The sequence below is a fragment of the Tamandua tetradactyla genome, chromosome 21, assembly GCF_023851605.1.
Source record: "Tamandua tetradactyla isolate mTamTet1 chromosome 21, mTamTet1.pri, whole genome shotgun sequence".
Taxonomy (NCBI): Eukaryota; Metazoa; Chordata; class Mammalia; order Pilosa; family Myrmecophagidae; genus Tamandua; species Tamandua tetradactyla.
The window spans coordinates 12,923,463-13,211,618 of NC_135347.1; the positions used below are offsets into that span (position 1 = coordinate 12,923,463).

General features: G+C 38.6%; 2 protein-coding genes, 1 long non-coding RNA gene and 4 pseudogenes across 5 annotated transcripts; 3 read left to right on the top strand and 4 right to left on the bottom strand.

The window, feature by feature from the left end:
- Window positions 1-3,067: 3,067 nt before the first annotated feature.
- On the bottom strand, window positions 3,068-13,832 carry ARL14EPL (ARF like GTPase 14 effector protein like). The gene is made up of 4 exons (XM_077138695.1): window positions 13,737-13,832; window positions 11,962-12,101; window positions 4,677-4,948; window positions 3,068-3,321 (listed from the first exon to the last, which is right to left on the bottom strand). Exons 1-3 carry the CDS (start codon window positions 13,830-13,832, stop codon window positions 4,726-4,728), a joined length of 459 nt encoding a protein of 152 aa, XP_076994810.1. The 3' UTR covers window positions 3,068-3,321; window positions 4,677-4,725.
- An 11,222-nt stretch (window positions 13,833-25,054) lies between these two features.
- LOC143665150 (mitochondrial import inner membrane translocase subunit Tim17-A pseudogene) lies at window positions 25,055-25,551 on the top strand (annotated as a pseudogene).
- A 15,945-nt stretch (window positions 25,552-41,496) lies between these two features.
- On the bottom strand, window positions 41,497-125,606 carry LVRN (laeverin). Its single transcript, XM_077138901.1, has 20 exons — window positions 124,918-125,606; window positions 100,804-100,946; window positions 96,289-96,428; window positions 92,608-92,734; window positions 79,243-79,397; window positions 77,035-77,148; window positions 69,916-70,059; window positions 69,347-69,412; window positions 69,201-69,266; window positions 68,517-68,689; window positions 67,019-67,095; window positions 66,416-66,555; window positions 64,808-64,863; window positions 62,791-62,944; window positions 59,493-59,587; window positions 57,487-57,594; window positions 56,600-56,767; window positions 56,251-56,388; window positions 47,621-47,696; window positions 41,497-44,000 (listed from the first exon to the last, which is right to left on the bottom strand). The coding sequence occupies exons 1-20, from the start codon at window positions 125,604-125,606 to the stop codon at window positions 43,860-43,862; spliced, it is 2,970 nt and encodes a 989-aa protein (XP_076995016.1). The 3' UTR covers window positions 41,497-43,859.
- On the top strand, window positions 96,144-122,419 carry LOC143665468 (uncharacterized). 3 transcript variants are annotated; one of them, XR_013166985.1, is made up of 5 exons: window positions 96,169-96,249; window positions 99,722-100,685; window positions 102,512-102,684; window positions 104,023-104,149; window positions 122,321-122,419. It is a non-coding gene; the product is annotated as an uncharacterized LOC143665468 (long non-coding RNA). The 3 variants fall into 3 exon arrangements; XR_013166983.1 differs by lacking the exon at window positions 122,321-122,419 and having other exon boundaries at window positions 104,023-105,315; XR_013166984.1 differs by lacking the exons at window positions 99,722-100,685; window positions 122,321-122,419 and having other exon boundaries at window positions 96,144-96,249; window positions 104,023-105,315.
- Window positions 125,607-167,971: 42,365 nt separating the features above from the next.
- On the bottom strand, window positions 167,972-217,520 carry LOC143665151 (serine-rich coiled-coil domain-containing protein 2 pseudogene; annotated as a pseudogene).
- A 10,840-nt stretch (window positions 217,521-228,360) lies between these two features.
- LOC143665152 (peptidyl-prolyl cis-trans isomerase FKBP1A-like) lies at window positions 228,361-228,596 on the bottom strand (annotated as a pseudogene).
- Window positions 228,597-229,686: 1,090 nt separating this feature from the next.
- Window positions 229,687-240,385, top strand: LOC143665153 (protein DBF4 homolog A-like; annotated as a pseudogene).
- Window positions 240,386-288,156: the final 47,771 nt, after the last annotated feature.

Genomic DNA, 288,156 nt, shown 5'->3' on the forward strand with positions numbered 1-288,156 from the left:
AATACGCAAGTGTGGTTGCGTCAGCCTCCCTGGCTTAAAGCAGTTCAGTGGTTTCCCATTGTCTTTTGGACCTGGAACACATTTTTTAAGGTGATTAAAAGGTCTGACATGGTATGGCCACCCGTGCTCTCCAGTCACTCCTCAGACCCTCCTGTCTACCTGCTCTGGCTCTTTTCATTCTCTAGAACATACTCTACCCTTTCCTAAGACAGATCGAACATGTTCTTTACTCTGCCGGAAACATGCCTGCCCCTCCACCGCCATCTTCCTATCTGTAACCTCTTCTCATCTGTCAAACCCCAGGTCTGTGATCACATGCTCAGGAAAGACTTTGGTGGCCACCTGGTGATGTAGATTCCCCTGTGGTCCATAAATGCTATCAGCCACTATTCTGTTTGTGTTCATTTGTGTGAGCACTTGATTAGTTCTGTTTTTGCCTCTCTCTCTCACCCACACTACACTATAAGGTCCACGAGGCCAAAAAACATGTTTGAGGTTTTTTGTTTTCCTTATCCTTTATGTCCTTGGCACCCAGTAAAACATCTGGCACACAAGAGGGGCTTGGAAAATGAATGAATGAGTGAATGAGTGATTAGTAAGTAGTGGCTCTGTTGAATGCACTATTGAAGAAAAAATAATTAAACTCAATCTCTGATCTCTCTGAATTTATGTCTGACCATTAAAAAATTTATGCAGCAACTATGCCATGGTAAGAAAAAGTATTCTGTGAAAACTATTAGCTATAAACAGAAAATGAACATTTTGCAAATGAAGTGAGACTCAACCAGTAAAAAATATGTGGCTCATCAGATATGGATAGTGATGACAAGTACGTCATTTCCACAGAGTGAAGAAAATTACTGTGGAGGAAGCAGAATTTTAAGGAATCTGTGAATATGAAAAGAGAAGATTCTAAAAATAGAATTAAAATGTAGATTTGGAGAAAGAAACCATATGAAAACTGGTTAGGCTAGATCATATACATGGATCATTGTCCTAAATAACTTTAATATGATCTTCTGCTTTTAATAGAAACCCTGGAGAATGAAGCAAAATGAAAGAAGTAAAAGGGAAAGAAAGAAGACTTGAGGATTTTCTTCTAATAATTTTATACAAGAATATGAACTAATCTAAAACACACAGTACCTAGAACACAGTAAGTGTCAATAAATGCTAATCAAGGAATTCACACATCAAATGGCTCCTGTTTGCAGGGCCATTTTGTTGCACACCTCTAGGGGGCAGCATTGGCACTATCATCTATGTGAAAGACACCTGGAGCTGTGCAGTGAACAGCCTCAATGACCCTGCTCATAGAAGCAATGAAAACTTGCCAAGGCATTATATGACCTGTAATAACCCCAAAATATTCAAGTCAGCATTGTTCAGCTTTCCAGGAAAGCAAATAAATATCTAAAAGAAGAGATTCAATGGTCTTTCTAAGTTAACATCTCAAGTTCTAGAACTGTAATAGATGTAGCATATTGTATTTGGGGGCAGGGAACAATACAGAAAGATTGCTGAGATACTGAATAGATATTCTTTAACTCTTGCAAATAAAACTCAAAATTACGATGCAAATTGATGTGATATGGTCTTCCAGTTGGAAATCCTTGCATAAATGGGCATAGGCTGACTTGTCTTAATGCATGTACCCATTTATATTTAAATGACCTGTGAAATAGCCTTCCTTACAAATTTCTATACATATTCATCAAGAGACAATGTCAGCATTGAAAGGTAGTCAAGCAGAAAGAAAAAAATCCTATTACACTGACAAGACCATTTCCTTGGTTAATGTAATCAGATAGCACAGCTGCATTCCTTGTTAATTTGAATTTAGTTGAAATTAAACTCACATTGTGACAAAAATTAGACACTTACAAAATAGTTTCTGAAAATTCACACACATTTATTTTTGAGGTAATCATTTAGGGCAGGAGGCTTTTTAAAATTTATCAAATGGGCATTAGAGCAAGATGAAATACTCTGATTTCTAAAAAGTACTTCATTAAATATTTTATTAGGCTTCTGCGAAAGTAGTATGAGAGGACTGCTTAGTAATTTTATTCTATTTTTTGCTTTACTTGGAGAACTTACCAATATAATTTGCCAATGTACTTTTTAAACCAGATTATTTTAATTAATGTTTTAAGACTAAATGACAAGAGGAACCAGAAGCATGTTCTTTTAATTCATTCCTGTAGGTGCAGATCTATTATAGGAGGAACCTTAAGATTAGGTTATTTCAATTGAGATGTGACCCACATTTAAGACCTCAAGAGGTCTTAAATCCTCTTACTGGAGTCCTTTATGAGACGATTAAACACATATAGAAGCAAAGAGGGGAAATTAAGCTCACAGAGAAACGCCTAGAGAAGCCACAGACGGAGAAGCCAGAAGCTGGAGGCAAGAAAGCCAGGAGAGAAGGACCAGCAGATGGCGCCATGCGCGTGGCTATCTGACCAGGAACCCAAGCTCGCCAGTAAGTGGTCTTCAGAGAAGGTAGTATCCTGCTGATGCCTGAATGGGGACATTTTAATGGCCTTAGAGGTATAAATTTACCAGCTAATAACTCCCCAGTGTTAAAAGCCAGTCCATTTCTGGTATACTGCATCCCAGTAGTTTTACCAAACCGAAACACTTGGTATCACAGGGAAAGAATCCTGACCTAGGCTTAGGGTTCAAAGCACCTACGTCCTCCACTCTTCTCTGTGTCCTTAACTGAGCCATTTTATCTCACTGTTTCCTCACTTGTTAAACAAAGAGAAGGAAAAGAGAACAGAAAAGGAAAGGAAAGAAGAAAATAAAAGAAAAGAGAAAAGCTTTGGTTTTGACCCATAAACCCCATGAAGACAAGAGCCGGGTGGATTTTGCTTAGTGCTCTGTCCACCCCAGCTAGCCCGGTGCCTGGCACAGGGCAGCTTCTCAGTTAATATTTGTTGACTAACTCACTATTTATACAAGCTATAAGGTTCCTTCCAGCTCTGATGCTATAAAAATATATACAGCTACATAATACAAAAATATATAAAATAGACAAACAACAAAACTTCATTTAGTCAATCATTTACAGAATAATATTTATTCTAAAGGTAAACAAAACAGAAACAAACAAAAAGACCCCTTTCCATTTGTTTCGGGGCTGTACATTCCTGATGAACACTTCTAAGGGTCTGATGTGGGTGATTTGACTTCACAGCTTCTTCACAGAGCTTGATGACCAAAGGTAATGAATTGGAAGCACTTTGCACAATGTTTGGCTTGGCTCCCAATCAATGGTCAATGAAAGTGAATTGGATCTGGAAAACTCTGTAAATTCTGTGGAAAACGACACAGCAGAAAATAAGTTCTCCCGCTACATGTACAGGAGTGCTGAAATCTCAGAGCTAGTCTCAGGACATTTTTTTACTTCAGTCCTAAAAACATACTGTTCCAGGTCCAGAATTATCAGAAATCTTGCCCAGAATGGGTAGGCTGTGAAGAAATAGGTGCTTTCGAATCTGACTGTGGAGGGAAAGTAAACACTGAAAACTCCATTTATAACATTTCCAGTTTACATTAGAATCCAGGTGATCTCATTACTTTATTTTTTTTTTTTTTTACAATTTATCAAATCATCTGTTCAAATACTTCCTAATCTAATACAGCCTAGGAAATGGTTCTTGAAGTGTACCCTGCCCCTATTCCAGCAGGATCAGCATGACCTGGGAACTGGTTACAGATGCAGATTCTTAAACTCCACATGAATCAGTAACTCTGGGGACAAAGACCTCCCAAAATCCGTTTTTACAAGTCCTCTAGGTGATTCTGATGCACACCAAAGCATGAGAAGGGCTGACTGAGACTACACAACACCTAAGATACAAATTTTCAAAGAAGGCCAAGTTCAACATTCTACAAAATATTCTACAATGTATCCCAATTGAAAAAGCTCACATCATGTCATAGGCAAGCTGCTTATCAACTATAACACTCAATTAACAAATATACAACAAACACATTTTATTTAAAAAATACTGAAATACTGACCCTGAAAATGAACAAGTGAGGACATTCAAGTCATTCCCCATTTGCATAAGTAAAATACAAATTTTAAATAATAAAAATATTACCAAATTTAATTTCAATGTGAATAAAACGCTAACTATAAAAATGAGACAATGGCTCTATAATACAAAAAGTTATCTTTTTTTTTTTGTTTTTTCTTTTGTGTAGTCCAAAAGGTGATTCTGATATAGAACTAGTGGTGTGTAAGATTCTTCAGGTAAGATGTTGAGTCTTTGTTCTCTTTAAGAAAAGCTTTCAGTTACAGAATTTTGAAAAAAAAATTTTAAATCACATTTTCTCAGATACCAGTAAAGAGGGAAAATATTTTTAATTTGGGGGTAGGGTAGGACCGGGGAGCTGATGAGAGACCCTAGATCTTTCTGCTGTCACCCTCTTCCATGGCAAATTAAGGAATTTGAGAAGATACAGAAGAAGATAAGTGGATTATTGACCATTGCATATGAGAGAGAATGTCTCAAATGCCTTTCCCAGCATTTTCTCCAAGAGCTAAAATTCACCTAAGAGAAAGAAGTCGACTTAAACATATTAAAAGAAGTGGGGGAGAAATCCGTCCATTCCTAATTCGGTGCCTAATTAGGAACCTCAAATGGCAGCGTGCTGATTACCTCTCCGGATTCCGTGACAATGGCGTCATAAACCCACCTAATTCGGTGCCTAATTAGGAACCTCAAATGGCAGCGTGCTGATTACCTCTCCGGATTCCGTGACAATGGCGTCATAAACCCACCGTCGGTTGCAGCGGCACTCGGGCCCGCACTTGTTGGAATTACACTTGGGGCAGGGGTAGAAGCAGCCGAGGCAATTCTTCTCTAGGCAATCGCACAGATCGACGTCGTTACAAATTAGCCTGCCGCTTTTGTCGTACTTCTTCATGACTCTGCAAAGAAAAATAATGACATTAACATGACAGAGCAATTTTCCTTGACATTGAGAATAAATTATTCCGCAGCAAACTTCATAAATAGGATCCTTTTACTCTGAGAGAATAGCACCCTAGCGATTCCCCCACAACACTTCAGGATATTATGTGGCAGGGACGTTATGCAAAAGTCGGTCAATACCATCAAACTATTTCCAACACAGCCAGCCTTGTCATGGACAGCAATGCGTCATTTCTCCAGCATTGCTAGGGAATTGAATATTTCACAGAAGTAAATGATGAAGAACAACTGATTAAAGCTTCCTCCTACAAATGCCCCCAATTTTTCCTTAGAATATAACCAATCTTGATGGAATTGTGCCCTAAACAATTGCACTCCTTTTTTCTTTCTTAAAAGCACCATACTGAATACAACTTCCTTTTTTTAATGGCTCAAGGTAAGCATTAGAACCATCAGCTACCACATCATAATTACCATTTAAAAAAACTCCTTTGCTGCCTTCCTTTCTCTTCTGTTTTTAACCTGGTGTAGAGTGAAATATCAGATGGCCAAGATGACAGAGCCAGGCACTATAAGCCCAAGACCAGATATTCTGTGCCAGAGGAGGGCACAAGAACATAGAGCCTTGCTTTGGGTCCCTACAGATTCTGTATCAACCTCCTACAGCATGTATAGGGGCAAAAGGCTTTCCAAAGAATTCTGCCACCTTTTGAAAACCAAACCATTTTGAAATAAATCCTTCAAGACCAAGCTGCTTGAAAGGCTTAGAATGGCAAAAAAATACCTCTCTGTACAGCTTTTGTCCATTACTACCAGTTGAAATAAAGGATGGCCCTAAGCAAGTGTGGTGAATTATGAACTTCTGCACCCTTTGTCCCCAAACAGGTTTCAGTTATGTAAAGCTGTTCTATGTGCTTTCCTTTCCTAAAAAGAAAAAAGGAAAACCAGATGGAAAGATCAAGGATCATTAGGTATACTTGCCTTCTGTTTATCGCACTTTAGCAGAAATACCTTCTCGTGTTTTAATTGTGTTTTGAAGCATGAGTATCTATGCTTGAAGTGCTTCATCTGCAGAACGAGAACCTGCTCCTCCATTCTGTTTACGCTCACCACTAATTCCACCAGGAAATCAAGCGTCAGCAGACAAGGAGATTTAATATCTACTATGGGAAAGATACAAGCCCCCCCAAATCCACTGAACTATTACAAAATAGTCTTTTCAATAAATGGGCATGGAAGAACTGGATATCAATACCCAAAAGAATGAACGAGGACCCTTACCTTACAGCCTATACAAAAATGAACTCACAGTGGATCAAACACCTTAATATTAGAATCAGTGCCATAAAGCTCCCAGAAGAAAATGTAGAGAAACATCTTCAAGATCTAGTAATAGGAGGTAGCTTCCTAAACTTTATACCCAAAGCACATTCAACAAAAGAAAAAAATAGATAAACAGAAACTTCTCAAAATCAAATGCTTTTGTGCCTCAAAAAAACTGCCAAAAAGGTGAAGAGACAGACAACTCAATGGGTGAAAATATTTGGAAATCACACATCAGATAAAGGTTGGCTATCCTGTATGTATAAAGAAATCATACAACTCAACAACCAAAGAACAAACAACCCAATTACAAAATGGGCTAAAGATATGAATAGGCATTTTTCTGAAGAGCAAATGCAGATGGCTAAAAAGCACACGAAGAGATGCTCATTCTCATTAGCTGTATTAGGGAAATACCAGTGAAGACTACAATAAGATATCACCTCACATCCATAAGAATGGATGCTATTAAACAAACAGGAAACTACAAATGTTGGAGAGGATGTGAAGAAATTGGGACACTTACGCACTGCTGGTGGGAATGTATAATGGTGCAGCCACTATGGAAGACAGTCTGGTGGTTCCTCAGAAAACTAAATATCAAGTTGCCCTATGACCCAGCAATACCACTACTCTGTATATATTTAGAAGAGCTGAAAGCAGCGACACAAACAGACATTTGCACAGTGATATTCATAGCAGCATTATTCACAATTGCCAAAAGATGGAAACAATCTAAGTACCCATCAACAGATGAGTGGAACAACAAGATGTGGTAAATATATATACAAAGGAATCTTATGCAACAGTAAGAGAAAAGGACGTCCTACAAAAGGATAGATACTGTGTGATTCCAGTTTTATGACCATGGTAAAGGTAAAAACAGAGGCTATAATACAGCATATAGGGGCCTAGAGATACATGGAAGCTAGAGATGGGTGAACTGTTAGCTAATGAGGTTGAATTTAATTGTAAGGGAATGGGTAGAAGTGAAGGCATTCACTAATGGGTCTGTAAGAATATTACCATATTGAAGGTGAACATGATTGAAAGGGGTTGTATAGGCCCATGTGTCCCACTGATTCAACTGCAAATATAAATAAGTTCTAGCATGAACTATTGCAAAGATATGAATCTTGTACAAAGAGTGTATAAATTTGGGGTAACAGGGGAAAACTGCCATTGCATGTTATAAGCTATGTTTAACAGGAAAACATCAACAGTACCACAGCAATACCAGGGGTATATAATGGGGGAGGGACAAGAGTTAGGGGGAGGGTTGGATTTTCTGTTTACCTTTCTCTTGGAAACAATGAAATTATCTAAAATCGAGAGTGTTGATGGACTGTTGACTTTGGATATTATACATAAAGCCCAGCAGATGGAGGAGTCTGAAAGATGCATTGAGAAGTAGATTGGTGAATGATGGAATATACATAAAATTGAATATTGCACTCCTACAAAAAGAATTGAAGTTGTGAGGCATGCGACAGTGTGAATGAACCTGTAAGACATTTGGTGAGGCAAAATAAGCCAGAAATCAAAGAACAAATGTTGTGTGATCTCATTTAGAAAATATTTATAAGAAAACTGGGGCCTAGATTGTAAGCTCTTATAGCAGTTACATTTAGTCTGGAGAAGTAATTGTTATTTCTGGATTTTGAGAGGCTGCTTTATATCTGTATAACCTGGTATTTAGAGATAAGAATGAAGCCGATCAGATTGGGATTAAAGTAATTCAGAAAACAGGGGTAAGGAAGGCATTGCCTATATTTTAGAACCTCACCTACTCTTTGAGACCAAAGGAAGAAAGGTTTGTTTTGTCCAGAACATAGGTTTTTTGTGGCACATGATCTAACTCAACCTGTCTGGATAGATCATTTGAACAATGCAAGCACAGGGAGCCCAGAATAAGAATGAAGGCCTTTAATCCTGTAGAGCTTAATATAATGCCTGGATACATCCCAGAGTATATTAAGCATATAATCAAAAAGTATTGGCAAAGTCTCTTGAGGGATAGGAGAAAAAATATGGAACTATTAAACTGTACCACTGAGGAAATCCCGGCTATTGTGTCAAACATTAGGGACACCCAAATCAATAGGCCAAGCCCTTAATTTTGAGGTTTGCTCTTGTGAAGCTTATGTGTGTAGCAGAGAAGCTTAGCCTACCTATATCCATGCCTAAGAGTTACTTCTTGAGAACCTCTTTAGTTGCTCAGATGTGGCCTCTCTCTCTCTCTCTCTAAGCCCAGCACTGCAAGTGAAATCATTGCCCTCCCCCCTTCATAGGGCATAACACCTAGGGTAAAAGTCTCCTTGGCAGTGTGGGAGATGACTCCTAGGGATGAGTCTGACCCTGGCACCACAGGATCAACAATGCCATCCTGAAAATAAGGCGGAAAAAGAAGCATAACAAATAAGGTATCAGTGACTGAGAGAGTTTCACCTAGAGTCAAGAGGCTACTCTGGGGCTCACTCTTATGCAAGCTTCAGTTAGACATTGCTACCTATCATAACTTACCAAAACCCAAACAAAACCTTTCCTGACAATTCCAAAGAATTCCTTATGCCATATTATATAAGATTCTACAAAGGTTCCATGCACTAGGATAACTTTCCAGAAACCTACAACCTCCAGATGGGTCCCTGGACCAATAAGTTCTGAAATGCAGAGGGCCCAGCCTCTCCAAAACGTCAAGTAGTTCCATCCCCCTATCCCATATTATTGACAGCCCCTTCCAACATGTAAAAAATAGAATAAGCATGGCCCAAATACCCTTAAAGAGTGGGAGAAAGATCAAAGTATATACAGACAGGGTCGGGTTTGATAAATGAGTATGATTGGTGAATGATTAAATTGATGTTTCTTTTAGTCTCCGGTATCTTAGAGCAGCTAGAAGTGAAAACCTAAAATTGTGGAATTGTAGCCCATACCAATTTATTGCTTTTTCGTATATATGTTGTTTTTCACACAAAAAAAGGAAAAAAAGGTTGTGATTGTAAGAGAAAAATTAAAAAAAAAAAAAAAAAAGGTGGCATGGCCTAAGTCTCACATTCAAGAAAAGCCACAAATTAAAAGTTTGGCCCTAGCTCCAAATGAGGTTTTACACACAATCACAGAGACAGTGAGGCAGGGTCAGAAGACATTCATCTAACTTTAAATGGGTGTCCCGTTATCAGTCCATACCACCTGTACTGTACTTTAAATTCATTCAAATTTGTAAATTCTGTAATTATGCTGTAAACAGCATATACTGAATTGCATTTTTATATATTGAGTGTTATAATTATAGCCCTAAGTATTAACCATTAAGAAAAAGAAAGTGACCCCTTCCCCCAATTTGTGTTTCTTTAGATTCTAAATTAAAGCATGGTGATGTACTTAGATGAGGAATGATATTAATTCTTCAGAAAAAGAGAGTTTTGCAATGTATTATGACTACTTTTGGGTCTTGGTTGTGCTGAACTTATAATTTCTCCACTATTTTATAGCATTTCCCAGCTCTGGCAATCAGAATTTGCCTCTTACCTCTCCTGAAGGTGTTAGTTTAAAAAGCTTATAGAAAAACAAGTAGTTAAAAAATCATAACAGTGGCAAGGGTCTAGTATCTTTAAATAATATTTCCTTCTTCATACATGACATTCCTGTGTAAACCCTAACTGGAATCTTGTTTTGAGTTTCTACTGGAAGCAGATAACATATTGCCCCAGCCTATCTGATACCAAGAGAAAGGAGTTCAGCCCTGATGGATGATTTCTTAAGATCATGAAATTCTGCATGTAAGAAGTAACCCTGAGAAAAGCAAGATGTGACCAAAGAATCAAGAAAATAAGAATATTTTTGTGACTATGTCTTATTTTAATTTTAACCACAGACTTGTTCCTTTATCTATTAAAACCCTAATTCACATCCTCTCTTTGAACTGGTTTTGGAAGGAAATATTATTTAAAGATCCTAGACCCTTGCCACTGTTATGATTTTTAGCTACTTGTGTTTCTATAAGCTTTTAAACTAACATCTTCAGGAGAGGTAAGAGGCAAATTCTGATTGCCAGAGCTCGGAATCAGCTATTATATATGGGAAAAATGGGAGTGGGTGGTCCTGAACCAACCCAAGAGCACAAGACAAATCCTGTTCCTTTCCCTTTGTCTTAACCCAAATACTCCTCTGCTTTGACACAGAGTTTATGGTTCTCTACTCGTGTGATACAATCTCTTATAAAATTATTAAATTCAATTATGTACACAAATGTGCACCAAATATACATGCCCAGTTAAGAATAATAAAACAAACTTCTATGTGCCCACTGTCTAGCTTAATAACAGAATTATACCTTTGAAGTTGTCTTCATGTCCCATCCCATCACACCTCATTGCCCTCCAATCTGAGAGGAACCACACCTTAGTTTTGTAAAAATCATTTCCTTTTTTTACCTGTAGTTGTGCCGCATATGTAACCTATGTATATGCCTAAGCATATTGCATTTTTCTTTTGTAATTTGCTTTTACTTTTAACATGTACTTTGAGATTTGAAGGTATGGATAGTTACATTCAAATACTATCATTTCTGTACATATTCCACTGTATCTACATACTACAAGGTAGTTCTCTATTCCCTCATTGATGAATTTGGGGTTATTGCCACATTTGTGTGTGTTATTATTTTATTTTATTTTTTGCAATTACAACCAGTGATACTATAAACCTTCTTGAACACCTGTTTCACAAGTGTAAGAGTTTTTCCAGGGCATCTACATACTCAGGAATGATGTTTTTATATTGATGATATGTACATATGGTATATAGGTAATGTCGATTTTTTTTTTTGGCATGGGCAGGCTCCGGGAATCAAACCTGGGTCTCTGGCATGGCACGCGAGAGTTCTGCCACTGAGCCACCATGGCACTGCCCTTGAATTGTTTTTAATAGTGGGTGTCATTTTAAACTCAATTTATGGCCTGTAGCCTCATCAACATGGACATCATCAGGCTAAATTCTTTGATTATCTGGCAAGTCTGGCATATTCCCCTACTATACTGACAAGGTTTGGTACCCTGAATGCTGTTAGCCTTTTCTTCTATAAAATGCCTGTTCATTGTTCTATTCATTTTTCTATTAAGATATTTATCTTTTTCTTCTTGACTTGCAGGATTTTTTTTTGTATGTTTTGGATATTAGTCTTTTATATCTTCTCCTACTTTGTTATTTGTTCTTAGGGTATCTTTTAATATGCATACATTTTCAATTCATAATTATTATTTCAATATCATCAAATTTATCAGCATTTTCCTTTTTGATTTGTGTAGTTTGTATCTCTGATTTGCTAGTAATGATTGCATTTAATTATAGTTCTATGCCCATTTGATATCCTGAATCCATTCCCATGCTTATATCTTCTTCTAATAATACATCTTTGCTACTCTTAATCGTCTTTCCAACTAATGCTTTTACCCTAGTTGAAGGGTCTCGGAAGACTTTTTTGAAAAAAACTAATTCTTAGTTTAGGATTATGGACTACCTCTTGAAATTTTCTAACTTCCAGACACATGGGATGCTATTGTAATTTATAACGGATTTTCTAAAAATAAAGAAAAGAAGGTAACCTATAATCACTTAGCTTTGCCAAGGAGATCTCATGCATTTTATAATACTACAGATGATGCATAATAAATTATAATCTTACTTGTACTTTACAGAAAAATATTCATTCATCTTTGACATTCGTGCTTTCTTTTTCTGCTGCCTTGTTTCAGGATTGAAGTCTGCGACCTGTGGCCCCGGGTTTTGAAATGCCAGGCATTTTAACTGCCGCTCTATTTGTTGCTGTAAAGCAAATAAAACACATTAGTAGTAAGAACTGGATACTTTTATCTGCCTTACATTGACTCAATGAACTTTCAGTCAGCTTTACCATAATGGCATGAAAGCATAGATGCTTTACGTCAAGAATTTAATGTTTAAGCTGATCAAGCTACAAAAGATGCAAGTTTTCTCAAGTTAGATTATTCTTTCAGAATAAAGAAATACATAGCAGAAAATGCATATGATATAAATATTTTAAAAAATCAAGGGGGGAATAAAAGAATTCCTTTTATACCTGCAAAACATTAGTCAGCTTCTTAAACCCGAGGACAGGGGTGGATGTCAGAATTAGCATTTCATGGTGGATAAGTACAAGGGAACCCAGGCTCTTCCTCAGCTGTTAGCTGAAGAAGCCCAGGTAAGGAGACCCCAAGACGCCCGTGTCCTACACACCCTTTATTGCCTTGGATGGGTTCCCAAAGTGCTCCCCACTCTGGGAGTGAGGACTCGATCAGAGCTCCGATTCAGAGCACAGCCAGTGGAAGGATTCACTCAGTCAAAACCAGAGTTGGAGAAGAAAATTGTGCTAGAATGACTTCCAGGATGCTAGGGGGGAGTTTTGAAAGTCTCCATTTGGGGAATTTTGTAATTCCAAATCAAATGAAGCATGATCAGGAGAGAAGCAACAAAGATGCTTCGATTAAATACTGTTAAGTTATTTTGAAGGTGTGGTGCATAGATCGCGGGGCCAGGGAATGCTCTTTTGATAGAGTTTAGAAGACAATAATCTGAGTAGCCCAATAAAATGTAGGTTGACATATATGTAAAGTTCTACATCTTGAACAAGGGAAACTTCCAGTGTACGAATTTCAATTCAATATTATAAATTCGCAAAAGAATCTCATAGGCTTTTCTGCAGTTTATTTAGTTCGGTAATAGTCTAGTTAGTACAAAGTTTTGGTTTTTTAAAACTTCATTTTAGCATGTGTATATATACTTGTTTCATAAACCTAACTCATAATAGGTAAAACAGCTCTACATTTGTGTTCAGCACACCTATGAAATAAGCATTACTTTGTAACATCTATTAATGTGTTCAGTAGCATAGCAAATAGTTAAGAAGTGCCAGCCTAGTTGAATTCAAGCCTTGCCCCTTCCACCTGTTGTTGATGTGCCTTGAACAATTTCTACTTCTCAAAGCCTCGGTTTCTTATTTTAGAAAATAGAGTTAACAAGAGTATCTACTTCACAGGGTTTTGATAAGATTAAATGAGTTAATATATACAGAGTTTTAGAACCATGATGAATACATAATAAGGATGACATAGGATTTGTTAAATAAAAACATGTGGAAAACAAACAAACAACAACAACGAAAACATTTGACTATATTCTCCACAAATATTCTATCTGAGGGCAGGATTTTATCAACCAGAATACTGGGCCAAAATTCAGGGAGTGTAACAGGAAGCGAGGAGAAATGTGACGTGAGACCAGCTTAGTGTGGCAGAGTAAAAAGGAAGCACGGGAGGGGACAGCCCCCTCCTGCGAGTCCTGGCTGACCCCACCTTCTCACCCACATTCAAGGGCAGTTCTGAGGTACCCGAATTGGGAACTCCCCAAATAACATGGAATCATATAATCCGTGTGTCATACCAGCTGCTTCTGTCCAATTTGACAGCTTTTCTCAGGAGAATTTCGATCCATGTGTCCCTCTGGAGTGGAATTGTTTTTTTCTGATTGTTCATTCATTTCTGATCAGTAGAAAGGTAATTGGAAAAAAAAAGTAAAATGCATTAATAGAGCGGGTCACAGTGGCTCAGCAGATAGAGTTCTCACCTGCCATGCTTGAGACCAGGGTTCGATTCCCGGTGCCTGCCCATACAAAAAACAAAAAACAAAAAACAAACAAGCAAAAAAAAAAAAAAACACATTAATATACATCCCCCCATCCAGGGATGTAATCCTGTGAGAAACTGAATATACAAACAGATAATGGCTGGACCAGATGTGAAAATAGAACTCTGATCCACAATCTTTGCAGCAACTAGTTGGATAAGCCAAATCACAGTCTTTGCAGCAAATCTGCCACAAACAACCAGGACTTGGTCAAAGACTTCCACCTTCTCTAATTTTTGTCCCTGCTTTCAATTTAGGACCAACAGGAGAAAGTGAAAAATGTTCCTCTAGGCGATCACATAAGATGCTCTGCTTTTCCAGCTTGCCCCTGCCTACAGCCTCCAGTCAGGGCACACCTGATGCCTTCTCCTTTTCCACTATGCCCTCCAACTCGCCTGCCTGCCCGTGTTTCTCTGCCAGACTCAAGTGACAGTGGCTGACACCCTTGCTATAGTACACTCCAAATAAATAGCCTTTGCTTGTTCTTATTTGAGTGGTCTTTATTTATTTGGACACTTCTTCCCTGCTCTTTCTCACATCTCACTTTCTTTCAAAGCCAGACTTCTTGAAAACTCCATTAGCATTCCCAGCATCTGTTCCTTAGCACTTACTCTTAAATCTTGCCACTGACTCCCCCAGACCACTCTGACACTTTTCTCAGCTGCAAATGAATTTATTCTTTACACAGTTCATGGCTTCATGAGTGGAGCAGGCAAAACTGGAGGTCCTCTGCTCTGGCTGAAGAGGACCATGAATTCTCAGTCCCCTGGTCTTCCCCATTTACACTTATCTCCTTGAAAAAAAAAAATAAGACACCTTAATGTCATACAGCTCCAGTAACTTTCTGAAACTATCACTCATTCCCATGGTTTCAGCAATCGCTTGTTCAACGACCCAAGTCTCCCTTTCAAACCCCTGACTTCCTCATTCAAGTGTTTTGACAAAGTTTTAATGCAACTTGTGTTAAATGGAACTCTTGCTAATGATTGCCAAGATGCATGTAATTTACTTCAAGTACTTGAGTGTAACAGGCTGCTGTTGTGTGTGTGTGTGTGTGTGCATGTTACTTAGAGAAGCCAGTACAAGTGTTCGTTGCTAATTGCAAATGAACAATCCAGAGCTGATCTGTGTTCTATCAGAAGGGACCACGCTCCAGAGGAGGTGTCCACAGTCCTCCACTTTCCCCATCTCTGATCAACCACCAATGCTGACTCCAGGGCACCGTTTCTACCAAAGGAAACTTAGAGTTACACTTTACCAAATTGGCGTGTGTTATTTGGCACTACCAGCCCTCCCTATCAACTGGAAAGTCTACTTCTATCAATGCATCTTCATTCTGCCCACATTTAGATGCAACACCTTGGAATGCTCATTCTTTTGGATCTCCCTTTCCAATTCCCAACATTAGGTGAGTAGGTCATATTGATTTTCTTTCCTAATATTCCTGCCATAGATTTGTCCTTTCCTTTCTCTACCTGATAAGAGTTTATCCTATTTAGAATGGTAGTTAGTAGTAGTAGTGATAGTAATTCTAGTGTTCGTTTAATATCTTACACCTTACACATAATTTCACACCGATCAGCCAAACTAACTATCCTGTGGAGTATTTTCCAATGTTCCTGAAGATAAAATCACCTGGAGCTGACTGCTTTAAAAATCACAAACTCCCTACTGAATCCCAGACCTACTGAGGGCATAATTTGTGGGGGAGAATCCTAATATTCTGTAGAATTCATAAGCTCTCCCGGTGAATCCTGTCTTCAGGCAATTCTGGGAAACCTTAAGGGTAGAGAAAGAATGATGGTAAATTTTCTCCATCCGGTTTTGTTGTCTTATCCTAAGAATATTCCTCATAATTTTCCACCCACACCCAATTCACCCAGTACACAGCCATCAGACTAGGATGCCTAAATCAGAAATTCATCTCTTTCTTATTGAAAGACTTCAATGACTCTGCTCTGCCAATAATATCCGAATCCCCTGTCATCTTGGGGAAGGTCCTTCAAAGCCCGTCTCCAACCTAAAGGTCCAGGTTCCTCTCCAGCTGACCTTCGCTTGGGCCAAAGTGACCTGAATTCACCACTTGCCCTTTATCCACCTCCCACCTCATACCTAACCCCCTTCCTTCACCTCTCTCTCTGCTTCTTCAAGAAGCCTTCTCTGATCACTGTAGCCCACAATGATCCTCTTTTCTCTGGGGCACTTGTTTGGAGCTTTCTCAAGAATATCTCTCCATAGAGTCCCAAACCCTCTAGCTTCTTCATGTGATAAATTTTCCTTCTCATGGGAATAGGTGTGACCAACAGATGATGATCATCTTTGCAGGCAAGAACTACACTGGGGAAAATGAGTATCTTATGCAAAGCTTTTGCATGAAATAAGTTCTTTGTGAAATGTAGGTTTCTACAAATAGATTGGGGGTAAACATGCTCCTTTGTATTCCAAATAATGCAAAAGGGAATTATAATAGAATTTCCCCAAGTACAGAAATTGTAATTGGATTTTATTAAGGTCTTAAGATATCTATCCTAGAAAAGGAATAAAAAGATTCCGAATGCCCCATTTCCCCCCCGCTTGGTTTTTACAAGGCAGGAATACTTAATTGGAGAATGCAGGGGGTCTTTGAATACAGATAGGTAAAGAATACATATTAGTTTTCACTAAACTCTGAAATTCTAGCACTTCTTTGTATTATAACGTGAGCAACAAACTACAACAGTGTTAGCAGTACCTGTGCCTCTTACCAGTTAAAAAACACAGATTTTTCATAATCCTTTAGAGTAGTAGATATATCATTCTGTCATTTATGCTCATCGCTACTTCGTAACGACGCTGTCCTTAGACCTGCTGCTAGGTTTATGATTTAATGCGTTGATAATGAAGCATACGTGTTACTATCACAAATTGTTTTAAAATTTTTTCTAGCATTGGAATAGATTACCAATTTTTTAGGTTGAGCATCAAATGGTTTCCTTTGTAACCTTAAAGGGCTTTATTTTACACATTTGGAAACAACATTCTGAGAAAGGGTCCGCTGAACGGGTCCATAGCATGCGCGCGCGCGCGGACACACACACACACACACACACACGCGCACACAAAGGCTAAGAAACCCTACAAAAAAGCAGGGACAACCAGCTGCCACCACCTTCACTTATGTGTATGGTGAGAAGCAACAGTTCCCAGCAAAGGTTCAGATAGAGAAGAGTCTCCTTTCCGAGCGTAGGGAGGGAAGCAATGTGGAATATTCTTCGTTATTGCATTTGATAGAAATGCAACGTGTTTGAAATCAGTTTAACTAACTCTCAATTTTGACCGAACTTTATGTCAGCTTGCCATGAAAGCACCAAGAGAAGTGGTTCCCCCAAGTGGCAGGAGAAATGAAGTCATATAAATGTAGTTGTTGTAAAAACCAAAAGCAGATAGAAATTGAAAGTAAATTTAGCACTGGAATGCAGATCCCAAGCAACTTGAGTTTCAATGCTCAATACTACTTATTTGCTTGCTTAATCATAAGGTGACAATATGGCCAACACACAAGGGCCAGGTCAGGGGCACACCACGCATTTAAAGGTGCAGGGTACAGAGCTGCTGAGCACAGGCTTTCACCTTTAACAAGCGGGATGGGGAGGCAGGTCCAATATGGTGTTCAGTGGAGGATCCCAAACTCAAGTTGGGAGATCTGATCCCAACTCCGCAGCAAGAGTGAACCCACAGACATTGAAGCCAGGAGTTGGAGCGAGTGCCTCACTCACCAAAGTGGTTTTAGCACTGGGTTTTTATGAGATGTGCCCATTCGGCTGTCATCACACAAATGTCAGGTTATCACTTATTACAAAACATGAATTTCTCAATTTTTTTACATCCTATTTGTGGTCGATATATGTACAATATTTGGGGTGTTTTGTTTTTGTTTTTTGCATGGACAGGCACCAGGAATCGAACTTGGGTCTCCAGCATGGCTGGCTGCCACTGCGCCACCGTTGCCCACCCAATATTTGGGTTTTTAAGAAAACTGGTTTCAATTCTAATTAGGGTCAACTTGTTTACAATGTTTTTGGGGATTCAAGATCAATAGTATAATTTCAATACAGAACAGATTCCTAGAGCAGGGCTAGTCCAACTGTGGCCCCAGGATGGAGGACTGACTGTGTGCCACAAGTGTGAGGAAAGATAACAGGCTTGGGCCAGAATGTAAATCAAAAGCTTCACTAAGAACATTCGGGAGTTCAGCTGGCATAGTTCTTTATAATAAGATTTCTTCCTGAAGGAAGCTGTTCATTGATTTACATTCTGGCACAAGCTCCTTAGTTCACCATGTGCAGGAATCTTGAGCAGCAGTGGAATATGTGTTGATTGCAGCAATCATCTTCCTTCTAGTGTGAGTTCAATTTTTGCATGTGAACTCCTATTTCTACTAGATCTTGAGCTCTGTGAGAGCAGTCTTGCACCTTTCCTTACCACCAGCAAGCCTAGAACCAGTACATAGTCAGTACTCAATAAATATCTTGTCACCATTGTGCTAATGGCTGCCAATCATTAAGCACCTACTATGTGCCAAGCACTTTGCTAAGCATTTTACATGTATTACTTCATTTAATTCTTAGAATGACACTGTGGCTAGATATTATCTCTATTTCTCAGATGAGGAGACAGAGGCCCAGAAAGATCATTTAGATCACAGAGTTACTTACAGCCTGCATGGGGTTGGAAACCAGGTTTGTCTAACCTCAGGCAGCAGTTAATTTCGTGTGGCAAATTGGCTAGGTTATGGTGTCTAGTCGTTTGGTCAAGTAAGCACTGGAAAGATTGTTACTGCGAGGTTATTTCATAGATGGATCGGCATCTATAACCAGTTGATTACATTTGGGGCTATTTGCAACTACAATCAACAGAGGAGATTGCTCTCAGCAATAGGGAAAGTCTCCTCATCTAATCAGTTGGAGGGCCTAAAACCAGAACCGAGGATTTCCGGAGTGAGAAAGATAGATTTCAGTCTCCATGTCAGTCAGCCAACCTCCCCTGGGGAATTGATTCAACTTCAGCATCCTTTATCCAAGATTCCAGCTTGCAGCCTGCCTTATGGAGTTTGGACTTGCTGGCTGCCATGATTGCATGAAAGTCAATTCCTTAAAATAAATCTCTTGGGATTATAAATATATATATATATATATATTAGAAGCGAGGTCACCTAAGGAAACGTTACTTGGTCCTAATCCTGATCTCTCTCTTCATGCTCATTCTAAGGGAAAAATCATCAAGGGGAACTGCAGGCCAAATTACTCATACTTTAATCATTTACACTTATCTTTAGTTTGCTCCTAGCGCAAGCTGTTGAATTTATGTAAGCCGATTGATAGTGTCTTACATAAGAGAGAACAAGTATTTTTTTTTCTGCCTTTGCCCCCAAGGACACTAGCAAATTCTCAAAGCAAGAGAATTCAGTTTAAACTCTAGCCCCAAAATTGCTCTCTATTTTTACTTAATGTCACATAAAGCCATTGACTCAGAGACACCATCTATAAAACATCCCTTGAAAAATATTTGGAAGTGAAACATGCATGCATATCTGCACAGAGAATATTCAAATGTATCCAGTAAAAGTGACTCAATCAAAAGGTTTTCATTAGAAACAGCCCCAGGATGGAAGTCAAGCTGTTATGATTTCATTCTGCCTCTAGCCTAGTTCCTACACTTGCTGAAAATGGCAAGTCTCTGAGATAATTGAGAGGTGAATCAAAGCCCACCAGGGACATAGTTGGTAAGAGAACTGATTACTGTGCAGGTGATCAAACAAATCATTCCCTTGCTGCTCCCTCCCAGCTGATTCAACTGTTTTCAAAGCCACAAAACTGCTCAAAAACCTCTTTTAAAAAAATCTCCATTGCCATTTATGCATACGAATTAAAAGCACTTTTTGATTTAAGCCTTTGGGAGTGCCGCAGATAAACAATGTGAATGCTTGATTTTATTCACAATAGACTCCTAGGGATAGTCTTATGCCATTTTTTTCTTACAATGCGCACACACAAACACACACGTCTGTTGCTCGATATAAAATATTGTAAAAACAAATATCATATATTTAAAATAATGTGAAGTTGTACTCAGCAGAGAATTTGCTGACCTGCAGAATAAAATGCAAGCCCATAGCTGTCACTGCATGAACCTGGAAATGCTGCAACGAGGCATCGCCCTAAACCCAGACACCTGGGTCTGTTACAGGTGGCACCCACGAGAGCCTCTCTACCTGCTCCTTTTTTATAATGTGTATTTCTTCAGTTATATATACACATTATGCTATGCAATCATAAGAACTATTAAAAAGAAAGAAAAAAATAAAGAAGCCTGTCTGTTTATTCTGCCTCATCAATGGAGAGCAGAGAAGGAAAAACCTCTTTATGAGCCCAGAAAACTGGGCCATTTTCAATGTGATCCAGATAAATATACTTTAAAAGGATTCACATCAAAATACATGAACTATGCTTCAAAAGGACTCATATTACATATTCAAATGTGGAGGCTTTTGCTCCCAGATCTCTACAACCCTTTCAAGCTCATTCTTAGCTTTCATTTTTATTTCACCACCAGAAAGGACCCCCAATTTTCTTCTACTCTTCACTACAGCACATTAATATCAATACATATTCAGAGACAACAGTCTCGGGCTAATTCTTTACCTCTTCTCTCTCTATCAGCTTCAGAGGGAATCAAGTTTAAAATGCCATCATTTGAAAAGGAGCACCTTCCAAACAATGAACTCCCACAGTTCTATACCATCTACTTCTTAGTGAGAGTTGCTTTGTCAAGGTAAGTAGTAAGGGGGTAAAGAGAAAACACATACCTTTAAACTGAATGGAAAAGAAGGAAAGAATACTGGAAAGAAAGAGAAACTGTACTGCCTTGTTTCCTTTGTTTCACGGAGAAACCGTGAACCCCCTAGGGAAAAAAATCACAAGGTCTCTAAGGTGCTCCTACAATTTAATGTTTTTATAACAGTGGCTGGGAGGAGGCAAGGTGGAAAAAGGAGCAGGGAGGGCGTGGATGTGAGTGTGAACTCTTTTCCATAGCAAGTCTCTTCTAAAATCACATGAAACTGGACAATGAGAGTTCATCTTTTCATCCAACTTCCATTCTCACTAAACTATGAATCTAGAATTTGGACTCTACTGCTGAGTCTCATACTGTGACTTCAAGATTTCAACTAATATTAACGTCAAATCGTCCCTGGCTATTTTTATGTTAAGTGTATATATTTTATATTAAGTGTATATATTCAAATGTGGAGGTTTTAGCATATATATATTCTATGAATTATCCCCAAAGAAAACTAAACCATGTTTATAAACTGTGCATAAGAAATACACTAATCTCTAAATTATACCCTCTAAATATTGTCCTCTGGCAAAAGGATTCAGATATTGTGTTGTGAGTCATTAAAACCACTTCACTAGCACTGAACCCACACTGTTCATTTGTGAATTATAGAGTAAAAGCTGCCATTCCATTCCTAATTGCTTTTGAGTCAAAGAACAAGGAAGAAATAAGATCTTCAGTTATAAGAGCTTACAACCCATCTGGCACTGACCCAAAGCCTTCAGGTGCTACTAGAATGAAATACATTTGACCTGGACTCCGTACTCATGAGGCAATTGCTGTATGTTTGGGATTACACAGTGAGTTTTGCAAAGTCAAAATTGTGTTTCATCTTGTCAACTAAGTACCCATAAATGAAGGTAAAAATCTCACCAGCCTTTCCCACAGTAAATCACATCCTACGAATACATATTATTTGGTCAACATTTGGCTTTGTTCTTATACAACCAACAGGAGAAGCTGCTTTTCACTGTTCTTACCACATAAGGTACCGTGGTAAACACTGAGAAAAGCAGGCAGATCAAGGGCCAAGTGTGGGGATAATATCCCTTGTAAAACTAGAGGGAGGAAAATCCTCCAAATGATGTGAACTGTAACCAACCAGAAAAGGTCTCAGCTGAAAAGAAAAGTAGCATGCATCACAAGATTCAAAATGTTGCTTCCTCATATTTGTTTAATTTAAAGAGTAAAGCAATCATACACCACAATTATCCTGTGTCATTTCCAAGTTTCTAATGCAAAATCCAATGCAGTTTTAAGTAATGGAGTCTTCAGAAGAACTTAATATAATTTCTTTAAAAGATAGCAATTTAATTTTAAAAGATGGAAGAGCATTTTTCAGTTAAAATAATACCTCACTAAATTTACTAGTACAGAATCTACGGCACTTTGATGTGATTTTATTAGGAAAATATTTTCTTTCTCTTCAAATGTCTTCAGATTTTCTAGACAATAAGTTGAATCTAATGTAAAATTCTTGGTTTTTCAAAGGAAAACTTCATACGTAAAACACTTCTTAGTTTACCTATTAATTGCTGGAGAGTAGAGATCTTTATGCTTGTGAATGGTATTAACTTATTTTAATTTTGTAGCCATGTATATTAATCTATAGTATAGGTAGTACTTAGAAACACAACTCACAAGTTTATTCATTGTAAAATTATTCATAATCTTAAAATATGGGAAAAGACCTAAATGACCAAACAAAGGAAAGTGGTTGAATAAACTATGGTACATCCACGTGGACCATAAATGTGGAGTACTATGCAGTTGTGAAAAAGGAATAAGGAGTCTCTCTGTGAAGTGATATAGAGATATTTCTGGAATATATTGTTAATTGAAAGAAATAAAATGCAAAAGAGTTTAGAGTATACGACCTTCAGTAAGAAAGATGGGCATTTAAGAAAATATACATGTATCAACTCATTTGTGCAAAATAAAAAAAAAAAAGATAAAGCAGAAACTAAAGAGAAAGGTTCTATGGGGGGGCAGGTGAAATGGGGTAGAAAAAGGTGAGCAATGGCAACAGGGAAGTAGTATCAGTAGCCTTTCTGATACACCTTTTTATCTAATTTTGGCTCTTAAAACATGGTAAGATTTCACATACCCAAATCACAAATAATTACCTAAAATCAATCAAGATGTGGAGAGAGAGAGATCCCAAAGTGGGATGCAAAAATGATAAATTAACCTAACTGTATTACAGATGAAGTACATAATTGCTTTGAAGGAGGTGGGCAAGGAAAGAACTAATCTTCGTAACTTTGACAAACAAAACTTTGACTATATACTGTCAGGCTAAAGACAAAAGGAACCATTCGCAAACATCGTGTGTTAGTTAGTAGTTTTGCTTCTAACAGGGGGTGTGGGTTAGCAATTTTAAAACTACTTTATAGGTATACCAGGGTCAAACAAATAAGTAAATGTATCTTGAATAACAAGAGCGAAGTTTCTAATAAAGAAAGAAATTACAAAGAAGGAAAGGCAGCAGGCTTCAATAAACCTAGAGGTATTGGATTGGAACCGGAGGTGCAGATATGAACTCATGGCATATATGTACATGGACAGATGGATAGATGCTGAAATTATTATAGATGTGTGTGTATGTGTGTGTTAGTATACATATGTATATTTTCTAATTTACCTGCTGACAGGGTCTAAATACCACTCGCCCACAAAAGGAACCAGGGCTCCTTGAGGAAATAGTTAATTCCATAGCTAAGGCCGGAAAAATACAAAATAAACTTAGAATGTCTTGTAGTGCCAGCATATAGGAGCTAAATTTAAAGATGCTCCCAATGGCCAAAGTTAGAACAATTTGAACAAAAAGTAAATAATGATAATATTGGAGCATAATCTACAGAATAAAATTAGCTGTGAGTCCAGATTGGTATAAATAAATAATTTAATAAATAAATAAATGGGGGGAGGGAGCGCTTCCTTATGGTAGAATTCCAATTAATAAATGTAGAAGAAGCGATGAAAACAGAAAATCCTCATTAGGCAAACAGTATGGTAATAATCATTGCAGGCAAGTACAATCAATCATGGCTAAAATTAATAAGTGAAGGAAAGATGAGAAACAAGATATTGGCATAGTCTCAAAGCATCACCCCACAAATATTTACTAGCACTAAGGGACAGATAGTAACTATTCTACACTTTACTGCTACCATATACACAGGAACACTACTGGTACACAGCACCTTTTCCAAATGTCCAAAGTTTGTGCTTCCATTAGAAGATATAGCAACGTCTGTAAAATGTACTGAGAGCCACAACATCATTTCTCAGATATTCTTACCAAAAATGCAAAATCTCAATCGAATCATAGGAAAACCCAAACAAACCCCAATTGACTGATATTATACAGAATAACCACGGCTGAGTCTCTAGGGTGTCCCTTCTGATCACCACTTGCTGGAGTTCACATCTTTGGTAGTCCCCTCCTCTTGAGTATGGACATGATCTGTGATATGCTTCTAACCAACAGCGTTACACGATTATGTTACAAAAGACTGAAATGCCCATATTGCTAGCCTTGAAAAAACAAGCTCCATCTTTGTAGGCAACCCATGGAGACAGTGGTCTCTGACCAATAACCAACAAGAAACTGAGGATCTCAATTAGACCTGGGAAGTAGACCCTTCCCCAGTTAACTCTCAAAGGAGACTGTCGTTCCGGCCAACAGCACCCTAATTGCAAACTTGTGAGAGCCTGAAGTGGAAGTCTCAGCTAAGCCATGCCCAGACTCCGCAACAAAACTGAGATAATAAGTGTGTATTGTTTTAAGGGACTACATTTGTGGTAATGTTACAATGCAGCAATAGAACAGTAATACAACAGCAGACAAATACTCTTCAAAGGTGTCAAGGTCAAAAGAGGAAAGGAAAGACTGAGGAACTGTCACGGATTGGAGGAAGCTAAGGAAACATGACAACTAAATTCAATGTGGGATCCTGGATTGGCTCCTCAACCAGAAAAAGGACATTAATGGGAAAACTGGTTGAATTTTAACAAGGTCTGTGGATTAGACTGTTAGCCATATTGCACAAATATTAACTTCCTGATTTCATATTGTGATTATCTAAGTTTAAGGGAAGCTGGGAGAATTATCTGTGTTATTTTTGCAGCTTGTCTTTAAATCTAAAATTATTTCAAAATAAAAAAAAAAAGTTTTAGGCACCAGTACAGTCAAGATGAAGTATGCATGGGAATCTTGCCCCTGGAGAATTGTGGATGACTGTGGTAGGACCTTTACAATGGGTTCCATAAGCAGTGGTATCTTTCAAGCTCTCAAAGTTTTTGGAATTCCAGTGGAAGTAAACCACAGACTTCGAGGGAGTTTGACAGCTATTAAAACCAGGACTCCACAGTCGGGAGGTAGATTTGCAGTTTGGAGAGGGGAACCATGACTGTGGTTCAAGTCAGAGGGGAAGAAGATGCCTGGAACTCCATCACAAGTGGTACCTTAACAGCAGCCATGCTGGCAGCAAGAAATGGACCAGAGGCCATGGTTGGATCAGCTGTGATGGGTGGCATTCTCCTAGCTTTAATTGAAGGAATTGGTATCTTGTTGACAATATTTGCCTCTATGCAGTTCTGCAATGGTCCTCAGTTTGCTGAGGACCCCTCCTAGTTGCCTTCAACTCAGTTACCATCCTCACCTTTTGGAGACTATGGACAATATCGATAGGACTGGTGCTCCAGAATTTCTTTAACAGAATGAGCTGTATTTCAAGAAGGATTTCTGAAGACCAAGCTAGAGTCACAGTTTTTAAAACCATAGGTGAGACAACCATGGCCTTGGGGATTCTCTGCCTGGTTTTATGTGTTCTGCCATTCAAACAATAACAACTTCTGGAACTTGCTCTTTCTTTGAAGAAAAAAAAATGTTTAGAAAAGCAAAACTGAATTCCTTTGGGTCTATACTTTAATTCTTGTATCTTAATACCCAGGAGTCGTTTTCCCCATCGCCCTCTAGCCCATTAACCCTGCTCCATCCTCTCAAAGGCTATAATTCCCTAAATGTGTGATTCCCTTTACATTCTATTTGTACTTTGTCATAATATTCTTTCTGTAATAAACCCACTTTCCCAACCAGAGATTCTGGTCCTAAGGAAAAGAGCTGAAGGTGAGAAAAAGAAGGGGAATTTGGGTCCCAGAAAAATTCCTGCACCCAAAAAGTATTGAACTGCTCAGGTCCAGACAAGCAGGGGTTCCAGGAGAAGCCTTAAGGATAGAGTCATAAGGAGGTTGGGGGCGGGAGCAGGGCCATCCATGCTTGACTATACTCCATGTAGGAGAGGGAGAAGTTTTCCTGGGGCAGTAAACCCTTCTTGTTGAAAGACCAAGAGGATTCGAGTATTTCTCAAATTCAAAAATATCACAGCCATTTATTTGTATGATCAAAGGCCAAAGTAACTTTTACAGATCCAGCCCTACCCCTTACGACAATAATCACTACAGATTATAAACATGGGGGAAATCAGCATAAAGAATGCTCTGTGTAACTAAGTATATATATTTTTTAGTGTTTGACTTAGCTTACTATTCATGGCAGACAGTCTCTCTTAGGGATTATGCTTCATTTCAATGAACTTGAGGAAACTGTCCATGTCTTCTTATTGGCATGGGGTTTTACTGCATCCATTACTTTTCTGGCTTTGTGGGTCATTGGTAAGGACCTGTAATCATTTTGCAATACACATTTCATTTACTACCTTGATTGCCCTAGGTGCTACATGGTGGGAAACCAAAAATGAGCCAGGCATGGATCCCGTATGTAGCATCTCATATGGGGATATACAGTCATTTACAAGGTTTTGCAAACTGCCATGGGAACCAGAAGAAAAGAGGGCATTCTCTGCTTTGGGCAATTTAAGAAAGATTTCCCAAGGAAAGGGATGTCTGAGTTGAGTTATAAAGGTTGACAATGTTCATGAAGAACATTTAAAACTGAGGACTTACAGCACATACAAAGGCACAGAATGGAAAGGACATCATTTATTTAGCGAGCAGCAAGCAATTTAATGGAGCTGGAACTCAGCATGCACGGAAGTGTGGCAGGAGAGGAGGCTGCCTAAGGGTCTGGAAGTGGAAGGCATGGCATGCTGATATCTTGGGCTCTATGCTTATTAAGAACAATTATTAGCTTAAAGCATGGGGCTAACAGGTGCATTAAAGGAGGGAGAAGGTGGAGGCAGGGATACCACAAAGGAATGTCCAGATAAGAGGGGTTAAGTGTTTGATGTTTTGGCAATTGAGAAGAAGAAGCAGGGATGGATTCTAGAAACAACTGTGAGATTAAGTCAATGGGCCTTAGTGACTGTGCTGGTTTGAAAGGATGTATGTCCCCTAGAAAAACCATGTTTTAATCTAAATCCCATTTTGTAAAGGCAGAATAATCCCTATTCAATACTGTATGTTTGAATCTGTAATTAGATCATCTCCCTGGAGATGTAACCCATTCAAGAGTGGTTGTTAAGCTGGATTAGGTGACGACATGTCTCTACCCATTTGGGTGGGTCTTGTGAAGTTTCTGGAGTCCTATAAAAGAGGAAACATTTTGGAGAATGAAGGAGACTTCCAGAGAGAGCAGAGCAGAATGACATAGCCATGAGAAGCAGAGTCCACCAGCCAGAGACCTTTGGAGATGAAGAAGGAAATTGTCTCCCGGGGAGCTCCATGAAACAGGAAGTCAGGAGAGGAAGCTAGCAGATGATGCCATGTTATCATGTTCCCTTCCAGATGAGAGAGAAACCCTGACTGTGCTCACCATGTACCTTTCCAGATGAGAGAGAAACTCTGACTGTGTTCGCCATGTGCCTTCTCACTTGAGAGAGAAACCCTGAACTTCATCGGCCTTGTTGAACCAAGGTATCTTTCCCTGGATGCCTTTGATTGGACATTTCTATAGACTTGTTTAATTGGGACATTTTCTCAGCCTTAGAACTGTAAACTAGCAACTTATTAAATTCCCCTTTTTAAAAATCCATTTTGTTTCTAGTATATTGCATTCTGGGAGTTAGCAAACTAGAACAGTGACCAATTGAGGAAGAATGGCAAGGAAGGAGAGGAGTGACTAATATTTTTGAAAAGGCACACTACCTAATGAGAATCACCACGGAGGTCCAAAAGTGGGAATTGTTAACCTGAGCCAGGATCAAGGTGCTCCATCACTGGAGGCACTCAAGGTTATCTACCACCATTACAATTTGGATTACTCAATGAGCAAGCATTTAGTAAGTACCACTTACTGGCTAGGCATGTGCTAAAAATAAAAAGTCAAATAAGACATACTTCCTCTCTTCAAAGGCTCAAAGATCCAGTAAAAGCAGATGGTAATCAAATAATTACAGGAGCAGAAGAGGGAGTGGAGTGCTTTCCCTGGGAAGGGAAATGTCAAGAAAGGCTTCTAGAAGAGGTACCAATTCAGTGAACCCTGAAAAACAAACAGTGGAAACCCACATTTGGTGTTGAAGAAGTACAGAATGTGCAACAGGACTGATTGTAAAGATCCAGAAATGGATAGCACAATCCTTAATTATTTGAAACCTGAGAAACATCTGAGAAGGAAAAAACAGTGTTATGAATAAAAAGGGAGACATAACTACAGAGGCTGTATGCACAGTAGATGACACGATGACATAACGAACAAATTTATGTCAATAACTTACAACCCCAGAATGGCTGTGACTCCTGCTAGAGCTTACACTCTAAGACCCTTTACAATAAGCCCCAATCTGATAACCCATGATCTCGACTTGTACATTATAGTTAGTCCAGAAAAGTGAGTCATGATTATATTTGTTTTTTTCATTTCTGACATTTCATTCAACATGCAGTCTTCACGGATCATTGGATCAATCTAGTTGCAAGCCTCACAACCTCATTCCTTCTTGCAGCTGTTCAGTAGTCCATGGTATGTATACACCCCAGTTCCATTCTTCGATTGAGGTACCCTTAGTCCACCCCTATCCATTATAAATCGCAAGCACTGAAGCCATAAATATGAGCATGCAAATGTCCATTCATGTCCTCCTTCTCATTTCCTCCAAGGATATACCTAGCAACGGGGTTGTAGGATCATTTGGCAACCCCACACCCAACCTCCCGTGGAAATACCACACTGCCCTCCGCAGGGGCTGCACCTCTCAGCTTCCCTACCATCAGTGAATAAGTATATCTCTTTCTCCATTTTCTCCAGCACTTAGTATATCTCTGCTCATTTTTAAACAGTTTTATTCATATATCATACAATCCAACAGAAGTAAAAAAAAAAATCAATGGTTCCTGGTATAATCACATAGTCATGACTTTGCCACCATAATCTATATGAAGATATTTCCTTTTTGTTTACAAAGAATTGCATACCCCTCCCCCATATCTCCCACTTATTGACATTTAGTCAAAAAACAATTAGTCTCTGAAATCATAAGTTAATAAATTCCCATTGTTAAGCCGACTCATTGTGTGGTATTTATTTTACAGCCAGGACACTAAAACACCTATCCTGTCTACTCTGCAGTTATTCAGAGGCTCCCAGCTAAGAATAACCAGGAAAGTAGTTTGAAATTGTTAGAAATTACAGAAATATTATTATTATTGGCATATTGCTTTTGTTACATTCATGGAAACATATTACAATGTTACTGTTAACTGTAGACCCTAGCTTGCCTTGATTATACTTTTTCCTATATAGCATCCCACTTTCAATCCCTTGCACTGCTGACATTCATTTGTTCTCCCTCATGCAAAAACGTTTTTACATTTATACATTTATTCACCATCATTGTCCACTCTAGGCATTCCTAGCTTATACTATCTCAGACTTTATCCTCTATCTTTCCTTCTGGTGTCATACATGCCCCCATTCCTTCTCCCTCAACCATATCACATTCAGCTTCCTTCATTCAGTTTACTTATATTATTGTGCAACTATCAGATAGTATTGTGCTATCCATTTCTGGATCTTTGCAATCAGTTCTTTTGCACATTCTGTACTCCTTCAACACCAAATGTCCAATCTCTACCCTCTTTCTATCTCCTGATAAACTGTCTTCTTCACTTTAACTCTCTGTGTTCACTCATTAATATTAGTTCCTATTAGTAAGACCATACAGTATTTGTCCTTTTGTTTCTAATTTTGCTCAGCAAAATGTTCTCAAGGTTCATCCATGTTGTCATGACTTTATTCTGTCTTACAGCTGCATAATATTTCATTGCATGTATATACCGCAGCTTGTTTAGCCACCTGTCCGTTAATAGATATTCGGGCTGTTTCCATCTCGACAATCATAAATAATGCTGCTGTAAACATTGGTGTGCAAATGTCTTTTTTGTTCTTGGCTTCAGGTCCTCCAAATATATACCTAGTAATGGGATTGCTGAATCATATGGCAATTCTATACTTAGCTTCCTGAGGAACTGCCAAACTGAGAAGTTGCGCCACTCTAAATCCCACAAACAGTGATAAATGTACTTTTTTTCTCTACATCCTGTCCAGAACTTCTCATTTTCTGTTTTTTGATAATGGCTATTCTAGTGGGTGTGAGATGGGGATGGAATTCCCTGAAGGAGGGCAGCCACTTGAGCTGGGTTCTTGTCTCCCTTTTCTTGGGAAAAATGCACCCTTTAGGGAATTATCCCCATTCACCTACTTACTTTATCTCTCAGACATCCCTTAATTCTGCCCTTGCCTGGGGCTGTACTGAAGCCTGAGAGTGCTTACAGTTCTATCTAATGAGCTGTTAAGAAGTAATAAGAAGTAATAAGTAATAGAACCTATGTTTGCTATCAGATTTCTTTCATAATTGGGTCAAAATTTTACTTTTTACCAGAGGAATCAGTTGTAGATTACAGTTTTCAGATTTTGCACTGTTTGCTAGATGGATTGAACTTTCATCTCCTTTTCACACATTCTCCATGTAGGCGCCAGCTTCTGACCTTAATCTGCTGTATCTACCTTGAGTCCCTCACATCTTTGATTCTGAACAAAAGCAGTGGGTTCTCTGTCCGATCTGCTTAAATGACCAATTCCTGAGACACCAGGGTATCAAAGAGAAAGTTCATTGATAAGCACAAAGCAGGAGATCAAACAGCCTATTGGCCTAAAAGTCTGTCTCCCCAACTGCGGTAACACTGATAGTTTTATAATATCAGAAGATGTGCACGTTTTCAGGTAATGAGCACAATGTTTCAAGTTGATGAGGTTAGAGATGATCTAATTATTAACTAGGCACAGATTGATTATATCCTTAGTCACAGAATGTAAATAAGGAAGTGGTGAATGATGGGCATGGTCTTTAGTGTTATAATGAGGTATAGGTCACTTATAGGTTAAAGTTGAAGCTCCTGCACATGTCAGGCAGTTGAATTTTAGCTGGTAGTTCAAAAGTCAGCCCAATCTAGTTCAATAGTTTTGGAATTGGGGTGGGTTACTTCTGGGATGACTCAAGGCCCTTTATTAATAAGCATTAGGGGCTGTCTTTAGTGATCACAAGCCATTAAAGTTGAAAAACAGGGTTAAGAGGGTACAAGTGAGGGTCGGTAACAAGGTTTTTACAGTCAAAGATAAAGGTTATATGGTTATACAATCATTATCAGAGATCAAGACAGCTGGATTACAGTTCAGCAATTTCAGGTATTTCCCTCTGGCTACTCCAATACACCAGAAAGTGAAAGGACTATCTATAAAAGGATTCTCAGTAATCATAATCATTTGTTAAATCCTAACTATTCAGTTACAACTCCTCCCTCTCCTTTGATCATTCTCTCCATCTTCAGGGACATCTGGGCTACAAGCATTCTAACACTTCATGCTGAAAAGGGGTGTCAACATCTTGGGGTAGAGGAAGGAAACTGGTTGTTATTCTCAGAGAGACCAGGGCATATCTGGGTTTCAGGGTATATGTGGTATATGAGGCTTTACATCTGAAAAATAAATTTAATAAGTAAAACTTTTATAGAGTCTTAGATAGACCCTGGGGAATTCTTTACGGGTTTCCCAACAGTGTTGGTTGGTATTGGCATACTGTGGCAGTTTGCAATACCTGGCTGATACTTGCATAAGAATAACCTCCAGAATGCCCTCCTGACTCTACTAGGAATCTCTTAGCCACTCACACTTTGTTTCTTTTCCCCCTTTTGATCAAGAAAGCATTGCCAAGGCTCATAGCTTGGCATCATGTCCTACATTGTCAGGGAGGCTTACACACCTGGAAGTCACATCCCATGTAGGGGGGAAGGTAGGGAATTTATTTGCAGCATTTGGCTTAGAGAGAGAGAGAGACCATATCTGAGCAAGAAAAGAGGTTCTCTGGGGATGACTCAAGCATTAATTATAAGTAGAATAGCCTTGCCATTAGAGAAACAAATTTCATAAAGGCAAGCCTCAAGATTGAGGGCTTGTTAGGCCTATGAGTCACCCCCAGAGAACCTCTTTTGTTGCTTAGATGTGGCCTCTCTCTCTCAGCCAACATGACAAGCAAACTCACTGCCCTCCCCCTCTACATGGGACACGACTCCCAGGGGTGTAAACCTCCGTGGCAACATGGGACAGAAATCCTGGGATGAGGTGGGACTTGGCATCAACGGAATGAGAAAACCTTCCTGACAAAAGGGGGAAGAGAGAAATGAAACAAGTTTAAGTTTCAGTGGCTGAGAGATTTCAGAGTCGAGGGGTTATCCTGGATGCTATTCTTGTGCATTAAATAGATATCCCCTTTTTAGTTTATGGTGTATTGGAGTAGCTATAGGGAAGTACCTGGATCTGTGTAGCTGTGTTCTAGTAGTTATGTTTCTTGAAGATGATAGCTTTTACAATGTGACTGTGTGATTGTGAAAACCTGTGTCTGATGCTCCTTTTATCTAGGGTATGGACAGATGAGTAAAAAATTTGAGTAAAAAAATAAATAATAGGGGGAACAAAGGTGAAAATAAATTGAGTAGATTGAAATACTAGTGGTCAATGAGAGGGAGGGGAAGAGCTATGGCATGTATGAATTTTTTCTCTTATTTCTTTTTTATTTCTTTTGTGGGAGAGATGCAAATGTTCAAAAAAATGATCATAGTGATAAATGCATAACCATGTGATGATATTGTGAGCCATTGATTGTACACCATATATAGAATGTTTGTACACCATATATAGAATCTAAAATAGATAGAGCAGTATAGAAAACATAAATTTTATACCAAATAAGCATCTCTTCCTTTGGTCTCAACCAGAAGTTGAAGTTTTAAAATGCAGTCAGTATCATTCTTTAACTTGTATTCTGACTTACCTTAGTCCTAACTAGATCAGTTTCATTCATATCTCTAACTGAAGTCTGTTCTCTTTTTCAGCTTCTTTAATAGTCACAGAAGGAAGTAATGTTGACTTTCAGAGTTTTGGAGAATTCTAACTCTGAGTCTCAGGTGTCACACAGATACCTAAAGTTCCAGGAAATTACCAGGTTATATACAAAGAGCAAAGCATCTTAGAATTTAGAAATAACAGTTAAAGCTTAGGAATAAATGTGATTGTTTTAAAGCTTACAATCCAGGCCCTAATTTTCTTCTAAGCATTGGCTTAATTTTCAGAAATTAAAACATTTGACAGTCGAATTATATTGGGGCCATCAACCACAAACCATAGCAGAACTTTTATCCTGTGTCACCTTCACACATTCACCAGGGTTATATTAACTAACAGACAGAATACAATTTATATACTTACCTTGCCTCTCTTTTAAAGCCTCTTTTTATTCACCACATGCACTTTTAGAGAAGTATTAGAGCAAAATAAGTAAATTTTTACTTTGACAAGTAAATTTGCTTGTTTCTGACCTGTAACCTTCTTTTCACAATAACTAAAACCATGACTAACAACATTGTACAGTTGTCTAATGCCATGTAGCTCAGTATCAGGATATACCATGGACACTGAGAACATTCTCAAGTCCTTAGGGATTTTATGCAATCTCTAAGTATATGAATAACACTTCACCCATACAAATCTACCTAAAAGAAAGATAGAAAATCCCTTTTAATTATTCTCATACTTCCCAAACACTTCCTATATAATATGTTAAACTATTGTAGTGCTTAACTTATACAACATGAAAGGACCAATCATTTCCAAAATTTTTCCTTTAAAAGTGAGGAAACTTGTCTTCTGAAATAAAGGATAATAAAGTCAATGTTAACATCAACAAGGATATTATTCTGATGTAGTATATATTCAGAGTATTCAGACAACTATGAAAAACCTTTTGTAACTTTTCATTAAGAGCAGACCAACAATCCACATTATTCTAACAAAGAGAAAAACTAACCCTAGTTTTGTATGAATACACAGTTTGACAAAAAAGCTCTTAAAAATATTATAAACAGGACTACCAAATTTTTGGTCAGCAATGACTACTGCAGTCAGAATTAACTTTCGCAACCCTTCTACAACTTTCCATATTCATTCAGGTCTTGTCTTACATATTAAAACCAGCCATTTTACTTTAGGACAAGCCATACTCTCTTAGGTAAGCTTATTAAATTTTAATCATCATTGACTACAATAAACAAAATCCACTTTCACAAAGCTGCAGCTTTCCACATCCATTCAGATCAAAATTCACTTCCATTAACCTTCTCAAGTCTTCCATACTTATTCAGGTCTTGCAGTCAGCAATGAATACAACAAACAAAATTCATTTTCACAAACCTACAACTTTCCATATTAGCTCAGGTTTTATCCTCCACATTCTTCAGGATAAAACTACACATTTTCTAAACAAAGCACATCTTTTATATTTTATATAACTGCATACTTATAAGTTAGCAAAAAGATCTTTGATTCTGTCTTTAAATATCTTACAAAACATTATCATTTTTAAAATGAAGTTTGCTAGAATAATAACTTAATTTCATTAAACACACACTTATATTTTTACCATAATAAAGATCTAATAAATATAATGCCAGCTTATTTTATTAGTAATATTGGATAAATTTAGGGGAGAATATGCCTAAGTAGAATAAAATTGTATTTGTTTGACAAACAGTCATCAAAAAACAAGAAATGGACTAGGCTTTTGTCACTGCATCTTTTGTGTGTGGATGTATTTGCTTCTTTATTCTTTCTATTGAGGGTTAAAAAAATCTTTTTGTTTTCATACTGTCCCCAAATTATGAGCAACCTCAAAAGCATATTGAATATCAGGCTCTGGAAAATATAATTGTCTAATGGTTCATATAGAACCATTTTCAGACCAGTTCTTTCCTAATTCTAAATCACACTGAGGCCAGACTATGTTACAGAAAAACACATTTTTGTTGTTGTTTCCATAGGCTCATAACTAAAATTCTTCCAATTTTTCAAAATATAGTACAAAGAGTTATGTTCAAGAATGCTGTTAGAATTAGAATTTCCCACATACATCTCTTTAATTCCATGAAATACCAATTAATTGTTGGATTACTTATTTTCCAAGAGTATACTCCACAGACAAACTCAGATCAAGGCTTTGAACCCCTTACCAGAAGATATCCCCAAACCAGGAAGGTGTGGAGGTCAGAGCAAAGGGGATGGTTCTGGAGGCAGGACCTGGTCTTCACGGGTCCCGGGGACTCAAACCTCCATATTGATTTCTGGATCCACTTTTACCTTGATAACCCATCTCCCAGTCTGATGTCTGGAGTTGGAACTGAAACTGCTTCTCTATCTGAAGTTTTTTAAGGTACCGAGGGTCTGGAGTACCAGAAGAGCAGAGAAAGACCTGGGCTAAAACATTTAGACTAGAACCTGTAGACTAAAAGAGGTCGTGGCCACAAAAGACTCAATTACCATGTTTACCTTTCCTGCAAGGGCTCTAGAACTTTCAGGCAGTCCGACTCGTTGCTTCTTAGGAACGTTTTTCTCTTCTGGGGTTGCCAGATTACTACCCATCAAATGCAGTGGGTTCTCCGCCCAATGCGTTCGAATGAACAATTCTCGAGGCACCAGGGTTTCAAAAAGAGAAATAATTTATATTGCTAAATGCTAACCAGGAGATCAGATGGCCTAATTGACCTAGAAGTCTGTCTCCCCAACAGCAGTAACTCCGATATTGAATGATGGGCAGGGTTTAGGATAATCAGTACAACGGATTGAGATGATGAAGTTATAGATGATCTAATAATTGAATATGCAAAGATCGAGTACATGCTTAGTCACAGACTGTAGACAATGACAGCCTTAATATGATGATGGGCATGATTTTTAGTATTAATAAGATATAGGGCACTTATAGGTTAATGTTAAGCTACTGTGCATTTCAAGTGGGCCAATTTTGGTTAGATCCAGCCAATCTAGTTCAATGGTTTTAAATTGGGGTGGGCTACTTCTGGGCTGACTCGATGCCCTCTGTTAATAAACATTAGGGACTGATCATAAGACTCTAAAGTTGAAAAACATGCTAAGGGGGTACAAGTGGGAGTCGGTCACGAGGTCTTTACATTCACAAGATAAAGGCTATATAGTTATACAATCATTATCAGAGATCAAGGCAGGTGGGTTACACACAGTTCGGCAATTTCAGATATTTCCCTCTGCTATTCTAATACACTGGAAAGTAAAAGAAGTATCTATTTAATGATCCAGTAATCATAATCATTTGTTAAAGCCTAATTTCTTGGTTACAGCTTCACATATTACTGCCTGTTATCCTTCTAAAATTCTGTTACATTGTGTCACTTTCCATCCATAAAAACTTTTGGTGCTTTGTGGACTTCCGCATGATGTCCCAGGTCTTTTACGACAAGATGGAGTCCTAATATGTCAGCCCCGTTTTCACTGCATCCTTCCATTAACCTGACACTAATGCCAGGAATACCTCCAATCCCAGGACCCCACTCATGCTTTTCCCATAATGTACCTCTAAAGTCACCGCAGTAAAACCTTCCTTGGTGCCCAGTTAGGATAAGCAGCTCTGCTTCTATGTTTCCAAGCTGATATTGCAGTTATTTATTTATATACTTGTCTCCCCTTCCAAACTCCCCTCACTTCAAGGCATGATTTGTATGACTTCTCCAATTCTACAGTATGTGCCACAGCAGCTCAAACATTGGTGCCTAACACGTGTCTACTAATGGAAAGCATCAATGACACATTTATGATTGGGAATGGTAATGAGGTGATCAGTTTTCTGGGAATATATGGCACTTTTTCTAAGGTATAATCCACTACCCCACCCCTATTAACACAGGTGCTGCTAAATTGGAGCAAAAGACCTATGCCTTCATAAGAGGCAAAGCAAGTCTCAAGGCTCACAAACACAAGCGTAACTGAGAACAGGTCTCTTGGTGAATGTCATATTTGCAACGTGCTCCTTTCTCTACTACAACCACAACCTAAGTCAACACAGTGTCCATCTCAAGTTTGTGTTTTCAAAAAAATCAAAACCATGTGAAACATACTCGTGTGTTAGAGATTCATAGAAATTATCTATGGATTCTTTTTTATTCTTTATCATTTCCTATATTTACCCATTTCCTGTAATTAGCATATATTTTACAACTTTTAAAATTATTAATAAATACTTTTAAAGATATTTCTGAAAATAAATTGTCTTCAAGAGTGCTATTTTGCAGTACATGCAAAATAAATACTTCCAGGAGATGGCGCAAAAACCCTAATCCAGAATAAAACAAAACAAAACAATTTACCAACTCAGGAATAATTATGTGAAGGGCATATTTCTTAGTGTCCAGGAATTGGCCAAAATAGGTAATGGTTCTAGAATGTCCACTTCCATTAACTATAATTCCTTTGGCCTCTTCTACAGTCGAAGGTGAGCCATTTCAGAGGTAAGGGGCCTTTGGGACAAGAGGGAGTGTGGGGACTTCCAGAGGCTGCACACCAGGATAAACTCTACAGAAGATTTGCAAAGAGTAGACAGGCTAGGTGTGAGCACGATGCAACGTCTGGAAATGCTTTGGGGATGATATGGCCCTTCCATTTTCAAACATTGTTTTTGAGACTTTTCTTTAAGTAAAATCTAATATATGACACCCACAAGATTGGACTTATACTAACTGAAGTAGGTGGATGGTGGGTGGCAAGAACTATGCTCGGCCTTCTCTTAGCCCAGCTCACTCCCATTCCTACAATTTCGGTGACCCAAAATAAAAAAAAAAAAAAAAAAAATTACTATTCTTAATCTATGTTTACAGAATCAATAAAATACCTCCAAGAAGCCCTAGGGAAAATCAATAATGCTGCGTAGTTCTTTGATTTTGCAACTGAGGAAAGCGAATGTTCTGAGATGGGATTTGTGAATTAAAAATTGAAAACTCCATAAAAAGCAAGCAAAACAAAATTGAAACTTGATCAGGTTATCTCCACAGAGATGTGACTCACCCAATTGTGGATATTAACCTTTCATTAGAGGGAGATGTGACTCCACCCATCCAGGTGGGTCTTGACTAGTTTACTAGAATCCTTTAAAAGAGGAAGCATTTTGGAGAGAGTACCTTTAGAATGATGAGAGCCACGAGAAGAGCCCACACACCTGGAGACCTTTGGAGATGGCCCTGGGGGAGCTTCATGAAGCAAGAGGCCTGGAGAGGGAGCTGGTTGACAGTGCCATGTTCACCGTGTGCCTTTCCAGTTGAGAGAGAAACCCTGAACTTCACCGGCCTTTCTTGAGTGAAGGTAATTTCTGTTGGTGCCTTAACTTGGAATTTTTATAGACTCACTTTAACTGGGACATTTTTTTGGCCTAACAACTTATTAAATTCCCCTTTTTAAAAGCCATTCCATTTCTGGTACTCCAGGCATTCCGGCAATAGCAAACTTGAACACTAACATTTCCCATAAACTTGATAAGTGTAATTAGAATTTATAATTCTTAAATTTCTGGCATTTGAAACTTTGGATTCACTTAAATCATTATCATGACTGTATGTAATTATGAAGTCATCATTTCAGCTAAAACTGGCTTTCATGAGTCATATAAATACATTCTTGGGGTTATATTTATATCAAAAAGTTGCAAATATCTTTAAGTTGTTCTTCCTTTGTGGGCTACACATTATTTTTTGCTTTCTTTATTAATAATTTTTTGTTAGAGAAGTTGTAGGTTTACAGAAATATCATACATAAAATATATAAAATACAGAGTTCCCATATACCACCCTATTATTAACACCTTGCATTAGTGTGGTACATTTTTTATAATTCATGGAAAAACATTTTTATAATTGTACTGTTAATTTTACTCATTTATAAGTAGGTTATTGTGTTGTACAGCACTATGTTTTTTCTTTTAATTTTTATTCTGGTACCATATATACAACCTAAAATTTCCCCTTTTAACCATAGTAACATACATAATGCAGTGCTATTAATTACATTTACAATGACGTGCTGCCACCAACACCATCCATTACCAAAAGTTTACAATCAACCCAAACAGAAATTCTGTACCATTTAAGCATTAACTCCCCATTGTTTTCACCGAATCCAGCTTCCATTAACTTATATTCTAGATTCTGACTCTTATGAGTCTGCTTATTCAAATTAGTTCATATCAGTAAGATCATACAATATTTGTTCTTTTGTATCTGGCTTATTTCACTCAACATGATATCTTCAAGGTTCATCCTTGTTATCACATGTTTCAGAACTTCATTCCTTCTTACTGCTAAATAATATTCTATTGCATGCTTATCTGAATTTTGTTTGTCCATTTATCAGTTGATGGACACTTGAGTTACTTCCATCTTTTGGCAACTGAATGATGCCACTATGAACAGCAGAGTGCAAACAGCTGCTTGAATTCTTGCTTTCAATTAGTTGGGGTCTGTACCTAGGAGTGGGATTGTCACATCATATGGTAGTTCTATAGTTAACATTCTGAGGAACCACCAAACTGTCTTCCACAGCAGCTGTGCTATTCCCACCAGTAATGAATGAGTGTTCCTATTTCTCCACATCCTCTCCTTTTAATTTTCTGTTTTTCAATAAATATTTTGATGCAATTATAAACCATAAAATAATGATGTGATAGCATGAAGCTAATCCTTTAAGATTTCTGCAATCCCAAAAAAATCTGTACAGATAATGCCTACAAAAAAATATGCAACAGCGGGGCAAGATGGCAGCATAGTGAGGTGTGGAATTTAGTCTGTCCTTCAGAGCAGCTAATAATTATCCATGAACAGTACAGAACAATTGCTGGGGTAACATCAGTGACTGGATACAGAGTTTACGCCACTCTGGAATGGGTGGAATGGCCAAGATCCCACACAGAACTGTAAGTCTCACAAGCTGTGGAGGCTAGCACTCCCCACCATGGGCATGGCAGACTGGTTCCCCGAGTGAAAAGGAATCAGACTTTAACTTGTAGCAAGGGCATAGCTCAAACAAGCTCTAATTGTGGAATTAACAAATTCTGACTACTGAAAACAGGTCCTGAACGCAGATAAATCCGGACTAAGCACTAAAGGAAAAAGGAGTTTTTGCCCCCACAGAGAGGGGACAGGGCTGATGGAAACAAACAAACAAACAAACAAAACCCCCAAAACAAAGGGCTTTAGAGTTGGACAGCACAAAATACTGGAAAAGGGCTAGACCCCAAGAAAAAGGAGCACACAAAGCCTATGGATATATAGGTCCATGTACCAACTCAAGCTCTTGATTGGCAAACCTGGGGAACAGGCATCTGGTTCTGAAAAGGCTTTTAGCTTTTTTTATTTTTTCAACCTCGTAACAGCTCATTAGACAGAACTAGAAGCACTCTAAGGCTCCAGGACTGCCCCAGGCAAAGCAGAACTAAGGCATGCTATAAGCCTTTCCTGAGTGTAGGTATTGTCTTATTGATGCCTTAATTTAGACATTTTCACCACTTCAGAATTGTAACTTATAACTTAATGGATCCCCTGGTAAAAGCCAATCCATTTCTGGTATATCACATTCTCGCAGTTTTAGCAAACTGAAACAGCAACTAAATCATATGATTTGTATTCCTCTAGCTAGATTTTCTCCAATGAAGAAGGTAGTGCAAGTACTATGTACTCAGTAGGTTGTTTTTATGTTTATTCCCATTAAATCAAGATATTAAAATTTTAAAATGCATAGTTATATATCATGTATTATATGTGATACGATTTCTAGACTTAAATACCATTTATCACTACTTATACAAAATGGCAATATATTATTTAGGCATTATTACAGCATGGAATAAGTCAATTTGTTGCCATTGTGACTTGAGGTTATATACATCCATGCAAATATAGAGTTTTCCCCAAAGATTACAGCAATTTTAAGTTTTAATAACGTCAGAAGTATAAATGCTACACTTACAAATCACTTGCAGTTTTAATGATTTACATTTCTTTTACATTTATATAGTTTATTCATTTTAAATAATATAGTTCTAATTTTTAGTCCCTCCGATTGAACATGGAAATGTTAACTGAAACAAAAATTAAGCCTTTTGGAATAACCTACATTTTCATTTTGTGTTTATTCAAGTTTTATAATAGATGACTTAAGAATCATGACACTGGCCATCACCAAGTTTGAAGGAAAAAATGCACTGCAGATATAATAGCAAATAACTTTTATTTATTTATAAATTCAACTTATTTAATCACAATCTTATAGAAAAGTTGGAGGTATAGTAAAAAGATTTTTCCCCTGAATCATTGACAGTATATTGTCCACCTGATGCAACATTCACCCTTGGATACATGTGTATATCCTACAACCAAGGATATTTCTTATATAAGTACAAGACAGCCATCAAAATGAGGAAATTAGAATAGATACATTTTTGGTATCGAATCCTCAGACTCCATTAAGCTTTTCCAATTGTCCTGATAATGTCCTTTATAGCAAAAGGATCCAGACGAAAATCACATTAAAATTTGATGTTATGTATCTTTAATCTCCTTTAGTCTTTCCTTGACTTTCATGACCTTAACACTTTTGAAGATAATTTTCTGGTATGACTCTCAGTTTGGGTTTCTCAGGTTATGCAGCTTGGTCAGGAATATAACACAAATGAAACAGTATTTGTGTCATTTCATTTTATTAAACATAACAAACATAATTTTTATTTATCATACCACTTGATATTCACTTTGATTACTCAATAAGGGGATATCTGTTGGCTCTTCCACTGTAAGCTACTCACCTTCCATTTGTAGTTAAATTTTGTGGGAAATATCTTACACAGAGCAACAATTTGAAGACATGGAGATGTTTGATTGCTTAAAATGTAAATTTAAGTAATTTAAATTTAAAGAAAAAAATCTCTGACCTATGATCTGTGGCTAAGTCTGTGTTTGGTTTGTCCATCTGGCCAAGTCCCAGAGTCTCCCACTCACTCAGGGAACATGTTCTCTAGTAAACTGAATTTTTCCTCAGTGTGTATTGTATTTAATTGCGGCTGTATTAACATATGCAAGAAACAGAGGAAAATCCTTAGATAACATTGCCTTGAGTTTATGTAACATCTGTGAAGGCTTTCAATTGAAATCATTTTCTTTGATCATTACAATATCATTCTGAGGTAGGTAGGAGACCCTATAGTTTTATTCCTATTTTACAAAACAAAAACAATGAAAAAATAAGGAGTAACTAATACCTACACAAAATCTAGACTAGGAATGATTTCTTTAGCTAGCCTGCTTTAAACAGGTGGTAACAAAACTAAACTAATCCCATAAAATTATAATTTGGTTCAACAAATTATAATTAGGTTCACTTTGGCCAAGTTAAATCACATTTCAATCTTAATCCCCTGAGTGCAAAAGATTTAAGAATTATGGTTGGGTCTGTTTTTTAGAACCCTTCTACCCCTCATTTGGGAGTGAATATTAGGCCATGATTGCTACTGTCTTCTGGTACTGTTATTTTTGCTCATAAATTTTGGCTTAAATAGGGTCCATTCCCCAAATGAGCACATAGCGAAGAGCTTTAGGGCAGAGCCTTTATCTCCATTTTGGCCTCTCCAACAGTGATTCTAAGGGCACTTCATTGGATCCTACAATCATTTGTCTTTTTGCGACACCATGAAGTTCAGTAGACGGTTGAGTGTGACACACTGCAGTAGGTACTGTGGAGAGAGAGAAGTAGGGAGGAAAAATCACAGCTCTTTCTTTAAGGCACTTAACCCGGCTCATAAAATTCTCTGTTCTTTCTTTTTAAAACTCACTTCTAGTGAATTCTAATTTTCTGGTTTCTGTCTCTTTACACTGTCATGTTATTTTCTCATTTCTCATTTCTTTTTTTTTTGTTGTTGTATGCTGTATGGCAGAGGTCACATTTCACTCTTTTTCCGTGCAAATATTCCATATTGCAGCACCATTTGTTGAGTGTCTTTTGTTTTTTCTCTTTGCTTAATTTTGTTTGTTTTTGGGAAGTGCATGGGCGGGGAATTGAACTTGGGTCTCCAGCATGGCAGGGGAGAATTCTACCACTGAACTACCTTTAAACCCTCTTTCTCATTGTTTTTTTATACACTGAACCAAATAAACCATAGGATACTGCAAATTCATATTTTCCTCAAAAAAGAATATGCTCTTCATTAATGACAATGATTTACTATTCCACTGGTCATCGCAATGGATTAAGACTTTCTTAGGTGAATTTGGTTTTTTTTGTTTGTTTGTTTTTTGGCATGGGCAGGCACTGGGAATCGAACCCAGGTCTCTGGCATGGCAGGCAGGAACTCTGCCTGCTGAGCCACTGTGGCCCACCCGTGAATTAATTTTTAACAGGCATTTTAAGGAAATTCTGCAGGTTTCTAGCCCAAGATCAAGTGAAACCCTCCCTAGAAATACAATGGTGTTGATAAAATCCTCGGCAACCGCCAGCTTCAGAGCTAAAAGTGACAAGAAGGGGGTCAAAATGACCATGAGGAGTAAATGAGACTGAAATACAAATCAGAAACGTGTGTCCTCCGGAGTCACAAAGTACCGGACATCCAAACGACATCACAATATGCAAGAGTTGTGCTGAAAGTGGCCATTACGCTATGTGTTTTTCCGCAGCCACTCAGCTATCTGGGCACTCCGTTTTTTCTTTTTCAGATTCTGAATCTTTATTGCCTGCAATTTGGCATGAGCTCTGATCACGTGGCGCTTCTCCAACATGCTACTGAAAAACTGCTGGAGCTGAAAGGACAAAGAGATGGTTAATAAATGTAATCAAACTTCTCACTTACACAAAATAAAGACAAAATTCGCGCCAAGTAGTAACAAGATTTTGCAAAAGGGTGATGATGGTCGGGATGAGTGGAAATGTGTACCCCTAGATTGTGTGTCTTTGGGGAGACTGAGGGATGCCTCAGAGTGATGCAGACCACACCTACCCTTGAAGAATGAGAAGTGGGCTGGAAGCCCCATAAAGCAGTGCCTTACATATCATTCTGCTCCCAAAGCACACAGTAGGTACTCATTAAATATTTACTGAATGCATATTGGATATCATAGAAGATTTATGGACAGAGATACTGGGAGTCCTTTTCTCATCGCAAAAGCAGCTTTGCTGCTTCCAGAACTCAAAACTGGAGCATAACACTTGTGTCTTGATAAATGTTATCCTCTATTTAAGGATACTTTGTAGATTTGTCTATAGGTTAAATTCTTTCACTGGCTCAGGTCAAACATTGGGATATGGGAGTATATGCCTCAATATTACACAGAAGCCAGACCCCAAATTGTAATAAATTCCAAAAGACAATTTCTGTGTCTGTGGATTAGAGCTCTGAGCGCATATTGTCATAAGATAATGAATTCATGCCAGGTCTCAAAAACTTGAGCACTAATGCACTTGAAATTGAGTAGTAATAGTACTCTCAAGGCTTAATTACAATGTAAAAGAAAAGTAAGGCTCTAGGGAAAGGTAGGATAAGAAGCCAGGAACAAAACTCCAACTTTCTCCTTCCCTGCCAGGCCGTGGGGACCACCTGCCTTGCAGTGGATGCAAGGGGGTGCAGGTTTGTGGGAATGGATGTAGGGCTTCCTGCATGTTTCAGGACATGCATGAGGCCAGGCTTCCAGCAGAGTGGGGCATAAAGGCCAGAATCAGAGAATATGAGAGAGTATGGAAACTGGGCAGGTGGGGAAAGAGAAAGAGGCATATGCCTTCTTTTTCACTTTCATTTTTACTAGTTATTTTAGATACTAGCATAAGTACTGATATGTCATGATAGGACTGCTGGGCGTTTGCATTTTTTGACAAGTATATTTAGCATAGCTAATTTATCTGTTTTCAAAGTTGCAATGATTTAACCACTGCTGAATCCATTTTTGCATTGTACTGTCAGTGACTAGAGATTTTTGGAACTTTGAAGAGAACTAAATTTATACAAACTTTATTCATTCATCGACAACAACAACAACCAAACTTTACTGAGTTGTACAGAAGCAACAAGGAATTGATGCACTTAGAAGATACCAACACAAACTCAGCCTCGATTTTAGCAGCTTTAGTTCTGGCATGTTCTGGGTGTGCCATTCTCTCTCTTGTCCAGGGAATCTCTGATAAATCAGGTCCCGAGAGTTCAGCCATAGGCAGGCCAAAACCCAAAACAAAGATAATTCCCTCAGGAATTAGCAGTTCTTCCTCTATATTAACAACGATGCCATAACTGATGGTTTCTTCCCTTTCTGCTTATGTTCAAGTATCAGGTCTTTGAGAACTACACATTTACTTGTTTATTTGCCATTGGCAATGGGGATGGGGGGCCTGATTTTCCTTTCTTATTTACACAAGCTCTTTCTATTCTTATTAACATAGTTCTGAGCCTTGGTGTTTAATCTGTACTTGTGTATTTCTCATTTTTTATTATTTTATTGAGACATAATTGATGAACAATAAACTATTTCCACTTCAAGTGTCCAAATCAATGAGTTCTGACCAACGTATCATTGGTGAAACCACAGCCACAATGAAGACAGAGAATATTTCCATTACCCACAAAAGTTTCCTCAACCCCTTTGCAGTCCCTCCCTCCCTCTGTCCCAGGCAACCAGGGATTTGCCTTTTGTCACTATGGATTAATTTGCATTTCCAAGAATTTTGTATAATCGTACAATCGTACAATAAGTTCTCTGTGATGTCTGGCTTCTTTTACTCAGCATAATCATCTTGAGATTCATCCACATTGCTGTATGCATTCATCTCATTTGACTGGCTGGGTGGTATTTTGTTGTCTGGATATATTACATCTTCCTTATCCATTTATCTATTGATGGCCATCTGGATGGTTTCCAGCTTTGTGTTATTATATATAAAGTTATTATGAACATTCACATACAAGTTTTTGTTTTATTTCTCTTGGGTAAAAACCTAATAGTGGAATTGTTAGGTCATATGTGTCAGATTAACATTTTAAAAAACTTCCAGTTTTCCAAAGTGATTGTACCAAGTTACATTCCCCGCCCACAGGGTGAGGGAGTTCCAGTTCTCCACATTTTTGCCAACATTTAGAATTGTAAATCTCTAATTTTTGTTATGCTACTGGGTATGTAGAGGGCATGTTGAAAAATTTTTTCTTGTTTTACTTCATATGTATATGGCTTTTTATAAGCATTTGCTTTTGCCCCCTAAGTTTACTTTCTTCTTATAGGATCTCTTTTTTACCCTTCCCCATTTCCAGGGCCTGTGGCTTGGGTGGGGCTGTATCGAGGTATTGGTACATGACCCAGGTAAGGCAGGCCAGAGTATTTCATCCTCCCCGGATGCAGTGATTGGTGCTTGTGACCCAAGTAGGACCAACCTGAGACCCTTTCTCAGGGATGGAGCATGTTGCTGGCTGAGAAGTCAGGATCCCTCTTCTTCTGAGAGTGCTAAGGATCATGTAAACCTGGAGCTATGCATGCCACCATGTGGAGAAAGCCCACCTGAGAAATTCAGGTCAGAGGAAAGCAGAGCCAAGAAATGGCAAGCCCATGGTAGGTTCTAGAACACAAATATGACTAATTTTTGTCATCGAGGAGCGTGTTATAACTTCATGGGGCAGACAGATTTACACAACCAGTGTCTGTATAATGTGGTGAGTGCTGTGATACAACGCCACAGGATGATCTGGGAGCACGGAGAAGGGAAGAGTAAATGAGTTCATGAAATTGTTCCCTGAATAAATGGATGGAGCAGAGTATTAAAGGTTGATTAGGAATTATCCAGCCAAGGTCAGCAATGGAGAGGGTACTCCAGTGAAAAAGGGAAGAGGATTTCTGACATTTAAAAAGATGTGAAACCACATGATAATTTAAGAAAATTTGTAAATGTTTTAGTACAGTTAAGGGAAGTTGTTTGGGGATGTCTGTCTAGCACTCTTGCGCTCTGACACTCAGTATGGGGGTCAGAAAATATGAAGCTAGAGAATAAGGCATGGGGCCAGGATATGAAGGGCCTCACGTACTAATGAAAAGATTTCATAATTTCTTCTGAAAACTATGATGAGCAACTAAAGCGTTCAGAGCAGGGCAATGACTGGCAGCAAATGTGAACTATAGGATGGAGGTAAACCAGCCTGGGCCAGAGTCTCCTGCAGTAATTCAGGTAAGAATGGATGAAGTCCAATCCTCCAAAAATTAGAACAATCTCTATTTCAGGGACAGGATGTAATTTTTAAACACAACAATAAAGTACTTTTTTCACAGTGATAATAGTGCCACTGGGAGCACAGATAATAACAATTCAGATAAGGATATTATTAGCAACACCAAATCTTATAAAAAGTGGTTTCTAAATCATCATTGTATTTCATAATATTTAAAGTACTTACCTCCCTGATCTGTAAATCTGTACTTACAGTTCTTCCTATTTGGTACATTAGAATAAGCAATGATTTTGTTCCATACCTACAAAGCAACAAGATGCTAATCAGGAATAGAAAATGGTTTTCAAGAGAAAGCTGTATTTTATACTGTTAGATTAATGCTAAGTATACAGCCCCTACTAATTCTTATCTCCCAAATCTAAGCATGTGTAAACTAGTTTAACTTCAACTTTTAATAGAAAATCTATTATGTAGAAAGTCTTATTAACACACTAAAAATTGTATAGTTAAATAATTTGTGTAATGTGTAGTTTTAAAAGTTTTACTTAAATATAAAGAGGTTTCCTTAAAAAATAGTTCTTATGCCTTGAATCAAGAAAATTTATAAAGGAATATATAAACATATAAAACTTAGCAGTAGGTAAGTGTATTCAAAGGACCTTATCTTGAAGGTAAAATAGAAACCCAAACAATGGAAGAAAATATTTGGAAACCACATATCCAAAAAGGGTTTCATATGCAGAATTGGTAAAGAAATCCTTTTAAAATGGGTAAAAGATGTGAATAGACATTTCTCCACAGAAGATACACAAATGGTCAAAAAGCACACGAAAAGCTACTCAACATCATTAGCCAGCAGAGAAATATAAACCAAAACTACAACAAGATAAAATTTCACACCCACTAGAATGGCTAATATTTTAAAAAGTAGAAAATTACAAATGTTGGAGAAGGGGAGAAACAGAATCACTCGTTCATAGCTGGTGGCAATTGAAAATGGTACAGCCACTGTGGGAGACAGTTTGAGAGGTATCCAGAAAGTTAAGGATAGAACTACCCTATGACCCAGCAATATCATATCTGGTTATAAACCCAAAAGAACTGAAAGCAGGGACTCAAATGGAATTCGCATACCAATGTTCACAGCAGCATTTCTCAAAATTGCCAAAAGATGGAAGCAACCCAAATTGGGGACTGGATAAACAAAATGTGGAACATATACACAATGGAATATTGTTCACCTGTAAAAAGGAATGAAGTCCTGACACATGCCACAACATGCTAAATTTTGAGGACATTATGTTGAGTGAAATAAGCCAGATCCAAAAGGACAGAGACCCGATGTCACTTAATTAAGCTAAATCTTTCCCATCATAATCTCTATGTCATAGAGTCACAGGTGTGGTGCATATTCTAACTTTTTAAAGTAACTTTAAAAAAAATTTTTATTGCATAGTATAACATATACACAAAGCAAAGAAATAAAAGAGCAATAGTCTTCAAAGCACTCTTCAACAAGTAGTTATAGGACAGATTCCAGAGTCTGTCATGGGCTATCATGCTATTCTCTTAGATTTTTTTCCTTCTGGCTTTACAGGAGGCTAGAAAGCTTAAATAATTTTTTACCACCACAATCAACTTTTCTTTTTTGTGAAAAATAACATATTTACAAAAACTCAGTAATTTTAAAACACAGCACCACAATTAGTTGTAGAACATATTTCAGAGTTTGGCATGGGTTACAATTACACAATTTTACATTTTTACTTCTAGCTGCTCTAAGATACTGGAGACTAAAACAGATAATTTAATGATTCAGCAATCATATTCATTTGCTAAATCCTGTCTTCTGTGTATAACCCCACCATTACCCTTGATCTTTCTATCTGTCTCTCTAGGGGTGTTTGGGCTATGGCCATTCTAACTTTTTCCATGTTGGAAGGGTCCGTCACTAATATGGGGTAGGGATATGGAACTATCTGATGCTCTGGAGAGGATGGGCCCTCTAGGTTTCAAGACTTATCGGGTCCAGGGACCCATCTGGAGGTTGCTGGTTTCTGGAAAGTCATACTAGAGCATGGAACCTTTGTGAAATCTTATATATTACCCTAGGTGTTCTTTAGAATTGGCTGGAATGGTCCTGGTTGGGGTTTGGCAGGTTATGATAGGTAGCAAGGTCTAACTGAAGCTTGCATAAGAGCAACCTCCAGAGTAGCCTCTCGACTCTATTTGAATTCTCTCTGCCACTGATACTTTATTAGTACACTTCTTTTCCCTCTTTTGGTCAGGATGGAATTGCTGATCCCATGGTGCCAGGGCTGGATTCATTCCTGGGAGTCATCTCCCACACTGCCAGGGAGACTTTCACCCCTGAATGTCATGTCCCACACAGTTGGGAGGGCAATGATTTCACTCGCAGAGCTGGGTTTAGAGAGAGTGAGGCCACATCTGAGCCACAAAAGAGGTTCTCCGGAAGTAACTCTTAGGTATACCTATAGGTAGGCTAAGCTTCTCTGCTACCTACATAAGCTTCACAAGAGTAAGCCTCCTGATCGAGGACATGGCCTATTGATTTGGACGTGCCTAAAGTTTGACACAGTATCGGGATTTCCTGATGGTAAGGTTTAATACTTCTATATATTTTCTCCCATCCCTCAGGGGATTTTGCCAACACTTTTTGATTATCCTCTTAATGTACTGTAGGATGTATCCAGACATTACAATAACCAATACAGGATTAAAGGACCTCTTTCTTATTCTGTGCTCCCTGTGTTTCAATTGTTCGAATGAGCTATACAGATAGGTTGAATTAGATTATGCACTATAGAAAATTTCAGTTCCAGATCAAATAAACCTTTCTTCCATTGGTCTCAAAGAGTATGTGTGGTTCTAAAATATAGACACTGTCTTCCTTACCCTTATGTTCTGAACTATTTTAACCTCAACCTGTTCGGCTTTGTTCGTATCTCTAAATATCAGGCTATATATATAAAACAACCTCTCAGAATCCAGAAATAACAATCACCACTCTGGACTTAATGTGTCTGTTCTAAAAGCTTACAATCTAGGCCTCTGTTTTCTTATATGCATTTTCTAAATGTGACCATACTATTCTTGTTCTTTTGTTTCTGGCTTATTTTGTTCCACCAAATGTCCCATATATTCATTTACATTGTTGAATGCCTTACGACTTTGTTCCTATTTGTAGCAGCACAACCTTCGTTCATAAGTATACACCATTGTTCGCCAATCTACTTTTCAGTCAGTGCATCCTTCAGCCACCTGCATTCGTTGGGCATCATGTAGAGGCCCAAAGTCCACAGTCCATCAACATTCTCAATTTTAGATAATTTCATTGTTCCCAAGAGAAAGACAACTAATAAACACACCCTCGCCAAATAGAAAATCTAAACCACCTCTTAACTCTTGCCCCTTCCCGCATTATTTATCTTCGCTGTTGCTGTGGTAATGCTGATGGTTTCCTTTTGAACATAGCTCATAGCATGCAATAGCAGTTTTCCCCTGTACCCTGGACTTAAACACTCTTTATACAGGAATCATATCTTTGAAGTAATTCTTGCGAGAACGAATTCATATTCTAGTGTGAATCAGTGGAACACGTAGGTCTATACAACCCCTTTCAATCTTGTTCATCTTCAATATGGTAATAGTACTTCTAGACCCACTAGTGAACCACCTTCACTCCTATCTATTCCCTTACATTGGAGTTCAACCTCATTAGCTAACGGTTCACCCATCTCTAGTTTCTATGTAATCTAAGTCCCCTATATTCTGTATTATAAGTCTCTGAATATAGCTTTATACTAGCCATAAAAGTGGAACCTTACAGTATCTATCCTTTTGTCTCTGGCTAATTTCACTCAGCATTACGTCCTCAAGGCTCACCCATCTTGTCAGGTGCTTCAGGACGTCATTTGATCTTGCTGTTGTATAATATTCCATCATATGTATACACCATATTTTGTTGACCCATTCGTCTGTTGATGGGCATTTGGTTTGTTTCCATCTTTTGGTGATTGTGAATAATGCTGCTATGAACATCGGTGTGCAAATGTCAGTGTGTGTCATTGCTTTCAGCGCTTCTAGGTATATACCAAGTAGTGTTATTGCTAGGTCATAGGGCACCTCGATATTTAGTTTCCTGAGGAAACGCCAAACATTCCCACCAGCAGTGCATAAGTGTCCCAGTTTCTCCACATCCTCTCCAACACTTATAGTTTCCTGTTTGTTTAATAGCAGCCACTCCTGTAGGTGAGGTGGTATCTCATTGTAGTCTTTATCTGCATTTCCCTTATAGCCAATGAACATGAGCATCTCTTCGTGTGCTTTTTTTTTTTTTTTTTTCTTTTCACTTGGGCAGGCACCAGGAATTGAAACCAGGTCTCCAGCATGGCAGGGGAGAATTCTGCCTGCTCATTCACTGCGGCCTGCCCCTCTTCACTTGCTTTTGAGTCATCTGTATTTGCTCTCTAGAAGAATGTCTATTCATATCTTTTTTTTTTTGTTTTTATTTTATGGGCAGGCACCGGAAAACAAACCTGGGTCTCTGGCACAGCAGGCGACAACTCTGCCACTGAGTTACCATTGCCCGCCCTGTCTATTCATATTTTTAACCCATTTTATAATTGGGTTGTTTGTTCTTTTTTTGTTGATTATATGATTTCTTTGTATATACAGGAAATCAAACCTTTGTTGGATATGTGATTTCCAAATATTTTCTCCCATTGAGCTGGCTGCCTCTTTCACCTTTTCAACAAAGTCTTTTGAGGTACAGAAGCATTTGATTTTGAGGAGTTCCCACTTATCTATTTTTTCTTCTGTTGCTTGTGTGCTTTGTGTGTAAAGTTTAGGAAGCTACCTCCTATTACTAGGTCTTGAAGATGTTTCCCTACATTTTCTTCTAGAAGCTTTATGGTGCTAGTCCTTATATACAGGTGTTTGAGCCACTGTAATTTTTGTGTAGGGTGTACGATAGGGGTTCTCTTTCATTCTTTTGGCTGTTGATATCCAGTTCTTCCATGCCCAATTATTGAAAAGACTATTTTGTCCCAGTTCAGAGGATTTGGGGGCCTTGTCAAAAATTAGTTGACCATAGATATGCTGGTCTATTTCTGCACTCTCGATTCAATCCATTGCTTCTATCTTTGTGCCAGAACCATGCTGCTTTGACCCCTGTGGCTTTATAATAGGTTTCAAGTTCAGGGAGTGTAAATCCTTCCACTTCGTTCTTTTTTAGGATGCTTTTAGCTATTTGGGGTCTCCTTCCCTTCCAGATGAATTTGGTAGTTAGCTTTTCCAAATCTTCAAAGTAGGTTGTTATAATTTTGATTGGTACTGTGTTGAATCTGTAGATCAGTTTGGGGAGAATTGACATCTTATCTATATTTAGCCTTCCTATCCATGAGCAGGGAATGTCTTTCCACATATTTAGATCTCCTTTGATTTCTTTTAGCAATGTTATGTAATTTTCTGTGTACAAGTCCTTTACGTCCCTAGTTAAAGTTCATTCCTAAGTACTTGATTCTTTTAGTTGCTATTTTGAATGGAATTTTTTCCTTAACTGACTTCTCAGCTAGGTTATTGCTTGTATATAAAATGTTACTGATTTTTGCACATTAATTTAATATCCCGCCACCTTGCTGAGTTTGTTTATTAGCTCAAATAACTTTGCTGTAGATTTCTCAGGATCTTCCAAGTACAGTATCATATCATCTGAAAATAATGAGGGTTTTACTTCTTCCTTTCCAATTTGGATGCCTTTTATTTCTTTGTCCTGCCATTTTGAATTACTTTTTTTTTTTTTTTTTTTTTTTTTTAAAGGAAAGACAGAGAGAAGGAAGGAAGGATAGAAGGAAGGAAGGAAGGAAGAAAGGGAAACATTTTTAAACATTTTCTTGTTTTATTGTATTCTGTTTCTCCGTTTTTGTTACATGGGCTGGGGCCGGGAATCGAACCGAGGTCCTCCGGCATAGCAGGCAAGCACTTTGCCCGCTGAGCCACCGCGGCCCGCCCAACCATTTTGAATTACTTTAACCCTAACATGATGGGCTTCGTTATCTCTAAATATCAGGTTATATATGTATATATATACATATATAACAGCATCTCGAAATCCAGAGATAATAATTACCATTCCCGACTAAATTTGCCTGCTATAATGGCTTACAATCTAGGCCCCTGTTTTCTTCCACTTAACTTCTAATTTTAAAATATTTTGAAGTTTATGGAAAAGTTGCATGAATATTATGGAAAGAGTTCCTGTTTATTAGTCACCTGGCCTCTCCCATTATTAACATTACCTTGGTATATTTGCCACAACTAATGTACCAAATATCCTCTAATTTTTTAATTGAGAAACCTGGCGGAATAGAAACATGACTTAATTAATTTTTTTAGTCACTGACTTTTAGAGGCCAAAAGGTGTCAATACAAGGAATGCAGCATGGAAAGGTTAGCGAGCTGTCCAGCAGTGAGGCCAGATATGTGTCTTAGGTGCTACCGTGTATTTACTTGGGGGTCCCATGGGTTGCTTGAAGCCATTTCTGTGTGCAGTTTACTGTATATAGTTCGAGAGAAGAGGAAGAAAATGAATTGAGAGGTGGTCTGACCCCTGAGATCAGTGCTGTCCCATGGAACTGTCTGCAGTAATGGGAATGATCTACATCTGTGCTGTCCATTGCAGCAGCCATTAGCCACATGTGCCCATGAAGTACCTGGAACGTGACTACGAAATTTTTAAATTTCATTTTAGTTAATTAAAATTGAAGCCTAGATAGCCAAATATAGCTAATGGCTATCCTATTGGACAGTGCAGCCAGAGGTAATTTTTAACGTGCAGTGTTAGCTGTAAGTTAAACTATACCAGTGCTACCTGGGTGAGCTTGTGAAAAGTATCGATTTCCTATCCTACTCAGGAAGATTTGGATTTTGAAGGGGTACTTGAGCCTGGGAATCTCTGTGTTCATTAACCATCCCCCTACCCCCCACCCAGGTCATCGTAATGCTCTGCTCCATCTGAAAGCTTCTGGTTTGTGCTTAGGCTCTCCTGGGTTTCCAGGCTGCCTGAGGCTGACAACACCCCGCACAATCCCTAACACTCCTAAGCGGAGACCAAGTGCCAGGCACCACCAATATTACACCCAGGAAGTAACTGTGGACCTATGTCCTGCGCCTCAGAGCACAGCAGAATGTCTCAGAAGGAATGGAGAGTGTGACAGCCTGTGCTGATTACAAGTTGAATCTCATGCAAATCACGATGCATTGCTTAAAAGAGCCTTTCTCTGAGCATTTTTAATGCCATAATTGCTACTAGAACGCTCTGCAGGAGGCTCTGAAAGAGAACAGCCAAGGACTATCACTGAGGTGAATGACCTTAGGCGAACTGACCAAGACTGCAAAAGGACAGAGGGCTTCACGGAACAGGCAAAGACAGGATGTCAGACCTGGGGTAGGCATGCGCGAGAGAATTTGTTACAAGATTCAGGATGAGAGAAGTAAAACCACAGATGATCCCATGAAGTTTAAAGGGACTTGTATGAGAAATTCTGATATAAATTTCAACTCCCAAATTTCCACTGGGAGGTAGGGCGTTGGAAGGAGGGGAATTAATTTAATGACTTAAGCAAAAACAAAAGATACAACGTGCCCCATGGTCTTAGGGATCCCAGAGAATGAAAGGAATTTATAGGGCCCCTTGAAGCAATGAACCAAGAATGATGGATAATTTAAAACAGGAGACAGGAAGATTTTCTCAAATATGTGGGCCAGAAGAAAATGGTATTGTAAAAATTAGCTTTTTTTCTACAATTTTTTTTACTTCTGATTTGAAAACACTTTTTTTGTGTGTTTTATAAAGATGTTTAATTAGTATTTGCAAAAGAAAAACGCTCCTTTATTTTGCTCTGTGAAAATCATATCCACATTCTTAAAAAGATATATTCTAAAAATACTTTCTGCTCTGAAGGGATGAACTTATTTACAAAGAGAATCTTCCAACTTTACAGGTTTTTGACCCTGAACCATTAGCTACTTTGTAGCCACTAAATCTGCAGTTTGTGGGTATTTCTGGAACATATTAAGTCTAGGATTTTAAGAACATGTGATTGAGTAATTTTCTAAAAAAAAACAGCCATCAATGGCCTAGTTTATTTTTGCATGCTAATGCATATGTTACTTAACAAAGGAGCATCTATGAAGCAAGCAGATTTATTCTTAAAAGGTAAGAAACAGTCTGCCATGTGAGAGACCCAGGTTCGATTCCTGTCGATGTACTTCCCAAAAACAAACAAGCAAAACAAACAAACAAAAAATTCAACAAATGGTGCTGCTATAATGGGATACTCACAAGGAAAAATAACGAAATATGACCCCACCATACAGCATAAAAAAAAAAAAGAAGAAGAAACAGAAAAATATTCAAGTATATAGAGCCCACATATATTAAGGGAACCTGACAAAAGTAGTTAGCAACATCCAGCCAACATAGTAATGGGTATTATTTTCTTAAAGTCAGGGTGATGTACTTCACAAAATGAATGAGTGTTTGGTGTGCACTCATGCCCCCCAAAAAGTGACTTGTTCTAATCTGGGTCTCTTAAGGAAAACCTCTTAGGGGCACAGTGGGAGGCAAAGAAGTATCTCATGCAAACCTGCTTTCATAGAAGAAGCCAAAACTGAGAGTAAGTGACCTTCTCTTCCATACCACAGTCAGTTTGTGGCGAGACTAAATACAGGAAATCACTGCTTTCTAGTCAATGCAGAGGTCTTTTGTGACTTATCCAGTCTAAACACGAACTTTTAGCCTAAATGAAATAGAGGCTTAGTTTCTTTCTTACCTTTCACGCACAGCTTTCCAATTGTTGACTAAAAAGTCCTTTGCAACGTAACGGCCAACTTCAGATGATGCCACAATTTCAAATACATTTGTTTCATTAATATCGAATAGAGATGTAGTGATGGCATATTCCATATATCTGCCAAAGTACAATTGAAAAAAACATCCAATATAAAGGATTAATATAAATAGAATTAAAATCCAAAATGGCTCTAAGTTAGTCATGCACAGACACATTGTTTTAATTCTTCTATTAGTATTTTTATTTATTATGTTACTATTTTTCTCCCTTTGGTTTACTGACTGCATCCTTTTCCCAGGGACTTTTAAGGTAAGTTGACCATAATCACCTGTTGAGTATCCATGGCTCTTTACTGCAGCTCAAAGCATATGCAATTTCAATCCTTTCTTCTTTATTTTTGGTATTAGTGTAGATATTTAACAAAAAGTCCCATTCTTTATCACTTCCCAAGGCAATGCCATAACATAAAATCACATGTTTAACCGGATATGGTATTCTGTAAGGTATGACATGCAATGATATTTCTCATAGTAAAGTTATACATTTATCCATGTTGACATATATTTAGTAGTATAAATCTAGAGAAAAGCATTTGAGATCTCAAATATAAAGATCAAAAGTAGGGATCTAGAAAGGCAATTGTGGAAACTGTCATTAGCATTAACATCATGAGAAGACATCACCCATCAAAGAGTTGAGAGACCAAGGAGTTCTAAGGGAGAAGAAAATTCGAATTTTATAGAGTTTATGCTGATCATTCAATTTGGTCTAGTATCTCATGATTTGCATTTCTTAAGAGCCTGTCTGAGATGGTACATTAGAGATAATAAATGAAAATTGCATTGTCTTAATCTCAATTCTGAGAGGAACTGCAAACTCAAGAGAAAGAGAGAAGCTCTGATACTCTTAGATATATAACAATAATAAATAATAATAAAGAACATCTACATAAGACTCAAAACAAGAGTGAAAGTTGAGTGCCTACGGGGAGAATGCACTGGCAATGAAAGGTCTTGTGGTAACGATTCATTATATATTCTAATTTTCTAAGTTATGTGCAGAACAACATTAGATAATTGTTTAAAAGGTGTTTGAAAACAATAGTTGGAGAGATCAACCAGCAATAAAATGATCACACTTGGAGTGAAAGCGTCAGAAAGAGAAATTGTTAGTGCTGAAACTGGATAAAAACAAGGGAATTACAATTACTCTTACTCATTTTTGGGATGGTTCACCCATTTTCTGAACAGTTCTCTTGACAGCTGTAGACAGTCTTCTAGCCCAAACCAACAGGCAGTTCCAAAAAGTCTTCCCAGTGACATTCTTGAAAGGTCAAAGAAATAGTTTACTTTGCATTACTGTATTTATTTTCTCTGCCTCTAAGAATGTGTTTAATAAAAGGGTGAGTGTTTTAGAGCATCCTTCAAGTAACATCATTTTTTTAAAAATGACTTTTGTGGATGACAAACATATTTAATGAAGATTCAGGGAAATATTTGCCAAGAGGCTCTGGGGCACGCGCGCGCACATACACACACACCCACACACACACACACACACACAAAACCATTAAGACTGGTATTTTTTGGAAGTTAGAAATAAGTTTCTACCCTCCTTCATCTCTCTCAAACAGACATGGCCATATGTACACTCCCTATCTATTGCCAATGTATTTTTCCTTCCTCTTACAATAATTGCCTTATGGATAAGGAAAAAAAATGACTTTAGAGTATCTGATTTAGTACACCAAAAATAAATTCTTTTTACAAGAAAAGGAGAAGAAAGGGCTTATCTCTCCCTTCAACAGAATCCCTTCCCCTCTGTGAAACTTCTGCTTCTTCCTCTACTACCCTGGCTATTAGGTTTACATCCACAAAAATATATAGGGACTTTTCATCTTGTTGTATAGCTAAGCAGAGGTATACATTACGGCTCAAAACACAATCAGTTAAAAGAAAATACAATGACGAGCAATAAGAAATCCAGTAAGCAGTGCCTGTGTTTCTCCCTAACCCTTGCCAAGTTGGGAGTTGGGGTAATGGAAATCTAATTCAGGACCAAAATCTTCATTACTACACCTTCCAGTTTCACCCCAGCCTGGCCTGATTTTCTGATAAGCAGAAGTGGAAGGTCCTCTGAGAGATGGTTTTGGCCAATCATTTACACTCCCACTCTCTCCCCATCTGTCCCAACTCTAAGCTGGCTGCAGCAAGATGGAGTTCTATGGAAGTGCAATCTAAGTCCTAGCTTTGAGCCAAACAGAACTAGCCCCAGAGAAGTGACTAATATAAAGTAGGTCACCTCACTTCCATCAATGTGAATGAAAGCTATAGCTGGTGAAAACACGTACTGCCTGGCTGAGCAAAATCTGCCTTCCTATTCATTCCTGCAAGTTGCCTACCCACTCCCTATTTCATCCAGTTCTTACTGCCTTCCACCTTTCTATATCCATGGAAACCTGTGTCCTTCCAATCACTAAAACTCCTATGCACTCACTAGTATTAACATTTCTACCCGCTTAGAAGTGTCTTTTTGTATTTGTGTTTCTTGCTTGGTTTAATTGATTTATGTTTAAGGTTGGCTAGAAAGAATATGCAGATATTATCCCATACTGTTTTTGGCTACAAACTCTGTCCCTTATATCTAGAAGCCCAGCGTACAAATACAGACCTCGGGTCGCAGAGAGACAAGCAGTATTATCAGCCCCACTTTGACTTTCTGCTTCTACCCAGACCATCAAGGCAACATGCTTATGTCCCTCACCAAACTGACTCTATGAAAACCATCTGCAAAGCTCACTTGTGCTCACCCATAAATGACTGGCATATTTCACTGTCAATCTCTCTCATCATATTTGCATAATGGTAGACTTTCTGCTACCAATAATATGCAGAGAGGACATTTTCCCTTCAGTTCACTGATAGAGATTAGCTTTGCTTAGCATAATCCTTCACCAATAGTAGGTTGAACTTAGAGTTTCAACCAGTAGCATAAGATGTAAATTGTAAACTCCTGTGTGTACAAGAATGTGTCTTGCATGTAATTTAAGATCCCAAACTATTATGATAGTGTAGCCCACCAAACCCAGGGCCATTGTTCTCCAATAATATACAGAATCTATCAATAGATCATAGGTATTAAGATTTTATGTTATGAATCCGGAAGCTGTCTATTAATATGAATCATTGTTATTCAATAATCACTGAGTAGAAAATACTTACAGAGCTGAATAGTCATCTTGCAATGCTGCTGCATCTTCACGAATTATAGTTGAATAAATATTCCATACTGAATTAAGTCTCTTTAATAGATATTTCTAGAAACAACAAACAAAATATACTGTTACTGCAAGCTCACAACATTGAATTTGAATTTGCACTGTATTTTTCTGTATCTGAAATGACATTAATAGAGAAGTGAGTACTATTTCTTCAGAAGTGATCTTTTCTACTAAATGCATAACAGGCTTATTGTTTAACCTAACTTCAGTTTTCTTATAAGTAAACAGGGTATCAATATTATAGTGCTATTGTGAGGATTAAACATGATAATGCATATAACTTGCTTGGCGCAGTGACTGACACATAATAAAAACTCAGTAAGGACTAGCTTTATTATCATTTAATATCATCCCAAACATTTTAGCTAGTCTTCAAAAGAGAGAAAAACTAAAAATATTAATTTCCTACCTCAGAACGTCCATGGTGAGTATACATACATTCAAGAAAAGGAGAATTGATTGATGCTTGGACAAATTCAAGCAGTCACTGAAGCCTATTAGGTGAACTTCTGAATCTAAAATTAAGTTTCTTCAATTGAGCTATCAGTTGGGGTACCAGTTTGAGATTTTTCTATAACCCAGAGAAAAGCCATGCTCTTTTTTTTTTTTTTTTTTTTTTAACATGGGCAGGCACCAGGAATTGAACCTGGGTCTCCAGTGTGGCAGGTGAGAACTCTGCCTGCTGAGCACCATAGTCCACCCCTGATTTAATTTTGTGGCATGGGATCTTTTTGTTTGTATTACGTCCGTGGAGATGTGACACACCGATAGTGGGTGTAACCTTTTGATTAGATGGAAACGTGACTCTGCCCTTTGAAGGCGTGCCTTGATTAGTTTACTGGAGTCCTTTAAAAGGGTAAACATTTTGGAGAGCGCTCAGAGCCAACAGGGACACAGACATTTGGAGATGCTTGGAATGCTGACAGAGAGAGAGCAGATACTTAGACACAGAAGCAGAGCCCAGGAGACATCATCATATGCCTTCCCATGAAATGCTAAGCAAGCCAGAGCCCAGAGCTACATCCCAGAGAAGCTAAGTGAAGGCCCCCAGACACTTAGAGAGGAAACCACTGGCATTAGAAACTGAAAGTAACAGAGCTGGGAATAGGACCAGCAGATGCCAGCCACAAGCCTTCCCATGTGACAGACATCGGCCTTTCTTGAATCAAGATACCTTTTTCTGGATGCCTTAGTTTGGACATTTTTATGGCCTTAGAACTGTAAACTTGTAAATGAATGAAGTTCCTTTCTAAAAGCCATTCCATTTCTGATATATTGCATTCCAATAGCATTTAGAAAGCTAAAACAATTGGTAAATAAGATTATAAAAGTTATGCCTTTACCAATAAATCCCTAAGAACAAACTAAATGTTATTCATTGAAAGTCTTTAAAAACAAGTACTAATTTGTACTTCTTTATCCAGAACCAGTTATGAGATCTTCTCAGTGAGCCAATCCAAATCCCGTGAATATGTATCTGCCACCTTCTACTCATGTCCAGCCCTACACTCATCTAAGTTCCAGCAGCACTTTGGACACAAGAAAAGAGAGTATGGAACTTTAAGGCATTTGTCATTTCACCTCAGGCTGACCCAGAAACTCATCACTTAACATTCACATTTGTTCTTGTCCCCTCAGAACAAGGCACTGCTCCCTGAATTCTTAAATAATTTTTCAATTCTTTTTTTTTGGATTGATTTTTAAAATTGATATATATTTTGTGTTCATATACCATGTATTCATCCAAAGTTACAATCAGTGGTTCACAATATCATCATATGGCTGTGCATTTACCATTGCAAACAACTTTTTTTGTGAAAAAATAACATTTATACAAAAAAGCAATAAATTTCAAAGCACATTGCAACAAATTAGTTATAGAACAAATTTCAGAGTTTGATATGGGTTACAATTCCACAATTTTAGGATTTTACTTCTAGCTGCTCTAAGATACTGGAGTCTAAAAGACATATCAATTTAATGGTGCAGCAGTCATACTTATTTGTTAAACCCTACCTTCTCTATATAACTCCACCATCACTTTGATTTTTCTCCCACTCTTTAGGGGTATTTAGGCTGTGCCTTTTTTAATGCTTTCATGTTGGAAGGGGCTGCCAATAATATGTGATAGGGGGATGGAACTAGTTGATGTTCTGGAGAGGCTGGGCCCTCTGCATTTCAGGACTTATCTGGACCAGGGACCCATGAGGAGCTTGTAGGTTTCTGGAAGGTTACCCTAGTGCATAAAACCTTTGTAGAACCTTATATAACACCCTAGATGTTCTTCAGGATTGGCAGGAATGGTTTTAGTTGGGATTTGGCAAGTTATGATAGGTAGCAATGTCTAACTGAAGCTTGCATAAGAGATACCTCCAGAGTAGCCTCTCGACTCTATCTGAACTCTCTCAGCCACTGATACCTTATTTGTTACACTTCTTTCTCCCCATTTGGTCAGGATGGCATTGTTGATCCCGTGGTACTAGGGCCAGGCTCATCCCTGGGAGTCATCTCCCATGCCAGCACGAAGACTTTCACCCCTGGATGTCATGTCCCACGTAGGGAGGAGGGAAAGGTTTCACTTGCAAAGTTGGGCTTAGAGCGAGAGAGAGAGAGTGGCCACATTGCTCCCTGAATTTTGCTTTGATTTTATGTGGGCCATCTTTTAAATCATCGTGCTTTAAGAGCTGATGGAACTTATTCCCCTTTTATGTTTTTTCAGTTACGACAGTAAGCCATTTCTTCATTAATTCTGATTTCCCTTTCTCTCTTCCCAATGTCAAAAGCAGCTTTAAAACCTTTACTTTATCAGAAATATATCTCCTGGTGCCAGCCCTATAGACTAGCTTTCTACACAAATTCACAAGTATTTCACTTATAAATATATTGTTACAAAAACTAATTCTGTTTGCCTAACAATCTCTTAGGGAAATAGCTGCTAATAGACACTATACTTTCCTACAAGAAAAAAAAGGCATACTATTTTCATCTGATTTTTTAGGACTCACTTTATCTACAAAGAAGAACCCCCCCAAACTTCTCTCCTACTCATTTCCTAGACCAGGTCTATGACTAAGGTAATTTTTCCAAGAATAATCATCTATTGCTTAGAAAAAATATATATATATGTATGAAACTAATAGACTATTACTTTGAGAAAGAACTGTTTCATAGATGTTGGCTAGAATATGGACAGAGGAAGAGAAGATTTTTTAAAAGCACATAACAGAGAATGAAATTACCTTTAGTAATGGGTATAAAACATGGTAGTTTATATCAGGAAAAAAATCATCATGTAGCAGATTTACCAAGACTGTATTCCACACAATGATTTCATTCTCCTTAGCAAGATACTTGGTCAAATCAAGGGCTGTTTCAATCTCCGTATAATTGCTTCTGTTGATTTAAAAAACACTCGCTCAGAAAAAATTCACTTGCTAAATGAGTTAGACACTTTCCATATTTGTTTTATGCTTCAGTGGCTGACTTTAATCAAGATATATGAATAAATCAGGAGGATAAAAGGTTAAAGTACTATCTTATTCAAAAGATGGAACCCAAGTCCTGTTGGCAGGCATTCTATTTCAATTTGGTGCATTAGAAAACCCAAATTCTTGAAGGCTACTGAAAATCCAGGCCAAATGTTGGGCTGATTATGGGCAAAAGAATAATTGTGCATTTATTATGCATACTTATGAGATCATAATTTTCATTGAACAAGCATTAATTAGGAGTAATTCTCTATCTAATGCCCTTTTAGCCATCGGTGGGAATACAGATTAGTTTATGACACTAATCTTGCCTACCATTGAGGAGCTTATTCCTTCAGGGAGGAGTTGCAATTATGCATAAGAATTGTTAGCGAAAGATCCCCAAAATGGCAACGAATATTACGAAATAGCAAAAACAGGAAAATACACCCAAGTGATGGAGAAATCAGGAAATGTCTCATGGGCAAGGAACTGAAAAGGGCAATGGAAGATGGGTGGGAATGAAACAGGCAGAGAAAGAGAGGGGAAGACAGCCAGTGCAAAGAAGATAAAGTTGGATGAGTGTGATGGGCAGAGCAAGCCACTAGATGCAGCAGTTTATTTGTGCACAGTGAGGAATGGGTGCTAATAGGTAAGGTGGGTCAAACCTCTGGAGAGCCTTAAAAGTTAGGATGAGGAGCTTAGATTTGTAGGAAGGTACTCTAAGTTATTTAAACAATTCGGGTAACATCATGAAATTCTTCCTAAAATTTTATTGCAAAAGTTCTGAAGAAGAGAGGATGGAATGCAAAGGGGCAGAAGGCCAGAGACTAATGCCATAGGCCAGGCAAAAGATGATGAAAACTTGGTTTAGTCTGGGAGCAGTAAGATGGGAATCCAAGAGACATTGCCAAGAATGAATAGGTAAGACATAGTGATTGTCTGGACATGGGCCATTATGAAGCAAGGGAGAGGAGTCAAGGAAACCACTGATGTTTCAAGTTTGGATGATGGGGAATAATGATGACTTTGAGAGAGAGAGAGAGAGAAATTGATATCAGGAGCTATTTAGAGACAGAAATAAAATAAAGTTCAGTGTTAAAGAAGTACATTTAAAACAACCACAGGATAAACAGAAGACAGGTAGAAATGCAGATTTAGAAGTCATCAACATGTTTTCCACAAATATTTACTGAGTACCTTATATTTGCTGGACTCTGTACACGTATATAATAAAATGATCACTGAAGCCATAAGAATGAATGTATAATGAGAGAAGAAATTAACTGATTGATCTTGATTTTCACAGCAGCAGGAAGAGGAGAAGTCAAAAACAGGAGGAGAACCAGTTTGGTGTATCAGTATCTCAGGAATCTAAAAAGGAAGTTGCCATGAGGATATCAACAGTAATCTTAGAGTCAAGTTTCGGCAAAGTTGTGGGCACAGAAATGAGTAGCAGGTCGCAGAGGAAAAAACTAGTCAAGAAATAAGGGCTCAAAAATTATGGCAAGGCCAAAGAAAGAGAGAACAAAACTGATAATTTATTATACTCCTTAACTTTTATTGCATGAAATGTAAAGTTCTGGACATACATTAATTTACCTGGTTAAATACTTAGCAGCATACCTCATATTGAGTAAATAAAAATAAAATCAGTAATTCTGCAGTGTATTGAAATACAGTCAGAGCTTATTAAAATTTCACCTAAAGCCATGACCCTGGGATATAAAAATCTTAATAAAGTTCTTAAAGTATGCTCAAAAAGCATCAGAGAATAAAATATACTCACTTAGACAAGGAAAAGGCATCATCAATCAACTGCAGTCTTTGAATTACAGGAATAGCCTGCAGAATTCCAAATATGTTCAGGAAAAAAGAACATTTTTTAGTAAAAACAGAATTTTCAAAATAATAACATTTAAAGATCTCTGCTGCTTACAAAGCATTTTCATGTAAATTGTCTCATCTGCAGAGAAATGATAATTACCAAGCGGAATCTCTATCATTTATTTATTATATAGAGCTTGCTGTTTTTTTAGTATATATTAGTTTTTGACAAGTGATCCTTCTGGAATCAATTCATGAGGCTTAACTATGGCAGAGAGTTTTGCCAAAGTACTCCCTGAAACACACATATTAAAAAATAAAATAGAAAACTAAGTTTCAAAGGCCTCTCCAAATCAGAAAGTATACATTAAATTGTATTCAATGTCCAAGTTATTTTGGGGTAAACTTTTGGTATTTTAAATAAATGTCATTTAGCACCATTTTGGTAATATCAAGGTCGTCTTAAATGATATCTTTCTTCACAAGATTTTACCACTGTGACACAATATCTTCAGCAGAGACTTTTATATTAATGGAAAAGTAGGAGTCAACTGCCAACCCAATACTCTAGACCTCTTCTAGAGCTCTCTGGCAAGCCATAAGACTCAATCTCAGCTTCAGTACCCCAAAGGCACCCAAAACTGCCTATAACAGTCCCTCAATACTTCCAGCATTTTGACATCCTCCTAGAATAGTTTATCTTCACAATATTCCTTTGAGCCACCAAGCAAGCCAAGCTTAGTTCTTCCCTTGGTAGCAAGTCTTACTTCTTTTCTGACAGAAATAACACTTACATTTCCTAGAATAAGTTTAATAGTCAAAATCCTGCTTTATTTGTTGATCAATTATGTTGTAGAAATAATTTACTTTAGTTTTTCAATAAGTAAATCTATAATAGTTTTCAGCAATCATTAATATAATGGCATGATCTAGTGTTTCCATGGCTTAGAAGGATTAGAGGTAGCCAAAGTTTTAATGTTCGTACACGGTATTATGATTTATAGTCACTTTATAATTTAAAGTGATATTGGACTATTATGCTATTGATATTCCATGAATTCAGTTCTTTCCTCTGAGGAATATGCTTTCATGAGTACTATTAAAATTTTCTAGCATATACTGGGTACCTATAATGGATTTAGAAATTTTAAGGATATATTTACCTAATCATCTTTAATCCTCATGACAAATAAGGTGTGATATTAATTTCATTTTAAAAAGAAGAAATGGAACCAGAGCATCTAAGTAACCTGACTAAGATAAAAAACCAATGATTAATAGGAAAATGTATTCTGATTCCTACCTGGAAAGGTGAAATTGTTATGAAAAAGCAAGGTAATGTTAAAAAATGCAACACATTCAATCAAACTCTCCTCTAAGGATAATTTTTTTAAATGTCTCTCTCCAGTATGCCTGGGGGAAACATGGGGGAGGAATCATCTCCTCTCATACAGGTTATGAGTATGCAACCTCTAAAAGGTAGATAGTACTTCATTAATTATATTTAATAAAAGTATCTTTTTTATTAAATATCCTTACCTTAAGATCTTATTTTATTAAATATCCTTACCTTGGGAGCTTTCTCAAGCTGTTGATTTAATTTCTTCCATCCTAATTTATCATAATTAACTCTATAATATCCAGTCATATTCAAATTTAAAATCACCCAGTCATGATCCGAATCTGAAACTTGCATTTCAGGGAATACTTCTGCAAAGGAATATGTAAATAATTTGAAGTTGCACTTTTTGAAAGACTTTCAAATATGTCTATACTACACACTAAACAATAAAATCACCAAAACAAAGAAAGAAAACAAGCAAAATTTTATGTAAAATTTTTCTTTAAAGCTGCATGTTCAACAAGAATGATACAATATTTTAGTTTTAAAGGAGATAACTCTTCAAAGCTAGACATTTCAGCATTTGATTCTCTGCTTTTATAAATACATGTTTCTTTTGGGGGGGTGGGGGTGAGTACATGGTCTCGGTATTGAAACTGCGTCTCCTGCATGGAAGGCAAGCATTATACACTGAACTACTGTGTATTCTTGTTGTTTTATTTATTTTTTTTGCATGGGAAGGCACCAAGAATCAAACCAGGGTCTCTGGCACTGCCTGCACACTTGCTTTTTTATATATATTTGAAGATGATTTTAAAATTTGCTACTTACTGCTGCTTTCATCTAGCCAGACTAATGATTTTGCAGTTCCATTTTTTATCCAAAGAATGGGAACAATCCATTTGCTACTTAAATAGAAAAAAAGAACATACAGTTAATTTCCATACATAAGAATATACACTGAACCAATATTAAATGAAATGAGAAAATAGCAAGCAGAACTTGAGTTCTTTTGTCCTTCCCTACAGGCTATTTCCTTTGGCTATTTCTATACTTCTCTTTCTTGTGTCTTATAGATTTACTTCTTATACCTTAGATAGCTGATAAGTCTCTGTTGTATCTGAAACCACCAAGGCCTGCTTATATGAAATTACAGGCATCTGGCTTAATCCAGGGGTTGTTCAAATGCTGCAGATCCAAATTCACCCAGGCCAAGAGAGGTAAAGAGTAACTGAAGAAGAAAAAGCTTGACAGACATTTCAAAAATATTTTTAAGCCTCAAACTTTTTCCTAATCTGAAAAGTGTTCAATAGGAATCAGCCAGGATAGTCATATTTATTGGATGTCGAGAATGATTACATTTTTCCACATTAGTGATGTGCTCTGGATGAAACAACTGCCTTCAGGGACTATAGCAGTTGTCTGAAGAGACACACTTAGAATTTGGATAACATTTCCAACCTTACTTAAATGTGCACAAGCCTGGCTTCTCGAAGATTTTGAACTGTGGTCTTGCGTTTACCTGCATAACTAAGATGCACAGCACTTCTCAAAAGTCACAGACCATCACAATAAGAAGGAATAATTAGGGCTCTGTGTCTCTGCCATGAGCCTTTAAAGAAAGAGTAGGGCTACCTTAAACTTTTGGTGGTGGTATTTTAAATTTAGTTACTTATTTGTGCTGTTACTACAAGAGGTGAAGATCAAAACGAGTAGAATAGATGAAATTATCTGACAAGTCAAGAAATGGAAGGTAGCGTGATTAATGCCATGCTACTTTGCACTCACTGTTTCTCTTCAGCTTTAGAACGATCCCCTGTGATGTGTGTTGTGACATTCATTTTAAAGATAAGGCAACTGAAGCTCCGGAGAGCTTAAATAAAACTTATCTAAGGTTTGAATTTTGATGAGATCAAAATCCGAACCCAGGTCTAACTAAATCTAAGGCCACAATTCTAGTATTGTAGAAATGACTGCAAATACACTCACATGCACATTACCATTTGAAAACACCTACATAAATCATCACACACACACAGACATGCACATACCTTTTTTCACACTCAGTTCCATTTCCAGGGAAGATAAGACTACCTTGCCACAGGACCCCTTTTTCACTTAACTAACATGTGAGCATCTTATTGCCCCTCCTAAGTAATTCTTTACCTGCCTGAAGGACAAAAGAGAACATACAAACACCCCAGGGATAGTCTGCAGAAGGGTGTATACCCAACATAGGTTTTGCTTCCTCACCCTCAGGCTGAGTTTCCACTGATCAGGATGGAAAACCCCAAGAAAGGTGATGACAAAGAGCAGTAACTCTACCTACTTGTGGGTTAGGGGAGTCTGATTTTTAACCTTTTCAAGGTAAAATGGCTCCTGCTTCATGACGCCTGTGGATACATTTAAGGTGATAACTGGGAAACCACTTTGATGTGTCCAACCATCCATTATGCTTTTTACTGATGTTGGCAAAATAATTTTACTCTGGTCATCTATGGCCTGTATTAAAAAAATCATCATAAGAACAGATAAAGTTATCATCAAAATCCTTTTTTTTTTGTTTTAAGGTGCATGGTCCAGGAATCAAACCTGGGTCTCCCACATGGAAGGTGAGCATTCTACCACTGAACCACCCGTGCATCCTTATCAAAACCTTTTTTTTGAGGAAGCAATCTTCTAAAAGAAACTAGGCAGCTAGTCTATTCCTCGTTTAAGTAATCTCCAGTGGATGATATTCGGAGCCAAATTTAGGACTTTGCTTATCTATACATATGAAGGACTCCCTAGTTCATTTATTTGTTCCTCAGTACATATTAATGGGACCATGTCCCAGGCTGTGTCCTAGGCACTGGGAAGACAGTGATGAAGACAAAAAACACAATCTCTGACCTAAGGACACTTCATAAGCAAGGCAAAATGGCTGTACATGAAAATGGTCTCCATATCCTGCTATTATTCTGAATCATAAAAAAATAAATCAAGAAATATTTATTAGAAAGTAGACAATTACCATTTGAAAATGCCTCCATAAATCATCTTGCTCAGCATTTGAGTAAGAAAATGTCTCCAAATATGACTGTAAAAAAAGAAAAGAATAACATGCTAAAGAAATTTATGTTTACTGACATCCATATATCAGAAATTTTGGAAACTCACCTTGAGTGCTCTGATAAATAAACTCTTGGTCAGGAAACTAGAAAGCATTGAGGCCATACATGCTCCCTAGGACACAAAAAGCTTTCCATTAATTGAACAAAATTCTAAATACTAACATTCTATTTTTGTAAACAATATTCTGAGCTGTGCTCCTGATTGCATTTTCCACTTTAGTTGACTATTACCCCAAATTATGCTAAGAAAATAATAAACTTCCAGTGATTACTGGTAAAAGGTGAGCAAATGTTCTACGTATAAAGAGTCCAGGATGCACAAATTTTTGTTAAAACTGAAATATTTGGCAAAAATAAGTTTCAACCAAACAGAAGGGCTTGCCTTTAAAAGGCAAGTTCTTTAAGTCTATTTGCAATGGTTAAATGGTACCAGGCACCTACTATGGGATTGGTAAATAGCTACTAGATGATTCAACCACATTTTCTGAAGCTCATCTAGTGAAAAAAAATTAAGCTTATTTATACCAAAACTTTCATAGCATATTATATAATCCTTAGACTATCTTATACAGCCTTCTGGAAGATTGCAAAACAAAAACATACAACTGCTTTTACCTTACTGTAAGTAAATATATCAAAGAGTTCATTTATTTTAGTTGTTTCTTTGAGATTTTCCTTCTTCATGGACACAGCTCTAGATACCAGGGCATGATCTTCTCCGAGAATGCCTTGATAAACTTTAGAAAAAATGACCTCGTCCTATAAAGGAAAAGATTCAACCACATCAACTTCTAGAGGATCCTCAAAATACAAATTTCAATATCCCTAAATTACTTTTAAAAATTGAGACTGGGGGGACTTCTGGGGAAAATGGCAGAGTAGAGAGCTTCAGGACTCAGTCCTTCCTCCAAAATAGCTGTTAAACTGGCAGGTACTGTCTGAGACAACTGTTTTGGGGTCCCAGAGGCCAGAAGAACACTATTTGGCATCCAGGGAAGGGTGGGAGAAGAGGCTGACGAACTAAAGTGAAGAACAGTGAGTGGCTCTCTCCGTGTGGCAGCTGCCAGCATTTATCTCACACTCTCACAGCAGGCCACCTTGGGATTCAGTCCCTGGCTAGCTTGTTGGGGATAGAAAGGAACATAAAAATCCTCTTCCCCAAGAACAGGGGTAGAGATAGCTGATCACTGATCATGGCTTTGGCTTAGCAAGGTCGGATTGCTGGGTCCTGGCTCTAGGCTACCGTTTCAACCTGCCCTGGACAAAGGCTGTGGCAGCCATTGTTTCAACCCCAAACAGAGGCAGAGGGAGTGGAGATTTAAAAACACAGTGACCCCAAACAGAGGCAGAGGGAGTGGAGATTTAAAAACACAGTGTTTCCCTCAGAACTGTGGGGAAGTTAATTGAAGGACTGCATTTGCTTGGCAGGCCAGGAAAGCACAGCTTTGGGAAGCCATCAAAAAGGCTTTGAGCATCCTTCCTGATCCCCCCCCCCCCCAGCACTTTGGAGCTCTCTGTCCCCTGTTCATGGGTCCCTGGTCCTGCTTTGACTGGGGAACACTGACTTGGGAAAATCTTCTGCAGGGTGACCCTACTCCCAGAAGTTACCTGCTAAGCAAAAGCAGTTATAGATAATGAAAGGAAAATTTTAAAACTATAAAGGCAAAACAAATAGAACAGATCAAGTTCTCAGAGAAGAAATGGAGGAAAGGAAGGTTTCTCATGGAGGTGAAACAATTGCACAGAAACTGCAATCTTGAAAATTGTACCACATATCCAGGGCAAGAAGCAGAAGAAGAAGAGCTAAAAAATCTTGAACATGGGCTATTCTAAAAGTCTAGAATAAGTTGAGCCAAGTGTCAAAGAATAGCGTTAATCCAAAGCCAATTAACAATAAAACCCTAGGTAAGAGAAACTGACCTTTAGAGTAAACTGATCAATGTAATCAGATGCCCAGACATCAGCAAAAAATTATAAGTGAAACAAAGAAACAGGAAGATATGGTCCAAAGGAACAAATTAAAACTTCAGAGGAGACACAAAATTTGGGACAATGAATTAGAGATTTTTAAACAAATCTCCAAAATCAATTCAAAGAGCTAATAAGATAAAGAGATAAAGGATATGAAGAAAGTCTATGTGCAGAAAGAAGAATCTGAATGTATAAAAAATAATAGAAAACATGGAAATAAAGGGCACAGTAGAAGAGATGTAAAATATACTAGAGGCGTGTAACAGCAGATTTGAACAGGAACAAGGAAAAATCAGCAAATTAGAAGACAGGACAATCAAAATCCTATAGACAGAATAAGAGACTGAGAAAAGGATGGAAAAAATTGAGCAAAGTCTCAAGGATTTGAATGACTGCCCAAAGCACACAAACATATATATCATGGGTGTCCCAGAAAGAAAAGAGAAGGGAAAAAGTTAGAACTGGTGTTTGAGTAAATAATGGCCAAAAATTCCCAACTCTTATGAAAGATATAAAATATATATGTCCAAGAAGCGTGACATGCCTCAGACAGAATAAATCCTAAGAGACCTATGCTGAGACACATACTAACCAGGATTTCTAATGCCAGGGATAAAGAGGAAAAAGCAAGAGAAAAGCAATTTGTCACAAGCAAGGGCTCCATAAGAAGACTAACCAAAAATTTTTTATCAGAAACCATGGAAGTGAAAAGACAGTGGTATGATATAGTTAAGATACTGAAAGGGGTGCAAGGGTAGTTCAGTGGTAGAATTCTCACCTGCAATGCGGGAAACCCGAGTTTGTTTTCTGGTCCTTGTACTTCCCAGAAAACAAACAAACAAGCAAAACAAATAAACAAACAAAAATTCAACAAACGGTGCTGCAAAAATGGGATACTCACATGGAAAAATGATGAAATGTCCCCACCATACAGCATACAAAAAAAAGATACTGAAAGAGAAAAACTGCTAGCCCCAAATTCTTTATCTAGCAGAATTGTCCATCAAAAATGAGGGAGCATTTAATATATTCATAGATAAATAGAAACTGAGAGAATTCATTAACAAGAGACCTGTCCTACAAAAATTACTAAGGGAGTGCTACAGGCTGAAAGGATAAGACATGAGAGAGTGGCTTAAAGTAATATGAAGAAATGAAGATTATAAGTAAGGGTAATTGGAATGGTAAAAACATGACATATAAAAACCAAAGGATAAATGACTGAAGTAAATACTGCCTTGACAGTAATAACATTGAATGTTAATGGGTTAAAATCCCCAATCAAAAGACAAAGATTGGTGAAATGGATAAGAAAGTACGATACAACTATATGCTGTTTACAAGAGACTCATCTTAGAGCTAAAGACACAAATAGGTTTAAAGTGAAATTTTGGAGAAGATATTCCATGCAACTAGTAACCAAAACAGAGCTGGGTACTAATATCAGACAAAATCAACTTTAAATGCAAAATGGTTATAAGAAACAAAGGACGACTCTATATATTAATTAAAAGGGCAATCTACCAAGAAGAAATAAGAATCACAAATATTTATGCACCTAACCATGGTGCCCCAAAATACACAAGGCAAACACTGGCAAAACTGAAGAGAGAAGCAGACATCTTTATAGTAATAGTTGGAGACTTCAAAACTGCTCTCATCAATAGATCCTCAAGACAGAGGATCAATAAGAAAACAGAGAACTTAAATAATATGACACATGAACTAGACCTAATAGATATGCAGAACATTGCACCCCAAAACAGCAAGGTATATATTCTTCTCAAGTGCACATGGATCATTCTCGAGGATAAATCACATGTTGGGTCACAAAACAAGTTTCAATAAATTTAAAAAGACTGAAATTATACAAACCACTTTCTCTAACCATAATGGAACGAAGCTGGGACTCAACAATAGGCAGAGAACTAGAAAATGCACAACTATATGGAAGTTAAACAGTATATTCATAAACAATCAGTGGGTCAAAGAAAAAGCTGCAAGGGAAATCAGTAAATACTTGAGGTGAATGAAAATGAGAAACATACCAAAACCTAAGGGATGCAGTGAAGGCAGTGGTGAGAGGGATATTCTTAGCCCTAAATGCTAACATTATAAAAGAAGAAAAGAGTCAAAATCAAAGACCAAACTTCACACCTGGAGGAACTAGAAAAATAACAGCAAACTAACCCCAAATAAAGCAGAAGGAAAGAAACAACAAAGATCACAGCAGAAAGAAATGAAATTGAGAATAAAAAATTGAGAAGAGTAACAAAAATCAAAAGTTGGTTCCTTGAAAAGATCAATAAAGGTGACAAACCCTCAGCTAGACTGACAAAGAGAAAAGAGAGAGGAGTCAAGCAAAGAAAATCAGAAATGAGAGGGGAGATATCACTACTGACCCTACAGAAATAAAAAGGCTCATAAAGAGGATACTGTGAACAATTGTAGGTCAACAAACTAGACAATTTAGGTGAAGTGGACAAATTCCTAGAAAGACATGAATAACCTGTACTGACTCTAGAAGAAATAGAAGTCCACCACAGACCAATTACAAGTAAAGAGATTGAATCAATCTTCAACCCCCCCCCCCCCCCCCGCTAACAAAGCAAAGCTCAGAACCAGATGGATTCATAGTTGAACTTTCCAACCATTCCAAAAAAGATTAATACCAATTCTGCTCAAACTCTTCAAAAAATTAAAGGGGAGAAAACACTACCTAACTTATTCTATGAGGCCACCATCATCCTAATACCAAAGCCAGATTAAGACACTACAAGAAAAGAAAATTACAGACCAACTTCTCTTAAAAATATAGATGCAAAAATGCTTAACAAAATACTTGTAAGTCGACTCCAACAGCACATTCAAAAAATTATACTCCGTGCCTGCCCATGTAAAACAAACATATAAATAAAAAAAAAACTATACTCCATGATCAAGTGGGTTTTATTTCAGCTATGCAAGGATGGTTCAGCATAAGATTTCAATTAATGTAATATACTACATTAACAAAACAAAGCAGAAAAATCATATGATCATCCAAATTGATGTAGATGAGGAATTTGACAAAGTGTAAAAATACTTCAAAAGCAGTAATAGAATGCGGGAGACCCGGGTTCGATTCCTTGTCCATGCATATTCCAAAAAACAAACAAACAAGCAAAACAAACACACAAAAATCAAACTAACAAAAATTCAACAAACGGTGCTGTAATAATAGGATACTCACATGGAAAAAAAAAATGAGATGTGACCCTGCCACACAGCATACAAAAAAAAAATAGTAATAGAAGAAAACTTCCTCAACATGATAAAGGGTATATATGGAAAACCCACAGCAAACATCATACTCAGTGGTGAAAGATGAAAGCTTTCCCTCTACAATAATGAACAAAATAAGGTTGTCCCCCATCACCACTGTTATTCAACATTGTGCTAGAAATTCTAGTCAGAGCAGTTTGGCAAGAAAAAGAAATAAAAGGAATCCAAATTGGAAAGGAAGAAGTAAGCCTTTCACTATTTACAGATGACATGATCTTAGATATAAAAAGTCCCCAAAATGTACAACAAACCTATTAGAGGTAATAAGTGAGTTCAGTAAAGTGGCAGGATACAAGATCAACATGCAAAAAAAGAAATCAAGATAAAAATTCCATTTACAATATCAGCTAAAAGAGTGAAATATCTAGGAATAAATTTAACCAAGGATATAAAGGACTTGCACATAGAAAACTACAAAATATTACTAAAAGAAATCAAAGACTCAAATAAATAGTAGGACATTTTATAGTCATAGGTCAGAACAGAACATTGTTAAGATGTCAATACTACCCAAAGCAATTTACAGATCCAAAGAAATTCCAATCAGAATTCCAAGAACCTTCTTTGCAGAAATGGAAAAGCCAATCATCAGATTCATGTGGAAGAATAAGGGACCATGAATAAGGAAAGTCATCTTGAAAAACAAGAATGAAGTTGGAGGACTCACTCACAGTTTCAAAACTTAATACAGGGCTACAGTAACCAAACAATACTTTCACAAGGACAGGCATACAGACCAATGGAACTGAATTTGGAGTTCAGAAATAAACTCATACAGATATGGCCAATTGATTTTTGACAAGGGTACTAGGTCTATTCAGTGGAGAAAGAATAGTCTCCTCAACAAATGGTGCTGGGGAAACCGGATATCCATATGCAAAAGAGTGAAAGTTGATCACTACCTCATGCTATACACATGCTATATACAAAATGGATCAACAAACTAACTATAAGAGCTAAAACTACTAGAAGAAAACACAGGGAAGCATCTTCAGGACTTTGTATTAGGTGATACATTCTTCGACTTGATACCAAAAGTTTGCACAGCAAAAGAAAAAATAAATAAATTGTACTTCATAAAAGTTTAAAACTTTTGTGCCTCAAAGGACATTATCAAGAAAGTAAAAATTTAACCTACAGAATGGGAGAAATTATTTGGAAACCATATATCTGATAAGGGTTTAATATCAAGAATATAAAATCTCCTACACCTCGACAACAAAAAGACAAATAACCCAATTTAAAAATGGGTAAAGCACTTAATAGACATTTCTCCAAAGAAGATACACAAATGGCCAAAAAAGCACATGAAAGATATAAACCACACTAAGACAGCCTTAACAATTATTATGATGGTTATTATTATAAAAATGGAAAACAAGTATTAGTAAGAATGTGGAGAAATAGGAATCTTTGCACATTGTTTTTGGTGGGGATGTAAAATGGTGTGGCCACTATGGAAAACAGTTCGACAGTTCCCCAAAAAGTTAAACATAGAATTACCATATAACCTGGCAATTCCATTTCTAGATATATGCCCCAAAAGAAATGAAAGCGGGGACTCGAACAGACACTGGCACACCAATGTTCATAATGGCATTATCCTTAATAGCCAAAAGGTAGAAGCAACTCAAGTGTCCAGCAAAGACAGGTAATGAAATGTGGTATGCACATACAGTCAAATATTACTCAGCCATAAAAGGGAATGGGGTTCTGATACATACTACAATAGGTAGGAACCCTGAAGACATTTATGTTGAATGAAATAAACCAGACACAAAAGGACAGTAATATTTCATTTATATGAATAACTAGAATATGCAATTCATAGAAACAGAAAGTAGATTACAGTTCAGTAGGGTTAGGGTAGGATGAAGAGTTAATGTTTGATGGGTGTAAGCGTCTATATTTCTGATACTATCAATTGAAACAGATTTGCCTATCCATGAATTTATTTTTTCAATATTACTATTTACTCAAAGCAACAAAACAGTATCAGTGATGATATTTAATATGATTACAGCAGCTGCTTTACAATTTAGTCTAGGCAAGAATAAGTGAAGCTCATCTAAAATCTAACTATTGGGAAAGATTAAATGCATAAAAGGTTATATAAGGTGATATAATAAAATATTAGGTAACCAGTAAAATTTCTGATTTCAAAACAATTTAATGATTTGTGCAAATGCTCATGATATAGTAAGATGTAGAAAAAGCATTACAAATTCCATGTAGTCCCTTCTCTTATAAACATTTATAATAGCTAAAAGCCTAGAAGGAAAAACACACCCAAAAGATAACACTGAGCATCTCTGGTTATTATAGATATTTTAATATTCCTGTTTTTTCTGTATTTTACACATTTACAAAAATGAGTGTATATTACTTTCATAATTAGTTACAAGAAAACTATCAATTAAATTTAATGAAAATACTTACTCTTAGGAGTTTAGGATTCAAGTATTTAATTACTTCAAACTCAAGATAAGACGCAAAACCCTCGTTGAGCCAGATATCGTTCCACCAACTCATGGTCACCAAGTTTCCAAACCACTTTTGGAGATGGGAGAAAAAAGAGCTCTCTTAAATTTAATTTTGTGATATTTTAGTTTCATTTTAGATAAATAAAAGGTCAAAGAACAAAATTAAACTACTTGCCATCAGTAAGAAAAAAACAGGGCTCCAAAAAATCACACTGCTTTAACATGAAGAGATATCAGCCATGTATTGCTTTGAGATATTTCAAATGCAATGACTGAAAGCAATTTTTGTTTTAAAGCTGCAATGCTCAAAAATTAGGTAAGGAAGAGTAACATTTCTTAAACTGTCTACTTTGTCCAAAAGTTGTGTTGAGCTAAATAAAGAAGTCCTGGGTGCTGACTTAATAAATTACTAACTACAGCAACTCATACTCTAAATAGGCTACATCAGGATTTTGCTGTAAGCTGTTGTATGTTTTAAGAACATGATTTGATCTGTGCCATGTACAAATCACTGAAGTAATCATATATTCTGCTACATGGTTCAGTTATAAGTATTTTCTATTTCAGCTTAACAAAAAAAGTGTCAAATGGATGATGAACAAAATCAAAAAAGAAAGACACAATAATTTCCAAAACCAACAAATCTATGTCCTGGAACATGCTGGTTTGAAAACATTATGTACTCCACTAAAGCCATGTTTTAATCCTGTTTCAATCTTGTTGGGGCAGCTGTTTCTATTAATCTTGATTCAATACTGTGGGCAGAAACTTTTGATTAGATTATCTCCATGTAGATGTGGCACGCCCAATTGTGGATGTGACCTTTCGATTACTTGGAGATGTGACTTCACCCATTCCATGTGGGTCTTGATTAGTTTACTGGAGTCCTTTAAAAGAGGAAACATTCTGGAGAGAGCGTCAAGCTGACAGAGAGAGATCCAGACACTTGGAGTTGCTTCAGAGAACAGAGACATGGAAGTTTGGAGATGCTTGGAGCTCAGCAGACATTGCTGTGTGTCTTTCCATAAGATATGAAGCAAGCCAGAACCTGGAGAGAGCCAAAAGAATCCAAGAGATGAAAGCCAGCCCCAGAGAAGCAAAGTGAGGAACCCCCACCAGAATAGAGGCTGAAAGCAATGGAGCCCAGGAGCAAGGGACCAGCAGATGCCAGCCATGTGACTCCCCAGCTGACAGAAGTGTTCCTGAACCACTGGTCTTTCCTGAGTGAAGGTATTCTCTTATCGGTGCCTTAATTTGGACACTTTCACTTCCTTAGAACTGTAAACTTGTAACTTATTAAATTCCCCCTTTTAAAAAGCCATTCCAGTTCTGGTATATCAATTCTGACAGCTTGCAAACTAACACATTGTATTGAACCAAATTCTTAATAATATCTGTGATGTAAGCAGCCTGTTCTCCAAACCAACATTTTATTAGACTATAATTTTAAAAATTAGATACTAATTTTTCGCAGAGACTGATGAAGACTGATGAGAGTAGAGTTGAGGGTGGAACAGGGTATTACTCAGTCCTAATAAATCACTCTTTTCCAAAACTTCTTATGGAGCTATATAACTTACAGGTTCACTTGTATTAGTGTAGTCATGGCCAAATGTAAGTGTGAGAATCGCCCTCAAGTCAAATCATTAAACTCCTCAAATCACCAACAGGAAAGCATATAGGTCTAATGAAACGAACCCTTGTTTGTCCTGCCTTGGAGGATGCCACTTGAGGTTTATTGCTCACTGCACTGGCACTTACTAACACAGCCCTTTACAACAACCCACTGATAAAATGTGGCTCTCCTCCAGTGACCTTTTTGAATATCCCTTATTTTAAGATGAGATGAATAACAAATAATCATAGCTCTGCTGGACTTATTTTCCCCGAAGCAGCTTCTATGAGGCAATGTTAGCCTTCGGGTGTAAAAACCCAGTTCTCAACTGGACCTCCAGGTTTCAGTATTCTGATCCAACACCAGCTAGCTGTTCAATTCCACCCAGAATCTGATCCCACATCTCTGCTCCCTGCTCTAATCACTGTCACACCTTTCAAATAATTTTTTTTTAAGTTGGTATATGGCAGAATTTTGTTTTGTTCAGTTTCGTTAGAGCCGCTGCAGAATATCTTCCTGTGAAATAAGAAAGAACATTTCACCGCATGCCTGGTGTCCAATCTCATGGGAGACGGTGTAGGAGATCCTCATCTTTTTCTCTGTCAGGTGCTCGTCTGTTTGCAGCAACAATAACAACTCGTCGAACATCAAGAGTCCCCAATTTTCCATCGCACGGTTGTCAAAACTAGGCAAGGCAACTACATCTGAGTGGATTTAAATGGAGGGGGAAAAAATGAAAAATCTTCTCTTCTGAAAAAGTTGGTATTTCCAGATATACATATCACGAAATAAAATGATAAAACTGCTGAAAGAAAATACAGGTAAATGTGCCAGTTAGAATCTATCATGTACCCCAAGAAAAGCCATATTTTAATCCTGAACCCATCTTGCGGAGGCAGCCTTTTCTTTTCATCCTGATCCAATACTGCAGGGTGGAAATTTTGAATAGATTATCTCCATGGCACGCCCAGCTGTGGGTGTGACCTTTTGATTAGATGAAGGGATGATTCCGCCCATTCAAGGTGGGTCATGATTAGTTTACTGGAGTCCTTTAAAGGGGACAACATTTTGGAGAAACCTCAGAGTGCAGCCAACGAGAGAGCATATATAGATGCTTGGAGAACAGTTGTTTCACAGAACAGAGACACGGAAGTTTGGAGATGCTTGGAGCCTAGCAGATGTTGCCAGGTAACTTCCCATGAGATGTTAAGCAAGCCAGAACCTGGAGAGAGCCAACGGGGGCCAAAAGATGAAAACCAGTTCCAGAGAAACAAAGTGAGGAAGCTCCACAGGGACAGAGGCTGAAAGCAATGGAGCGCAGGAGCAAGGGACCAGCAGATGCCAGCCACATGACTACCCAGCTGACAGAGGTGTTCCTGACCCATCAGTCTTTCTTGAATTAAGGTATATTTCCCTAGATGTCTTAGTTTGGACATTTTCATAGGATTAGAACTGCAAACTTGTAACTTATTAAATTCCCCTTTTTTAAAAGCCATTCCATTTCTGGTATATTGCCTTTGCACAGATTAACAAACAAATATAGTTTGTTTGAATGAAATCTGAATGAAAAGGATGCATTTTAAAGACTAACACCAAAGACAAAAAAACATAAAATAAAATGTTTTGAATGTATTGCTGGTTTGAAATGATGTATGTACCCTAGAAAAGCCATGTTTTAATCAAAATCCCATTTCATAAAGGCAGAATAGTCCCTAATCAATACTGTATGTAATTAGATCATCTCCCTGGAGATGTAACCAAATCAAGAGTGGTTGTTAAGCTAGATTAGGTGACGACATGTCTCCACCCATTTGGGTGGGTCTTGATTAGTTTTTGAAGTCCTATAAAAAAGGAAACATTTTGGAGAATGAGAGATTCAGAGAGAGCAGAGCAGAATGGCACAGCCACGAGAAGCAGAGTCCACCAGCCAGTGACCTTTGGAGATGAAGAAGGAAAATGCCTCCCAGGGAGCTTCATGAGACAGAAAGCCAGGAGAAGAAGCTAGCAGATGACACCGCGTTCGCCATGTGCCCTTCCAGATGAGAGAAGAACTCTGACCATGTTCACCATGTGTCTTTCCAGATGAGAGAGAAACTCTGTGTTTGCCATGTGCCGTTTCACTTGAGAGAGAAACCGTGAAATTCATCAGCCTTCTTGAACCAAGGTATCTTTCCCTGGATGTCTTAGATTGGACATTTCTATAGACTTGTTTTAATTGGGACATTTTTAACGTTTTAAATTGGGACATTTTAATTGGCCTTAGAACTGTAAATTAGCAACTTATTAAATTCCCCTTTTTAAAGTCATTCCATTTCTGGTATATTGTGTTCCAGCAGCTAGCAAACTAGAACACCTGTATACAAAGTAAATACTTCTAACCAAAAAGACATTATAAACAAATTTGAATGGCAAAGCACATACTGCAAACATTAAAACAATGATAACTTAATCCTTCAAATTTATAAGAAGATTAATTAGTGGTACAGGTGCATGAAAATTGGCACATAGCATGTTGATGAAGGTATAAGTTGGCACAAGCTTCTGAAGCAATCTGGCAAAATGGTTCATAATCTTTAAATGTTCATACCCTTTAAACCACTCTACTTTTGGAATTTATACTAAGGCAAAGAGCACAGATATTTGCAAACATTTCTTCACAAAAATTTTCTGTAGTGGTTTAAAAATAGCTTTTAAAAGGTGGCATCAGTTCAAGTGTTCAACCACAGGTGAATAAGTAAATTATCTTGGTAAATTGACATGTAGACATTCTCTGTCTTAAAAATGACAACACAAAAGAATATTTAGTTATCTGGTTCATGTTGCCATATACTGTTAAATTTTAAAAAGTCATTCAAAGAACAGCGTCAACTCTATGATGCCATTTTTGGTAAAAGCAAAGAAACAAATACAGAGAAAGAAATTGAGACTATGACAGACACTGGGAAAAATACATACCAAATGTTAGCAGAGGTTGTCAACACATGGTAGCATTATCAGAGATCTTTTTTCTTTTTTTGTGCTTTTCTCTATGTTTCCAAATTTTCTACAGTGTGATCATGTATTATTTCTATAGCTCGAACAACATATTCTTTGTTGTTATCTATTTTCTTTTTCTAAATGAAAGAAATATCATTCCTATACATCCATGCTACACTTGCCTAGGGAATTTCTATGCTGTGCTAGGTTAAGAAATTAAACATTAGGCACAACTGAAAATCCACAATGTGTAGTCATTGTACATACCTCGTTACGTAGCCACCTCTGGCTGGTGCTCCAAAATCGGTGCATGTACACAGGTGGGCGCCTCACCTGAGCTGCCCATTCTTCTAACCTTCCTTTTCACCCTGGCCCCTCCCACTGACCCACTCCATCCCTGACACAAGGCAGCTCTGCTCCATTCAAACCAATATCTCATGTTCTCTGTAACCACTAAGCCTACCTCTGCTCACACCCTTCAATAATCCCAGGAAGTCCTCTTCCAAATCCACTAATACCGAGAAAGCTGTTGGTCAAAGCTCACTACCTTTAAGAAGCCATTTCTTATTAACCCTCATGACTATCTAAAAGTTGTATTTTTTTTTAAAGTTGTATTTTTTACTAGAATTGGATTAAACAAAATTCTTGTTTCTTGATAAACCATCTTCCTCGGTCAACACATAACCCTGTTTTATTTTATTTTAATAAAACACTTTTATCTTAATGATGAATTATTTTCAAATAATAATATGACCACCCATAAACCCATGGCCTCAGGCCTTGTGGGCCATGTGCTCTCTTCACAACTACTCAAATATGCCACTGTAGTGCAAAAGTAGCCATAGACACTCTGTAAATGAATGAGCATGACTACATTCCAATAAACTTCATTTATGGACACTGAAATTTAAATTTTGTATAACTCCCACAAGTCATGAAATATTATACTACTCCCGATTTTTTACCATTTAAATATAAAAACCATTCTTAACATGGGTCATACAATGACAGATGATGGGCTGCATTTTGCCCACAGGCTACAGTTTGCCACTCTGTAATTTAGAATTTTACCAGTAACACTCATTGTTGTTCTCAGACCAGCTACATCAGCATTATCTGAGAACTTACTAGAAAGCAAATTCTAGGCACCCACTCCAGACTTACTGAAGCAGAAACTCTGGGTTGGGGCCTAGCAATCTGTGTCTTAACAAGTCCTCCAGGTGATTCCTATGCATGCTAAAGTTTGAGAACTGCTAACATATGTGTGTCCCTTCCCAATTCATCCTTTAGCCTCTTCTTCCAGACCACTATCCTGCATTTTGGGTTTATTATCCTTTGCTTTAAAAAAATGCATGTGTGTGTGTGTGTATTTTGCCTATGTGCATGTCTAAATAATGTATTGTTTAGTTTAGCTTGCTTTCAAACTTTAGAGAAACTGTTTAATTTTCATCACTATATAGTATGCCACCGTGTGAACAAACCACAATTTATTTATCCATTCTTCTGTCAATTAGCATTTGGGTTGTTTTTAATTTGGAGCAATTACAAAACATGTAGCTATGAACATTTTGTACGTGTCTGGTCAAACTCCTCTTGGGGACATACCTAGGAATGGATATACCAGTTTGAAGTTATTATTTACCCCAGAAAAGCCACATCCTTTAATCCTCTATTCAGTATGGCTGGGTGGGATCTTTTTGATTGTTTCCATGGAGATGTGACCTAGCCAATTGTGGGTGGTAACTTTTGATTAGATGGTTTCCATGGAGATGTATCTCTGCCCATTCAAGGTGGGGTTGTTTATTGGAGACCTTTTAAGAGGGAGCCATTTTGAGAAAAAGCCTAAGAGCCCCCAGTGCCAACTGAGCCCACACAGCCAGAACTCTTTGGAGATGCAGAAGTATCCCCCCAGGGGAACCTCATGAAATGAAGAGAGAAATCTGGCAGACATTGCCATGTGCCTTTCCAGCTGAAAAAGCTGTTCTGGACCCATCAGTCTTTCTTGAATCAAGGTATCTTTCCCTGGAAAAGTTTGGACATTTTCACGGCCTTAGAACTGTAAACTTGCAACTTAATAAATTCTCCTTTTAAAAGCCACTCCAATTTGGGTATCTTGTGTTCCAGCAGCTTTTACAAGCTAATTCAATAGAATTACTGGGCTTTATGGTATTCTAATGGTCAATATTATAAGACTAAATATTTTTCAAAGTGATTATAACAATTGACACTCCCATCAACAATCTCACATTTTCACCAACACTTGGCATTTGCAGAATTCTTACTTTTAGAATTAAATGCATATAAAATGGTGTGCTACAGGGACCTGGATATTTATTTTTCAGATTTCTAATGAGGTTAAGTATCTCTTCAGGACTTCATTCACCACCTGTATGCCCTTTTCTGTAAAACATCTATTCATTCCTTTTACTCATTTTTCTGTTGGGTTGTATTTTTCTTATTTATTTGTAGATGTTCTTTATACATTTTAGATATTCCAGTGGCTAATTCTTCACCCTCTTTCTTTTCAGACTTCTAATTAGCTAGCACTTTATCTCTTGCTTATGCAACTTGTTACTTTTGTTTTAGAAGTTCTCTCTCCAACTTGGCTACTTGAACAACCCCCCTATTTCTTCTGCATTCATATGGCACCTAGAAAAGTAACATGTACCCAGATATGCCCAGTAAGTTCTCATTGATTATAGTCACTATATCACTGTTTTATGACTGATCTCATACACTATTACCTGAGTTTTAATGCTACCAAAATACAATACACTACTTACAAGCAAAGCGCATGATCAAAACTTAAAACAGAGAGAGACTTCCATGGAAGAGGCAGAGTAGGGAGCTCCAGGACTCAGTCCTTCCATCAAAATAACTATATAATAAGCAGGAAGAGTCTGAAACAACTATTTGAAACTCCAGTGTACAAGAAACACTGTACAGCATCCAAGTAAGCACTGGAGGAAGAGGCTGACAAATTACAGTAAAGCACTGTAAACTGCTCTCTCTGTGCTGTCCATTCCCCACACTCGTGTCAGGCCGCTGCATGGCCCAGTCCCTGGCTAGCTGCTGGTGACAGAAGGGGGCATAAAAATCCTCTTCCCCAAGAACACGGGTGGACGCAACCAATCACTGATCACAGCTTTTGACTAGTAAAGTCAGTTGACTGGGTCCTGGTTCTGAGAGCAGCTACTGCTGCAGAGAAAGGGGGTGACAGCAATTGTTTCATCCCTCCAAAACAGGAGGTAGTGGAGATTTAAAGCTGGAACACTTCCACAGGGCAGTGGGGACAGTTAGCTGAAGGGGAAGGGCAAGCTGGGCAAGCCAGGAAGGTTCAGGTTTGGAGCCATCGGAGGAGGTTTGGAGCCATCAGAGGAGCTTTTGGCCTTCCTGACCCTGTCCCCAGGGCACTTAGGGACAGGTCGGCGCCCTCCTCCTGGGTCCTAGGCCCTGCAAAGGCTGGGAAAGACTGACTTGGAGAGCGCTCGCTGGGGTGACCCTCCTCCCAGAATTTGCCCTACAGGCAAAGGAATACAAAAGACTATAGAGGGTGGTGTGATGGTGGCTCAGTGGCAGAGTTCTTGCCCGCCATGCTGGAGACCTGGGTCCGATTGCCAGTGCCTGCCCATGCAAACAAAACACAACAAAACAAAAATGATAAAGGCTGACAGTTTGGGACAAAGGTCTTCTGGCTTCAAACTCTGGGAGAGGGAGTTCTGCCTCCAGGGAGACAGAGGGAACAACTAAACTGTAAACAGGGAACAACAAAACCGTGGGAAAGCATAAGCCCAGGATAAGACCCAGGCCAGAAAAGTCAGGGAATCCCATGCACACAGCTTTCACCCTGGTTACCTTCCTGATAGGAGGGCTGAAGCTCAAGAAAATCTCTGTCTCATTACTAGCTGGTTACAAAACCAAGAAACACACATCCTAGGACATAATTTCCAGAGTTAATTTCCAGAGTTAACATTTTAAAAATATTTAAATGTATGATGTGCAAAAAAAAGAGTAAAGGCAAAGAAACAGGAAATAATGGCCCAACCAAAAGAAGAGAATAAAGATACAGAAACACCAGCAAAGAGACATACCAAATAAAGCCTTTAAAATAATGATTTTAAAAATGCTCAAGGAGATGAAGGAAAGTACAGAGAAAGAACTATTGGATATCAGGAAAACAATGAATGAGTAATATGAAAAGAACTAGTAGAGATGAAGACAAAATCATTGAAATGAAAAATACCCAGGAGGGTTTTCAAGAGTACATTGGAGATGACAAAAGAAAGAATCAGTGAATTAAAAAATAAGACACTTGAAATGAGTCAGGCTGAGGAGCAGAAAAGCAAAAAGATATATTAAAAGTGAAAATAGCCTAAGCCATACCCAAATTTATGGGATGCAATGAAGGCAGTGTTGAGAAGGAAATTTATAGCTCCAAAAGCTTATATTACAAAAGAAGAAAGACATGAAATCAGAGAACTAACCTCAAACTGGATGAACTAGAAAAAAGAAGAGAAAACTAAACCCAAAATGAGCAGACAAAAGGAAATAAAGATCAGAGCAGAGAAAAATGAAATAGAAAACAAACAAAAAACAATAGAGAGAATTAACAAAACCAACATTTTTTTCTTTGAAAAGATCAATAAAACTGACAAAGTTTGGTTTGAATGACAGAAAATAGAGAGGATACAAATAACAAAATAAATGAAAAGAGAGACATAACTACAATTCCACTGAAATAAAAAGGACTATAAGAGGATACTATGAATAACTGTGTGCCAGTTTGAAAGTATTATGTAACCCTAAAAAGCCATGTTTTAATCATCAATCAATCTTGTGGAGGTAGCCATTTCTTTTAATTAATACTGATTCAATACCATAGGCTGGAAATTTTAGATTAGATTATTCCCATGGAGATGTGACACACCGAATTGTGGTTGTGACCTTTGATTAGATGGAGACATAACTCCATCTATTAAAGGTGGGTCTTGATTAGTTTACTGGAATCCTTTAAACGAGGAAACATTTTAGACAGAGCTTAGAAATGACAGAAGTGACAGAAACTATAAAGCAGAGCTGACACAGATGCCAACACATAGACAACAGAGAAACAGATGTTTGGAGATGCTTGGAGCCCAGAGGACATTGCCATGAGATGTTAAGCAAGCCAGAACATGGAGAGAGCCAAGGGAAGCTAAGACATGAAAGCCAGTCCCAGAGAAGCAAAGTGAGGAACCCCTACAGGAACAGAGGCTGAAAGCAATGGAGCCCAGGAGCTAGGGACCAGCAGATGCCAGCCACGTGACTACCGAGCTGACAGAGGTGTTCCTGACTAATTGGCCTTTCTTGACTGAAGGTAACCTCTTGTTAGTGCCTTAATTAAGACATTCTCACTTCCTTAGAATTGTAAAGTTGCAACTTAATGAATTCCCCCATTTAAAAGCTGTTCCATTTCTGGTATATCGCATTCTGGTGGCTTACAAACTGTAAACCAATAAATTAGGTAATCTAGATAAAATGGACAAATTCTTACAAAAACTACCTACATTGACGCAAGGAGAAACAGGAGATCTCGACAAAATAATTACTAATAAAGAAATAAATCAGTAATCATAAACCTCCCAAGAAAGAAAAGCTCAGAACCAAGGGTTTCACAGGGCAATTCTACTAAACATTCCGAGAAAGATTTAACTCCAATTACGCTCAAACTCTTCCAAAAAATTGAACAGTACCTAACTCATTCTATGAGGCCAACATCACCCTAATACCAAAGCCAGACAAAAATACCACAAGAAAAGAAAATTACAGACCAAATCTTGTATGAATATAGATGCAAAAATCCTCAACAATGTACTAGCAAACAGAATCAACAACATGTTAAATGAATTATGTACCATAATCAAGTGGAATTTATCCCTGGTATACATGTTGGTTCAACATATGAAAAAATCAATTAATGTAATACACCATATTAAAAGAATGAAGAAAAATACCACAAGATCATTTCAATTGATGCAGAAATGACATTTGGCAAAATACAGTGTCAAAAACTTCTTGATAAAAATACTCAGAACACTAGGAATAGTAGGAAACGTCCTCAACATGATAAAGAACACACATTAAAAGCCCACAGCTAATATCCTACTTAAAGGTGAAAGACTGAAAGCTTTTCCTCTGAGATCAGAGGAAAAACAACGATGCCCACTCATACCACAATTACTTATCATTGTACTGGAGGTTCTAGCCAGAGCAATTAGGCAAGAAAAGTTTCCAAATCGGAAAGGAAAGGTTTCCAAATTGGAAAGGAAGAAGTATAACTCCCCTATTTACACATGATAAGATCCTATATACAGAAAATCCTGAAAATTTTACAACAAAGCTCCTAATGCTAATAAATCAATTCAGTAAAGTGGCAGGATACAGATCAATACCCAAATCCAGCACTGTTTCTATACAAAAGCAATGAATAATCAGAAGATGAGATCAATTCTCAATAGCAGCTAAAGAATTAACTATTTAGGAATAAATCCAACCAAGAATGTAAAGGACTTGTACACAGAGAACAATAAAACATTGCAAAAAGAAATTAATGAAGACCTAAATAAATGGAAGGATATTCTGTGTTCATGGACTGGAAGATTAAACATCATTAAGATGTCCATACTACCCAAAGCAACATATAAATTCAATACAATCCAAATCGAAATTCAAATTTGCAGAAATGAAAAAAACAGTCATCAAATTTATATGGAAGGGTAAGCAGAGCCAAATAGCTAAAGCCGTCTTGAAAAACAAAAATGAGGTTGGAGGACTCAAATTTTCCAATCTTTAAACTTCTTACAAAGCCACAGTAATCCAAATAGCATGGGACTGGCACAGGAATAGATGTATAGCCAATGGAATAGAACTGACAGTTCTGAAGTCAACCCTCACATTAATGGCCAACTGATTCTTGACAAGGGGACAAAGACCATTCAATTGGGAAAGAATAATCTCTTCAACAAATGGTACGGGTAAAACTGGATCTCCATTTGCCAAAAAAAGGAAGGTGTACCCCTTACTCACACCACATACAAAAATCAACTCAAAATGGATCAAAAGCCTTAATATAAGAGCTAGAACAATAATACTCCTAGAAGAAAATGTAGGGAGGCATGTTACTTAGACTTTACACCCAAAGCATAAACAATGAAGGAAAAATAGATAAACAGGATCTCATCAAAATTAAGAAACTTTTGCTCTTCAAAGGACTTTATCATGAATCTAAAACAACAACCTACACAACGGGAGAAAATATGTGAGAACCACATATCTGATAAGGATTAATATACAGAATAAATAAATACAATTTAACAACAAGAAGATAACCCAATTTAAAAATGGGCAAAAGACTCAGACAGACATCTTTCCAAAGAAGATATACAAATGGCCAAGAAGTACATAAAAAGATGCTCAACATCATTAGCCATCAGGAGAATACAAATCAAAGTGACGAGATACCATTTCATACCCACTAGAATGGTTGCTGGTAAAAAGATGAAAATAACATGTGTTGGAGAGGATGTTAAGAAGCAGGAACACTCATTTATTGCTGTTGATAATGTAAAATGGTACAGTCACTGCAGAAGATAATTCGGCAGTTCCTTAGAAAGTTAAGTATAGAACTACCATATGACCTGGCTGTCCCACTACTAGGCAATACCCCAAATATTCGAAAGCAGAGATTCAAACAGATATTCCACACCAATGTTCATAGTGGCATTATTCATAATTACCAAAAGATGGAAGCAACCCAAGTGTCCATCAACCAAAGGATGGATAAACAAAATGCGGTATATTCATACAATAGAATATCATTCATCTGTAAAAAGGAATGAAGTTCTGGTACATGTGACAACATGGATGAACCTTGAGGATATCATGTTGGGTGAAATGAGCTAGATACAAAAGGAAAACCATTGTATGATCTCAGTGATGTTAAATAATTAGAATAAGTAAACTCAGAGTTGGAATTTAGAATTTAGGTTACTATAGGGAATGGGAAGTTTAGGCTTAAAGTATACAGGGTCCGAGATGGAATGATAGAAATGTTTTGGTAATGGATGGTGGTGATGGTAGCACAGCACCATGAACACAATTCAGCACTGAAATACATATCTGAATGTGCTTTAAAGGGGTAATGTTAGATTGCATATATGTTAACAGAATAAATATTTCTTTAAAAAATCCAGGGAACTACACTATTAGAAACAGTGACTCCCAAGTGAAACATGGACTCTAATTAATAGCACAATTATAAAAATGCGCTATCACCTACAACTATTGTAACAAGTGTTCTGCACCAATGTAAGGTGTTGGTGGTGGGTTGGCATATGGGAATCCTGTATTTTATGCATGATTGGTTCTGTAAACCCACAATTTCTGTAATAAAGAAAAAAACTCAAAAAGAAAAAATAACTTTAAAGTGGAGGTTACCATTTTATATGTTTGCAAATCTGAAAGGCCCATGTTTATTCCTAAAAGCTCTGTACCATTTTGTCTTTCAAGGTTTATAAAAATAACTCAAACACGTATCTCTACCAGTCTCTAATATTTTAACATTTTGACCTACTTTTGAGTTTAAACAGAGTAAATTAAATTTAGCATAGCAGAAAAAATGCTGTTCTATAAAATAGACATATAAACACAGTTTATACTTACCTAGATTCTAAGGCTTAGAATTCATTGAACAAGCTACAAGAAGATAAGCTAAAAGAACAATATGGGAGAAATAAACTGTACGGCTTTTCTCCCGACTCACTGAGAAAAGTGCGGCATGTGTGAGAAATGTTGGTAGAGGTTTTGTTTTGTTGTTTTCTAATGACTCAGCAAGAAGTTAAAATAATTAGGTAGGGTGGGCCACGGTGGCTCAGCAGGCAGAGTTCTCACCTGCCATGCTAGAGGCCCGGGTTCGATTCCCCGTGCCTGCCCATGCAAAAAAATAATAATAATAATTAGATAACTTCCATTTATCTTTCTCCTAAAAATCAGGGAGTAACAAAGCTGCTTATTTTGATTGATCACAGATCAATCAAAACATTTTTTACTGAGCACCTCCTTTGTGTAACATTGGGCAACATATCGTCAAAGATACAAAAAAGCATCCAAAAAAAAAAAAAAATCCTAAACTCCAGGAGTAGATAATCCAGTCAGAATTTAAGTGGAATTGCTGAAGTAATTCATGTATTTATTCCTCCCACCAAAAAAGTTTATTTCCCACTCTGAGACAAGTACCATCACAGGCCCTGAGGTACAAAGCAAAAGAAAATCCAGATTCTGATCCCAAATTGCTCTCAGTCTAATGGGAAAGACAATTAGAGTACAGCAGAGCAACGGCTCTGATGGAGGGGTACACAGGATGCTTTGGAAGCATGATAAAAGTAGTCAGGGAAAGCTTTCTGGAGGAGGGGACACTGCATTGAGAAATACAGGAATGAATAAGTTGAGTAGAATGCATTCAAGGATACACAAATTGCACCTGCAAGAGTCTGGAGGAGAGGGGAGAAGACAAGATGTATGAAGGGACAGAGACAGTGCTAGAGCACCTTCCACACTGCAAGGAACTAAGAGGTTGGAAAGGGATGCACTGTTATAAAGATGCAGTACTCGGTTTGGGCTTTATCCTCTAGACATTGGGAAGCCATGAAAAAGTTTTAAAGAAGAAGGTAACACAATCAGATTTTGCCCTGAAAAGATCCCTCTGGCTTCAGTGTGGAGGGAGTACAGTGGGTAAAGTAAGAAGGGCAGGGGTGAGACCAGCTGAAGGCTATTGTGGCATGGACATTAGATAATTAGATTGGATTAGAGATGCTGGTGATATACACTAAGGTGAAAGAGATGGATGGTCATAAGGGCAGGGATGTAGCAGATAATAAGATGGCTAATTGGATAGAATGGGCGCTTTGAGTGAAGGGGTTATCAAGGATAACAGAATTTCTCTTTATCTGAATAGATGCAAAAGAAACTTTTCTTGGAGCAAGATTTATCTTGAGATCTTCTAGTCACGGAAGTGCAAAAAGTTTGGTCTCTAAACCTGGGTTCATGCTGGCCTCTGATCCCCTAAGTGATAGGTGTCACCTCCAGGATCTCTTAGTGGGTAGAAGTGGTCCCCATGCCTTCATTCCCCATTCCTACTTAGCCAGAATGCCAGAGTGTGGAGCTCTTGGCTTCCTGGTGCTCAGGAGGCTCAAGCTCCCCAATATTTAGTTTCCACCTTCTTCCATCATCTTCAGGTAAAAGCAGAGCATGTGTTTTCCAAAGATTTCAACTATCATGTCAGAGGAACAAAAAACATTTACATAATACTCTCAATTTAGAGACAGAAACACTAAACAATTTTGAGTTGAGCGGTTCGTATAATTAGAACATACTGTGTAGATCTATGAGAGGAAACATTTCTGTATTTCCTTAAAGATCGAATTATATCCAAACATGATTCAAATTTTATACCATAAAAATTTACAGATGGGACCAACAAGTCCGAAGCCAATGACTCACAGCTAAAGAAAATTTAAAACAAACAAACAAACAAAAAAAACTTGAAAGAGAACTGGAGTAACTCACGCAAGTCCGCTAAGAGGATCCAGAACACTGCGCTGTACACATGCATGGACAGAACACAGGAGAGAAGGCAGAGGCTGGAGGACGATAGGCTGTGAGAACCCAGGAGGGAGCTAAAGCCTGAGAGTCTCCTGAACAACCTCTGCACACAAGACACCATGCAGAGAGAGTGCAGACAAGCCTGTTCAGGGATGTGTAAAGGAAGACTTGCAGGACTAGCTCCAAAATAGCAGCTACATGATGACAATGGTGCTTGGAGACTCTTCTGGGTACTCCTTGATCTCAGCCAATGGTCCCCATAACAGGAAACCAAATGCACGGGCATTTAAGACATCTCACCTGTTTTTGGAAGAGGGTAGCTAATATTAAATAAATCTTCCAGAAAAGAGAAGACGGGACCTGTGAGGTTCAAAGCAAAATCTGCATCCCCATTGGCGATGACATCTTTCCGGGCCCAGATGCGAATCTAAATCAAAACAATTAAGCAATGATTAGGAAACGAAGTAGAGATTTTACAAAATGACAGCCCGCTTGCTCCAATTCCCTGCTGCTCTAGAGCCCAAGTCTTAACTTTTTCAGAAGCAGCCACATAATAAATTGTTGAGATGTGTACACGTGCTGAGGAAATCCCAGAAGTCTGCTCACTTAAATTGTAAACAGTGGTTCCTTTGGAGAGTGTGATACTTCAATCTTTTATATAATAACATGTATAATGTTTATATTTGAAAAACAATCTCTGTTCAGCTTGAGGATCTAGACATTCTAGGAATACGCTGGATGACTGGGAGATATCAATATTTTTCAATTACTATGCTCAGGAAGAACTTTAACTCCCAATTTCCAATTCTAACTTTATAACTACTGCATAAACTATGCATTTTTAATATGAAAATAAATATATCACAAAAACAAAGGAATTTTTGTGCTGTAAGTACCTGTGCTATTATGCATATTTAAAATATTCCAAAAATGCTTTTATTTTGCTGACCTTTCCTCAAAAAATAAAAATAAAAGATTGTTTATTCTGGAGAATAACAAACACAAACAAAAAAAAAAACGATCTTTGAAACGGTCCACACCAACATTGACTCCCACAGGAAATCTGGATTCTATGTAAGGATGAAAAAGCACATTGGATGCTTGTTTTCCTCTTTAGGATATATTTCTAATGATCCAAAACAGAACTGTGTAGTTAGTGGGTATGGTACAATATGGCCCATTTAAAAGCAAGTTTGAATCGTGCACATTCAAAATGGTAGGATAATTAAAACATTAATGATCCCACTTTATTTTCAAATTTTGAAATAAGGTAAATTTCCCTAATTAAAAAAACTAATAATCATTCAAATGTCTTGGATTTTAAACCTGGGAAAGCAAGTGAGCTACAAATTCTATATATGCTATTGTTACATGGTACCTCGGCTTTAGTAGATAAACAGAAATTCTTGCTATGTTCTGTCAGTTTTATGTAACCATGCTATATTTTGGGCACCTGGAAACTTCCCTGAGTGGTTTTGGTGACTAACCTGCTTTTGTGTGAACATACATTATCACTATAATATAAAAAAAATTTACATCTTACAACAATAGCATCTCAGCTCTTTTAAATTAAGGAGTTGCTTGTGTTAATGCTAAAGTACATGACTGAAACTCAATAACCTGGGGAAAAAAGTTAGAGATGAGGAAATTAAAACAATTGCCCTGATGCTAATGCCGTTAATTTAAGAAAAGCCCTCTGCAAAACATTGGAGAGAATGCTAAGAAAATAAAAAGCAGCCCTACCATATTTGCAGATGTTTGCACTCCAAGCACATACCCAACTTTCTTTAATTTCTACTGGTTTTTGAATAATGCAACCAGTGAATTACGTGAGGTCATCAGGAATGCTCTCCTTTTACAAAATGCAACCACCTGTTTGCAAAGGCTCCTATCTGGACCCTGCAATCCTTTAGGCTTCCCCTGTGCAGGACAGGACTCGTTTTCCTGGGGAAAATGGTTCAGGACTTGGCCCTTCTGCTACACTGAACTTCACCTCCCATCACTCTTATCTTGCAAGGTAACTTGGAAGCCTGCCCCTAAGTGAAAACAAGTCCTCTCTCCCCATGTTCAAGATAATGTGCATGTTTTAACTGCAGCCTGTTGGAAAATAACAGCAATAACCATTCTTTGTATATTCATTTTCAGTTTACCAAGCTCCTCCCCCAAAATTACGTCTCTATAAACCCAAAGAGAAGCAAATGACGGGAATTCATACTGAGCAGAAGGAGAGGGTAATCAACAGAAGGCCAGCTTGGAACACATTGTGGAACTGCAGCTATGAAGTTCCTTCAAAATCATACCTGCTCCACCAGTGTGTTCTCCTGGCCCTTCCTCGACACAGCACACCTCAATGGCCAAGAGAGCAATTGCTTTACAAATATTTGTGTGAACTAAATTCTACTCTAAGTATGTAATTTCTGTCCCTTGTCACGTTTCCTTATCCTTGTGCCCATTTGCCACATTTTCAACTTCTTTAAAGGTTTATCTCTTATTTGATGAGCAATATTTGAATAGGCTAGATGTTCTGAGAGCATATTTTGGTTCCTTTGTAGGGTATATAGTGGAGTCATTCACATCATGGAGCTAAGTCGTAGTCAAATGTAATATTCCACTGATAAATTCACCCCAAACTTCTGTTTCCAGCTAAGAACATGCTTTCTTAGTTATGCTCCAATACTTCTTCCTTCTGTGTCAGCTGGCATTCTTCCCAGGCTGATCTTTCACAAAGAAGCAGATTTCATCCCTTTCTAAGAATTAGTAACCTGCAGCAGCTCCGAAAGCAATGTGGAATTTGAGAAGTGGAGGCTGAGGGGCTACCATGGAACCTTCTTTAGCTATGGGGCCTGCTCCTTCATGCCAGGCTCTAAGCCTGTGCTTCCAAATCATGCCTGAGCAGAATGATCAATATATAGTGTGAATATTTGACCTAGCCAATGTGCCATCTGTGAATGTCAAGGATCTATTAATGATTACTCAATAAAAAACCCATTTTGGCATGAACAGCTGAGGAAGATAAACTGTTGTTTGCATCCTCCAGCACTGCATTAATAATTCATTGTTAGGGTATGAGAAGAGCAAGAAGAGTAGCTTTGAGTGATTCCAGCCCTTGTGGTAGACTTGGCTTTCAGAGCTCCCTTGTCTCCAAGAGTCAATGGGAAGAGCCTCAAAGATCTTGGGTCCCAGGAAAGGGCCTTGGCCTGCTGTAGGGAGAAATTTTCCTTAGACCTGTAGAGTCCATCTGACTAGAAAGACCTAAGTCTAAGGTACTGACCTCACGTACCTCCCTACTCTATTGTAGGGAGTGAACCAGTCCTATAAATGATCATACAGCTCTGCCATAACCTCTATATTCTTCTCAAATGTTATTATATAATGACAGTATAATGGGGCTAAAAAGAGTTAACAGGCAAAGGTCCCACATTACACAAGTCTGGGGTGTCATTACCCCAGGGTTAAGGAGCATGGCAGCCCTGCTTCTGGACAGGAATGACATTTCGCCTGCATGCTCCTTTTCAGCCATAGCAGTTGTTTCTGGCTTTCTGGATCAGTTCGGTGCCAATGCCATATACTGTATGGGTTGCTAAACATTCTGAGTATCACCTGAGCTTCAAGAGTGACAATAGCATCATGGGCTAAATAAACAACATGTACTAAACCATAGGTCCATGGTCCCAGGTTGGCAGCCCTTCCTGCTCTCTCCTGTCCTCTTTGAGAGCCTCAGCAGGCTGGGAAGAAGGGGCAAAGAACCACCTTGTAACAGGTGAGCTTAAGGGGAAGCTATTCCTTGGAAACCCCTTCCCAGCTGCAGTGGGAATTGGTATATCCCACTGCGACATCACACATAAGCCTGCGAAAAAGCTGGAGAGAGAACAAGGAAGTGACAATGGGACATATAAGCCCAACCCCAGGATGAAGGAAGAGTAGCAGAACAGTCTGCAGTTGGTAGATTTTCTCTTACCTAGATCATCTTTTTTTACTCACCTCCTTGCCCCTTTCAGTTCTGGTGATGTGGTCATAGTTACATACAGCAAATGCTACTATGTACGTTGACATTTGGGGTGTGGTGTAAAAGGAAGTAGCTGTCCATTTGGTTCCATTCACGTCTTCTTTTACAGATTGACCTAGAGAAAATCATTTTAGTCCAAATCACTGTGAATCTGCCTTTGAAATTATTCATGTCACTTGTCAATCAGCTACTCCTTCCCAACCACTCCCCACAGTCTAGTGGTTTGGATTTCTCTACCTCTAAGCTATCAACAGCCAAACTAGGAAGATCAAAGTATAGCATCTCAGGTGCCAAATTAGAGTCTTGAGTAATATGGGCTTTATGAGGGCTACATCCTTGAGCTCTGTAAGTTTGCAATCCAGTCTGCCTCCTCTCTCTTCCACCCTCTTCTTTTTTTTTTAACTAGAGAAGTTGTGGGTTTACAGAAAAATCATGCTTAAGTACAGGGTTCCCCTATATCACCCTATTATTAGCACTCTGTATTAATGTGGTTCATTTGTTACAACTGATGAAAGCACATATTTATGATTGTACTATGAACTATATAGTCCATGGTTTACCTTAGGGTTCACTACTTGTGTAGTGGATGCTCAGAACTTTTCCTCCATCCCAAACAGAAACTCTGCACAATTTAAGCATTAGCTCCCTATTCCTTTACCCCCACTCTGTTCCTAGGTAACCTATATTCTCGATTCTGACTCTATGAACTTGCTTATTCTAATTATTTCATATCAGTGAGTTCGTCCAATATTTGTCATTTTGTCTGATAAGTTTCATCCATGTGTATCCATATTATCAACTCTATCAGAGCATCATTTCTTTTTATGGCTGAATAATATTCCACTGCGAGTATTTACCACATTTTGTTTATCCATTCATTGGTTAATGGATACTTGGGTAGCTTCCATCTTTTGGCAACTGTGAATAATGCCACAGTGAACATTGGTATGCAAATATCTCCTCCTCCTTCTTTGTCTTAGGTGGGTTAGAATAATTGCTGTTTGAGTCCCTGCTCTCAATTCTCATGAATATATATCTAGAAGTGGGATGGCCAGGTCATATGGTAATTCTATACTTAACTTTCTGAGGAACTGCCAAACTGTCTTCCACAGTGGCTGTCCTACTTTACACTCTCACCAACAATGAATTAGTGTTCATATCTCTCTGTATCCTCTCCAACATTTAAAAGTTTACATTTCTTGAATAGTAGTCATTCTAGTGGGCATGACATGGTATCACATAGTGGTTTTGATTTGCATTTCCCTAATGGCTAATGATATAGTCTATCTTATCATGGGCTTTCTGGCCATTTGTATATCTTATTTTGAAAAATATCTTTTCAAGTATTTTGCCTATTTTTTAATTGGGTTGTTCATCTTTCTGTCATTGAGTTAAAAGATTTCTTTATAAATCCTGGATATTAAACCCTTACCAGATATGTGGTTTCCAAATAATTTCTTTCATTTGTGTAGGCTGTCATTCTACTTTAATATAAAGTCCTTTGAGTTACAAAAGTTTTTATATTTGATGAGGTTTCATATATCTATTTTTTTCTTTTATTGTTTTTGCTTTGGTTATAAAGTCTAAGAAACCACTGCCTAACACAAGATCCTGAAGGTGTTTCCCTATGGTTTCTTCTAGGAATTTGATATCTAACTCTCATATTTAGGTCTTTGACCCATTTTGAGATGATTTTTGTATATGGTGAGGTAGGGTTCCACCTTCATTCTTTTGCATATAGATCTAGTTTCCCAGCACCATATGTTGAAGAGACTATTCTTTCCCAAATGAGTGATCTTTGCCACACTGTCAAAAATCACTTGACCATACAAGTGAGGGTTAATCTCTGAACTGTCGATTCAATTGCATTGGTCAATATGTCTGTCCTTGTGCCAATACCATGCTGTTTTGATTACCATTCCATATAAAGTTTGTTTGTTTGTTTTACATGGGCAGGCACCGGGAATCGAACCCGGGTCCTCTGGCATAGCAGGCAAGCATTCTTGCCTGCTGAGCTACCGTGGTCCGCCCCATTCCATATAAATTTGATGATTGGCTTTTTCATTTTTGCAAAGAAGACTGAAGTTTTACTGGGATTGTGTTGAATCTGTAAGCTGCTTTGATTAGAACTCATATTTTAACAATATTTAGTCTTCCAATCCATGAACATGGAAAACCTTTCCATTTATTTAGGTCTTCTTTGATTTCTTTTAGCAATGCTTGCCATTTTCTGTTTAAAAGTCTTTTATATCCTTGGTTAGATTTATTCTTAGATATTTGATTCTTTAAATTGCTATTGAAAAATGGGAGTTTTTCTTGATTTCTTCTTCTGATTGCTCATTATTAGTGTATAGAGGCACTACCAATTTGGGGGTATTGATGTTTTACCCTGACAATTTGCTAAATTCTAGTTTCTGTAGCTTGAAGATTTTCCAAGATTTTCTTTATACAGGATCATGTCAACCGCAACAGAGAAACTCCACTTCTTCCTAGCCAATTTGGATGCCTATTCTTTCTTTTTCTTGCCTATTTTCTCCAGCTAGAGCTTCCAGTATCGTGTTGAATAACAGTGGTGACAGTGGACATCCTTGTCCTGCTCCAGATTCTAAAGGGAAAGCTTTCAGTCCTTCTGTGTGCTGTGGGTTTCCATTCATGCCCTCATAATGCTGAGAACATTTAATCTACTCCTATTTTCTAAGTGTTTTTATCAAGAAGCAAATACTGGATTTTGTCAAATGCTTCTGCATCAGTCAAGATGATCACTATTTTCCCCCTTTTTTCATTAATGTGGTGTATTACGTCAACTGATTTTCTCTACGTTGAATCACCCTTGCATACCTGGTGTAAATCCCACTTGAGCATGGTGTATAATTCTTTTAATATGCTGTTCAACTCAGTTTGCTAGTATCTGTTGAGGATTTTTACCCCTGTATTCATAGAAGATACCAGTTTGTAATTTTCTTTTCTTGTGGTATCATTATCTGGCTTTGGTATGAGGGTGATGTCAGCCTCATAGAATGGATTAGGGTTCCTTCCTTTTCTTCAGTTTTTTGGAAGAGTTTGAGCAGAAGTCTGCACCTGACTACCAACTGCAGCTCTTCACTGCCCTTCGCAGGTTTGAGGAAGGATGCTGTCTTTAAGTCCCCTCGGCCGTCTTTGTCTCAGGCAGGTTAGAATAATGGCCACCCTCAGACATGGGGTCCCAATGATCTGAAGTAGCTAATTAAAAGCACTTATCAGTGCACAGACCAAATACCCCTGGATTTGGGGGACCAGGGTTTTTATGTGCCACTCTGGCAACTTACTGCTGCCTGCCATTAGGCTGGGGAATGTACTATGGTTGCTGTTGACAAAGAACATAATTTGGTTGTGTTTAACACAATTTACCATTTTCTTTCTCTTCTCCAGATGCTATACAGTGTTCTACTGGACTCCAGAGTTTTGAAATAGTTTGTTCAACAGTTCTTGCTAGTTTAATAGTTGTTCTGGTGGAGGGACTGAATCCTAGAGCTCTGTACTCTACCATCTCCCACAACACTGACTTCCACCTATTTCTACTGCTTCCTAGTCCAGCCTATTTCTCACAACACTTAGCCTAGAGCTCACCCAGGCTCAGGGTAGGTCAATGAGGTAATTCTGTCACACTGGGTCTCAGCTAGGTTTGCAGTTATAGCAGTCTGGGGCCTTTAAGGCAAAAATCACAAACTCAATTGCCTATGAGGGCCAAGTATTCAACATGAAGTAGGCTGATGCTGGGAGAGCAATCTTGTCTGCCAGCAGGCAGCCACTTCTCAGCCATCGCTGCCCGATGTCATATAGGAGTTTCAGGCCCAGTGTTCTTAGATCTTCTGACATTTTGAAGAATTTTTTAAATCTCAATTTAATGTGAAATCTTCAGATTGTTAAAAATAAGAAACTCATTCAATCAGAAGACAAAAGTCATGTGAGCCAAATAAAACTCATCTGTGCACTGGGTTCAGATCAAGTCCATCAGTTTATTATTGATAATGATCAATAGTTGAAGGCCAAACTTCTTCAAGCTCCCCAATGCTCTTAAACATTGGCAGGTTTCCGGTGCATAAGAGAAATATAATGTCCACAGTTTCTAATACAAAAATAATTAGGATTTACCATCTTCTAGATGTGGGTGCTGACACACACCCCAAGTGACTGCTCTCCGTAAACTCTTCTGTCTACATGGTTACCACCTCTCCCTAGGACCTTCCTGGAGGTTGAATGCAGTGACCTAAATTGACATCAGAATTGTCTGAAGACAATACCCCAATACAATGTTTGAAAATCACTGTCTTTGTTCGGAGTTTTCTAGAAAATTCCTATATTTTAGGTGAACTGTCATCACTGATAACAATAGGTAATTATTATGCAACCATTATAATACATTACTAACATGGCCAAGAAAAGCTATTGAAATAAAATTCACGTATAAATATAATATACATATATATGTAATAATAGGATGCATTGCTTACCTAGAATTGGCATGTTAGAAAGGGCCACATAACTTGGGTGATGAATAATTGTAATATTAAAGGTTGCCTTCAGAGCAGGCTCATCAAAACAAGGAAAAACTTTCCTGGCGTATATCGGTTCCATCTGAGTTGCCAGCAGCGTCCTGAAATACAGTGGGAAAATCCATTTAATTTTATCTCAATAAACCAGTAATATATATATTGAGGGGCTGTGGCCTATAATCAAACCTTGGGTGGGTGATGGTTTTCCCTCATCTTCCTCACGCCCCTCCCCGCCCCCCACAAACCCCAATTCTCTCTGCACTAAGAATTCTTCTAAGACCCAAAATACAAATATATATATATATATATGCAAATTAATATTTGCTTCTTTGTATCATTAGCCTATGAAACTTTTTCCAAATAAATTAAGAATAAATATAGCAAATATGCAATGCCAGTCCTTTGAAAACCAGATATTTTTTTCCCAACCAGGATTACTTCCTTAGGAACAGTTCATTACTTTCATCTTCTACCAAATTAAAACTCAGTTGAAGAATGTCTACATTTGCTCTTTTTCTCACATATCTCTTTCTTTCTAGAAAAAACTTATAAAATGTTTAATTTTGGATAACCCTAAGGTAAATGATACAACTTTCATTTAGATATGGGTAGATTTTTCAAATCCCTGCTGCTCTTCCTTTTTCTCCATGGAAAAATGCAAAAAGTGCTGCCGTCCACAGTGACGGATGATTTACAGGAAAAATTAAGGACAAGAGGACTCTAAGCAAACAACAAACTGTCAGACTCACCCCCTGCAAACACTAGTTGAGTCTGACAACAGCATAGATCCTAGTAAACCACTTTCTCTTCAAAATAAACCTGCAGTCTCATTAACCCATTTTCTAAAACTCAGAGACCAGGGCATCTGCTTTAGATGACAACTGTGGACTTTAATTCCTCTTTCTCCTAAGGACCTAAGACTTAGCATCTCTGATACTTTTACCCTTGATTCAGGCCCAGTTCTTAGGTAAATAAAAGGTGAACTCACTAACAATATCATCTCTAGAGTGCCTGTCCTATCCATTACCCACTTCCGTGAATCTGTCCTCTGCCACAGTTTGGTCCCTGCTCAGGTAAAATCCCACACAGCTTTAGGAAGGACACACACTGTTGTCAGCACATTCAAAAACTTCTCACAGCTCATTGGATATATCCACTGCCTCACTGTGACAAAACTATCATCTCTAACAAGTCTGCTTTGCCCAATTGCAATTGCTTTCTCCCACTTTATTACACTCTTGTTTGCATGAAACATAAGAGGGCCTGTGGACTCTGACACCAGCTGAGGGGTCCAGATCATGTGTGATCTTTCAGGACCAACCATAGGCAATTACAAAGGCTCTACGTGTCAGGTCTCAGGGGGGTGGGGTGGGGGAGGGGGAGGGGGAAGCTGCCCTCCCCGCACAGCCTGGGTGCCCAGCCATGCACTGCAGTCTCTCAAGGGAGTCACAGTCAAGGACTCAGGTCCTTCTTATGCACATCTGCATTCCTAGGCCAAGCACCTCCATTTGGAGACCTCCTTTTCAGGGGTTCTTAGCCAAGGCCTTCCCAAGGAAACTCTGCTAAGACCTTATTGGTAGAGGGTGGGGGAGGAGGAGACAGGCATCTTGAAGACACTTATCTCCACTCTCAGTACTCAGTTCTTTTCCCTCTTCTCTTCTCTCAGTCCCTGAGTCCATAAAATATTGGGAGCTTTTGGTCTGGAGCTCCCTGGGCAATGAGATGGTCCCCACATCTTTGATGATCTATCTGACCCTTGCCGAGCACTGTTCCATGGAGGAAAATAAACTGGGGGAGCCAGGACTTTCTCCTGTTTGACCTCTCGCTTATACTACCACAGTGAGTAAAGGGTTCATTGTTCCTTTGATTTTGACTTATCTTAGCAAGTTCAACACCTGGCAACTTGGCGGTCTCAGCTCAGCTCAGCTCTTGGCACTAGCTACTTCAACTGCAAAACCCTGCTCCATCTGCTATCTACTGAGCAATTCCGGAAAATCACACAACCCTGCTAAGCCTCTGTTTTCCCAGCTCAAAAATAGTATTATTATCTGCCTCATCTTGTTTTTTTTTAACTTTTATATTATTATATACTAACAATATGGTTCTCAAATTCTCCTATATTCCTTACAGTCTCACAAATTGTTTTTGATTCAGATAAACTATAGAAGAATTCAAAGAGGGATAAGTACAGGGTAGGGGCGGAAGCTTGAAAATCACTAATTACAAATGCATTTAAACAAGGTCCCAGACATGACTCCCAGGGGTGTAAATCTCCCTGGCAATGTGGGACAGAACTCCTAGGATGAGCTGGGACCTGGAATCATAGGATTGAGAAAATTTTCTTGACCAAAAGTGGGAAGAGAGAAATGAGAAATGAACCAAAATAAAGTTTCAGTAGTGAGAGATTTCAAACAGAGTTGAGAGGCTATCCTGGAGGTCATTCTTATGCATTATATAGATATCCCTTTTTCGTTTCTGGTATATTTGAGTGGCTGGAGGGAAGTACCTGAAACTGTTGAGCTGTGTTCCAGTAGCCTTGACTGTTGAAGATGATTGTATAATGGCCTAAGTTTTACAATGTGACTGTTTGATTGTGAAAACCTTTTATCAGATGCTCCTTTTATCCAGGGTATGGACAAATGAGTAAAAAATATGAATAAAAAATAAGTAATAGAGGGATAAGGGGTAAAATAAATTGGGTAGACTAAAATACTGGTAGTCATTGAGAGGGAGGGGTAAGGGGTATGGGATGTATGAGTTTTTTCTCTTTTCATTTCTTTTTCTGGAGTGATGTAAATGTTCTAAAAGTGATTATGGTGATGAATAACAACTAAGTGATGATATTGTGAGCCACCGATTTATATCATGTATGGATTGTATGTGTAAATAGAAATATTTTTTAAATATTTTTTAAAAATTCTCAGGGGCCACAGATAACTACAAGCTAAAAATGAGCCGGGTTTGTCTCTGACAACAAATTTTAAGTTACTGGAAGTTAGGGATTATGTCTTCCTTCTTTTATATCATTTACAATACTTGGCAAAAAGCTGGGTTCATAACAAGTATTTGCACAGCTTTGGAGCTACTATATATAAAGGCAGATTGATATTTGCCTATACAAAAGAACATGAAGTTCATTTGCAGAGTCTGTTTCACTGGAATTTGTTTGTTTTGTAGTGTTTTGGTTGCTGTCTTTCAAAGGGATGAGATAAAGTAGAGAAGAACTGAGCAATCGACAACGGAGCAAGTGACAAGTGGAAATAATGTTGGGCAGGGAATCCAGCAACCTGAGTAACTCAGTTGTGTAAGTCTGGGAAAGTTACTTAATCTTTCTAGACAGCCATTTCTACAACGGGATTAGATGATCTCATGGGCTACTTAGAGCTCTAAAACTCTTATCCTAAAGCTAACAAAAATATCCAACTGAATGGAAAAATGAGCCCATGAAGCAGCCATGACTGAGTCACCAAAAGTTGAGAGAAGCAACTCAACTGAATGCTCATGTCCAGCCTTCAGGAGGCCTGTGAGTGCCCTGAAATTGTAGAAAGGAAGATATACCTGCATGAAAAGTATAGTGTAAAGTGAAAAAACACACTCAATTCTATAATATATGTTTATATGCTTGGAAAGCCAACAAATGTCTAATGCTTTTGTAACAGAAACTACAGAAAGTAAGGCTTGACTGTAGCATCTCAGTGACTATGACTTCACAGACAATATGAATCTCAAAGAGGAAGCACGATGGAGAGCAAGGAGAAAACCAGACTCTTCCAAAAAGTGGGCAACTTAGGTTCATCAAAAGGGGCTATGGGTTCCTAAAGGCTAGATAGCGGCTCAAAGAGTTACCACCTTAATAAATCAAATATCAAGCAAGTGCCTTCCAATTCCATGATTCAGGGTTCCAGAGAATGAAACAGAGAAAACCTCTTTAGGATTTTAATCAACTAATTCCCTTCCTAGATTTAAACAGAGAGTCAGAAGTTAGGGGAAAAAACCCTTGTGATGGTTTGGAGGCTTTAAGGACCCAGGAAAAGTATGTTCTCCAGTTAATCCATTCCCCTGGGTAGAGAATGGATTAACTGTTATAGGTGGGACCTTTCTATTAGGTTATTTCTATTGCGATGTGACCCACCTCATTCAAGATAGCCCTTATTCCCCTTATTGGAGTCCTTTATAAGAGGATAAAGGGCACACAGAAAAAGCCCAGGGAGTTCAGAGAAGCCCAGAAAACCTGAGACAAGGACACACCCACAGAAGCTGAGAGAGGAAGCCACTGAAGCCAGAAACAATAAAGCAATGAAACCCAGGAGAGAAGGACCAGCAGACATCACCACGTGCTTGGCCATCTGCAGAGGAGCCCCAGATGCCAGCAGCCTGTCTTGAAAGTCAAGGCATCATACCGTTGATGCCTTGAGTTGGATATTTTCACTGCCTAAGAACTATAAATTGTGAGTTAATAAATCTCCATTGTAAAAGCCAACCCACTTCCACTATAATTCATATCTCATCAGCTTTACCAAACCAAAACACCCCTAGACTACACAGTCTTTTGGGCTCTCAACTTTAACTGGAAAGTCAGGAACTACACAACATGTACGATCACATTGTGCCACCTGTGAAGGAACTCATTCCTTTCTCTCTCTAGTTCAAGCAACTGTGTAATGATACCTTGACCTCAGAAAACAGAACCAACCACCACCTTCTCTTCCCTTCAGATCTTACTGGAACATGTTATTACAGTGCTCACTTAATCTATGTTTTCAGTGGTCAGCTGGTGAAGGAGCTAATTTGGGAGAATTTGTCTTCCAGGGGCTCAGTATTGCAGAGCCACCCTTCTGCCCTCTTACAGCCAGATAATCATGGACTCATCTCTTTTTTGTGCTGGAAGAGATCTTAGTGATAAAAAACGACATGATTCCCTTGGGGATCAATCCACAACAACATAAAAATAATCACACAGTAAGGGATATCATTTCAAATTATTTTATGAACTCTGTATGCCTATAGCTCTAGTTAATAAGTACTAAATAATATAAGCTGGTCAAGGACTAAATAAGACTCTTTAGACTGTCATCCAAAACAAGTTTTTTTTTTAACACAGTAACACATCCATAAATCAAAATGTTTAGCAGAGCCAGACATTACATCATTGGACTGGTTCAATGATCAGCCCATGAATCATGCTTGTTTATTACTTGTGTAGTAAGCTCTTTTCTTTTTTTGGCATGGGTAGGCACTGGGAATCGAACCTGGGTCTCCAGCATGGCAGGTGAGAATTCTGCCACTGAGCCACCAATGCCCGCCCTTTGAAAGGGTCTTAAAACTAAAGTTTCCACTAGGCAGCAAAACATAATAGATGCGAAGCTCCAAAGAAAGGTGCCAAAGCATTATACAAAGATTTCCAAGGCAAATGACCTTGAGAACTTGTTCCATGCCGCTTGGGTCCCTCAGCAAGGTCAAGAACATAGAAGAGGGTCAGGGAATGGAGAAAAATGTGATCAGAGAAGCGCTCTCTTGGTAGAGGGTAAAGTTAAGATTTTGCCAGGAATTTGGGAAGTTGTGCAATCCTCTAACCTTCAGCTAGGGAGACAGGACCATTTGGAGAGGAACACAAAGAATTTTGTACAATTTATTTGGGAATCATTCCACTACAATTCTCAAATATCCACACAGTAAGGATAAGGGGAGGCTGAGACATTGGTGCTCCATTCACTCTTGAGAAAGCTGAAATTGACACTGTGGCTGGATCAAACTGGTAGCAGGTAGGGATCTAAAAGGCAAGAGAAAGGATGAGTGCTTTGGAGGTGGAGACAGAAGACTGTTGCTGCCTTGAGACCCAATCTGTCCCAGGCAGAGTTTTTATGAGTGCCTTTTGAAAAGCTCTGGGTTCTGAGGCACAGAATGATTTGAGGGAGCCTGGAGATGTACTACTCAATGGCCAGAGCCAATGTAGGAGTCTTAAGTGACCACCAGAACAGAAAACTGAGAGAAGCATCCTGTTGGGTCAAGGACATTTTAAGAAAACAACAACAAAATAAAACAGCAAAGAAACTCTGAAAAGTAAAAAAAAAAAAAAAGACACTTCAAGGGATGAAGACATCTGCTAGACCTGAATGAGACCAACTAACAAAAGTATTAGTTCAAATAAGAACTCCCTTATGCATCACTTCTCACTGTCTTCCCCAGCCCCACTGACCCCGGTGGGGTTGAAATAGCAGCTATCAAGATGGGAGGGGAGGAGTAAAAACATTAAGTAGGAAAATGGAGAAGGGCTACTTCCATCCTGAAGCCCAAGCTGTGGCAGAGTGAGGGCAGAGCAGGATTGGATTTTCTAATTTCTGCATCAAGATTGTGTTGGTGATTTAGGACTGTAGATCATCTACGACCTAATAATGAGCAAGAAATCAAGGGTTTCTTGAGTTTCTATGCAGGAGCAGGGAAGATTACTCCATAGACTAAAAGGATAATGGGAGAAACAGAGTTGCATTTTTACTGAATTATGACGTATACTTTTTCAATATGCCAGTTACACTTGTTTTCAAAAGATACAGGATCTAAACCTTTTATTAGCAAAACCATCTCCCAGAGAAAACTGCTCAACCACATAAAATACATGGGTTCGATATCTCCATAAGCTAATGAAATGACCTCTTTTCTCTGTGACATCAACGATATCATGTGCCTAACATTTGAGTTCACAGACCCTGTTTTTTTAATGAAAAAGTAAATATTTTATTTAAATATGTTTTCCCCAAATCTTATTAAGATCATATTCACTTAAGACATGATATAACTTAAAGGTATTAGCATGGCAGAGGTATTAGAGTTTCTAAATGAATAGTACATTGTATAACACTTATAAAGAAAAGTTTCATAAGTTGGTCATTGTGGGCTTCGGGTTTTATCACATTTTACCAATGTTGAGGGATTCTCAGATTTTTCTATGAGGATATCTTGGGAAATTTTTAAAGATATTTTTACTGACAAATTGTCACACACATCTAGTCCATACATAGCGTAAATCGATGACTCACAATATCATCACTTAATTGTGTATTCACCATCATGATTTCTAGAACATTTGTGTCACTCCAGAAAAAGAAAAAAGAAAAAACTCATACGTCTCATAACCACTACCCCTCCCTCTCATTACCACCAGTATTTTAATCTACCCAATTTATTTTACCCTTATGCCCCCTATTATTTATTTATAATCCATACTTTTTTACTCATCTGTTCATACCCTAGATAAAAGGAGCATCAGGCACAAGGTTTTCACAATCACACAGTCACACTGTAAAAGTTATATCATTATACAATTATCTTCAAGAGTCAAGTCTACTGGAACACAGCTCAGCAGTTTAAGACACTTCCCTCCAGCCACTTTAATATACCATGAACTAAAAATGGGATATCTATATAATACACAAGGATAACTTCCAGGATAACCTCTCAACTCTGTGTGAATTCTCTCAGCCACTGAAATTTTATTTGGTCTCATTTCTCTCTTCCCCCTTTACATCAAGAAGGCTTCCTTAATCCTGTGATGCTGGGTCCTGGCTCATCTTGGGAGTTCTGTCCCCTGTTGCTAGGGAGATTTATACCCCTGGGAGTCATGTCCTATATAGGGTGGAGAGCAGGGAGTGAGCCTGCTGAGTTGGCCTAGAGAGAGAAGCTACATCTGAGCAACAAAAGAGGTTCTTTGGGGGTGACTCTGAGGCATAATTATAAATAGACTTAGCTTCTCCCTTGCAGGAATAAGTTTCATAGGGGTGAACCCCAAGATCGAGGGTTTAGCCTATTGATTTGATTGTCCACATTGCTTGTGAGAATATCAGGAATTCCCCAAATGGGGAAGTGAATATTTCCTCCTTTCTCCCCAGTCCTCCAAGGGGACTTTGCAAATACTTTTTTAGTCACTGCCTAATTACTCTGGAATATAGCGTGGCATCATGCAAATGTGTACAAACCAGTAAGATCTCACCCCTTATTCAAGATTCCATGTACTTACGGTGTTCAACTAAACTGGCCATACACATTAAATTAGGTAATGTGCTACCCAAAATGTAAATTTTGCACCAAATAAACATCTCTCCCTTTGATCTCACATAGAAACTGAAGTTGTAAAATATGGACCACATCGTCCTTTACATTGCATTCTGATTTACCTTAGTCCTATTCAAATCAGCATCATTCATATCTGAGTTAAAGTTTGATCCCTTTTTCAATTTTTTAAACAGTTCCTGTATGGGGTGCTGCTGACTTTCATAGCTTCTGAGCTCTAACTCTGAGTCTCAGGTGTCACATAAACACCTGAAGTTTCTGGGAATGACCAGGTTATATACAAACAGCTCAGTATCTCCGAATTTAGAAATACCAGTTACAACTCCTGAATATGTGTGACTGCTGTAAGAGCTTACAATCTAGGACCCTTTACAATAGGCCCCAACCTGATAACCCATGCTCTTGACTTTATTTCACCAAGTTTTTATATTATAGTTAGTCCATATGATTGAGGAATGATAATACTTGACTTTTCGTTTCTGACATTTTAGTCAACATACAGACAGACCTTGTGTTGATAGTTGAAATTCTTTTCCACTCTAATTTCACTCTTGGGTGTCATTCTATAACTATTATGTCAGATTAATTTGCACAAACAGCCATGCAAGGAAGTCAAATCTATGCTTGCTCTCACTAAACCTACACAAATTGATTGATTTTAATCATGCCATTCCACCTTTATTTGGCTCTAACAAAAGATCTTACTTTTCTCTATTTCACACTATCAAGCCATTCTCTTTATCATTCTATTTTCTTTTCTATAAATATTTCCCAATTCCTTGTTATCTTTTATCAAGGGAATGCTGTGATCAAAATATAAGAAGTGTGCCTAAAAGAATATCTGAATAAGAATAGGATTATACATTCTCTCTTTTACCGTATTTCAGAAGTAGAGGAGGTGTTGAATTCCCAGATGTGAAAGATCAGGCGCTAGGAGTTTGTGCAATCACTTAGATAACCAGTAAATGTCAGAAGTAGTACAAAAAACAGAATTCCAGCTTCCCAGCCTGCAGTCTTTCACTTTGAAGTACAAATGTTATAAATACTAAAAGTAAACTAGGATAACATGAAGATGACTGAGGAATAGCATTATATTTAATATCAGCCCCTTATCTAGAAATGGTGAGATTTCTGCTTTCCATCATTATGGAACAACATGGGCTGTTTTTCACCTTTTGCTGATTCTGCTTTAGTTGTTTTCACAACTGAAAAACCTAGCAAAGTATATGAAACAACTCCTTTCGGACATTGGATAACAGGAAGCACAGGATTATAATCCCCAAGAGAAGAGAAATGGACAGGTCAACTCTACAACTCCCTCCCTCTGCTCCTGGAAGCAATTTCCAAGCTGTAGCACCTGGAAGGGGAACTGAGACAGAGGCCACCAGTGTCACCAAGTTGACAGGACAGAGAATGGTGTCCAGGGAGACCCAGACAGTCATAATTTGCAGGGCAAAGTGTAAGAGAGGAGGTAGCTATGCAGAGAAAGAGCGCCAGAAATCTGCATAGAACTTAGTTTGAGTCTTTGGTCCAACATTAATCTGTGTAAGTGTAGGGTGAAACTTCAAAGAGCAGTTGTCAGGGAAAGAACCCCCAGGGACTAGTAAACTGAACAATTCTCAGAGCTCAAATGGGGCTTGGAGTTGTTTGAATTTCCAGAAGCCAGAGTCTAGGAACTCCAGAATACAACAAATTTTGAGCGGAGACCAGAAAAGTAATGCCTGAAAAGTGTGTTAACGTAGCCCTAGAGTAAAGGCTATTCTAGAGCAACCCTAAAAGATCTTTGAAACAAGCCTCTAGAGGCTCAAACTGGTCAGCAAGCAACTTAAGTACCTATCGCCAAAATATCAAGACTTCTTTTTTTATTTTAATATTTTTATTGTAAAAACAACATACAAACATATATTCTTGGCACAAAAACATTCCATGCATATTCTACAATCAAAGGCTCACAATATCATCACATAGTTTTATATTCATCACCATGATCATTTTTTGGACATTTGCCTCACTCCAGCAAAAGAAATTAAAAGACAAAAGAAAAAATTCACATATACCATACCCCTCACCCCTCCCTCTCATTGATCACTAGTGTTTCCACCTACCCAATTTATTTTACTCTTTGTCCCCCCTTTATTTATTTATTTACTTTTATCTATATTTTTTCCTCATCTGCCCTTACCCTGGATATAAGAAGCATCAGACACAAGGTTCTCACAATCACACAATCATATTGTAAATGTTATATCTATATACCATTGTCTTCAAAAATCTAGGCTATTGGAACACAGCTCAACAGTTTCAGGTACTTTCTTCTTGCCACTCCAATACACCATAAACTATAAAGGGATATCTATACAGTGCCTAAGGATAACCTCTCAACTCTGTTTGAAAGCTCTCAGGCACTGAAACTTTATTTTGTCTCATTTCTCTCCTCCCCCTTTTGGTTAAGAAACCTTTCTCAATCTCTTGATGCCAGGTCCTGGCTTATCCCAGGCTTTCTGTTCCACATTGCCCAGGAGATTTACACCTCTGGGAGTCATATAGGAGGGAAGGTAGTGAGTTTACATCCTGAGTCCAAGAATTATTATTTTTTTTTTTTCTTTTTTTTTTAAAGGAAAGACAGAGAGAAGGAAGGAAGGATAGAAGGAAGGAAGGAAGGAAGAAAGGGAAACATTTTCTTGTTTTATTGTATTTTGTTTTTCCGTTTTTTGTTACATGGGCTGGGGCCGGGAATCGAACCGAGGTCCTCCGGCATAGCAGGCAAGCACTTTGCCCGCTGAGCCACCGCGGCCCGCCCATGAAGCAATATAATAACAACAGCACTCAAAAATGTAAGAGTTCTAATGTTGGATTTTCAGTAAAAAATTGGAAAATGCCCAAATTATTGGAAACTAAGTAATACAGTTCTAAATAAGCCATTACACAAAGAAAAATCAAAAGACAATTTACAATTTGAAATGAATGAAAATGAAAACGCCAACATCAACTGTGGGATGCCACTAAAGCAGCAGGAAAGTCTGAGTACTAAACAATTGTATTAGAATAGAAGAAAGACCTCAAATCACTGACCTCAGCATCCACCTTAAGAAAATAGAAAAAGAGAAGGAAATGAAGCCCAAGGTAAGAAGAAGAAAGGAAATAATGACGGTCAAAGCATATATCAGTGAAACAAAAAACAGAAAATCAGAGAAGATTAATTAAGTTGATAAATCTTTAGGCTGACTGAACAGGTGAAAAAGAGAGAAGATACATATTACCAATATCTGTAATGAAGGAGGTGCCATCACTATAGATTTTACAGATATTAAAAGAATAGTAAAGAACTATTATGAACAACTTTATGGTTACAAATGTGACAACAACTCTGATTAAATGGACAAATTCCCTGAAAGACACAACCTACCAAAGTTCGCTCATGAAGAAATAGATAACTTAACAGCCCTATATCTATTAAATGAATTTAATTTGTAGTTAAAAAGCATTCCACAAAGAAAGGTCCAGACCCAGGTTGGTTCATTGATGAAATTCTACCAAGCATTTAAGGAAGAAATAATACCAATTATATACACAAATTCTTTAAGAAAACTGAAGAGGAGAGTATACTTGCCAATTTATTCTCTGAGGCCAGCATTACTTTGATTTCAAAACCAAACCAAAACATTGCAAGAAAAAAAATTACCAGCCACTATCTCTCATGAACATAAATGCAAAAATTCTAAACAAAAGTTTAGCAAATCAAATCCAACAAAACATAAAAAAGATAATGCATCATGACCAAGTGAGATTTAATCCAGGAATACAAGTTTGACTTTAGAAAACCAATCAATGCAATTTACCATATTAACAAACTAAAAACAAGACCCATATGACCATTTCAAAAGATGTAGGAAAAGCATTAGCATAATCTGATATCCATTCCTGGTAACAACTCTCAGCAATAGAAGGAATTTCCCTCAACCTAATTAAGGGAATCTACAAAAGAAAACAAAATGTACAGGAAAAATCAAAATTAATAGTGAAAAAGTGAATGCTTTCTCCCTGAATGAGGAATAAGAAAAGGATGGCTGAACTTATCACTTCTATTCAACATTGTAATGGATGTTATAGACATAGAGAAAACGCAAGAAAAAGAAATAAAAGTCATCCATGTAGAAGATCTAATGGAATCAATAAAAATGCTGCTAAAAAAACTATGAAGCGAATTTAGTGAGGTTACCCCATCACAAGAGCAAAATACAAGAATTAAGCAGCCACAAACATTTGGAAATTGGAATTTTTAAAAAATACCATTTATAACAGAATAAGAAATATGAAATACTTAGGGATAAATCTGACAAAACATGTACAAGATCTATACATTGAAAACCACAAAACATTGCTAAAATAAATTAAAGAAGACCTAAATAAAGAGAGAGAGATACCATGTTCAAGGGTGGAAGACTCAAATTTTTAAAATTTGAATTCTCCCCAAATTGATCTCTAGAGTCAACACAATCAGACAAAATCCTAGTGGGCTCTTTTTTTGTAAAAATTAACAAACTAATTCTAAAATTAATATGGAAACAAAAAGGACCTAGGATAGTCAAAACAATTTTTAAAAAGAAGAACAAAGTTGGGAGATAAATTCAAGACTACCTGATTTCAAGACTTAACATAAAACTATGGTAACCAAGACAGTGTGGAATTAGCACAGAGATACACAATTAGATCAGTGGGACAGAATAGACCATCCAAAAATAGACCCACATATGTATGGAAACTGATTTTTCTTACGAAGATGCAAAGACAATTCAGGGGTGAAAGAAGAGACTTTCAAAAAACAGTGCTGGAACAGTTTGATTTCCATATGCAAAAATATGAAGCACAGGTAAATGCCAATTATTAGAAAGCTGGAACAGAGAGATGGGAGAGAGAATCACTGGTACAAAACATGAACTGTATAAGGCATATTCTCTCAAAAGTGCTATGGACTGGTCAGGAAGGATTGGCATTTCTAACGTAGATTTATTCTTCAGATTTATCAAACAAAAGAAAGGCATTTTCTTCGGGTTAACATAAAAGACCTCATTCCAAACTTCCTCAATCCATTTACGCCAATGAGAAAAGGAGCTGGCCATAGTACTTTCTATTGTTTTTTAATTGTTTTCCATGGAGTTTGATCCCCTGCTTCTCATGTCTGTTTGAACCTTACGTAAGTCTTATACACAGTAAATGAAAAAGTGGATACAAAACAAAAAACTAGAAATGGTACAATATCACCCTATTTAAAGGGATCCCAAGGACCCATATTTATTCACTGGGATTAATTTTAGGAAAGGTCTCTTTAAAAATGGCCAAAGATGACTTGTAACTATTCTGTGGTCCAGGGCTATTGAGTGATTTGTTACTTACCACAAAGGGAAAAACACTCTTTTTTTTTAAACTTTCTCAATGCATCTGTGATCAGGTGACCAAGAAACCCTCACCTAGCTTAGTAACTGGCCTTCAACATAGAATCCTCTACAATGGGATTCAAAGATCAGGAGCAACTGCTACAAAATACGGAGTTTCATAGTGCAATATTTTATGGAGCCCTTGATAATACTTATTTGGAAACCCTGGATGAATCAGCATGTTAAAACTACTGTCATTTGTGTTCAATGACTATTTTGCATTTTTGGTCAGGGAGAGGCATTGTATAATATTACCAAAATGTATTTACCAGGACTCAGATGTGTAGACCGCATTGCTTTATAAGTAATGTCTTCACATACTGGAACCCATATTCTCACTGATAGCAGAGAAAACAATTTCAATCTTGCCAATTAAAGTATCAAGTTCAAAACCATCCTGTTCAGATAGCTACCCAATTCAAAGGCCAAACTCCCCTTTGGGGGCTCTTTTACTTCCTTAGGACCTGAAAACTAAGAAGCTTCCTCTTGCACCCATTCACCACATTGGGAAAGGGGAGGGACAGGAGGCCTTTTGAAAGAAGGGGACTTCTTGGATTCTCCTGACTGGTGTGTTTTTTGTATCATTCCTCCATAATAGTCAAGCTTGTGGGTCCGGTTGACGATGTGGCCCTCCCCTGGACTCTTGTTTGCAGGCCAGTCCTCTGAGCCTGACTACAACTCTTCCTGGAGCCACATCTGGGTGACAACTTCTACCGCATTATGTTACACAGGTCACTTCGACACCTGGCACGGTGGTCACTCTGTAGGTCTCAAGTCAATATCAGGACCCCATGGGGAGCTTCTGGATCTCTTTCGACCTTCCACAGACTGCAGGGACCAGCCACACTATTCAAGGCCCACTGGCCTAAGTCTCTTCTAGTCTGTGAATTAGAAGTCACGTGGGCTACAGAGTCATGCAGAACATAGAGGGAAGACCAGGGTTCCTGCTCTAAGAGCTTTCCCAGACACTCTGGATGTCATTATCGTTTAAAATATTTTTACTGATAAATCTTAACACACACATATTCCATACCTGGCTTACAACCAATAGTTCACAATATCATCACATTTTGTTCATTCATCACCATGATCATCTTTCAGAACATTTGCATCACTCCAGAAAAAGAAATAAAAAGAAAAAAACTCATATATACTATATACTTTAACTCTCTCTCACTGACCACTAGTATTTCCATCTACCCAATTTATTTTAAGCTTTGCTCCCCCATTACTTGTTCATTCTCCATCCACATGTTTTACTCATCTGTCCATCCTCTAGATAAAAGGAGATCAGACACAAGGTTTTCACAATCACAGTTACATTGTAAAAGCCGTATCATTAAATAACCATCTTCAAAACTCAAGGCTACTCAAGAAATGTTTATTTGGTACAAAATTTACATTTTGACTAGTACATTTCCTAAATTAATTTATATGGGAAGTTTCATTGATCACCATAAGTACATGGAACCTTGAATAGGGCATGAGAGTTTGTAGGTTTGCCCAGGTTAGTGTAATGCCCCAATAAATTCCAGAGTGATCTGAGCAGTGAATAAAGTATTTGCAAAGTCCCCTTGGGGGAATGGGGAGAAAAGGGAAAAATTCAGCTTCCCCAATTGGAGAATTCCTGATATTCTCACAAGCAGTAGGGACAACCAAATTAACAGATGAAGCCCTCAATCTTGGGATTTGTTCCTATGAAATTTATCCCCACAAAGGATAGGCTAAGTCTACTTAAAATTAGGCCTCAGACACCCCCTGAAAACCTCTTTTGTAGCTCAGATGTGGCCTCCCTCTCTCTCTCTCAGCCAACACGACAAACAAACTCACTGCCCTCCCCCTCTCTACATGGGACATGACTCCCAGAGGTATAAATCTCCCTGGCAAGGTGGGACAGAAATCCTAGAATGAGCTGGGACTCAGCATCAAGGGATTGAGAAAACCTTCTCAACCCAAAGGGGAAAGAGAGAAATGAGATAAAGTGTCAGTGGCTGAGAGAGTTCAAACAGAATCAAGAGGTTATCCTGGAGATTATTCTTACACATTATATAGTTATCCCCTTTTTAGTTTATGGTGCATTGGAGTGGCTAGAAGGAAGCACCTGAAACTGAAGAGCTGTGTTCCAGTAGCCGTGTTTCTTAAAGATGATTGTACAATGATAAAGCTTTCACAGTGTGACTGTGTGATTGTGAAAACCTTGTGTTTGATGCTCCTTATATCTATGGTATAGATAGATGAGTAAAAAATATGGATAAAAAATAAACAAACAATGGGGGAACAAAGGTTAAAATTAATTGAATAGATTGAAATACTAGTGGTCTATGAAAGGGAGTGGTAAGGGGTATGGCATGAATGAGTTTTTTCTTTTTTTCTCTCTTTTTTCTGGAGAGATGCAAATGTTCAAAAAATAATCATAGTGATAAATACACAACAATGTGATGATATTGTGAGTCACTGATTGCAACCATGTCAAGAATGATTGTATGCCAAGAATGTTGGTGTGTCGGTTCATTGTTCATAATAAAAATATTTTAAGAAAAAAATCAAACCTACAGGAACACAGCTCAACAGTTTCAGGTACTTCCCTGTAGCCACTCTAATACACCAAAATCCAAAAGAATGGATATCTATATAATGTGTATGAATAACCTCCAAAAGAACCTCTCGACTCTGTTGAAAATCTCTCAGCCACTCTTTGGGTGTTTTTGCTGTGAACTCCACCCTCCATTAGGTTCTACCCTGTAAAAGCCAATGTGAGTCCTCCATCCATACGGCCTCAAATCTCTTTCATTTCTGCTCTCTCTCTCTCCTTGTGAAACTTTGCCTGCACCCTAAAGAGCAGAGTAGTTGGGTATTACCTTGATCTTTGGCCCAGCCCATAACCAGTGACTTACAGATGTGGGGATATAAATGCTCCTGCCTCCTTACTTTCGATGGAGACAATGCTGAGGTGTGATTTACACTCTCTTCAGAACTTTTCCCATGGTACTTTGTTCAATACCATACGTTGACTTGGCCTCATTCCCATCCCAGTCGCACCTCCCCATTTTCCTGGGAACACATTCTAAGAAATTATGTTCACAGAAAAATTTGTCTCAGGGTCACACTTTGTCAGAGAAGGAGGAAGGTGGAAAGTGAATATACCTATTCTCTCACATTTTACTTTCTCTCTTTCTAGTCCTTCTTCACTGCAATGGAAGGGATTTCTACTGCCCCTTACTATACAGCAACTATCCTTATAAAAAAGGAGGAGATAGTGGGGCGCTAAGGCTGGTTCAATATTCAAAAATCAGTCATAACCTATGAACAGACTACACAGGCTAAACAAGAAAAAATCACATGCTCATACCAATTAATGCAGAAAAACATATTAACCTGCACAAACCTTCATTTAACACCCACTTCCTAATTTAAAAATATCTCAGAAAAACCTAACCAAGGAGAAATATCTTTAACTTGATAAAGAACATATACAAAAAACGTACAGCTAACTTACACTTAATGGTGAAAGATTGAATATTTTCCCCTTAAGATCAAGAAAAGTCAAGAATATCCATATTTTTCATTGCTATTTGACACAGCTCTGGAAGTGCTAGCCAGCATAATAAGGCAAGGCAAGGAAAGAAAAGTCACATGGATTGGAATGTAAGAAATAAAACTGTCCCTATTTGCTGATAACTTGATGGTCTACATATAAAATGCCAAGAATCTAAAAGCAAAACTTCAAGAACTAATGAGTTTAGAAAGTTCACAAGATACAAGATCAATATACAAAAGCCAATTGTATTTACCTATATACTAGTGACAAATAAGTGGAAACCTAATTAAAAACAAGACACCATTTACAATTAATCAAATAAAATGAAATACTTAGGTATGAAGCTAACAAAACATGGAGCGGACTTGTAAGCTGAAAACTATAAATAGCTGATGAAATAGATCAAAGAAGATCTAGTAAGGGGTTATGGATTGGAACACCCAAGATAGTAAAGATGACAATGCTCCCAAAATTGATATACAGGTTTAATGCTATTCCTATAAAAATCTCAGCAAGATTTTTTATAGTCAAAATATTCTAGAATTTATGTGGAAAAGCATATGAACTAGAATAGCTATAACATTCTGAAAAAGAAAGAATAAAGTAGGGGAATCACGTTACCAAATTTCTGGACTTTTTATATAGCTACTGTAATCAAGCCCGTGGTATTCGTGGAGAAATAGACACATAGCTCAATGGAACTGAGTAGAGAACCCAGAAATAGCATGAAACAATAAATAGTGAAAAAATAATGAACAAAATTAACTCAAAATGGATAACAGATTTAAATGTCAAATGCGAAATTATAAAACTTTTAGAAAATAGCATGGGAGAAAATCTTCAGGACCTAGGAATTGGTGAAGAATTCTTAGACACAACATGAACGCACAATCCACAAAAGAAAAAATCAATAGATTGGCCTCCATCAAAATTAGACCCCTTTAAGAGGGTGAAAGGACAAGGTATAGACTTGGGGAGAAAATATTTTCAAACCACCTACCTGACAAAGTACTCATATCTAAAATGTGTAAAAAAAAAAAAAAAACCTCTCAAAACTCAACAATATGAGGGATAAAATGGTGGTGTAGTGAGGTGTGGAATTTAGTTCGTCCTTCAGGGCAGTTAGTAAACAGCTAGGAACTATCTGTCCTCCAAACACATCCAGACACATCATACACCAGTCTAAAGTGGGTGGAATTGCCAAGATCCCACAGAGAACTTCATGAAAATGTTCAAAAGTTGACCATGGTGATGAATGCAGTTACATGATAAAACTGTGAATCATTGATTGTACACTTTGGATAATTATAGGGTATGTGAATATATCTCAATAAAATTGCTTTAAAAAAAAGAGAGAGAGAGAGACAGTGCACGGTAAGAGGGAGTTAAGAAACAAAATGCCCCAAGAGAAGCCAGAAGGACCCGCATTGGCTAAGAGAGCCATTTGAAACCAACTCAGGAGAGAAGAGCCAGCAGACATGCCATAGGCTCTCTCATGTGACAGAGGTCCCCCAGATGCCATTGGCCTGTCTTTAGTGAAGGTACCCTTTGGTTGATGCCTTAGTTTGGACGTTCTTACAGCTCTAGAACTGTATGAGTGTAATCTAATAAATATCCTTTGAAAAGCCAAAAACAAAAACAACCCACAAACAATCCAGTTAGACAATGAGCAAAACACATGAAAAGACCTTTCACTGAAGAGGATATACAGATAGCAAATAAGCATATCAATAGATGTTCAACATCACTAGCCATTAGGAGGCGCACATTAAGACCACAGCAAGATATCACTACACACCTAACAGAATAACTAAAATAGAGAGATGTAAGTGTTTAGAAAAATGATCACGGTGAGGAACACACAACTATGTGATGATATTGTGAGCCACTGATTGTAACCATGTCAAGAATGCTTGTATGTCAAGAATGTTTGTATGTCAAGAATGTTTGTATGTCAGGAATGTCTGTGTGTCTGTTTGTTGTTTATAATGAAAATATTTTTTTAAAAAAAAACAGGGCACCATATGAAGAAACTGGGTCTCTCGTACATTATAAGTGGGAACGTGAAATGGCACAGCCATTCTGGAAAACAATTTGGCAATTTCTTATAAAACTAAAGACACACTTACCATATACCCTGGCAATTGCACATCTGGACCTTTATCCCAGATGAAGGAAAACTTATATCTGCACAACAACTTACACACAATTATACACTGCAGAATAGCGTTAAGATCCCAAAACCAGAAGCAGCCAAAATGTCCCTCAACAGAAGAACGGTTAAGCAAACTGTGGTATATCCCTGCCATGGAATACTGCTCTACACAAAAAGGAACAAACTACTGACACACAAAACTTGGATGGGTCTCAAGGGCAATATGTGGAGAAAAGCCAGTTTCCAAAGGTTACATATTGTATGGTTCCATTTATATAAAATTCTCAAAATCACCAAATTATAGAGCTGAAAAGCAGATTAACTGTGCCAGGGGCTGGAGGGGTGGGGAGAGAGGTGGGTATGACTATGAAGGGGTAGCGTGGGAGAGGTCTTTGTGATGACGGAATAGTTGTACTCTCAAGTGCAGTGATGGGTACACAAACCTATACATAGAATGGTACACACACATAGTACCAAAGCTAAATTCCTGCTTTTGATAACGCCCATCAATATAATTATGTAAGATGTAGCCACTGGCAGAAACTGGGTGAAGAATATAAGGAAGCCCACTGTACTGTCTTTGCAACCTTTTATGAAACTGTGATTGTTTTAAAATAAAAAAAAATTAAGTGTGGGGCACTGATTGTGGGCACCAAAGTTATCTGAGGCAACTGTTAAAAATATAAATTTCTGAACCCCACTCTAAACTCACTGATACAGAATTTTTCAGGATGTGCCTCAGGAATCTACTTTTTTAAGGAGCTTCTCAGGTGATTCTGACGAACACTAAAGTTTGTGAACAACTCCCCGAATGCAGGATTTTTCCAAAGTGTAGGAATGCAAAATGATTTTCGGCAGCTCCCCCAATACATTTCTATATAAGGTCTGATACACACATGAGAAATTCAGTCCTTTCCCAATTTTCTGAAGTCTTTGTGATTATGTCGAAAGAAAGTCTCGGTTTAGTGTTAATTTATTTTGAACACCTAATCCTGTTTCCCCTTTGTCACAAAAAAGCAACACCTTCAGATTCAGAGCCTCTGGAGCCATCATCAGGCAATAATAATAGACAGAATTGAATAATATTGTTTTGTAGTGTTATCACCTTTTATAAATTGCAAGTGATTTTCCGTTTATGATAATGGCATATGTGCCAGCTTGGAAGGATTGTGTACCCTAGAAAAGCCTTGTTTTAATCCTGATCCGCCTCGCAGAGGCAGCAGTTTCCTTAATCCCTATTCAGTATTATAGGTTAAAAAATCGATTAGATTATCTCCATGGAGATGTGACTCACCCAATTGGGGGTATTAACCTTGGATTAGAGGGAGATGGGACTCCGCCCATTCCTGGTGGGTCTTGAGTACTGAAATCCTTTTCAAAAAAAAAAGAGGAAACATTCGGGAGAGGGTCTTGAGAACGGGAGAGCACGAGACCCATGAAAGCCATGGGAAAACCACGACAGAATGATAAGAAAGCGACAAGAACTACAGAGCCCACGCAGCCAGAGACTTTTGGAGATGAAGAAGGGAAACACCCCTGGGGAAGCTTCATGAAACAAGAAGCTTGGAAGGAAAGCAGATGTCGCCATGTTTGCCATGTACCTTTCGAGTTGAGAGAGAAACCCTGAACTTCATCAGTCTTTCTTGAGTGAAAGCTTTCACTCTTTTTTTGCCTCTGCTTCTGAAAACTGCAACGTTGTGATTGAAGCAAAAGTCACAAAGAAGCCTTGACAGAATGATGACTTGCAGTGAGGCAGATTTTTGAAGCCCAGCAGGCTTGAGTTTGAACCTTCGCTGTGTGACTGAGGCCAGTCTCTTAACCTCTCTGAGTTTGCTACCTCATTCCTGAAATAGGGATCATAACTGTCAGTTTTTTTCAACTGTGAGGATTAAATGAGAAAAGGGTACACAGTGATTGGCACACATGGGAGAGCGGTAGCTCTTTTGGTGCCTTAATTTGGACATTTTTATAGACTTACTTTAATTGGGATATTTCATGACCTCAGAACTGTAAACTTGCAACTTAATAAATTCCCCCCTTTTAAAAGCTGTTCCATTTCTGTATATTGCATTCCAGCAGCTAGCAAACTAGAACAGCATAGTTTCCTCTTTAATAAGCCTACTTAATATTTTTGTTTAAATCAGCTAACATTTTTAGTAAATAATGTGGTAGTAGGTACGTGAATACCCAAGACAGTCATACGCCCATGAATGAACTTTGGGAAACCCTGCTCTGAGGGACAGTGACATTTGGTTCTTGCTTTGAACTTTCTATATGTGGAAGGAGGCATCGGGACAGAAGACAGGCTCAAGGCACCCAGGAGGTGGCCCGATGATGGCAGCATGTGATGGCCCCTGCCAAGTGGACAAAGGCAGAGGCAGGTGAGAAGTATCCTGGGGCACCCCCTGGGGCTAGGAAATAGTAATCCCCCAAGATCTTAAACCTTAGAAGTGTGAGATATTGATGTTCTTCGTATGTTCTGTGGCAAATTTCCTTCTCTTTTCTCTCAGTGTAGAATAAAGTGGTTTAAAAACTGAACTGTGATAAATAGTCACCAAATAAGAGAGGTAAACATGTTCCAAATGCTCTAGCTGGAGTTAGAGAACCCCTAGGAAAAATAAAAATTCATGCATGTGCCTTCTTCCTATCTGAAATCGTCTTCTCAGACTCACATCTACCAGGGACTTGGCAGTGTCCCTGTTTAGATAAAAATAAGGCTGTTCCCTAACAATTATAATCTGACCTAATGATATAGCTACCGCTCTCCCATTGTGTGCCAATCACTGTGCACCCTTTTTTCATTTAATCCTCACAGTTGAAAAAACTGACAGTTATGATCCCTATTTCAGGAATGAGGCAGCAAACTCAGAGAGGTTAAGAGACTGGCCTCAGTCACACAGCGAAGTTTCAAACTCAAGCCTGCTGGACTTCAAAAATCTGCCTCACTGCAAGTCATCATTCTGTCAAGGCTTCTTTGTGACCTTTGCTTCAATCACAATGTTGCTGTTTTCAGAAGCAGAGGCAAAGAGGAACAACTTCAAGCTCACTGCTCTTCAAAGACACCACAATTCTGGAGCTCTACGTCGATGGTCTAGGACCATCTGTAGGACTTAAGTTTTCCTTGTATGAATTTTAATGTTCTCAAAATATGGCCTCTATTTAGTCTGCCAGAGTTGGCAGCACAATAGAAAAATGGAAAGGAAAAAAAAGTGGAAAGAGATGTCCGTTTTCCATATTTGCAGAGCGCAGTTCATCTGGACCATAACCATGCTAAGACAGGAAGAAGGAAGAGATGGCTAAGCAGATGATTTATGATCAGCAGCAGAAAACACTGATAGCTAGTGTGCAGAAAGCATCCATCCATTTTTTCTGTGAATGATCTTGCACCCTGAGCTACACATACATTATTACTTCAAGTTTTCCAGTATCCATAAGTATTATAAGACATCATTCTAGTGAGAAATTTTCAAAACTATTCTTCAAGCATGAATGCACTTTTAAAAAAGAGAAAACCCAGGCATACTGTACACAAAACGAAGTAACAGATTACACATGCATGAGGGTGGTTTAGCAAACATTTTTTAAACCCTTAAGTTTTTTAAAATAGTGCAGGGGATAGGTTAAGGGGGGTAATTTAGTGGTTTTCCTTCTAAGAAAACATCTGAGGACATTTTCTCCAATAAAGGGCAAAGTACATGCAGTTGTGTAAACGCAAATTCTCCACCTGTGCGTGCGTGAAGGCAAGGGCCGGTTTGAAAAAGGACCTTTTTGGCATTTTCCACATAAACTATCTCCCCAGCTCTTGCGAGAGATCGGTAATGTGGTCGCAGAGTACGGAAAGAGACAATTCTTGAGCAGGAGATGGGAAACATTACCCATGGGAGACTTCATCTCAGATGGGGGTGGGGAAAGAACACAAGTTAATTACGTGGACTTGCAACTCAGAAAGGAGTTCTCTTGCCGTCGCTTTCTTGCTTCTTTGTTTACTTATTTAGGTAGCAAGCGAAGGAATTCAGAAGGCTCACGCGCCGCTGGAGTTCTGCAGAGCTCGACAAAAAAAGCCGGGGAGGTAGGGGATGTAGCTGCCCCAAGAATAAAACGAGACTCGGGCCCCAGGCAGGGGGTGGGAGAGGATCTGAATGAAGGCAATTGCGAAGTTTTTGAGAACCTTAACCAAAACGTATATGGGCACAAACAGCTCCAACGTAAGTACATTTGTTGCAAGAGCAGCCGTTACACAGAGCAGTCAGAGAGGAAAAAGAGGCAGAGAAGGGGGCTGAGCCAGGAGCGGCTCTGGACGAGCGAAGAACAGCGAAGCCTGAAAGGGCTGGAAGGTGGAATCCTTCAGCTCCGCGCGCGTCTCTAATTTTAGTGCCGCGAATCCCCTGAGGATCTCGTTTAAAGGCAAATCCTGATTGCCTTAATTGAGTGGGGCCACAGATTCTAAATTTCTAACCTTCTCCCAGTATTATTGCTACTGCCGGTCCCCGGACATCACTTTGAGTAGCAAGGACTCTGTCCACGGTGGTGGAGGGGGAAAAAAAAACACGGACTAGAGGAGAAAGTAAAGGGGTGCCATTCTGAAGACAACAAACTTCTGGAGTTAGCAGGGATCCCAAAAGGGATAAAGAGATACAATTTGGATGGGCAGGGAAAGAACCGAAAACTGGCCAAAGGAAGGACCGTGGATGGCCTCGGCACCTTTATTTAAGCGAGGTCTCTGGAGGTAAGGGAAGAAAGAGACGCTCTGGCTCTGGAAGAAAACGGTGTAACCACAAAAATGGTCTGGGGTGTCTTGGGAAGGTGCAGGAAACGCGCACCTGGGTGGTAGGCGTCGGGTCCCGCCGCCCGCCCGCGGACCTGGGGGGTGCGAGCCTTACCTGCTCTCACCCTGGTCCGTATAGGTGTTGAGGAAGAGCCCCCTGTTCTTGTCCAGTTCCACCCGACCGGAGAAGTTCAGCTGAACCTCGTAGCGGCTCCCGGGCTTCAGGGCCTGGCCGAGCTCCAGCACCATTATCTGGGTGTTCCGTGCAAACCACACGTCGTTCACGGGCACGCGGCCCGCGGCAGCGTACCCGGTGCCCTGGGACAAGGGACCCCGCACCTCCGCGCGCTCGCAGTCCAGAAAGAAGTTGTGCAGCAGTAGCCTCTTGGTGGCCACCGCGCAGCGCACCAAGATGTTCACGCGACCAGTGAAGCGCAACGACAGCTCGCTGGGTCGCAGCCGGGGCCACAGCTCCAACTCATAGTGCAGCGGCACGAGCCAGCGAGGCAGTCGCTGCTGGTTCCAGGGCCCCGGGCGTCGCCTCTGGCGCTTAGCGGCTGCCACCGCCTGCTGCCCGGCTGGGCTGAGCGGCCGGACTGACGGCAGCGCGACGTGCCCGCCGGGCTGGGAAGGCGTGGCCCTGGGAACCTTCCCGCGGCCCAGCTCCGCCTGCGGGCCGCCGGCGCACTGACCGTGCAGGGCGGAGAAGGCCACCAGCGCCAGCAGGAGAGCGGTGGCCCGCCCGGTCAGCAGGGTCACCACCGAACCGCTCACACGGGAGCCCGACCCGGAAGAGGGTCCCATGGCTGGGGTCTGGGCGGTGGGCGAGCTGGAAGCCCCGGCGCAAAACGGCGGCAGCTCAAGCCCCAGGCCGAGATGCTTGGCGATCAGACCTCCCGCCCTTGCTCTCCTGTACCGTCTCCTCAAAGAGCCGGGAGAACTGAGAGGCTGGAGACAGTGGCTGGGACCACGGTTTCTCACTTAAAGCTAATCAGATGCGGGTTATGCCGGCCCACTCCACTCCCTCCCTCTTCCCCTGCCCCCGCCAGAGTGGGGAGGAGAGGCGGGCCTGAGCACCCAGAGGCAGGCGCCTCCTTATCTGCAGGGAAAGCTCTGAGGGGGATGCGGGTGGGGAGGGGCAGTCAGACCAAGCTCAGATCTGGACGTCTCGGTCTGGGGTATTTGGATCAATAAGCATTTCCTGGGGTGTTCTCCATTACGATTTTCTAACTGAGAAGTTAGGATTTAACAAACGATTATGATTACTGAATCATTATGTAGGTATTTCTTTATTTTCTGATTAATAGAATATTAGATATATTAGAACATATTAGAATAGCTAGAGGGAAATACCTGACATTGCTGAACTGTTATCCAGCTGTCTTAAATGTATAACTATGTAACCTTTATCTTGTGACTGTAAAACCTTCTGACTGACCCTCACCCATAAACCCCATCTTGTTTTTCAACTTCAGAGACTCATGACCACGAAAGACAGCCCTCCCGCATATTAATGAAAGGCCTTGAGTCAACCAAGAGCTAACCCACCCCAATTCTGACACTCCCTTGCTAGGGGAAGCTGAATCTGACCAATATTCGCCAGCCTTTAACCAAGAAATTAAGAATTAACAAATGATTACTGAATCATTATAAGGATATTTTTCTTCCTGTATTGTAGAATGAGTAGAAGTTAATACCTGAGATTACTAAAACCCAACTAGCCTCAGCTCTCTTTACAGTTTTTATTACTCTGCTATTTTATGGTTTACAGTTAGTATTGAAATGTTTTTTCTCGCCTAGTCTGGGCCCTGTGTATGCTTATTATTATAATGACAACCACCCTGCTCCCCCTTGTTTGAATCCATAAAATCTCTGAGCTCCCCAGATTCCAAGAGACAGGCCATTTGATCTCCTGCTTCACAAGTAGCAAAAAACTTTCTGTCTTTGGAGACCAGGTGTCATAGATGGGCTGTTATACGCATTGGGCAGAGAACCTCACATTTTGTTCTGTATCGTGCCTGATATGCTCAGTAGCTTAAACTTTAACCTATAAATGACCTGTATCTTATTGCAATATTCAAAATCACATCCATCATCCACCATTTTCTTACATGTATCCTGTAATTAAGCATGTACTCAATCTGAACATGCTCAATAACAGATCATCTCTACCCTCATCATACTGAGCCACTGTGCTCATTATCCTAAAACCTGCCCATCTTTTGATACTATAAAACTATCAAGCCAGCAGCAATTTGGGGAGATACATCTTTAGGCTGATGGGCTAGCTGATCTCCTGCGTTACGCATAGAAATAAACTCTTGCTTTAAAAGCTCGGGTGTTTTAGGAATTGGTTATTTGAACACATCAGGCAGAGAAACCATAGCTTTTGATTGGTGTATATTTGGTGGCCACAAAGGGACAAGGTTCCTAAGAAGTGAGGAGTCTGTTCTAGTTTGCAAGCTGTCAGAATGCAACATACCAGAAATACAATGGCTTTTAAAAAGGGGAATTTAGGGTACACGGGTGGTTTAGTGGTTAGAATCCCTGCCTTTCCTGTGGGAAACCCAGGTTCGATTCCTGGACCATGCACCCAAGAAAAGGGGGGGGGGAGGAATTTAATAAGTTGCTAGTCTACAGTTTTAAGGCCATGGAAATGTCCAAATTAAAACAAATCTAATAAAAATGCCCAAATTAAGGCACCCATAAGAGCTTACCTTCATTCAAGAAAGGCCAGTGAAGTTTAGGGTTCCTCCCTCAACTGGAAAGGCACATGGTGAACATAGTGACATCCACTAGCTTTCTCTCTAGACTTCTTGTTTCATGAAGCTCCCCCAGGGGTATTTTCCTTCTTCATCTCCAAAGTTCTCTGGCTGCTTGGGCACTTGCGGTTCTCTTCACTCTGTCATTTTCTCCAAAATGGTGCCCTCTTAAAGGGCTCCAGTAAGCAATCCCATCTGGAATGGGTAGAGACACATTTCCGTGGAACCCATCTAATCAAAAGTTACCACCCACAATTGGGTGGGTCACATCTCCATGGGAACAATCAAAAAGCTCCCAGCCAGCAATACTGAATGAAGATTAAAGGACATGGCTTTTCTGGTGTCCATCACGGATTCAAACCAGCACAGAGTCCATCTGCCTGAAAGTTCTAGAGCCCTGGCAGGAGAAGTAATACAGCAATTGAGCCTTTTCAGACACTAGCCTTTTAGTCTACAGGTTTGGAAAAACCTGTATTCTGCTGGCACACCAGACCCCTTGGTGCCTTAAAAGGCTTCAAAGAGAGAAATAATTTCCAGTGCCAAGTTTGAACATCAGACTGGGAGGGTGGGTCATCAAGGTAAAAGTGGGGTGGGAACTTAGCACAGCAATCCAGTCCCCTGGACCTGAGTTTCAGGCACTGCCCCACTTCTAGAAAGATCCCCCTTTGCTTTAACTTTCACATCTTTCTATTTTTCTAGGCGCCAGTCTGTGCATGGTTCAAGTCCTTGATCTGAGTTTACTCCTAGAAAATAAGTAATCCAACAACTAATTGGCATTTAATGAAATAGAGTGTATTTTGTCTGTTCAACTGTTTTTCGGTATGTTTTTTATTGGTGTTTTTCTTAAATATATGTGTTAAGTTCTGTTTACTTTTTGCTAGTGTGTTACTGCCTTTCTGTTGTCCAAGTGTTCCTTAAACAGTTAATGATTGTGGAAATTCTTAAAAATGGGAAAATCTAATACTAATACCATTCCTGAATATAGCCCTTTTGTGCTATATTTTGGAAAATTGGAATGATTTTGGTATGAGACTATGAAAAAAAAACAACAAAAATTTGTTTGTTTCTACATATAGGCTATCCTCAGTATGATTTAGGATGAGGAGAGAAATGGCCTGAAAACTGTTCTATAAAGAAAGGACTTTGTATTAAACTTAGAGTTGTCCTGCAAAAGAGAGCAGAAATAGGATGATATGATGTATATTCAATACTTCATTTATCTCGATCAAAACTATATTTCTGTGTTTCCCTTTTTTGTGTGACTTACTTTTTATTTGTGTCTGTTTGCTTATTCAATGTATTTCCATACATCTGGATGGTAATAACAAATTAACAAAAAAAATCTTTAAAAACCTTTAAGAATTTTTAAAAATCTTTAAGAATGACTTAAAGATAAATAAGCATATATATATATAATAAATACATACATATCAGTAAAACATACATATATATATTAGTGTTCCTGGAGCCCCAGAGAAAATGAAACAAACCTCTCTATGCCCCAGGATTCAAGACATTGCTATTTATCATTACTGTAATCAAATCTGGTCATTGGAATGAAAGTGCTACCTGGAATTTCCTGAAGGCAGCAGAGGGCTGCCTTGGGAAATGGCAAAGATTTTTCAAGTTATTCAGGTCACAGCATTCCGTGAACTGGATCTAGTAATTGGAAAGAACGAAAAGAAGAGCATAGGAACTCTCAGCAACACTAAAGCCAACTTAATATCCGAGTTCAACACACCAAGCCCTTCTCTGTCTCACCTATCCTTGCCCTCAGGGCCTCATGAACCTTTGCTCAATGAGAATGAATCAACTAAGGCAGCTGTGGGAAAGAGTTGGGTGCAGAAAGGTGGGGGACATGTAGACTTGGTTTAGGATTCTTTCCAGTGGGCCTGGAGATTAAAAATGGGAGGCGCAGAAGAAGTAACCTTTTCAAAGGTAACTATAGTAAACAAATCATTCTAAAAATATAATTAGCCTTGGGATAGGAGTAACTGAATAAAATCTAATTTCAGGAAGTAAAAATGTTAGAATGTAAAAACAAAACAAAAATGTCCTTGAGAGCTATGGAATAGTTTTCCTGGATTTAGGCTTGGACAATGAGACAATTGTAGTATTTTTTTCAGAGCTCGATAGTCAATATACTTTTGAGTTTGTTCATAATTTTAGGATATCACGAAAACAAAGAGTTTTTTTTTATCCATAGAAGTAATAAAAAAGAAAATACAGGTGCCAAAAAAAAAAAAAAACCACAGTGAGAAAGTGTAGTCCTATTCCTGTTTTTATGATAAAACAAGTACAATTTTATTCTATTAAGGTATATTCTCCCTAAATTTATATAAGTTTTCTAGTAAAATAAGCTAACATTCTATCTATCAGATCTTTATTATTGTAAAAAAAATATGAACTTTTGTTTAACGAAATTAAGTTATATTGAAAAACTTTATTTTAAAAATAATTACATTTGTAAGATATTTAAACATGGTATCAAAGATCTTTTTGGTAACTTAAAGCATGCAGGTGTGTAAAATACACAATATGTGCTTTGTTAAAGAAAAGTGGGTAGATTTATCCTCGAGAATGTATAGGGCAAAGCTTGAGTGGATATAGAAAGTTGTAGAAGGTTTTTGAAAGTGAATTTTGTTTGTTGTGGTCAATACTGACTAAATGTGATAAGCTTGTCTAACAGAGTATGGTTTGGCCTAAAGAAAACTGGTTAGTTTTAATATGTAAGAAAAGATCTGAATGTATATGGAAAGTTGTAGAAAGTTTGTGAAAGTCTGTCATAAACAATGCTGACTGAAAATTTGATAGGTCTGTTTATAATATTTTTAAGAGCTTTTGTATCGAACTGTGTATTCATATAAAGCTGGAGTTTAGTTTTCTCTCTGCTAAAGTAATGTGGATTGTTGATCTGCTCTTAATGAAAAGTTATGAAAAGTTTTTCATAACTAATCTGTGTACTCTGTCTAGAAGACAGAAATTTTATACCATATCAGGATACTATCCTTGTTAATGTTAACATTGACCTTATTATCCTTTATTTCAGAAGTCAGGTTTTCTCACTTTTAAAGGAAAACTTTTGGAAATTATTTGTTCTTTAACCTTGTAAAAGTGAGGTGCTAAAATATTATATAGGGAGTGTTTAACATATTATATAGGGAGTGTTTGGGAAGAATTACAATAATTAAAAGACATTTTCTATACCTCTTTTAGGTAAATTTGTATGAATACAATGTTATTCACATAGTTAGAGATTGCGTAAAATTCCTAAGAACTTAAGAATGTTCTCTATTTCCATGCTATATTCTGATACTGATCTACGTGGCATTAGACCACAGTATGATATTATTAGTCATAGTTTTAGTCATTCTAAAAGAAGGTTACATGTCATAGAAACAACAAATTTACTTAGCTACCCTACTTTGCTCTAATTCTTCTCTAAAAGCATATGTGGTGAACAAAAAAGAACTTTAAAAGAGAAGCAAGGCAAGTGTATAAATTATGTTTTGCCTGTTAATGAAAATAACTATGGTAAATATATAAAAGTGAGACAGGACAAAACTTCTGCTATGGTTTGTGTTTGATGACCCTGCTATAAATCAACTATCAAATGTTTTTGTTTTTGAAATATCTTCATTTAGCGAATACTTATAAGAAAATTAGGGCCTAGATTGTCAGCTCTTACAGCAGTTACATTTATTCCTAATCTTTAATTCTGAGATGCTTTGTTCTTTGTGTATAACCTTATAGTTCCTTGGAACTTTGGGTATCTGTGTGACACCTGAGACTCAGAATTAGAATTCTCAGCTCTGAAAATCAGCATTACTCCATACAGCAACTGTTAAAGGACTTGAAAAAGAGATCAGACTTCAATAGAGATATAAATGAAACTGATCCAGTTAAAACTAAGGTAAATCAGATTGCAGGGTAAAGGATGATATATTGTCTCTATTTTAAGACTTAAACTTTTGTGTGAAACCAAAGGAAGACATTCTTATTTTATGTCCAAAATTTAAATTTTATGTAGCACACTATCTAATTTAACCTGTCTAGTCAGGGTTTTTTTTTTTTTTTTTGTATACTATATGATGGGGTCACATTTCATTATTTTTCCATGTGAGTATCCTGTTATTGCAGCATGACTTATTGAATTTTCTTTGTTTTTCTTGTTTTTTTGTTTGTTGGGAAGTGCATGGACCAGGAACGAACCTGGGTCTCCCACATGGCAGGAGAGAATTCTACCACTGAAATACTCTTGCACCCCTCTAGTCAGTTTATTTAAACAACCTAATTCAGCTTTATTTGACACAGAACTTAGAATAGGGAATGAGATCTTGATATTCTGTATTATTAATGTAGTATGCCGATGCACTTCAGAGTATCTAGGGCAGAAAATGGGAAGTATTTGCAGTCCCTTGAGGCACTGGAGAAAAAAACATGAATCTATTGAACTTCCCCACCTACAGAATTCCTGCTCTTCTGTTAAGCAATAGGATCTCCCAATTTAATAAGATAAGCTATCAATCTTGAGGCTTGCCCTTACAACACTTATTTCTCTAATGGCAAAACGAAGCTAACTATAATTAATGACAAAGAGTTAAGCCAAGAGACCCTCCATTGTTGCTCAGATGTCATCTCTCTCTCTTTTACTGTTTCTCTGAAAACTCTGAATATAATTTCCCTCCCTTCCCCCTCTATGTGGGACATGACTTACATGAGGGGTAAGTCTCCCTGGCAACATGGGAGATGACTCCCTGTGTTGAACCCTGCCATCATGCAATTGGCAATATGTTTTTGACTAAAAGGGAGGAAAGAAATAAAGTTTCAGTCACTAAGAGATTGAAGATAGAGCCAATAGGTCATTCTGGAGGTTATTCTCATGCAAGTTTCAGCCAGATATTGCAAACTGCCATAGTATGCCAAGTCCCAATCAACAGTATTCCTGAAACTCCTAAAGAATAACCTGGGTTCTATCTAAGATTCTATAAAACTTTTACTTAGTAAGTTTATTTTTTAGAGACTTAAAGCCTCTGGATTGTTCCTATGCCAGATAAGCACTGAGGCCCAGGAGTACCAGCCTTTCCAAGTACAACAACCAGTTTCATTCCTCAACCTATAATGTCAACACCCCTTTTCAACATGAAGTTAATATAGTCATCACCCAGATATCCCTCAAGATTGAGAGATTTATCAATCTTGAGGGATAGTATCAAAGAGAGAGGAGTTGTAACTTGAGAAGTCAGGATTTAACAAATGATTATGATTACTGAATCATTATGTAGACATTTTTACTTTCTAATTATTAGAATATTTGATATATTAGAATATATATTAGAATAGCCAGAGGGAAATACCTGACATTGCTGAACTGTAATCCAGCTGTCTTCCCAATTCTGAAACTCCCTTGCTAGGGGAAGCTGAATCTAACCATCTAACCAATATTTGCCAGCCTTTAACCAAGAAATTAAGAATTAAAAAATGATTATGATTACTGAATCATTATATAGATGTTTTCCTTTCTATATTGTAGAATGAGTAGAAGTTAATACCTGAGATTACTAAAACTCAACTAGCCTCAGCTCTCTTTACAGTTTTTATTACTTTACTGTTTTATGGTTTACAGTTATTATTGTAATGTCTCCTCTTGTCTAGTATCGGCCCTGTGTATACTTACTATTGTAATGTTAACAACCCCATCCCCTCTTGTTTGAATCCGTAAAATCTCTGAACTCCAGGAGACAGATATTTGGGCCAATAGGACATCTGATCTCCTGCTTCACAAGTAGCAATAAACTCTCTCTCTTTGAAAACTAGGTGTCATAGGGTGGCTATTGTGCACATTGGGCAGAGAACCCCGCATTTGCTTTATATCACACCTGACATGCACAGTAGCCTAAACTTTAACCTATAAGTGACCTATATCATATTATAATATTAAAAATCACACCCATCATCTTCCATTTTCTTACACATGCGTTCTGTAACTAAGCATACTCCTAGAAAATAATTAATCCAACAATTAATTGGTATTTAATGAAATTAAGTAAGTGTATGTTAGCTGTTTAACTGTTATTCAGTGTGTTTGTCTAGTTATTAATTTGTGTATTTCTTAAATATAAGTGTTAAGTTCTGTTTACTTTGGTTAGTTGATGTGTTACTGCATTAATATTGTCCAAGTGTTCTTTAAATGGTTACTGCTTGTGGAAATTCTTAAAAATGGGAAAATCTAATACTAATACCATTCCTGAATATAGCCATTTGTGCTATATTTTGGAAAACTGGAATGATTTTAGTTATGAGACTATGAAAGAACAACAAAAATTTGTTTATGTTTACACAGTCTAGCCTCGCTGTGATTTAGAATGAAGAGAGAAATGGCCTGAAAATTGTTCCATACTAAAGGACTTTGTATTACACTTAGGCTTGTCCTGCAAAAGAGAGGAGAAATGGGATGATGTGATGTATATTCAATCCTTTTATTTCTCCCTCTCAAAAGTTTATTTCTGGGTGGGCCATGGTGGCTCAGCAGGCAAGAATGTTTACCTGCCATGCCAGAGGACCCGGGTTTGATTCCCGGTGCCTGCCCATGTAAAAAAAATTTATTTCTGCATTTCTCTTTCTTGTTTGACTAACTCTGTCTGCTTGTTCAGTGTGTGTTTTTATATATCCAGATGGTAATAAATAAACAAACAAAAAAAAACTCTTAAAGAACTCTATTCAAATTGCTTAAAGGTAAGTAGCCATATATATAGTAAATATATATAAGTAAAGTATATAATTTTTTTGGGGGGGAGCATGGGTCAGGAATCAAACCCAGGTCTCCTGCATGGAAGGCAGGTATTCTAACCACTGAACTACCCATGCAACCTTGAAATATAATTTATATATATAAATGAGTACTCTTTGAGTCCAAGAGAAAATGAAACAAACCTCTCTATGCTTAGGAATTCAAGGTGTTACTATTTATCATCACTGTAATCAAACCTGGTCATTGGAATGAAAGTGCTGCCTGGAATTTCCTGAAGGCAGTAGAGGGCTGCCTTGGGAAATGGCAAAGTCTTTTCAAGTTATTCAGGTCACAGCATTATGTGAACTAGCTCTCATAATTGGAAACAACTAAAAGAAAAGCATAGGAACACTCTGCCACACTAAAGCCACCTTAGTGGTCTTAAATCCCACTGCCCTCATTTAAAATTTTAATATCCAAGTTCAACACACCAGGCCCTTCTCTGTCTCACCTATCCCTGCCCTCAGGGCCTCATGAAACTTGGCCCCAAAATGAGTGAACCAATTGAGGCAGCTATGGGGAAGAGTTGGGTGCCGAAAGATGGGGTACGTGTAGGCGTGGTTTAGGATTCTTTCCAGTGGGCCTGGAGATTCAAAATGGTAGGCACAGAAGAAATGACCTTTTCAAAGGTAACTATAGTAAACAAATTATTTTAATATAATTAACCTTGGGACAGGAGTAATTGAGTAAGACCTAATTTTAGTAAGTAAAAATTTCAGTAAGTAAGAACAAAACAAAACAAAATGTCCTTGAGAGCTACGGAAAAGTTTTCCTGCATTTAGGCTTAGACAATTAAACAATGTAGCATATTTTCCCAAGCTTGATAGTCAATATACGTTTGAGTTTGTTCATAATTTTAGGATATTATGAAAACAAAGATTTTTTTTAACCTCTATAGAAGGGATAAAAAAGCAATTACAGACACAAAACATACAGTGGAAATTCTCATCCTATTCCTGTTTTTGTGATTACTTTTTGAATCAAACAAATACAATTTTATTCTACCAAGTTATGTTCTCCCTAGATTTATATAAGTTTTCTGATATAATAAGGTAGCATTATATCTATTAAATCTTTATTACTGTAAAAATGTGAACTTTAATGTATTTTAAAACTATTTTTAAAATAATTATGTTTCTGAGATGTTATAAATAATATAAAGATTAATTTGGTAACTTAAAGCAAGAAGGTATGTAAAATATAGAAGATGTTCTTTGTTAAAGAGAAGTTGCTAGATTTACCCTCAGCAATGTGTAAGGCAACAACTAAATGGTTATAGAAGGTTGTAGAACATTTGTGAAAGTGAATTTTGTTTGTTGTAGTCAGTACTGACTAAATGTGATAAGCTTGTCTAATGGAGTATGGTTTGGCCTAAAGTAAAATGGCTAATTTTAATATGTAAAAAAAGACCTGAATGTATATTGAAAATTGCAGAAGGTTTGTGAAAGTCTGCCATAAACAATGTTCACTAATAATTTGGTAGGCCTGTTTATAATATTTTTAAGAGCTTTTGTGTCAAATTGTGTATTTATATAAAACTGGAGTTTAATTTTCTCTCTGTTCAAGTAATGTGGGTTGTTGGTCTGCTCTTAATGAAAAGTTATAAAAAGTTTTTCATAACTATCTGAGTACTCTGTCTAGAAGACAGAAATTTTATACCATATCAGAATATTATCCTTGTTGATGTTAATATTGATCTTATTTTCCTTTATTTCAGAAGGCAGGTTTTCTCACTTTTAAAGGAAAACTTCTGGAAATTGTTCTTTCACCTTGTAAAAGTGAGGTGCTAAAATAGGTTAACATACAGGACATGTTTTGGAAGTATTACAATAATTAAAGGATATTTCTGTACTTCCTTTAGGTAAATTTGTATGCATACAATGTTATTCACATAGTTAGAGATTGCATAAAATTCCTAAGGACCTAAGAATGTTCTCTGTTTCCATGCTATATCCTGATACTGATCTACATGGCGTTAGACAACAGTATGATGCTGTTAGTCATAGTTTTCGTCATTCTAAAAGAAGGTTACAGGTCATGAAAACAACCAAATTTACTTGTCAGCTGCCCTCCTTTGCTCTAACGCTTCTCTAAAAGTACATGTCGTGTAAACAAAAAAGTACATGTGGTATAAAATAACTTTAAAAGGGAAGCAAGGCAAGTATATAAATTATGTTTTACTTGTTAATTGACATAAACCTGGTAAATATGTAAAAGTGAGACAGCACAAAACTTCTGCTATGGTCTGTGTTTGATGACCCTGTAATAGTCAATTGTCAAATGTTTTTGCTTTTGAAAATAGCTTCATTTAGCAAATACTTATAAGAAAATTGGGATCTAGATTGTAAGCTCTTACAGCAGTTACATTTATTCCTAATCTTTAATTCTGAGATGCTTTGTACTTTGTGTGTGTATAACCTGATAGTTCCATGGTACTTTGAATATCTGTATAATACCTGAGAGTAAGAATTAGAGTTCTCCAGATCTGAAAGTCAACATTACTTCATACAGCAACTATTAAAGAACTTGAAAAAATGATCAGACTTCAATTAGAGATGTAAGTGAGGCTGATCTTGTTAGGACTAAGGTAAATAAGAATGCAGGGTAAAGGATGATATTGTCTCTATTTTAAGACTGTAACTTCTGTATGAGACCAAAGGAAGACATATTTATTTTGCCCAAAATTTAAATTTTATGTAGCACGCTATCTAATTTAACCTGTCTAATCAGTTTATTTAAACAACCTAATTTAGCTTTATTTGACAGAGAACCTAGAATAGGGAATGAGATCCTAATATTGTGTACAATTAATGTAGCACCCTGATGTATTTCAGAGTATTTAGGGCAGAAAATGAAAAGTATTTGCAAAGTCCCTTGAGGCACTGGAGAAAAAACATGGAACTATTAAACTTCCCCACCTAGGGAATACCTGCTCTTCTGATACGCAATAGGATCTCCCAATTTAATAAGATAAGTCACCAATCTTGAGGCTTGCTCTTACAACACTTATTTCTATAACGGCTAAACTAAGCTTTACTATCATCAATGCCTGAGAGTTACCCCCCAGAGACCTTCCTTTGTGACTCACATGTCATCTCTCTCTCTCTCTCTCTCTCTCTCTCTCTCTCTCTCTCTCTCTCTCTCTCTGTCTCTGCCAAACTCTGCAAATAAACTCCCTACCTTCCCCTCTATGTGGGACATGACTTCCAAGGATATAAGTCTCCCTGGCAACATGGGAGATGACAGGGTTGAGCCCTGTCATCATGGGATTGGCAGTATGTTTTTTAACCAAAAGGGAGGAAAGAAATAAAACAAAATAAAGTTTCAGTAGCTAAGAGATCACAGATAGAGTCAACAGGTTATTCTGGAGGTTATTCTCATGTAAGTTTCAACCAGATATTGCAAAGTGCCATAGTATGCCAACTCCCAATCAACAGTGTTCCTGAAACCCATAAAGAATAACCTGGGTTCTGTATAAGATTCTATAAAACCTTTACTTAGTAAGTTTATTTTTTAGAGACTTAAAGCCTCTGGATTGTTCCTATACCAGATAAGCACTGAGGCCCAGGAGTACCAGCCTTTCCAAGTACAACAACCAGCTTCATTCCTCAACCCATAATGTCAACACCCCTTTTCAACATGAAGTTAATACAGTCGTCACCCAGATATCCCTGAAGATTGAGAGAATTACCAAATGAGAGGGAGGAGTTGTAACCGAGAAGTTAAGTTTTAACAAATGATTATGATTACTGAATCATTATGTAATGATTTTACTTTCTAAGTATTAGAATATTTGATATATTAGAATATATATTAGAATAGCCAGAGGGAAATATCTGAAATTGCTGAACTGGAATCCAGCTGTCTTGCTCTCTGACAATGATTGCAGAGATGGCCTTTGTCTTATGACTTTAGAAACCTTGTGACGGACCCTCTCTTGTACCCCCTTACCCTGTTTTTCAACTTGGAGTCTTATGATCACTAAGGACAGCCCCTGATTTTTATTAATGAAGGGCCTTGCATTAGCCAAGAAGTAACCCGCTCCAATTCCAATACTATCTTGCTCAGTGTTGGATCCAACCAAAATTGGCCCACCTGATATGCAATAACTTATAAGAGACTTATACTTAAAGTCACACCCCTCATCCTCCATTTTCTCACATAGTTCTATTTCTAAGCATATAATCAATCTGCCCATGCTCAATAATTAGATAATTTCTAGGCTTCTCATCTAGATCTATTGTGCTCGTTATCCTGAAACTTGCCCATCTTTCTTTTCAGTGACTTTTTTTTATAGTGAAATCTAACATATATTTAAAATGCATTAAATTTCAAACTACATTTTACAAGTAGTTTTGGAACACATTTCCAAGTTCGATATGGGTTATAGTTCCACAATATCAGGTTTTTCCTTCTGTCTGCTCCAAGGCACTGGGATATTAAATGAAAATATATCAATATACTAAACCAGTGGTCATGCTCATTTGTTTAATCCTAACTTCTCTGTTATAACTCCTCCTTCTCCTTTGATCCTTTTCCCAGTCTGTAGCAATATTTGAGTTATACTTATTCTAATTTTTTTTTTTATGTTGCAAAGGGGTATTGACAGTATAGATAGGGGGATGGATTTGGTTGATGTTCTTGGAGAGGCTGTCTACTCTGAATTTCAGGATTTATCTGGATTAGGAACCACCTGAAGGTTTTAGGTTTCTGAAAAGTAAACTGAGTGCATGCAACTTTTGTAGGATCTCAGCTAGAGCTCAGGGTGTTCTTTAAAGTTGACAGGAATGGTGTTTTTTGGGGTTTGGCAAACCATGGCAATTAGGAATATCTAGATGAAGCTTGCATAAGAGCAGACTCCAGAATAGCTTCTGGACTCTATTTGAACTGTCTTAGCTACTGATACCTTATTTTGTCACATTTCATTTCCCCTTTGGTCAGGGGAAAAGATGTGCACCTTCCTGCACATCTTTTGATACCAGAAAACTATCAGACTATCTCCAGATCTGGGGAGACAAGAGTTTTAGGCAGATAAGCTGTCTCATCTCCTGCTTTGTGCTGAACCATAATCGCTCTCTTTGAAACTCTGTGTCTCGGGAACTGGTCATTTGAGTTCACAGAGCAGAGAACCCACTGCTTCTGATCTGTATCAATTTCCACAGCTGTCTATAAAGGGACATCCTTGACTCTAGCCATAGTGAAAATTACATGCAAATCTGCTTGGAGTAGTGTTAGGGTGGGGTGGGGGTATTAAGGATAGGGGCATTTGGGGGTAGGGGTGGCTGGAGACAATCTCTGAAATGATCCTGCATGGGGTGACTGCCCCAATTAGAACAAACGTCCAGAGCCAGACTTCTGGCTCTAAATTCGCCTCCTGAATAAACTCTGGACGCCCAGAGCCCAAGAAGCGCGCGCTAGGCAAATAAGAATCTTTAGGGAGGTTGGAGGAGAGAGGTTGGTGGAGGGCGAGAGAGAATTCTCGAGAGTGTGGCGTCTGCCTCCCTAGCAAGGGGGAGGGAAGGGGCCCCTTATCTCAGGCAGGGGAGGGCGGAAAGCATCTTCTTAACTCGGCATTTGCCTGAGCTGCGGTTTCCTGCCCTTGGGCTGGGTCTGACTCCCCAGAGGAAAGGGGCATCTCTGGCTTTCCAAACCTTATCGTTTCTAGTAAAGAGAATAAAACAATCAGACGGCCAGCATTTCCACCCGGAAACCGCGGGGCTGCACTCGTTTCCCAGGCGGTGCCCCAGCGGCGAGGTCTTTGGCACGCCGGGCATCATTTTGATATTTAGTTGGTGCGCAGGATTTGGATTTCTGCCCGCACTCACTCCGGTGATTTGGGGATGGAGCTGCAAGTACTCTGGAGGCGCTAGGGAGGGGAGCTGGGGATTAAAGATCTTGTTGCCGGCTGCAGATTTATTTGAACGCGTCCAGTTTTTAAATTCGTTCAGTTTTGCAAAGCGGAGTGGATTTTTTCCCCCTCGTGGCTATAAAGAGAATTTTGTTTTCCTGCTTGGAACTGTTTCCCTTCCAACGAGCAAACCCTTCCACCTAAAATTCAGAGATCGTGTATAGCGTTGTGATTCTTCTGGACATGTGCACTTCCGTGCTCCTGGAACCGAATTGGAGCGTATTAACTAGGAAACCTCTGGTACAAGAAAGGGAAGAGGGAGGAGATGACACCAAGTTCGCACAGGTAGTTGCTGCTGTAGTCTGTGGGCGTGTCTCCTGATTCAGGTTGCATTTGCTTTCTTCAGAAACGGTGCAATCATATTTAAAAATAATTATGACGGCAGACATCACTCTTAGAGGCCCTGGGTACAGTCAAGGGAGGAGAAGCTCCTCCTATTCCTCTCTGTATACCCATGTCTGCTAGAATTGCGAGCTGCCTCCACCTTTCTCAGGCGCCTGTAGGTTTAGGTCATTTTCAGATAGGGATTGTCACAAAAGTGGAGCTAATTAATTAACTACTGGTATTACCAGCCCCTGGACATTTCTTGAAGGAAGGCAAAAGATTCCACACTCCCCTCCCAAGGAAAAATAAAAAGAAGTCAGTACCAGGTTTGCTTCAAGCTGACATTAGAAGTGCCCCCTCAATTACACGTAAGAAACTCTACTGAAAAGTATAGTCATAGATAAGTAATATTTAATTCCATTTTTCTAATATTAAGAAATAAAGATGGACTCTCAAACAAGAGGTTTCAAAATAGTAAAATTATACCAAATGATTCAATAACTTAAATATCTTATTAAAAAGGAAGATATTCTGATAACTCATTTGACACTTCAGTGAAAGAGTAGTTTGGGGACATAGGTCAGTTGCCAGGAAAGCATTCACTAGAATAATCCACCACAACCCCTAATTTTTTTTTAAGCAGTACCCCTCAGGGAAGATCTGGCAGTATCTGGAGACATTTTTGGTTGTCACAACTAGGGATGGGGACTACTTATACCTAATGAGTGGAGGCCAGGGATGCTTCCACACATTTTGGAGTGCACAGGACAGCCCCCACCACCAAGTATCCCACCTGTTCTAGTTTGCTGGCTGTGGGAATGCAGTACACCAGAAACGGAGTGGGAGTACGCCAGAAACGGAAGAAATTTAAGAAGTTGCACATTTACGTTCTACGGCCATGGAAATGTCCCAGCTAAAGCAAGTCTATAAAAATGTCCAAATTAAGGCATCAACAAGAGGTTACCTTCACTCAAGAAAGGCCGATGAAGTTCAGGGTTTGTCTCTCAACTGGAAAGGCACATGATGAACATGGTGACGTCTTCTAGCTTCCTCTCCAGGTCTCTTGCTTCATGAAGCTCCCACAGGGGTGTTTGGCTTCATCTCCAAAGGTGGCTGGCTGGTGGACTCTGTAACTCTCATCTCTGCTGCTCTCATCATTCTCAAGCTCTCTCCAAAATGCTTCCACTTTTAAAGGATTCCAGTAAAGTAATCAAGACCCACCTGGAATGGATGGAGTCACATCTCCCTCTATTCAAAAACTCATACCCACATTGGGTGAGTCACACCTCCTTGCAGTTAGCCTGATCAAGTTTCCAATCTATAGCACTGAATAGGGATTAGAAGAAACAGTTGTTCCCACAAGACTGATTAGGATTAAAGCATGGTTTTTCTAGGGTATATAAATCCTTTCAAACTGGCACACCACCCAAATGTCAGTAGTACCTCTGTCCAGAAATCCTGAGCTAAAGCAAAATTTCAAACCTTTTATATGCTATCTAGGTGAATCTTCTGCTTTATATCTTGTCCTGCTGCTATTTACCTTTCTTATTTATGTTTACGCTTTGACATGTCTATTCTTTCTCCATTTTTATATCTTGGTACTTATTATTGAGCCACATGACAATTTTTTCCCTTTAGTTTGGCAATTTAACTTTTTGAGTGGTTAATATATATCACAAACTTCAGAAATCAAAACAATATTGAATTTTATATATTGAGGAATCTTGCTTCCACCTCTCCCATAGTTAATAATTTTCAATAGTTTTTTGTGTATCCTTTCTGTGTTTCTTCATGCAAATCAAGCAACTATAGTGATGTATCTTTTATTTCCCCCCTTTTTTTACATAAAAGAAGTATACTACATATGCAGCTCTGAACCTTGCATTTTTCACTTAATAATATATCCTGGAAATCTTTCCGTATCAATCCATAGATTTCTTTTACTACTACCGCCATAGATATTGCCCCCTTGGAGAGCTTCTTTTCTATAGCTGCATAATATTCTATTGTGTAGTGTGCTGGTTTGAAACTGTTGTGTGCCCCAGAAAAGCCATGTTTTAAACTTGATCCAATCTTGTAGGGCCAGACCTATTGTTTAGTGTGGGAAACTTTGATTAGATTGTTTCATGGAGATAAACCCAATTGTGGGTGTGAACTTTTTAAAAAATATATTTCTATTGATAAATCTTATCATACAACATTCCATACATGGTATACAAACAATGGTTCACAATATTATCACATAGTCGTGCATTCATCACCATGATCATTTTTATAGCATTTGCATCACTCCAGAAAAAGAAATAAAGGAAAAAGAAAAACTCATACATATCATACCCCTTAACCCTCCTTCTCATTGACCACTAGTATTTCCATCTAGATGGGTGTGAACTTTGGATCAGATGGAGATGTGACTCCACCCATTCAAGGTGGGTCTTGATTAGTTTACTAGAGTCCTTAAAAAGGGAAACATTTGGGAGAAACCTCAGATGCAGATGCAGACACAGTTGTTTAGAAATGCATAATCCGCAGGAGACACAGTTACTTCAAAACCGACAGGGACACCTAGACATGGATGTTTGGAGATTCAGAGCCCAGTAGACATCACCATGTGCCTTCCCATGTGATGCTAAGCAAGCCAGAGTCATGTCCTGTAGGAGCTAAGTGGAGGCCCACAGACACTTAGAGAGGAAACCACTGGCATCAGAAACTGGAAGCAACAGTGCTGGGAACAAGGACCAGCAGATGCCAGCTGTGTGCCTTCCCAGATCAGCCCTCCTTGAGTCAAGGCATCTTTCTCTGGATACCTTAGTTTGGACATATTTATGGCCTTAGAACTGTAAACTTGTAACATAATACATTCCCTTTTTAAAAGCCATTCTGTTTCTGGTATATTGCATTCTGGTAGCTTTAGCAAACTAAAACATGTAGCTATATTGTCGTAAAGATTTCTCCAGTTTGGTTATTTGAAAAGATTCACCAGACTCCACAGAATATATTCACATAGGCTTGTGATTAAAGGCAAAAAATACAGTGCAGTACGAGAAAGAGAGTATAAGCAAGGATCAGAGGTCCAAGAGAAATTCCATGTCCAAGCTCCCCATGGACCTTTATTTGCATATGTGGGTCATATTGTGTCACCAGCTTGAACCACCAAAAGCTCAAAGAATAAAGTCTTAAATAAATCCTTTAAATATTCAAGCCAGACTGGTCAAATCTGTAAGTCCATTTATAAACCAATAGTAAAGAAACAATACTTAAGGGACCCCAGGGAGTGTCAGGCTTTAATCAGCACATCATAAATTGGCCAAGAGTCAAAACCAGATAGATAGCCAGAAATAAGATGAAGTAAGGACCACTGAAAATTCTCTCTTCCATAAAAACAATGAGGATACTAGCAAAAAGTGTCAGAATTAACTTTTTCAGAACTCTGGAAATTAACCAAAGGCTTGCAACAATCCTGGGGAGTGTTTATTCAAGAAAAAAAAAGTCAAGTATAAGTTCAGAAAAGATTATCTTACGGCATTTTAGCTTGCCGAATTCTCATCTTCCTCCTCCCAGCTCTGTAGTAAACTTGGGAACCAGCAGCCTTCAATCACCATGAAAATCAGCAATATGGCAGCCACTGGAAAGAGCAGAAGAGGCTTGGAGCTCCTTGAAAGCCCCCCTCTCAGAGAACTGTCATTTGAACTATCAAATGATTCCCTGAAAAATTCTACTGGCAAGGATGTCTTTACTTGCCCTGACCCAAAGTTTGGCCAAAGCCAATGGCCACCCCCTAGGAGAATTTTTTGTTGTTTGACAGAAATTTACAAATTGGTCTCAAACTCTTAAGGAAAAGCAAAGGGCCCAGAATAGCCAAAACAACCCAGAGAAAGCACAAACATGGAGGACTTACACTTCCCAGTTTCAAAATTTATTACAAAGCTACAGTAATCGAGATTGTGTGGTACCAGCCAAAGGGTAGACACAGAAGTTAATGGAATGGAACTGAGAGTCCAGAAATAAATCCATGCATTTATGGTGAACTGATTTTTGACAGGGTGCCCAAACAATTCCATGGGAGAAAGAATAGTGTTTCAACAAATGGTTCTGGAACAACTGAATATCCACATGTAAAAGGATAAAATTGAACCCTTACCTCATACAATATACAAAATTTGAGTCACAGTAGATCAAAGTGTAAGACCTAAATGTAAGAGCTAAAACTATAAAACTCTTAGAAGGAAAACGTAGGACCTTGGATCAGGCTACTGTTTATTAGATATGACACCAAAGTACAAGCAACCAAAGAAAACAAAAGATAAATTGGATTTAATTTAAAAATTAAAATCTTTCAGGATGCAAGGGTAGTTCAGTGGTAGAATCCTCACCTGCCATATGGGAGACAATTCCCAGCCCATGCACTTCCCAAAAAGGAAACAAACAAGCAAACAAAGAAGGAAAAAACAAACAAAAATTCAACAAATGGTGCTGCAATAAAGGGGTACTCACATGGAAAAAGAATGAAATGTGATCCCCGCCATACAGCATACAAAAAAAAAAAATTTGTGCTTCAGAGGACACTATCAAGAAATTAAAAAACAACCCATAGGATGGGAGAAAATATTTGCAAATTATATACCTTATATGAGTCTAATATTTAATATACGTAAAGAGCTCTTACAACTCAACAATAAAAAGACGAATAACCCAGTTTAGAAGTGGGCAAAAGACTTGAGTAGACCTTCTTCCAAAGAAGATACACCAGTGGCCAATAAGTGCAAGAAAAATGCTCAACATCATTAGCCACTCAGAAATGTAAATCAAACCACAATGACATACTACTTCGTATTAACTAGGATGGCTATAAGAGAAAAAAAAACCACAGGAAATAAGTGTTGACAAGGATATGGAGAATTTGGAACCCTTGTACATTGATGATGGAAATGTAAAGTAGTACAGCTGCTGTGGAAAACATTTTGGTTATTCCTCAATAAGTTAATCACAGAATACCATATAACCCAACAATTCTACTCTTAGAAGAACTTAAAACATAGGTCCATACAAACAGTTGTACACAAATGTTTAGGGCAGCATTATTTATTAGAACCAAAAAAGTGGGAACAATTTCAAATGTCCATCAATTGATTAATAGATAAGCAAAATGTGATATATCCATACAATGGAATATTGTTTGGCCATAAAAAGGAATGGAGTTTTCATATATACTACAACGTGGATGAACCTTGAACTTTGTATAATGGGTACAGTTTCATTTTTGTAGTGATGAAAATGTTCTTCAATGAGTGTTATCAGTTACACAACCTTTTGAATACACTAAAAACCATGTAATTGTACAATTTAAAATGGTGAATTTGAAGGTATGTGAGTTAAATCTCGATATTAAAGACATTTCTTCAGAATGATCACCACATTATATTTAGAATGAATGAATATACAGTACTAATTAATATTTATAAATAAGGAAAGTTAATGTTTTAAAAAAGAAACTCAATTTGATTTGTATTTGATATAGATTGTGGGCCCCACATAAATCCTTATAAGACTTGGGAAATGTAATCTCCCCTTATATCTGATCTAGTGGATGCCACATCTAGTTGAATTTCTCTTTAAGACTGTAATTTATCTTGTACTTCATAAAATATGTCAGTATTCAAATTGAAAAATATCTCCAGATTAAATAATTCTGTGAATACTTAAAAGTTTGTGTGAATATTTTTTTATTTCTAAACTCACCACCACCATTTCAAATAATAATAGAATTTGTAAGAGGGAACTCGGTGGTCCATGATGGAGACAGCACATATGAGTTTCCCTTGCAGCTAAGTGACTTCTTCCATTCTGATGGAAGTCCCATGTGACAGGTTCTGGGAATATCCCTCATGAGATAGACTGCTTTGTCTTTCTTTGTCCCTTCCTCTATCCTGCTCTCTGTCTTCTTTTTACCATGAGGATGATGGGTCTCACCTTGACTCTATGAAGCACATACCACATTCCTGCATTATCTACCCAGACATTTACATAAGAGAAAAATAAACTTCTATCTTGGTTTGGTCTTTGTGGTTTAATTGAACTTACTCGAAACACTCCTACTTACAAATTTCTCATTGATGATAGGGAGAGACACAAAGAATCATAAAAATATGGTCATTCTCAAAAAAAAAAATTAAAAATATTTTATTGTTTCTACTGGAGAATTTTTAAGCCCCTTAGATGTATTCCTTCTATTTTAGAGCCCTTTACAAATCTCTTGCACATGGTGGTTCTTACTTTAGTCTCACCTGCACATACAAAATATCAGTCTAGTATTATTAGAGTTATACATTATAAGTGAAACCATAAGCTCAAATCGCTTATCTAGAGCTATGTAGTGAGCAGTGAAGATTGAAACTCAAACCCAAATCTTCCCAAGGTTTCTTGCAAATTTTTTTAACAGCAAAAATAAGTAAATAAATAAATAAAATACACACCGAAAACTGTATCAAATGAAAACATACAGTTGAACAAATGATTATAAAGCAAACACACATGCAGTCACCACCAGGCCAGAAATAAACCTTACTAGCACCACCACGCCCCACCGAAACTCCCTGCATTTCTCCCAAAAAGGAACTGCTATCTTCATTTTATGATACCCATTTCCTTTGTTTTCTTTATCTTTCCACCCAAATGTACATCCCTAATCCCTGTTTATAAGTTTTTCCTATTTTTGAACTTCATGTAAGAGAAACCTTAATATGTACTCTATGATGTCTGGCTACTTTAGCTCGACCTTATATTTTTAAGATTCATACATGAGGTTGCGTGCAATTTTGGTTAATTTACTTTACAAATGTATACAATTTGATTGTATGAATTTATTTATCCATTCTACTATTGATAGACATTTAATTATTTTCAACATGTGGCTCTTATGAAAAGTGCTGCTATAAATACTCTTGTACATGTCTCCTGGTATACATTTATGTTGATTATATATCCAGGAGTGAGTTATTATTTATTTTATTTTTGGAAAAATTATGATTTTATTTAACAAACAATTAAGTAGCTCAGGCTATGTGCCCAGGCACAGTAGTAGTCACTAGGGATTCAATGAAGGATATGCCACATCCACACAGGCTGCTTCCAGTCCCACGGGGGACACTACATGTAAATGACAAATGATGGTGTAGCAGGGTGAGTGTTATCATTGAAGAGAGATATAGAGGCTAAAGAGGCAGAATGCATGACCCTGGTGGAATGGGGGAAGATTTCACGGAGGACTAGACACTTGAGCTGGACTGCAAACATGAAACAGTCACTGGGCTCATGAGAGGAAGACACTTGGGAGGACTCATCATGTGTCAAGGCAAGAAAGCAGGGTTTATGTGGAGCTCTAAGTGGTTCCTTATTTGGAGGGGTGGGGTCTTGTGGGCACATGGCTGGAAGTGAGGTTGCTGACTGTCATGGTCAGGGACATGTGTCAACTTGGCCAAGTGGTGGTACCTGTTTACCTGGTTGGGCAAACGCTGGCCTGTCTGTTGCAATGAGGACATTTCATAGAATTAAATCATGATCGCGTCAGCTGCAGCCACAGCTGATTCCATTTGTAATCAGCCAAAGGGGAGTGTCTTCTACAAGGAGTGATGCTTAATCTAATCACAGGAAGCCTTTTAAGGAGGACTCAGAGGAGACAGGTTCCATTCCTGCTTCAGCTGGTGAGCCTCTCCTGCGGAGTTCATCCAGACCATCCATCAGAGTTGTAGGCTTCACAGCCTGCCGTGTGGATTTTGGACTCTGTGTTCCTGCGGTCACGTGAGACACGTTTATAAATTTTATATTTGCAAGTGTTCCCTGTTGATTCTGTTTCTCTAGAGAACCCTAACTAATACACTGACACTGACAGATCCTATTGGATGTCATGACTGGGCCACGTCCCCATCAGTGTGTCTGAGTGCCAGGTCTCATCCTGGCTAACATGTACAATGGATTTGAGCCATTCCATTTCATCTCTGGTTCCTCATTTACTATTATTTGGGTTATAAGCTCTAGAATTAAACTGCATTGCAATGTAACCCACATATTTAAAGTTGAATTGTTATTCCTGTCACTGCACCTTCAGGAATTAAAATTTAGAAATAGAGCTGAAAATATAGCTCCAAGCAACTTCTAGACATAGTGAACCATCATCACAAAATTGAGAGGGTTATTCATGACATATTCTTTTATGAAAAACTCAAATTGCCACTTAAAAAAAATTTTATAATTTAGGACAGTTCATTAAACCTGATATCTGGAGAGCTGCAGAGAGAAGGGTTTCCCTTGCCTCTAAGATTGATTTCTAGAAAAGCAGCTGTAAAATCGAGTGGATGAGAGTTGTCTCTCCTTTCCAATGCAAAGTGGGGAGTGCAGAGCGGCCATCCACCAACGCTGACCCAAGAGATTGGCCACAATGGGATCTCTTCCCCTGTTCTTCCAAACCCTTTGTGCTGTGTAAGTAAAAAAGTAGTCATTTTGTTGAAAGTTTATGTTGTGCCTGAGCCAGTGTCCCCGTGACACACCACGTAGCAGCTCTCTTCAAGGTGTACAAGGTTTCCACTGCTCCACAATTTTGCCAATACTTGATATATGAATCTTTTACATGTTAGTTATTTTGGGTGTATGTGTGACGATATCTCATTGTGGTTTTAATTTTTATCCCCTTGTTCATAATGACACTGAACACTTTTTCACATGATCGTTAGTCTTTTGAATTCCCTCATTTCTGAAGTGCTTGCTCAAGCATTTTGCACATTTTTCTACTGGTTATCTGTATTTTTCTTATTGTTGTATATATTTACTAAGTAGGAGTCCTTTGTTAATTATATATGTAGCAGGTTTCTTTTCTGATATCAAAGCAGGATGGAAAAAGCAGAAGAGAGAATAATCACCTTCCAGAAAGAGAGAAATTTCCTTTCAAATATTTTCTTTGGAAATCCTAAATTCTATTCATTTCTTCTATGGCTTGTTTGGCTTAGCTATCTCTAGACTATTTCTGCTGTTCTTTGCTAAATTCTGACTAGAGGGGTCTGTAAACTGTTAGAATGTGTGGATATTTATCATCGGTGCTCCTGGGTTTCAGGATTTCACTGATCACATGTAGCAGCCATGGAAATGTATCATTCAGCTCTCCTATTCTATGAGTGTAATTCAGTAAGGAAACTGGCCAGCCAGTTCATGGAGAAGAGTGCAAGATGCTTGGCTGACCAACTTGTTGGCTTGTTTGACTGACAGCCCTAGATGCTGCTCTGAATCCGTCACCATGCTCACACTGAGGCTGCATTTCCCTTGGGCTGCTCTAATAAAGGCCCATTCCTGTAGGGGACTCCACTGAGGGTAACTTTGGCTGGAGAACTTCCCATATACCTGTCAGAAACTTTCCTGGAATGGCATCGTGGTCTGAGACTCTTCCAATCCACCTTTTCTTTCTTCCCTCCCTCCTATATAGGGGTCAGACCTCATCACAGTCTGAAGTCTCTCCCCCCTTCTCTGGTTCCCTACCCTTTCCCTCAGTCATTTCTTCCAATAAACCTCTTGCACATCTAATCCTGTCTTGACATCTTCTTCTTGGAGGACCCAAACTAATACAGTATAGAAAAAATTTTGGTTAAAATTCTGTTACCTTTCTGTCTATAGAATTTTATAATCCTTATAATTCAAAAAAGCAAGCCTCTCTTTACTGATTTTTTATTAGAGTGTCATGAATTCTTTTGAGATTTGTAACCGGGGGATTTTTTTTCAGTTTAAGAAATTTTTGTAGACTTTTTATGTTTTAAATTATTGCTTCTTCTCTTTCAATTGTTCTTGTTCCTTCATCAAAAACACCTTTAATTCTCAGGTTAGACCCCTGTCTTTTTGTCTTCTTTATCTATTATACTCTTTTATTTTTATCCAAAGTCATTTTTCTCTGTAATTCTTGGAGAATTTATCAGTTGTATCCTCCCCACAATACAACTGTACAATAGGGAAAATCTATTCAATGCTGGAGCTTGGACAAGGACAGTATACAATAACTGCTTTCTATGCTCAGTTCTGAGAAAGATATTTGAATGAATAGGTGGAAAGTGGAAACAAGAGTTCTGCATACTTGTTGATAGTGAGATTGGGTCCAATGCAACTCTCTTTTCATCTACTGCAGCTCCATAAGGCTGAAAAGAAATCTCCAACCCCTGCCCCCACCACTACCATCACCCCTATTTGGTTCTCTGACATTGAATAGATAGAATATGATGAAACCTATAATACCCAATAGGCTTTGCTGCCTCCTATCTCTGCCACCACCTGAAAAGTTTTATTTGTGGAGATAATACTCCCTCGCAAGTCATTCCCTGGATATACCTTCTCAACTCCCTAGGAGTTGTAGCTATTTATTGGATGTAGTAAAAGAAAGGAAGAGAAGAGGGAAGGGGAGTGGGATGGAGAAGGAAAACATTGGGAAGGAATAGCACTAGGGCTGCCCCCACTCCACCCCCACCCCAGCCATACTTGTTGAACAGATAACACCTGTCAGTCCTTAGAATAATTCTCTTGTTTCTGATCTAGGGGGTGAAAATTAGAAGGCACACTTTTTGGCCTCCTTATGATTGCATAGATCCAGCAGTAGCTAGAAACGCCTCCCAGATTCTATCAATAGTTGATTGCTAGTCCTATTTTTTCTTATGCTTTCATTTTTATCCTTTTCTAAGCTGATTTTACCCTTTTGTGACAAACTGGGGGAGGTTGCTACAGGAGCATTTGTGAGATGCTCTTTAACACAAGCGTCTACCCAATCACTTATAGTCTTATTCAAGGCATGTGTAAATGTGCAGTGACATCTCTTTCCCTCTATCCATTAAAGGCATTTTTCACAGAACCCATGGCTTGAGTGTTAGTGATGCATTGACCACAGCACCCTCATGGCATAATAAGGTCAATAAATATACATGGAATGAATAGTGGTATTCAAATGATTAGTTCCTAAGGATTTTATTTCTGTCATACGGCACATAATATTTTAGTCACTCTCACTAAATTAATTGTGTTTAAAATGGTCAAGTGTAAATCAACCCTCTTTCCTAAATTAGAAAACACACCACCTCGCTTTGCCAATTCATGTACAAATATTGAAAACAAACAGTAAAGATGAGAAGGAAAAAGTTGCGTTTTCTGCTCTGTGGTATCTTGCACTCAATCCAGTTTGGGAAGCACAAACATGGAAAACACACCTAAAGAACAAAGGGAGAGAGGGAAAAGAAACACAAAACAGAAATTCATCCTAAATAAAAATACTGAACACATATTTTAGAATGTGTTTCCTTCTTAGCTATTAATCCAATTACATAAAATCCAATTAAAAGCTTAGCAGTTTATAAAGTCTTTTGCTTGGACACTTATTTAAATGGGAAGTTAGGGTTGCTAGGAAAACTTAGACAAATTTGCACAAAACAGTCAATTGCCATATGTTTCCACCAAATGAGTCCTGATATATTCGTTAAACTAATATAACTAAGCTGCTGTTAAAAAGGTATCCAAAAAAGAGAAGTGGCTCAAGTAAGACCAAGAAGTTTATTGTTTTTCACACAATAGTCCACAGGTAAGCAAAGGGTCCAAGATGGGCAGGCACTCTCGTCCATGACATCATCCATCCCCAAAGGGGTGGCCCTTTCTCCATGCTTCATACTGCTTCACCAGCACCACATCTGGCACCCAGCCTCCATGAAGGGAAAAGAGAGAAAGTGGAGGCCAAGGAAGGGAAGAGATGCAGATGCTGTTGCACATGTCTTTTTTTTTGCTCATATTCTAATGGGTAGGAAATCGTATGGCTATATCTTGCCATATGGAAAGCCAGAAATGATGGGGAATTTCTATGACTAGAAGGAAGAAGGAAAGAATGGATATTGGAAGATAATTAGCAGTTTTGGACATATTTGAAAAAAAAAACAATTTAGTATAGCAATTCTCACCTCAGGATTTAAAGAAAATACTTAGAAGTAGGACTCCATAAGAAAGTAAAAATAAAGTCAGGGAAAATGTAGTGTATTATACAGATGCACAGAAAGCACTCTATGTGACTACCACTTTTTACACACGTTATGAGCCATAGGAAAGCAATACAATTCATCCAAAAAAGGTAATTTGCCAAACGCAGCTCCAATTCACAAATTTTCTCCTTAAAACGATCACTCCACCCTTGTATTAGGTTCCTAGGGTTGTCAAACAGGTCTCACAACCTGAGTGGCTTAAAACAATGAAAATTTATTCTTTCACACTTCTGGAGCCAGAAATCTCAAAACAATATGTCCGCAGGGCCATGTTCTCTGAAGGTTGTAGCGAAGAATCCTTCCTTGCCTCTTCCTAGCTTCTGGTTGTTTGCTGGCAAACCTTGATGTTCCTTGGCTTGTAGACGTGTCACTCCAGTTTCTGCCTCTGACACGAATCCTTGAGGAGGCACATGTTTTATTGAGCCCTGATCCACAACCAATATCTCACTTGGCCTGCCCAGAGGCCAGAAGACGCTTTGTGTAATAAGGTGGTTGTTGTCGTTTTAATGATTTGTAATTAGTTACTTAAGTTATTGTAACGTGTATGGTTTAAACAAAGTTTATAATTTGATTCCTTTACATTGCCTATAAACATAAACCATTTGTTCACATTACACTCAAAACTTAATTTTAATAAAATAGTCAAGTATCTGCAATTTTAATTATGTTCTGTCTCCTCACAATGCGTTCTTCTAATTCCCAACACTTGAAGGACTGTGATCCCCTGGGGATTGTAACAGGTTCTGGCACTACTTTTGGCCCTCATTGGCCAATGTCAAGTCAGTCTTCACTGCTTGCCTAAGAATAAATCCTTTTTTGTCTTAAAGAATCCATTCCTCATTCCACTCTAACTTCCTTTTAAGAGTCACTACTCTTAGGAGACATGATGATGATATGTGTGAGTGCATCCTCAATGAAATTTGAAAACAGTTCCCTCTTCAATCTGCCCAAGCAAGCTCTTAAGGCCAACAGTCAATCTATCTCACAAGCAGCCTGGGCAGGGAAAGCCAAGTCTCCACAGGTGGTTTGGCTCAGCATATTATATATTTAAATGTCATACATGCAACATAATTTGCAGATCCACCTATATTAAAAGTCTGACTCAGTTGTCCTCCCAATTAGTGGAGGATATCTTCCAGAGATTTCTTCTAGAGCACATCTTTCTTATCTTGCATCTAACCAGGAATGCAAATTGCCTGTGAAAGCTTTCAGAAAATCCAGTTAGGAGTCAAGCCACCACCTGAAAATAGTTCACCTTCTCTAGGAAATTCTGATTCTGTTCCTTGGAATAAATCACTGAGTGTAATAGGTTTTTGACTGCTAAAACAAATGCCGTATAATGGGTTGGTTTAACAGCAGGAATTTACTGACTTATGGTTTTGGAGATTACAAGGCTTGCTTCCTCCCAGGGTCAGTATCTTCTAGCTGGCTGGCAAACTTTTGGGTTCCTTGACCTTTCCAGCATGGGGCAATGCACATGGACGTGTCTTCTTTCTCTTTCAGGATCCACTGACTCCAATTGGCTTCTCTCTCTGACTGAATTTCATTTTGCTTATACAATACAAAAATTTTTTAAATGTAATACGGATTAAAGCCCAATCTTGATTCAGTTAGGCCACACCTTAACTGAAGTAACATCTTCAAATGAGCCTATTTGCAATAAGTCTATACCTACTAGAATGGAGACCAAGAACATGTCCAAACTGGAGTACACAATTCAATCCACCACAGTCAGCACCAAGTGAAGCTTCAGCATGTGTGTAAATCAGGACCACCATACAAAGCAAAACAGAGAAAGTTCTGCAGTTCAGATAGAGAATTGAGCAGCAGGCTAAGACCAGATAATTTCATTCTCCTTTCAGATTCTATTGCAACTTCAATAAGAAGCTTTCCCATGGACTCACATTATAAAAATAAGATTAAGAATAATGAAATTTTTTTATTTTTATTCCTATGTGCCGAATGCATCTGATCAGTGGCCAAAGATAAATTCACAGATTGGCAAAGGTTAAGATCAACACATGTTTCATGAAGTCTGTTTTTCCCCCTGTAGCAGCTTGCAGGAAAGAAAATGGTATCTAATGCTAATTCTTCTCAGTTCCTTGCCCCCAATACAATCTTTGCCCTGTTTTTCTTCCCTGGGAGGCTGAACTCCATTGGCTGCATCAACCAGGCTCTTTTGACCTCTAACTCTAATGGGGTTTGGGCAGTGGGAGGCACTGTCAGGATCAGAAGACAGAAAAAGAAAGAGGTTGAGATATTTCTTCACCCTGGCTCCTTCTCACCTGGCATAATGTACCTCAGCACTATCATCCAACAGGGTTTGAAGCCCTTTATGGCCACAACATCCAACAGGGTTTGAAGCCCTTTATGGCCACAACTTCTGTTGAGTGCTCCTCTTCCACAGTTCCAGCTTTCTCCAGGCCCTGGCAATACCACTTCTTCTTGCCTCTTCAAATCTAAGTGTGGTAATGATTTTTTATTGTTGCTAGTGCCTGGGTGCTTAACCACTCTTTATCGGCTCCCTTCACCCTGTCCATATCTCTAAAAATAGTCCCTTTGTTAAATGCTCTTTGCTTAAACCAGTGGATTGTAACCTCTGTTTTCTACTAGGATTTAATGCAATAATTTTATAAGGAATTGTCTCAGGAAAGATATTCTCAAATGTGACTATGGGATTGGATGGCTCACACATTTGAAGAACAATGGATATTATCCTTACTGGGAGAAAAATGCTTATCCAAATTCTCAACAAGGGCAGTTTAAGATGGATTACGGATAGAAAGCAAGGCATGGGAGATGGAATGGCTATGGGATTTAGCTATTATGGGGACAATAGTGATGATGAGGATTGTGGGTTATTATATCTTCTTTTTTGGCTGCCCTAAAGAGACTCCAAAAGAAAAAATAAATTTAAGCTTTGAACCTTCATGTAAAGGTCTAAATTAGACAATCTCTATGGCACCTTTAAAAAGTTCTTTATCTCATCTAGCTCTGCAGAGCCACGTGGTTTAAAATTAGGCCCAGAGTTGTAATGTCAGTTAAATAGGAAATCCCATCAGATGCCTAGTGCTAAGTTAAGGGCACTGTGCTAAGTTGAGGGAAAGAGTGGGAAGCTGAGACCTGGGATGGGGACATTTGGATAAACACAGACAAAGCCGAAAAGTGAACCGTCAGTTTCCTCTGAACCTTCTTTACAGTGGAAGCAGTCTCTCTCTCCTGTCTGGGGAAACAGCCGTCACTTGCAGAAAACCCTTTCTGTCTCATCTGGAGCAATTTCCCTGAAAAGGGATATTTCTTTTTAGGACTCACTCACACTACTTATCATTGCTTCCAGGTTCAAAATGAGATCCAAAAATAGCCCAAAGTGCAAGTCCTGCTCCAGGAACAGAGACCTACACACTATAGGATCTTCTAATTTTGTATCAGTAAGAGTCTGGGCAAGCATATGTGGGAATGGATTACAAGGATGTTAGACAAAATATGATTCCATCAAGCCAAATTTATTTATTTTAATTTTAAATTTATTGATTTTAATTTTAAATTTATTGATTTTAATGTGTTCATCTATGATTCCATATTTAGTATGTTGTCCTCAGGGTTTAAAATTGGAATTAATTGAACCTGAGCTAAGCAGTAGCTTACAATCAATGAGCAAGTCTGAGATACTAGAACTAGAAAAATGGTTCTCAAACCTGGTTGCACATTAGAATCTCCTTATGAGTTTCCAAAATATGCTGAAGCCTCATGCCGGAAATTCTGATGTAATTTGTCTGGAGTGGGGCCAAAAAATTGGTATTTTTTTAAAACCACCCAGGTGATTCTTACATTTAGCCAAAGTTGAGAACCACTGTTGTAGAGAAAGGAATCAAATGGCCCCTGATGAAGGAAATATTGAAATGGGTCTGTTATTGTGACCTGTTCTTTCACTTCCTGAAAATACTCATTGGAGGGCTCACTTGTACTGCAGAGTAATGGTCTCAGAGCTCTCAGAAGAAATACGTTTAGCCAACAGTGAAAGAGTATTGATGTGATGCAGAGCCTGTGGACAGAGTGCATTGACTGTCTTGGGTGCCCAGGTCAGGAGTCACAAAGGATAAAGAATGCCTGCCACCGTCTGCTATTTTCAGGTTGAGGACCAGTTTGAACATGATCCACACAGATGGATAAAGCCCAAGGGATAAAGACCAGAGATCTGAACTTACCCTGTTCCATGTGAGTGAAAGTCACCAAAAATCAGCACATCAGCACCTTTCTGGCAGCCCAGTCTCCTATAATCCTACAAAAGAAATATCATATCAACCAAAGGCAGCCAAGCCATACTCCTGTATCAAAGTTCCTCATGGCATCTGGTCAACCTCATGTGCAAGGTAAAGGTCAGAGAGCACCCAGAATGGGAGAAACAGGGACCAAAGCCCATGTAGGTACTGGTCTGAGGTTGGGGCATCTTATAGGATGGTTAAGCGGCTCCAAATTGTCTTATGCACCAGGGGCAAAGGAGCCTTAGAAAAATTCAAGAATGGCATTCTGATGTATATGGTCCTCTTGAGGCACAAACTGAAGCAGGGGCCTTATTTGTCCAGGTATTAGGGCAAAACTGGTGCTGGAATTCTACTTCCAGCTGTGATAAAGTAACTGGAATCAGATTTAACCTTCTATGGTAATCAACTAGAAAACTGGACAAAATGTATAAAACAATTATTTTCAGGCATTGAAGATCAGTCAGTGCAGGGTTTGATCTTCTCCTGAGATAAAGGGAAAAAATGAAGAAGAACTACACTCTACGCTGGCTTTCTACCTTGAAGTACTTTCTGGTCTAGAGTTTGATGAGGTTGAGGGCCCTAGAATTGACAGAGTAGAATATCACGGAGGTGGAAGATATGCAGAGAAATCTATATAGTGGTTCCTTAAGTCTAGTGCTGCATACTTAGCTGCATGGGCATAGGATAAAATGCCACAAAGCTAATCAAGAATAACCATAAAGGTCTAAGCTGAATAATTCCCAGAGCTCACAAAAAGCTGGGAGATATTCAACTTCTAACCAGCCAGACTGTAAAATCCTCATCAAACATCACGTTATTCAGTAGGTTTCTTCTCCCAGAAGGGTAATTTCTTAGTTTTAGGATTGAGCTAGTCCTAGAGAAAAAAGCTATTTTAGATATCACCTACCAAAGCTTGACTGCCAAGTGATTCACATGTAGGTTATCTGTCTTCCAAAACAAAGTCACAGTACTATTAGTCTGGATCCTCTGAGAAGCAGATGCCAAGAATGGATTAAACATGCAAGAATTTTATTAGGGAGAATGTTGGTGGGAAAGGAAATAGTCAGGGAGCCAGGGAATGTGGGAGAGTCATTAGATCATGATGTAAATCTGACCCAAGTGCAGGAGACAGAGAGAGAAGTTTGGGTGGAAGGATCCCAGTCTCAAGATGATTTGACAAAGCTATTGGACTTGAGCCTAAAGACTCCCATCAGTAAGTTCCACATCTCCCTACCCCACTGAGTGAAGAGAAGCCCATGGGAGGCATGGCCTCCCTGCAATCTGGTGATGGATTTTAAGCACAGCAGCTTAGGCCCTCCTTCAATTAGACACCGTGGAGATATGTGAGGCATATTTTCATGGTTCCCATAGACCACTGTGAAGACCTACTTCACACAGATACAGGGAGCTGCTCATCCATGGTTCTTGTGGACTTCTTTTCCTGAGGGGAAACTCAGAAGAAGGAGATTAGTAGGATGAACCACAGCCACCTTCACCACAGTTCATCTCAAGGTCACAACTCATCATCTCCTTCTTCCACTACCCATTCTAAATTCCTTTCACCCTCAGCAGGTTTGGCACTTTCCTGATGGGGTGAGCAAAATCTTCATCCTTGAAGGATTTGAACACTAAATAGCCATACTCTTCTCAGTTGGGTTGCTGCACATGTCTGTTCTTAATTACGGTGGGACAAAGGAGTACCAGAAGGAATCTGAATGGATCATCTCTCTGTTCCCATTATACAAAAGTAGTCCTACCTCTTCTTGCTGATCAGGGTCAATTAGCCCTGTCAAAATGGTAACTCCTAGATTCACCTGAGGATCTTGGGTACAAGGAGTCCAAAGTGCCCTGAAGCAACCATAACTTACAGTTCAACTGTCCCCTTGATGTGTCCCTTAGAAAAAGTGTACCCCTTGCAAGAGGACTTCAAACCTACAGAGCCCAGAGTTGCAGGGATGAGAAACACAGAAGTTCCCAGTGAAGTTTTATGATAGGATAGTAAATGAAGACACTCCTAGTTCTACTTGTTGGTTCCTGGACCTATGTATCCTTCCAATTGGGGACTCTATGTCATATAGGGATCTCTAATTTAACAAATGCATTGCATTCTGAGGGCTGGCACCCTTTCCCTTCAAGAGTATTTCCTACAAGCTGGCAACTGAGTTGCACACATAGGTGACCTTTCCAACATCTATGGTCAGCTGCCTCTAGATTGTGTGGTATGTGCTACACCTAGTGTATCTTATGGTTAGAGGTCCGTTTCCACAGTTTTGTTGCTGTGAAGTGAGTCCTAAGCTTCGATCAATGAAGTATGAGATTCCAAGCGTATGGATCAGGCATTTTGAAAGCCTCTGAATAGTGACACTGACTGAGGTTCCACGGTCAGGAAGGACATACTCAGACCTGCAATCAGTATCTATCCATGAGAGGATAAAGCACTGGCTTTTTCAAAATTGAAGGCACTGATGTCGTCAACTTGTCAACACGTAGCCAGTTGGTCTCTTAAAGGAATAGTGTCATATCAGGGTCTCAGCTTTGTTACTGACAAATTGAGCATTCAAAAGTAGCATTAACTAGATTAATATTGGTAAGTAAGACTATTGTGTTGCACAGACATAGCCTCTGGCTCTGCCACAGAGGTCACTCCATTCATGAATCCATCATGCCATTACGGGGTAACCAAGATGAATATTGGTTACTATCAACTGACCAAGTCATTTTTTCTGTTTGATTGTTCAGTACTTCTTCCTTCCTTGCTGAGTGCTTTCTGGTTGCCATTAATATGTAAAACAAAAACCTGCACAATATATTCCCATCCCTGTATGTCTATCCATATGTCTTCATCCCCAGCCTTCCTTGTCTCCTATCTTCCAGCTCTTTTTCTTTCAAATCCCTAACCAAATGGCCCACTTCAAGCTACTTTTCCTTCCACATAAAATAGGTGATCAGGTGCACAGCTTACTACTCCACCCACTGGGAAAAATTTTCCCCTCATTCACTTTCAAGGAAACTCCTAAATAAGCCTAAATTTTGGCTTGAATCCATGTACCAAGCTGAGTCATCCATGAAGCAAGTTTGGGCTTTTCCTCTTTCATTTGGTCACATGAAACTCCCACCTATACGGCATAGGTGCAAGCTGGAGGATGAGCATTGGTGCAGGTGTCTGGGCTACCTATTCATGCTTTCTTGTCTTGCTTAAGGGTAACTCAGGATGTACCATTTCCATTTTATAATCGACGGCTGCTAGGCCTGTTTGACTTTATGACTTGGTAAGTCTGATAGAAGTTGGCTTATAATGTGACCATAATGGGATGATCAAGTGACCAGTTGCATGGTCATTTAGTGCCCATATCAAATGTTCCATCTCTACCAGGGCCTAGTAAATGACCAGGAGCTGTTTCTCAAAGAGTGTGTAATTCATTGTTCTAGATGGCATGGCCTTACTGCATAATATCAAGGATTTGGAGCTTCCATAAACTTCAAGCTACATCTTATCCCAACATTTATATCCCTACCGCCGAATGGCAAGACAGCTAATTGCACCATGACCTGGAAGACTACTGCAGTGCCCTTTCCTACTCCCAGCCCCACTCAAAGCTGACAGCCTTCTGTGCTACCCACTGTATGAGCCAGAACAATATTCTTAGGTGTGGAATGTGTTACCTCCAGAATCCAAAGAAGCTACCTGACCCGTAAGGTAGAAGATGGAAGATGCAGCAATTTCCTTTACTTTGAAGACTTATTCCAGCATTCCTGACCACTGAACTCTAAAAACTTCACTGAAGAGGTGGGTCCCTGAATCTTGGTAGTATTTATCTCCCAGTATTAAGAGAGCATGTATCTTACCATTCCCTCCATCATACTCGCTGCCTATTGCTCATCCTGTCCCATCAGCACAACATTGTCAAAGTACTGGATCAGGGTGATGTTCTATGTGACATTCGAGTGGTCCAGATAACTTAGGGATTCTATTATGACAGAGGGTGAGAAAATTAACATAGGTCCGAGGCAAAACTGGAAAATTGTGTCTGTCCTACATGAATTAAGCTTTATCTTATTTTTTTTTCTATCTGATTGGACAAGAAGGTATTTTACAAATCAATTTCTATATACTATTTACCTGACACCTTGTTAATCTGGGCTAGCAGTAATACCACATCTAACGTAGCAGCTGCAATTATGGCTCCTGTTTGATAAAGACTGCAGTAATCTTCAGTCATTCTCTAGAGTCATCTGGTTTTTGCAGGAACCAGATGAATTAAATGGAGATATAGGAACCACTATCCCTGCACCTTTTCTGTCTTAATGGTGGCATTAACTTCTACCATCATACCTGGGCTATGATGTCGCTTTTTGGGAGGGGTGGGGGGTGCATGGTCAGGGAATTGAACCTGGGTCTCCTGCATGAAAGGTGAGCATTCTACTACTGAACCACACATGCACCCATGATATTGCTTTTGATTTACTCTCTTGGCTCAGAGGGGGAATGTAGTTTCAGAGGTTTCCATTTGATTTTACTTACTTTGATGCTTTTTTTCTTTTTTCATTTTTATAATTTTGAACTTTATTTTTATTTACTATGCCAACATTTTCAGGAAAGAGACTTTACATCTGGTTTTTATAATTTTACAGGCAAATTCTAATATACAGTATCTACTCTGAACGGATTTTAAAAATCAATGGAAAAACAATACTGCAGATGGATTGTCGTGTTTTTGTTTTTAGTTAGTAATGACTTAAAGATTTTGGGATCAAAATTACTTTGTTATGGTGGTGCTTTACCAAGAAGTGGGTAAGTTTACTGCAACAAGGTTAAAACATATGAGGTATCTTTAATTAATGACAAAGCTGTAGATTGGTGGCCACCATCATAATCATTTATCCGACTACATTTTTTCAAAATGCTGCAGCAGAGAAATGAAAGGTAAAGGTGAAAAAAACATTTAAAATTATAATTTAAGCATCAGACTTAAGAAAAAAGAGCAAGGCCATCATCCTCAGAGAAAAACATCAGGGACTTCTTATTACAGCTATAATTAATTTTCAAATGTGTGCATAAAGCTTTCAAAAATGCAAACATAGCCCTACACCCCAAATAATTTAGCAGCATGGAAATTATGGTGTAAGATAACAAGCAAACTGGGCTGCAGTCTCATTGATCTTCGTTGCAAACCTCCTTGGCGATTTCGAAGTGCACACCCAGTACACAAGAGACCAGTAAACAGTTACAGCTGCTTGGCTAAGAAACCAAGAGTGCATCTCTGTGTTGATACCACCAACCCCAAGACATGATCATTTAGAAGTGATACTTATAGAGGATTGCATTCTCTGTGATGCACTGAGTAAAATATGGAAGAAGACAATGGAACATTGAAACAAAACTTAGTGCTTCAATGGGAAAAGTGACATGCAGGGGATTTAATTCTGTGAAAGGATGTACTGATATCTTTGAATAGCAGCAACAGTTACAGAGAATTCATTTCTGCAAATGAAGCCATACTCAATAGGAGGCATTTTGATATTTCAGGCACAACTCCAAGCAATAAAGCTCATTTAAAGTGCAAATCTGATATTCTCTTTCATATTCAGATTCTCACTTGTTAAAATATTTAGCAAATTCCTTAGCATATATATAAATACAATGAACAGTAGTCACTATGCCTGAAAATATTGCACAAATGAAAATGAGACTTCAAAAGAAAAGTGCTAGAGGGTCTCAGTTACTAGAAACATTCTAAATAATATAACTATATAATCCTTTGTTTAATGCCTTAAAATAATCTGTACCTGTACTGATGAACTCCTTAGGCCATATAGAATTTCTATAAAGAAATTCTAAAATTTCTTTAAAGAATTTGTTACACATACCATTAATAGTCAAATATATAATTCTGCCTACTCTGTTTTCACTTTCACAAATGGGAAATTTAATCAACCCCCATAAAACTTCAACCTCTCGACTGTGAATTCATACACTGCACCATCTTCACTGATACCACAAGAACTAAGAGAAAAAGTTCAGGAAACTCTCCGGAGTTCCCGTGGAGAGGGATTTGGTACAGAGTTAATTTACCGAAGCAATAGCCAGAGACCAAGGCCAGTGTGAGATTACTCTGATTATTCCATAGCATTACGTCCTCACTTCCTTTTCTAACTTAACATTGACTGAATAAGGAGCAGATTAGCATTATATTCTTGCAGTTTTTAGAGAAAACTGCAGGCAGGTACTTATGTCTGATGTTCTGTGAAAGCATCCTATATATTTTTTCTCTTAAATATGTTCTGCTTTGTGATTATGCTGATGAGCCTATCTTCTGCCAAGCTTATGGCTGATCAAAGGTACAGAGAGGTTTGAAATGATTTACTACTTCTGCAAATTCATCGAGGAGAAAACCACAGGGCAGGAAAAAGAAGACAATAAACAAATGTCAGAAGTCAATATTCTATAATAATAGACAAAGACTTTGGGGTTAAAAAAATTATAATATGAAACTTTTTGCCTTAAGATAAAGGCCAACTTGTAAATAATGTTTCATAAGCATCTATAAACCAAGAACCTACTAAATTCATCAGCATATTTTACTTTAGGGAAACAGAATGATAGCATCCCAGCTACAATGTACGAGATCAGTATCTCCTTTAAAATGAAAGACTACTCATGCCCAGTGATAGCTGCAGCCATAATGGCTTCTCTCCATGAACAGACACATACTTTGTTGGTGTGTCTGATCACTGTACTCCAACAGTATCTGGACTACGTAAAGAACTTTCTGAATTGTTTCTCCGGCAGAACTGCTGTCCGGTAAGAATATGATGCTAGGCTTCTATTCTCACACATTACCAAATTCAAAAATGGTTTGTGTCCATTCAATGGCAAAGTCACTTGAATGGTTCTCTGATAGGTTAGGGTAGACTGTGTCAAAATGGTTGCAAAAGTCATTTTTGAGGTTTCCACTAAAGCATTTGCTATATGTACATTTTCTTCCTTAAGGAATCCCTAGAAATTTCAGGACTCACTTCTTTGTTTTTTTACCATAACCCCTTTTGATGCATTTTTGGCCAGCTGATCAAAACAAAAATTGACCTCTGAAAGATATTAACTCCAATTAAAGCAATTTAAAGTGAACAGCCTCTAAATGCCATGATATAGAAGGACAGGTGGGCAAATTTCCTGAATACCCTAACAAGCACCTATAACATGATCAGGATTGGTCACATGGAACCTTGGAGGTTCCATAACTAGTCTCTGTTACACATTAAAAATAAAAGGTGGGGGCGGGCCATGGTAGCTCTGCAGGCAGAGTTCTCACCTGCCATGCCGGAGACCCGGGTTTGATTCCCAGAGCCTGCCTATGCCAATAAATAAATAAACAAATAAATAAATAAATAAATAAATAACCTTTGAAATACCCTTCAATAAAACACAATTTCCCTCCCCCAGTTCTATTTCTTTTCCCAAATCCTGTTTACTTTTTTAAAATTATCATTCAACCACACACTAACATAATAAGGAAACCTGGAAAACTGAGAAAAACTAAATTACTATGAATTCCAGATTTTCTCAAGATAGCCTTACTTAAATTTAATTTTTCTCAAAACATTTTAATTTTTTTTGTTGTGCAAAATAGCTTTAAATCCTTAGGTGTTCACCATAGTTTTGTGCGAATGTATCGAGTCCATTATTCTAGTCTTCAGAATAGCAGAAAGTCAATAACTACAAATATTACAATAAAGACTTAATTTAAAAGATATGCTGTGGAACCTTAAAACAAATAACATGGATCCATAAACCTATAGGGTTCAAATACGAATTACAGCAAAACTTTAGAACCAACATATTTTACAAAGAGAAATAACTTCAGGTGCCAACTTCAAGATGTATCTTGAGCTCCTTCCAAAATTTACCAAGTTGCAAATACCAGCACAAATGGAGGGTGGGTGTGTAGGTTGTGTGTGCTATGCTTATATCAAGATGTTAAAGAAACACATCATTGTTTCTTTATAGCCTGGAGAATCTGTCTGTTAAATGAATAAAATAGTTTGCTGATCCTAGCAAGGAAAAATAAAGCTTACCTAGATTTCCACTAAGCCTATCTCCTATATTCATCATAAAGTTTTTGCATAGACCTTTCAAGCGTACAAACACTGGCCAGAACTCTACTTACTGACTACCATCTTCCATTATCATCAATATCTTTCATTAAAATAAAAGCCATATTCACAGGACAGACAAGTGGAAAAGGGCAAGTTTCTAATAACCACAATTAATACAGATGTTAAAAGGATTAAATCAGCAAAGCACATTGCTTGCCTGATAAGTGGGATATTATTAATTTTCTGTTATGCAGAGGAATAGATAATATGATTACAGCCTCCGAAGGCTACTGAAATGGGTAAGCAAACTTTTGTGTTTACTTGAAACAAAGTATATTCAAATGGTATGTATGCTTCAACCCAGATAGGAAATGAAAGAGCCAAACTAGTAGAAGCTTCCATATTTTAATATTTAAGATTTGCAGGCTTTTGATGGAAACTTCACCATAGTAGCAAAATGTAGGTAAAGCTATTATAGAACAGACGAGTTTGTTAAAAATATATATATTGGTAGGTGATAGTTATGTACTTAATGTATCTTTGGTTTAGGAAGATGAGAATATTGATTAGAGGCTAAACAATCACCAGAATGCAAATTGCCATTCGGATTCTGCATGATTTTCTTTTCTTCGTGTTAGTGGTGTTGGGATGCTTGTCTTGGCCTGGAAGTTTTGAGGCTCTTATTGGGGGTTACTCATTTGTTTCTGTTTGAAGGAGCTAGAAGGGAGCCGAGCTTAGATATTGTTAGATTTGAATTATTGCTAAGATTTGTCTGACAGGATGTTGGCTGAAGTTTTGCTGAATTACGTGTTGTGATTATTGGTGCCTTCTTACAAGTGGCAGTCCTATCTGGAAATATTTCAGGAACTGGAAGAGGTCCCAAAGAATTCAAGATGCATGGCTGTAACAGCTGTAAGGACTTGGGCTAAGACATATAGCCCCTTAGTAAAAACTCATTTCTTCCATCTCTCTTAGCCTGGTATGCTCTACTTGATTGGTGGAGGGTCTGTTGAGAACTGGGTACAAACTGCATGTCAATAATGTTATTATTTGACAAATCTCAAGGCTCTGGAGCATTCGTGTTCATGTTCAAATTTGCTTTGGAAGGTGTGTGGTAGTTAGGTTCAGATGTCAATTTAGCCAGGTGAATGTGCCTAAGTTCTGTTGCTGTGGACATGAGCCAATGGTATGTGAACCTCATCTGTTGCTCATTACATCTGCAGTCAGTTAAGAGGCATGCCTGCTGTAATGAATGATGTTTGATTTAATTGGCTGGTGCATAAATGAGAGAGCTCAATGTGGCACAGGCCAAGCAGCTCAGCATACCTCATCTCAGCACTCGCAGCTCAGCCCAGGCCTTTGGAGATGCAGAAAGGAATCACCCTGGGGAAAGTTGTTGGAACCCAGAGTCCTGGAGAGAAGGCCAGCAGAGATCACCCTGTGCCTTCCCACATAAGAAAGAACCTCAGTGGAAAGTTAGCTGCCTTTCCTCTGGAGAACTAACGAAATGAATACCCTTTTATTAAAAGCTAATCCATCTCTGGTGTGTTGCATTCTGGCAACTAGCAAACTAGAACAGATTTGGTACCAAGAGTGGGGTGCTGCTGCAGTTTGCAAATACCAAATATGTTGAAATGGTGTTTTGGATGGCTAAGGGGAAGATCTTGGAGGAATTGTGAAGAGAATGATGGAGAAGTCCTGGAGTGCTTGAAGAAACTGTTGGTGTAAATGGAACCACTGCCAATTTGGACAAAGGGGGACGAAAAAAGGGACAAATTGGAGTTTGCAGAGTGAGAACCATGGAAGCTTGGGTCTGAAGCCAAGAAACCTGGGCCAGGAGAGTGGACCCACCCATATACATGGAGAGGATGAGTTTGCCCTGTGGGCAGAGGATGAGTCTCCCATTCGTTGCAGTGGAAGAGTTGTGCTGCCTCAGGCCTTTGAGAAGGTATAGCACGCTACTTGGGGACTGGGGAGAGCCTGGCTGCCACCACATGGAGGGTTTGAGCATGTGCCATGGAAATGGCAGAGAGCCCAGGTGTGGCTCCGATGCCTGGAGAGAGTGGAGCCGAGAAAAAGGTGGTCTCCTCAACAAAAGAAGTGGGCCACTGCATAGCCCTTGGAAAGGGTGGGACGGCCACTTTCTAAAGCTGAAAAAAAAAAAATGACTTTCAGACTTTGAAATCCAATGGTGTTTGCCCTGCAGGTTTTCCTTCCAATTTCGCCCTATGGGTCCTGTGACTGTCCCTCCTTTGCATATTGGTACCCGATAACTTGTTTTTGAGATTCATAGGTCCACAGCCAGAAGAGAATTTGTGCCACTTTAATATTGTTTACGATGATGCATATAGTTGCCAAATTGACAAAGGGTGGACATGTGGTAGTTAGGTTCAGATGTCAAGTTGGCCAGGTGAACTGCCTAGTTCTGTTGCTGTGGACATGAGCCAATGGTACGTGAATTCCTCATCTGTTGCTGATTACATCTGCAGTCAGCTAAGAGGCGTGCCTGCTGTAATGAATGATGTTTGATTTAATTGGCTGGTGCTTAAATGAGAGAGCTCAATGTAGCACAGGCCAAGCAGCTCAGCATACCTCATCTCAGCACTTGCAGCTCAGCCCAGGCCTTTGGAGATGCAAAAAGACATCACCCCAGGGAAAGTTGTTGGGACCCAAAGGCCTGGAGAGAAGGCCAGCAGAGATCACCCTGTGCCTTCCCACATAAGAAAGAACCTCAGTGGAAAGTTAGCTGCTTTTCCTCTGAAGAACTAACAAAATAAATCCCCTCTTATTAAAAGTCAATCCAACTCTGGTGTGTTGCATTCCAGCAGCTAGCAACTAGAACAAGGTGTATCCTTAGACATGTCTTTAGTGAACTGTGGGCTTGGGGAAAAAGGCTGGTCATCCAGACTATAACTGCTTTCTTGTTGCAAGCCTTGTGCACAGCTTTCATTTAGATATGCATCGCCCTCAAGCATGCTCTGGGTGCACTTTCACTACAGCCCTTGGTGTGTTGCGGCTTTGTTAGTTTTCCCTGGGCATGGTCTGTAGGTCTGGGAAGGCTTTGGAAGGCTGTAGTACTTGAGGAGGAATTCTTCTCCAGGATGTTTGGATATATTTATCAGCATATGCAGATTTTTCCTTTTTAGATTTTTGGTGGCAGTTACACCAAGTTGCAAGCTGATATTCTAATAGTTGGACTTTTTCATCTTTTTCTTAATTTCCTCTCTAAGTTGTTTTATTTTATTTAATAAATCTTCATTCTTATGTATTTGATCACCATCCTCTGGTTCTGGACTGGATGTAGATGACAGCTGAACATCACACAATGAATCACTTCCATCATGCTGATGCAACAGACACATCAGTTTGAGTAACTGAGTTTTTACAGCAGTGCAATCCTGGACCATGTGCCAGAGGGTCATCTCATCCAATATCACTATATGTTCTGGTACATCCACAAACACCTTCTGAAACTGGAAAAATGGGATCCTTCCATAGCTTTCAAAATGACCCAAAGGGGGTTCTCTATAGGGAGAATTGCTGCTCAGGTCACTTTTCCATGGTGATGATGGTGGTCAGGATGGCTGAGGTGGTAATGCTACTGTGTACTCCACTGCTGGGGTGGCCTTTTCCAAAACCCTTCCTGAGACTGCTGGACATTTCTGTCCGACCATTCAAAGCGGTTCATATTGTCATGACCCACATTTTCAAGAGGTGCATTCTCAGGCAGATCCACATCGTTCATAAGTCATCAGTCTCAAGGTCACATGATTCAAGATTATCCAGAATATCAATGCTGTTCATTTCAGAGGACTCATAGCTCCCAACCAGATGGACATTCCCAGTGGGTTCCAAGCCCTCTTCACCCCACATGTAGGTGCCATCCGAGCTATCAGATGGAGAAAGTTCAGATGTAGAACCAGCTCTGTAACCTGTATGTAGAGAAATCAGTTATTCCCAGATCGTATGTTTTGTACATTCTCTCCTATCAGACACACTTATATCTATCCATTTGTCAGTTTTACTGCAGGATTTTTCATTTTCCTTGGAGGAATCAAATATATCCTTTGGTGGTACATTTTCATGCTTTTCTCCTTTGAGAGAAATTTCCTCTAGAGTTATTTGAGTTCTGTTAGAGTCTTCTGTCTCTATAAAATCATCACTGAAGTCTCGACTTAAATCATCTTTTCAGAAGATGACAATAACAAAAAGAAAATGTCATCCACATCATCACTCAGGTATCTAACCTTAGCATTACACTTCGTGGTCTGGTCGTTACCTGTTCCATAGCTATCATTTTCATTTAGTTCTTGGTCTTTATCAGTAGCTCTGTTCTTAGCCAAAACTGGAGCATCCTCTCCTATACACGTGTCAGCACGTGAATTTTTATTACCATCAGCTAAGTTATTCCCGGCAAAAGAAGACCTACTGGATTTCAGTAAAAAGGGATGAACTGTCCTATAAACCAAAGTGGAAGTTAAGCCTGGGCCATTTGGTAAAACCAACATCTTCTCAGTAGCTGCATAAGGCCTGTTAAACCCAAACCCTAAATGTTCATCCCCATTGAGTGCTTCTACCTGACGGCAATTTCTTGTTAGAATATTAAATGTCAGACGTATTCTGATGGGTAGCTGTTGGTTCCGGTAAGGCTCTGTAAGCTCTATTGCTCTATTGAAGGAATGTGATCTAGTTATAGATGAAAGCAGAAGCGAGAAATTCTGAATGGAATGTGAAAATCTTAGTGACTTTATCACTTTTTCACAAGTAATAGATTTAATATGATCTGGGGTCTGGGCTAAGCTTTCTCCAGACTTGCTTCTAGTGGCACAGGACTTTGCTCTAGGTCTCTCCATGCTATTGGCCAACTGGTTTCCATAAAATTCATTCAATTGTGATTTTGGAGCACTGATGGGAGAATATGAAGTCCTTCTTAATGTTTGGTGAATTTACCTAAGTTAGATGATCCAGATAAAGACTTTTGGTTTAACTCTTCTGTAGATGGCACAAACATAGTGGATAGCTTTGATAACTCTGATGTGAATAAAGAAACGCTTTGTAGACCTCCCTTTATTTCACTTTTATCAAACATTCCTTAAGCAGGAGCATGTATTTCAGGATCAATTAATTTAGCATGTGTATTTGCAGTACTCTTGGGCTTTCCAGCACTTTGTTCAGCAAGGTGGTATTTATCTGCTTTTCTCCAATTAAATGACTGGGATGATGGACAATTTTGTATGTCACTTTGGATACTGCTACTCTTGGAAGTTCCAAACAAACTAACAGGCATTCCATTTGGCATTGGCTGCAGTGTATTTCTTACAGATTTTGTTCCATACTTTGGCAACTTGGAACCCCAAAACATCTTGATTTGCGTTTTTTCTTCTATGAGCTATAAGGTGCATTTGTCTTAAAAATTGACAGAATCGTGTGGAGGTCGCAGTGCCTCCTCGGCCACAACTCGGCTGTGGGTCACCTAGACCAGCCAGTGCCAGGACAGAAGGTGGGGCAGCACCGCAGGTCACATCCCAGCTGCCTGTCCCAGTTGTCCGCAGAGCCCCCTCCCCGGACCGGCACCCCCTCCACTATCATGCTCTTATTCTACAAACCAGGAATCCAACATAGGAGTTATTCCAATTCCCAAGTCTATCAATTCTAATTATGTACTCGGGGATGTTAAGATTTTTTAGCTAGGACTCCTGCCCTTAATAGCCCCTTAGTCTAAAAAGAGACCATGATGACTCTTTGTGTCTCCCAGTCTCATGTCAATTCTGATCCTGCTGTGTCCAATACTCCTCAAAATGCTTGGTCATTCCCCTTTCGCTAATCTGTAGTCACACAAGCAAATGGATATGGAACCCCTCTGTAGAAAGACTGGGAGCCTCATCTCTGTATATCCTTGCTATGGTTTTCAAGCTAGGTGTTAAATGTGGGGAATTCAGGTTCAGCAAAAAGGAAACTCTATACTCAGATGTTAAAATCTATGCTGTCTACTAGAGGCACTAAATTTTCTCAATCTCAGTTAGAAACTTTCCTTAGTTGTGTACAGGATTGTTGCCCATGGTTTCCAGAAGAGGGCACAGTTAATCCTCAGACTTGGGCAAAAGTAGGGATACAACTAAAAAGCAGGTATGAGTTTCTTGGTCCTAACCACATTCTAGTTTGTACTTTTACTTTGTGGATGTTAATTCATGATCTGCTTTCTCCAGATCATGAATGTGTCAAAATGGTGCAGTCAGTACAAGAATCTTCATCCTGGGCGGGCCGCGGTGGCTCAGCGGGCAAAGTGCTTGCCTGCTATGCCGGAGGACCTCGGTTCGATTCCCGGCCCCAGCCCATGTAACAAAAACAAAAAAACAAAATACAATAAAACAAGAAAATGTTTAAAGATGTTTCCCTTTCTTCCTTCTATCCTTCCTTCCTTCTCTCTGTCTTTCCTTTAAAAAAAAAAAAAAAAAAAAAAAAGAATCTTCATCCTCGGTTGCCATTATTGATCCTCCTAATTGTACAACAAATAATAAAAAAGGGAAGGATGATAAGCCAGGAATAGATGATGCCCTTCCTCTGGCATCTCCATTTCTTCCTCTGGCATCTCCTGGTCTGCCTTTAATGACTTATCCTGATTTGACCACACTTTCTATAAAGGAAACACCACCTAATTTATGTTATGATATTGCCCCCCCCAATACAGGCCATGGTGACCTGGGGAAAAAGATGCTACTTTTTGAATGAATATCATGGCCCTTGTGTAACTACTCCTGTATTTCCCACTCCTCCACCTCTGGAGCCAGAATTAACCCCTTTAGAATGCACTCTGCATGCAGCTAAAGAAAGGGGGGAAGGTACAGTTGATTTTCAAATGTTTCCTACATTTGAAGGGCCTCATCCTCACATCCAGGGCCAGGTTCAAAGATTTCATGAACCTATTTCATCTAAAACTTTAAAGGAATTGAAAAATGCATGCACTCAATGTGGAGCAACAGTGCCAGTTTCTTTGGCTCTTTCGGACTCTTTGTTCAGTGGAAATCCCTTAACCCCTGAAGATGGGACTACCCTTGCCAAAGCCTGTCTAAATGGAGGAGACTATTTATTATGGAAATCTGATTGGTATGATAAATGCCAACAACAGGCTTTTAGAAACTGGAGAAATAATATCCCCATAACAGTGGAAATGATAGCAGGGACTGGCCAATATGAACAGTTAAATCAACAGCTTCAATTTGGAAATCAGTGTTATGAGCAGTCTGCCAAAGCAGCAATTATGGCCTGGAGACATTTGCCTACTCAGGAGAAAAAAACAACAGATATTAGCAAGGTTAGACAGGGCCCAGAGGAACCACATGAAGATTTTGCTTGCAGGCTTTTTCAAAATATAGGTAGAATTGTAGAGGACCCTGAGGCCAGAGATATTCTAGTCCTACAATTGGCCTTTGAAAATGCGAATAAAGCTTGTCAAAATGCTATTCAGCCTTATAAGAAAACTGGAAATATCTCAGAAAAAACAGGCTGTGCTCTGAAATTGGACCCTCTTACACACAGGGTATAACTTTAGCTGCAGCCTTGAAAGGGTCCCTGTTGTCCAATCGGATCAGGATGGGGAAAGTAAAAGAAGCTTGTTTCAATTGTGGCAAGCCAGGACATTTTGCTTGAGATGGTAAGGATAGATTTATTAATAAAGCTCCTGCTCTTTGTCCCTGATGTGAAAAAGGAAAACATTGGGCTAATGAGTTTCAATCTCAAACCTCCATCTCTGGTCGGTCTCTTCCTCCTCGGCAGGGAAACTGCAGAGGGGCTGCCTCAGCCCCACCAAACTGTACAGGACTGTAACAATAAATCCACTTGCAATGAGGCCAACTCATACCATGCCAAAGGGAGCCCCTCCTCTGATGGATTCTCCATCAATCCCTGCACAGACCTTTTCCACACAACCACCGGAAGCGCAGGATTGTACCACAGTCCCACCTCCCGAGTCGTACTGACTCCTCAAATGGGGCCTCAGGTGATTCCCACAGAAATGCATGGCCCTATTCCAAAAGGAACAGTGGGGTTGATTTTAGGAAGGAGCAGTATGTCTGCTCAAGGTTTGCAAGTCTATCCAGGAGTTATAGATGCTGCTTATGAAGGGGAAATTAAAGTAATAGCACAAGCTAATTATGAAATTGTTCAATTGTTGACTGATACCTGTTTTGCTCAAATTGTTTTAGTTCCTCTTATTAAAATCTCAAATAAAATTCTGTCTCAAAAATTCAGCTTACTGGGCACAAATAATTAAATCAGAGAGGTCAGAATTAGAGCTCCTTATTGAAGGGGAAACTTTTAAAGGTCTTTTAGATATTGGAGCTGATGTTTCAGTAATATCTGAACAATACTGGCCTTCTTCATTGCCCAAAGAAGAAATGGCTGCCAATTTACAAGGCATTGGAGCTGTCACTAGCCATAGTCAAAGCTCTAAACTCTTAAAATGGCAAGATCCAGATGGACAACAAGGATGGTTCCAACCATATATTCTTAAAGACATTCCTTTAAATCTAAGGGGACAAGATGTGCTTGGAGGTATGGGTGTATTACTTGTTAGTCCAAGCAATGCTGTCACAGCTATGATGTTAAAACAAGGATTTATTCCTCCTCAAGGTTAGGGAAACATCAAAAGGCCAACTCTATCCAATCCAGGTCTCACAGAAATGTATGTCATTGGTCTGAAATCGGGTTTTCCTCTCTCTTCACACCATGACAGCCTGTTTTAGAGGCAGCCTTGATCAAAACCCCTACTCAAAGGACTGCTGATTAAATAACATGGCTTTCAGATAGTCCAGTGTGGGTATATCAGCGGCCGCTAAAAGGAGAAAAATTACAAGCAGTCCATGCTTTAGTAAAAGAACAATTATTAGCAGGGCATATAAAAGAAACTAACAGTCCTTGGAATTCTCCAATTTTCATCATTAAAAAGAAATCAGGAACGTGGAGACTACTTCAAGACCTTAGAGCTGTCAATGCAACTATGCAACCCATGGGGCTGTTACAACCAGGTCTGCCTTCACCAACTATGATACCTTGGAACTTTCATTTGATAATTGTAGACTTAAAAGATGCTTTTAACGCCATTTCATTACACCCATCAGATACTGAAAGATTTGATTTTTCAGTGCCACAGCTTGATTTTCAAGCTCCTGTATTAAGATATTGTTGGCAGGTGTTGCCTCAGGGCATGACTAATAATCCAACTTTATGCCAAAAGTATGTGGCAGCTGCTATTTTACCTATTAGAGAACAATTTCCAGATTCTTATATTATCCATTATATGGTGTCCTGTAAAGATCCAAATCAATTATTAATTATATCTGGGCATCTGGAAGAGACTTGAGACAGTCTCATTTGTTGATAGCACCCAAAAAAATTCAAAAAGTAGCACTTTATCAATACTTAGGTTATATAGTGGATGGCCAAAGAATTAAACCTCAAAGATTACAAATCAGGACTGATTCCCTTACTGCATTAAATGACTTTCGGAAACTTTGGGGAGACATTAACTCGCTCCGGCCATCCTTAAAGTTAACCACTTCAGACTTAAGTCCTTTATTTGTAATTCTCGAGGGTGACGTAGATTCCAGTTCTCCTTGACAAATTACTCCAGAGGCAGAAGGTGCTCTCTCAAGTTAATCAGGCCATTCAGTCAGCACAATTAACCCGTGTGAATCCACAACAAACTTGTTTTTTAATTATTCTCCAAACTTCATATCTACCTACAGCAGTGTTATGGCAAATCCAAGGCCCTCTTGAATGGATTTACTTACAACACATTCCTTATAAATCTTTGCTGCCTTACTTTGAGGCTATAGCCACTTTAATTGCAAAGGGCCAACAGCACCTGGCACAGATGAATAACAAAGAGCCTGATAAAATTATTGTACCTTATACTTCTCAACAACAATCTTGGCTTTGGGAAGTTTCTGATCCCTGGCAAATCAGTCTAGCTAATTGCCCTAATAGCACTGATAATCATTATCCACCTGATAAACCACTTCAATTTTCTCAACATCATGATTGTATTTTTCCAAAAATTGTTCAAACTCACCCTATACCTACTGCTTTAGTAGTATTCCTGGTGGCTATTAAACAGCAGCAGGATTTTACAGTGCAGAAGGCTCTCAAAAACAAGATGTGTCTGTTTCTTCTGCCCAGCAAGCTGAACTTTATGCTATTTGCATGGCTTTAAATTATTTTCCTTCATGGCCGTTAAACATATATAGTGATAGTCAATACTTAGTACATGTTTTCACTTACATTGAAACTGCTACATTAGGTCATACATTCTCACCTCAAATATTTACATTGTCTACTACATTACAAAAACTTCTACATGCCCGAACCTGTCCAGTTTTCATTGGACATATTCGTTCTCATACTCAATTGCGGAGGCCCCTTGCTCCTGGAAATGGTATGGTTGATCATATGTTAGCAAATGTCATTTTTATTGGAGTAAATGATGACAAAACTGCTCAACATTCACATTCTAAATGTCATCAGAACTCTGAAGCACTAAGAAAGGAATTTAAAATTACTAAAAATCAAGCATGTTCAATTGTAAAAACCTGTCATTTCTGCATTCCTTTTCAGTCAGTTCCTCATTTTGGAATTAATCCTCATGGCTTGTGACCTAACCAATTATGGCAAATGGATGTAACTCATTTTGCAGAATTTGGTTGCATGCAATGGGTACATGTTACTATTGATACTTACACTGCTTTCATTTTTGCTACCTGCCAATCAGGGGAAAGTGCAAAACATGTTATTTTGCATTGCCTGGCTGCATTTCCCATTATGGGTAAGCCAGCAGCACTCAAACAGATAATGGCCCAGCTTATACAAGTCACAGTTTTAAACAATTTTGCACATATTTCCATATCTCTCACACCACAGGAATCCCACGTAATCTGCAAGGACAAGCCATTATTGAATGAGCTCATCGTTCTCTTAAATCAGTGTTTGAAAAACAAAAAGAGGGTGAATACCTTACCTCCCCTCAACGAAGGTTAGCTTTAGCTCTTTATACTTTAAATTTTTTAAATCTTAAAAATTCCCTCATACCAGCTGAAACTCATTTCCAGGGAACACTCACACATCTCACAGCATTAGCACAGTGGAAAAATTTACAGACAGGTCATGGAAAGGACCTGATCCTGCTTTAATGTAGGGAAGAGGTAATGTTTGTGTTTTTCCAGAAGATGCAGAGCAACCATTTTGGGTCCCAGAACTCTGTGTGAGACATGACTCAGAGCAGCAGACTGAGCCACTGATAATGAGGATGGAGTTGAGCTGACCACTCAAGAACCAGCGGAAACACCGCCGCCAGCTGATGACTAATACCTAAATCCCTTTTAGGCAATATATTTTAATGCTTTGTCCTGTATTTATATAAAATATATATGTATAAACTAAATTTGCCCCAAAATAACTATGGCTGGCGTTGAGAGCAGATCAGATTCTAAGGGCTGAATGCAAGGGAAAGATGTATTTGTGGGGTCTGTTCTGTTCACCTGTTGCTGCCATTGCGTGCAACTAATGTTGCGGGGGACTGGCTATCCTCCTGGAAGGAGGTGTACTTTGATAAAGATATCTAGGCCCCAGGAAGCTCCTCTAGGTCCCTAGCCAGTTTCCAGAGGACCAAATTGGGCCCAGTCGTGGAAGCTAATTGGATTTTGGCCACTGTTGTGTGAAGGTATCATAAAAAATGCACGCTCTCTTAAATTTAAAATTAATCAAATTGGTTATATTCAAACTTGTGTGATTAATCCTTATATTATTTTAGCAGGAACAACTGCTTTTAATTCATTCTCATCAGAAATACTATGTTCTGATGGTCAATTATTTATCTGCTTTAATTCTTCTATTTCTACGAATCAGGCTCTTCTTCATTTAAGAAGGTGCCTTGGAGTATGGCTTCCTGTGAACCAAACTCAACCACGGAAATCTTCACCTGATATACAGGTTTTATTCAAAATGTCACAATATATGTTTAAATGCACCAAAAGATTAATTGATACTTTAATCATGGTAATCTTGGGAATCATAGCCCTCACTACTACAGCTGCAGTAGCTGGAGTGGCTTTAACACAAGAAATTCAAACTGCACATTATGTGCAAAAATGGCATGAAGATGCAAAAAGAAGTATGGACTTGGCAGGTTAAAATGGATAAGGAAATTAATTGCATATAGATGACTTAGAACAAACTAATTATGGTAGGAGACGAAATTCAATCACTTAAAATGCAACAGCACTTGTGCGATTGAAACATCACCATACTTGGCCCTGGAAGATGACTGGTTAGCCAAAGATGGGTAAGATTCCTCAGGGGAGGAACAACCTAAGACAGGCACAGTCACAAAGGGGCCATCAGGAGAAAACTTGAGACTCTTCTTTGAGAATAAAAAAGGGGCCCAGGTCAGGTTTTTCATGAAACAGGCCTCTGCCTGCTGGCAAAGCCACGTCAGAATAACCTTGGAGGCATGGCCTCTTGGTCTCCTGTGTGATAAGGTCTGGCCTGGGCTGCACCTTATCTAATCTGGCCTCACTGTGGGAAAATTCTGCCTCTGCAGTTTCAAACAGGCTAATTAATGTTCACTCTGTTCTCAAGAAAAGTCTGTACTCCTATTCTTTACATCAAGCACATTTTCATGGACTGCACTGCCCTATCTAGAATTCTATTGTTAAGCGGTATAAAATCAACTTGTGCTGGCTTCTTGGGGTCATTGCCTTCAGTCAGGCAATGAACAACCTAGCCCCCACTTTCTTTAACTCTGTGTTGTGTTTTTCTTAATCTCCCACTGCCCCTTCTGACCCTGTTTGGACGTTTACTTGAGTTGGACTTGGCACATACATACCATGCACCTGAACTCTCCCTCTCGTTGACCACCCGTATTCCATCTACCCAATTTATTTTACCCTTTGTCCCACCTATTATTTATTTATTTTTCAATCCATATTTTTTTACTCATTCATCCATACCCTGGATAAAAGGAGCATCAGATACAAGGTTTTCACAATCACAAGGTCACATTATAGATGTTGTATCTTTATACAATTGTCTTCAGGAATCAAGGCTACTGGAACACAGCTCAACAGTTTCAGGTGCTTCCCTCCAGCCACTCCAGTATGACATAAACTAAAAAGAGATATCTATATAATGCATAGGAATAACTCCTGGATAACCTCTCAACTCTGCTTGAAATTTCTCAGCCACTGAAACTTTATTTTGTCTCATTTCTCTCTTCCCCCTTTTGGTCAAGAAGGCTTTTTCACTCCCTTAATGCCAGGTTCCATCTCATCAAAGTTCTGTCCCACATTGCCAGAGATATTTACACCCCTGGGAGTCATGTCCCATATAGGAGGGAGAGCAGTGAGTTTACCTTCTGAGTTTGCTTAGAGAGAGAGGCCACATCTGAGCAACAAAAGAGGTTCTCTGGGGCTGACTCTTAGGCCTAATTTTAAGTAGGCTCAGCCTATCCTTTGCAGGAATAAGTTTCATAGGGGCAAACCCCAAGATGAGGGCTCGGCCTATTGATTTGGTTGTACCCAATTAGGAATTCTCCAAATAGGGAAGTCGAATATTCACTCCTTTTCCCCCATTTCCCCAAGGGGACTTTACAAATACTTCTTTATTCATGACCCCAATTACTCTGGGATATATTGGGGCGTCACACTAACTTGCACAAACCAACAAAATCTCATGCCCTATTCAAGATTCCATGTACTTATGGTGTTCAACTAAATTGGCCATACAGGTTACATTAGGAAATGCACTACCCAAAATATAAATTTTGCATTAAATAAACATTTCTCCCTTTAGTGTCACACAGAAATTTTGCATTAAATAAACATTTCTCCCTTTAGTGTCACACAGAAGTTGAAGTTTTAAAATACGGACACTATCATCCTTTACCCATTATTTTTATTTACCTTAGTCCTTTCCAGATCAGTTTCATTCATATCTCTAGATGTAGTCTGATACTTTTTCAGCTTTTTTAACAGTTGCCAGATGGGGTACTGCTGACTTCCATACCTTCAGTGCTCTAACTCTGAGTCTAAGGCGTCACATAAGTATCTGAAGTTTCTGGGAATGACCAGGTTATATATAAACAACTCAGTATCTTGCCAACTGTTCTTTGATAGTTGTTTTGCTATCAAAATATGCAATGGGTTGGTGCCAACAAAGGGAATTTATTGGCTCACGGTTTTGAAGCTCGGAGGAGCCCAAAATCAAGGCATCATTAAGGAGATGCTTTCTCCTAGAAGACTGTGGCATTCTGGAGCTAGCTGGCTGTGATCCTTCATCCATAGCTTTTCTGTCACATGGCACTGTGCATGCCTGCCTCTCCTGGCCTCTCCCTTCTCTTCTGTGTTCTTTGATATTCAGCTTCTGTGAGCTCCCTCTGGCTTTTCTCTCTGTTAAAGGCCTTCAGTAGTCCAGAATAAAACCCAACCTGATTCATTTGGCCACACTGTAACCAAAGTAACATCTTAATGAGATAATATTTGTAATGGGTACGCACCCAAGGAATGGATTAAGAACATGTTTTTCTGGGGTAGCTCTACCCTACCACACTAATATATAGAAATAAAATGGATTTTTATTTTAATCTTGTATCCTAAAGACTTTACTAAACACATTCATTTTCTGTAGTAGCTTTTTTGTAGCTTCTTTGGTATTTTCTACCTAGAAAATCTTTTAATTTGTAAATAAAAAGCTGTATTTTTTCTTTTTCAACTGATTTTTTATTTTATTATTATTATTTTTTATCTTATCACACTGGCTAGGCTCTCCAGTATAATGCTGAATTGAGGGAATGAGAACGGACATCTTTCCTTGACTTGTTACTCCTCCTAGGGGAAAGCTGTCAACATTTCATCTTCAAGTTGGTATTAGCTGTAAACTTCCATAGGTGCCCTCCCTTTGTCACAGATGCCCTCCCTTTGTCAGAACTTGAGGAGGTTCTATTTTAAATCTAGATTGCTGTGAAGTTTTTGTATTTTTATCATAAATCAAAGTTGAAACATCAAATTTTGTCTGCATATATTGAGATGATTATAGATTTTAATCCTTTTTCTTTTAATAGGGTTGAATTGCAGTGTTTGCTTTTCAAATGTTAAACCAACATGCATTCCTGAGATAAACCTCATTTTATTGTGATGAATTTCCCCTTTTTAATATTGCTGGATTCAATTTGTTAATATTTTGTTGAGGATTTTTTGTCACTGATTATGAGGAATATTGGCTAGTAGTTTACTTTTCTTGTAATATCTTTATCTCATTTATCTGGTTTTGGTACCATGGTAATGTTAATCTCATAAAATGGGGTGTGAAGAATTTCTTCCTCTTCATTTTCTTGAACAGTTTGTAGAATTTGTATTACTTCATCTTTAAATGAAGTAATCTAGGGCTGGTGTTTCCTTTGTGGGAAGAATTATGCTACAAACTTAAGTTATTTAATAGATTTGGACATGTTTAAGTTATCCAATTCTTCTTGAGTGGGCTCTAGCAGTTTGTTTCTTTCGAGGAACTAGTTCCTTTAATCTACATTAGCAGATGTATTGGCATACAGTTGATCTTGATATGTCCTTACTATTTTAAGGTCTATAGGATAAAAGATGACTCCCCTGCCCCCTTAATTCTGGATATTAGAAATTTGAATCATCTCTCCTTTTCAGATTAGTTTGGCTAGAATTTATGAATTTTATTGATCTTTCTGAAACATAGTTTCACTTATACTCTTTTTACAATTTTAAATTTAATGAATTTCTGCTTTTATCATTATCTCCTTCCCTCTTTTTGCTTTGGGTCTAATTTGGTCTTGTTTTAGTTTCTTGACTGGAAATTTAGATTATTGATTTGAGACCTTTATTATTTTCTAATGTAGATATTTAATGCTATATTTTTCCTTCTCAGAACTGCATTACTTGCTTTCCACAAATGCTGACACTTCTACATTAATTTTCATTCAGCTTAACATTTTTTCTAATTTTCCTTATGACTTCTTGTTTGATTTGTGGGTTCTTTAAAAATTTGTATTTTTATTTCCAAATATTTGGGGACTTATCAGACATATTTCCATATTTTATTTCTGGTTTAATTCCATTGTTTTCAGATAAAATTTCAATTCTTTTAAATTTGTTGAGATTGTTTTATGGCCCAAAATATGATCTTAATCACTTGCACATTCCATATGCATTTGAAAAGTACATATGTTCTGCTGTTTTTAGGTGAAATGTTCTGTAAGTGTGAATTAAATCAAATTAGTTGATAGTGTTTTTCAGGTCATTTAATCCTTACTGATTTTTTGTCTACTTCTAACAATTACTGAAAGAGGAGAATTAAAATCTCCATCTATAATTGTGAATGTCTTTTTTTTCATTTATATTTGGATTTTAAAAAATATTTTGAAGCTCTACCTTTCAGTGCACACACATTTTAGAGTTTTATGCTTTTTAGATTAAATGACCCCTTTATCATTATGTTATATTCCCCATTATCCCTTGTAATATTCCTTGTTCTGAAGTCTACTTTGACATTAACATAGCCACTCCAACTTTTGATTACTGTTTTCATGGTAGACCTTTTATCCTTCCTTTTCTATATCTTTATATTTAAAATGTTTCTCCTAGAAAGCATATATTTAGACTTACCTTTTGAAACACTCCATTTTAGTTGAAGTGTTTAGACCATTTATGACTAATGCCATTATAGATATTGTTTGCTTTATACATGCCATCTTGCTAATTGTTTTCTATTTATCACCTCTTTTTAATGAATTTTATTATGAAATAAATATACAAAAAAGTGATAAATTTCAAAGTACATTTTCACAAGCAGTTTTAGAACAAATTTCAAAGTATGATATGGGTTACAGTTTCAACCATTTCAGGCGTTTCCTTCTAGCTGCTCTAAGACACTGGTGACTAAAAAGAAACATGATTCGGTAGTCAGACTCATTTGTTAAATCCTATCTTCTCTGTTACAACTCATATTTTTCCTTTGATCCTCTACCAAACTTTAGGGATATCTGGACAATGACCATTATAACTTTTTCATATTAAAAAAGGGTGCCAACATTATGGGGTCGGGGGATGCAACTGGTTGATACTCTTGGGAAGACTGGGTTTGGGGGCTTATCTGGGCTAAGAACCATCTGGAGGTTAAAGGCTTCTGAAAAATAAATTTAGTGAGTAAAATATTTATAGAGTCTCAGAGCCGTGGGTATTCTTTGGGGTTTACAGGAATACTGTTGGTTGGGGCTTGGGCATATCACGGCAATTAGCAATATCTAGCTGAAGCTTGCATAAGAGTAGCCTCCAGAATAGCCTCTTGACTCTATCTGAATTCTCTTAGCCACTGATACTTTATTTTGTACATTTCTTTTCCCTTTTTTGGTCAGGAAGATGTTGTTGATCCTATGGTGCCAGGGCCAGGCTCATGCCTGTGAGTCATGTTCCACATTGCAGGGACACTTACACTCCTGGATATCACGGCCCACATGAGGGGAGGATAATGATTTTCCTTGCAGAGTTGGGCTTAGAGAGAGAGAGGCCACATCTGAGTAACAAAAGAGAGTCTCTGGAAATAACTCTTATGCATAATTATAGGTAGACTTAGTTTCTGTTAGAGCAAACCTCAAGATCAAGGGCTTGGCCTATTAACTTGGGAGTCTCTAATGTTTCAGGGAGTAGGTGACTACTGTAAGAGCTTACATTCTAGGCCCCAATTTTCTTATATTTTCTAAAAGAGACCATACAATATTTGTCCTTTTGTTTCTGGCTTATTTTGCTCAACATACTGTCCTTATGGTTCATGTATCTTGTGCATGCCTCATGACATTGTTCCTTTCTGTAGCCACACAATATTCCAACATATGCGTACACCTGTTCACCCTTCTGCTTTCCAGTCAACTCATTAGCCACCTCCATCCATTGGGTATCATGAACAATGTCTCCATAAACATCAGAGTGAAAATGTTTATTCAAGTGCCTGCTTTCAGTTCTTTTGAGTATATTCCCAGTAACAGGATTGCCTAATCATATGACAACCCTGTACCTAGCCTCCTGTGGATCCACTCTGTTACCCTCCAGGGTAGTCCCATTCTGCTACCCTGCCAACATTGACTAGATATGCCCCGCTCCACATTTTCTCTAGCACTCGAATCTTTCTTTTTATTTATTTATTTTGAATCTGTAGATTTTGTTGCAATATGTTCACATAGCATATATTCTATCCAAAAATAAACAATGTTTCACAACATCCATACTTAGTTGTACAATTATCATCACTCTCAATTTTTGTCAATTTTCATGGCTCCAAAGAGAAAAATGACAGATAGATATACCTACACCAAAGAGAAAATCCAAAACTCCCCTTAACTTTTGTCTTCCTCCCCCAATTATTTATTCCTAGAATTGTTGTGGTACTAGTGATGTATTCCTGTTAAATATAGACTATAGCATGCAATAAATAGTTTTCCCCTATACCTTCTATTATTAACTGATTGTACAAGTGTCATACTTTTGAAGTAGTTCATGTAAGAGCTTATTTATATTTGCAGTGCTAATCATTAATATACATGGCTCTAAGCAATCCCTATCTTTCATATTCACCTTCAACATGGCACTATTACTTATAAATCCACTAATGAACTAGCATCCCTTGCATCCATTCCCATATTTTTAAGTTCAATCTCATTAACTAGTCTGGACACATTAGGTAACCACTCCCCCTTCTCTAGCTCCTGTCTCTAATCCCTATATTCTACATTTTAAGACTCTGAGTTTACATTTTCCAGGGGGATCACTAACGAAATCATTATGTCCTCTAGGTTCATCCATGTTGTCATATGCTTCAGGACCTCATTCCTTCTTATTACTGCATAATATTCCATTGTATGTATATATCGCATTTTGCTTATCCACTCATCTGTTGATGGACACTTAGATAGTTTCTTTCTTTTGGCAATTGTGAATAATGCTGCTATGAACATCAGTATGCAAATGTGTTCATGGCACTGCTTTCAGCTCTTCTGAGTAAATATTGGGATATTACAAGGTCAAAGGGCAACTCAATATTTAGTTTTCTAAAGAACCACCAAACAGTTTTCTACAGTGGCTATACCATTATACATTCCCACCAGCAATGAATAAGTGTTCCAATTTCTCCACATCCTCTCCAACATTTGCAGTTTCCTGTTAATGGAAGCCATTCATGTAGATGTGAGATATCTCATTGTGGTTTTGATTTTCATTTTCCTTATAACTAATGAAGATGAACATCTTTTCATGTGCTTTTAAGCCATTTGTATTTCTTCTTTGGAAAAATGTCTATTCATTCTCTTTTGCCCATTTTATAATTGGGTGTTTTGTTGTTGAGTTGTATGATTTCTTAAGATACTGGATATCAAACACAACAGATATATGGTTTCCAAATATTTTCTCCCATTGAGTTGGTTACCTCTTCACCTTTTTGACAAAGTCCTCTGAGGCATAAAAACATTTGATTTTGAGGAGTTTCCATTTTTCTATTTTTTTTCTTTCATTGCTTGTGCTTTGGGTGTAAAGTTTGGGAAGCTACCTCCTATTACTAAGTCTTGAAGATGTTTCCCTATATTTTCTTCTAGGTGTTTTGTGGTACTGGGTCTTCTGTGTAGGTTTTTTATTTACTTAGAGTTAAATAATGTATAGGAAGCTAGATAGGGGTCTCTATCATTCCTTTGACTATGGACTTCCTGTTCTCCCCAACCCATTAATGGAAAAGACTATTCTGTACCAGTTCAACAGATTTGGGGGCCTTGTCAAAGATCAATTGACCATAGATCTGGGGATCTAATTCCAAACTCTCAATTCAATTCCATTGATCACTGTCTATCTTTGTGCCAATACCATGCTGTTTTGACCACTGTGGTTTTATAATAAGCTTTAAAATCAGAAAGTGTTAGTCCTCCAACTTCATTATTCCTTTTTAGTATGTTTTGGCCCCTTTCCCTTCCAAATAAATTTGATAGCTAGCTTTTATAAGTTTTCAAAATAGGTTGTTGGAATTTTGATTGGCATTGTGTTGGATCTGTAGATCAATTTGGGTAGAATTGACATCTTAACAATATTTGTCCTTCCTATTCATGAACAGGCATGTCTTTCCAACTATTTAGCTCTTTGATTTATTTTAGCAATGTTTTGTAGTTCTCTGTATATAGGTCCTTTACATCCCTGGTTAAGTTCATTTTTAGGTACATTATTCTTTTAGTTACTATTGTGAATGGAATTTTTTTCTTAATTGTCTCCTCAGTTAGGTCATTACTTGTGCATAGAAACATTATGATTGTTATGCTTTAATCTTGAATCCTGCCACTTTGCTGAATTTATTAGCCAAGTACCTTTGTCATAGCTTTTTCAGCATCTTCCAAGTATAGGATCGTATCATCTGCAAATAATGAAAGTTTTACTACTTCATTTCTAATTGGATGCCTTTTATTTCTTTTTCTCACCTGATTTTTCTAAGTAGAACTTCTGACACAATGTCGAATAATAGTGGTGACAGTGGACATCTTTGCCTCATTCCTGATCTCAGGGGGAAGTCTTACAGTCTTTGAGTACCATTGAGTACAATGCTGGCTGTAGGTTTTTCATATCTGCCCTTTATCATATTGAGGAAGTTTCCTTCAATTTCTACCTTTTGAAGTGTTTTTATTACAAAAAGATGCTGAATTTTGTTAAATGCTTTTTTAGCATCAATCAAAATAGCCATGTGATTTTTCTGTTTCTACTTCTTAATATATTGGATTATATTGATTAATTTTCTTGTGTTAAACCACCTTTTCATGCCTGAAATAAACCCCACTTGGTCATGATGTATAATTATTTTAGTGTGCTGTTGGATTCAGTTTGCAAGTATTTTGTTGAGAATTTTTGCATTTATATTTGTTAGGGAGATTGGCCTGTAGTTTTTCTTTCTTATAGTATCTTATCCAATTTTGATATTACAGTTACGTTAGCTTCATAAAATGAGTTAGGTAGTGTGATTTTTTTCCTCAATTTTTGGGGAGAGTTTTAGCAGGAATGGTGTTAGTTCTTTTTGGAATGTTGGCTAATACTTCCATGTGAAGGCTTCTGACCCTGGGTTTTTCTTTGTAGGAAGATTTCTGATGACTAATTGAATCACTTTATTTATAATTAGTTTGTTGAGATCTTCTATTTCTTCTTGAGTCAGTGTAGGTTGTTTGTGTGTTTCTAAGAAAACACAATTTCATCTAAGTCCATTTCATTTAAGCTGTTTAGTTTGTTGGCATATTGTTGTTCATAGTATCCTCGTGATTTTTTAAAACTTTTTTCAGAGTTCATGAGAATGACCCTCCTTATTTCTGATTTTATTTATTTGTATCCTCTCTTTTTTTACTTTGTCAGCCTAACTAAGGGCCTGTTGATTTTAATGATTTTCTCAAAGAACCAACTTTTGGTTTTAATGATTCTTTCTATTGTTTTTGTTGTTGTCATTCTCTAATTCATTTATTTCTGTTTTCATCTTTGTTAGTGTTCTTCTTCTGTTTGCTTTGAGGTTAGTTTGCTGTTCTTTCTCTAGTTCCTCCAGGTGAGCATTAAGTTCTCAATTTTTGCATTTCTTCTTTTTTAATATAGGCATTTAGGGCAATAAATTTCCCTCACAATATTGCCTTTGCTGCATCCCATAAGTTTTGATATGTTGTATTCACATTTTCATTCATCTCCAGATATTTTCTGATTTCTCTTGGAATTTCTTCTTTGACCCACTGATTGTTTAAGAGTATGTTATTTAATCTCCATAGATTTGTGAAAGCCCTGGTTCTTCAGTGGTTATTGATTTCCACTTCATACTGTTGTAGTCAGAGAAAGTGCTTTTAAAAATTTCAATCTTTTAACATGTATTAAGACCTGTTTTTTGCCACAGTATATGATCTATACTGGAGATAGTCCAGGACCATGAGAAAAGAAAGTATATCCTGGTGTTTTGAGGTGTAATAATCTACATATGTCGGTTAAATCTAATTCATTTGTCACATGGTTTAAGTTCTATATTTACTTATTGACCCTCTGTTTGGTTGTTCTATCTATAGAGGAGATTGGTATATTGAAGTCTCCCACCGCTATTGTTGAAACATCTATTCCTCCCTTCAGCTTTGCCAATGTTTGCCTCATGTACTTTGGAACTTCTTGATTGGGTGCATAAACATTTATGATTGTTATTTCTTCTTGATGAATTTTCCCTTTTATTAATATATAGTGTCCTTCCTTGCCTCTTATGATATCTTTGCATTTAAAATCTATTTTGTCTGGTATTAGTATGGCTACTCTTGCTTTCTTTTGGTTACAGCTTGCATAGAGTATTTTTTTCCATCCTTTGAACTTTCAATCTATTTGCATCCTTGGGTCTAAAATGAGTCTCTTGTAAACAACATATAAATGGATCATATTTTTTAATCCATTCTGCCAATCTGTATCTTTTAATTGGTGAATTTAGTCCATTTACATTCCAAGTCATTACTGTAAAGGCTGTTCTTGAATCTACCATCTTATTTTTTGGTTTTTATTTGTCAGATTTATATATATTTCCCCTCTATCACTTTTTATCCTTTAAATTACTCTTACTAATATTCTTCAAAACTGTGCCCTCCTCAAGACTTCTATCTCCTTTCTTTATTCTGTGTCTTCCTCCAGACTGTTATCTCCTTTATTTTTCAGGTGACAAAATTTCCTTTAGTATTTCTTGCAGGGCCAGTCTCTTGTTAACAAATTTTCTCAGCATTTGTTTGTGAAAATTTTAATCCCTCCTTCACTTTTTAAGGACAACTTTGCTGGATAAAGAATTCTTGGCTGGAAATTTTTTTCTTTCAGAAGTTTAAATATATCATACCACTGCCTTCCTGCCACCATGGTGTCACTTGAGTAGTCTGAACTTAGTTTTATGTGACCTCCACTATATGTGGTGAATTGCTTTTCTCTTGCAGCTCTCATGACATTCTGCTTCTCTTCAGTATTTGAAAGTTCAATTAGTATTTGTCTTGGAGTGGGTCTATTTGGATTTATTCTATTTAGAGTTCATTAGGCTTCTTAGATTTGCATATTTATGTCTTTTATAAGGGTTGGGAAGATTTTCCCAATTATCTCCTCAAATAATCTTCCCAGCCCTTTATTCTTCTCCTTCAGAGACATCAATGATTCTTATATATTTTTTCATGTTGTCCATCATCTCTCTGAGATCCAATTCAAATTTTTCCATATTTTCAACCTTTTGTTCTTTTGCATGTTCAAATTCAGTTGTCCTGTTCTCTAGTTCCCTTATTTTTTCTTCTGCCTCTTCAAATACAATGCTGTGTCTTTAATATATTTTTAATTTGATCTATAATATCTTTCATTTCCAAAGGGTCTGCTATTTTTTATTTATTCTTTCAAATTCTTCTTTATGCTTGTTTAATGTAATAGCCTCTTCTTGATATCCTTTATGTCTTTAGACACCTATTGAACTTATTTAGGAGATTTGTATGAATATCTTTGATTAGTTGTTCCAAATTTCATTTATCCTCCAATATTTTAACTTGGTCATTTGTCTGAGACATATTTTCTTGCAACTTCAGGAGCTTTGTGAATTTCTGCTGCCTTCAAGGCAGTTGATTATCTTGATAAGATTATTTAAAAGTTGATTTCCCTTGCTCATCTAAGATTTTGTAGTTGCTTGGGTTTGCATGGAAGTTCTCCTTTTGAACTTGGTTAAATCAGTAATTCCCTGCCAAACCAAGGCTGGAGCCTCATACAGGCAGTGCAACTCTAATTGAAAATCTGTTAAAAGCTAGGTGGAAAGGCAGTTTGCCAGACTGCACCTTCCTCATCATCCCAGCAGATGGCCACTTCTTTCCTTCAGGCCCACCTTTCCCTGACTAAGTCAGCCAGCTTGACCAGGTGCAAAGCAGTCAAGGCCCAGGTCTCTGTATTTTAAAAGCCACCAACCCCGGTGCTGGAGGTTGGGTGGCATGTACCTCCAGAGAGAAACTGCTTACGGACTTGATGGTTCTGTGGCCCCCAGGCTCCCATGTGGAATGGCCTCGGGCTGTGGTACTGAGTATTTCAACTACTCCTGCCCACAGCCAGCCAGGGAGTGCCTGGCAGTGCAGTGTGGCTCACTCCCACATCCCCACCTCTCTGCCAGTGCATGCTGTGGGTTCTTGGGGCCTCTATGGGGGAAGGATAGAAGCTGTGGGACCCAGGGAATCTCTGTCATTGGCCAACTGTCAGATCAGATCAGCTCTGTGCCCTCCTCTCCTCCCAAGGGGAGGGTCCCCTAGTCTCAGCCAAATCCAGGTGCCCACACCAGCCTGCCACAGCGGTGGAGGGTAAGCAGCATTCTGTGAGGTCTCTGTGAACAGGTAAAGCAAGTCTGCTAGATTCTGGGTTCCCCATAGGGTCTCCCAGTTGTGGAGCTAAGAGCAAAGATCTCTCAAGCTGGATACAGTGGTGGGAGTGAGGGAGCTCAGCATTCCTTTGGCTCCTGCTCCAGCCTGTTCATTGCAGCCCACCCCAGGAGCAGGTAAACTCACCCCATCCTCTCAATCATAATTTCTCCACTTTTACATCCAGGTACTCCCAATATAATGTAGAAGTCCCTCTCTGGTCACTTGTGCCCTGGAAACTCTGTCTCAGTCATTTTTCCATCACTTCTCTAGTTGTTCCATAGAGTAGGGGTGATCTTAGCCTATCATAGTCCACCATCTTCCCAAAAGTCTGCCACCTCTTTTTGTTTTTCCTTTTTATCTGCATTCTTTGAAATTCAAGTATTCTTTAGCATTCCACTTATTTTTTTTGGGGGGGGTGCATGGTCCAGGAAGTGAATCCAGGTCTTCTGCATTGAGATGTGTGGAACAATAGTAGAGCCTAAGTAATATAGTATTTACACCTAGAAATGATCATGCTTCTTTTTCTATTACGCCACTTGTGTGGAGGTTTGAGTCATCAAATGAATTGTTGAGCTGGATTTGGGGGTTGTTTGTTTGTTTAGCTGTTACTACCTTCAAATTCTCCCAGAAGGGGGCTGCTCCATAGCAATGTTTGGGTTCTAAGGTGCCAGAAGATCTTCTTCAGTGTTTCTGCTCCACCCTTAGCTTTCAGTAGCCTGTATGTCTGTACAAAAGTGGATCTCTATTTGCAGTCTTGCCCCTTACACAGTGATAGACTTCTCTGGCCTGTTACTCAGTGCAAGGCTCATGCTGAGGCAGGAGTGTTCTTGGTTATGCTCATCCAGTCTCAGCCTTAGGTAGTGTAGGAGCCAAGGGTCAACAGAAAACCTGCGGAATTTACTGGGAGTGACTGGCTTCAGAGTGGCGTTGGCAGTAAACTGTGGAGACTGTTATCTGCTTACTTGGAATATAGTCTGTGAGGGAGAGGATGTTTATTTTTTCTTAAACCCCAAGGTCTTATTAGCTATCTCTTGTATTTAGGGAGTAATATGCTGAAAAGTAGGCACTCTGTTTTACCAAGAAATGTATGCGTGCTTTTAGTCACGTAAACCCTGCAGTATATAAGCAGGAACTAGTTAAGAATAAAGTTGTCTGTTGTCTTTACTGCTAAAGTGTCAGACCCCCGATCCCTTTCTCTCTCTCGTTTTTACTTTAACACTCCTTAGGGTCATAACAGCCAACAAGGTAGGGCCTGTGAGCTTGCACCTTCAATGTGGGGCCTTCTCAGTATTATGGATCTCCCTTCTCCCTACCCTAGCAGCAAAAATTCTGCTTCACGTCAGTTGTGGGTCTTGGACAGAAGAGGAATTTTCTTTCCTTTCTCTTAAGGTAGCAGAAGTCTGTACTAGAGCAGGATCCTGGGCTCAAGAAGCTTTCCTGTCCCAACCCTAAGGACAGACATGTTCTGCTTCCAACCTGTCCAGAAACATGTGAATCTTTTCCTTGGCTTAGGGAATGAGAGGGATTGATTCCCCTCCTCCAGCAGCACAAAGCTTCTGCTTCATAGGAGAGAGTATTCCAGGGAAGCAGGCAATACTTTCCGCCTGCTTCCTAGTGACAACAAAGCATCTCATTCATTCCTTGCCTTTGAGGGTATCAGTCTACTGCTCTAACCTTAGACTTTCTTGTGAACAGCCAGTGGTGGTTCTTAGAAAAGAACTTGTGAGTGTGAATTCCCCTTGTGGCCAGGGCTCCTAGTTATTTCAAACTGACTTAAAAGCTTACATTTGGCCTTTAGGAATTTGTTAAAATTTTAGCTAATTTCTTATTGCTTCTAGAGTGGCTACCTCTTCTTCCATGTTCTGCCAATGGTTAAAAACAAAACAAAACAACAACAACAAAAAAAAAAACCCCACTGTGTCCCAGATCTCTTCAGAAGAGTTTGCAACTGTGGAATTCAGTTTATTAGTTTGCCTTGAGATTTACGTCTCTCTCATGGGTTCAAGAAAGTTATCATTTTGTAGCTTATTCAGTTTGTTAGGATGGGAGTGGCATTCTCCTATATCCTTCTACATACTAAATGGAAGAAGAACAGAATTCCAAAAAGAGTTTATGAAATATACTTTTCCAGATATTCCACTTGATTTTTTAGTGGGGGAGGGTACATTAGTCTGACATAAACTAATCCTTCAAACCCAGAGGAAAGGAATTCATATACTGGATCCACTCTTGAATTAATTCTTGTATTCAGCTATGGCAAACATTTCTTTATGCCTTAGTACAGCATGTGCCTGGGATTTTTAAGTAAGTTCAATAATATGCATTGATTTCCTTTTCTGAGAAATGGAGAAAAATTATCAAATATTGTGAAAAAGTCAAACTGTTGTTGATTAAACTATTTGACCCATAGCGTTGACTTCTTAAGAAATTCTGACATTTGGCCTTAGTATTAAAAATCATGGTATTTCTGGTTCAGAAAAGGTAGATATATCCTCCTCAAGGTATCACTAGACAGTATTTATGACGTCTATCATTTTGAGCAGACCCAACTGGCCCAGTATGAGTCTGAAAAATAAAGGGGGTTGATTCATGCTGGGGAATCAGAAAGACCATAAAAAACTTTATGTGAATGATTCCACTTTAATCAGCTTTTTCTGAAACATTACAGCGTGAGAAGGAGGATGGGAAGCATTCTTTCTCAGGGTATTCTCCTAGCAGGGAAAAGAGATAGAAGAGCCTGGTGTAAAAGTGGTATTCTAAGCCCAACCATGAACCTAGCTCCACAACAGTCAGACTGGAGGTTCTTCCCACTTGGCTCCTAAGCAAAGCAAAACTAGGTTTCGCAAGGAAGGTTCCTTCCTTGGTGTAACTTCCTATCTGCTTTTAGCTTCTAGGTCCTGGCACTTGTCAGTATAATTTACACAGAGCTCCTCATAAATATACAAATAATGAAATACCATTCCTGAAAATCAGATTTACCACCTAGCACATGAAAAGATGCTCAACACCATTAACCATTGGGGAAATGCAAATCAAAACCACAATGACATACTATTTCATACCCACTAAAATGGCTATTAAAAAAATAGAAAATAATAAGTGTTAAAGGGGATATAGAGAAATAGGAACACTCATACATTGTTGGTAGAAATGCAAAATGGCACAGTTGAAGTGGGAAATAGTTTGATAGTTCCTTAAAAAGTTAATATAGAATTACTATATGACTTAGCAATCCCCACTTCTAGATATACACTCAAAATAATTGAAATCAGGAACTCAGATATTTGCACACCAATGTTCATAGTGGCATTATTCACAATTGTCAAAAGATGCATGCAACCCAAGTGTCCATCAACTGATGAATGTATAAACAAAATGTGACATATACATACAATGGACTATTATTAAGTCATGAAAAGTAATGAAGTTCTGATATATACTCCAATATGGATAAACTTTGAAGACATTACCTTTAATGAAATAAGCAAGAAAGAAAAGAATAAATATTGTCTGACCCACTTAGATGAAATGGCTAGAATATGCTAATTCATAGACTCAGACTCTAGAATATAAGTTACTAGAGGCTATTGTGGAACAGGGAATGGGGTGTTTAATCGGTACAGAGAGTCTGTCTGGAGTGATAGAAAAGTTTTGATTATAGATGGTTGTGATGCTAGCACAGCATTGTGAATGTAGTTAATCATATAGTTGAAAGTGGTTAAGATAGGAAATTTTAGGTTGTATATATGCCACCAGGATAAAAACTTAAAAAAACCTGTAGGACTGCACAATGCAGAGTAAACTCTAATGTAAACTATGGACTAAAGTTAAAAGTACTACTAGAATAGCATTCATTCACTAGTTTTAACAATGTGTTAATGCAATATTTTAATGCAATGTGTTAATTATAGGGAAAACTGCCTGTGTAGGGGGTGTTATATGGAAACCCTGTACTTTATGTACGATTTTTTACCACTTTTAAATTCCTCTTATTTAAAAGGTGAAAAAAGGAGGGAAGAGCCAAAATGGCAACTTAGAGAGGTATGCGATTTAGTCCATCCTCCAGCGCAGCTAGTAAATAGCCAGGAATAGTACAGAACAACTGCTGGGGCCACATCAGTGACCAGATACACAGTGTACACCAGTCTGGACAAGCTGGACCAGCTGTGATCCCACCCAGTACCGTGAGCCTCCCAAGCTGCAGTGGCCAGCACCCTTCCCCCACAAGCTGGTTCCCAGAGGGAAAAGGAAAGAGACTTTACTAGCAGCAAGGATCTGAGCTCTACCAAGCTCAAATTTGTGGAATTAATTAACAAATTCTGACTACTAAAAATAGGCCCCCAGCTCAGCTGAACCTGGAGTAAAAGCTGTGGTGGCTGGTTTTTGTCCCAACGCAGAGGGGACAGGATGGAAAAAGGGGGAAAAAAAAACAGAGTTTTTTTTTTTTTTGGATTGGACAGCTCAAAATACTTGAAAGGGTCTGGGCCCTAAAGGAAAGGAGGGGGCACATAGGACCTGGAGATACATTGAGCAATATACTAACTTAAGCTCTTGATTGGCAAACCCAAGGAATGGGGTCCTGCTCTGAAAAGGATTCTTTTTTCTTTTCATTTTTTGTAGCTTTTTTTCTATAGCTTGACTGCTCTTTGGATATACCTGCAAGGCTTCTCAGGCTCCAACTGTGCTCAGCAAGGGTGAAATTAAGTTTGTCTGAGAGCTTGTCTGGAGGCTGTGCCTTCCCGAGGAGAGGGGTGGGGCCCAGATCAGATGGAATCCCTCCCTCAAGGAAATCAGACACCAGAGAGTGGAAAACTAAAGTGATTAAAGCAAGCCAACAACTTCTCCTCTGTCTCAATCACTATCACCCTTGTTATTCAACATTATGTTGGAAGTTCTAGCCAGATCAATTAGGCAAGAAAAAGAAATACAAGGCATCGAAATTGGAAAGAAAGAAGTAATACTCTCACTGTTTGCACATGACGGATACTATATGTCAAAAACCCTGCAAAATCCACAGCAAAACTACTAGAGCTAATAAATGAGTACAGCAAAGTGGCAGGTTACAAGATCAACATTCAAAAATCTGTAGTGTTTCTATACACTAGTAATGAACAATCTGAGGAGGAAATCAAGAAAAAAGTTCCATTTACAACTGCAACCAAAAGAATAAAATATTTAGGAATAAATATAACTAAGGATACAAAAGACCTATACAAAGAAAACTACAAGAAATTGCTAAAAGAAATCACAGAAAACCTAAACAAATGGAAGGGCATACTGTGTTCATGGATCAGAAGACTAAATATAGTTTAAGATGTCAGTTCTACCTAAATTGATTTATAGACTCAATGCAATACCAATTAAAATCCCAAAAACTTACTTTTCAGAAATAGAAAAACCAATAACCAAATTTATCTGGAAGGGCAAGTTGCCCCAAATAGCTAAAAGTAACCTGAGAAAGAAAAATGAAGTCACAGGTCTCACACTACCCACTTGAAGGTGTATTATGAAGCTACAGTGGTCAAAACAGCATGGTACTAACATAAAGATAGGTACTGAGCAATGGAATCAAAAAGGGTGTTCAGATATAGACCCTCTCGTCTATGAACAATTGATCTTTGATAAGGCAGTCAAGCCAACTCACCTGGGACAGAACAGTGTCTTCAATAAATGGTTCCTAAAGAACTGGATATCCATATGCAAAAGAATGAAAGAGGATCCATATCTCACGCCCTTTACAAAAATTAAACCTAAACATTAGATCTAAAAAATTAAGCCTAAACATTAGATCTAAGACCATAAAACTGTTAGAAGAAAATGTAGGGAAATATCTTATAACTCTTACAATAGGAGGTGGTTTCCTAGATCTTACACCCAAAGCACAAGCATTGAATAAATAAATAAATAAATAAACAAACAAACAAATAAATAAATGGGATCTCCTCAAAATTAAACACTTTTGTGCATCAAAGAACTTTGTCAAGAAAGTAAAAATACAGCCTACACAATGGGAGATAATATTTTGAAATTATATATCAGATAAGGGTCTTGTTTCCAGGATATATAAAGAAACTGTTCAACTCAACAACAGAAAGACAAACAACCCAATTACAAAATGCACAAAAGACATGAACAGACACTTCTCAGAAGGGGAAATATAAATGGCCAAAGGCACATGAAAAGATGCTCAACTACCCTGGCTATAAGGGAAATGCAAATCAAAACCACAATGAGATATCATCTCACACCCATCAGAATGGCCATTATCAATAAAACAGAAAGCAACAAGTGCTGGAGAGGATGCGGACAAAGAGGCACACTTATCCACTGTTGGTGGGAATGTCAAATGGAAGGCAGTTTTGTGGTTCCTCAGGAAGCTAAGTATAGAATTGCCATATGATCTCTTCAGAGGACATGAGGGCAAGGACACAAACAGACATTTGCACACCAATGTTTATAGCTGCATTATTTACAATTGCCAAGAGATGGAAACAGCCAAAATGACCATCAACAGACAAGTGGCTAAACAAGCTGTGGTATATACATACAATGGAATATTATGCAGCTGTAAGACAAAATAAAGTTATGAAGTATGTAACAACATGGGTGGACATTGAGAACATTATGCTAAATGAGATTAGCCAGAAACAAAAAGGCAAATACTATATGGGCTCACTGATATGAACTGACATTAGTGAATGAACTTGGAGAATTTCAGTTGGTAACAGAAATCATCAGGAGATAGAAATAGGGTAGATATTGGGTAATTGGAGCTGAAGGGATACAGACTGTGCAACAGGACTGATTGTAAAAATTCAGAAATGGATAGTGCAATACTACCTAACTGTAATACAATAATATTAGAACACTGAATGAAGCTGAATATGACAATTCAGTTTGGGGGGGCCCAAATATAATCAGAAGGAAAGAGAGACAAAAAACTGAGATGATATAATCTAGGAATGCCTAGAGTGTGCAAGGAGAGTGAATAAATGTACAAATTTAAAAACGTTTTTGTATGAGGAAGAATAAAGGAATGTCAATTTTGCAGGGTATTGAAAACAGAAGGTAATTAATATTTTAAAACTTTAACTTATGTGTGAGACTAAAGCAAAAAATGTTTATTTGGTACAAAATTTATATTTTGACTACTGCACCTCCTAATATAACTTAATTGGACAGTTTAATTGGACACATGGAACCTTGAGTAGGGCATGAGATGTTGTGGGTTTGTCCAGAGTGATGCCCTGATTTGAATAGTGAATAAAAAAGTATTTGCAAAGTCCCCTTGGGGGAATGGTGAGAAAGAGGGAAAATTCAACATCCCATATGGAGAAGGCCTGATATTCTTGCAAGCAGTGGGGACAACAAAATCAATAGGCCAAACCCTCAATCTTGGGGTTTGTTCATATGAAACACATTCCTGCGAATGATAGGTGTCATGGCTAGGGACAGGTGTCAACTTGGCCAAGTTGTGGTACCTGTTCATCTGATTGGGCAAGTGCTGGCCTGTCTGTTGCAATGAGGACATTTCATAGGATTAGGTCATGATCACGTCAGCTACATCCACAGCTGATTCCATTTGTAATCAGCCAAAGGGAAGTGTCTTCTGCAATTAATGATGCTAAATGCAATCATGGGAAGTCTTTTAAGGAGGACTCAGAGGAGACAGGTTCCATTCCTGCTTTGGCTGGTGAGCCTCTCCTGTGGAGTTCATTCAGGCCATCCATCGGAATCGTCGGCTTCGCAGCCTGCCCTGTGGATTTTGGACTCTGCGTTCCTACGGTCACGTGAGACACTTTCATAAATTTTATATTTCCAAGTGTTCCCTGTTGATTCTGTTTCTCTAGAGAACCCTAACTAATACAATAGGCTAAGTCTACTTAAAATGAGACCTAAGAGTCACCCCCAGAGAACCTCTTTTGTAGCTCAGATGTGGCCTATCTCAGCCAACACAGCAAGTAAACTCACTGCCCTCCCCCTTTCTACATGGGATATGACTTCCAGGGGTATAAACCTCCCTGGCATATGGGACAGAAATCCTAAAATGAGCTGGGACTCAGCATCAAGGGATAGAGAAAATCTTCTCGACTGAAAGGGGGAAGAGAAAAGAGATAAAGTGTCAGTGGCTAAGAGATTTCAAAGAGTTGAGAGGTTATCCTGGAGGTTATTCTTACACATTATATAGATATCCCCTTTTTAGTTTAAGGTGCATTAAAGAGGCTAGAAGGAAGTGCCAGAAACTGTAGACCTGTGTTCCAGTAGACATGTTTCTTGAAGATGATTGTATAATGATATAGCTTTCGCAAGTGACTGTGTGATTGTGAAAACCTTGTTCTGATGCTCCTTTTATCTATGGTATGGATAGATAAGTAAAACATATGGATTAAAAATAAATAAATAACAAGGGGAACAAATGTTAAAATAAATTGTGTAGAGGGAAATACTTGTGGTCAATGAGAGGGAGGGGCAAGGAGTATGGTATGTATGAGCTTGTTCTTTTTTCTTTGTATTTCTTTTTCCGAAGTGATGTAAATGTTCTGAAAAATGATCATGGTGATGAACATACAACTGTGTGATGATGATATTGTGAGCCATTTATTGCACACCAAGTATGGAATGTTCATATGTTAAGAATGTTCATGTTGTATGTTGATTGATTTTATTAAGAACTATTTACTATTTTAATGCTTAATGTCCACTTATTTGATTACTTGTAAGACTGAAAATTTTTTTCTCATATCCATTGGATTCCTTTGGCAAATAGCTCTTCATGCCTTTCCTTTGTGCATTATTCATTGTATCATTTATACATCAGAGAGACTGTATTGCACAGGAGCTAAGGGAGCAGCCTCTTGAACAAAATAGGCATTGGTTTCAATCCTTGGGCTATGGTGTTCTAGCTAAAGAGCACTGAAAGACATATCTCACCTCTCTGTGCCTCAGAGTCATCATCTATAAAAAGGGAATATTCATGGTTCCTTACTCAAGGGGTTTTTAAAAGGATTAAATGGGGGTAATCTTGTAAAAGCTTTAAAATATAGCCAAGCAAATAATAAATGGCAAATATATTGCCCATCATGAACTTTAGATATTAAAAGAATGTGAATGCTATATTTTTTGTTTGCTTTTTTCAGTGAGAAACAGATAGTAGGAAAAAAACTGATGGTTTCGCCTGGTGAAATTGGTTGATAGGCCACTGTTTTAGTTTGCTAAAGCTGATGAAATGCAATATACTAGAAGGGGGTTGACTTTTACAATGGGGATTTATTAGCTTACAAGTTTACAAATCTGAGGTCATGAAAATGTCCAATTCAAGGCATCAACAGGATGAAATCTTCTTCATGAAGAAAGGCTGCTGGCTATCCAGGACTCCTCTTGTCACATGGGAAGGTACATGGTGACATCTCCCTTCTCTCTCGGGTTTTGTTGTTTCTAGCTTCTGGTTTCAGTGATTTCCTCTCTGAGCTTCTGTGTGTTTCTCTTTTTTAGCTTCTGTCTCTCTTAGTTTCTCTGGGGCTTTTTTCTGTGTTTTTATCCTCTTATAAAGAACTCCAGTAAGAGGATTAAGACCCTCTTAATCAAACCTCAAACCTTGTATGAGGTGGTCACACCTCAATTGAGATAACTTAATCAAAAGTCACACCTCCAATAGGTCTACAGCCACAGGAATGGATTAAAAGAACATGATCTTTTCTGGGGTGCATACAGTCTTCAAACCTGCATCACAGCCACCATAAAGGTACTTGTAGTGAACAATAAATCAGTAACTCCTTCCATATGTTTTGCCTTACCTCCCTACCCTCAAACACAACCAGAGGTTGCAAATGAACCAAAAAAAGTGAATAGTTAGCTAAGGTTCCTTTTTCCTCTCAAAATCTTTCACTTAGGCATGTTTATCTCTAGCAGGAAGGAGATTGAAGGATTCTTCTTCAGAAAGACTAAATGGCTTCAGAGAACAGGTCTCCATGAATTGAAGTTGGGAGCGCCTACCTTCAAAAAGGCATCTGGATCCCTCATGTCACCTGACAGTGAAAACCACCTGGCAAAAAGCTCATGTAAGGACCACCAGATATTTGAGGAAAATGTTAAATATGAAGGAGAGAGCAACTTTCTTCTTATTGGCATTAAAGTAGAATATACAAATAAAATCCCAAAAAGCAAATATCAAAAACTTTCAAAATAAAACTGGAAATTAGCAGCCTGCTGTACAAATATTCTACAACCTGTCAATTAACTGTGAAATAAATTAATATAGCATTCAGTATATGTGGATCAACTTTAGTACTTTCTGAATACCTGGTCTTGTTACAAAAAACCTTCTGTTAATGAGAAAATATTAAAATATACTTTCTATACTTTTTTTCTGAGAACTAGAAGTCCATTGTTAAATGAAGTTATGATTGTTATTTTGGAAGATTAAATTGTTTAAGCAGAACTAGAGACTCAGTTTTCTTTGGTAACCTGGGGTGAAAAAAAGCAATCTTCAAAGGTGCTGAGAATAAATGTTTGTGGATGGAAATGAGAGGGCTATGTGTATCAGTTTATCAGAGAGGTCAAAGACTGGAATCTAAATGGGAAACAGAAAAGCTCTGAGCATCCTCACAGATGTCTTCTGATCATCATTTACTCTATGTGGAACAAAGATTGGGGGGATCAAAACAAGGAGATATTTTCAATTTTTAGTACCTCATCATTTACATCTGAAACCCAGGATATATGGCTCAACCTCCTTCTACTAGAACTGAATGATTTTGAAGGTGTTGTTTTAGATTATCTGCTTTGAACAATTATACTTTCAGAACTTATGATAACCAACTTCTTAACTAAGCCACGTAATTTTTTTCAAACTCCAGGCCAGAGCTTGGGCTCACCTAGGAATTGAAAGTGGCTCCAGAAATGATGGTTTCCTAATGTTCAGTTATTGTGCTCAAAGCCAGATTTCTGAACTGCAGAGTCTCAATTAAATGTGAGATATCTTGCAAGGAATTCATTACTACTAATAGTTTAAATCTTAATGCAGGATTAGGAAACAAGTGATACAATATCTGTGCTGGTTTAAAACTGTATGTACCAGAAGAGCCATGTTCTTTTTTTTTTTTTTGTATGCTGTATGGCAGGGTCACATTTCATTATTTTTCCATGTGAGTATCCCATTATTGCGGCACCATTTCTTGAATTTTTCTTTGTTTGTTTTGTTTGCTTATTTGATTTTTGGAAAGTGCATCAACTGGGAAACAAACCTGCATCTCTCACCTGGCAAGCGAGAATTCTACCACTGAACTAGCCTTGGACCCCCCAAACCATATTCTTTTAAAATAACATTGTGGGAGCAGACCCATTGTTAGGTGGGACCCTTTGATTAGGTTGTTTACATGGAGGTGTAACCCTGCCCACGCAAGGTGGGTCTTCATTAGCTTACTGGAGTCCTTTAAAAGGAGACCGTGACTTCCGGAGAAGATGGCGGCTTAGTAAGACGCGCAGGTCTTAGTCCCTCCTCCAGAAAAGCAACTAAAGAAACAGAAACAATACGAAACAGCTCCCAGAGCCACGACAGAGACCAAAAAGATAGCGTACCCCATTCTGGAACGGCTGAACAGGCGGGGAGAATCCGCTGCGGTGAGATACCCGAGGGGCGTGCGTTTTCCCGGCCGGGGCGGCTGGTGACTGGGGTTCCCTCCACGCACGTGGCTCCCTGTTCCGACTGGGAACGTTGGATAGCGGGGCCCTCCCACCACGCTTGGTGTCTCGGGCCAGCTGGGCAATTTGGACTGGCACTTCCCCAAGCCACGGCAGCAGGCGACCCCCACCTCCACGCGCGTGGTTTCCCGGGCTGACTGCGAGATTCAGATTGGCAAGTTAAAGGAGCCACAGCATCTTTTACTGGTGGGACCCGCAGACAGACGAGCGCCACGAGCACCACCTACTGGGCAGGAAAAGAAAAACAGAGCCCAGAGATTACACAGAAAAACCTTTCAACCAGCGGGGTCCCACACCCAGGGAAATCTGATCAAATGCCCAGACACCAGCAGAAAATAATGGATGACGCTCGGAAAATTGAAGATATGGCCCAGTCAAAGGAACAAACCAATAGTTCAAATGAGATACAGGAGCTGAGACAACTAATGCTGAATATACGAACAGAAATGGAAAAACTCTTCAAAAACCAAATCAATAAATTGAGGGAGAACATGAAGAAGACATGGGCTGAACAAAAAGAAGAAATAGAAAATCTGAAAAAACAAATCACAGAACTTATGGGAGTGAAGGACAAAGAAGAAAAAACGGAAAAAACAATGGATACCTACAATGGTAGATCTAAAGAGACAGAAGCTACAATTAGTGAACTGGAGGATGGAACATCTGAATTCCAAAAAGAAACAGAAACTATAGGGAAAAGAATGGAAAAACTTGAGCAGGGGATCAGGGAACTGAATGACAATATGAAACACACAAATATACATGTTGTGGGTGTCCCAGAAGGAGAAGAGAAGGGAAAAGGAGGAGAAAAACTAATGGAAGAAATTATCACTGAAAATTTCCCAACTCTTATGAAAGACCTAAATTTACAGATCCAAGAAGTGCAGCGCACCCCAAAGAGAATAGACCCAAATAGGCGTTCTCCAAGACACTTACTAGTTAGAATGTCAGAGGTCAAAGAGAAAGAGAGGATCTTGAAAGCAGCAAGAGAAAAACAATCTGTCACATACAAGGGAAACCCAATAAGACTATGTGTAGATTTCTCAGCAGAAACCATGGAAGCTAGAAGACAGTGGGATGATATATTTAAATTACTAAAAGAGAAAAACTGCCAACCAAGACTTCTATATCCAACAAAATTGTCCTTCAAAAATGAAGGAAAAATTAAAACATTTATAGACAAAAAGTCACTGAGAGAATTTGTGACCAAGAGACCAGCTCTGCAAGAAATACTAAAGGGAGCACTAGAGTCAGATACGAAAAGACAGAAGAGAGAGATATGGAGTAAAGTGTAGAAAGAAGGGAAATCAGATATGATATATATAATACAAAAGCCAAAATGGTAGAGGAAAATATTATCCAAACAGTAATAACACTAAAAGGTAATGGACTGAATTTCCCAATCAAAAGACATAGACTGGCAGAATGGATTACAACCCAGCAATACCACTGCTAGGTATCTACTCAAAGGACTTAAGGGCAAAGACACAGACGGATATTTGCACACCAGTGTTTATAGCAGCATTATCTACAATTGCAAAGAGATGGAAACAGCCAAAATGTCCATCAACAGACGAGTGGCTAAGCAAACTGTGGCGTATACCTACGATGGAATATTATGCAGCTTTAAGACAGACTAAACTTATGAAGCATGTAATAACATGGATGAACCTAGAGAACATTATGCTGAGTGAGTCTAGCCAAAAACTAAAGGACAAATACTGTATGGTCCCACTGATGTGAACCGACATTCGAGAATCAGTTTGGAATATGTCCTTGGTAACAGAGACCAGCAGGAGATAGAAACAGGGTAAGATAATGGGTAATTGGAGCTGAAGGGATACAGACTGTGCAACAGGACTAGATACAAAAACTCAAAAATGGACAGCACAAAAATACCTAAGTGTAATGTAACTATGTTGGAACACTGAATGAAGCTGCACCTGAAATATAGTTTTTTGTTTGTTTGTTTGTATCTTTTGTTTTTGTTTTTTTCTTTTTCCTTTTTATATATATATATTTTTTATTAGTATTATTATTTTAATTCTCTTCTCTATATTAACATTCTATATCTTTTTCTGTTGTTTTGCTAGTTCTTTTCCTAAATCGATGCAAATGTACTAAGAAATGATGATCATACATCTATGTGATGATACTAAGAATTACTGAGTGCATGTGTAGAATGGAATGATTTCTAAATGTTGTGTTAATTTCTTTTCTTTTTTTTGATTAATAAAAAAAAATTTAAAAAAAAAAAAAAGGAGACCGTTTTGGAGAAAGCTCAGACACAGATCTTTGGAGATGCTGAGGGAGTCATTTGAAACCACAAACCCAGAGAGAAGGACTGCAGACGTTGCCATGTACCTTCTGATATGACACAGAAACCCCGGACTCAATCAGCCTTTCTTGAGTGAAAGAATCCTCTTGTTGGTGCCTTAATTTGGATGTTTCCACAGCCTTAAAATTATAACTTGTACCTTCATAAATCCTCTTTATAAAAGCCAATCCATTTCTGGTATATCACATTCTGGCAGCCTTAGCAAACCCAAACAAATTTTAGTACCAGTGAAGTGAGGTGCTGCTGAGTTTGCAAATACCAAACATGTTGGAATGGCTTTACAAATGGATAAGGGGAAGCTTATGGAATTATTGTGAAATGTTTATAGAAAAGGCCTTAATTGCTTTGAACAGACTGCTGGTAGAAATGAGGACTGTAAAGATACTTCTGACGAGGCTTTAGACAGGGATGATGACTGTGGCATTGCAAACTTCAAGAAAGGTGATTCTTGCTTTAAAGTGGCAGAGAATTTGGAAAAATTGCATCCTGGTGTTGGATGGAAGGTAGAATTTGAAGGTGGCAAGCTTGGATATCTAGCTGAGGAAATTCTCAAACTAAATGTGCAAAATGCAGCCTGGCTTCTTCTTGCAATTTATAGTAAAATGCAATAGGAAAGGGGTAAGCTGAGAGCTAAACTCTTGGGTACAAAAAACAAGACACTGATAGTTTGGAAATTTTTTAGCTTTTGGAAAATGAGGCCCCAGAGAATATTGCCCCACATGAGGACTTAACAAAACACAAAACATAAGGCCAGTCATTCAGTCATTTCAGACAAAGCCAAAATTGTCTGAAGTTATCCAAAAAGGATTTGCAGAAAGTCTTATTGTCTGATGGTTTTGACCCCTGTATGCTGCATGCCATGTCAACGAAATTGTTTGTGAGAACTGTATGAATGGAACTACTGTCAGTCTGGACTAACAGGAACAAATTGATGGAAAAATGACTACAAAGGCAGAACCATGGAAGCTAAGGTCTGGAGCCAGGAAAATCATGGGCCAGGAAAGTGGACCCACCCATGCATGTGGAGAGTGTGAGCTTGCTCCAAAGGCAGAGAGCGGGCTTCCCTCCTTGATGTTTGGGAAGAGTTTGGCACCTTAGGCTTCAGAGAGGGCAGAGTAAACTTCCTGGGGATTGGAGAGAACCTGGCTGTGACCACACTAATCTGAGGGAGTTAAGCATGTACCTTGGAGATACCAGGTGCCACCCAGATTCTTGGAGAGGGTGGTGCCCAGAACAAGGGGGTCTCCCAAAGCTCCCCAGTGCTGCAATACTCATCTCAGTGTTTGGAGAGAGAGGGGCCACTGCGTAAGCTCTTGGAAAGGGAGGGACTGCTGCTCTCTCAAGTCAGACCTTAAAATCTAGTGAAGATTGCCGTGCTGGTTTTTGGAATTGTTCAGGTCTAGTGACCCTTGTTTTCCTTTCAGTTTTTTCTATGGAAATGGAAATGTTTATTCTATGACTGTTCCTGCTTGTATATTGGCAGCAGATAACTTGTTCTGAGCTTCGCAGATCCACAGCCAGAAGAACATTTTGCTTTAGGGCAGACCATGCTTGTAACTGGCTTTGATGAGATTTTGTACTGTTTTTGATTTGGTACTGTTTTTGTATTGTTATTGAAATGGTTTAAGGCTTTTTGTGATATTGTGATGTAATTAATGTGTTTTATGTATGTATGGAAAGAACATATCTTTTGGGGGTCCAGAGGGTGGAATGTGCTAGTTTGAAACTGTTGTGTATCCCAGAAAAGCCATGTTCTTTTAATCCAATGTCATAGGGGCAGACCTATTGCTGCATAGGCCTTTTGATTAGGTTGTTTCCATGGAGATGTGAACTACCCAATTGTACATGGATCCTCTTGATTAGGTTGTTTCCATAGATGTATAACACTGTCCATTCAAGGTGGGTCTTAATTAGCTTACTGGAGTCCTTTAAAAGGAGAAAAATTTGGAGAAAATTCCGACACAGATGTTTGAAAATGCTAAGAAAGCCATTTGAAACCACAAGCCCAGAGAGGAGGACAGCAGATGTTGCCATGTGCTTCCCATGTGGCAGAGAAACCCCAGACTTGATAGGCCTTTAAAATATATATTTTTATCATAAAAACTTAATAAAAATACAAACATCCCACACATGATGTACAATCAATGGCTCACAATATCATCACATTGTTGTGTATTCATCACCATGACCTTTTGTTTTGAACATTTACATACTCCAGCAAAAGAAATAAAAAATAAAAAACTCATACATACCATACCCCTTACTTCTCCCTCTCATTGACCACTAGTATTTCATTCTACTCAATTTATTCTAACCTTTGTTTCCCCATTATTTGTTTATTTTTATCCATTTTTTTATTCATCTGTCCATACCCTAGATAAAAGGAGCATCAGACACAAGATTTTCACAACCACACCATCACACTGTAAAAACTATATCATTATACAATCATTTTCAAGAAACATGGTTACTGGAACACAGCTCCACAGTTTCAGGTACTTCCTTCTAGACACTCTAATACAGCATAAACTAAAAAGGGGATATCTATATAATATGTAAGAATAACTTCCAGGATAACCTCACAACTCTGTTTGAAATCTCTCAGTCACTGACACTTTATTTTTGTCTCATGTCTCTCTTCCCCTTTTTGGTCAAGTTGATAGGCCTTTTATGAGTGAAGTTATTCTTTTGTTTGTGCCTTAATTTGGACATTTTCAGAGCCTTAGAATCATAACTTGTAATTTAATATATCCCCTTTATAAAAACCAGTCCACTCCTGGCATATTGCATTCTGGTAGTGTTAACAAACCAAAACAATATCCAAATTCTGATAGTTTGGTTCACTTATTAACTTGGCCAGGTGATGATGCCCTGTTGTTCCTGTTGCTGTGAACTTATATCATCAGTATGTGAAATTCATCTATGGCTGATTACATTTGTGGTCAGCTAAGGGGAGGACCTTCTGCACTGAGTGACATTTGATTTAATTAGCTGGAGGCTTAAAAGACAGAGGTCAGAAGAGAGCTCAGCAGTTCACCACTCAGAGCTCAGACCCAGGTGTTTGGAGATGCAGAAAGGAGTCACCCTGCGGAAAGCCATTTGGACACAGGAGGCTGAAGGGACGCCCAGCCGAAGGCCACCTGTGCCTTCAAATGTGACAGACAAAGCCAGAGGAAAGCCAGCTACCTTTCCTCTGAAGGACTATCAACTTGTAACTAAAAAAATCCCTTATTAAAGCTCATCCACCTCTGATGTGCTGCATTCTGGCAGCTTTAGCAGACTAAAACAGATTAATCATGTAGGCTTCAAAAAGTTTTTCCCTCTAATAAATAGAAAGCAGATTTCCAGTTCAATATAGCAGGCTGACCACAACATATTTTCTCCTTTTATTCTCTAAACCTTGCCAAGATACAGTAAAAGAATTTTTTAAAAGTTAAAAAAATAAAATATATATATGTATCTACAAGGATCATGAAAGTGTTAGAAAAGACAAAAGTGGACAATAAATTCTTTCAATATTTCAAATGAGGACGTTAAAACTCAAGTGCCTGCAGAAGGGCATAGCAATAAAGAGCAGGGTAATCTATCCTCCACAGAACCCAGAAGAGCTTAGGATTTGAAGGCATCTGTTTCTGTGCTGGCTTGAAACTGTAATATACCCAGAAAAGCCATGCTCCTTTTTTTTTTTTAAATTGTATAATTACTTAAAAAAAATTTTTTTTAAACGTAACAACATATAAACATGAACATTCTTACCATATGATCATTCCATTCTTGGTATATAATCAATAACTCACAATATCATCACATAGTTGTATATTCATCACCATGATCATTTTTTAGAACATTTGAATCAACTCAGAAAAAGAAATAAAAAGAATAAAACTCGTACATATCATCCCCCTTACCCCTCCCTCTCATTGATTGCTAGTATTTCCATCAACCCAACATATTTTAGTCTTTGTTTCCACTATTTTTTCCTTTACCCCTTACCACTCCCTTTCAATGATCACTAGCATTTCGATCTACTAAATTTATTTTAACTTATTTTCCCCCTATTATTTATTTATTTTTAATCCATATGTTTTACTCATCTGTTCATACCATAGATAAAAGGAGCATCAGACACAAGGTTTTCAAAATCACACAGTCACATTGTGAAAGCTATATCATTATAAAATCGTCTTCAAGAAACATGGCTACTGGAACAGAGCTCTACTTTTTCAGGCACTTCCCTCCAGCCTCTCCAATATACCTTAACTAAAAAGATGATATCTATATAATGCATACAAATAATCTCCAGGATACCCTCGACTCTGAATTCCCTCAGCCATTGACACTTCATTTTATCTTCCCCCTTTTGGTCTAGAAGGTTATCTCATTTCCTTGATGCTGAGTCCCAGCTTACTCTAGGATTTCAGTCCCATGTTGTCAGGAAGGTTTACACCCCTGGGAGTCATGTCCCACATAGAGAGGGGGAGGGCAGTGAGTTTGCTTGTCATATTGGCTGGAGAGAGAGGCCACATCTGAGCAAGAAAAGAGGTTATCTGGGGGTGACTCTTAGGCCTAATTTTAAGTACACTTAGCCTATCTCCTTTTTTTTATATATGTATATTAAAGCAGTTTTTTTTTCTTGGAACATTTGCATCTATTCAGAAAAAGAAATAAAAAGAAAACAGAAAAAAATTCATACATACCATATCCCCCACCCCTTCCCCTCACCGATCACCAGCATTTCAATCTAAATTTATTTTAACATTTTTCCCCTATTATTCATCTTTATTCCATATGTTTTACTCATCTGCTGATAAGGTAGATAAAAGGAGCATCAGGCACAAGGTTTTCACAATCACACAGTCACATAATGAAAGCTATATCATTATACAATCATCTTCAAGAAACATGGCTACTGGAACACAGCTCTACATTTTCAGGCAGTTCCCTCCAGCCTCTCCATTACATCTTGACTAACAAGGTGATATCTATTTAATGCATAAGAATAACCTCCAGGATAGCCTCTTGACTCTGTTTGGAATCTCTCCTCCATTGACACTTTATTTTGTCTCATTTCACTCTTCCCCTTTTTGGTCAAGAAGGTTTTCTCAATCCCTTGATGCTGAGTCTCTGCTTATTCCAGGAGTTCTGTCCCATGTTGCCAGGAATGTCCACACCCCTGGAAGTCATGTCCCACGTAGACAGGGGGAGGGTGGTGAGTTTGCTTGTTGTGTTGGCTGGAAAGAGAAGCCACATCTGAGCAACAAAAGAGGCTCTCTTGGGGGTGACTCTTAGGCCTAATTTTAAGCAGGCTTGACCTATCCTTAGTGGGATTAGCACTTAGCCTATCTTTTGTGGGGATAGGTTTCATATGAACAAACCCCAAGATTGAAGGCTCAAAAACCATGTTTTTTTTTAACCTTAATCCAATCTTGTGACAGCAGACCTATCATGTAGGGTGGAGTCTTTGATTATATTGTTTCCAAGGAGATGTGACTCACCCAGTTGTGGGTATGACCTTTTGATTAGTTGGAGATGTGACCCTGCCTATTCAAGGTGTGTGCCAGTTTGAAAGGATTATGTACCCTAGAAAAGCCATGTTTTAATCCGGATCCTATCTTGTGGGTACAACCATTGCTTTTAATCCCTATTCAGTACTGTGGGCTGGAAACTTGGTAGATTATCTTCACAGAAATGTGACACACCCAATTGTGGGTAGTAATTTTTTATTAAATGGAGATGTGACCCCACCCATTCCAGGTGGGTCCTGATTAGTTTATTGGAATCTTAAAAAGAGGAAGCATTTTGGAGGGAACAACAGAGCCAGGAGAGGAGAGAGCCATAAGAACCACAAGAGCCCACACAGCTAGAGACCTTTGGATATAAAGAAGGAAAATGCACCTGGGGGAGCTTCATGAAACAAGAAGGCTGGAGAGAAAGCTAGCAGATGTCACTACGTTTGTCATGTGCTTTTCCAGTTGAGAGAGAAATCCTGAATGTTTTTTACCTTTTTGGACCAAGGTATCTTTCCCTAGGTGCCTTAGGTTGGACATTTCTAGATCCTTGATTTAATTGGGACATTTTCTTGGCTTTAGAACTGTAAACTAGCAACGTATTAAATTTCCATTCTTAAAAAGCCATTCCATTTCTGATATATTGCATTCTGGCAGCTAGTGAATTAGAATAAGGTTGGTCTTAATTAGTTTGCTGGAGTCCTCAAGAGGGGAACATTTTGGAGAAAGCTCAGACACAGAGATAAAGAGATGCTTGGAGAACTGACAGAGAACAGAGAAGTGAAACCAAAACATAGACATTTGGAGATGCAGAAGATGCCAGAAGCCCCAGGAGATGCCAGAAACTGAGAGAGCCTTTTGAAATCAGAAGCTGGGAGGGAAGGACAGAAAATATTGCCATGTGCCTTTCCATGTGACAGAGAAACCCTGGCCAAAGAAAATCAGCCTTTTTTCTGAGAATGTATCCCCTTTTTGATGCCTTAATTTGAACATTTTCAGTCTTGAATTGTGAATTGTAACTTAATAAATCCCCTTTATAAAAGCCAATCCATTTCTGGCATATTACATTCTAGCAGCCTCAGCAAACCTGGGGGAGTTTCCATGGAGGGTGGTAATGTGATGTGGGAATAAAAACAGGTGAACACATATGGAGCAGTCTGAATCCACACCACATCCCTTTACTTATTCTTTACAGCCCACATTACTGTTCCTCACCCCATCTACACACCAGCCATGTAAGGAACTGGAGGTGTGTCCTTTGGAAGAATTGAACTGAATGGCTCTGGCCTCAGGAGCACTCTGCACACAGAGGGCCAAGGCAAAGAAAAAAGAGAGATCCAACACATTCAAAACTGAACTCCAGACCTTCCTCTCATTTTAGCAGATAACAATTTCTTCCTTCCAATTCCATAATCCACAAAACCTCAAATACTTCTTTTTTTTTTTTTCGCATGGGCAGGCACTGGGAATCGAACTGGGGTTTCCAGCACAGTAGGCGAGAACTCTACCTGATGAGCCCCATGGCCTGCCCCTCAAGTATTTCTTGATGCCTCTCTTTCTCTCATACCTCACACTAACTTTATCAGGAATCCCTCTTTCCCTACTGCCAAAATAAATCCAAAATCCATCTACTTTTCACTGCTTTCATTGCTGCCACCCTGGATAACTGAATCTGCCTCTTCACTGGTCTCCCCACTTATAATGGTGCCCCATACAGTTAATTCTAAGCACAACTGCTAAAGGGAGTCTTTGAAATATGAAATCTGATCATGTCACTCTTCTCCTTCAAACCCTGCAATGGCACCACTCCATAATCAGGAAAAGACTTACAATCACCCCCTCCCCCTTCAAGGCCTTCCTTTTACCTCTTTGTTCTCTTCTTCCATTGTTTCCTCCACAATCACTTGCCTGGTATGCGGATACCCTTCCTGTTCCTCTAACCAGACAAAGTTTCCCCTCAGGACTTTTGCATTGGCTGTTCCCTCTGACCAGATGCTCTTCCACTCTGGTTAGCCACATGGCTACCTCTCTCAGTTCCATCAAGAATTATTGCTCAAAAATTGACTTCTTACTAAGTCTACTCTGACCTCCCTATTTAAAACTGCAACCACCTAACACTCTTAATTGACCCCTCCCACCATCCTGTTCTATTATTTTTCGTTTTCTATTTTACTTAACAGCTGCTAAGATACTATTTAATTTGATTTTTTTCTTATATCTGTTGCTTATTATCTCTCTCCAGAATGCTGGACTGTAAACTCCAAAAGGGCAGGAATCCTTCCCTGTTCTGTTTATTGATGGACTCCAGGTGCTTAAAATAGTGTCTGGCATTTCATGGATAGCCAACAAATATCCACTGAGTGAAATAACAACTAGCTTAGTGAAATTCTATACATTGAATGGAGGGGCTGCTTTGCACCCAAAATTTAGCAGCCTATCATGTACACCAGTTGGGAGATGGGGCATTTTCTGTCTTTTTTCTTTTATTTTTAAACAGTTTTATTCATACATCATACAATCAAACTTAAGTAAAACATCAATGTTTCCAGATACGATCATATAAGCATGACTTCACCACCACAATCTATGTAAGGACATTTCCTTTCCTTCTGTAAAAAATCCCATGCTCGCTCACCATATCCTCCATTTAATGACATTTAGTTTTGTCATATTGCCTTTGTTGCAGTCAGTGGAAGCACATTACAATCTTATTGTTAAATATAGACCCTAGTTTCCATTGATTGTATTTTTTCCTGCACCCACCCCATTTTCAACACCTTGCAATGCTGAAATTCATTTGTCCTCCCTCATGCAAAAATATTCTTATATTTGTACATTTAATCACACCATTGTCCAATCTAGGCATCGCTAAGTTAGACCATCTCAGTGTTTATCCTCTATCTTTTCTTCTGGTATCATACATGTCTTCAGCCCTCCTGCCTCAACCATACTCACATTCAGCTTTTTTTGGTGTATTTTTATTATTGTGCTACCATCAGATAGTATTGTGCTATCCATTTCTGAATTCTTACAATCAGCCCTGTTGCACTCCTTCAGCACCAAATGACCAATCTTTACCCTCTTTTTATCTCCTCATAGCCTGTGTTCTTAACTTTTACTCCCAAAGTTTACCCACTAATATTAGTTCAAATTAGTGAGACAAAATAGTATTTTGTCCTTTTGTTTCTGTCTAATTTCACTCAGCATAATGTCCTCAAGGTCCAGTCACACTGCCACATGCTTTATGACTTTATTCTGTTTTACAGCTGTGTAATATTCCATAGTATGTATATAACACAGCTTATTTGGCCACTTGTCCATTGATAGACATTTAGTCTGCTTCCATCTCTTGACAATCATAAATAATGCCACTATAAACATTGATGTGCAAATGTCTATTTATGTCCTTGCTTTCAGTTCCTCTGAATATATACCTACTAATAAGATTTCTGGATCATATGGTATTTCTATACTTAGCTTCCTGAGGAACTGCCAGATTGCCTTCCAGAATGGTTGTAACATTTTACATTCCCACCAACAGTGAATACAAGTGTGCCTCTTTCACCACATCCTCTCCAGCACTTGTCATTATCTGTTTTTTTAATATAATGGCCATTCTACTGGGTGTGAAATGATATCTCATTGTGGTTTTGATTTGCATTTCCCTAATAGCAAGTGAAGTTAAGCATCTTTTCATATACCTTTTAGCCATTTGTATTTCCTCTTCTGAAAAGTGTCTGTCCATGCCTTTTGCACATTTTGTAATTGGATTGTTTGTCTTTTTATTGTTGAGTTGCAGAATCTCTTTACATATTCTGCATAGTAAACTATTGTCTGATAGTGGTTTCAAAATATTGTCTCCCAAGGGGGGAAAATTCAACTTCCCCAAGTGAAGAAGTCTTGATATTCTCACAAGCAGTGGGGACAACCAAAGCAATAGGCTGAGCCCCCAATCTTGGGGTTTGTTCATATGAAACTTAACCCCAAAAAGGATAGGCTAAGTCTACTTAAAATTAAGCCTAAGAGTCAACCCCAAGAGAGCTTCTTTTGTTGCTCAGATGTGGCCTCTCTCTCTCAGCCAACATGACAAACAAACTCACTGTCCCCCCCCACCCGCCACATGGGACATGACTCCTAGGGTGTGGACCTTCCTGGCAATGTGGGACAGAAATTCTAGAATGAGCTGGGACTCAGCACCAAGGGACTGAGAAAACCTTTTCGACCAAAAGGGGGAAGAGCGAAATGAGACAAAATAAAGTGTCAATAGCTGAGAGATTCCAAACAGAGTCAAGAGGTTATCCTGGTGGTTATTCTTATGCTTAATTAGATATCACCTTTTTAGCTAAGGCATAACAGAGTGGCTGGAGGGAACTGCCTGAAAATGTAGAGCTGTGTTCCAGTAGCCATGTTTCTTGAAGATGATTGTATAATGATATAGCTTTCACAATGTGACTGTGTGATTGTGAAAACCTTGTGTCTGATGCTTCTTTTATCTACCTTATGGACAGATGAGTAAAACATATGGATTAAAAATAAATAAATAATAGGGGAAACAAATGTTAAAATAAATTTAGTAGATTGAAATGCTAGTGATCAATGAAAGGAAGGGATAAGGGGTATGGAATGTATGAAATTTTTTGTTTTCTTTTTATTTCTTTTTCTGAATTGATGCAAATGTTCTAAGAAGTGATCATGATGATGAATTTACAACTATATGATGAAAAAAAAGAAAAAAAATCTTGTCTCCCATTGAGTAGGCTGCCTTTTTACCTTCCTGACAAAGTCCTTTGATGCTCAAAAAGTGTTCAGTTTTGAGGTGATCCCATTCATTAATTCTTTTTTCATTGCTCATGCTTTGGGCGTAAGGTCTAAGAAATCATCCCCTATCACAAGATCTTTACGATATTTCCCTATACTTTCTTCTAAAAGTTTTATGTTCTTAGCTCTAATGCTTAGGTCTTTGATCAATTTTGAGTTAGTTTTTGAATAAAATGTGAAATAGGGGTTCCCATTCATTATTTTGGATATGGAAATTTTCCGAGCACCATTTATTGAAGAAGCTGCTCTGACCCAGTTGAGTTGACTTGATCACTTTATCAAAGATCAACTGTCCGTAGATCAGAAGGTCTATTTCTAAACACTCAATTCAATTCCATTGGTCAGAATATCTATCTTCATGCCAGTACCATGCTACTTTGACCTCTAAAGCTTTGTAATATGCCATAAGATCCAGTAATGTGAGACTTCCCACTTCATTTATCTTTCTCAAGATATTTTTAGTTATTCAGGGCATTCTCCCCTCCAAATAAATTCAGTCATTGATTTTTCTATTTCTGGAAAGTAAGTTGTCGGAATTTTAATTGGTATTATATTAAACCTATAAATCAATTTGGATAAAATTGACATCTTAGCTCTAGTCTACCAATCCATGAATACAGTTTGTCCTTCCATTTATTTAGGTTTTCTTTGATTTCTTTTAGCAGTTTCTGGTAGTTTTCTGTGTATAGATCTTTTGTGACCTTGGATAAAATAATTCCTAAATACTTTGTTCATTTGGTTTCCATTTTAAATGGATTTTTCCCCTTGATTCCCTCCTCAGATTGCTCATTATGAGCATATGGAAACACTACTGATTGTTGCATGTTGATTGTGTACCCTGCCACTTTGCTGTACTGATTTATTGACTCTAGTAGCTTTGCTGTAGATTTTTAAGGGTTTTTTTGATGTATAGTATCATCTCACCTGCAATTTGGATGCTTTTCTTCCCCCCTAATTGCTCTGGCTAGAACTTCCAGTGTTATTCAATCACTGTTGAATAACAATGATTACTCTGGGCATCTTGTATAGGTCTGATCCTACAGGGAAAGCTTCCAGTCTTTCCTCATTAAGTATGACATTGGCTGTAGGTTTTCCGTATATTCCCTTTTATCATGTTGAAGAACTTCCCTTCTATTCCTATCCTTCGGCATGTTTTCATCAAGATAGGATGGTGAATTTTGTCAAAGGCCTTTTCTGTAACAATTTTTCCACTTTGATTTACTAATGTGGTATATTACATTAATTTATTTTCTTTGTTGAACTAGTCTTGCATACCTGGGGAATAGTATTTGTGTGTGTGTGTGTCTCTCTCTCTTTGTCAAGGTGACTAAATGTCCATCAATTTTATTGATTTTCTCCAAAAAAAAAAACGACTTCTGGTTTTGTTGATTCTTTCTATTGTTTTCACGTCTTCAATTCCATTTATTTCTGTCTTTGTTATTTCTTTCCTTCTGTTTACTTTGGCACTAGTTTGTTGTTATTTCTCTAGTTCCTCCAGGTGAACCATTAATTCCTTAATTCTTGCTCTTTCTTCTTTTTAAATATAGGCATTTAATGTAATAAATTTCCCTCTCACCACTCTTTGCTGAATCCCATAAGTTTGGTATGTTGTGTTTTCCTTTTCATTTGCCCCACGATACTTATTTATTGCTCTTGTGATTTCTTCCTTGAGACACTGGTTGCTTAAGAATGTATTATTTAGCCATACAATATGTAAACATACATATTGTTAGTATGTTTAGCCTCCATATATTTGTGAATTTTCTGGCTTTCTGCCTTTCATTGATTTCCAACTTCATTCCATTATTATCCAAGAAAGTGTTTATTTCAATATAAACACTTTTTTGAATAATTTCAATCTTTTTAAATTTATTGAGACTTGTTTTGTGACCCAACATGTTGTCTATCCTGAATAATGACTCATGAGCACTTGAGAAAAATGTGTATCCTGCTGTTGAGAGGTGTAATGTTCTGTAAATAACTATTAAGTCTACTTCATTTATCTTACTATTCAAAATCTCTTTCTTTATTGATCCTCTGGCTAGAGGTTCTATTCATTGATGACAGCAGTGTACTGAAGTCTCCAACTATTGTTATAGACATCTACTTCTCTCTTTAGTGTTGTTATTTGTATTGGGGGGCTCTCTGCACTGTGCATAAATATTTATGATTGTTATGTCTTCTTGATGAATTGTCTCTTTTATTAATACATAGTTTTAGTCTGCAAGCTACCAGAATGTATACCAGAACTGGAATGGCTGTTTTTTTAAGTGCATGGTCTGGGAATTAAATCTGGGTCTTCTACATGTAAGGTGAGCATTTTACCACTGAACCACTGGAATGACTTTTAAAAGTAGAATTTAATAATTCACAAGTTTACAGTTCTAAGCCTATGAAAATGTCAAAACTAAGCCATCCAGGGAAAGATACCTCAATTCAAGAAACGCCAATGCATCTGGAACACCTCTGTCAGTTGGGAAGGCATACTTGTCCCTTGCTGGTCCCTTGCCCCTGGGCTGTGTTGCTTTCAGCCTCTGTCCCTCACTTTCCTTCTCTGGGGCTGGACTGCATCTCTTGGCTTCCCTTGGTGCTCTCCAGGTTCTTGCTTTCTTAACATCTCATGGCAAAATCTGCTGGGTTCCAAGCACGTCCAAATATCTATGTCTCTATTCTCCAAGTGTTGGCATCTGTGTCAGCTCTGCTCTTTTCTGCCAGCTCTGTCATTTCTGGCTTTCTCCAAAATATTCCCTCTTTCAAAGGACTCCAGTAAACTAATCAAGACCCACCTGGAATGGGTGGAGTCACATCTCCATCCAATCTAAAGTTAAATCCACAATTTGGCATACCATATTCCATGGAGAAACTCTAATAAAAAATTTTCAGACTATATGATTGGATTAGGATTAAAAGAAATGGCTGTCCCCACAAGAATGTATCATGATGAAAACATGGCTTTTCTGAGGTACATAATACTTTCAAACCAGCACACAGTGTCCTTCTTTGTCTCTTTTAATTGTTTTACACTTGAAGTCTAATTTTTCTGATATTAATACAGTTACCCCTGCTCCTTTTTGGTTATTGTTTGTGTGAAATATCTTTTTCCAACCTTTCACTTTCAACCTATATTTGATCTTGGGTCTAAAGTGAGTCTCTTTTTCTTTTTTGGGGGGGGGGCAATGTTTACTTTTTAAACTCTTTTTACTGTGAAGGTGGTATTTACTTTTTATTAAAGCTATACACATATATATTTTAAAGAGCCATACAGTTCTGAAAGGTTCGTTGAGGAAAATAGCAGCTCCCCTTCCCTACACCATCAATTTTCCCTTTCCAGAGACAAATACTTTAATTCTTTTCATATAAACCTCCACATCTGAAAATCACATGTTGTTAAGTAAAATAAAATCGTTTCCAGAAGGCATAAAACAATTAACCTGCAGGCACTTTCTGAGAAAATGAAACAATGGAACGCACCCTAAGAATTACAGATAAACAACACCTGGTAATAAACCAGTTCCAGTCCAGTACAGACAGCCTATCATAATGGACAATCCTACTATACCATTCTAATCAATGCATCTGCAATACTGCTATCCATTTTTAAGACTACCCTATGTAAACAGGAAACTTATGTTGGCCTACCAGAACATTTCCTTACCTGCTTCCACATTTACCGTATTTCAGCTCCCCCTTTCCACCCTCTTTCATGGGCCTCCTTTCCACATCCATGGTTTGGATGCTGCCCAATTCTTGATTCATAAACTTCTCAAATAAACTCCCATAAGTAACACATTATCTACTATTTCATTTTAATAATGCCATGTGCTACTTCTTGATCTTGCAGTTTTGCCTTTGTCTATTGATTACTCCTATGCAGGGTGAGGATATGGTGGTTCTTTTTCACTTATGCTTTCCTTCCTTGCCTCCATTTTCCCAGAATAATAATTACTTTCTGTTAGAGCAATATCCAGTTAAATATTATTAAGACCATGTGCATGTTCTTCCCAGCTGAGCCATGTGATGTACTATGATTACTTTCACTCTCTCAAAGTTACTTTTGCTTTTTTTTCTGGAGCTTATACTTATCTTTTTTTCTTCATAAAAAAAAAGTTCTTATCACCACATCAATCCCAGGCACCCTATCAATTGTCCAAACCATCTCTTAACACTTTCAGACACTTCAGCTATTCTGTCAATTTTGTCCTCTTGGAGAAAACTCTTCCAGTTCTTTCTAACTTGCTCTAGTCTGAAATGACTGCCCTCACCTGGGGTATAGCTGTTGTTCTGGAAATTTCTTTCACCTTCCTCCTTTTTTCCCTTCTTTTTGATGTGTCTTCTTCTTCTTTGTTCCACCTCTTCCTTCAGTGGCCTCATGGAAAGGTGCTTGGGAAATAAATTTTTGGAAATCTTGCATCTCTGAAATGGTTTTATTTTTCCTTTCATATGTGATTAGTAGTTTGGTTGGGTATAGAATTCTAGTTTGACAATAATTTTCTTTCAAATACTTGAAGGTACTCCTCTATTGTCTTCTTGCTTCCACTGTTACTATTGGGAAGTTTGAAACCCTTCTGGTTAATAACTTTTGTATATGACCCATTTTTTTTTTACCTCTTTCTGAAAGCTTGTAGGATTTTCCTTTTGCCCCCAGTGTTCTGAAATTTTAGCATTTCTTTTTGTTCCCTGTGTTAAAATTTTTTATGTGAGGCTACTTTCATCCATTGTCCTGAACCTTTTAAACTTGGTTATTTGTTACATTTTTACAGTATTTAAAAACCAAACTTCACAAGAGACTTAAATTTATTATTGATTTAAAAATAAAATGTTCATCACCTAAACAAGAAAAAACATATGATTACTCCCCAAGAGATGCAGAGAAATCATTTGACAAAATTCAACATTTAGTCATACTGAAAACTCTTAGCTAACTAGGAATAGAAGGAAAGTTTCTCAATATAATAAAGGTCATCTGCAAACAAATCTATAACAGATACCACTGAATGCCTGAATGCTTCCGCCTAAGATCAGGAAAAAAGCAAGGATGTACATTTTCAATGTTTCTATTCAACATTGAACTAGGGGTCCTAGCCAGTACAATAAGAGAGGTATACAGATTGGAAATGAAGTAAAACTCTCTTTATTCATAGGCAACTTGATGATCTATGTAGAAAATTGGATGGAATTTACAAAAGAGTCAATAGGACAAATAAGTGAGTGTTTTAGGATACTAGGACAATATAAAAATTAATTGTTTTCTATATACTACTCATGAACAACTGGAAATTGAAACTTTAAATTACTATTTACAATAGCAACAAGACACTTAGGGATAATACTGACTAAGACAGAATTGTACACCAAACTACAAAACATTGCTCAGAAAAGTTAAACAAGATCTAAATAAGTGGAGAGATATAAAATTTTTATGGATTGAAAAACTCAATATTGTTAAAATGTCAGTTGTTTCCAAATTGGTCTACAGAATCAGCATAAGCCTAATGGAAAATACCAGCAGTCTTTTTGGGGTATAAATCAACAAGCTGATTCTAAAATTTATATGGAAATGCAAAGTACTTAAAAGTGCCAGCATAATTTTATAAAAGAACAAAGTTAAAGGACTTATACTACCTGATTTTAAGACTTATTATAAAGTGATGGTAATCAAAATAATGTGAAACACCTGAGGTTAGACATTTAGATCAATGGAACAGAATTGAGAGTTCAGAAATGGATCCATATATAGGGTCAATTGATTTTTGGCAAAGGCACTAAGACAATTCAATGGAGAAAGGATTATCTTTTTGTGGTAGTTAGATTCAGGTGTCAACTGGGCCAGGTGAAGATGCCTAGTTCTGTTGCTGTGGACATGAACCCATGGTACGTGAACTTCATCTGTTGCTCGTTACATCTGCAGTCGGCTAAGAGGCATGCCTTCTGTAATGAATGGTGTTTGATTTAATTGGCTGGTGCTTAAATGAGAGAACTCAATGTAGCACAGCCCAAGCAGCTCAGCATACCTTCTCTGCACTCACAGCTCAGTCCAGGCCTTTGGAGATGCAGAAAGGAATCACCCTGGGGAAAGATGTTGGAACCCAGAGGCCTGGAGAGAAGGCCAGCAGAGATCGCCCTGTACCTTCCCATGTAAGAAAGAATCTCAGTTGAAAGTTAGCTGCCTTTCCTCTGAAGAAGTATATAAATCCCCTTTTATTTATTAACTAAATAAATCCCCTTTTATTAAAAGCTAATCCATCTCTGGTGTGTTGCTTTCTGGCAGCTAGCAAACAAGAACAGATTTGGTACCAAAGAGTGGGTGCTGCTGCAGTTTGCAAACACCAGACATGTTCGACCAGTTTTTTTTAATGGATAAGGGAAAGATTTTGGAGGAACTGTGAAGAGAATGATGGAGAAGTCCTGCAGTGCTTGAAGAGACTGTTGGGTAAATGGAACCACTGCCAATGTGGACAAAGGGGGACACAAAAGGGACAAGTTGGAGTTTTCAGAGTAAGAACCATGGAAGCTTGGGTCTGAAGCCAAGAAACCTTGGCCAGGAGAGTGGACCCACCAATATGCATGGATAGGATGAGTCTCCCACCTTGTTGCAGTGGAAGAGTTGTGCCGCCTCAGGCCTTAAAAAAGGTACAGCATGCTCCTTGGGGAATGGGGAGAGCCTGGCTGCCACCACATGGAGGGGTTGAGCGTGTGCCCCAGAAATGGCAGAGAGCCCAGGTGTGGATGCTTGGAGACAGTGGAGCCAAGAAAAAGGTGGTTTCCCCAAGGTCCCCTGAGGTTGATTTGGAAAGAAGCAGGTCACTGCATAGGCCCTTGGAAAGGGTGGGACTGCCACTTTCTAAAGTTGAAGGATACATGACTTTCAGACTTTGAAATCCAATGTTGTTTGCCCTGCAGGTTTTCCTTCCAATTTCACCCTATGGATTCTGTGACTGTCCCTCCTTTGCATATTGGCACCAGATAACTTGTTTTTGAGATTCATAGGTCCACAGCCAAAAGAGAATTTGTGCCACTTTACTATCATTTAAGGTGATGTGTATAGTTGCCAAGTTGACAAGGAGTGGACATGTGGTAGTTAGGTTCGGGTGTCAACTTGGTCAGGTGAAGATGCCTAGTTCTGTTCTGTGGACATGAGCCAATGGTGCGTGACCCTCATCTGTTGCTCATTACATCTGCAATCGGATAGGAGGCATTCCTGCTGTAATGAATAATGTTTGATTTAATTGCCTGGTGCCTAAATGAGAGAGCTCAACATAGCACAGCCCAAGCAGCTCAGCATACCTCATCTCGGCACTCGCAGCTCAGTCCAGGACTTTGGAGATGCAGAAAGGAATCACCATGGGGAAAGATGTTGGAACCCAGAGGTCTGGAGAGAAGGGCAGCAGAGATCGCCTTGTGCTTTCCTATGTAAGAAAGGACTTCAGTCGACAGTTAGCTGCCTTTCCTCTGAAGAACTATACGTTAACTAAATAAATCCCCTTTTATTAAAAGTCAATCTGTCTCTGGTGTGTTGCGTTCTGGCAGCTAGCAAACTAGAACACTTTTCAACAAAATATGCTAGAACAACTTGATATACATATGAATAAAAATGGCCCTTGATCCTTATATCATTTACAAAAATTAGCTTGAAATGAATCATACCTAAGAGTAAGAGCTTATGGTTTTTGAAAGACACCACTAAGAAAATGAAAAAAACAAACCGTAGCTTGTGGGGAAATATTTGCAAAAGATATATCTGATAAAGGACTTGGAATATATAAAAAATATGAGAGAACTCTTACAACTCAATAATATGTAAAACAAGGTGATAAAAGGCAAATATCCACCAAAAAGGATAGACGAATGGCCAAGAAGCACGTGAAAAGATGCTCAATATCATTAGTCATTAGAGAAATACAAATTGTCTACACTCTATCAGCACACATGCAGTAAATAGCTTAAATTGGTAAGTGTGACAATACCAACTGTTGGTTGAGGATATAGACCAGCTAGAACCCTCCCACTATGTAGAAGGATAGTACAGCTACTTTAGAAAAAGTCTGGTAGTTTTTTAAATGTTAAACTCACACTTAGCATATAACACAGTGGTTCCACTCCTAGGTTTCTAACCATGAGACAAGATAATTGCTGCACTGGTAGTTGCCTGAGATACAGAACTCCTGGATAATCCCTTTGTTCCTTATTTCTGGCATCTTTCTCTTAAGTAGCAGCCTCATCCCCTTTCCACTCCCTGTTGTGAACCCATTAAAGTCAGTCTCTTGTAGATACCATATAGATGGGTCCTGTTTTTTAATCCATTCTACCAGTCAATATTTTTTCATTAGGGAGTTTATTCCATTAACATTTAACATTATTACTGTGAAGACAGCACTTTCTTCTACCATTTTTTTCTTTAGGATTTTATATGTCATTTCTTATTTTTTCTCTATTTTTACCTTTACTGATTGTCTTCGTTTCTACACTCTTCTTCAAACCTCTCTCTCTTAACTTTTCCTATCTGCCTGTAGCGCTCCCTTTAGTATTTCTTGTACAGTAGGTATCTTCTTCACAGACTCTTCATTGTCTGTTTGAAAATATTTTAAGCTCTCCCTCATTTTTGAAGGTCAGCTTTGCCAGGTATAGAATTCTTTGTTGGTAGTTTTTCTCTTTCAGTATCTTAAATATATCATACCACTGCTTTCTTGCCTCCATGGTTTCTGCTGAGAAATCCACACATAGTCTTATTGAGCTTCCCTTGAATGCGATGAATCACTTTTCTTACGCTGCTTTCAGAATTCTGTCTTTGTCTTTGACATTTAACAACCTGATTAGTAAGTGTCTTGGAGTAGGTCTATTCAGATCTATTCTGTTTGGGGTACACTGCACTTCTTGAAACTGTAATTTTATGTCTTTCATAAGAATTGGGAATTTTTCAGTGATTATTTTCTACATCATTCTTTCTGCCCCCTTTTCCCTGCTCTTCTCCTTCTGTGACACCCATAATACATATACTCATGTGCTTCACATTGTCATTTAATTTCCTGAGCCCCTGTTCACATTTTTCTATCCTTTTTTTCTTTAGTGTGTAGGGTTTCAGATGTCCTGTCCTCTAGTTCAATAATCTTTTCTTCTGCCTCTTCAAATCTGCGATTCTATTTTTTATCTCTTCTATTGTGCCTTTCATTTCCATAAGTTCTGTCTTTTTTTTTCACAAACTTTCAAGTTCTACTTTATGATCACTTAATGTCTTCTTTTTATCCTTCATCTCTTTTGCCATATTTTCTCTGAACACATTGATTTGATTTTTATTTGATTTAACATGTCTGTTTGAACATCTTTAATTAGTTGTTTCAACTCATGCATCTTTTTTGAAGTGTTGGTTTGTTCCTTTGACTGGGCCATATCTTTGTCTTTTCAAATATGACTCATAATTTTTTTGTTGGTGTCTGGACATCTGATTTTCTCAATTAGTTTATTTTGGAGGTCATTTTCACTTTTAGGGTTTTCTTGTTGGTTGGATTAGTTCTCTATCTATTCTTTAGTGTTCCGTTGAACTTATTCTAGACTTCTAGCATAGCTTCTGTTTAACTGGCAAGAATTTTTCAGCTCTTGTTTTTCTCTTCTTGCTCTTCCTAAATGGAGACTTTTTTTGAGGAGGCTCTCCTAGACATGATTGATCCCAATCAGATTTTCCAAGATCAGACAGGGCCAGGTCTCAGGAGGAGGGTGTAATCAGTATCAAGTTTCCCTAAGGATGACACCCAGCAGGTTGTCAGGCCTTTCCTGTGAGGCCTCTAGACTTTGTTCTTTTCCTATCCTGCCCAGCAGGTGACACTTGTCAGCCCCCAGCTCCCCACAGGCATAAAGTGGTGCAGTGCCTTTAATTCTCAGCAAATTCTTTACCTGCCAGGGGCGTGTTTGATACAGAGGCTGAGGTAGAAAGCAAGCTTAAGCTGTTTCCTTGGCCTCCCTTTTCTTGGGAAAGATACTCCTTTTAGGGAATTATCTTCTGTACTTAACTAGTTACTTTGTCTCTCAGACCTATCTTAACTCAGCCTTTGCCTGGCTCAGTGCTGACACTTGAAAATGCCTGAGATTTTCTCTAATGAGCTACTTAGAATAGTTCTGTTTTGTTTGTTTTTTTTTTTTTAACATGGGCAGGCACCGGGAATTAAACCCATGTTTCTGGCTAGAATAGTTTTAAAAAATAAAAAAGAAATCTTTTTTCAGAACTAGTCCCGAGCCCCTAAGATTCGTGAGTCAAGAACAAGAGACGATACCCAGCTCTATGTGCCCCTTCACTTGGGGGCACAGCCCTTGCCCATTTCTGTTGTTGTTAGCCTCCATTTTCTGTTGTTGTTTTCCTGTCAGACCTATCTCCTCTCTGTAGGGAGAGACCTCAGAATTTCTTTCCTGCTTTCTTTGGGTTTATCTATACTTAGAACTTTTATTCAGCCATCCACATTTGTTAATTACAACCACATTTGGAGCTTGGTTGAACTACCTTCCCTTGGTAACTTCTTTTCCCCATGGGGAAATTTTTCCAGCACAACCATCTGTGTCAGTGGGGGAGGGGCACCAACCTCCACCCTTGGGGTTTTACTTATAATTCTGTGCTGTCATCTCAGCCCTTTCACCCATTTACAAGTCACAATTCTGAAACTGTGAAAATGTCCAAATTAAGGCATCAACAGGATGATGCCCAGACTCTTAAGACAGCCTGCTGGCATCCTCAGTATCTCTGTCACATGGGAAGGCACATGGAACATCTGCTGGTCTCTCCTTTTTTCCCCAGGTTTTGTAGCTTCTGGCTTTAGTGGCTTCCTCTCTGAGTGTATTTCTCTCTTTTAGCTTTGGTCTCTCTTAGCTTCTGTGTGTCCTTCTTTCTAAGTTTCTCTGGGTCTTTTTTCTGTGTTTTTTCCCCTCTATGTTCCTGTCATTTATATAGGACTCCAGAAAGAGGATTAACACTCACCTGGGGTCTGCTTCAACTGAAATAAACTAATCAAAAGGCTACTTTATGTGCAAAATACATAATGTATACATAATGTATAAAATGTATAAAATAACCACCCACAATAGGTCTACAAACAAATAATGGATTAGCCTTAAGAACATGATTGTTTCTGGGGTACATACAGCTTTAGATCACCAGAGACCATCTTTAGGCAGCACATGATGGTGTCTTAGACTAGAGCAATCTCAGTTGAAGGTGGTGAGAAAAGGTTGGTTTTGGAATTATTTTGAAGTTGAGCCATTGAAGGACACGTGGAACATGAGCGGAAGAGAGGAGCCAAGATCTTCTTGAAAACTTTTGAAATGAGAAACAGAGTAAATGGAAGGGCCAATTACTGACACACAAAATTTTTGGAAAAGAGCAGGTGTGTGGAAGAAAATTAAGAGTTCTGTTTAGAACACAGATTTTGGTTTGCCTACAAGATATTCAAGTGGAGATGTGAGGTCTGGAATTCGTGGGAGTGATAGGACTAGAGATACAAATCTGAGAGCTATCAACATCTGTTGTTTTATGGCTTTAACTAGAGAATGGAATGAAATAATTTAATAATAATCAAATAAGACATGGATGGGGTTTCTGAAGACTGGGCCGTACTACATGTAAACTTAGACTTTGTGACGGTGAGGAGGATTCAACAAAATGCAGAGGCGAGGCCATGAGTGTAGCGTCTTGGAGCCCTACTGAAGAAAATGTTTTGAGGAGGAGAGAATGATCAATTGTGTCAAAGGTTGCTGAAGGGTTGAGTAAGATGAGGACTTAGCCACAGTATAAGAGTATAGCCCTGTGATTGATCTAAGTAAAGGATTTCAGCTCCTGAGGAACCTTAGAAATCAATCACCATATTTTCTTTTCTTAGAAAAGCCAGCATGAAGCACTTTCATTGCAATAATAACTCAAAACTCATATGTGGTACAGGAGATGGGGGGGCCGGCAATAATTTCTCCCATCAAATCACTCCACGGATCAGTAGAGGGGTGACAGGGTTGACAGGGAATTTTGAGATCAGCAGCAAGGGCTGAGTATCAAAAAACAACAGATGCTGAAGCTGCAATGACCAGTATCATTTTCTTAAGAGAACAATCATGAACTTGTCAGATGGCCAGGCTTTCATTGGTGTTTAGTGTCTATAAACAGCACCTTCAATTTATATTTTCGATTAAAGTTCTTAAAAATTAGGAGCTTTGACAGCATTGAGAATAGTACAAAAAAGTGCTAAAAATCCATTAGAAAAACCACAGGATGGAGGAAAAAAAAAAGCCAGGCCATGAAAGAAAAGGTTCAGAGGTCCCTGTTGGCACAGGGACAGATACCTGTAGTGTTCAACACTGCAGTGAAAACTATTTGCTTTCAAAAGGCAGAGGGTTTGAGGGGAGTATAGAGTGGGTCTGGTGGAGGCAAAAGCTTATCTCTTTCCCATTTCAGTTTGGGTATGGCTTTGAATTCAATCCAAGGACATCTCTCAGCTTGGAGAATGATTCAGCTCTGAACAGCGCCTCAGATCTGCTCTGGCTTTGCAGTACAGTAGCAAGAATATTCAATATATAATAGATTAAATTTCATCCAAAAAAGTAAAAAAAATTTCTTGCACCCCCTCCTCTAAAGTTAACCCATTGGAAACCCCCTGATACTATCTCAAACATTAGGGACTCCCAAATCAATAGGCCAAGCCCTTGATCTTGAGGCTTGCTCTTCTGAAGCTTACTTATGTAGCAGAGATGCTTAGCTTACCTATAGTTATGCCTAAGAGTTACTTCTGGAGGACCTCTTTTGTTGCTCAGATGTGGCCTCTCTCTCTCTAGGCCCAACTCTGCAAGTAAAATCATTACCCTCTCCCCCCTAAGTGGGACATGATGTCCAGGGATGAAAGTCTCCCTGGTGGCTTGGGAGATGATTTCCAGGAATGAGTCTGTTGTTGGCACTGTGCTATCAGCAATGCTATTCTGACAAAAAGAGGGAAAAGAAGTATAACTAATAAGATACCAGTGGCTGAGAGAGTTCAAATAGAGTCCAGAGACTATTCTGGAGGTTACTCTTACATAAGTATCAGCTATATACTGCTAATTACCATGGTTTGCAAACCCCAATCAAAACCATTCCTGTTAACCCTAAAGAACACCTAGGGCTCTATCTGAGAGTCTACAAAAGTTTCACACATTAAGATTACTTTCCAGAAACCTACAACCTCAAGATGGATCTTGGCCAGATAAGTTCTGAAAATCTAGAAGGGCCAGCCTCTCCAAGAACATCAACTAGTTCCATCCCCCTAACCCATATTGTTGACACCCCTTTCCAACAAGAAAAAGTTAGAATGGGCATAGCTCTAATACCCCTGAAGACTGGGAGAAGGATTAAAGGAGAAGGAGGATTTATAACAAAAAAGATAGGATTTAACAATTAAATATGGCAGTTGAATCATTATATTGATATCTTTTAGTCTCCAGTGTCTTGATGCAGCTAGACACAAGAACTTGAAATTGTGGAACTGTAACCCATACCAAACTCTGAAATCTGTTCTGCAACTACTTGTAACAATGCACTTTGAAATTTATTGCTTTTTTGTATACAAATTATATTGAACAATAAAAAATGCTAAAAAAAGAAAGTTAACCTATTGCTTGTGCTATTAATACCTGAAACTGGAAACCTAGATTCAAAAGACTGGAATTGACTCTTCACACCAAAATCAAAACAAAATATGAATAATTTGAGGTTTATGGCATATCATTTAAGTCAACACACATACCAGGAGAAAGGAGAAGAGGAAAAGGCGATACTGGAAGCAAAGCTTCCAACTGAACAACATTCAGTCTGGGAAGATGTTATACAAAGAGTGGAATGGAATATCAGGAAAAGCTCTGTAAGGTTTCAAGTGCACGTATCTGGAGGCACCAGATACCTCCATGGAACATCCAAGTACAGGGAGTGGAGGGAGACTGTGCTGGTTTGAAATGATGTATGTACCGTAGAAAAGCCATGTTTTAATCTTAATCCCATTTTGTAAAGGCAGCCACTTCTTCTAATTCCTATTCAGCACTATATGTTTGAAACTGTAATTAGATCATCTTTCTGGAGATGAGATTTAATCAAGAGTGGTTGTTAAACTGAATTAGCTGGAGGCATGTCTCTATCCATTTGGGTGGGTCGTGATTATTTTCTGAAGTCCTATAAAAGAGGAAACATTTTGGAGAATAAGAGATCTGAGAGAGGGCAGAGCAGAACAACATAGCCACGTGAAAGAGAGTCCACCAGCCACTGACCTTTGGAGATGAAGAAGGAAAATCCCTCCGGGGGAGTGTCATGAAACAAGAAGCCAGGAGAGAAAGCTAGCAGATGATGCCATGTTTGCCATGTGCCCTTCCAGCTGAGAGAGGAACTCTGTGTTCACCATGTGCCTTTCCGGAGGAGGTATCTTTCCCTGGATGCCTTTGATTGGACATTTCTATAGACTTGTTGTAGTTGGCACATTTTCCCGGCCTTAGAACTGTAAACTAGCAACTTTAAAAAGCCATTCTGTTTCTGGTATATTGCATTCCGGCAGATAGCAAGCTAGAACAGAGACCGTTCCTGTCATCCCAGTTTTAGAAGCTCCATGTCAAAGACAAGAGTGGCACTTGGCGAAATGATGCCCAGATGCCCAGTGCCACCGCACGTATAGTCTGGGGAGATACTTGAGCTCTCTGACCCTCGTTCATCTGCGCACCCCCTTCTTCCCAGCCTTGGATCACCTCCTGCTTGCCTAAGGTAAACTGAAAGGGTTTGTTTCTGTCCCAGGGAGAATCAAATTTCTTCCCATCTTCAAGCATCCCTGTGTAGTGCACCACGCAGTTCCGGCCGCGCTTGGAGGGGGCGCCCGTCTGCGGGGGAAGTCGGGCTCCACGCGCGCCCCTATAGCACGGACGTTGGACCAAAAGCAGAACTGGCGATAGCTGGGCCATTCTGCCTTGTCCCTCAGCGCTGCTGTGCCTGCGCGCGCTCTCTGCTTTCGCCGCCTTGTGTGCGCCAACCACCAAATGTTAAAGTAAAAAAAAAAACACAACTGAGGCACAGGTGAAGAGATTTGTCTGAGATCAGAGTTAGTTATAACTGAGAGGCATTTTGTTCCTATGCTTTTTCTAATATATCATTTCTCTGCCTTCTAGATGTTCAAAATGATTATCCTGTGTCACCCAAGTTAAAGTCAACAAAGATTTGATTATATTTGTCCACCCTGCTTAAAAAGGCCGAAATATACAGCTTTCTTCGCAGAAATTAAGATAAAATCGGTCTTATGGGGCTGGCTTGTTGGCAGACCCCCCAGGAGCTGTGCCTTGGTGCCCCTCCAGCCCCCCTCACTGGCTCAACACCTTCTCCAGACCCAATACGTAGGAGCCACTGCTACCATAAACTCTGCACTCATGAGGAGTCATAGCAAAGGACATTTCCAAGGTGCAATCCACGACCAAAAACAAAAACAGACCATCCTTGAAATCTCTAAAATCTGATAACAAACCAGAAAAATCCAAATATAAGCCACTTTGGAGAAAAGTATTTTACTTGGAGTTAACCTTCTGTCTCAATATCTGAAAAACTGCAAAAAGACTTTAAAGATCTTGGAAGACAAGTTGAAGAATTTTTCAGTAAAGATATCAGTTCTCTTATTTCAAATAAATAGGAAGCTAAATTTACACAATCCCTGGGTAGAATTCCTTCTGTACCGAGCCCAGAATCTGTGTATACTGCAGAAACCACTTCACCTAATCCCAGCTATTATGAAAGTTCATTTAAGTCTCCAGACTCAGTGTGTTTAAGCACAGAAAAATTATTAGTTGGAAAAGCTATCAAGGACCATGATTTTATTCCAAATAGTGCATTATCGAATGCCTTTATCATGGGGCGTAAAGATTCTTTAAATTGATGACATTAAATACTACATTGAACAAAAGAAAAAGGACTGTTTTTACTCAGGAAATCAAGCACTTTTGTGAGAGATATGGGAAAAAGAAGCACAGAAAAACATTAGTTTTTCTAGTACACAGAAAACAAAAACGGGTAAACTGAAAAAGCCTTTTGTAAAGGTGGAAGATATGAGTCAACTTTATAAGCCACTTTATCTTCAGTGGACAACATGCCTTCTATAAATCATTCTATTTGGAAGCCCTGTAGTCCATTTGATGTGAATAAACCATCTACCATACAAAAGCAAACTCAGGCTAAACTAAGAATCCAAACTGATGGTGATAAATATAGTGGGACCCCAATTCAATTCCATTCGAAAGGGAAGGAAAAAAAAAGAATATTGCAAATTGAATGTTGCTTACAGAAATATGAAGGTCCAGAAACGCATCTTCTAAGTGAACAACACAGAAACTTTGTACAGAGTAACCAGTAACAAATTGATGATATTGTATCTATATGGAAGGGACACACCTAAAAAGAAAAGAATAAAATACACTGTTGTATTCCTTTCTCCTGTTACTGCAAAGAAGACTAAACCAAGAGAACACCTGGAACTGCAATATACTTCTCAGAAGGACTCAGAGAAAATAAAGTTGTGCAGATGATCAAGCAAAATTTCCTGTGTAAATCAACCCAGGAATCAGAACATAAATTTATGTTTATTTCAGAACCCATCCCCTGCCCTTCAAGTGAACTGAGAGGACTTGATAAGAAAAAGACTAACAAATATTCTGTGTTAAATCCAGATGAAAATGACATAAAACAGAACTGTATGCAGCTGCCATCTCATAAACACAAACAAGGATGCATTCTTGATGTTTCTGAACATAAATGCATTATAAACAAAAGCGACTTAGAAGGACTAAGGGCAGATGTCTGTGTGGGCTATGGACATCTATACAATTTTCTAATTTCAATAAGAATTCTGCAGCTCAACTGAAACAAAGTTTTTATTTTTTTTACTGTGGTTTTTTTGTAGAAAAGGATCTAAAGGAAAAGAACCTTAATTCAACATTTGTTCATGATTCTGGTCTGATAGTAGTAAACAGTTCACAAGAGCACCTTAACAATTCAGGCAAACACACCATCCTATAGTGCTCTCATGGAGCCAAATGATTGTAACACCAAGCGTATGGATAGTTCAGCTTCTGGTAAAATCCATCAGAAAGTAAAAATATTATTAGGAAGAAATAAAAAAGAAAATCTGGAACCAAATGTGGAATCAGACAAGAAAAGAACTGAGTTTCTTACTACACAAGAAGAAAACAGAATTTGTCGTTCACCAGTACAAGCTTTACTGGACTTACTTGAAACTAGTGAAGAAAAATCAGAATTTGGGGGCTTCAGAGGTTTATTAGACAGGGTTCTCTAGAGAAACATAACAGAATGTATTTGTAAACATAAGATTTATAAAATTGTCTCATGCAACTGTGGGAATGCAAGAGTCCCAAATCCATAGGGCAAATTGCAAGGCTAGAAACTCCAATGAAGGCTCTCGACGAACTCCATAGGAGAGGCTCACTGGCTCAAGAAGAAGTGATAATTTTGCTCTTCTCCTGTAAAAGTTCAACTGATTGGCTCAAACCCAAATGATCGAATTATACCATTTGTGGAGGAACGCCTTTAGTTGATCATGGATGTAATTAGCCACAGCTGCAATCAGCTGACTGATCACTTAATAAACCAGCCTCTGGTTTAACAACCAGCCAAGAAATATCCTTGCAGCAATGGTTAGGCCAGTGCTTGCTTGTCCAGATGACTGGGCACCATCACCTGACCAAGTTAACAACAGGACCCAACTATCACAGTCCAGTCCTTATCAACTTGACAACTATACATGTAATCTTGAAACATGCTTAATTTCTGAATAGAATGCAATAAGAGACATATGTTTTGCCAAACAATGTGTAACTTTCCTGTGTACGATTGGAAATGCACTAAATCTCTCCAGAATATGGTGCAAGTTCTTAAATAACAGTCACTCTTAAACTTGATATCCTATAACTTAAATACTGTAACATGAAAAATATAACATATATGATAAGAAGAAAACAAGATATTTGCTAATGTACAAACATAATCATAACAAAACAAGGAGGAAATTTTCATCCCCTCACAGTCCTTGTTTCTGTAACTGATCAAATGGTTGTAGTTCATATTATCACTACTACCTTCTTCTACTACCCGTTTCATGTTCCCTTTACCCTCAGCAGATACTTCAACTGGCCGTGGTTCTTTGCCTGGTGGGGTGACCCAAACCTTCATTCCTGAAGTTTCTGGGCCATTGGTAGTCCTGCCTGGATTGGGTTGTTGCAGTTTTCCATTGACTTTAATCACAGGGCATGGTAGTACTAGGAGACCCCCTAGGGGATCTCCTGTAGTCCAGGAAAACTCTTCTTTATTTCCATTGTGTAGTTGCAGTCCTATTTCCCCTTTGTGGGTGACACCACCTATGTCAGTAATTCTTTGTCCTGCAAAGAATAGGCGTGAGAAGAAAAATCTTTGACACAAAGTCAAAAAGCAAGGACGTCTCTGTCCCAAGAGAGATCCACAGACTCAAGTTTATTTTCTGCTAGCTATTTATTGGGTAAAGAGGCTATGTGGAGTTAAGCTAACCATTGAACCCCAGGGGAGATTCCTGTTTGACTTGAGGAGGTATCTTTAATTTTAAGAACAAAGCAGGAATTTCCCCTGCTTTGAGTAGGAGGGCTATGAGTGAGTAGTAGTGAGTAGTAGGAGTAGTATTTCCCCTGTGAGTAGGAGGCTATGTTCCAGATAAGCAAATAAACAAAGCAGACAGATTTGCAAGTGACACAACAAAGCAGACAAACATCTTAAACTGCTTTCAGCTCAACAAATGAATAGGCAGACATCTTTTGTTGCTCAGATATGGCCTCTCTCTCCAGCCAACACGACTGAGCAGTCTCACCACCCTCTCCCTCTCTGCGTGGGACATGACTCCCAGGGGTGTGGACCTTCCTGGCAACGTGGGACAGAGATCCCAGAATGAGCTGAGACTAAGCATCAAGGGACTGAGGAAAACCCTAGAATGAGCTAAGAGTTAACATCAAGGGATTGAGAGAACCTTCTTGACCAAAGGGGGAATAGTGAAATGAGACTAAGTGTCAATGGCTGAGAGATTCCAAACAGAATTGAGAGGTTATCCTGGAGGTTATTCTTATGCATTAAGTAAATATCACCTTGTTATCCAAGATGTAACGGAGAGGCTGGAGGGAACTGCCTGAAAATGTAGAGCTGTGTTCCAGTAGCCATGTTTCTTGATGATAACTGTATAATGATATAGCTTTCACAATGTGACTGTGTGATTGTGAAAACCTTGTGTCTGATGCTCCTTTTATCTACCTTGTCAACAAAGGAATAGAACATATGGAATAAAAATAAATAATAGGTGGAACAAATGTTAAAATAAATTTAGTTTGAAATGCTAGTGATGAATGAAAGTGAGGGGTAAGGGGTATGGTATGTATAATCTTTTTTTTTCTCTGTTACCGTTTTATTTCTTTTTCTGTTGTCTTTTTATTTCTTTTTCTGAATTGATGCAAATGTTCTAAGAAATGATGAATATGCAACTATGTGATGATATTAAGAATTACTGCTTGTATATGTAGAATGGAATGATATCTTAATGTTTTGTTTGTTGTTAATTTTTTTTTAATTAATAAAAAAAAAATGAATAGGCAGACAAGTGCAGTGGTTTTCCACTGCTTGAGGACATGCAAACACAGGGCAAGCTTACAAATGCTTTAACCATTTCCTCCCCACACCCTTAATAGTAAGGATTCAGAGCCATGAAAAGCCCAAATTAACCAGGCAGCAGTCTTAACTTCCAGTTCAATGAAATGTTGTGTCTCCTGGTAGGAGCACTCCTCCTTTTGGAATAAAGACCTATAGATGAGCAGAGCTTAAGGTTTCAGGGTCAAGAAGCAAATATTTTTCTAGTGGACCACTAAGGGTGATAGTGAGTAGTGCCACTCCCATTCCCACCCCTTGATTCCTGGACCCGTGAATCCTGGCTATGAGAGAAATAGCACCATAGAGTGGAAACTGATTTAGAGCATACACAGCCTCCTAGAGAACATCACCTCAGCCCTGCAAGGTATTGCCATCTAGTTGGCACTATAATTGGGTCTTCAAAAGGACATTCCACACTTCCATCAACCCAAATGCCACTGGATGATAGGGACATGATGAGACCAGAAATTCCCATAAACATATGCCATTCCCACACTTCATTTGCTGTGAAGTGGGTTCGTTTATCAGAAGCAATGCTGTGTGGAATACTGTGATGGTGGATCCACAGATAATAGTTTTGGCAGAAGCACTGTGTACAGGGAAGGCAAATCCATATCCAGAGTATGTATCTACTCCATTTAAAACAAATCGCTGCCCCTTCCATGATGGAAGTGGTCCAGTATAATCAACCTGCCACCAGGTAGCAGACTGATCACCTTGTTGAATGGTGCCATATTGGGTCCTGAGTGTGGATCTCTGTTGCTTGTAGATTGGGCACTCAGCTGTGGCCATAGCAAGGTCAGCCATAGTGAGTGGAAGTCCATCTTGCTGAACCCATGCATAACCTCCATCCCTGACACCATGCCACTTTGTTCATGAGCCCATTGGGCAGGAGTGGTGGGAGAAAGAGGATGACTTTTATCCACAGAACAGGTCATCTTACCCACTTGATTATTGAAATCTTCCTCTGTTTAAGCCTCCCTCTGGTGAGCATTCACATAGAACATAAATATCTTCATGTTTTTTACCCACTCAGAAAGATCTATCCCAAAACCTCTTTGTCACCAATTTTCTAATCATGCTCCTTCCAAGTCACTGACTATACAGCCAAACAGTTATCAATAACCCATGAGTCAGCATACAAATGTACCTCTGGCCAGTTATCCTTCTGTGCTAATTTGAAAGTGTTGGGTATCAGAAAAGCCATGTCCTTTAATCCTGATTCAATATTGTAGGGTGGAAACCATTTGATTAGATTATCTCCACAGAGATGTAGTCTGACAGTTATGGGTGTGGCCTTTTGGTTAGATAAAATTGTGACTCAATCCATTCAAAATGAGTATTAATTAGTCTTTTAAAAGGGGAAACATTTTGAAGAAATGTCAGATGCAGATGCTTGGAGAATAGCTGCTTCAAAGCTGAAGATGTTTGATGCCTGGTGTGCTGACAGAGAGAGCAGATGCCTAGACATGGGCAGAGCCCAACAGATGTCACCACGTGCCTTCCCATGAGATGCTAAGAAAGCCAGAACCCAGAGTTGTGTTCCAGAGGAACTAAGTGAAGGCCCACAAGTGCTTAGAGAGGAAACCACTGGCATGAGAAGCTGGAAGCAACAAACCTAGAAGGACCAGTTTATTATACTCCATTGTCATCCTCCAAGACCCATCTATTTTCTGCACAAGCCAAATAGGAGAGTTGAATGGGGATGTGGTGGGAATCATCATTCCTTCATCCTCCACATCCTTAAAAGTGGCACTAATCTCAGCCACATGCCTTCCCAGATCAGCCTCCCTTGAACCAAGATATCTTTTTCTGGATGCCTTCATTTGGACATGCTTATGGCCTTAGAATTATAAATATATAATGTAATAAATTCCCTTTATAAAATTCATTCCATTTCTGGTATAGTACATTCCAGCAGCTTTAGCAAACCAAAACATCTTCCAAGCAAAATGAACAACCAAGTGAAATGCTCAAAGTTCCACCCATTGAGAGGATTTCTTCTCACCACTGTCCTTCAAGGACATCCCAGAAATGGGCTGTTATGCTGCAGCTGTCCAATTTTAGGTGGTACCTGCATATCATGCAGAGCCATATGTAAACCAGGCTCAACTTTCTCTTCCTCAGTCAACTGACTGTAAGAAACTCCTCAAAGGCTATAGCTCTGTGCTGGGAAAGAGAAGGTAATGTGGCAGGAGTACAGGCCATGGGCATTTGGGCTACTTCCTCATGTAACTTACAGTGCCTTCAGGAACTGTTCGTGCCCTATTTTGAATATACCATTTCCATTTTATGATGGAGTGCTGCTGTGCACACCCAACTTTATGGCTTGGTGGGTCAGACAACACCAAGCTCATGATAGGCAACTCAGGTCTCATGGTAACTTGGTGGCCCATGGTTAAGCATTCAGTTCCTACTAAGGCCCAGTAGTAGGCTAAAAGCTGTTTCTCAAAGGGGAATAGTTATCTGCAGTTGAGTGATAAGGCTTTACTCCAAAATCCTAAGGGACTGCATTCTTATTCTTTTATAGGGGACTGACAATTGGCTCCAGACATCATATTTGCCACTGACACTTCTAGCACCACTGGATCTGCTGGATTATATGCCCAAATGGCACAGCAGCTTGCACTGCAGCCTGGACCTCTTGCAGAGCCTTCTGTTGTTCTGGTCACCACTCAAAACAAACAGCTTTCTAGTCACTTGGTAAATGGTCCTGAGTAGCACACTCAGATGAGGAATATGTTGTCTCCAAAATCCAAAGAGGTCAACTAGGAATTGTACCTCTTTTTTGGTCATATGAGGGACCAGATGAAACAGCTCATCCTTCACCTTAAAAGGGCTATTTCAACATGTCTTATGCCACTGGACACCTAGAAATTTCAGTGAGGTGGAGAGCCCCTGTATTTTGTTGGATTTATCTCCAACACACAAATCCTTTACCAATAAGTCTAGAGTAGTTGCTACTTCTTGCTCACTAGGTCCAATCAACATGATAGCATCAATATAAGAGACCAGTGTGGTGTCTTATGAGAGGGGGAAATGATCAAGTCCCCTGCAGACAGGATTATGTCATAGGGCTGGAGAAATGATATACCCCTGACGTAGGACATGAAGGTATACTGCTGGCCTTGCCAGCTGAATGCAAACTGTCTCTGTTGGTCCTTATTGACAGCTATTGAGAAAGAAGCATTTGCCAAACCAATAGCTGCATATCAGGTACCAGGGGATGTGCTGATTTGCTCAAGCAATGATACCACATCTGGAACAGCAGCTGCAATTGAAGTCACCACCTGGTTGAGTTTATGATCATCCACTGTCATCCTCCAAGACCAATCTGTTTTATGCACAGGTAAAATAGGAGAGTTGAATGGGGATGAGATGGGAATAATCATTCCTGTGTCCTTCACATCCCTAAGAGTGGCACTAATCTCTGCAATCCCTTCAGAAATCCAATATTGCTTCTGATTTACTATCTTACTAGGTAGGAACAGTTCTCGTATCTTCCACTTGGCCTTTCCTACCATCATAGGCCCCAACCCACAAATCAGGAAACTAAGGTGGGGATCCTGCCTGTTGCTGAGTATGTTGATTCCAATTAGACATTCTGGAATTGGGGAAATAACCACAGAATAGGTCCTGGGACCCACTGGACCTATGAGATGCAACTAAGCTAACACTCCATTGATCACCTGCTCTCCATTAGCTCCTACTCTGCCTGGTGGACCAGAGTGATGCTTTGGGTCTCTTGGAATTAATGTCCCTTATGAGCCAGTGTCTAGTAATCCCCCCAATATCTGATCATTTCCTTTTCCCCAAAGCACAGTCATCCTGGTAAAAGACCTTCTCCTTAGGGAAGGCTAGGAGGAAGTTTAATAGTATAAATTTTGGGCACTTTAATAGGATCCTTCCCCAAGGGTACCCAGCTTTCCCCTCATTTGAGGGGCTCTGGGTCTTTAAACTGTCTCAAGTCTGGGAACTGATTAAGGTGCTGTGATTCTCTATTTTTATAATTCAAGTTAGATGTTTGTTCACTTATTCTAGAATTCTTCTGCTTATACAGTTGAAACCAGAAATTAGAAGACTGCCCATGCATTTTACTTCTAGGTAAAATGATCTACTAGCCAACATCATAAGTCTCTTTGAGTCAGGTTATTTTGACTGCTGCTTTGAATCTGCTGTCCATTATGGTAGCCACATTCACCTTGTCTGTGGTGATTAACTGTCTCCACATGGCATTTATGAACTTGGAATCCAACCATCCCCATTGTGTTTAAGGATTCCAGCTCAGTGACAGAAATTTGCACAGTAATATCTGACCTACAGAGAAGGGAGGCTACAGTCCTTAAGGGACAATGGAAATAGTCACACAAATTTAATCCCCAAAGTTTTGGTAAAAGGTGTGTCCTCTGGACATTCCTGAGGTGTATGAACAGGCTTTCCATGATAAATCTAATCTAACATTCCAATCTCTCTAAGCCTTTGGATCCCCTTATCTACATTATGCCAGAGCAGTTCTGGTATTTTGACCTCAGGTAAGGTTGGTCACCTTTTGATCCATATTTCAGCCACAAGCTGTTAATGCCCCTTCTAATCCCTACAGCTACAACATTGAATGCAGAATCTCTGCTTAGTGGGCCCATATCAAAAAATGCAGCTTGGTGAACTTTATACTTTTCCACCATTATCTGACACCCTTAATATCTATTTCCACATATATTCACCTGATTTCTGTCTATATATGGGAAAACTCATTTAGCTTTTTTGGAGTATAGTGTACCTCCACATGGGTCATGCTTTGTACTTCACCTTTAAGGGCCTATTGAGACTTTAGTCTAGTTATAGGTCTTGAAGAAAAGGGGTGGTGGGGCTAGGCCATGAAAAGAACTGGAAGTGTTTTTCAAGCCAATTACCTCAGGGCATTCCATTGCAGTTTCATCTGGCGAAACAGGATTAATCACTCCAGACAGAGGAGCGAGGGCTGTTTGTCCAGGGAAGGTGGTTACAGGTTTAGTAGGCACTAAATGGTTAATCTCTTTAGGTGGAGGGTGGATGACTGACTCCTCAGGAAGGACTGGAGTCCGGGAAATTATTTCCTTAAGGCAGGCTGGAGGTTGGGTAGCTGTCTCCTCAGGGCAGAGTGGATGTTGGTTGGCTGTTTCTTCAGGACAGGCTGGAGGTGTTGGGGGGGAGCTGTTTCCTCAGGACAGACCTTTACAGGTCTATTTAACAAAGGCTTAGCAGATTCTAGGATTTCCATGTCCCTCCTGCCATCTTTATCAAGCCATAAGTCCCCATCCCAAGTTTCAGGAGCCCATTCTTTTCCAATTAATGATCTTTTAACAGCAGACACCCTGAGAGGTTGAGAATTTAGCTTATCTTGTGTTCTAGTTTGCTAGCTTCTGGATTGCAACATGCCAGAGATGGATTGGCTTTTAATAAAAGGGGATTTATTTAGTTAAAAATGTATAGTTCTTCAGAGGAAAGGCAGCTAACTTCCAACTGAGGTTCTTTCTTAACACGGGAAGGCACAGGGCAATCTCTGCTGGCCTTCTTTCCAGGCTTCTGGATGCCAACAACTTCCCCAGGGTGATTCCCTTCTGCATCTCCAAAGGCCTGGGCTGAGCTGTGAGTGCTGAGATGAGGTATGCTGAGCTGCTTTGGCTGTGCTACGTTGAGCTCTCTCATTTAAGCACCAGCCAATTAAATCAAACATCCTTCATTACCTTAGGTACGCCTCCTGGCCAACTGCAGATGTAATCAGCAACAGATGAGGTTCACATACCATTGACTTGTGTCCACAGCAATAGAACTAGGCACCTTCATCTGGCCAAGTTGACACCTGGATCTAACTACCACACCTTGTAAATCTGCTACTCACACAATAAGACTCTGCATTTGGTTTTCAGAGATCTCAAATCTGCAATCACAGGAAATTAGATTTTCTTTCAGAGCACACATAGAAACTCTTACATCTTTCATTTAAGTTGCAAACTGAGGCCATCAGTTCATCCCTTTGTCTCAAACTGTATCCAGCATATCTAAGAACAACCAGCCAACATCATTTTACCCCTTGACTTCACAAAACTCCATTACGGTGTCAAAAACAACCTCACCCAAGGCCTTGCCTCATATAAGTGTACAACTAGAGTCAAAACGTGATATTTTGAATATCTGTATTGCCAACTCATGCCATAGACTCTCAGTACCATCTTGACTGTTGGAAACAGAGTCATTAGTGCCTTTGAGTCTCATCAGAGTAGAAAACTAATTATAGAAGGCCATTTTAAAGATTCTGTTTCTCAAGAGCTACTCCCGGTACCAAGCTGTATTAATCAGGGTTCTCTGGAGGAACAGAACCAACAAGAGATATCTGTAAATATAAGATTTATAAAAATGTCTCACACAGCCATGGGATTGTAGGATTCCAAAATCCATAGGGTACCCTGTGAGGCTGGCAACTCCAATAAAGGGTCTCCATAAACTCCATAGGAGAGGCTGGCTAGCTGAAGAAGAAGTGAAAATTCCTTCTTCTCCCTTAATCTTCAACCTATTGGAACAAATCCAGCTGATTGGATTATCTTGTTTGCAGGAGACGTGCCCTTAGTTGATCATGAATATAATCAGCCACAGCTGTAATCAACTCACTGATAGTTTAATGCACCAGCCTTCTGGTTTATCAGCCAGCCATGAAATATCCTTGCAGTAACAGGCCACTGCGTGCCTGACCAGACAACTGGGCACCATCACCTGGCCAAGTTGACACCAGGACCTAACTATCACAACAACCTAGACTGAAAATAGTGGCATGTGTGATTTTATAGATATTTGGAGAGAAGAAAGTTTAAATGTTCTGTTGTCAATATTTTTCTCTTCCCTTTCCACTTCTAAATTTACTGGCTTTTAGTCTTTAAACAATTTATACTTTTCAGAAATGATAAGGATCATATTCTTGAAATTTTTATAAATATGTATAGAAATTCTTAGATTTTTTTTGCCAACTTTGTTTACAGAACTAAATGTAAATGTGAATAATAAAGTTTTTGTTTGCATTTTTCTACCAAAAAAATCCATTTTATGATTCTTTAAATTTTGTTGTAGAATAAATTCTCCAAAATTTATTTAAATAGTGGTGCTCATTCCCTGATACATTACAAGTTGTTGTTTAAAGAAAAAGTTGCAAATTACATGAAAATTTTTAAAAAGTCTGCTTTCTCCCCTATGTTCCACCTCTTAACATGGGAGCTATATCCATTAGCATAGAGTCAGCTTCAAGAATGTTATTGCTAAGCCCAGGAATCATTTCCAAAACTAAAGGTCTGGGAAAGATAAAATTATTGTGTATAACATAAATATTTGAATCCAAATCAAATCTGTCTTTCAAGATAAAATCAAAAGTCTATGATTTCCTGTGCTTTTTGGCTGACTATATAACCAGTTTTCCAACTATCCAATGACTTTATAATTCATATCATAAGGCTGCTTTTTGAATTATACTGTGCATTATTAAAGCTCCTTGGTGTGGATAGTAAGGTTCATTTGAAACCCCCCCCCACCACCCATATAATATAAACTTACCATTGCTCCAAATGTCCCTTTTATTTCTGGGATTTGGGGAGCTTTTCTATCTAAATGCTCAAGATAGGCTTGAGTTAGCAAGAATTTAATTTGTCAGAGTTGTACTGGGGTCATAATATACCTACAAACTGTGCAGTCTTCATTTTCCTTTATCCACTAAGTTGAAATTCTGTTTGAAAGCTGTAATTGCATGGAATTTCACCAAAAAAAGGATACTTTTGTAGTGTCAAGAAATCTTTACATTAGAAAAATGCTACCTTTTTTTTTCTAAAATTGTCATAGAAATATTTCTTTCTAATCTGTTAACTTCCTGTGCCATCTCTTTTTTGCATTGGAGTTAATAAATCCATCATGCTTACTTCATTCATCCTGCACAGAGGCTGGATAGTCAGCTCAGCAAACTGATGGCAGAAGAGCACATATATTGCTATCATTTTTTTGTGTCACTCACTTTGGCAAATACTTTATACAAACATTTCACTTACCCCTTATCATAGCCCTGCTGGTAGTTATTTTTTTTTTATTTTTTAATTAATTTTTTAAAAAATATAAGAACAAACAAACACAAACATTCTTAACTTATGCTCATTCAATTCTACATATATATCAGTAATCCACAATATCATCACATAGTAGCACATTCATCATCATGATCATTTCTTAGAACATTTGCATCAATTCAGAAAAAGAAATAAAAAGACAACAGAAAATAATTTACATACCATATCCCTTACCCCTCCCTTTCATTGATCACTAGCATTTCAATCTAAATTTATTTTAAAATTTGTTCCCCCTATTATTTATTTTTATTCCATATGTTTTACTTGTCTGTTGATAAGGTAGATGAAAGGAGCATCAGACACAAAGTTTTCACAATCACACAGTCACATTGTGAAAGCTGTATCCTTATACAATCATCTTCAAGAAACATGGCTATGGGAACACAGCTCTACATTTTCCGGCAGTTCCCTCCAGCCTCTCCATTACATCTTCACTAACAAGGTGATATCTATTTAATTAGTAAGAATAATCTCAGAATAACCTCTTGACTCTGGAATCTCTTAGCAGTTGACACTTTATTTTGTGTCATTTCGCTCTTCCCCCTTTTGGTCAAGAAGGTTTTCTCTCCCCAAGTTGAATTCTTGATATTCTCACAAGCAATGTGGACAACCAAAGCTATAGGCTGAGCCCCCAGTCTTGGGGTTTGTTCATATGAAACTTAACCCCACAAAGAATAGGTCAAGTCTACTTAAAATTTAGGCCTAAGAGTCACCCCCAAGAGAGCCTCTTTTGTTGCTCAGATGTGGCCTCTCTCTCCAGCCAACACAACAAGCAATCTCACCACCCTCCCTCTGTCTACGTGGGACATGACTCCCAGGGGTGTGGACCTTCCTGGCAATGTGGGACAGAAATCCTAGAATGAGCTGAGACTCAGCATCAAGGGATTGAGAAAACCTTCTCGACCAAAAGGGGGAAGAGCGAATTGAGACAAAGAGTCAATGGCTGAGCAATTTCAAACAGAGTCGAGAGGTTGTCCTGGAGGTTATTCTTATACATTAAGTAGATGTCATCTTGTTATTCAATATGTAATGGAGAAGCTGGAGGGAACTGCCTGAAAATGTAGAGCTGTGTTCCAGTAGCCATGTTTCTCGAGGATGATTGAATAATGATATAGCTTTCACAATGTGACTGTGTGATTGTGAAAACCTTGTGTCTGATGCTCCTTTTATCTACCTTGTCATGAAATGAGTAGAACATATGGAATAAAAATATTTAATAGGGGGAACAAATGTTAAAATAAATTGTTTGAAATGCTAGTGATAAATGAAAGTGAGGGGTAAGGAATATGGTATGTATAATCTTTTTTTTTCCGTTATTGTTTTATTTCTTTTTCTGAATTGATGCAAATGTTCTAAGAAATGATGAATATGCAACTATGCGATGATATTGAGAATTATTGAATATATTTGTAGAACAGAATTATATGTTAATGTTTAATGGTTTTGTTTGTTTGTTCTTTTTTTAATTAATAAATAAATTTTTTTAAAAAAAGAAGGTTTTCTCAATCCCTTGATGCTGAGTCTCAGCTCATTCTAGGATTTCTGTCCCACTTTGCCAGGAAAGCCCACATCCCTGAGAGTCATGTCCCACGTAGACAGAGGGAGGAGAGTGAGTTTGCTTGTTGTGTTGGCTGGAGAAAGAGGCCACATCTGAGCAACAAAATAGGTTCTCTTGGGGGTAACTCTTAGGCCTAATTTTAAGTAGGCTTGACCTATTCCCTTTGGGGTTAAATTTCATATGAACAAACCCCAAGATTTGGGGCTCAGCCTATTGCTTTGGTTGTCCACACTGCTTGTGAGAATATCAAGAATTCAACTTGGGAAAGTTGAATTTTCCCCCTTATGATCATTCCGTTCGCTGAAGGGGACTTTGCAAATACTTTTTTATTCACTGTTCAAATCACTCTGGGATTTATCGGGGCATCACTCTGGACAAACCAACAAAATCTCATGCCCTACTCAAGGTTCCATGTACTTACAGTGTTCAATTGAGCTGTCTACATAAGTTATATTAGGAAATGCACTAGTTAAAATATAAATTTTGTACCAAATGAAAATGTTTTGCTTTAGTCTTACACGTAAGTTAAAATTTTTAAATATTAATTACCATGTATTTTCAATGCCCTGCAGTAATGACATTCCTTTGCTCTTCCTCATGCAAAAACATTTTTTAAATCTGCACATTTAGTCACCATCATTATACACTCTAGAGATTCCTAGATTATACCATCTCAGTCTTTATTGCCTATCTTTCTTTTTTATTGCATTTGTGCCGCCAGCCCTTCTCCCTCTATTATTCTCACATTCAGCTTCATTAAGTGTTTTAACATAATTGTATTACAGTTAGGTAGTATTGTCCTATCCATTTCTGAGTTTTTACAACCAGTCCCGTTGTACGATCTGTATTCCTTCAGCTCCAATTGCTGGTAGTTATTTTTGTCTCTATTGTACAAATGTGGAAAGTGAGGCTCAGTGAGTGTCAGCAGTTTTTGCTCAAGAGCACAATACTGGTAAGTGTCAGAGAGCTGATTTAAATCCAGGTCTGTGTATCCTGAAGTCCAGGCTGTTTCTATTACAGAGAATGCTTTTCTTAAGAATCATTCTGTTTATTTATTAATATTAAGAAATGACATTTACATGAAATGGAAAACATTGAAAGTATTTAGGTATATTCACTTGTTGAAATGAAAGAAACTTTTTGCTATTTTCAATTCTTTCATTCTCTTTATTGACCTTCTTTTAACTGAACCTGACTTTCCTTGAAGTTACCTGATTCCAGTGTCTGCCTCAGCCCTTCCTCCTTCATCTCTAGTCACAGTAACAGTTCTACCCTCCTTGTGAGATTATGCCATATCTGCAGGATTCTAGGTTGGTTTTCTATCACATAGGTAATCTGAAAGGGGCAGTTTAATGTTTTTCTTCCATATTCCAAAAGGGACATGAAACATACAAATATTGAGTTCCATGGCCCTAATGAGAAGGACAGAAATCCTGAGCCACCAAAGCCTGGAGAGCAAATGGCAGCAGCTGGGGCTACTTAAAAGGAAAAGTTAGAGTTTGCATCTTTTCCATGGAAGTTTTTTAAAAATTGCCTCAATTCAACAGCTCATACAGTTTGTGGGAAGATTACCATGTTGTCACTGACATCATTTGTGCTGGCCTGTGCCAACCTGCTTAATTCCACCCAGGATCAGCCAGTGGTCTGGCATCAACCTGTCTGAATAGGCTGCTTCCTTCCCTTCCCTCTTACCTTACCACTAATCACTACTTAGTTTCTGTCCAATTCCTTCCAGGATGCAACATTAAGTAAGGTTAAAAGGAAAGTGGCAGCTTGTTCAAATGGGCCTTAATGACAAAGCAAGGTGCTAAGGAAAGCACAATTTTAAAAAAGGAGAAGAAAACCTTCCATCAGAGAGAACTAGGTAAAAACCAGTTTGCTGCCCTGGCCAATTATGTAACCTTGGGGAAATTTTGCCACTAATATTTGCTAACTATTGAATTTAATAAAAGTAACCCTGGTGACTGGAACCACAATCCATTATGAAAGGTTTTGGGTAAAATACTGGAAAAGAGATCAGTATTTTGCAATAATGTGACAAGCTTTTTAAAGAAGAAATTTTAATAAGTCTATGGGAAAAGGGTAGCTGCCTCCATTTTGCCAGGGTGAGGTCATTCTCCCTGCCAAAGCACCATTTATTTCTTCCATTTAGAACTTGGAAATTTCCTTTGGTCTCCTTTAGATGCAACTATCCATTCAGAAAGATCTGCTGATTACCTGCCATTCATGCCAGATACTAGGCTAGGAAAGTTAAACATGTACACAATTATAATACAAGATAGAACATGATTAGCTGCTCCGGTAAACTGAATTATGTACTTGAGCAAAACATGTTTTTAATCTTAATTCATGTTCCATGGGTGTGAACCATTTAGAAATAGGATCTTTTGGAGATATTTTAGTTAAAGTCTGGTCCAAATGAATCATAGTGGGCCTTAATCCCTATTGGAGGACTGCTTTACAAGCAGAAGAAATTCAGACACAGTCAGTCAGAAAGGGCCACACAGGGAGAGGCTTGAAGTCAACAGAAACTGGAAGAGCAGAGACAAGGAGAAAGAGATTTCTATGTGTCAGGAGGGAGAGATGCAAGCCAAGGAACCCCAGTGATTACAGCAAAGCAGCATCAGATCAATACAGACTCTGGAGAGAAAGAATGGTCTTATTTCAAGTTCAAAATTCTAGCCTTCTAAACCATGAACCAATAAATTCCTGTTCTTAAGCCAACCCATTATGTCCTGACAACAGAGATAAGCAAACTTTCCTCAATACTGTGATGCTTTGAAGCTGTTATTTAGTCCAGAAAAGATCATATTCTTAAAGCTAATCCATTCCCATGGGTGTGGATACCTTATAAGCAAGATTTTTGGTAAGTAGGCTCTTAAATTGAGAAGTGACGCACCTCATTCAGGGTGGGTCTTAATCCTCTTTCTGTAGTCCTTTAAAAGACGATAAAAAGACAGAGAGAAGACACAGAAAAAAAGTCTCAGAGAAGCTCAAAGAGAAATCCAGAGAAGCTGAGAGAGGACACATAGAAAGCAGGAAGAAACCACAGAAACAGAGAGGAAGCCACTGAAGTCAGGAGCTGGAAGCAATGCAACCCAGGAGAGACCAGCGGCATTACCATTTGCCTGACTATGTGACAGAGAAGCTGAGGATTGCTGATATCTGGTCTCTGGGGAGTAGGTATCTATCCCATTGATGCCTTGATTTGGACATTTGCACAGACTTAGAACTGTAAACGTGCAAGTCAATAAATCCCCATTGTATAAGCCAACTCATTTCTGGTATATTACATTCTGGCAGCTTTAGCAAAATAATACAGATTTTGGTATCAGAAGAGTGGAATGCTGAGATTGTAAATATCAAAAATGCTGGAATATTTTTATAAATGAGTAAGGGGGAAATTCTGTAAGAATTGTGAGGTGCTTGATAGAAATGCCTAGATTGCTTGAAGAGACTATCGGTGTAAATATGGGTTGGTTCTGCTGAGGCCCTAGACAAAAATAATGAATGTGTCATTGCAAATCGGAAAAAAAGTGACCCTTGTTTTAAAGTGACAAAGAATTTGGCAAAATTGTATCTTAATGTCAGATAGAAGGCAAAATTTGAAAGTGATGAGCTTGGATATTTAGCTGAGGAGATTTCCAAAGTAAATGTGGAAAGTGCAGTCTGGCTTCTCTTTGCAGCTTATAGTAAAATGCAAGAGGAAAGGGATAAGATGAGAACTGAACTCCTGGGTAAAAAGAAACCTGGAATTCATAGTTTGGAGAATTCTGAGCTTCTGAAAAGTGAGTCCCTAGAGAATAATGACCCATCTGAGGATTTAACCAAACACGGAACCAGTCAGCCATTTCAGTATGGGTCAGGATTGGAAATGCAGTCATCCAGAAAGGATCTATGGAAAGTCCTATTGCCTGGTGCTTGGGACTCCTGTGTACTGCATGGAAAACTGATACTTTTTTGGAGAGATCTGTATGAACAGAACTACTGCCAACCTAGACTAAAAGGAACAGGAAAGGGACAGATTGAAGGAAAAGTTATTTCAAGGCAGAACCATGGAAGCTGAGGTCTGTAACTAAAATATCTTCTTTCCATGTGTCTGGAAAAGGTGAGTATACCCTGGAACTTGAAGAGGGTAGATCTTGTTCAGGAGGAGTGTTACCACCCCAGAGTTCTCTAATGCCTTTGGGACTTCAGAAAGCTTGGTTGCCTACTTGTTTAGGAAGGGTGCTGCTGCCCCAGGCTTCAGAGAGGGTAGAGCACATTTCCCAGGGATTAGAGAAAGTCTGGGTGCTACCAATGCTTTAGGAAGGTGGGGCCTAGAGCATGGCCATCACTTCAATGTTCTGGAACTGCTGGCGCTCTCACCCTAGTGTTTGGAGAGAGCAGGGCCACTGGGTAAATCCTTGGAAAGGGTGGTGCTGCCACTACATTAAGCCCAGAGGACAAGAAATCTTTCTATGAATGACTGTCAGAACTTGAAATCTAATGGCATTTGCCTGGCAGGTTTTTGGAACTGTTTGGGACTGGTGACCCATTTTGTTTTCAATTTCTCCCTATGGCAATGGGAGCAACAAAAAAGCAGAGTAGACTCCAGAATCTTATGTGAGGTGATGAAGTGCTGGACTGAGGTAGTTAAACTAGGAGAGGAGAAAAGGGCCAAGGTAAGGAAGGCATTGCCTTTTCTTCAGAGGAAAGAATTTTTCAAATCAACAGCATGTGGTAATTTAGGATAATGGGAAATGAAGTAGAGGCATGAGTCCAAGATGGTTCCAAGGCATCCTGCTCGGAGCAGAGGGAGAGGGCAGCATGATGACAAAGAGAAAGGAGATAGGAGGAAGAAGCTGGTTGGGTCGCAGAAAGAAATGTTGCATTGTGCATTACATGTATTGAGTCTGTAGTGATGGTGAAAGAGCCACATAGATTAGTAAAGAAACACAGGATAAGCTGAGGCTGCTCTTAGGTCAGCTGTGGCTTTGTGCTCACAGGGAGCTGGGCTTCTTTTAAAATAACAAAGAAAAGTAGCAGGTCTAGATTTAAAGAAACTGCCAATTCCAAATGAATTCAGAAGAGATAGAAGGTTTTCATTTCCCCATGGGACAAAATGGCAGGTTAGTCATGATACAATGTTGTAGTTATTGCAGTGCTTTCCTGAATTCTGTCCACAAATGGCAGGTCCTGCAGCCTCCTCTCAATGGCTGCGTTCCCCACTCCAGCTAGCACACTGCCCTGCACACAAGGGCTGCTCAATAATTGTTGTGCATTTTCAAACTTAGATTTTCACATCCACTAACTTACCAAACATTTGAAATACAATGATAGTTCATACCATCAGCCCCTACTCACTTAAGCCCCAGCTGCATCTACCTACATCTCTGCTCACAAATTTAGGCTGCCTTTTTATGATTTTGCATCTTCAACACAGTTGTTCTTGTTCACTGTAAGATACTTGTATTTGTGGAACAATATCAAAGCTCACGCTTTGGGCTGACGTCATCCTGTATTCTAGCTTTTCTGGCTTTCTTGCTTCAGGGTTGCCTTCCTTGTGACAAAATTCCAAGGAAAGCCAATCATTGATGAAGCCTAAAGAGAAAGGTATTAAGCCCCACTTGATGGTCTAAAGATGCTTGTTAAATTAGATTGCCATGCAAAACTTGGAATCACACATCTGTATGAGATTAGTTAGGACACAAGAAAAGCTCTAATCATTCTTCTGCCTACACTTGTTTGGCAAAAAAGCACTTTTCTCCCTATTGAGGAATCAAATAATTCTGTGCAATAATTAATATTTTGGGATCTGACTCTGGCAATTTATATACATTTGTCTAACTTAATGCTCACTACAGATGAGGAAAGAGGCCCAGAAAAGCAAAGGAATTTGCCCAAGGTCACTTGGCCAGGATTTGAATTCAGATTTTCTGTTTATAATGCTTGAACTGATAACTGATATATTACAACTACTATTTAATGCCCCCATTACTGTTAGGTCTTGTATCTAAGAAAAACAAATTTGCAAATGTAAAATGCATTTGAGTGATGAACCATCATTCAAAAATGTTCTTGGACAGTGACAATCCCCAATCCATGCCAATAGTTGTACTGCATGACAGTTCTCACTGCTGGGGAGTGGCCTCAACAGAACCAAGTATAGCAGCTCCTTGATGCCCAAGAGTAGAGAATCCTGTGAGCAGGCCTGGGGCTCTGCCTTACCTTTCAAAGGTTTTTATATTGGCCAGCTCCACACTGGATATTGTCAAATAATTCATTCATTCCCTTCATTTTGAAGACCATGTTCATTTACAAGGAAATTCAATCCATATGTTTCTGGCTCTCTTAAACTTAAATCATCAATAATATGTTCTTTTGCAATAGCTACTAGATATCCTAATGTCTTTGGAGACTTTTTTTTTTTCATGAAGACAGGATGCTACATTTGGACAAGAGTAATCACCAAAAGGTTTTCAAGTTCACAATTTGAAAATTCAAACCCATAAAATTTAAATTGCAGATGTGCCTACTCCTTAGTGTGAAAGGACCCTAAAGAGCAATAACAACAGGGAACTGGCAAGTATTAATAAACAAATGGTTGGAAAAGTGGGTGGGGATGAGATAGAGGAGAGGATGGTGGCTGATGTGGACACCATTAGGAAGCCAGGCCAGGGCAGGGTCCCTTGATGAATCCAGGAGACATGGTGTCCTCTAGATATAGTAAGCGATGGCAGCAGCAGTCAGAGAAACATACCAGGAGCCATAAGGAATTCATGGTTGGAAATAGAACTAGGACTTAGTTCCATATTTTACATAAAACTGTAAATCTTCTGCTGGGCCCTGAGACTTCCATTTGCTCAAATGTCATATGAGGTCTCAGCTTCTGTGGGGATATGGCAGAAGAGATAAAAGAGCTTAGAAACCTAATTTTTTATAGCCAGAAGAATTAAACAACAACTTTTTTGATGAGATCTATGTAATGTATTGTCCTCTTAGTTTATGTTTATTGTGCTCTTGATTTAAAAAGCAACTAAGGATTTCCTCAATTGTAATAAACATCACAAAGTGGATATAAAATTGGATTAATTTGGAAAAAAACAGGATTAAATAAATTGTTCTTAAAATTGTTGAAATTTAGTCATTTTCTGCCATTGATTAGAAAACAGAACACAAAGATTGAGTTCTGTACAAAATCTAACCAGGTAAGCAATCTCCTGGAGAAACACAAAAATCCATGATTCAGTTAAAGGCCGAGTTGTGAAGTAACAACAAAACAAAACAAAAATCCAGGATGGTAGTACTCCTCTGTGGCATTGTGGGCCTCACAGAGACACAGGCAACACAGGTGAATGTAGAATTATTGCCTCACAGACAAATCCACATTGGTTGGTATGTCCCTGAGTATCATATCATTCCTTTATTTATCTACTCCTGGCCTCTCTATTGAGGAAAAATGCAGTATGAGGGAGGGGTCAGGAGGGTAGAGAGAAGAGAAAGCCCAAGGAGGCTCTAGTAACCAAGGAAGACAAGAGGAGGAAAGACATCTATTTATGTTGAGTGGTCCTTATCCATCTTGATATTTCACCCCTTGAAAGCTGTGGTCTTCCAGGTTTGCTGTGGTAGAAAAGAGATGGGGGATGTCCACCAGCTCTTAACTGCCTCAGCCTGAAACACCATCCGTGACTTCTCTTCATAGTCTATTAGTCAGAATTAGTCACATGCCCCAACTTAACAGCAAAGGAGACTAGGAATGTAGAGTAGTACATGAATAGTAGGTGAGCTATTTCCTGCCGCAAGCACTTACCTTATCTAGTACTATGCCTGTATTTTGACTTCCTTTGGGTTTTTTAGCCTGATTTCTTGCTAGTTCACTGAGTTAAGTCTGATGCTTACCAACAATTTGCAACCCCATTAAATAAGTCAACAGTCAGAGCAGACATGGAAGGAATTTCTTGATTCTGGACGTACACCACATATAACACGACAAGGCTGGAATTATATATGGAGCAAGCAAAGAGCTTCCTATCAGTGTACCTATGGCTTATACTGTCTCTGGATCCTGTAACATAGAAATTGAGATGACATCGTTCAAAAAGATGGCTCCATCCTCAATCACCTTTTTCATTTCCCTTCAAAGAAGGACATATTATTTTTTTCTAGGAGAGAATAATGGTAAAGAGATTCTAGGTCCTGCTTGATGGAAAGAAGGATGAACTCCCTTAGGAGAGTGTGTAGGAATGTGTGAGTACAAGAGCACAGAAGTATGTCTTACATATCCTGTGTGAGACTCATTATGGAAGGTAAGCTGTGATACTACAAAGAGTCTGCCCCTGGGATGTCACCTCACACTGCTCCAAGTCACGAGCAAAGAAATTTAGGGGTCAGCAGAAAAAAGTATTCTGTCGCTGCCTGTCACCTCAATCTCTGTCACAAACCCCCCCCCAATACTCTGTGTATCACTGTAATGCATAATTGTGCCTACCATACTGATAGATCAGTCCAAAATCAGGGAGAAAGAGAAAAGAAATGAGAAGATTAAAAATATGTGAATGGGGAAAGAAGTGAAGAAGGTGGAGCCACCTAAAGCATAAGAACAAGTCCCAATCTCAGTCTTGGGCCAAGGAGGACAATGGAAGCAGAGATCAGAAGCAAAGTTAGAGCTCAGAGGTGAGTAGTAGGTCAGGACACAGAAGGTGCACAGTGACCAGGATCAAACCAAAAGGTCAGAGTCAGAGATGTGAGAGCCTTCTAGGGAAGCAGAGAGCTTGGGTTTGCTATGAATATTCATCAATTCACTCAGCAAGGAAGCATTTCTGGAGTACCTGCTCTGTGCCAGACAAGTGCTGGGGTAGGTGTGTTCAGTGATGGGGACTGAGATATGAATAATAAATCTCAAGGGCTACAGAGAAAGGCTGCCCAGTCACATGGATTCCATCTCCTCTGGGAATAGCGTTGACTCACAGCAGGACCTCATGGCCATCCCCAATTGCTCCAGAGTTGTTACTTGATCTATGCTAATAAAATCCAATTCCCTACTCTGAATTTTATAAATTGAAATGGAAAAACACAAAACACAAGAATGGGGATAATTGGATCAGAATAGAATTGATGGCAAGGCTCTGGAGAAAAGGTCTATGCAAACCCTTATAGCATCATTTTAATATTTAAAAAAAAAAGAAAAGAAAAGAACCCATGTGTCCATTAATAAGAGGTTAATTCCGTGATTGACCATGCAGCAATGCAATGCTACATAGCCATTAAAATGATGATGCAAACTATACTTATTTGTGTAGATATATCCAGGTCATCTTCAAAAAGGCTGCATGTATTTTTTTTCTCTTTTTACCCTTTTAGTTATTCTTACTGTTGATCTTCATTTCTACACTCCTCTCTCTCCTGTCTTTTCCTATCTGCCTGATGTACTCCCTTAAGTATTTCTTGTAAAGTAGGTCTCTTGTTCACAAACTCTCTCACTGTCTGTTTATCTGTAAATATTTTCAACTCTCCCTCATTTTTGAAGGACTGTTTTGTCAAATAGAGAATTCCTGTTTGGAAGTTTTTCTCTTTCAGTATCTTAAATATATTATACCACTGCCTTTCTTGCCTCCATGGTTTCTGCTGGGAAATCTGCATTTAGTCTTATTGAGCTTCCCTTGCATGTGATGAATCACTTTTCTCTTGCTGTTTTCAGAATTCTCCCTTTGCCTTTGGCATTTGATGATATGCTTAGTGTCTTGGAGTAGGTCTGTTTGGATCTGTTCTGTTTGGAGTATGCTGCACTTCTTTGACCTATAACCTTATGTCTTTCATAAGAGTTGGGAAATTTTCAGTAATTATTTCCTCCATTATTCTTTCTTCCCCATTTCCCTTTTCTTCTCCTTCTGGGACACTGTTTTAGTTTGCTAATGCTGCTGCCAGAATGCAATATACCAGAAATGGAGTAGCTTTTATTGTTTTAAAGCTTAACAGATTTATTGAAGAGAGAAAGCAGGTGGAAGAAAGCAGGTGGGAGCTGGCAAAACCTGCCAGTGAAAGGAAAGAAGAATGGCTCTGGTTCTCCTTCCAAGAACTGTATTTTTAAAGGAAAAACCATGCCAGGGGAGAGGAAAGAGTTATCATATCTGGACTTGCTTCATTTGCCTCCTAGTGGGTCCAGCATGCTTGGTCATCATTCATCTTGCTTCCACATCTGATCTGCAAAGAGATGCTGAGGGGCCCCTGAGTCACAAGTTCCTTTTAATTGTAAATTTCTTTTTCAGAGACCTGACATTTCTGCCTTTATCTTTCAGTAAAATTGAATGAAACTGTGGTTGGATTTGAGTCTGTTCTAGTTTGCTAGCTGCCAGAATGCAATATATCAGAAATGGAATGGCTTTTTTAAAAAGGAATTTAATAAGTTGCTAGCTTACAGTTCTAAGGCAAAGAAACTGTCCCAATTAAAATAAGTCTGTAGAAATGTCCAATCTAAGGCATCCAGGGAAAGATACCTTAGTTCAAGAAGGTCAGTGAAGTTCAGGATTTCTCTCTGAAGTGGAAAGGAAAATGGCAAACACAGTCAGAGTTTCTCTCTTATCTGGAAAGGCACATGGTGAACATGGTCAGAGTTTCTTTCTCATCTGGAAAGGCACATGGCATATATGCCATCATCTGCTAGCTTCCTTTCCTGGCTTCCTGTTTCATGAAGCTCCCCAGGAAGCATTTTCCTTCTTCATCTTTAAAGGTTGCTGGCTGATGGATTCTGCTTCTTGTGGTTATGTCATTCTGCTCTGCTCTCTCAGAATCTCTAAATCTCCAAAATGTTTCCTCTTTTATAGGATTCCAGTAAACTAATCAAGACCCACCTGAATGCCACCTAATCCTTTTTAACAACCACACTTGATCACTCAAGATCACATCAAGGTGTGATTCCCTAATTCACATCTCCAGGAAGATTATCTAATTACAGTTTCAAACATACAGTACTGAATAGGTATTAGAAGAAATGGTTGCCTTTAAAAAATGGAATTAGGATTAAAACATGGCTTTTTGAGGGTACATACATCCTTTCAAACCAGCACATTCCACCCTCTGGACCCTAAAAAAGGCTTATTTTTCCCCATATATAAAATGCTTTAATTCCATCACAATACCAGAAATCCTTAAACCATTTCAGTGGCAATACAAATGAAACACAAATTTAGAAACAGTACAAACTCCTATCAAATTAGTTACATGCATGTTCTATTCTAAGGCAAAATCTGCTTTAGTTTGCTAACTGCCAGAATGCAATATACCAGGAATGGAATGGCTTTTTAAAAGCAGAATTTAATAAGTTGCTAGTTTACAGTTCTAAGGCCAAGAAAATGTCCTAATTAAAACAAGTCTATAGAAATATCCAATCAAAGGCATCCAGAGAAAGATACCTTGGTTTAAGAAGGCCAATGAAGTTCAGGGTTTCTCTCTCAAGTGAGAAGGCACATGGCAAACATGGCGTCATATGATAGCTTTCTCTCCTGGCTTCCTGTTTCATGAAACGCCCCAGGAGGCATTTTCCTTCTTCATCTCCAAAGCACTGACTGATGGACTCTTTGCTTCTTGGTACTGCAGCATTCTCTGCTCTCTCTGAATCTCTTCTGTTCTTCAAAATGTTTCCTCTTTTTATAGGATTCCAATAAACTAATCAAGACCCACCTGAATGGGTGGAGACACATCTCCACCTAATCCATTTTAACAACCACTCTTGATCACTCAAGATCACATCAAGATGTGATTCTGTAAGTCACATCTCCAGGGAGATGATCTAATTACAGTTTCAAACATAGAGTACTGTATAGGGATTAGAAGAAACAGCTGCATTTACAAAATGGGATTAGAATTAAAACATGGCTTTTTAAGGTACATACATCCTTTCAAACCACAGGGTCAGTGTCTTAGCATAGCCCGAAGCATTTTTGGAAGGAGCAGGGACTTTGTGTCATTTCTTTAGCTACTTCCTGCTGAGAAAAGGGTATCATTGGGGATGGGGAAAATTGTGTCGAGCCAAGCAGGAGCATAATTAATTGGGTTTCTGGGTATCTTTAGTTGAAACAGGCTGATAAAAATGCTTTTGTTGTGACAGGTGCAGTTTTTCAAATTTCTGATGTAGCAGGAGTTGGAACAGCTTTTATAATGGGGATTTCTCAAATTGCAAGTTTATAGCTCCAAGACCATGCAGATGTTCAAATTAAGGCCTCAAGAACAGGATACCTTCAATCAAGAAAGGTTGATTCTGGGCAGGCCATGGTGGCTCAGCAGGCAAGAATGCTTGCCTGTGATGCCAGAGGACCTGGGTTCGATTCCCAGTGCCTGCCCATGTTAAAAAAAAAAAAAGAAAGGTTGATTCCTATCTGGGGTTTCTCTGTCTCATAGAAAGGTCCTTTGCTCCTAGGTTTCCTTGCCTTCAGCTCATGGTTCCAGTGGCCTCCTCTCTTAGCTTCTTTCCATCTCCAAGTATCTCCAAATATCTGCATCTGAGCTTTCTCCAAAATGTTTCCCTGTGTTGGTTCTTTAAAGGACTCTGGTAAACTAATTAAGACACATCTTAAATGGGCGGGATCATAACTCCATGGAAATAATCTAATCAAAAGGTCATATCCACATTTGGGTATTTCACATCTCCATGGAAACAACCTGATCAAAACACTCTCATCCACAATTAGGTGTGTCGCATCTCCATGGAAACAATCTAATCAAAGATCCCACCTTACAATAGGTCTGTTCCCACAAGACTGGATTAGGATTAAAAGATCATGTCTTTTCTAGGGCACATAACAGTTTCAAACCAGCACAGACACCCATACCACAAATATTCATGTGCTTCATGTTGTCCTCAAATTCCCTAAGACCCTGCTTATGTTTTTCCATTCTTTTCCCTATCTGTTCTCTTCTGTGTAGGATTTTAGATATCCTGTCCTCTAGTTCACTACTCCTTTCTTCTGCCTCTTCAATCTGCTGTTGTATGTCTCCATTGTGTTTTTCATCTTTTCTATTGTGCTTTTCATTCCCTTAAGTTCTGCCATTTGTTTTGGAAAGCTTTTGAGCTCTTCTTTATGTTTGCTTAGTGTCTTTTTCATATCTTTCATCTCTTGTGCCATATATTCCTTCAACTCATTGATTTGATTTAGAAGATTTGTTTGAACATCTTTAATCAGTTATTTCAAGTCCTGTATCTCATTTAAAGTGTTAGTGTGTTCCTTTGGGCCATATCTTTGTGGGAAAATCAGCATTTTTAAATGCTGTAAAAATTTGAAAAGATGTATATCAAATATTTTGTTATCTCTGGATAGTAGAGATTATGGATGTTTCACTTCCTTCTTAGAACCATTACTCACTATTTGAATCTTTTACAATAAACATATTACTATATTAATAAGGGTAAAAGATTTTCACTTTCAGAGAAAAAATGAAGTTGAATGACTTATACATTAGACTTCTCTTTGTGCCATCTCTGATACACTTAGCTTTGTTTTAGGCCCTGGCTACATGTTCCCTTTCTGCATCCACTGCAGAAACCAACTCCATGTAGCCTTCAATGACCCAACAGGCCTTTTCTCTAGCAAACAACTTGAACCTCTTGGCTTGGGACCCAGACTTCCTCAGTGTTTGTGAGGCATGATGCCACTCTGTGTCTGTATATATACAACCTAGAAGGGAGAGTTTGAGAGGATGGGCCTAATGTCCTATTTCTTTTGATGACCCTTTGACAAACAGAAAGCAGAAAATAAATTTTTCCCCTTTTATATCAGAAGACAGTCTTGAAAGATTGAGCAATTAATTGTATTTGACACAAAGCTGTGGAGAGCTGATAATCCACTCTCATGTTGGCTCTCCTACTTTTCCATCCCAGTCCTTTCCCTCTTCCACCATCTTCCCTGGGAATGCACTCTCTAATAACACAGTAGCACATAAGATTTTGCACCCAGCTTTTCTGTGTGGATAATCCAGGCTAAGATGCTTTTTTTTTCTTGGCTTCAGACAAAATATCTCAGGATCAAAATTTCCCACATAGCAAAATAGCCAGTCATGTGAGATTGCCATTGGTGGTCCAGGACCTCAAGACAGTTGATCTGCAAAAAGAAATGATCCCACTCTTACCCACCCCATTATCAGGATAAAACCTTTTAGAATTTTGCCCCTTCACCACTTCTCCTTATAATCAAAGCTTTAATGAATACACAATTGCTCTAATCTCTTACCATTCACTATGACCAAGAAACTGAAAGTCCAGAGTAGTTATGTGATTTTTCCCCCAACCCAGAATCCCAGAAGTTAAGTGTGCTGTACTTCTCCTTTTAAGGTGGGGTATTCAAGAAGATGGAGTGCAAGAAATGTTTCCATGTCCTGAACCTTGATCTGGTACCGGCAGTCTGATGCAGACACACTGTTCCCATTGTTCAGTCAAACATCTGGCCCCAAAAACCTACTAGAGCACTTTCAGATGTGCCTTTATGAGGAATTCCTTGTAGGAATGGTGGAACCAGGCCAAATGAAACTGAAATCTATTTTACCAAGAGGTATGATTTACAATTTCAAATAGATTATTACCAGGCCAACGTGATGCACCGAATGCAGCTTCTTGGCGGTGGGGTTTATTTTCAAGTGTCACTCAAAGTACAGCAATTGCTTGCACCTAAGTGTATGATAATTTATACCATAAACACCTGCTAGAGATTACATGTGTATTTTTTTCCTTTCTAACTTCAGAATACCAAAACAGTGCCATCTGAAAGGGGAAGTGCTGGGGTACTATCCTTGGAATGGAGCTTTGGCGGCAGCCCTATCGTCGGAAGAGAGCAGGATCAGCTTTTTGGCATCCCGAGTTGTTACACTCCCAGGACACCCCAGAACACCAGCAGATACCTTGACTCCTTGGGCACCTGGATACCTACGGGTGGTAACAACCCACTGCCCTCTCAGCTAGCAGGTGAGGAGCCCATTTCCTTACTCTCACTCTAGGGCTGAACTGGGATCCAAGAGAAAGAGGGCAGGAAACTCCAGGATGTCTAAAACTACAGGAACCTTGAGCTCTGTCTTCTCCTCTTTTTCTCCTCCTTTTTGCCCCCAATCCTTCAATGTACCAGACACAGGTGCCTCATCAAGCAACCAGCAGTAGGCTCAGAGGAAATAGTAAGCCCCAGAGAGCTTGTGGGAACTTCAGGCTGTCATTGAGCTCAGGTACAGGCCGAGACAGCAATCTAGGTGCTCATACTTAGGTGTCGCCTTACTGTGTACTCCACATCCTCTCTCTTTCTTTAGCTACAATTCCATTCAGTATTCTGTGAACTGGGACTCCTTCTTTGAAAGGACATTTTTTCCAAACAGGCAGGAGAAATATAACAAGAAAGCTAGCTCCATTTGAAGTAAACATCAATGGCTGGGGCTGAGACGGCGTGAGGTAGAAGCAAGAGAATGGGGCCGAAAAGAGTGATACTTGAATCCAACCCCTCTCTTCCCAAGGAAAATTGGTTGTATTTTCTCCAATAAGACCTTAACCTCTAGGAATTCTGTAGAGTTCTCATCCGTAAGAATGATAGTGCTAGGCTTTAACTGAGCTTTTCAAACTTGTGGCTACATTTTTAATGGAATATCACAGCTGTAACATGGACCATTTTTTCTTTTTTCCTCTTTGCCAGAACAGAGTAACAGTTCTAATATTTGAATAGCATTTTGCAACTTTAATATACCATAGCAGTTGGTAAATCGGCATGCTTCTGAATTCCCTCCCTCCGTTCCATCCCTCTGATTGCAGACCTTCTCAGAAATGAGCAACCTGGCACAGCAGGCAGTCTCCAGGACCAATTCCAGTGTCTCATCTGTTCATAACATACACATAATGCAGTGCTAGGTAAATATTGTGACTATTGCCTACCTCCCAAGAAGTGTGTTCAGTGCTGCTAGATTGACTTTCTAAGAAGTTGGCAGAAAATCTCTTTTTATTCCATTTTGATAATTTCAGGAGTGCCACAGATTAGTGTATTAGTGCTTATGAATCAGCTGCATGCTTAGAATTCCATCTTTATATTTTGCTAGCTGGTGAATCAGAAAGTACCAAATGGATTTATGTAACCCTCACCCTAGGATCTAAGGGAAACCAGACCCTCTGAAGTTTGGGCAGCATGCTGAAGGAGATTCTTAGAGGCCAGAGATCTTTGACAGCCAGCTAGATGGGTCTGTGAAGTCCTGATCTGTTGGGATGAGCCAAAGTGAAAGGCAAAATGAAGACTTACAAGGGACTGAAAATCTGTCTTGTTAGCCTCTAGAACCCTAGCAAATAAACAACTATAGAGCTAATTATATGTTCCCATTTCCTCCCGTGCAAATTCAGGATATACCAACTAGGATGAAATTTTTCAACACATTTTTTTCTTCCCATTTATAAAGGGTTACTCCTTTGTTTCCTGTGGGGGGTTCCTCACTTGGTTTCCATGAGTTTTCACTTAGGTCCTCTGGATCACAACTCTAGGTTCTGGCTTGCTTAGCAACTCATGGAAGGCACATGGTGGAATCTTCTGGGCCCTGCTTCTCCACATATCTGGGACTCATGCTCATTCTGCAGCTCTGAAACAACTGATCTCCAAGCATCTACATCTGTTCAGCTATGCTCATGTCTAAGTATTTCCTCTCTCTGTCAGCAGTCCAAGCATCTGAGGTTTCTTCAAAATTGTTCCCCCTTTATCTTTTTTTTTTACATGGGCAGGCACCGGGAATCAAACCCGGGTCCTCGGGCTTGGCAGGCAAGCATTCTTACCTGCTGAGCCACCGTGGCCCACCCAAAGAAGGGTCCCCCTTTAAAGGACTCCAGTAAAATAGTTGTTCTAGTTTACTGGCTGCTGAGTGCAACATACTAGAGATGGATTGGCTTTTAATAAAAGGGGATTTATTTAGTTAAAAATGTATAGTTCTTCAGAGGAAAGGCAGCTAACTTTCAACAGAGGTTCTTTCTTAGATGTGAAGGCACAGGGCAATCTCTGTTGGCCTTCCTTCCAGGCCTCCGGGTTCCAACAACTTTCCCCAAGGTGATTCCCTTCTGCATCTCCAAAGGCCTGGGCTGAGCTGCTAGCTGAGATGAGGTATGCTGAGCTGCTTGGGCTGTGCTACGTTGAGCTCTCTCATTTAAGTACCAGCCAATTAAATCAAACATCATTCATTGCAGCAGGCACGCCTCCTAGCTGACTGCAGATGTAATCAGCAACAGATGAGGTTCACATGCCATTGGCTCATGTACACAGCAATAGAACTAGTCACCTTCAACTGGCCAAGTTGACACCTGAATCGAACTACCACACTAATCAAGATCCAACTTAAATGGGTGAAGAATTTCTTTTCTGTCTTCTGTTGGTCAAAAGGTCATCAAAAGTAATAAGACATTATCTGACCACCCTCTCAAACTGTCCCTTCTGGTGTACATACACAAACATTGAGTGGCATCATGCCACACCAACACTGGGGAAGTCTGTGGCCCAAGCCAAGAGGTTTCTGTTGTTTGCTAGAGAAAAGGCCTGTTGGGTCACTGAAGGCTACATGGAGTTGGTTGCTTGCAGTGGATGCAGGAAGGGGACATGTGGTGAGGGCTTGAAATAGGGAAAGCTAAATGCATCTTGAGGTGAATAAAAATGGAAATACAACATATCCAAATCCATGGGATACAGCAAAGGCAGTGCTGAGAGGGAAATTTATACCTCTAAATGCTTACATTAAAAAAGAAGAAAGATCTCAATTCAGAGACGTATCCACAAAGTTGGAGGAACTAGAAAAAGAAGAACAAACTAAACCAAAAGTGAAGGAAATGACAAAGAATGGATTGAAGGTAAATGAAATAGAAAATAAAAAATAAAACAAAAAAAACAAGAGAGAATCAGCAAAACCAAAAGCTGGTTCTTTGAAAGATCAATAAAATTGACATATCTTAAGCTAGCCTGATGAAATAAAGAGTAGGACACAAATAAAAATCATAAATGAAAAGAGATATTACTACTCAAGTCACACAAATAAAAAAGATTATAAGAGGATACCACGAACAACTGTATGCCAACAAATTAGATAATGTAGATGAAATGCACTAATTCCTAGAAATTACCTATATTGACTCATGAAGAACTAGAGAATCTTGACAAACCAATGACTAGTAAAGAAATAAAATCAGTAAGCAACCCCCCCTCTGATCCCCAGCAAAGAAAAGCCCAGGACCAGATGGCTTCACAAGGGAATTTTACTAAACATTCCAAGAAGAATTGACACAAATCCTGCTCAAACTCCTCCAAAAAATTGAAGAAGAGGGAACATACCCTAACCTACAAGGCCATCATTACCCTCATGGCAAAGCCAGATAAAGATACCACAAGAAAAAAAAATTACAGACCAACATGTCTTATGAATATAGGTGTAAAACTTCTTTAAAAATATTAGTAAACTGAGTCCAACTGCACATTAAAAGAATTATACATGATGGTAAAATGGGATTTATCCCAGATATCCAAGGATGGTTCAAGACAAGAAAATCAATTAACATAATATACCACATTAGCAGACAGAAGGAAGAAAAAACACATGATCATCTCAATCAATGCAGAAAAGGCATTTGACAACATCCAGAATTACTTTTTGATTAAAACACTTAGAACACAAGGAATAGAAGAAATCTTCCTCAGCATGATAAAGGGCACAGATGAAAAACCCACAGCTAACATCATACTCAATGGTAAAAGACTGAAAGCGTTCCCTCTATGATAAAGAACAAGACCAGGACGCCCACTGTCACCAATGCTATTGAATCTTTTATTAGAAGTTCTAGCCACAGCAATTAGGCAAGAAAAAGAAATAACAGGTATCCAAATTGGAAAGGAAGTAGTAAAACTTTCCCTATTTGGAGGTAACATGATCCCATATACAGAAACTCCTGAAAAAAATCTACCACAAAGCTCCCAGAACTAGCAAAAGAATTCAGCAAAGTGGTGGGGTACAAGATCAACATATAAAATCAGTAGTGCTTCAACACATGAGTAATGAAAAACCTGAAGAAGAAATAAAGAAAAAAAAATTCAATTACAATAGCAATGAAAAGAATCCAATTCCGGGGATAAATTTGATGAAGGATGTAAAGGTCCTATGTACAGAAAACTACAAAACATTGCTAAAATACATGGAAGACCTAAATAAATGAAAAGAAATTCTGAGATCACATATTGTAAGACTAAATATTATTAATATGCCAATTCTACCCAAAGCGATTTACAGATTCAACACACCCCAATCAAAATCACAACAACCTTCTTTGCAGAAATGAAAAAGCCAATCTTCAAATTTATGTGGAAGGGCAAGGGCTCTAATAGCTAAAGTCATCTTGAAGAAAAAGAATTAAGTTGGAGGACTCACACTTCCCAGTCTTAAAGCTTATTACAAAGCTACAGTAATCAAAACAGCATGGAACTGGCACAATCCCATAGACTCTTCAATAAATGGTGCTGGGAGAAGTGAATGTCTACTTGCTAAAGAATGAAGGTGAATCTGTATTTCATACTGTATGCAAAAATCAACTCAGAATGGATCAAAGACCAAAATATGAGAATCAGAACCATAAAATCCCTAAATTAAGACATATGGAAACATTTTTCAGGACCATGCATTAGGCAATGGCTTCTTAAGACTTTATACCCAAAGCTTTAGAAACAGAAGAAAAAATAGTTAAATTGGACCCCATCTAAAATTAAAAATTTGTGCATCAAAGACTTCATTATGAAAGCAGAAGAGGTAATGTACAGAATGGAAGAAAACATTTGGAAATCATGTAACTGATAAACATTTAGTCTCCAGAACATATAAAGAAATCAACAACAAAAAGACTAACAGCCCAATTAAAAAATGGGAAAATGATTTGAATAAACATTTCCCCAAAGAAGATATACAAACAGCTAAAAAGCACGTGAAAATATGCTTAATGCCATTAGCCATTAGGGAAATGTAAATCAAAATTATGAGATACCATTTCACATTCACTAGAATGGCTACTACTATTCAAAAATTGGTAAATAAATGTTGAAGATGACGTGGAGAAAATAGGAACCCTAGTTTATTGTTAATGGGAATATAAAATGGTGCAGCTGTTGTGGAAGACAATATGGCAGTTCCTCAGAAAGGTAAGTATAGAGAAATCATATGATTGGGTAGTCCCACTTCTAGGCATATACCCAAAAGATTCAAAAGCAGGGATTCAAACTGATATTTGCACAGCAATTATCATAGCAACATTTTTCACAATTGCCAAAAGACAGTTGCAACCCAAGTATTCACCAACTGATGGACTAAAATGTGGTATATACATATAATAGAGTATTATTCAGCTGTAAAAAGGAATGAAGTTCTTGAAACATGTGACAACATAGATGAACTTTGAAGACATTATGTTGAGTGAAATAAGACACAAAAAGGTAAATATGATATGACATCAATGACATGAAATAATTAGAATAAGCAAACTGATAGAGCTAGAAACTAGAATATATGTTACTAGGGGCTGGAGGCAGTTAGGTAATGAGAGTGTGGTGGTTTGAAGTTATATGTACCTCCCCCAAAAAGGTGCTTAAATTTAATCCATTCTTGTGTGTGCAAACCATTGTAAGTAAGATCTTTTGATGAGGCTACTTCAGTTAAGGTGTGACTCACCTCATTCTAAAAGGTTTTATTCCTATTACTGTAATCCTAGATAACTGGAAGAGAGAGAGAGAGAGAGAGAGAGAGAGAGAGAGCCATGAAAGCAAGAAGCTGAAAGCAACAAAATCCAGAAAAGAAGGGAGAGACCAGTAGATGCTGCCATGTGCCTTGTCATGTGGCAGAAGAGCCAAGACTTGCCAGCAGCCATTCTTTGGGAAGAAGGCATCGCCTTGATTTAGACATTTTTTTTAGTCTCGGAACTGTAAGCTAATAAATTCCTTATGTTCAGTGTGAACCATTTCATAACATTTGCCTTAAGCAACCTAGGAAACTAAAACAGGGAATTAGTGTTTAAATTGTATAGAGTTCCTATTTGGGTTGATGTAAGTTTTGGTAATGGGTAGTGGTGGTGGTAGCACAACATTGTGAATGAAATTAACAGCACTGAATTATATATTTGAATGTGGTTATATATGCTACTAGAATAAACAATTTTTTAAAAACACAAAAAGCCATAGGACTATACAATACAGTGAATCCTAATGTAAACCATGCACTCTAGTTGACAGTACAACTATAAAAATGTTCTTTCACCAATTGTAACAAATGTACCACAGTAATACAAGGAGTTAATAATAGGGTGGTGTGGGAGCCCAGGGGCAGAGTGGTTCCCGAGTCTTTGTGAAACTCTGAAGCATACAGCTGCTTGCAGCGACCTGGGCCAGTTAATGTTTAAGCCAACCTCTTTACAAAGGAAGAATGTGCAGATGACCAATGCATGCAGGAAACCAGTCCCCTCTCTGCTTAAGATGTTAATGTATACCCTATTCTCCCTTCCCTGAGTCATATTTACTGTTAACTTACAATCCTTTCATGAGCTCCTTCTGCTATCTTTATCTTGGGTCCCTATAATTGGTGCTGTTTATTCCAACCTAATTGCAGAACACTTTTACACTGAGCTCTGTATTATCAGAGTAAGTTGATTCCCTGATTGACTTCCTTCTTTCACTCCTGTAAGTAAATTCCTATATTAAAGTTCATTTCTCAGTCCATGCCTAGTGTTTTCTTTAGTCTCTTGGCTGGAAAGGCCCCTGTGGGCCAGGACAATTGGCAAGCCAGGCAGGAGATCAAAGAAGTCCCCACTTCTAACAGCATGAACTCAGGAAAGGGAGATTCCCTGAGATGAGATACCAGGGTGGCCTGTGACGTCTATGTGGGGAGGGATACTCTTAGATGAATGGGGTCTACCAAGAGAATATGGAGATGCCTATAAGTCTCCAGCTGGACTAATAGCCCTCCTGCAATAGATTAGGATCTGTGTGGGAAACTCCAGTGTGGATTGCAATTATTTCTCCTCTACATAAATTCCCTAATATGGGGAAGGGAGACCCTGTGGAGTAATCCCAGTGTGGTCTGGGGCCACCCACTTGTTTAACTATGTTGCAATCGTCATTGTGTGCAATATGGCCAGCTACAGCAGTCTGTCCCAGAAAGACAGAGAAATCCCCAGGTTGAAAGAAGAGTTACAGTTAGAAAGAGATATGCAGACTTCCACCTGCTTTAGAAACAAGTCTTTTGGAACAATTCAATAAAAGAAATGATGATATGGAAGTGCTGGCCTGTCAGTTTTTAAAACTAGGAAGCTGGGAAAAGGACCTGATCAAATATTAAAATGATGTTAGCTAAAAAGGATTGGAATAAAAGAAAACAAACAAACAAAAAAGGATCGGAATCAGAAAACCTGGAATCCCTGGGAAGACATAAAATTATAACTGGTACAATTAAAAAGTAGCAAAAGTGCCTGTGTCAAACCAATACAAAGGCCTTTCAATAGTCCTGTGTGGCCAGTTAAGAAACCTGATGGAATATGGCAGATGACAATTGACTACAGAGAGCAAACAAAGTAACTCCTCCCTTGTTTGCAGCTGTGCTAGACATTGCTACTTTATTACAGGACATAAGTACTCACTTAGGCCAATTTCATTTTACATTAGACCTTACTAATGCTTTCTTCAATATTTCTTATCACCCTCCAGCCAGTCTCCATTAGCATTCATATGGGGAGGACAACAATGGACATTTACCATGCTAGCACAGGATACCTTCACAGTCCCACTATTTGCCATGGAGGGGCACAAGACCTAAAAGCATAGAAACCCCCCTAAAATGTGACTGCGTTTCATTACATTGATGATGTTATAGTAACCAGTAATTTTCTTCCAGAACTAGAAATGGTCACTAGCACAGTGGTGACCCACCTTGAAAGCCAGGGATGGGCAGGATATTGAGACAAATTACAGGGTCCTGGATGTGGTGTCAAATTTTGGGATGTTGTCTGCTTGGGTAAGACTAAAAATATTCCTTCTGCTGTTGTTGACAAAATACAAAATACAAAATTATCCCACACTCTATACTCCCAAACAATTAATGGCATTCAGGGGTTTGTTAGGATATTGAAGACCACTCATACCACACTTACCACAAATCCTAAAGCCTTTGTACACATTAGTTTGAAAGGGGAAATCTTGGGAATGGGATGTCCCCCAGCAGGCTGCCTTTGAAAAGTCCAAATGGGCTACAGCACAGGCACAAGCTTTAAGGGGGATGGATCCAGACATGCCTTGTGAATTGGCACTGGGATTGGTCGAGAAGATGAACAGCTTCTTAAAAGGACAATTAAAAAAAAAAAAAAAGACAACTAAAGGATAAAAGAAAGTCCCTGCAGCAGTGGACTCAACAACCATGCCCTATCTTGACCAACATCAACTCTGGATCCAGGGCAGCTGCCCCCAAACCCATCGAGATGTAATGGCTGGACTCATGCAGGTCTTAAGAAGACAGGTAAAGGGTCGGGGCATTACAGCCACAGAAAGGTAAGGATAACAACTTGCTTTTGCCTGTGCCACAGCATTAGAAAATGGAGAAAATAAGGTTGATTGGACCTGATTCTGGACTATGCAGCCATCCTGTTTGGGGATCCTAAATCCATGGGATTGCTCAAAATTTAAGTATTAGGCCACAGTTCCTTCACAAAATGCCAAAACTATATTGTTAACGCTGCGCCCCCCAGCCATATTATGAAGTATTGTATGTATGACACTACATACATACAGTCAGTATGTATGGACTCTTATTATGCCTAAGCTAACTGTAGACACCACCCCCTGAGGAACACGTACCAGCCCAAGGGGAAAAAATATGGTATTTGGGACAAAATCCCCACCTCCATAATACTCCAGGGAACTTTTTCTACCAATTGAAATTTAGTGTGCCCCTTATTGTTTCCCATAAACATCTTTCTTTTCACTGTAGTACTGTAGGAATTACATTTCTGCAGTGGGCTTCTTCTGTAGCCTACACACACAATAGGTCTCAGTGCTGGGTATGCACTGAGTTGCTATCCTCCAGTGCCACCAGCCTCCCATGGACCATCACTTCTGCCAACCAAACGATGTGGAACGCAACGCTGATGTGGCAGAACACCTGCCAGTGCCAATTTTGGAAAAAGTTCTTCTCTCTCTCCTCATCACCAGAGTTTTGCCCCCTAAGGCTGACTCCTATTCCTATATATACTCTCGTTTGGGAACAAGTCAACAAATCCCAGCCTATACTTGGGTCTTCAGTATTTGATGGCTTAGGGATGGCTCACTGCTGAGACTATCACTATTGACAAAGTGGCACCTGTCTGTATAGAGCAAATTGAAGAATACAAGGACATGGGGTCACAACTAATGAACTTTGTAATTTGACCATCTGCTTAGAAAACAGCAGCCTCTTCCAATGGCAAGGTATAGATATTAAGCATGGGGCTTATCTCTTCCCCAAGGGGTGGCTGTGGGCAAAATGGCTGATCCTACTTGCCCTATAACTGGATTGAACGATATAGAAGGAGACAGCCCTATGTACATGCTACTCTTTATGACAACATACCACATAAGCCCAATAGTTGGGAAATGGTGACAACTAGATATAGAATAAAGCGAACTGCCTGGTGGTTCTACCTTATAGCTCCCAGGAGGAGCTACCATAGTAACTTAAAAACATGTAGCCACTTTAGCTAATCATACTGCACATGCACTTAATGAATCAAAATTAGCCATATCTTTACTTAATGAAGAAGCTTAGAAAAGTAGTTTTGCAAAATAGGATGGTACTAGATATTCTCACCATCACTCAAGGTGACACCTGTGCTTTAAAAACTATCCAATGTTGTGTATATATATCTGATAACTCACAAATTATTACACAAGTTTTAGATTACATGCAAGGTTACATACAAAATATTGAGCATCTGTCAGATGATTCCCTGTCATAATGGTTTAATTCCCTAACCTGGCCATGGCACCACGTGCTTGTTGGATTACTTTCTGCATGCACCAGCTTATTTGTACTTTGTTCTCTATTGTACTGTTGCTATGGACTGTGGATGAAATGCCTGTCCTATGGTCAACCCAAATTGGTGCCTGGACGTAGACTGTGGGAGCCCAGGGAAGTCATTCCATGAGTCTATGAAACTCTAAAGCATGCAGGGGCTTGCCTGACCTGGACAGTTAATGTTTAAGCTAATCTCTTTACAAAGGAAGAATGCACAGATGATCAATGTACCTCTCTGGGTAAAATGTTCATCTATACCTGTCATGGTCAGGTTCATGCGTCAACTTGGCCAAGTGGTGGTACCTATTTGTTTGGTTGGGCAAGTGCTGGCCTGTCTGTTGCAATGAGGACATTTCATAGAATTAAATCATGATCACATCAGCTGCATCTACAGCTGATTCCATTTGTAATCAGCCAAGAGGAGTGTCTTCTATAGTGAGTGATGCTTAATCTAATCACTGGAAGCTTTTTAAGGAGGATTCAGAAGAGACAATCTCTTCTTTCTGCTTTGGTTGGCAAGCCTCTCCTGTGGAGTTGGTCCAGACCTTCCATCAGAATCGTCAGCTTCACAGTCTGCCCTGTGGATTTTGGACTCTGCATTCCCATGGTTACGTGAGACACTTCTATACATTTTATACTTGTGAATGTTTCCTATTGATTCAGTTTCTCTAGAGAACCCTAACTAATACAATACCCTACTTCCCCTTCCTGGAATCATGTTTACTGTTAATCTACAATCTTTTTCATGAGACCTTTCTGCTGCCTTTACCTCAGGCCCCTATAAGTGGCCCTGTTGATTCCTGCCTAACTGGGGAACACTTTCACACTGAGTTCTATATGGGCCACGATCAGAGTAGGCTGATGCCCTGATTGACTTACTTTTTTTACTCCTGTAAGTAAATTCCTCTAATAAAGTTCATGTCTCAGTTCGTGCCTAGTGCTTTCCTTGGTCTCACGGCTGGAAAGGCCCCTGTGGGCCAGGACAGTTGGCATATGGTAATTGTATTTTATGCCTGATTTTTTGTAAACTACAACTTCTCTACCTTTTTTTTTTAAATAGTCTGAGTAGGGCTGGGAGATTGAACTAGGGCAGCCCTCTATTTTGTTTCAGTAGATTTGTTTCAGATTATGTCAATCACCATTTCTTTTATTTCCCTTGTTCTGGGAGCATGCCTTTCTTCAGTTGTTGGCATTAAAGAGGTAAGCTGGCTTGCTGCCAAAATTTTGCATAGACAACTAAAGTAGCAGGTCTTCAGATGGAGATCCATGTGGCCATGAGAGATACATGGGTCAGAGAATTTTAAATAAATAACTTTACAGAGCTCTAACATCTATAAACTTTTTCATAAAATGTATTTATCTGAGAAGAGCATTTACAGTCTACTGCTTCCCTTTTCCACTTTATCTTTCTCAATTACCCTTCTTCCACTTTACAAAACAAAGGAATACCTTTTATTTAATTCATTCCCCTGAGTATAAATATCTTTGCAGTACCAAACAAAGGGACAATTTGAGAACTGTACCCTTATTAAGAGTTCAGTGACAGCACAAGGAACTTTGGAACACAATATCAAAGGAGGTAGACTGTAAACTCTGGTAAGGCACTATCTTATTGCTTGCTGTTGCAGCTTCAAGGTTCTGTTGAGTGTATGTTTAAAGCATATATCTAATATTCAATTACCTAAGAATTATATCCTTTGTCAGTCTTTAAACTGTGCAAGACAGTATATTTTACAAAATTGCTCCTCTCTTCATCCCAGGTTAGGAAGCTCTACAGTAGGTAATAAAGACATATCAGCAAAGCTCTTCTTCTAGTGCCACTTCTCTAGTGTTCTATGGTTTTTAATCTCTCTATGGGGACAATTCTTGCTTCTCCCCTAGCTATCTACATCCCTAGGTCTATCACACTAATCAGAGATTTTTTTTACATAGATCTTTCCAGAACATAATGTTTCCCTTCAGGAAAATCTGTTTCCAGTTAAAGATCTTAGAAATGTAGGTTTAACTTTTACTTTTCTCCCTCACTTTGGTTTTACAATATTTTTCAAGTATGCTTTATAATTTTTGGTCTGGAGTTGACCATTTCTTGATTTCATTGAAGATGAAGGGTCTTTTTTTGGGGGGGAGGTATATCTTTTGTTTTGTTTTGTTTTCTTATTGCTGTAGTTTTGAGAACAGTGGAGTAAAAATGCTTTAGCTTTCTGTGGAGGAAAAATGCTTTATTAAAATCATCTTTAACTAGAATACTGGATGATTTCTCAAGTGTTCCTTTTCTGCACCATTTTCCAGTTTTGACAAAGCCAAATATTTCAAACACTGGTTGAGTGGGCATTTATCAAGCAGTCAACACAATAAATTGTCAACATGCAGAAAAGCTTCTAGAGAATAAAGTCATTTCTTCTCAACTTGATTTTCAAGATCCAGTTTGCTTTTCAAATATCACCTCCCACCATTCTCTCTCTCTGAAGCCTTACACTCCTGCAAGCCTGACCTCCTCTTCCTTTAATAGACTCATCCATTCCAGCTCCTATATTCTTGCTCACATAGTTCCAGGTGATCTAATATATGAGAAACCTTAAATTATGCACAGTGACTTTGCATTTTAATCTTTTTTTCACTTCATGAAAGTGGATTTTAAAAATGTTTTGTTTAGTTTTCCTTTTGAAGGCTATTGTGAAGATTATCTGTCTGGTTACAAACACTGAGATTCCTAAGTTGAAAACTTTGTTGATCAACAAACCAGAGATGGGTAGGGCACCATTTTCTCTTCTCTGCAAATGGAAATAGAATCTCTGGACTGTTCATTTCCTAGGCTTATTTTGTTAACCTTTAGGAATTCTCATGGATTGTCTGCATTCTTTAGAAATTAATACTCTGTTGAGGATATTTTCATCTTCATAAGGAGCCCACAGAATATGATTAATCATTTCATTTTTATTTGTTAATACTGATCTTTACTATGCAATGAATCTTTTTTTTTTTATTAACGGAAAGAAAAAAAAAAGAAATTAACACAACATTTAGAAATCATACCATTCTACATATGCACTCAGTAATTCTTAACATCATCACATAGATGCATGATCATCGTTTCTTAGTACATTTGCATCGGTTTAGAGGAACTAGCAACACAACAGAAAAAGATATAAAATGTTAATATAGAGAAAAGAAATAAAAGTAGTAATAATAGTAAAACAAACAAACAAACAAACAAAAAAACAAAACAAAAAAAACCCTATAGCTCAGATGCAGCTTCATTCAGTGTTTTAACATGATTAATTTACACTTAGGTATTATTGTGCTGTCCATTTTTGAGTTTTTGTATCTAGTCCTGTTGCACAGTCTGTATCCCTTCAGCTTCAATTACCCATTGTCTTACCCTGTTTCTAACTCCTGCTGGACTCTGCTACCAATGACATATTTCGAGTTTATTCTCGAATGTCCGTTCACATCAGTGGGACCATACAGTATTTGTCCTTTAGTTTTTGGCTGGACTCACTCAGCATAATGTTCTCTAGGTCCGTCCATGTTATTACATGTTTCATAAGTTTATCTTGTCTTAAAGCTGCATAATATTCCATCGTACGTATATACCACAGTTTGTTTAGCCATTCTTCTGTTGATGGACATTTTGGCTGTTTCCATCTCTTTGCAATTGTAAATAATGCTGCTATAAACATTGGTGTGCAAATGTCCGTTTGTGTCTTTGCCCTTAAGTCCTTTGAGTAGATACCTAGCAATGGTATTGCTGGGTCATATGGCAATTCTATATTCAGCTTTTTGAGGAACCGCCAAACTGCCTTCCACAGTGGTTGCACCATTTGACATTCCCACCAACAGTGGATAAGTGTGCCTCTTTCACCGCATCCTCTCCAGCACTTGTCATTTTCTGTTTTGTTGATAATGGCCATTCTGGTGGGTGTGAGATGATATCTCATTGTGGTTTTGATTTGCATTTCTCTAATGGCCAGGGACATTGAGCATCTCTTCATGTGCCTCTTGGCCATCCGTATTTCCTCTTCTGGTAGGTGTCTGTTCAAGTCTTTTTCCCATTTTGTAATTGAGTTGGCTGTCTTTTTGTTGTTGAGTTGAACAATCTCTTTATAAATTCTGGATAGTAGACCTTTATCTGATATGTCATTTCCAAATATTATCTCCCATTGTGTAGGCTGTCTTTCTACTTTCTTGATGAAGTTCTTCGATGCACAAAAGTGTTTAATTTTGAGGAGCTCCCATTTATTTATTTCTTTCTTCAGTGCTCTTGCTTTAGGTTTAAGGTCCATAAAACCGCCTCCAGTTGTAAGATTCATAAGATATCTCCCTACATTTTCCTCTAACTGTTTTATGGTCTTAGACCTAATGTTTAGATCTTTGATCCATTTTGAGTTAACTTTTGTATAAGGTGTGAGATACGGGTCTTCTTTCATTCTTTTGCATATGGATATCCAGTTCTCTAGGCACCATTTATTGAAGAGACTGTTCTGTCCCAGGTGAGTTGGCTTGACTGCCTTATCAAAGATCAAATGTCCATAGATGAGAGGGTCTATATCTGAGCACTCTATTCGATTCCATTGGTCGATATATCTATCTTTATGCCAATACCATGCTGTTTTGACCGCTGTGGCTTCATAATATGCGTTAAAGTCCGGCATCGCTAGACCTCCAGCTTCGTTTTTTTTTCCTCAAGATGTTTTTAGCAATTTGGGGCACACTGCCCTTCCAGATAAATTTGCTTATTGGTTTTTCTAATTCTGAAAAATAAGTTGTTGGGATTTTGATTGGTATTGCATTGAATCTGTAGATCAGTTTAGGTAGGATTGACATCTTAATTATATTTAGTCTTCCAATCCATGAACACGGTATGCCCTTCCATCTATTTAGGTCTTCTGTGATTTCTTTTAGCAGTTTTTTGTAGTTTTCTTTATATAGGTTTTTTGTCTCTTTGGTTAAATTTATTCCTAGGTATTTTATTCTTTTAGTTGCGATTGTAAATGGGATTCGTTTCTTGATTTCCCCCTCAGCTTGTTCATTACTAGTGTATAGAAAAGCTACAGATTTTTGAATGTTGATCTTGTAGCCTGCTACTTTGCTGTACTCGTTTATTAGCTCTAGTAATTTTGTTGTGGATTTTTCTGGGTTTTCTACATATAGTATCATATCGTCTGCAAACAATGATAGTTTTACTTCTTCCTTTCCAATTTTGATGCCTGCAATGAATCTTTTGTATATAAATCAGTAGTTTATTGAATGAAAAAGAAATGTCTTAACAGTAGGCACTTGGATTATTGTGGTATAAATTTTGAGGATTCACATTAAGAATTTAGTTCTAGTCAGTGGTACTGAAGAATAATGAAAGCATATACACAGTAGACAAGATTTAAGAAATCATTTTGTAGTTTGCAGGATAAATATTTTTAGTTTTAACAGAAGATAGAATTATTCTAGTATTTTTAAATTTAGGGTGAATAAAAACAAGCATGAAAGTGCAAGATCAAAAGACATGAAATTTACTTTTGGAGAATACCGGTCTTTCAAAAAGTAAGATCTATGCCTAGCATTAAATAAACCTGACTTCCTGGCTTGCAGATTTCAACCACCAGTTTCCTCATTCCATCTCAAAAAATCAACCTATCATGATTACAACCAATTATGATTACTGAGCTCTTAGGAATGACTAAAGCAATTTATCTTGTTCTTTTATTGTCTTTGGTCATATTATCTTGCTCATTTTAAGGAAAACACTACGTGTGACTGTGTTTCTTTGACAGTCAGTGGATAGTTACTTTGAGCTTACATGCCGTGCAAAACTCCTGATCCCTGTTCTATGGCTTTGACAGTGGTCACAGGCCAGAAGGTCATGTTTCTAATTTGCTTGTAGGAGATTATGGATAGAGCCTATGTTCTTTATTGACCTGTTGTTCTGAGCTTCAAATCCTCCGTTGTATACTCTGCTTTGTAATATCAGAGTTAGGACGCCACAAACACACTTCAAAGGATGCTTTGCCAGCTGGCTCCCTGATAGGTTCCACTAAAGATGCTGGAAAAGTAATTTCTTTCCTCCTTTTTTTTCTGTTCTCGCCGAAGTTACTCAATCAGTTGGGAACAGTTGGCTCCAGCAGCTGGTGCCAATTAGTTTCTTTTGGTTCTCCTAGAATAGGCTGTGCCACCGCCCATGCCCCTAACCCGCCCCCCAGAGATGCTCACAGCTGTTCAGCACCTCCTACTGAGAGCCTGAGCACCAACAACTCGGGGCCCCTCCTCTCAGCTCCTGGATGTCTTTTCCCATGGTTATTATTTCTGTGTTACTTCAATGATCCCTTTTGTTCTTTCAGTCCTCCTCTACTTGTGTGACCAATTACCTGTATTAAATCTCATCTCCTTGAGATATCTAGTGTGGTTACTGTTTTCCTGACTGGCCCCTCACTCCATCATGGTGATAGAAGGACCCAGAGGACAAGAATAGGCAACCACGTTTTCCACAACTCCCAGGCTAAGCTCCAATCCTAGGATAAGGAGTTCTTCTCATTCTCTCTTGCTGTCCATCTGAGGGGAAGACTTATTTCCAGGGCAAGGAATGCCAGGTAAGCAATTTGTAATTGTTTTTACATCACTCACTTTTTAAAAGCTATGTTTAAATTTCTATGGAGTAAAATTCACTCTGTGGTATACAGTTCTATTGGTTTTGACATGCATAGAGACAAGGTTTTTATAAAGGGGATTTATTAAGTTACAAGTTACAATTCCAAGGTTGTGTGTTCTAGTTTGCTAGCTGCTGGAATGCAATATTCCAGAAATGGAATGGCTTTTAAAAAGGAAATTTAGTAAGTTGCAAGTTAACATCTTTTAGGCTGTGGAAATGTCTCAATTAAAGCAAGCCTATACAAATGTCTGATCTAAGGCATCCAGAGAAAAACACCTTGGTTCAAGAAGGCTGATGAAGTTCAGGGTTCTCTGTCAAGTGAGAAGGTACATGGTGAACACAGTCAGGGTTTCTCTTTCATCTGGAAAGGCACATGGTGAACACGGTGTCATCTGCTAGCTTTCTCTCCTGGTTTTCTGTTTCATGAAGCTCCCTGAGAGGCATTTTCCTTCTTCATCTTCAAAGGTTGCTGGCTGATGGACTCTCTGCTTCTCATGGCTAGGTTGTTCTTCTCTGCTCTCTGACTCTCCTGCTTTCTCCAAAGTTTTTCCTCTTTTATAGGATTCCAGCAAAGTAATCAAAATCCACCTGGAATGGGTGGAGACACTCTCCATCTAATCCAATTTAACAACCACCCTTGATTGAGTCACATCTCCAGGGAGATTTGGTTACATACAGTACCAAATAGGGATTAGAAGAAATGGCTGCCTTTACAAAATGGGATTAAGATTAAAACATGGCTTTTCTAGGGTACATACATCCTTTCAAACCAGCATACTGTGAAAATGTCCAAATTAAGGTATCAATAAGAGGATACCTTCTCAGAGGAAAGGCAGCTGGCATCGGGGTTCCTTTATCACATGGGAAGGCACATGCTGACATCTGCTGTCCTCTCCTGGCATCTGGTTTCAAATAGCTCTCTCAGCTTCTGGCATCTCCTGGGGCATTTTCCTTCTGCATTTCCAAATGTCTGTATTCTCTCCAAAATGTCCCTCTCTTAAAAGACTTCAGTAAGCAGATTAAGGCCCACCTTGAATAGTCAGGGTTACATCTCCATCTAATTAAAAGGGTCCCACCCAACAATAGGTCTGTGCCCATAAGATTTAGTTAGAACATGGCTTTTCTGAGGTACATAACAGTTTCAAACCAGCACATACATGCCCCATCACCGGATACTAGAAAGCAGCTTAGAGGTAGAAGAAACATTCAGTAACCAGCTTCTTCTGTTTCTACAAATTACTGGTGTAAAACACATCAGATGTTTAGGAAATGATGTCTAATTAAAGCCCACATGGGATAACTTTCTAAGGGTGGTCCAGGCAACTTCACAGGGCTGGATAATTGGGGTGGGAGTGAGTAGTGGCACACATAGGGGAAAGAGTGATAATGGTTAGTGCCAAAGTGTGGAATATGCAAATAACCTATTTTAGCTTCTATATCGGGGGGGGGGGGGGTTGTCTATGGGAAAATTTTCACATGTATTGCTAATAATATTAGTATGAATTACTGTTTTTAGGTTTGAGTACTACTGTCTCTTCTAGCTTCATAAGAACATGAAAGCACCTAAAAAAAAAAACAGACTGCATGAAGTTGAACATATACCACAAAGAGGAAATGGAGCATACACTACCCTAATGTGTTTAGGGTTTAACACATAATAATTAAAATTCCTACCTCCTGAGATTTAGTTTTACTGTGGAAATGCTCTCATCTTAATTTCTGTGTTGCAATATGCAGTACCTCCCCAACCGCAACGGAGGATGCCATAATGGTGAGGGGAGGTCCTAGCAAACCAAACTTCATGAGTTTGAATAGTTAAGGAAGGTGTCTGAATAAGAAGGATCTAGAAGAGCAATGCTCTAAGCAGAACAAATACTTGAAAGGGAAAAACATTCTTTACTAACCAGTCACACTCTTTCTGTATTTGTATGCACTTCCCTCTGAATCAAAGCACATAAGTAAAAACATAAAATAAAATAACTACCATTTCACTGAATGCTTATCTTGTGCTTGGCACTGTGCTAAGAACTTTATATGCATTAGTTCAGATACTCATCACAGTAATCCTATGAGGTAAGTATCACTGGTATTCTCATTCTGTGCTGGTTTGAAAGGAAGTATGCCCCCTAAGAAAAGCCATGTTTTAATATAAATCCCATTTCATAAAGGTAGAATAATCTCTATTCAATGCTGTGTGTTTGAAACTGTAATGAGATCATCTCCCTGGATGATGTGATTTAGTTAAGAATGGTTGTTAAACTGGATTAGGAGATGACATGTCTCCACCCATTTGAGTGGGTCTTGATTAGTTTCTGAAGTCCTATAAAAGAGGAAACATTTTGGAGAGAGAGATTCAGAGAGAGCAACACTATGAAGCAGAGAGTCCACCAGCCAGTGACCTTTGGAGATGAAGAAGGAAAACGCCTCCTGGGGAGCTACATGAAGCCGGAAGCTAGGAGAGAAAGTTAGCAGATGACACTGCATTTGCCACGTGCCCTTCCAGCCAAGAGAGAAGCCCTGACTGTTTTCACCATGTGCCTTCTCACTTGAGAGAGAAACCTTGAACTTCATCGGCCTTCTTGAACCAAGGTATCTTTCCCTGGATGCCTTTGATTGGACATTTCTATAGACTTGTTTTAATTGGGACATTTTCTCAGCCTTAGAACTGTAAACTAGCAACTCATTAAATTCCCCTTGTTAAAAGCCATTACATTTCTGGTATATTGCATTCCAGCAGCTAGCAAACTAGAACACACTCAAAGATGAGAAAACTGAAGCTTACAATAATTGAGCAATTGGCTGAACAAGGGACAAAGCTAGAATTAGAAACCAGGCAATTCGACTTTGGAGCCCATGCAATTAATCATTTCTGGACATGCAGTGGATAGCATTCTTTCAAGTATTGACAATGTTCAAAGTGAATTAAATTGTTGCTGTGTGGATGAATGAAATGAAAGAGGTCTGTGAGTATCTTTTTTTTCTTTTTCCCAGTCTTACCAAATCTTAGGAAGCAATTCTATTATAGAGCTAATTCTGACACAGAAAATTACATTCCCCAAATCCTTAGATTTTATACTAGTAGTGACCTGATGAGTATCCTTAACTCTTCTTCACCTGCAATAATTGATTACTCTTCAGTTTAATCTCTCTCTTTTCCTCCCTCCCCTCTTTCCAACATGTGATATATTTTAACATCTGGTTTTAGAGTTAGGCTGTGTGCTGGTTTGAAAGGAAGTATGCCTCCTAAGAAAAGTCATGTTTTAATCAAAATACCATTTTGTAAAGGTAGAACAATCTCTATTCAATACTGTATGTTTGAAACTGTAATCAGATCATCTCCCTGGATGATGTGATTTAGTTAAGAATGGTTGTTAAAATGGATTAGGGGATGACATGTCTCCACCCATTTGGGTGGGTCTTGATTGGTTTATTGGAGTCTATAAAAGAGGAAACATTTTGAAGAAAGAGATTCAGAGAGAGCAGAGAATGCTGCAGCACCACAAAATGGAGAGTCCACTAGCCAGCGACCTTTGGAGATGAAGAAGGAAAACGCCTCCTGGGGAGCTTCATGAAACAGGAAGCCAGGAGAAAAAGTAGCAGATGATGCCTTGCTTGCCATGTGCCCTTACAACCGAGAGAGAAACTGTGACTGTGTTCGCTATGTGCCTTTCCAGTTGAGAGAGAAACCCTTGTAGATGAAGAAGGAAAATGCCTTCCGGGGAGCTTCATGAAACTGGAAGCCAGGAGAGAAAGCTAGCAGATGACGCCATATTCGCCATGTGCCCTTCCAGCCAAGAGAGAAGCCCTGACTGTGTTTGCCATGTGCCTTCTCATTTGAGAGAGAAACCCTGAACTTCATTGGCCTTCTTGAACCAAGGTATCTTTCCCTGGATGCCTTTGATTGGACATTTCTATAGACTTGTTTTAATTGGGACATTTTCTCAGCCTTAGAACTGTAAACTAGCAACCCATTAATTTCCCCCTTTTAAAGGCCGTTCCATTTGTGGAATATTGCATTCCAGCAGCCAGCAAACTAGAACAGGCTGAGTGAGCAGATCCTGACTCTTGGCTGTCACTCTGATCTTGCAGTTCATCAAGATAATTTACCCACTTTGCACCTGGCCATTAAGTGCCCCAACCTGCCCTTTATTAATTCAGGATTTCATCATTCGCATTGGTATCAGGGCACCTATTCTGTAACATTTCCTACCATCAGCCCTGGTCTCAAAGTTCAACTACGTCTAAAGGATGGCAGTACCCCTTTAGGCAGCACATTTTTATTGCTTTGGTAAATGGAATAAACTCGGCCCTGCTGCCTAACACAGCACATCCACTCTAGGACACACACTTCTCTGAGCTTTTTGATCCCTTTTAACCCTGTCTGTCTTTAAGTTCTGATTATATGTCATCTCTCTGGGCCACCACTTTCTCCAAGTTTCTAACAATAATCCTAGTCAGGTGTTAACAATGTCTTCATAAGTCCTTGCTAGAGTGTTAAATCCATTATCACAGGGGAGTGCTCACATATAAACAAATTGTCTCTCGCCAAACTATGTTCCTTTACCCTTGATCTAGCACCACAAGGACTCAGGTCCATATATTCTCTCTTGGTTCCTCCAGGTTGATGCTGGCAAGATTCTGCAGTACTTGGGCAGGCCAGCACTTCCCTGGCCCAGTTATGTTGTGTCTTGATACTAGTTATTGATTTGGTGCCCAGAACTGGAGGTGGGTAACACTATAGGGGATGGATGTTATCCTTCAAGGCAGAAGCTTCTGCATCCTCTTCAAGGGGTAGAGAGGGAAGCTAGCATTAACAGGAAATTCTGCAGGCCTATATTCAAGATATTGTATGTATCAACCCAGATGTCCTCATCTCAAGTCTCAGAGTCCTACTCCTTTCCAATCATGTACCAGACCTTGGCTCAGCAGACATGACTGGACTGAAATCTAACCAGTCTGTATCTTATAGCTAAGTACTGGGCCTGATTCCCAGCTTTTCTGTTCTTTGTCAATAGGAGAGTGCTGCTGAGGCCCTCTGGTCTTTACTTAGCCTTTAATGGGTGATTAATCACCTTCTGCATTTCTTTAGCATCTAATGACCCCACAACAGTCATCTAATTCCGTCCTCTATAATTACTACTTCCCTTGGAGTTCTCAATGCCCGAGATATTTTCCCTTCCAGAGCATCCCCAGTATCTCATGCAGTTCTCCACCAGTGAAAGTTTTAACAATTGCTATAGCAGGCAAGTGGTGACCCCTATTCCTCCATATCACCAGTGATAGGCTCTTCCACTGAGAGCCCATCAGTAGGTCATTCAGTTTCAAAATCTCATTTTAGAATCTGCTTCCACAGACCATTCTCGGCAATAACTGTCTTAGATGGACTTCCCTGAAGAAACAGACTTTGGGATGGAGATTTATGTACATATTTACTCTGGTATGCCACTGGGATTAGAGCCTGTGAGGGTCTGAAGGAAGTAGGATTAGGCAGGAGGAGGAGTTAAATTGCAAAGGTGGTCACAACAAAGGCCTCAGCTAATCCCATAGGTAACACTGGAGCTGGGAATGCCCTTCAGAATTGCCCTGCCTTAGCCAAGGGGGTTGGACCTTTATAATTTGGATACAGGAGTCCCTGGAGAAGAGACATGGCATGGGTGATGCAGCTCTCTTTAGCTGGCAGCAATTCCAGAGAGCAACTAACTCAGCTGATTGCTCTCAGCCACCAACACTCCTAATAGCTGAGGGAATGGGTGACTCAGTCACAGGTGACTTTATGTCACCAACACATTACATAGTTCAATTCATTTGCTTTGCCTTTGATTTTTAGGGATTGCTTTTTAAACATTTAATTTTATTAATTATGTAAAATATTTACATGGTTCCAAAACAAGGTATAACTTTCTGTCTGGTTTCCTCCCTCACTATAGGTATACGCTGAAAAACATGTATTAAACCATATGTTTAATTTTTTCCTTCCATTAAAAAATTATGAACACACACACATTTTCCCTTTTTGTTTGCTACTTGGTAGCATACTGTATATATTTTTTCAACTTTGCTTTGTTCACTTAACTATACATTTTATATATTACCTCAAAGCAAAATTTAGAGATATTTCTCATTCTTTTTTATAGCTCCATAGCATTCCATAGTATAGATGCAACCTAGCTTTTACAAGGTTGTCTCCTAATGATAGACATTTGGGCCATTCTAGTCTTTTGCTATTACAAGTAGTGGTAGTGAATAGTAGCCAATAACTTTTTATTTTGGTATTTCTACTAGTGCATCCTTGGAATACTTAGAGGTGGGACTGCTGAAACAAAGGGTAAATTTAAATGGATTCTAACATACACTACTTAACTATCCTTCATAGGGCTGTACCATTTTGCATTCTTATCCATAATGGAAGCAAGATCCTGTTTTCCACCAAGCCTTGCTGTTCTAGTTTGCTAGCTGCCAGATGAATATAGAAATGGAATGGCTTTTAAAAAAGGAAATTTTTTTTTTATTAATTAACGGAAAAAAAAGAAATTAACACAACATTTAGAAATCATACCATTCTACATATGCAATCAGTAATTCTTAACATCATCACATAGATGCATGATCATCATTTCTTAGTACATTTGTATCGGTTTAGAGGAACTAGCAACACAACAGAAAAAGATATAGAATGCTAATATAGAGAAAAGAAATAAAAGTAATAACAATAGGAAAAACAAAACAAAACAAAACAAAACAAAAAAAGGCCCTATAGCTCAGATGCAGCTTCATTCAGTGTTTTAACATGATTACTTTACACTTAGGTATTATTGTGCTGTCCATTTTTGAGTTTTTGTATCTAGTCCTGTTGCACAGTCTGTATCCCTTCAGCTCCAATTACCCATTATCTTACCCTGTTTCTAACTCCTGCTGGATTCTGTTACCAATGACATATTCCAAGTTTATTCTCGAATGTCCGTTCACATCAGTGGGACCATACAGTATTTGTCCTTTAGTTTTTGGCTGGACTCACTCAGCATAATGTTCTCTAGGTCCATCCATGTTATTACATGCTTCATAAGTTTATCCTGTCTTAAAGCTGCATAATATTCCATCGTATGTATATACCACAGTTTGTTTAGCCATTCTTCTGTTGATGGACATTTTGGCTGTTTCCATCTCTTTGCAATTGTAAATAACGCTGCTATAAACATTGGTGTGCAAATGTCCGTTTGTGTCTTTGCCCTTAAGTCCTTTGAGTAGATACCTAGCAATGGTATTGCTGGGTCGTATGGCAATTCTATATTCAGCTTTTTGAGGAACCGCCAAACTGCCTTCCACAGTGGTTGCACCATTTGACATTCCCACCAACAGTGGATAAGTGTGCCTCTTTCACCGCATCCTCTCCAGCACTTGTCATTTTCTGTTTTGTTGATAATGGCCATTCTGGTGGGTGTGAAATGATATCTCATTGTGGTTTTGATTTGCATTTCTCTAATGGCCAGGGACATTGAGCATCTCTTCATGTGCTTTTTGGCCATTTGTATTTCCTCTTCTGGTAGGTGTCTGTTCAAGTCTTTTTCCCATTTTGTAATTGGGTTGTAGTCTTTTTGTTGTTGAGTTGAACAATCTCTTTATAAATTCTGGATAGTAGACCTTTATCTGATATGTCATTTCCAAATATTATCTCCCATTGTGTAGGCTGTCTTTCTACTTTCTTGATGAAGTTCTTTGATGCACAAAAGTGTTTAATTTTGAGGAGCTCCCATTTATTTATTTCCTTCTTCAGTGCTCTTGCTTTAGGTTTAAGGTCCATAAAACCGCCTCCAGTTGTAAGATTCATAAGATATCTCCCTAGATTTTCCTCTAACTGTTTTATGGTCTTAGACCTAATGTTTAGATCTTTGATCCATTTTGAGTTAACTTTTGTATAAGGTGTGAGATACGGGTCTTCTTTCATTCTTTTGCATATGGATATCCAGTTCTCCAGGCACCATTTATTGAAGAGACTGTTCTGTCCCAGGTGAGTTGGCTTGACTGCCTTATCAAAGATCAAATGTCCATAGATGAGAGGGTCTATATCTGAGCACTCTATTCAATTCCATTGGTCGATATATCTATCTTTATGCCAATACCATGCTGTTTTGACCACTGTGACTTCATAATATGCCTTAAAGTCTGGCAGCGTGAGACCTCCAGCTTCGTTTTTTTTCCTCAAGATGTTTTTAGCAATTTGGGGCAACCTGCCTTTCCAGATAAATTTGCTTATTGGTTTTTCTAATTCTGAAAAATAAGTTGTTGGGATTTTGATTGGTATTGCATTGAATCTGTAGATCAGTTTAGGTAGGATTGACATTTAATTATATTTAGTCTTCCAATCCATGAACACGGTATGCCCTTCCATCTATTTAGGTCTTCTGTGATTTCTTTTAGCAGTTTTTTGTAGTTTTCTTTATATAGGTTTTTTGTCTCTTTGGTTAAATTTATTCCTAGGTATTTTATTCTTTTAGTTGCGATTGTAAATGGGATTCGTTTCTTGATTTCCCCCTCAGCTTGTTCATTACTAGTGTATAGAAATGCTACAGATTTTTGAATGTTGATCTTTAACCTGCTACTTTGCTGTACTCATTTATTAGCTCTAGTAGTTTTGTTGTGGATTTTTCTGGGTTTTCGACGTATAGTATCATATCGTCTGCAAACACTGATAGTTTTACTTCTTCCTTTCCAATTTTGATGCCTTGTATTTCTTTTTCTTGTCTAATTGCTCTGGCTAGAACCTCCAACACGATGTTGAATAATAGTGGTGATAGTGGACATCCTTGTCTTGTTCCTGATCTTAGGGGGAAAGTTTTCAATTTTTCCCCATTGAGGATGATATTAGCTGTGGGTTTTTCATATATTCCCTCTATTATTTTAAGGAAGTTCCCTTGTATTCCTATCTTTTGAAGTGTTTTCAACAGGAAAGGATGTTGAATCTTGTCAAATGCCTTCTCTGCATCAATTGAGATGATCATGTGATTTTTCTGCTTTGATTTGTTGATATGGTGTATTACATTAATTGATTTTCTTATGTTGAACCATCCTTGCATACCTGGGCTGAATCGTACTTGGTCATGATGTATAATTCTTTTAATGTGTTGTTGGATTATGATTTGCTAGAATTTTACTGAGGATTTTTGCATCTATATTCATCAGAGAGATTGGTCTGTAGTTTTCTTTTTTTGTAATATCTTTGCCTGGTTTTGGTATGAGGGTGATGTTGTATTCATTTTTCATAGAATGAATTAGGTAGTTTTCCCTCCACTTCAATTATTTTGAAGAGTTTGAGGAGAGTTGGTACTAATTCTTTCTGGAATGTTTGATAGAATTCAGATGTGAAGCCGTCTGGTCCTGGACTTTTCTTTTTAGGGAGCTTTTGAATGACTAATTCAATCTCTTTACTTGTGATTGGTTTGTTGAGGCCATCTATTTCTTCTTGAGTCAAAGTTGGTTGTTCATGTCTTTCCACGAACCCGTCCATTTCATCTAAGTTGTTGTATTTATTAACGTAAAGTTGTTCATAGTATCCTGTTATTATCTCCTTTATTTCTGTGAGGTCAGTAGTTATGTCTCCTCTTCCATTTCTGATCTTATTTATTTGCATCCTCTCTCTTCTTCTTTTTGTCAATCTTGCTAAGGGCCCATCAATCTTGTTGATTTTCTCATAGAACCAACTTCTGGTCTTATTGATTTTCTCTGTTGTTTTCATGTTTTCAATTTCATTTATTTCTGCTCTGATCTTTGTTATTTCTTTCCTTTTGCTTGCTTTGGGATTAGTTTGCTGTTCTTTCTCCAGTTCTTCCAAATGAACAGTTAATTCCTGCATTTTTGCCTTTTCTTCTTTTCTGATATAGGCATTTAGGGCAATAAATTTCCCTCTTAGCACTGCCTTTGCTGCGTCCCATAGGTTTTGATATGTTATGTTTTCGTTTTCATTCGCCTCGAGGTATTTACTAATTTCTCTTGCAATTTCTTCTTTGACCCACTCATTGTTTAAGAGTGTGTTGTTGAGCCTCCACGTATTTGTGAATTTTCTGGCACTCCGCCTATTATTGATTTCCAACTTCATTCCTTTATGATCCGAGAAAGTGTTGTGTATGATTTCAATCTTTTTAAATTTGTTAAGACTTGCTTTGTGACCCAGCATATGGTCTATCTTTGAGAATGATCCATGAGCACTTGAGAAAAAGGTGTATCCTGCTGTTGTGGGATGTAATGTCCTATAAATGTCTGTTAAGTCTAGCTCATTTATAGTAATATTCAGATTCTCTATTTCTTTATTGATCCTCTGTCTAGATGTTCTGTCCATTAATGAGAGTGGTGAATTGAAGTCTCCAACTATTATGGTATATGTGTCTATTTCCCTTTTCAGTGTTTGCAGTGTATTCCTCACGTATTTTGGGGCATTCTGGTTCGGTGCATAAATATTTATGATTGTTATGTCTTCTTGTTTAATTGTTCCTTTTATTAGTATATAGTGTCCTTCTTTGTCTCTTTTAACTGTTTTACATTTGAAGTCTAACTTGTTGGATATTAGTATAGCCACTCCTGCTATTTTCTGGTTGTTATTTGCATGAAATATCTTTTCCCAACCTTTCACTTTCAACCTATGTTTATCTTTGGGTCTAAGATGTGTTTCCTGTAGACAGCATATAGAAGGATCCTGTTTTTTAATCCATTCTGCCAGTCTATGTCTTTTGATTGGGGAATTCAGTCCATTAACATTTAGTGTTATTACTGTTTGGATAATATTTTCCTCTACCATTTTGCCTTTTGTATTATATATATCATATCTGACTTTCCTTCTTTCTACACTCTTCTCCATACCTCTCTCTTCTGTCTTTTCGTATCTGACTCTAGTGCTCCCTTTAGTATTTCTTGCAGAGCTGGTCTCTTGGTCACAAATTCTCTCAGTGACTTTTTGTCTGAGAATGTTTTAATTTCTCCCTCATTTTTGAAGGACAATTTTGCTGGATATAGGAGTCTTGGTTGGCAGTTTTTCTCTTTTAGTAATTTAAATATATCATCCCACTGTCTTCTAGCTTCCATGGTTTCTGCTGAGAAATCTGCACATAGTCTTATTGGGTTTCCCTTGTATGTGATGGATTGTTTTTCTCTTGCTGCTTTCAAGATCCTCTCTTTCTCTTTGACCTCTGACATTCTAACTAGTAAGTGTCTTGGAGAACGCCTATTTGGGTCTAATCTCTTTGGGGTGCGTTGCACTTCTTGGATCTGTAATTTTAGGTCTTTCATAAGAGTTGGGAAATTTTCAGTGATAATTTCTTCCATTAGTTTTTCTCCTCCTTTTCCCTTCTCTTCACCTTCTGGGACACCCACAACACGTATATTTGTGTGGTTCATATTGTCCTTGAGTTCCCTGATACCCTGTTCAAATTTTTCCATTCTTTTCCCTATAGTTTCTGTTTCTTTTTGGAATTCAGATGTTCCATCCTCCAAATCACTAATTCTATCTTCTGTCTCTTTAAATCTGTCATTGTAGGCATCCATTGTTTTTTCCATCTTTTCTACTTTATCCTTCACTTCCATAAGCTCTGTGATTTGTTTTTTCAGTTTTTCTATTTCTTCTTTTTGTTCAGCCCATGTCTTCTTCATGTCCTCCCTCAATTTATCGATTTCATTTTTTTTTTTTTTTTTTTTTTTTTTTTTTTTAAAGGAAAGACAGAGAGAAGGAAGGAAGGATAGAAGGAAGGAAGGAAGGAAGAAAGGGAAACATTTTTAAACATTTTCTTGTTTTATTGTATTCTGTTTCTCCGTTTTTGTTACATGGGCTGGGGCCGGGGATCGAACCGAGGTCCTCCGGCATAGCAGGCAAGCACTTTGCCCGCTGAGCCACCGCGGCCCTCGATTTCATTTTTGAAGAGGTTTTCCATTTCTGTTCGTATATTCAGAATTAGTTGTGTCAGCTCCTGTATCTCATTTGAACTATTGGTTTGTTCCTTTGACTGGGCCATATTTTCAATTTTCTGAGTGTGATCCGTTATCCTCTGCTGGCCTCTGGGCATTTAGTCAGACTTCCCTGGGTGTTGGACCCAACAGGCTGAAAGATCCTTCTGTGAAATCTCTGGGTTCTGTCTTTCCTATCCTGCCCAGTAGGTGGCGCTCGTGGCACACGTTTGTCTGCAGATTCCACCAGCAAAAGGTGCTGTGGGTCCTTTAACCTTGGAAAACTCTTGCCGTGGGGGAGGTTCGCCAGCCGAAGCGGCTTGGACGAGTGCCAGCTGGCCCGTGGGTCCGAACGCTGGGGGGGTCGCCGGCCGCTGCAGCCCGGGAGAGTGCCCGACCGAATTTCCTAATCGGCCCGGGGTGCCAAGCGTGGCGGGAGGGCGCCAGCCGCCTCGGCCCGGGAGAGTGCACCATTCCCAGCCAGACCGGGGAGTCACATGTTTGGAAGGGACCCCCCCCTGGGTCACCGTTCTCCGCAGTCTGGGGATTTCCGACCCAACTCTCTCAGTTGGTCCGGGAGGCCTCGCGTGGTGGGGGCGCCAGCCGCCGCGGACCGAAGGGACCGCCTGCCCAATTCTGCCAGCTGGCCTGGGAAGGAGGAAGGGAGGGACTCCGGCCGCTTGCTGTCCCGCCCAGGAAAGCCCGCGCCCCTCGGCGATCTCACCGGAGCTAGTTCTCCCAGACAGTCAGCCGTTCCAGGATGGGGTACACCATCCCTTTGATCTCCGTTGTGGCTCCGGGAGCTGTTCTGTATCGTCTCCACTCCCCCAGTAGCTGTTCTGGAAGAGGAAAGGTGAGGGTGGCAAGGCTGTCGAGGACGGTGGCGGAGGAGCTGGTGAAGGCGGCAGAGGGCACGGTGGTGGTTGGAGAGCCGCCGGAGCAGGAGGAGAAAGGGAAGGATAAGATGGCGGATGGAGCGCCGGAGCAGGAGGGGCTAAAAAAGGAGAATTTAATAAATTGCTAGTTTAAAGTTCTAAGGCCATGAAAATGTTCCAATTTAAGCAAGTCTATAAAAATGTCCAAGTTAAGGCACCAACAAGAGATTACCTTCACTCAAGAAAGGATGATGAAGTTCAGGGTTTCTCTCTCAACTGGAAAGGCACATGGTGAACATGGCAATATCTGCTAATTTTATCTCCAGGCTTCTTGTTTCATGAAGCTCCCCCAGGGGCATTTTCCTTCCTCATCTCCAAAGGTCTTTGGCTACATGGGCTCTGGAAGTTCTCATGGCTATCTCCTTGTTTTGAAGCTTTCTCCAAAATGCTTCCTCTTTTAAAGGATTCCAGTAAACTAATCAAGACTCACCTGGAATAGGTGGGGTCATATCTCCT

Bases quoted from the DNA above. Each gene is read 5' to 3' on its own strand.
- ARL14EPL (XM_077138695.1), bottom strand. From the start codon at position 13,832: ATGAATGAACAATCAGAAAAAAACAATTCCACTCCAGAGGGACACATG. The intron at 12,102-13,736 runs GTATGACACACG...TTTGCTTTACAG, and splicing joins AAATTGGACAGAAGCAGCTG to CAACAAATAGAGCGGCAGTT. The intron at 4,949-11,961 runs GTAAGATTATAA...TTTTCTTTGCAG, and splicing joins TATTTTTCTGTAAAGTACAA to AGTCATGAAGAAGTACGACA.
- LVRN (XM_077138901.1), bottom strand. From the start codon at position 125,606: ATGGGACCCTCTTCCGGGTCGGGCTCCCGTGTGAGCGGTTCGGTGGTG. The intron at 77,149-79,242 runs GCATGCGGTGAA...CATCTCCAAAAG, and splicing joins CCCATGAGATTGGACACCAG to TGGTTTGGAAACTTGGTGAC. The intron at 66,556-67,018 runs GTAAGTAGCAAA...ATTCCTTTGCAG, and splicing joins CTGGCTAGATGAAAGCAGCA to AAGTATTCCCTGAAATGCAA.